This window comes from Eumetopias jubatus, unplaced genomic scaffold (assembly GCF_037043125.1).
Source record: "Eumetopias jubatus isolate StellerSeaLion01/CBP00866 unplaced genomic scaffold, mEumJub1_p1.0 scaffold_12, whole genome shotgun sequence".
Taxonomy (NCBI): Eukaryota; Metazoa; Chordata; class Mammalia; order Carnivora; family Otariidae; genus Eumetopias; species Eumetopias jubatus.
In genome coordinates, this window is record NW_028274818.1 from 47845487 (window position 1) to 48133844 (window position 288358).

Here is a 288358-nt window from a genome sequence, read left to right on the forward strand (position 1 = left end):
AAAATTATGCTCGAATCCTTTTTATCTTACACAACACGGACACAGGGAGAGACAGAAACGCACACTCTCTTTTGATCTGTATACCTCTGTGGCCATTCCTGTGTGGCCAAATCCTTGAATAAACAATCCACACATTTTTTTTCCACTTTTTCATCCACCATTCACTAAGCAAGGAGACCGCTACTCTGCACAGTGTTAAGTTACTTTTACCAAAATCATCAATGACAAATCTTGCAATTGACAAATCTTACGGACTTTTCAGTCTTTTCATCTTAGATGATCTCTGATGTTTACTCTTGATGCCCCCTCCTTTTGTGAAAAATCTCTCCTCAGTGGGTCTCTATGCTGCTGCACCAGGCGTGGCTCCCAGCTTTCTGCTCTATTTCCTATTTTTGATATTAAATGCCCACATACCCCAGGGTCTGTCCTTGGCCCTTCTCCTTTTTACTGTCCCCCTTCTTCCTGAGTCACCTTTTTCACTCTCATAATTTCAGCTTTGGCTGCTGCCTTCCAAAAAAGCATGTTCAGTTAAGCAACAAATATCTTTCAGCTCCTACTACGTTCCAGGCACTGTTCTAGAAGATGGGACTAAAACAGTGAGCAAAACAAAGTGCCTGTTCTCCTGAATCTTAACAAAGACAAGCAAAAGCAGACAAATATATGTCAAGTAATGATAACTGCTCTTGAGAAAAATAAGCCAGGGTAAGGGAGTGAGAAGGGGCTGCTTTAAAAGGGAGTATTTAGAAAACATTATTATTTAACCTCTATGACCGTGGTTCTCAAGGTGTGATTCCAGAGCACCAGCATAAGCTGAAAACTTGTTAGCTATGCCAATTCTCAGGTCTCAGCCCAGACCTGCTAAATCAGAAACGGTGGCAGGGCAGGTGTGTCAGGTACAGCAGTGTGTTAATAAGCCCCCCAAGTGATTCTGGTGTTGCTAAAGTGAGAACCGCCCCTCTAGAGCAGTTTCCCACCGCACGTGCCATGGATGCATCACAGGTGTGAGGTCTAGTACTGATTTTCCCAGCCCACTGGGGCAGCTTCAGGGCTAGGGGGAGAGCAGGTGTTGGGAGCCCGCCCCCCCGCCGAAGTAGCCTCCACCCAGACTTTTCAGAGGCAATCAAGTGGGGTCAGCCGCAATGCCCGCAGGCACCCAGGTATTAACGTAAGGCCATTCAACACTCACTGACAGGCTCGAGAGGCTGGGCGCTGGCCGATCTACTGCTTCAGGGCCGCCCCTGGGCTAAGGACGAAGGTCCCCTACAGGAACGCAAAAGAGACTGCGCAGCACGAAGGGAGGGCCGGGGCGGGGGGTGTGGCTTCTGCTGGCTCCCTCCCCCACACCTCCGGCAGCTTCCACTCTAGCTGCGCTCTAACCGCTTCTTAGCGGCGCTTCCTGCTCAAAGTTTCATCGTTATTCTGAAATATTCCTTACTTTCGAAAAAATCCGACTGGATTTGAAATCCATTTCCCTCATTACAAGAAATGTGAAAATTACATTTGTTGATGAAAGAAAAATTATTTGATTCTTTAACTTGCATAAATTTTCAAGTGGTTGTAAAAAGAGCTTTAAAAAGCATGTCACAATGTATATTGAATTATTGTGTTGTATACCTTAAATATATATAGTTTTTGTCAATTATATCTCAGAAGCTAGAAAATAAATACATAAATAAAAACAAAAATTGTGTGAACATGGGGTATCTGGGACGCTCAGTTGATTAAGGGGCTGACTCTTGGTTTTGGCTCAGGTCATGCTTTCTTGGGTCAGGAGATGATCCCACATGGGGCTTGGTACTCAGCAGGGAGTCTGCTTGAGATTCTCTCCCTCTGCCCCTCCCCCCCAAAATAAATCCTTTTTAAAAAATAAAGTGTACCTTAATTTTTTTAAATTGAGATATAATTGATATAATATGTTGGTTTCAGGTATACAACATAAGGATTTGATACTTATATATATTGCACTACAATAAGTCTTAATAGTTAACATCCATCTCCATACATAGTTTAAAAAAATATTTTTCTTGTAATGAAGACTTTATAAGATCTACTTTCTCGGGGCAGCCGGGTGGCTCAGTTGGTTAAGCATCTACCTTTGGCTGAGGTTATGATCCCAGGTTAAGATCTAGCCCCGCATCTGGCTCCCTGCTTCTCCCTCTCCCTCTGCCATTCTCCCTGCTTGTGTGTGCTCTCTCTCTCAAATAAATAAAATCTTTTTTAAAAATCTACTCTCTTATGCAATGTAGTGCTATTAACTACAGTCACCATGCTGTACTAAACATTTCCATTATTTATTTACTTTCTATCTGGAAGTTTGTAACTTTTGACCCCCTTCACCCATTTCAAGATTCTATTTTAAAATTGAAAATATTTTATTAGTATATAAATTTTCTGATATTGAATCCCTAATACTTCACATTTTATTTTTACCATGATTATATATCAAAGATATAACTTTATCACCAAGCCTTTTATAGATACTCTCAAATCCTTTTGTTTGCCCGGTTTGCTATTCAAATACTATCATTTTCTATGTTTGTCATAATGGGCAAAGATTGGAAGCACTGCTCTAGGATCTCAATATCTCTCTTACCCTCCCTCCCTTTCTCTCTCTCTTCCTCCCCCTCCATCCCTTCCATAACCCAACACTGAAACAGGTAACATACAAAGTAACATCCTCAGGGTCACACAAGCCACCAGAAACAGGAGATGAATCATTTGTGATGGAAAAAAATTCTAAATTGAAATCTAATGGAGCCAAAGCTGTTCATGATCACTTTTCCATGTGTGACATTCTCTTTCAGTGGTTCTCTCTCCTCCCTCCCACTTGGCAATCAGGAATACCTCCTGATTTGGGATGCAAAGTTACCTACAATCAAGGAATAACCTAGTGGGCACTAGGATGGGGCTTGGGGTAAAGGAAGTATGGGGTGGTTAACTGAGGTCAGCTCTGCTCTTAACTATAATGTCAAAACCTAAGCACACAGGGCCTAGGATCGGGCCATCTGACTTTTTTTTCCTGATCAGCTTTTTCAGTCCTAGAGGAAAGAGCCAAGAGGGCTTTCAATGCCTACAAAGCATCTAACTCAACTGGCCAAGGTAGAATACCAGTTAGGGGTTAGGGCCCAAAGATCAAGCCAGCAACAGAGCACATTGTTTGGAAAATCTATGCTCATGTGTCTTGAGGACCCAGCAGAGGAGGCTGCTGCCACAGTCAGCAATGGTGAAAAGTGAGGATCTTGGTCACCATCTGTCCCGATCTTCAACTCTAAATATTTGAGTGTCTACTGTACATTTTCACACAAATATACTATGGACACTGCTAGCTCAACAGAACTAACACTGAACTTATTGTGTCTACCTACCTTTAAACAAAAGCTCTTTCTTCCCTCGTATCCCTCAGTTGAAGGTCAGCCCCACTCACCCAGTCACTTTGACCAGAGAGTAATTGGGAGTCATAATATTTTCATTGAAACATAACTCATATCCCCCTTCTCACCTGGATTATTGGAAGAGTCTCCTCACCAGTCTCTCTACCTCCATCCTCTGCCCATTTCAATTTACCTTCAATCTTGTCTACAAAGTCACTTTTCTAAATTGCCAATCTGGCCATATTATTCCTTGCTTATAAAGCTTTGATAGCTTCTTTTGCCTATAAGATAAAATCCAAATTCTCTCATATGGTGTAAAAGGCTTTCCATTTCTTGGGCCGCCTACTTCTCTGGTCTCCTCCTTTGCCAATTTGTCAACGACCCAACACATATGAAGTCCTACCCCCTCTGGTGGAAGGCTCAGTTCTTGAAACCCACCTGAGGATCACCTGCCCATCTCCGGATATGGCTCAAACTCTGACTCCACCCAAAGAGAATTACCCCCTCCTCTCTATGGTCCTCATGGTACCATATAGATCAGGGGTACTCTACCAGAAGAAATTTTGTCCCTATTGGATACTTGCCAATGTTTGGAGACATTTTTGGTCACTGAAACTGAGAGTTTCACTTTATCACACCTGATTACACACCTGTTTCTCCCTATTAGGCTACAAATTCCTCAAGGGCAGGCCCCATACCTTACCTTTACATCCTCAGAGGTGAGCAGGGCTAAACACATAGTAGGTGCTCACTAAGTATCTGTGAAGTGAATTAATGAGAGAAAAATCAAGTCAGTCTTATCTCACCACTGTGCCTAACAAGCCAACAACTGCATCTCCAGACAAACAAGGTGGGGACATAGATGCACAAGATCAGTATAGTTAGGGGAAGTGGGTCTGGCAGAGATGCCTTCGGTTATGACCAACTACTTGACCCATAAAGGTTGAAATTGTCACTTTTCTCATGTCTTCTATCTCCTCACCACCTCCCGTATTAACCCATGTGGTCACCAAATTCTGTTGATTCTCTACCTGAGAAATAGCTCCCACACCTTGGCCATCGCCATGGTCAAAGCCCCCCACCAGCTCCCATCAGCACCACTTTTCTGTGCCCTCTTGCTTGGCTTCTCTGCCATCTGCAAATTGAGAAAGTCAAATTAAATCCCTGTAGTTTCTTCCAGCTCTAAAATGATAAGATTTGCAATCTTATCCAGTGACAATGAATTCCAGGTTTTCCATTAAATAATTCATATAAGTCAATATTCCTTCCATTTATCCATATATGGATATAAAATTTCAAAACACTAAACAGGAATAATTATAATTTAGAAAGCCTTAAAACCATCCATGACTTTATGTCTTGGAAACAAACTTGAAAGTCAACAACTGTAATTGGTCCTCCCTACCTAGTAACCCCCTCACAGATGCTGGTCTCATAACAAATCCAAACAAGGAGTAAAGTATTACGAGTACAAAAATGTGTACATGCACTTTCAACCAAGGGATGAGCAATACTTTCAATTAAAAAGGAATCTAAAAAGAAAACAGCAACATCATTGTAAGAACAGCGAGCTAGAGACTCATTCTGCTACCTCAGCACTCCCCAACCCCTCCACTTTTCGGAGATGCTGGGTTGACCTTTTTCGAAGGAATGTGATGGTCTTTCTCGGATATCGTAATTGCCATCCGTAACACCAACAGCCTTGTGTTATTATAAGCATGCGCTTGTATTACTGTTGTGTGGATGCAGAAAATGAAGTACAGATTATGTAACTTATCCATGGTCCCACAGCAGGTCCCACTTATGTAATTTATCCAGGTCCCCCAGGAGATTGAGAAGAAGCACCCAACATGCACTCCAATGCCAAGTAGGACCTTTTTCTCATCGGTTTTTCTCCTGCAAGAAATCCCTCTATCTTATTGGCAGACAGGGTGCAGTTTTGAGATTATCATTTGGCCAATTACTGGAGTAAAAATTGAGGTGCAAGTTTATTTTAGGAATGTATAGCTAGAACCCCAGATCAAATTAATTCACAAGAGAATCAAAGGCTGAGAAAAAAATAATAAATGCTACAATCGGTTTCATGCTTTTCTGAACAGGGAAATCTTTACAGGATGATAAACTGTGTTTAACTGCAACTGTTAATTTGAGTGAATATTAAGTAATCATGGTACTTTTTCCTCTATGGGCCCAATGCCGCTTCTGAATTTTTCTCAGTGTCATGCTCTAGGCAGGAACTATTAATTGAGTCAGGCACTCAGAGGAAACATTTGCCTCCCTTACATCACCCATACAATAATCAGGTTTAGAGAGTAAAAACAAATCTATTTAAATTACTTTATTATCAGTCTTGTAATATAATTGTAAAATAATGATTTTATTCCCAGTGGCCTAACTTGGAATATATGGAAGAAAGTAGTGGAATGGTTTTTCCAGAGCCATGTCAGTTATTTCGGTCCTCTTTAATAAGGTTTTTGAGAGAAAAACCTGTGTGAACTCAGTAGATATTGAAAAATACAAATAAACGAATTTTATTTCTGCCATCCTGATCTGAGCTGTTGGTGTAGAATCATAAATCTCGAATTTGAAGGGTTACCCATTCAGTGAGAAACAAGTGATTAATAGAGTAAAGGATAAATAAATGTATTCCATGTTTCAAGTTCCTCAGAAGCAAGTGGGGCAGCCCCCCTCCCCCCCAGTTCGCTGCTAGATGGAGCTTGGCCAATGAACCTTGACAAAGTCCAAGTCCTGCCTTCATCAAGGAGGCATGCGAACAGAGCCTAGCCAAGGGAAAAGCATCCCTTTCCTAAAACAAAAGTTAAACCCCTTCCGTTCTCTGATTCTTCAAGAAGCATTACATCAACAGGCTTAAGCATTAGTAAACACAATAATAAACTAATAAAAATAAATATAAACGCAAATACAAGAGAGAGTGTATGTGAAAGAGAGGAAAGGGGCCCAAAAGAGTTTTCCTTTTAGGAAAGGAAATCCCCCCCACCCCGCCTCCACAACCTTTTCAAATGTAAATCCTCCCAGGAGTAGTCCGCCGACACCAATACCTTTTGTAAAGCATCAGCAGAAAGAGTAGGGCCAGGATATAAAATAAATGAGGGGGAGGGGAGAGGCGCCCTCGGGAAGCCTCCAGGAGGATAAGGGGGCGCTTGGGGACCCTAATTCGTCGACCTCTTCTGTTCCCTCCAGCTGTCTAGCGCTGCACGAGGACCACATCCCCTAGTTCCTACGACGTTCGCAATTCCTGCGCGGAGCCCCCCCGCACTTTCGGCGATTTGCTGGCCTCCGGGGTGGGTCAGGCAACTTGAACTTGCTTTACAACTCAGATCGTCGTCTGTAGAAACCCATGTTCAAACACCACGAGGCGGCACACGGGCTTCACACAAACGCATCGCGGGAGATCGCCGGAGTCTGGGGGCTGGAAGGGCCCGCGGTCCCGCCTCCCGGCGAGCAGAGCCCCCGCCCCGCGCCCCGCCCCACGCCCGCCCACGGTCATTACAGTCCGGGGTCTCGCCCACGGTTCACTCAGCCCGGACAGCGCTCCCGGGCCGGCCCCCGACGATGGAAAGGAGGGCTCGGAGCTCCTCCAGAGAGGCCCACGGGAGAGGCGGCGGGTCCCCCCACAAGGAGAACAAGAGGGCTAGGGCGGAGAGGGGCGGCGGAGGCCGTGGGCGCCGGGACGCAGGGCGCGAGCGGGCGGGGAGCCGGGGGGAGTCCCCCGCGCCCGCAGCCACCGTGGTGGACGTGGATGAGGTCCGGGGCTCCGGTGAGGAGGGCACCGAGGTGGTGGCGCTGCTGGAGAGTGAGCGGCCCGAGGAAGGTATGGCAGGTCGGGGATGTGGGAGGCGGGGTGGCCTTTCCGCATGGTACCCAAGGGATGGCCGATCGAGGGAAACGAGTCACGGCGCTGAGAGCCACCGAGGCCAGAGCAGCCTCCTGGACCTGCTCGGATTCCCAGGAAATGAAAGGCCTGAGTTAGGACCCGCACGTCCTGCCCAGTGTGGGGACCCAAATACATCAGAAGAAATACAGTTAACATCAACTAGATACAGTTGGTCTCAGAGGCGAGCCATGGATAGGAAGTGGAAGGGAGAGTGGTCCAGGTTGGGGACCAATGAACACTTTTGGCAAAGGAATCTTGCAGCGGTTTTTGTGGCCAAGGAAGAGTATATGGGCACCTAATTTAAGTAAAGACATGCATGAACTGGTGGTTCTGGGCAACTGTGCAGCTTATTCTTCTCTCCTCATCCCCAACCCTCAGTCTTACCTAAAAGTATTTTAAACTTTCTCTGGGGTGATCATTTGGCCTCAGAACCAAGTGGAGAAGAGCTAGACCTGAATTTAAATCTCAGCTAGCTAGCCATGTGATCAGAGGTGGGGCCTTAACCAGCTATGCTAGGGGAATAACCACAGTACCTACCTCGGAGGGTAGGTATAAGGATAAAAGGAGATATGCCATCCAAAGCACTTTGCACAAAGCTTGGAGCAAAGAACAGATCCAATTTGAACAGAACCCCGTTGCAAGCTAAAATAGAGCAAAGTTAGACCAAAGGAGGGAATCACAGGGAAAAATATCTTTTTGGCTTCTGTGGGTAAAGCACCTCTTGGGAACAAATTTATCTGCTTCCAGTTCTTTTTATAGTGAATGGAAGAAAAAAATTCATTACACCTTAAGTGTAGAATGACAGTGGTCTCAAGGAAAGTCAGTAAGGAATCGTGTATTATTTTGCTTTCTGGGGGCTATGAAATTTTAACATCATTTCCTGGTTACCAGCAATGCAGTATATGCGGGAACATTGAAAGTTACGATTTGACAAAGATTCCTACAGTTGCAGTGCAGTTTATATGGACCATGTTAATGCCCTTTTGCCCAACGGACGCCCTTTCATCGGTCAGAAACTTCCAGGCATTAAAAGTTTGTTAGGTTCAATGCTACAGTATTGCTGAGGTGAGAGGTCTTGTAATTGTGTGTCAGACCACATCGGTTGGGGTGAGCCACGACGGGAGCCCCCATGTATGGGAGTCTTCACTATGTGCCAGGCACACACTGGGTGTTTTACTGAGGATTATCGTTTCCGCATCACTGACTGGAAAACATGCGGGGAAATTAAGTACCTTGCCAAAGACCTACAGCTGGAAATGGAGGAGCCAGAATTCCAGAGTACGATGACCTGACCGAAAAGCCCATCCTTGCACGGTGCTGCCCTGCTTCCGGGTCACGGTCCCAGCACTGCCACCAGCTGTGTGGCCTCAGGCAAGGCGTGTCACCTTTGTGGGCCTCACTCAGTCTCTCCAGCTATAAAGTGACTAGAGAGAGCCCAAGACCCCAAGCAATAGATGAGAAGTCCCATTGAGGCCTTGCTGAGCCCTTGTCTGGGAAGTTTCTGTGGCTTCCAGGGGCCAGGGAAGCAAGAGGAGCAAGAACACCTCCACCTCCTCACCTCCCACCATGCTCCCTCAGCCAGGCTCCTTAAGACGGGAGAGATGAAAGAGCTCCACCTTACCAAAATGTTGGAGATTCTTACACTATGTCATATCTAAGGCTCTTCCTGCCTTAACATTTAGTATTTCACTATTCATGTAAAACGAACAATTTGAATATTCAAGGAACTCATTCCAAGAGAGCAATACTTTGTGAGGAAAGCTATAAGTTAGATTTGGGCTATAAATATTAGTTTTTTGTTCACATCTCTAACTCTTATGTGAAGGCATTTTGAGGCCTTTCTTCCTTTATAAAATGATATTTTGTCTGTATGTGTATTTATTTCTTTTTACTTGCCATGGTTACCACTGGCAAGTGAAATATGTTTATAAACTAATTAAACATGGCAATACCACCCTCATTGTCCTTAAGGAAGAATATTGTAAAAACTAACATGATGTTGATAGACATCATAGATAGAGTAGCATTTCCCAAAATAGATTGCATGAGAAATAAATTTTATGGAACATGAATTTCCTTGGAGAAGACATTGCCTTGTCAGATGTTTGGGAAATCCTGGGTTAAACAAAGCTAAGAATGCTTCTTTGCTGCAGGGATTCCCCTCGCCTCAAAGTGCAGATGAGCACTAGGGAGCTCTAGAAGTAGACACAGAACACAGGATTTCCTAAATCTGTTTTCCCAGGGAACTCTTGCTTTGCGAAGCACCCTGTGGGATTAGTGTTCCGTGGGACACACTTCGGGAACTACCGTACTATAGTATTTAGCACTGATGTTAGTTTTGGGCTGATGCAGCTTGTATAGCAAGTGATCAATTTGGTGATGACCTTTCCAATTATTTTCCAGGCACAGAGATCAAATATTCAAGCCTACCAACTAGTTTTCCTCTTTTTCCCCCCCTCCCTTAAAATTAGGCTTTCCACCTTCCTAATCTTTAGTCAACACCTCTATGATGTTTTTAAACTCACAAATAGTATCCATTTGGCCAGTTTTCCAGTACCTAGAGATTAATATTCTTGAGGTTTCCATAACTGTTACATTTAAGTAATTTTCTCTATCTACTTCTCCTTCATCCTTACAATTCAATGAATATTTATGGAGAACCTATATTATGTCGGACACTATTCTACGCCCTGGGGACAGAATGTAAATAACCCAGGAGGTTTGTGTTCTTGTGATTAACTTTCCCTGAAACATTTTCATTTATCACTCAAGCAACATGGACATTCTGCAGTCCAGTTCCTCATTACTTTTATTTACAGACACTACTAGGCTAATATTACCCCAATAGAGATGATTTTTCAAAGAATGTCTGAAGATCCACACCCTAATCCAAAGAAGGGACTCTAATGGAGGAATTTGAGACATTTGGGGCAGGTGGTAGACGGGGAAGTCATTTCAGGGAAGATGAACCTCTGCACACATGTGGTTTGAATCACTTCAGAATCAACACCTGATACATGGGAAGCACACTTCAGTGATTTTCATGTATATACGAAATTCCATACATCAATGCTATGAAGACTTATCTCCTGAGAGAGCTATGAGCTAGTTATTATGAGCTAGTGAGCACCCCCACTGTGTAGATGAGGAAACAGCTTTGAAGAGTTCATTGGCCTTGCTTGAGGTCACTGGACAGAAAATGGTGGAGCAGAACTCGAACCCAAACCTTCTGCCCAGACTCTAGGCTTCTTCCAGGTACCCCACTACTGCCTTTCCAGAAGCCTGCTCCACCTGCCACAGCCCCACAGAGCCCTTCACAGACAATGTCCCATCATGTGAACTGACCAGTGATATCCAGCTCCCTCTAAATTTCCAGCAAAGTCTACACACTGCTCTGATCCTCCTGCCAAGAACTGGACCAACAAGTACTGGTCAGTGAATATGGTAACATTCCAATATAATTATTCTTTTCCTTTTTTTTTTTTTTTTTTTAGGTACCAAGTCTTCAGGTTTAGGGGTCTGTGAGTGGTTCCTTGTCCTCATATCGCTGCTCTTCATCATTGTGACCTTCCCTTTTTCGATCTGGTTCTGCATAAAGGTAAGATTCCTTGAGAACCCAATAAGGAATTTCCTCGCGCCTCTCAGGGACCCCAGGTCCACTCCTCTGTGACTTTGTATGTGCTTTGTGCTCCACATGGAAGAGCCTCCCCTCCCACTCCTCTGCCAGGAGGGCTCTTATTCCTTTCAGACCTTGCTCTCATGTAACTGTGAAGCCTTCCTTGACTCCCCAGACTATCACGTCCTTCCTTGTGTTCTTGTCTCTCTGCTTTCAGATCCATTCCAGCACTTACCGCGCATATACTCTTTGTCGACACCCAATCTCTCCCATTAGACTGAGAGCCCTCAGGTCAGGCCTACATCTAGGTCATCTGCACCCTGCAACACAGAGATCAGCCCAGAAGAGATGATGGTGTCCACTTCTGGCACTTTAGGAAACTTCTCAGGCAGCTTCTATACCATGAACGACGATTTGGCCCACAGGTGGTTACACGTGCCTGTCCCTGAAGTAAATGAAGGCCATGTCTGTTCAGGAAGCACATGCCAAGACGGAATTCGAAATGCAAGGGATTTATTGGGAGGCATTGTCTGTGAAAGATTAAGGGGAGAGAGAATCAGAGTAGGCAGAGGGAGCCTTCAGACAATGATGCAGGTCTGACAGCTGCGTTATGACATGTGAAGGAAGGAGAGGACAGAGGGAGCCTCCGACTGGGGTGTAGTGTTGGCCAGCCTGACAGGAAACTCCAGAGCAAAGTCGGCTTCAAAGAGGAGTTTCCTGATGGGCAGAAATGGCCGGGCCCGAGTACCCCCGCCATTGTTATCATTGGCTGGAGCTGCTGGGGAAGAGCATGTCCTTGGCTAGAAGGCTACAGGTGCTGCTGGAGCCATTGCTGATTGCACTCCTCATGCAGGCTCCTCTCCCCCTCCTCCTTCCTCACAAAAGGGTGTTGGATTTTGTCCAGTGTCTTTTCTGCATCCATTGAGATCTTCATGTGGTATTTACCCTTTATTCTATTGAGATGGTGTATTACATTCATTGCATTTTGGATGTTAAACCAACTGTGTGTTCCCAGTATAAATCCCACTTGGCTATGGTGTCTAATCCTCTTTATATGGTCCCAGATTCAGGCTGCTGGTAGTTTATTGAGGGTTTTAAGATTCTATATTCTTAAGAGATATTGGTCTGTAGTTTTCTTGGGATGTCTCTCTCTTGTTTTGGCATCAGGGTAATACTGGCCTCAGAGAAAGAGTTGGACGGATTTCTGTCCTCTTTGGTTTTCGGGGAGAATTTGTGAAGGACTGGTATTCCTTTCTTGTTAAATGTTTGGCACAATTCACCAGTGAAACCATCTGGTCCTGGACTTTTCTCTGTGGGAGATTTCAAAACTGCTAATTCAGTCTTTTACTTCTGGGTCTTTTCAGGGTTTGTTTTTGTTTTTGTTTTTCTCAAGTCAGTTTCAGTAGTTGCATCTATACAGGGATTTGTCCATTTCACCTAAGTTATATTTATTTTGAGGCATATAGTCTTTCATAGTGTTTTCTTTTATAATCTTTTTTTTTTATTTCTGTAAGGACAGTAATGATGTTCCTGTCATTCCTTTTTCATTCCTGATTTTGGAAATTTGAGTCTTCTTTTCCCCCCCCGATCCATTTAGCTAAATATTTGTCAATTTTGTTGATCTTTTCAAAGAACCAACTTTTGGTTGATTTTCTCTATTATTTTTCTATTTTCTGTTGCATTTATTTCCACTCTAATCTTCATTATTTTCTTCTTTCTGCTTGCCTTAGGGTTAGTTTGCTCTTCTATATCCAGTGTCTTATGGTAGACAATTAGGGTTTTGAGTATTTCTTCTCTATTATCGTAGGCATCTACAGCTATAAATTTTCCTCTAAGCACTGCTTTAGTGGCATCCCATATGTTTTGGTGTCTGTGTTTTGGTTTTCATTCAGTTCAAAATATTTTCTAATTTCTCTTTTGCTTTCTTCTTTGATCCATTGGTTATTTTAGAGTATGTCATTATTTTAGAGTATGTCATATATAAATTTCTATATATTTGTGAATTCCCCAAACTTCCTTGTTAATGATTTCCAATTTCATTCCACTGTAATCAGATAATATACTTTGTATAATTTCAATAGTTTTAAATTTATTGAGGTTTGTTTTATGACTAGCATTTGATCTATCCTACAGATGTCTCATGTGTTGTTTTTATTATTTTACAGATTTTTACTTATTTATTTGAGAGAGTGAGAGAGAGAGGGCAACAGAGGAGGGAGAGTCAGATGGAGAATCAGACTCCTCACTGAGCAGGGAGCCCGATGCAGGGCTTAATCCTGGTACTCCGGTATCGTGACCTGAGTCAAAGGTAGACGCTTAACCGACTGAGCACCCAATGCCCCAAAATTTCATGTGTTCTTGAGAAGAAAGTGTATTTTGCTGTTGTTGGGCATTGTGTGTAGATGTCTGTTAGGTCTAGTTTATGTATCATGTTGCTCAAGTCTTATTTCCTTGTTTATCTTCTGTCTAGTTGTTCTCTACATGATTGAAAGTGGAATATTAAACTCTCCAACTATTTTTGTTGCTTGAATTGTCTATTTCTCCCTTCAGTTCTTTTGGTTTTTGCTTCTTATATTTTAGATCTCTGTTTTTAGGTACATGTATGTTCATCGTTGTTATACTTTCCTAACACATTGACCCTTTTATTGTTATACAATATCTCTCTTTATCACTAGCACATTTTTGTGTTTGTTTTAAATTCCATTTTGTCTTGGGGCCTGGGTGACTCAGTGGGTTAAGCATTGGACTCTTGATTTTGACTCAGGTCATGATCTCAGGATCCTGGGATTGAGCCCCACATCAGGCTCTCTGCTCAGCAGGGAGTCTGCTTGAGGATTCTCTCTCCCTTTCCCTCTGCGCCTCCCCATGCATGTGTGTTCTCTCTCCCTCTCTAAAATAACTAAATAAATCTTTGGAGGGGGGAAGATGGTAAACCCTAAAAGTCAATTAGGTAGAGGATACTAAAGCAGAATGATGTGTAACATTTGAGCAAGGTCTTGAAGGAGTAAGGCTCCTCTGCATCTCTAGGAAGAATTTGTTTCTCCCAGTAAAAGCAGAAATGAAACAAGTAATGCCAGGGAGCCAGGAAATTGGGGATGCCTGGGGCCTGCTCTGGGAACCAAGTCTAGGCATTCATTCTCATTCATTGTTTCAACAAACAAGGCAGGATTCAGGCATAGGAGTTGTAAACCTCGGAAGGATCAACAAGACCTGGTACTTGACCCCAAGGCACTTACAGTGAGGTAAGGGAGGCTGTTCCCTTAGGAAGCACACTTCAAAATGTGTTACTTTTGGTCTCTTCATGACATTTTCATATTTGACTAATTATTATTCAGTGGAGCTTTCTAAAGTGGAGGGAGGATGAAGAAGGAAAACATGTCTACAGTCACAAATAATCCATTTGTTCAACAGAAGTTCACAGGTGGGGCATATATGCAAATAAACAGACCAAATAAGCTAATGATAAGCAAGTAGTAGAACCCAGATTTTGGGGCGCCTGGGTGGCTTAGTTGTTGGGCGTCTGCCTTCGCCTTGGGTCATGATCCCAGGGTCCTGGGATTGGGCCCTGCATCAGGCTCCCTGCTCCACGGGAAGCCTGCTTCTCCCTCTCCCACTCCCCCTGCTTGGGTTCCCTCTCTCGCTGTGTCTCTCTCTGTTAAATAAATAAATAAAATCTTTAAAAAAAGGGGGGGGGCGCCTGGGTGGCTCAGTTGTTAAGCATCTGCCTTCGGCTCAGGTCATGATCCCAGGGTCCTGGGATCGAGCCCCACATCGGGCTCCCTACTGCACGGGAAGCCTGCTTCTCCCTCTCCCAGTCCCCCTGCTTGTGTTCTCTCTCTCGCTGTCTCTCTCTCTCTCTCTGTCAAATAAATAAATAAAATCTTAAAAAAAAAAAAAGAACCCAGATTTTGATACTGGGCCAGAAAAATGAAGTTTATTTTTGAAGCAGTGTGTGTTACCTTTCCTGTTTCTCTCCTAACATGCAGACATTTCTACACAGAGAATCTCCCTTTTTGTCATTTAAAAATAACTACACATTTTTAGGGCACACTTAATTTTTCTAGATACAATCACCAATGAGAATTGGCAAAATGAAATCCAAATGAATCATTTTGAAGCAACCTCAGAAGAAATTGCTATTTGAAACAAATAGCTATTTATTTATTTTTTTTTTTTAAGATTTTATTTATTTATTTGACACAGAGAGAGAGAGAGCGAGAGCAGGAACACAAGCAGGGGGGGTGGGGGGGGGAGAAGCAGGCTTCCCACCAAGCAGGGAGCCCGATGTGGGACTCGAACCCAGGACCCTGGGATCATGACCTGATCCAAAGGCAGACGCTTAATGACTGAGCCACCCCGGCGCCCCAACAAATAGCTATTTAATAGCTATTTCTATTAAATAACGAATGTGGGATCCATATAGAAGCTAATAATGGCAGAAGTCACAGCAAAATACAAGATTAAACATACTGTGGTTTTCTTGATTTTGATATGTTGGACGTAGTAGAAGCATTATTTTTTAGATAATCATGACTCTTTAATCAAAATTCTGTTCATGGGCTCTAAAATTAACATGGCCAATATACTTGCACTGGTTTCTGACGTTCTACACTTACTAAGTGTAGATTTTGGAAATGTAAATATTAATAGAAATTTTTTCTTGGTTCTCAAAACTAAAGTTTTTTGATATATAGGATCACTCTCATGTGCCAAGGCCTTTTGAAGACTTTATTTTTCTTTCTTGGAATGTTTCAAAAGTATTATTTTTCCCTTCAGGTTGTACAAGAGTATGAGAGAGTAATAATATTCCGACTGGGACACCTGCTTCCTGGGAGAGCCAAAGGCCCTGGTATGAAACACCCTTCCACCCCCCATAGACTTGCCAATTTCTTCAATCCATGCATATTTGTAATATGGATCTCAGATTATATGAAGTAATCTGATTCGTGATATCTGCATTTTCTAATCTGTTACTTGTAACACAGGTTATGAAAGATTCTTCAGAGAGCATTACTATCGGGTAACAGTGGCCAAGAAAGAGGCTGGGTGCAGAGTCAAGTGCCGGGGCCAGGCTGGCTGGACTAGCAAGTAGGCTTAGGACCCATGGCTGGGCACTGGTTTGAGCAGAACATGTTTTGGTTAGAGTGCTGAGCAAAGCTGAGCTAGTTCAGATCCAGGGGGTCAGACCAAACCATGGGAGATAGGAAAATTCCAGCATCCAAATGACAAATTGGCCTTCGGTTCATGGAATTTAGAAAACATAGATGGAGCATTTCCTGTGTCTTAGATACTGTATAACTGCCCGGGAGGTGAAGATGGATAAATGAGACATGGTTTCGGATCTCTAGGACCTTAAAGTCTAGTGGAGTTGATGTCCAAAGGTCCAAGCACAGATGGAAATATGGTTAGTCCACAAAGTCTAAAGTAGTTGGGGTTTGGAGATTCCAGCTAGCCAGAAAGGCATGGGAAGGAGTGAAGTCCCAGGTGCATATATTGGAAGTTCCAAGCCAGCTCTACAGAAACAAGTAGAAAATAGAGACTAGACTAGAAGACACAAATCCGAGTTTGGCGATTCAGAACAAACAGACGGGTCCACGCAAAAGTAGAACCAGACCCTGTGGTCTAGGACAGGGACCATCTTGTTCCGGTTCTAGTTTTCAGCATCCTTCTTTATTGGGGCTAGAAAGGGCTAGTAGCTGGGCTGCTCCTCAGGGAGGTCCTGGGCTCTGTGAGGTGCTGCTGGTTGGCTCTTACAGGAGCCCACACTGTCCAGTGGCTCTCAGAAAATCTCAATAAATCAATTTAAAAATATTTACTGCACATTGACTTTGTATATTACATTAGGTAACACGAAGCTGGTATCATGATATTGCTATTGTGATACCCTCTGGGGTTCACATTTTAAGAAGTACCACATGGAGGTTGCCGGCTCTATAGTTGGTCATGTTGGTACATGCATGGATTCAAAAATAATTTTACAGAGGCCCTAAAAGGCACTAAGTCAAGCACTAAAACTAACAAGAGTGCATGAGACACTCTTGTTAGGGAGTTAAATCCAGTGAAGAAGACAGACATGTTACTCAAGATCTGGAGGGGTCAGCACCATGACCAAGGTGACCATACAGCCCATTTTGCTGGGATTAATCCCTGCTTATGTGTGTCATCCTGGAGTAAGTTGTAACGATGCTCACCTTTCACCCTCAAAAGTGTCCTAGATTGAACAAAAAATTGTAGGGTAACTTTAGCAACCACAAACTCACTATTGGGGTAGAGGTGGGATTGCCCAATCAGTCTGTGTGTAGTTGGAGGCTAAGGAAAGCAATGTAATATGCAACCTGACCCCGAAGAGGTGAACCCCAAACAATCTCCATACTAACCATTCACCTGTCAATCTCTCCACCCCCCCCCCCCCAGGCCTTTTCTTCTTTTTGCCCTGCCTGGATACCTACCACAAGGTTGACCTTCGCCTCCAAACTTTGGAGATACCCTTTCATGAGGTAAGTCAAATGATGGATTTTGCTTTCTCTCTACGCTTTGTATGGCTGAGCTACCAATTCTGGTCCCAGTCAAAATGACTATTTAAGCTCAAAAGTGAAAGAGGAAAGTAGAGATATGGACTGTATCAAAATTAAAAACTCCTGTGTATCAAAGGACACTATCAAAAGAATAAACAGATAACCTATGGGTGGGAGAAAATATTTGCAAATAATACTTCTGATAAGGGATTAATACCCGTAATATATAAAGAAATCTTACAAATCAACAAGAAAGCAAACAACTCACTTAAAAATGGGCAAAGGACTTTGTGATGGTTAATTTTATGTGTCAGCTTGGCTAGGCTAGCTTCCCCTTTTATCAGAGTGTATCCTTTCAAATTTTTCTATGTATGTGGTTATATTTACAGACAGGTGTACATATCATACTATTTCATAACATGTCTTTTTTCCCTCAACACTCTGTTAGATCATGTTTTCATATAGTAGCTATATTTCTACCCCTTTGTCTTATTTTTTTTCAAGATTTTATTTTTAAGTAATCTCTGCACCCAACATGGGGCTTGAACTCGCAACCCCGAGATCAAGAGTCGCCTGCTCTTCCCACTGAGCCCCCTAGGTGCTCTTTGTTTTTAAATGGACACATAGCATTTCATTGTATGGATGTACCACAATTCACAATTCCCTGTTGCGAATGTTAATTAATTTCTAATTTTTTATTATAATAAGCAACACTATGAATGACATCCTTGCAGCTAAATCCTTAAAAATATGTCTTTGTGATAAGTGTCTAAAAATGGAAATGTTGAGAAGGAGCAGCTTTTAGGGCTCTTGGTGTGTAGCACCAGTCTGCCCTCTAGTGGACACTCAGCAAACAACATATCACCGCTCTTGTTTCCCAGAACGTGCTTCTGTTTTAAGCACATTTTTTGGCATCGGTTTTTTTTTTTTTAAGATTTTTGTTTTATTTATTCAACTGACAGAGATACAGAGAAAGAGAGAGCATGAGCAGGGGGAGAGGCAGAGGGAGAGGGAGAAGCAGGCTCCCCACTGAGCCAGGAGCCTGATGTGGGGCTCGATCCCCGGACCCCAGGATCATGACCTGAGCCAAAGGCAGATGCTTAACCATCTGAGCCACCTAGGTGCCCCTTGGCATCGTTTTAAAAAGACCTGATATACAATTTACTGAATGTTTTTGTCTGAGAAAATTATTCCTGATATTTTTACAAAACTAGTTACAACAGGATTCCTTTAAATTGTGAGTTCTTTAGTGTATTTCATAAAAACTCCATCATCTTCAAAAACATCTATTTCGGATAAAAGGGTGGGCCAACGACTTTTTTTTTCCTATAATCTTACTGAGAAAATTTCCCTTGAACACATTTAGCTTCTCTATCACCCACCCTGGGAAAGGAGCCCTAAACTAAGTCCTGTTCGGGATGCCTAGGTGGCTCAGTCGGTTAAGCAGCTTCCTTTGGCTCAGGTCATGATCCCAGGGTTCTGGGATCGAGTCCCACATTGGGCTCCCTGCTCAGTGGGGCGTCTGCTTCTCCTTCTGCCTCTGCCCCTCCCCCTGCTTGTGCACACTCTCTCTCTGTCTCTGATAAATAAATAAAAATCTTTAAAAAAAAATCATGTTCTCCAAACTCCTTTTTCTGCCCAGATTGTGACCAAAGACATGTTTATAATGGAGATGGATGCCATCTGCTACTACCGAATGGAAAATGCCTCGCTCCTCCTAAGCAGTCTTGCTCACGTGCCCAGAGCTGTCCAATTTCTTGTGCAGACCACCATGAAGCGTCTCCTAGCACACCGATCCCTCACTGAAATTCTTCTAGAGAGGAAGAGCATTGCCCAAGATATAAAGGTACTTCAACAAATTTATCATCGAATATGTTGAAATACCTCTTTCTCTTTTATTCATTTCTTCATCAGTCATTTATTGAAGCACATGCAATGGAAGCATCTGGCAGGCGTTCACTGTTGAAGGTACCATCCTTCAAGGAGCTGACAGCTGAGTGAGAGGTTGCCAGATTGACCCTCAGTCAACCAGGTGATGACTAGTCAGTCATTGCCACAGGTTCTGCCCTTCCTCCCCCCACCCTGGTGGCTCTAGACTCACTGGAACGTGCCCCCAGAGCCCAAAGAGAGCTGGCAGGGAGGATGGGGCCACGTGGGACACGTGGCTGGTCCCACAGACACGAGAAGGCATGGTTCCTGGGAGCTGAAAGTCTGCTGGGGAAACGGGCAAAGTTAAATAGTTCAAATAAGACTTTCAGCTAAAGAAAAAATGTCACAGACCCTTACATGATTAATCTCCCAATCAATCACTGAGATTTAATTGATTGGGAATTAGGGAGGGAATCGAGGAGCAGGAAGTGCTTCATGGGCAGCCTCATCCAGCCGCCAGGCAGCAAGCTCAGCCTCCTCACCCACGGCCATGGTGGCATCTCCCCTTCTTACCAAGACAATGTGGCAAAGGTACTGAGACGGGAGAACAAAGCCGGATTCCTGGCAGGTGGCCAAATGGCAGTTACCACCAGTCAGGGAGCCTATTGTGGGGGCCACAGGCACCCCGGCCCAGAATCGAGTCAGGAAGGTCAGAATGTTGTCTCGCGGAAAGGAGGACCTCCAGCAGAAGGGCCAGAGGACCAATGGCATTTAGGTAGTGATTGTGCCTGATGGCGCCCCAGCGCTCACTCATCTTCGGAGGCGACTTGTCCAGCTTGTTACTGCTAAAACTGAGATTAGCGTCTTGGTGGAAAAGGGACAAATTCAGAAACAAAAGAACCTAAAAAGAAACAAGAAATTAGAACAAAAGGGACACGGGCAGTTCCTGCTCTGGAAATTAAAAACCACTCCAGGGGAGCCTGGGTGGCTCAGTCATTGGGCGTCTGCCTTTGGCTCAGGTCATGATCCCAGGGTCCTGGGATCTAGCCCCCCCCCCCCCCCCCGCATCAGGCTCCCTGCTCAGCGGGAAGCCCGCTTCTCCCTCCCCCACTCCCCCTGCTTGTGTTCCCTCTCTCGCTGTGTCTCTCTCTGTCAAATAAATAAATAAAACCTTAAAAAAATAAAACACTCCAGTGTGCTCCCCCTCGGCACCCTCAGCCTCTCTTCCTGTTCACCCCTCCCCTCTAAAGGATAGAGGACAAGGTCACACAGCAGGCAGGTAGTGTTCTCCGGATGACTGAACAAATGAGCCAACTGTTGTAGCCCCACCCCTTGCCATCCCCCCCAACCCCCCATGGGCTAACCCTCCATCCGCCTCAGCGTTTCTCCGGCATTTTCCGTGGGCCTCCTCTGCAAGGAATGTTTCCCTTTTCTCCACAGGCGAAGTCCTATTTGTCTTTTAAGATGCCACCTCCTCTGTGAGGTCTTTTCAACACTCCTTCCTCTCATCACCCCCTCTCCCCCACCCAGATGAGTCAGCCTTCTCAGGGCTCTTGGTGCACTAAGCTAGCTAGCTGTCCAGCCACTGAGAAATCACCAGACACCAGTGAACCAGAAAAGAGTAGGGTCCCCCCTGGGGCGTGCCATGCCCTGCCCCTCTTTTCCAGAGCCCACAGTTCATTGTCTTCTGCCTTCTGGGCCTGGGAGGTGGAGCAAATGGGTGCCACGGGCAGGAAGGAAGCACCTCTAAATGAAAACCGTTTGGGAGAGATTAGACTCTGGTTCTTTAATAAGTGCATCTTAAAACAGATTTATCGAGTTCACTGTCTGTATTGGTTTCCCATTGCTTCTGTGACAAATTACCACACACTTGGTGACTTACAACAATGCCAATTTAATCTCATGCAGTTTTGAAGGCCAGGAGTCCAAAAATAGTTTCACTGGGGCCAAAGTCAAGGTGTCAGCAGGGCAGCTTCATTCTGGAGGTTCCAAGAGGAGAAATCATTTCCTTGCCTTTTCCATCTTCTAGCAGCCCCGTTTCCCCAGCTCGTGACCCCTTCCTCAATCTTCACAGCCCATCCCTCCAAACTCTGCCCCCAGAACCACATCACCTTCTCCTCCTCTGTAGTAACATCTCCCTCTGTTCCCCCTTAAAAGGATACTTGTGACTGCATTTGGGCCCCACAGGGAAGATCCTGGATAATCGCCCCATAAATTGGGCAATTTTAACTTAATCCCATCTGCAAGGTCTCTTCTGGGGTAACATTCACAGGTTTCAGAGATAAGAGCATGGATGTCTTAGGGAGCCATTATTCAGCCTACCACACCATCTTTAATTCCACAAGTATTTATTGAGTGGCACTGTGCAAAGTTAAGCAACTTTATTTTTTTAAGAGAGAGAGAGAGCAGGGAGAGTGGCAAAGGGAGAGAGAGAGAGAATCTCAAGCCAAGGCTCCACACTCAGCATGGAGCCCCATGTGGGGCTCGATCTCATGATGCTGAGATCATGACCTGAGCCAAAATCAATGGTCAGATTCTTAACCAGCTGAGCCACCCAGGTGCCCTAAAGTTAAGCAACTTTTTTGCAAGGCACCGTAACATTGAAAAAAAAAAGGAAATGAATGTGCCTTCAGAGGAAATGTACTTTCTCAGTTCAGAACAATGGCCATGAAGGCACAGGGGTGCTCTACTCACACCTGGAGGTTCTCACTGACATGTCAACTCTTCCCTCCACAGGTGGCCTTGGATTCAGTGACCTGTATTTGGGGAATCAAAGTGGAGAGAACAGAAATGTGGGTAGGAAATTAAGCAAGAAGAACAATGTGATAAAGGGAAATATTTTGGTTTTATTTTAAAATAATTTTTAAAAATTATTTTCAATGAGTACTATAGCCACATTGGCATAAATTCGGACAAAGGAAAAAATTACCTAGTACTCGGAGCCATAACACAACCACTGTAACATTTAGGCAAATTACTTTCATGATTTTCTCTCCATGGAGTTAAAATAATTTTTTGAGATAAAATTCACATAACAAAAAAACTCACCCTTATAACCATTTGGAAGCACAGCGAGTGTTTTTATTATATTCATGGAGTGGTGTAACCATCATTACTGTCTAATTCCAGAACATTTTCATCACCCCAAAAAGAAAGCTCACACCTGTCAAGCAGGGACTCCTCACTGCTCCCTTTCCCCCCAGCCCGAAGACACTGATCTCTGTGTACTTGGCTATCCTGGACATTTCATACAAATGTTACATGGCCTTTTGTGTTTGGCTGCTTTCATTTAGTACGTTGTTTTCAAGGTTCATCTGTGGTGAAGCAGGAATCAGGACGTCATTCCTTTTGACGGTCAAATATCCATTGTGTGGTTGGTTACAGCTCATCTGGTTAACCTGCTCGTTCGATGATGGACATTTGGGTTGTTTCCACTTTAGGACTATTCTGAAGAACACCGCAGTGCCCGTTCGTGTGCAGGCTTTTGTGAGAACATGTTTTCACATATACCTAGCAGTAGAATTACTGACTCATATAGTAACTATGTTTAACTCTCCATGGAACTGCCAAATTGTTTTCTAGCTATGTCATTTTCATAGTTACAAACAGGGTAAAAATACAATTTTGTTTCTTTTATGTAATATGTTAAGTATTACTCTTATGTGGTCAGTTCTACTCTTTTCAAAATCAGTTCCTTTATAAACTTAGATGCCTTCCCTTATCATGGATAGTATGACTCATCAAAGCTGTTTTTCATTGTTCAAATTCAATAGCTGGAATTTAGATTAAACCTTAAGTGGGAAAAATCATAATCATCTATCGACAAAAGAATGTGTTCTACTTGCACAGAGCAAACCAGGGCGCTGCTGTATCATCAGTGATCATGAGTGTCTGCAGTTGAGGCACTGACTTTCGAGTGGCCCTTCTCTGCCCACCATTGGCCTCAGAGGTCTAGGGACGGCCACCCTGTTAGATCAGAATTTGCGGGGCATTCTGAAATAACAACAGAGACGTTGGCCAGTCTGGCTGAACCCCTGGCTGCTAAAAGCAGTGCTGCACACCTACCTGTCCACACTCTTTCTTTTCCAGCAAGGATGTCAGGCTGCCGGCGGGGCTCCAGCACTCCCTGGCTGTGGAGGCCGAAGCACAGAGACAGGCCAAAGTGCGGGTGAGCCAGCGCGGCGCAGGCCCGCCTCCCACTAAGAACGTTTCCCTGCTGCTTCCTCACCTCCCACTCATCCAGAGCTGGTGCCCCCCACCCCACCCTATTAAAAGTATTCCCTTAAAGCGTGTTCATAGCCGCCTGACTAATGCCACTCGGCCTTTCCCGCGATGCCCTCTCTCTGAAGCCACTGGAAACAGTGAGCTCCTCCTCCTCGAGTCTTGCCGTCACTCGGCCTCCTGAAAGGCATCTCCCCACCCGCCATCCCTCTTCCCTCGAGCTGGCATCTTTCCTAGGTAACATCAGCCACCTGTCACCTCTGGCTTAATGCGTGAATGACAGCAGACCCGTATCCCTAGCTGCGTGCAGGCTGTGGAGGGACGACCACGATGAGGCCCGATTCGCTCAATACCAGAGCCCAGAGAAGGTGGCACCACGCACAGCCTCCAGGCAGGCCTGCCGGCTGCCCCCAACAGCTCCTGGGGATGGAGGTGGGGTGGGAGGGGAGCTGGGAAAAGGAGGAGGACTGAGGGGGAGACAGACTGCTCTTAAAGAACAGAAAGCAGGTGAAGAAGAACCCCACCACAGAAGAGCTCAGTAACCGGGGAGTGTTGACAGGAGGAAGGGAAGAAAGTGGTCCTCTGGGCAGAGTTGCTTCTAGATCTGAGTCTAGTCCCCTTTGTCCACTTTAAGGTGGCATTTGGGTGGTAAGTTTCGTGCTTTTTCCTCTGAAATGCTCACTCGTCCATTTTGCCCTGGTTAGGAGTCCCCGCTTCAGGCTTCCAAGTCCTCGCCTAGAATGCTGGCCAACTTTTTCTCAATGTGGCAAAATCCTACTAATCGTCAAGGCCCTGCAGACATAATTAATTACTCCCCTAACACATCACTATGCTTGTCAGGGCCCTTGATAAATTCGGCCCAAAATTACGGCGAAGAGCGCGGCCGATCTCCCCTCGACCAGGATCCTTGAGAAAGAAGGCCGTCAGCCTGCTGGCTGTTTCACAGGGCCTGGCACCAGGCGGTGCTCCGTGCTCGTTTGCTGAGGGACACCGAATAGCGAGTATGAACAAACCAGTTTGCTTCTCCTCACATCTGTTCCCAGGTGATCGCCGCGGAGGGGGAGAAGGCCGCGTCCGAGTCCCTGAGAAGGGCAGCTGAGATTCTGGCAGGCACTCCGGCCGCTGTTCAGCTGCGGTACCTCCACACCCTCCAATCCCTGTCCACCGACAAACCTTCCACGGTGGTTTTGCCTCTGCCATTTGACTTGCTCAATTTCCTGTCTTCGCCCAGCAGTAGAACTCAAGGAAGCCTCCCCTTCCCCAGTCCTTCCAAACCTGTCGAGCCACCAAGTCCTAAAAGGAAAGACTCTCCCATGCTGTAGGAGGAGTCACAGGGAACAGGCCTGGAAAGGTGACAGCCACATCCCCAAGGGAAGCATGCTGTCCTCACGTCCCGTGCTTTCTTCGGTGGCCACACAGAATGCCCTCGGAATGCACAGTCACAACTCAGCAATCCCAAACAATTGTGAGGGACAGTGAGATGATGTAATGACAAGTTTAGATGGATCATTTTAATTAGAGTAACTATGGGAGAGAGCTTTAGCCAACATTCTACTCTGGAAAGAATTTTGTGTCTCTTTTGCTGTATGCCCCCTGGCCCCTTTGGCAAGGTCTCTGCTGCTCCCGTGGCCCTTTTATTGTGTTCATCACAGGTTATTGTAATCCTGTAGTTAAGATGCAGGCTTCTCTCCAGCTGTACTATGAACTCCTCAAAGGCACATCTTGGTCACTGGCTCCCCCCACCCCCGCCCCAACTACACTCAACCCTGTATGTTCCACCCTATGGTCTTCACATCTAACCCCGAGAGGTGCACCACAGTGACACTTAAATGTTCCTGAGCGAATGTACTTGGGCTGGATATAAAATTTACATCTAATTAAAAGAATTTAAAAGGAATTCTTTTTATGGGTCCTCATTTTTAAAATAGAGAAATAAAAGGACAAAAACATTTACCTGATACATGTTGCTTAAAATCTTAAGAAGCATCACTGTAAACATGGGACTGACGTATTCTCGGTATAGCATTTACCAGCTTGCTTATTTCTCAAACAGTAATGACATTATGTGACCTGTACATGTCCTGAAGCATTCTTTTCTAGTACAGATATTCTTTAAGTATATTCTTATAAGTCTTACTTTCCATTAACTTGTCTTACTCAATTAGAAATATGTATCTATAGAAAAAAATTAGACAAGTAAATAAGAAAGCATCCTGAGGTATACAGCAAATCCTCTATAGCCTTAAAAAAATCAATATTATAAAATCTTACTAACATCCCCAAAATATTACTAATATCATGTATGTTAGTAAAATGCTACTTATAATGGGGATTTCCATGTTGCTAGTGCAGAAAGAAATGGTGGTAACTATTTGGTGGTTGTGCCTTTTTATTCTTTGTTATCCCCGGTTATTATTTTATATTGGAGATGTGTTCCTGCTATCCCTAAGGGAGAACTTTAAACATTTTACATAAACATACTTGTAAAGGGTTTTTGTTTATGAATGTTAACCCATAAAACCCTACAGAGCATTATTTCAAGAGAGAAAATGTATTCTGAGCTCCTAGGAATGGACCTAGAAACTTTTATAGTATTGTGTCTGTTGGGGACGACCTGGTTCCCCACTATGTTTAAGTAACAGAAACAGGGCCCAAGATCAAGGATGCTTTGCCTTTCCTGTTCTCTCTCGATCACTTCCACACTTCTGCCCTCTCTGCCTTTCCTCCTGTTTTCCAACAAAAAAAGACCAAAAACTCCCTAGCGGCACATGCTAATATAGCAGTATATAATGATGCCATCCTAGGGCCATCCCTGTCCTACACCTCTAAGCCTCCTTCTCACCTCCATCCACAACTGGGAAAGCCACACACTCTAGCCCAAGCCTGCAAGCCCAAGGGCGTTGGCCAAGCAATGCATCTTCCCAAGATTATGCAGAACTGTTAGATGATTTCAAAACCCACATATTCATATAATCATGCCCAATTCGTTTATTATTTTAGCAATCAGCTTATATGGTTACTATGTACTGAGATGATAACATTGAATTTTGTTTCAAAAGCCTATTTCATCCATTTCTGAAAAATATTTCCATATCTTCTCAAAAGAAGTTTCCCTCCCTACTCCCAAGGACCATACTTGGTTGTGGGGGAGTGGCAGTGCTGAAAGGCATAGGTTGATTAATCTCGGCTGGAAGCAATGGGAGATTCTGAAGCCAAAGGAGCAGGCAAAGCTTTAAACCATGAAGAAGTGCCAAAATACAAAATATGGAATCCAAAAGGCTGTCAAATCCAAGTAAGCCAAAAGCAGGTACCAAAATCTGCTAAAAGTAGGGTACCAGAGAGAGGAAAGCAAACACTGAGGAGGCAGTAATAGGATGAGAGTTGGGGAAAATTCCTGGGTGATTTCCTAGAATATCTAACAGATTAGGGTTTGCAGTGTGCTTTTGTGGACCAGCCAGGGCATGGTCATTGATGATCCAGCCCATTTAAAGGACCGATTAGAGCATCCCTGAAGTGGGAAGTATTACTCATGACCACTGTATTGGCCCACACCCATCCCAAGGTATTGGTTATTGGAGTTAAAATGGCATCAGGGGTCGTTGGTCACTCTTCAGCCCATATAGATGGCTCCTGATCTCAGGTTGGCAGATGTTGGAAAAAATAATAAAGGAGGAAGTAGGGTCATGCTGATTCAGGCCTAGCCAGAGCCAGGAACAGAACAATTAGGAGTGAATGCCAGGGCAATAAGGTAATAATAATGGCTTTTAAGACCCTTAAGAATTCCTTGTAGCATGGCTCCTTTTGTCAAAGGCAGATTTACCTACAGGTCTGGGGAGTGTATGGTATCACCCATTCGTTGGTCTCTGCTGTCTGGTTCAGTCAACATTTAAATTTCTCATTAGCTTGCCAGAGGGCACCTTCCAGCTCGGCTCAAGCAGCCTGTGATATCTTCAACTATTAACTGACCGTTGGGATGGGAGTGCTTGGTGGGTGGGAAATATCGGGACTAAGTTGTATGAAACTGTGAATGGTCAAGGGAAACTCTGTTGAGACTAGTAAGGTGAGCTGATGGTGCTGTCTGCAAGTTCCCAGTACCAGAAGTCTCCTCTTGACACCCAGGTGCTGCCTTCTAGCTGGTTACTGATCTTGAAATGATGTGTGGAGGACAAGTTGGACAGTATAATCCAAAACTAAGATGTGTACTAGGGAAATTTTTCTCTGGAAATTTAATATTAATAGAGCAGTGGTGCCTTAGTTCAGGCTGCTATGACAGAATACCATAAGGTGGCTTACAAACAACAAATTTCTCAGTTGAGGCTGGGAAGTCCAAGACGCCAGTAGATTTGGCAACTGGTGATGGCCCAATTCCTGGTTCCAAGATAGGTGTCTTCTTACTACGTCCCCACATGGTGTAAGGGGGCAGCTCCCTGTGGTCTTTTTTATAAGGGCACTCATCCCATTCATGAGGGCTCCACCCTCATGACCTAATCACCTGCTAAAGGCCTCACTCCTGAAACCATCACATCAGAGGCTAGGATTTCAACATAGGAATTCTGGGGCAACACCAACATGGAGTCTACCATAGGCAGTAAGCTGATAAAAGGGGAGGTGTTCCAGTTTGGAGCTGGAGTCCACCGTGACCAAAAGGACATGGCCGTGAGATTGGCACAAGTCTATGACAGATTCTGTGACAGTGGTATTCCAGGGCATTTGGCGATGGGCAGGGACTCTTAGGTCCGTCTAGACCTCCATTTGTTGTGCAGGCATGTGACTTAATGGCTGGTGGACTGCAGGTCGTTGCCACTCCAGCTCACCAGAAGGAGGTCAGCTTTAAGGAGGCTTTGCAGGCTCTCCTTAAGAACTTCACGGGCCACCCTGGCTCACCAAGAGTATCAGGTTGGTGCTGGAGCCCTCCAGTTTGGACTCCCCTAAATCTGGGAGAGCCAGCAGGTCATTCCGTCCATGCCTCTACATCCTGTCTCTTTGAGGGCCGGGTCTGGATGGCTGAGTAAGTATAATCCTCCTTATTAAATTCTTCCTGGTGGCTACAGTGTTCTTTGGCAGAGTCTACTGGGTCTATGAGGGTTCTGATGTCTCTAGAATTTTGGCTTGTGTGTCAGTGCATTTGCTCAGTGGTTGAGCTGAGCAGTAAGCAGAGGATACAGAAATCAAATGCTTTAAAAAGAGGGGTCATCAACTGCACATCCAGCTTTTTCTGACTTGGAGAGGCAATACAGCCCTGTAACTGCAAGCGTGGGTTCAGCCCCTAGACGTCACTCACTCCAGCACTCACTAGATGTGAAACCTTAAACATGCTACCTAGCCTGACAGGAATGGGGATAAAAGTATAACCCACATGACAGAGTTGTTGTGATTACATGAGATAACATATGAAGTGCTTAGTACAGTGCTTACTCAAAGTAAATCCTCAGGAAATGACTACTACTGTTTTTCTGATTTTACCCCAGTAGCTCTAAATGGCAGCGATCTAGCTGTATCCAAATAGAAGCCTGGCCCCCTACACAGCTCACCCCCATGCTCAAAGGTTGCCCTGGTGGCCAGCAGCTCCTGCGCCCAGGGTGGTTGTTCTTGGACAGGACCAGGTTAAGAACTGGCACATGGGGTCTCTTGTGTTAGAATCCCACCCCAGTATTTCAAGCATTTGTTTTAAAGGTGCACAGCTCTTCGAGAGGTCCGCCTTTGCACATCTGAGCAGAGCGGCTGGTCTCACCTCGCACAAGCAGGACAGCTTCCCCTGGCAGCCCAGCCACCAGGCATGTGCAGCAAGCACCACTCCCTCCACTCGGCTTGGGAGCCTACCGCAGGGTCACTGGGGAAAGCATGGCAAGGTCTTGAGGACTATCTCAAACTTCCCACGAATTAGCTGCTTGGGAAAGCAGAGCTGCCTGGGCTAACTTTCAGGGAGCACCAGTGCAGACACCTTTCCTGTAGCATCCCTCCTTTTAAAACCACCTAACATCTGTTATGCCCTCCTACCACCACCCTTATTTTCTTCTGGGCATTTCCTTTGCCCATACTGTGTTCTGGTTTGGTGGAATAGTAGAGCAAGGTGTCCTTCCTTCCCTCGAAGGCAGCTAGAGATCCCTGACACCCTCTCACCATCACTTGTATATCCATGGGGTGGTTTGTGACCCTAGGGCAGCCCTTCCTTCTCTCAGGACTTTAAAACTTTAGCAAAAAAATCTAAAGACAGAAGAAAAGATTGGAGTTCATTTGGTGGTAACAACTAGGGGAGACGGTGGAGCAATTCTTGCTCCTGAAATCTAAAACTATCTGGTCCCATCTGTTCCTAGCCTGGCTCTTTAAGACTTCCCTTCAGTGGCGCCTGGGTGACTCAGTTGGTTAAGCATCTGCCTTTGGCTCAGGTCATGATCCCAGCATCCTGGGATTGAGCCCTATGTCAGGCTCCTCACTCAGCAGGGAGTCTGCTTCTCCCTTTCCCTCTGCCTGCTGCTCCCCCTGCTTATGCTCTTTCTCTCTCAAAAAAAAAAAAAAAAAAAGACTTCCCCTTCAACCCCCTGAGCTCCCCGACACACTTTCAATAAATTAGCCTTCTATGTGTGTTTGCAAGAGTGGGTTTCTCTGGCTCACAACCAAACCACCTAACTAGGTGCCAAACATCTCATCCTAATTGTAGTGGCAGCAGGCTTAACTCTGGCCTTTAGAGACTGAGCTGTCCACCCGATGGAGCTGCCACGTTCTGAGGGGCAAGGTTCTCATGTTCAGGGAGAGGGGCTGCTGATTTGTATGGAAATGACCACTCATTCCTGCAAAGTGGGAAATCAATTAAGAAGTATTCGGAGGGGCACCTGGGTGGCTCAGTTGGTTAAGCGTCTGCCTTCGGCTCAGGTCATGATCCCAGGGTCCTGGGATCGAGTCCCGATCAGGCTCCCTGCTCTGTGGGGAGCCTGCCACTCCCCCTGCTTGTGCTCTCTCTGACAAATAAATAAAATCTTTTAAAAAAAAAAAAAAAGCAGCAGCAGCAGCAGGTGGGGAAATCCCACCAAAAAGCCTCCAAATTTTCTAGGATCACCTAAGAATCTCTTTGGGAAAGGGTAGGGCTGGCTATGCCCCAGCAAGCGAGAACTGTAAGCAGGGGCCAAGAGCGGCGGCTCTGGCTGTCAGCTAGGCCACAAGCACAGCCAACTGTCTGAAGTCAGGTTTCTTCACTCAGACTTCAAGAGTCATCCAGTGGGCTCAGGTGGACAGACCCTAAGCATTTTTGAAACCCAATCCTATACCTACTTTGATGATGGCAGAGGCAGGCCTGGCCAGGGACTGGGCTAAAAAAAGACTGGGGACTCTGAGTCACAGGGTTTCTGAGGCTTAGGGAACAGGCAAGCGTCTAAAATTCAGAGATAAATCCAAAGGAACAGCAAATATGTGAGCCAAAGCAGGTGCATAGGTATTTGGAGCCAGAGATCAGAGCAAATGCAAGTGTGCGGGAGCAGTAAGGTAGGAGGGGGTCCTTGCCAAGTGCTTGCCCCAAATGTCCATTTGTCACTCGCAACTTATTTTTGCAGGTTAGTCCATCTCTAGTGCCTCAGTGGATATGGGGTCATGAACAGAGCAGACAAGTGAGGCTATCAAAGCGAAAAATGGTGATTCTGGGTGAATCTTCAGCAGCATTCCTAAATTTCAGTACAATCTTCCATCCTTTCCCTGTGAAGGAAACCATCTGAGCAGTGGCCTGGTGGCCCATCACCACTGTCAAACATCCAGACACAGGTCCAGTAAGCAGGGGGCTCTGACACCCATCAGTTCTGTGACCTTGGGGAGTCTTATAACCATTTGGGGGGGGCTCAGTTTAATCTTCTGAGAAATGGGATAATAACAGCATCTCCCCCACCTACTTTGTAGAGTTATTGTGAAAATCAAATAAATCATAAAAATGCCTGAAATCATAAGAAATCTGAAAATGCTGCCAAAACCCAAGAGCATTATCAGGCTCCTCTCTTTTAAACTGAAAAAAAAAATGCTTTGTATTTTGCCACTCTTCTCTGCAGAGTTCAGAATCTTCAAAAAGCATTATTTGCTTGACAAGAACTGACACTTTTCACAGACCTCTATTAGGAAATCATTTGAAGAGGCCAGCAAACTTTGGCACAAGCTTTTTTTAATCTGGGAGATGAACTAATGCACTTATTCCCTACAGCTTTCACTGTGACTTTTAAAAAGAAAATGTTCTTGGGTTGTATGTCATGACTTTTCTAGTAGCTGTTGCACAGGGAGTCTCTACAGTTGAGCCACAGGGTCAGCTAAGTAGCACACAGAGATCAGTGAGGGGAGCCCAGCTGAAGCCCAGCACCCTAAGGATGCTACTTGGACTTGGTCTTGGATTTAGTCCGGGGTCTGGGTTTAGCGCTGAGAGGACCTTCCTTGCACTGTACCTCTGAAAAGTCAAAAAAAAAAAAAAAAAATCAGAGTATTGTAGTAACAATATCTAATATTTACTAAGGACTTTTAACTTTACAAAGCTTTTTAAAAATTCCATTCTGGGGCGCCTGGGTGGCTCAGTTGGTTAAGTAACTGCTTTCGGCTCAGGTCATGATCCTGGAGTCCTGGGATCTAGTCCCACATCGGGCTCCCTGCTCAGCAGGGAGTCTGCTTCTCCCTCTGACCCTCCCCCCCTTGTGCTCTCTCTCTCTCTCTCTCTCATTCTCTCTCTCTCAAATAAATAAAATCTTTAAAAAAAAAAATTCCATTCTGCCTAACTCCCAAGCTACAAACAGGCAGTATGCCCAAAATTTGACTCTAAGTTGGTTACTGGGATTCAGAATGCATTTTCCCAAAGTTAAAGTGTAATCATTTAGTTACCTGAGTTCTGGATCCTGGAAAAGAGGACTATGTGATCAAGGAGAATAGAGAAACAGAAAGAACATTTCCGCCTTCCTTCCTATACATATCCCAAGCTTGGAGGAAACAAAACAATTCAAATAGAGCTAGTATCCAAAGTCCTCCCACACCCATTCCTGCACTCCTGTTCTGTCTCCTGTGCACAGACCCAATTCAGGCCCAGCCCTCAGGATGGAGGCAAGAGGCCTCTCGCCATCAAGCCGGCTCTCCTTGGCTGCTCCATGACACCAAGCTTGTCACTTTGAATCCTTCTGACTGGCTGCTGCCACCTCCATCCCACACTTGGTCATCTTGTTCATGCCCTTGTCTTGCTCTTAGTGTCTCTCCCGGGTCCTAGCTCCTAACTGTAGGCTTCACTGAGATTAGAGCCTAAGCCACTATTCATCTTCGTAAACTTCCCTCTCAATTCCTGTCTTCATTCACAGCTCAGAGCACAATGATTTCCTAATTATTAAAAAGACTGACACAAAAACAAAAATAAATATGTCTTCTGCTCCGTCCAGATCTTCCCCCTGTCCTACATCCACAAGCCTCCCTCCTTTACCATATATAACTGTCCATTCTTCACTGCACAACTCTAGAGGGAAACGTGATCTCATGCTCCAAGTCACACAAATATGATGCTGCATATGCCATAGGAATCTCATATTGCTCTGGAGGGTCTGCATTTTTCAAAGGAGCTGCCTGCAAACCCTAAGGAATGTCCAACTTATAGATCTTTCTGGGGAAAACGTTCAGGTCTCCTACATGGCATGTGAAGGGCTTGGCTTAGGAGCCGATTCCCCTAAGCTTTGCAGAGCCTCTCCTCCTCCACCTGTGAGCCCCCGGGAATGACTCTGAGGGAGTATTTGGAAGGAGGGCAAAGGGTGGCTATGTTTGTGTAGGCAATTGTATATATAGATTGGGGACTAACTGTATACAGTTATCCTCTACTTAAAATTATTAATACTTTTCATTCTGGATTTAACCTCATCCCCAAGATCTTTATGGAAATGGAAGAAAATAACATCACTCATTCCATACTGAGCTAACCTCTCCAGTTTAACATGCAGGTCTTTTGCATGGTTTGCATATTTATTTTTCTGTAATCTGGAAAAAGTCTAGTTTTCAAACCATCAGGATAAAATTACAGTGTAAGATGAAAATGTTTTAATCCACAAAAACTATCTCCCATATATTCAAACCTAAAGCTAAAGGATTGTCACACTTGGAATAATTAGCGTCTTACCAGTTGAGAGGTAACAGGAGGAGAGAAAATGAGCTCAGTCTGGTGACAGTACAAACACAATGTACCTGGGTGGAAGACTGTGGGGCACTGGCTAACCAACCGCTTTGGCTGGGGGCATAGGTGAAAATAGGGATGAGAAAGAGACAGAAGTCGCGATCCTCCCTATCCTATCCCTTGCACCAGGAATTGTCCTGGGAACACACCAAAGGGTGAAGGTGAGAGCAAAAATCAAAAACTAGCCTCCAATCCTGGGGTTTACTGAGAACTGCCTGAGGGCAGGTTATTGCACTAATTAGAGATAAGAAAATAAAGAGTTAAATTCCTTTTCCTGTAGAATAATGAAATAATGATTATTTTCATCATAGAAAATCAAACAAGTACCAAAAACCAAAGTCAAAATTCACCACAAACCTCCATCAACCAGAGACAATGTCTATCAATATTTGGATACAATTTCCTTCTTGGTCTTTTTTCTAGCTTTATAAACGTGTGTTTTCTTGCATTTGATATTCAAACATAAGAATTTCCAGGACACCTGGGTGGCGCAGTCAGTTAAGCATCTGACTTTTGGTTTCGGCTCAGGGCTCAGGTCGTGACCTCAGGGTCATGAGATCAAGCCCTGCATCAGGCTCTGCACTCAGCGTGGAGTTTGCTTGGGTTTCTCTCTCCCTCTGCCCCTCCCCCTGCTCATTCTCACTTCTCTCTCTCTCTCTCTAAAATAAATTTTAAAAAAGAATTTCCCGGGGCACCTGTGTAGGTCAGTTGGTTAATCGTCTGCCTTCAGCTCAGGTCATGATCCCAGAGTTCTGGGATTGAGCCCCGCATCAGGCTCCCTGCTCAGCAGGGAGTCTGCTTCTCCATCTGCCTGTCACCCCACTCATGCTCTCTCTCTCAAATAGATAAAATCTTTTTAAAAAACTTCCATGTCATTATAAACCATTTTAATAGTGGTATACTATTCAAGTATATTAGTATAACATAATTTAACTTTTCTTCCATGATTGGAGAGGTAGGTTGCCTCTATTATATACAGTGATACATTGAACATCTTTGTGCATTAATCTTTTTTTCTGTATTTAGGATTATTTCCTTGGCCTAGATCCTCAAGAATAAAATTATTAGGTCAAAGTATATGCATGTATTTAAGGGATATCTATACATACTCTCAAATTATTTTCTGAAAAAGTTACATGTCTGTCCACCCACAAGTATTATCTGTAAAACAAACGAGTTTGCCCCTTGTGATCAGCATTATATTCTTTCATTTTTAAAAATCTTTGCCAGTTTTACACTGATCTATGCACTAGCCTAATCATATTTGATCATATTCTGCTTTTTTTGTATTGTTCTGTTTTTGTTTTTATCTTTTTTTTTTCTCTTTCTTTTTTCTTTCTTTCCCTTTCTTTTCCCCTGGTTTCAGGTCTTTTCTGATTTGTATACAGTATATTTGCTGGGGACGTTGTTAACCTGTTAGCATTTTGTTCTCTCATTCATCTATTCTCCTCTGGACAAAATGACAAGATGAAAAAAATCACCTCAGCAAAAAGAACAAGAGGTAGTACCGTCAGCCAGGGACCTACTCAATACAGACATTAGTACAATGTCGGACCTAGAGTTCAGAATCATGACTTTAAAGATACTAGCTGGGCTTGAAAAAAGCATGGAAGTTATTAGAGAAACGCTTTCTGGAGAAATAAAAGAACTAAAATCTAACCAAGTTGAAATCAAAAAGGCTATTGATGAGGTGCAATCAAAAATGGGGGCACTAACTGCTAGGATAAATGAGGCAGAAGAGAGAATCAGCAATATAGAAGACCAAATGATGGAAAATAAAGAGAGATAAACAACTACAGGATCACGAGGGCAGAATTCGAAAGATAAGTGATACGATAAGATGAAACATTAGAATAATTGGGATCCCAGAAGAAGAAGGAAGAGAGAGAGGGGCAGAAGGTATATTGGAGCAAATAATAGCAGAGAACTTCCCTAATGTGGGGAAGGAAACAGGCATCAAAATCCAGGAGGCACAGAGAACCCCTCTCAAAATCAATAATAATAGGTCAACACCCTGACATCTAATAGTAAAACTTATGAGTCTCAGAGACAAAGAGAAAATCCTGAAAGCAGCTCGGGAGAAGAGATATGTAACCTACAATGGTAGAAATATTAGATTGGCAACAGACCTATCCACAGACCTGGCAGGCCAGAAAGGACTGGCATATCTTCAGAGCACTAAACGAGAAAAATATGCAGCCAAGAATACTATATCCACCTAGGCTGTCATTGAAAATAGAAGGAGAGATAAAAAGCTTCCAGGACAAACAAAAACTAAAGGAATTTGCAAACACGAAACCAGCCCTCCAAGAGATATTGAAAGGGGTCCTCTAAGCAAAGAGAGAGCCTAAAAGCAGCATAGATCAGAAAGGAACACAGACAATATACAGTAACAGTCACCTTACAGGCAATACAATGGCACTAAATTCATACCTTTCAATAGTTACCCTGAATGTAAATGGGCTAAATGCCCCAATCAAAAGACACAGGCTATTAGACTGGATTAAAAAACAAGACCCATCAATATGCTGTCTGCAAGAGACTCATTTTAGACCCAAAGACACCCCCACATTGAAAGTGAGGGGGTGGAAAACAATTTACCATGCTAATGGACACCAAAAGAAAGCTGGGGTGGCAATCCTTCTATCAGACAAATTAGATTTTAAAACAAAGACTGTAATAAGAGATGAAGAAGGACACTCTATCCTACTTAAAGGGTCTATCCAACAAGAAGATCTAACAATTGTAAATATCTATGCCCCTAACATGGGAGCAGCCAATTATATAAGGCAATTAATAACAAAAGCAAAGAAACACATTGACAACAATACAATAATAGTGGGGGACTTTAACACACCCCTCACTCAAATGGACAGATCATCTAAGCAAAAGATCAACAAGGAAATAAAGACTTGAAATGACACACTGGACCAAATGGGACTTCACAGACATATTCAGAATATTCCATCCCAAAGCAACGGAATACACATTCTTCTCTAGTGCCCATGGAACATTCTCCAGAATTAATCACATCCTAGGTCACAAATCAGGTCTCAACCGGTACCAAAAGATTGGGATCATTCCCTGCATATTTTCAGACCACAATGCTTTGAAACTAGAACTCAATCACAAGAGGAAAGTCGGAAGGAACTCAAATACATGGAGGCTAAAGAGCAACCTACTAAAGAATGAATGGGTCAACCAGGAAATTAAAGAAGAATTCAAAAAATTCATGGAAACCAATGAAAATGAAAACACAAGTGTTCAAAATCTTTGGGATACAGCAAAGGCAGTCCTGAGAGGAAAGTATATAGCAATACAAGCCTTTCTCAAGAAACAAGAAAGGTCTCAAATACACAAGCTAACCCTACACCTAAAGGAGCTGGAGAAAGAACAGCAAATAAAGCCTAAACCCAGCAGGAAAAGAGAAATCATAAAGATCAGAGCAGAAATCAATGAACTAGAAACCAAAAGAACAGTAGAACAGATCAACAAAACTAGGAGCTGGTTCTTTGAAAGAATTAACAAGATTGATAAACCCCTGGTCAGACTTATCAAAAAGAAAAGAGAAATGACCCAAATCAACAAAATCATGAATAAGAGGAAAGATCACACCAACACCAAAGAAATACAAACAATTATAAGAACATATTATGAGCAATTCTATGCCAGCAAATTAGATAACCTGGAAGAAATGGGTGCATTCCTAGAGATGTATCAACTACCAAAATTGAACCAGGAAGAAATAGAAAACCTGAACAGACCTATAGCCACTAAGGAAATTGAAGCAGTCATCAAAAATCTCCCAAGAAACAAAAGCCCAGGGCCAGATGGCTTCCCAGGGGAATTCTATCAGACATTTAAAGAAGAATTAATACCTATTCTCCTGAAACTGTTCCAAAAAATAGAAATGGAAGGGAAACTTCCAAACTCATTTTATGAGACCAGCACTACCTTGATCCCAAAACCAAAGACCCCATCAAAAAGGAGAATTACAGACCAATATCCTTGATGAACATGGATGCAAAAATTCTCACCAAAATACTAGCCAATAGGATCCAACAGTACATTAAAAGGATTATTCACCACAACCAAGTGGGATTTATCCCTGGGCTGCAAGGATGGTTCAACAACCGCAAATCAATCAACGTGATACAATACATTAACAAAAGAAAGAACAAGAATCATATGATCCTCTCAATAGATGCAGAAAAAGCATCTGACAAAGTACAGCATCCTTTCTTGATCAAAACTCTTCAGAGTATAGGGATAGAGGGTACATACCTCAATATCATAAAAGCCATCTATGAAAAACCTACAGAGAATATCATTCTCAATGGGGAAAAGCTGAGAGCTTTTCCCCTAAGGTCAGGAACGCGGCAGGGATGTCCACTCTCACCACTGCTATTCAACATAGTATTAGAAGTCCTAGCCACAGCAATCAGACAACAAAAAGAAATCAAAGGCATCCAAATCGGCAAAGAGGAAGTCAAACTCTCACTCTTTGCAGATGATATGATACTGTATGTGGAAAACCCAAAAGACTCCACCCCAAAACTGCTAGAACTCATACAGGAATTCAGTAAAGTAGCAGGATATAAAATCAATGCACAGAAATCACTGGCATTCCTATACACCAACAACAAGACAGAAGAGAGACAAATCAAGGAGTCAATCCCGTTTACAATTGCACCCAAAACCATAAGATACCTAGGAATAAATTTAACCAAAGAGGCAAAGGATCTGTACTCAGAAAACTATAAAATACTCATGAAAGAAATTGAAGAAGACACAAAGAAATGGAAAAACGTTCCATGCTTATGGATTGGGAGAACCAACATTGTGAAGACGTCAATGCTACCTAGAGCAATCTACACATTCAATGCAATCCCCATCAAAATACCATCCACTTTTTTCAAAGAAATGGAACAAATAATCCTAAAATTTGTATGGAACCAGAAGAGACCCCGAATAGCCAGAGGAATATTGAAAAAGAAAAGCAAAGCTGGTGGCATCACAATTCCGGACTTCCAGCTCTATTACAAAGCTGTCATCATCAAGACAGTATGGTACTGGCACAAAAACAGACACACAGATCAATGGAACAGAATCGAGAGCCCAGAAATGGACCCTCAACTCTATGGTCAACTTATCTTTGACAAAGCAGGAAAGAATGTCCAATGGAAAAAAGACAGTCTCTTCAACAAATGGTGTTGGGAAAATTGGACAGCCACATGCAGAAGAATGAAACTGGACCATTTCCTTACACCACACACAAAAATAGACTCCAAATGGTTGAAAGACCTAAACGTGAGACAGGAGTCCATCAAAATCCTAAAGGAGAACACAGGCAGCAACCTCTTCGACCTCAGCCGCAGCAACTTCTTCCTAGAAATATTGCCAAAGGCAAGGGAAGCAAAGGCAAAAATCAACTATTGGGATTTCATCAAGATAAAAAGCTTTTGCACAGCAAAAGAAACAGTCCACAAAACCAAAAGACAACCGACAGAATGTGAGAAAATATTTGCAAATGACATATCAGATAAAGGGCTAGTATCCAAAATCTATAAAGAACGTATCAAACTCAACACCCAAAGAACAAATAATCCAATCAAGAAATGGGCAGAAGACATGAACAGACATTTTTCCAAAGAAGACATCCAAATGGCCAACAGACACATGAAAAAGTGCTCAACGTCGCTCAGCATCAGGAAAATCCAAATCAAAACCTCAATGAGATACCACCTCACACCAGTCAGAATGGCTAAAATTAACAAGTCAGGAAACGACAGATGTTGGCGGGGATGTGGAGAAAGGGGAACCCTCCTACACTGTTGGTGGGAATGCAAGCTGGTGCAACACCTCTGGAAAACAGTATGGAGGTTCCTCAAACAGTTGAAAATAGAGCTACCATACGATCCAGCAATTGCACTACTGGGTATTTACCACAAAGATACAAATGTAGGGATCCGAAGGGGTATGTGCACCCCTATGTTTATAGCAGCAATGTCCACAATAGCCAAACTGTGGAAAGAGCCAAGACGTCCATCGACAGATGAATGGATAAAGAAAATGTGGTATATATACACAATGGAATATTATGCAGCCATCAAAAGGAATGAGATCTTCCATTTGCAATGACGTAGATGGAACTGAAGGGTGTTATGCTGAGTGAAATAAGTCAATCAGAGAAAGACATGTATCATATGACCTCACTGATATGAGGAATTCTTAATCTCAGGAAACAAACTGAGTGTTGCTGGAGTGGTGGGGAGTGGGAGGGATGGGGTGGCTGGGTGATAGACATTGGGGAGGGTATGTGCTATGGTGAGTGCTGTGAATTGTGCAAGACTGTTGAATCACAGATCTGTACTTCTGCAACAAATAATGTAACATATGTTAAGAAAAAAGAAAAAGAAGAAGATAGCAGGAGGGGAAGAATGAAGGGGAGTAAGTCAGAGGGGGAGACGAACCATGAGAGACGATGGACTCTGAAAAACAAACTGAGGGTTCTAGAGGGGAGGAGGGTAGGGGGATGGGTTAGCCTGGTGATGGGTATTCAAGAGGGCACATTCTGCATGGAGCACTGGGTGTTATGCACAAACAATGAATCATGGAACACTACATCAAAAACTAATGATGTAATATATGGTGATTAACATAACAATAAAAAATTTAAAAAAACTAATGACGTAATATATGGTGATTAATATAACAATTAAAAAATTTTAAAAAAAGGAAGACACTTATACAATACAAAAGCATAATAATAAAAAAAATCTTTGCCAGTTTTAGAAGCAAAACTTGTATTTTATGTTAGTTTCTTAGTCTACAATTGTTAGTCACTTGGTTTTCTTTTTGTGAGTTGTCTGAATAAGATAGTTATACAGTAGTTATACAGTTAGATGTATTTCCTATGAAAAATATGAACCAGTAAATCAGTATAAAGATATTAATATTCTTCTAAGATATTTGTGACCCAAACATGTTTTGTTTCATAAATATAACCTAAATAAAGCAAAATGAGAAAGCAAGCCTCACCTTTCTTTAGAGATTTTGGGGAATGTTCTACTGGTCTGATTTCTTCGTTATTGTCATCTCCTTCATCTTCTCCATCTTCTCTTTCTCCTTCATTTTCTTCTTCTTCTCTTCCTTCAAACTCCTTCTCTCTAGACCTCATCAAAATAGCCTCTAATTCTCTCTCCAGTTCTTTATTTCTTATAAGGGTATAATGAAGTTTCTCATTTACATCCTCAAACTTCTCCTCTGCTTGTCTGGCTCTGCTTTCAACCTCTCTGATGGGGACAGAGTCCAGAGAAACACAACAAAATGGAAAGGTTTGAAAAAGTTATCTTTCAAATATAGAAACTTATTGTCTAGAAGAAGCAATAGAATTAGCTAATTGCATCTGAAAGGTACAAATAAGGGAGGCAGCAGCATCAATCCTTAGGTGAGAACTGGGGTCCGGGATGCTACTTTGGATGGTAATGTCAGGGTCCGGGATGCTACTTTGGATGGTAATGTCAGCGTGGCAGTCATGCTGTGATTTAAGAATGCAATGTATTTATCAGCTCTGGGTGGAATCTGATCTTTGGGTATTTGGAATTCTCCATCAATAGGCAAGGAACCCCTTTTCAGGAGCTAATTTTGGCTTCTCTTCATTGATGTGATCCAACAAACTAAGTCCAGTAGTTTCCCTTCTTTGCCCAGGACCTCTAAAACCAGATCTTACAATCAAGAAAGCTAGTTTGAAATGTGCTTCTTACTTCCTAGAGGACCTGTTCTACGTCTACATGGCTCTGCCCTTCTCTTGGCATTCTCAACCATCTTAACTATACCGTCCTTCCTACTCTTCAGCGTATGAAGCATTCTTTCTTGAACAGAGTAGTTTCTCCTGGTTCCATTTACGTCTCTAGCTCATCTCTTAGAAACATACTGGATAGATCACTCCTAACACCCTATTCCCCACATACACACACTTTCACTTCCTCCATCTCCACTGTGGGTGAGGATGGATGTTCCTATGCAAGCAGTAGAATTCATTGCCTCCAGCAGAAGACTTGGAGATACCCATCCCACTAATAAGGATAAAAGAAGCAGAAGAAACAAAGGTAAGCCGAGAAGCGTAGATTTTCCAGCCACATCTCCTGGCCAGCAATCTTTGTAATTACCATTGTGGTGCCTCATACTCACAATAACTTCTCCTGTGTGCGTTCAATTATAGCCATTGCTTCACGATACTTTGCGGCCAATGTACCTTGATTCGCTGATTCTCTCTGACAAAGGAAATATGCGTTATGAATGAACTGAGAGTCCCAACAGTTAATACTCTACTTCTTTAGGATGTTCTGGACCAGACCTTCCAGAATATTTTTTCTACTATCCATATTTATAAAGTAGATGATTAAGCACAATCTTAACACCAAAAAAGAATAGGGACTACCTGTGGCCACATAGCATTCCAGCTTCCAAATTATTCCTGCTACGGGTGGATAAGATTTGATTAGAATTGTAAAAAAGCAGGGAAAACAATATCAATGAAAAGGAACAAGGAAGAAAAGGTTTAAAAATAAAGAGAATGGTAAACATGTTCCTGTAATAAATCAAGTTAATGATCAAAGAGATTGACTATATTTTTCTTAATAATTTACTTCACTAAGCTCTTAACATTGCAAAATCCAGTGAGATCTTTTAGTTCCTTAGGGAACTTCATAAATATCAAGGCAGTGAAAATATGAAGAAAAAACAACTCTCATTTATTTTGACTCTAAATACATTCTAGGAAAAAAGTTAAGAGGAAGGTAAAAGAAGGTATTTAGAAAACCAAAATTATAAGCATAGTTAAAAATAAATATACCATTTTCCCAGAACTGTGCACCTTTTTTTAAATTAAAGTATTGTTGACACACAATGTTACATTACTTTCAGGTGTACAGCATGCTGACTGGACAAATCTCAACATTACACTATGCTCACCACAAGTGTGGCTACCACCTGTCACCATAAGCACTATTACATGTCACTGGCTATATTCCCTATGCCCAGCGTTTCATCCCCATGATTTATTCATTCTGGTCACTGGAAGCCTGAACCTCCCACTCCCCTTCACCCCCTTTTTGCCCAGAACTGTGTTTAAAATCTCATCTATCCATGCTTCCCAACCTGAGGAATGTCAAACGTAAGCCCTACATTATAGATGGAAAGGGAGCTTAAAGAGGGTAGGCAGCCTGCCATCCTCACAGAAGGAAGGATCTAGTGGGTTAAAGCAAAACCCTCATCGAGGCCTCTTCGTTCTCAACCACACATCCCATTGCACTCTGCTAGCTTTTTCTAAAGGAAAACCAGAGAAAAGAGACTATGTTAAACATTTTCACTTTTACTCTCGCTCTTCTACTCTTTTCTTATTTCCCCAGTCACCTATTCTCCTCTTTCTGTTTTGCTCCCTTTTCTTGAGTAGCTGATTTGGAAAGTAAATGGCACTCACTGAGCCAAGATGTCCAACGACAGATGAATGGATAAAGAAGATGTGGTATATATACACAATGGAATATTACGCAGCCATCAAAAGGAATGAGATCTTGCCATTTGCAACTATGTGGCTGGAACCGGAGGGCATTATGCTGAGTGAAATAAGTCAATCAGAGAAAGACATGTATCATATGACCTCACTGATATGAGGAATTCTTAATCTCAGGAAACAAACTGAGAGTTGCTGGAGTGGTGGGGGGTGGGAGGGATGGGGTGGCTGGGTGATAGACACTGGGGAGGGTATGTGCTATGGTGAGTGCTGTGAATTGTGCAAGACTGATGAATCACAGATCTGTACCTCTGAAACCAATAATGCAATATATGTTAAGAAAAAAAAAAGAAGATAGCAGGAGGGGAAGAATGAAGGGGAGTAAATCAGAGGGGGAGACGAACCATGAGGACGATGGACTCTGAAAAACAAACTGAGGGTTCTAGAGGGGAGGAGGCGGGGGGATGGGTTAGCCTGGTGATGGGTATTGAAGAGGGCACGTTCTGCGTGGAGCACTGGGTGTTATGCACAGACAATGAATCATGGAACACTACATCAAAAACTAGTAATGTATGGTGATTAACATAACAATAAAAAATTTAAAGGGAAAATAAATGGCACTCACTGTCCAGCCAGGACCCGCAGCATGGGACCTGGCTGTGCCTAGGCCGTACACGCCACTCACTTAGTTGTTCTTTGAGCCCAAAAGAAAGGTTTTCAGAGAGAGGCTTATAGAACTGGAATTCCACACATGGTTTACAGCTGTATGAAACAACTTGATAGGTAGAAACCAGAGTAAACCAAGACTGTACTCTGTATACACGTGAGCCTTCAGACTCCGCATTCGTTCAACAGATATACAGTGGACCCTGGAACTACATGGGTCTGAACTATGCGGGTCCACTTGTACATGGATTTTTTTACAGTCCACCACTGTAAATGTATTTTCTCTTCCTTATGATTTTCTTAATAACATTTCCTTTCCTCTAGCTTACTTCATTGTAAGAATACAGTATATAATACATTATATAATACATACAGAATGTGTGTTCAATGACTGTTTATGTACCTGTAAGGCTTCTGGTCAACAGTGGGCTAGTGGTAGTTAACGTGGGCCTCATGGCCCTTGGCAGTAACGGCCTTGGACATTCCTTGTTTGTGCCAATCTGCTGTAGCTTTGCACTTGGTCTCTGACTCCCATTCTGTCTTTGACCTTTTTGATCTTCCTCAGGTTTGACTCTACTTATGGGCTTCCAACTGGACAGTATCTCCAGTTTGGGTCTATCTCAGGGAGGATCTGGCCCCAGACCCAGCTCCTTGGGATCCAAGCACTGACATAGTGCCTCATCAGCTTTGGATGTGTTTTCTAGAACCACTAATTCCAACAGCCCTTCCCTGTTGCTGTTATAAAATGGGTAAATTAGTCGCTGCTCTGGTGTACGTACATAGTACAGTGAGAGGGAAACACAGATGTCGAAGGGCCCCCTTCAGCCCAATAACAGAAGGAAGGGCAGAAAGTCTAATCTTATGTTAAAAATACTGCTGATGCCCCCAAGTCTGGCCCCTGTTCATCCTTCCTCAGTTCACAGGTGATCCAGCAAATTCTCCCATCTCCCTCATACACTTATCACTCGTTATAGCCAGCCAGAATCTCTGGTGTGAAGATGAGCCTGAACGAGACTGTTTCTAATATCTTGCTTGTTGGGGTCGCTGAGCTGTGAGTAGCACTGCTCATGCGGCCAAGCAGCGGCACTTGGAGGCCAGTGTAGCTCGGAGCCCTTTTGGTATTGCCTCCAAGAGAGCTGGTGGGTTGAGTCACCCCCTATTTCCTCCAGCCAGCTGAGATGTTACAGAATTCTGGCTGCTTGTCCTGCAGGAACAGTGTTGGAATGATTGCAATTCGGAGAGGGCCATAAGTGGTGCTGTACGACCAGGTTCCAGAACTGATTGAACTGGGCCGCAGCTGAAGGCAGAGCAGCCTTCTCCCAGGAGGGGCAGTGGAAAAGTCGGTGCAGCTTAACAGGATCACTGAGTTCACCAGTGAATAGGGCCCAGTTCCAAATTGGGTGTGCCTGTTTCAGGCACAGCAGGCCATGTCATGTACACGGGGCCTGCTTTGAGTATACTCCTCAGGAATTCCCACAAAGCCCTAACTCCCAGCTAATTGAGGAGCATTTTGCATAGTGGATGATCCAGCCCCATTATGGTGGACACTAGGCATCAGGCAATGGTATGAATGAGGACAAGCTATTAGTCTGCCCAAGCTGGTGGTGACTTACCACCCCTCCTGTTGAGATATCATTCATATCTCAACCCCCAGAAAAATTCCATCCCGGAGTCACCTGCAGGAAGGGATAGTAAGAGTAACTGGAATCTCCATGCTCAGGTTCCTAGCTTCTCAGAGGTCTGGAGCTATTTCTTGCTAGAAACCTGGGACCCCTCTATCTCTTAGAGCTCTCCAGTTTCACAACTCAGTTCCCAGGGACATGACAAGTTATACCTGCACACCACAGGCTTTCTGCTTCCCGAGCCCTTCCTTTTTCCTTTCCCTCCCCAGTGTTAATCAAATGTACTGCCTCCTGGGAGTTGTGTTTTTAGACCAGCGGGAGAGAGTGCCGCTGCCTGAAAGGTCTGGTATCCCTGCAAAATGGTATTTATGTCCTTAGGACCAGAGGCTGTCTGTCAAAAAAATAAACAAATAAAGGGAAAAAAATGAGCAAACAAAAGCACAAGAAAAACTTACAATAAAAGTTTTGAAACCTTAAAGTGCCCTCAGAGAGCCCTAGGACTTCTGTGAATGACAAGTGCACAGAGCTCAGGCCCCCCCACACCCCGCTCCTCTTGGCCTGCAGCGCAGTCCAAATCAAGACAGCCCTTCCCCAGCCCCAACTTTGCCCCACATCTCTGACCTCACAAGCCAGTTCAAGGAATCTTCATTCTCTGGGCACCCATATCCCCAAATACCAACTTTGTCTCTGCTGGCCTAGCACAATTAGGTCCCTTCTGTTTGGGCACCCGGTGATCCCTTTCTGCCTGTGAGTGTTCAAGCTGCCATCCCATAGGATGAACATGATTCTTCTTAACCTCCAGGAAGTCACAAGCAACTATATACCGGCTGCCATTTGGGTCCATGCCCCAGACCTTATGGTCACTGAGAACGTAAACAGTTCGATCATCAGTGATCTAGAGTAGCAGCATTAGCAAAATTCCAGAGCCCAGAGATAGAGTTTTTGGGCCACACTGTCCTCACGTCAGCTAGTCATGTGCTACCACACCACGTCAGCTGGAAAGGCAGCATCCTGGAGCAGGAGGCTGCCACCATCAAAAACAAGCCACCTCTCCCCCTCACACGCACACACACACCTGGCTACAGGCTGTTTTCCTGCCAGCTTCCTGCCTGGCTTGAGGATCATCGGGGAGGTTTGACCCTGACTCCTTGCCTGGATGGCACAGCAGGAAAGGGCTTGGGTGGGATTAGGGGCCGTTAAGCAGATTAAACGGTGCTACCCTTTATTTCCCTTTTCCTTACATGGCTCACGGCTCTGCTTACTCTTACCTCCTTGCCTCATCCAGTCTTAAAGACTGACAGATCAATATATTATATGAAAAACTTATTGAAAAGGCGTTACTTGGGGAGAACGTGATTGCAGCCCCTCTCAGCGCTACTCTCACTCCAGTTTGCAGCTCCCTGGACACACATTCCTGAAATCTGCGTCTCCTTTGGGCCACACCTCTGCCTCAGTCATCCTGCTGTGGTCCGCCGCTACCCTCCCTACGGCTCCCACCCCTCCACACGCCACTGCCTACTCAGGGGGATCAGATCTCTAACAGTGACATGGTTCTTAACTTTGGGGCTGAGAAATTTGACTAAGTCTATGGATTTCTGGCACACACACCCCCCCCAAGGAAACGCACGGTATAAACATACACGCAAAATGCTATATACCATTTCAAGGGATTAATGGGGTCAAGGCATGACATCCTTTATAGAGAGGCATATCAATCTAGAACTGAAATCCAGGACTGACTTAAGTCTACCATAGTCCTAGAACTTTCTGTGGAAGAATTTTAAATCAGTTTTCCTGCTGAGTTTCTAAAGGTTTCCAATTTTCCAATAATTCTTGTGGTCAGAGGTATATGCTTATCGCAGCTCTCAATAGAGTCTGCTGAATGAATTTATTTAACAAATAGGTCAAATTTTTACTAAGATATTGTTAAATTAAGGAAGGCAATGAAATACTAATTTTAAAATGAGGTTTAAAGAAGAGAATGAGATGTTTTTTTATAAAGTTAAGGTAAAAAACAAGAGTTTTCCAGAGATGATGCTGGGAAGAAAAAAAAATCTGAAAATGCATTATGTAGGAGCTCCTGGCCCTCCTGGAGCTAAAAGTTATGTTAAATCCATATCATTTCTACATTATGTTAAATTTCTTAGCTTTTTTCTCTGGTTTTGAATTTCCTACTTGTGTTTCAGATACATACCCAGGAAGAGAATATATTTGCTTCAAATAGAGGTTTGGAATGAATATTTTCATCTTTTTCAATTACTCGAATGAGTTTTTCCTCCTCCTTGGATGTTGAAGGCTTCTAGGGCACAGAAACACAAAGGACCTGTTAGCAAGCTGGTGTGTGACCCAGAGGCATGGCAACTTCCCTGGAGCAATGTCTGAAGCTTTAATCTTCAATTTACATTAGTCATTCAACAAGCATTTTCGAAGACTTACAGCAAACACTGTGTGAGAAATCAGTGGGGATGGGGAAGTGGAGACCAGGGTAAACAACAGTGAGAGAAACAAAGAGGATGTCTTCCAGACCCAGGAATTCACAGCACAGTAGGAGAGATGGACCAGAAAATAATTACAGTATGTATGATTGATGTTGGCAAAGAGGTATGTTCCAAAAGCTCTGTGCACCCAGAAAAGGGCCCTGAATTCTGCCTAGACACTCAGGGAAGTTATTACAGAGAAAGTGATATCTGAAGAGCGAACAAGACTTTGAAACATAGAGAGGAAAGGGCCAGAACTAAGGCCACAAGAGGAGGAAAAGAGGGAATGCATTACACATTTAAGAGGTACGATGGAATTTAGTGCCCAAATAACACTGTTTTCCATTTATTTTGTGCCTTCTATATGCCAAGCACTGTACCAAAATAAAACAGAAAATGCTGGTGAAAAGCAGCTTAGGTGTTGTACATTTTTCTTCTGCTGTCTAGTATGTACAGCGGGTCTAGAGGACCTAGGTCACAGCCTGGGATCATGCCAACATTTAAACTATTCACAGAGAAGAAACATCAGGGAAGTAAGTTAAGACAGTCTAGAGAGTGTTAGGTGATCCTGAGTTCTGAGAGCCAAGAACAATAGTAGTCAATCCAGGAATCAGCAAGGGCTCTTATGCCAGACTAATCTGGGTTTGAACACTGGTTCAACCACTTACAGCTTTCTGACTTAGGTTAAGTCAAGTCGACCTTTCTGAGCTTCAGTTTTCTTATCTGTAAAATGGGGCAATAATTTTTACCTTGAAATTGTGTGGTATAGACGAGAGGTAACACATGCAGAACATGTGCCTCACAGTAGGGACTCAATTACTGGTAGTTATCATTGTATTTTTAGGATTGTTATTATTATTATAAGTACCCCAGGAAGGGTTTTATTACTACGAATGCCCCGCCGGCATACAGACAAGGTAAGGAGAAAGGAGGTGTGGAGATGGGTCTGGGAGAAGGGGTAAAGGCAGTCCAGAATGGGAACTGAAGAAGTGGACACAGGGGCGCCTGGGTGGCTCAGACAGCTGAGCATCTGACTCTTGATCTCAGCTCAGGTCTTCATCTCAGAGTCATGAGTTCGAGCCCCATGTTGGAGTCTACTTAAAAAAAGAAAAAGAAGAAAAAGTAAATACATAGAGTTCAAATTACTATTTGAAAAATCTGGTAATGAAAGGACAAAGAAACAGCATCAGGATGAGAGGTAGATTGTGTAGGTAATAGGAGTACAGGTGTGAATGAGGCTGATGGGAAGTGACTAGATTTTGAAAAGGAAAAGGACACCCCTACCTTGGAAAATAGAGACAAGGGTGTCTCGGGTATGGTTAAATCTATATGAAGAAAGGAAGGGAGCTGGGGTGTTTATTCCAGACGACCTATTTCTATTTTCAATAGTACCTATATATATTCTTTTTTTAAAAAAGATTGTATTTATTTATTTATTTAGAGAATGCGAGCAAGGGGAGGGGCAGAGGGAGAAGGAAAGAGAAGAGAATCTCAAGCAGATTGCGCTGAGCGTGGAGCCCAACATGGGTCTTGATCTCATGACCCTGAGATCATGACCTGAGCTAAAATCAAGAGTTGGACGCTTAACCAACTGAGCCATCCAGGCACCTCAGTTATATATTCTTTATATATATATTCTTTATATATATATTCTTTATATATATATTCTTTAAAATATATATATATTTTATATTCTTTAAAAATATAAAGGGAAAGGAAAATATAATACTAAATCATCTTACCTCCTCTTCTTCCTTTTGCATCTTAAAATTATCCTCCATACTTTCTTCTTCCTCCTCTCTAAAAGGCCTGTCTATGTCAGGTTCAATTAATTCTTTTATAAAATCCTGTGAGATAAAACAATAGTACAATTACAGTTTAGTGTATATTAATAATTTTTAGGTATATTGATTATTCATTCAAAAATTTAATGAGCACTGATCTTGCAACTGGACACTGTGCTAGGGATAACGACAAAAAGGGTAATAAGAATAGCCCCTGTCCTGCTGTGACCCAGCAATTGCACTACTGGGTATTTACCCCAAAGATAATGATCTAAATTATCTAGTGAAAATTTAGTGATCCAAAGGGGCACCTGCACCCCAATGTTTATAACAGCAATGTCCATAATAGCCAAACTATGGAAAGAGCCCAGATGTCCATTGACAGATGAACGGATAAAGAAAATATGAGATACAGGTATATATATATATATATATATAGAGAGAGAGAGAGAGAGAGAGAAAGAGAGAGAGAGAGAGAGAGAGAGAGAGAGAGAGAGAGAGAGGAATATTACACAGCCATCAAAAATGAAATCTTGCCATTTGCAACAACATGGATGGAACTAGAGGGTATTATGCTAAGGGAACTAAGTCAATCAGAGAAAGACAATTATCATATGATCTCACTGATAAGTCGAATTTAAGAAACAAAGCAGAGGAGCATAGGGGAAGAAAGGAAAAAATGAAACAAGATGAAACCAGAGAGGGAGAAAAACCATAAGAGACTCTTAATCATAGGAAACAAACTGAGGGTTGCTGGAGGGGAGGGGGGTAGGGGATGGGGTAACTGGGTGATGGACACTGGGGAGGGTATGTATTATAATGAGCACTGGGTATTATATAAAACTGATGAATCACAGACCTGTACCCCTGAAACAAACAATACATTGTAAGTTAATTAATTGAATTTAAATTAAAAAAAAAGAATAGCCCCTGTCTTAAGAAGCTTAACAATTTAGTGGACAAGAAAATGCTATGGATACATATAGGCACATGGTAGGAGCACCTAATCTATGGTAGCGGATGTGGTTGATAGAGAGGATTGGTCAGGAAGGTTTCCTGGAGGACATAATGTCTCAGTTTCTTCTAGTAGGACAGAAACTTAGGGGCAGATGGACAGGAGCACAGTCATAGAGGAAGGGCTAGAGTGTCATTCCAGGGAAACTGGATTTTATTCTGAAGGCAATGAAGTACTAATAAACTGACTGATCTGTTTTGCATTTTAAAACAATCACTCTAGCAGCAGGAGAGTAGATTTAAAGAGAAAGGAGAGAGGGAGGAAGAGCATGAAGGAGAAAAGGCAAGAGTAGAAAATGAGCAACATAGGGTTGCAGGAATGAAGAGGAGGAGAAGGATTCAAGAGATATTTAGGAGTTAACTCTTAGTGCTGGAGTGATTAGATCGATATGGGATGGCTAGGGAAAGGAAGCATCTTGAATGATACCTGGTGAACGGTTTAGGCCACTACATAGATGATAATGCCATTCACAGAGAAAATGAACAAAGTTGCATAAGCAGCTTTGGGAAAACAGATGAGTTCAGATGAGGCTATGTGACTTTAAGGTACCACTAATATATCTAAGTGGAAATATTCAGTAAGTAGCTAAATACACAGATCTAGAGTTTAGATGGAGGCATTTGGGCTAAAGATAATCATTTAACAGTTATTTGCATTTAGTTGAAGCCAAGAAAGTAAATTATATCACCAAAGGAGAAGTTGTGAAGTTGCTGGAGGATGAGGGCTTAGGACAGTCACATACAGGAGTAAGGAAGAAAGACAAGTCTGCACAGAAGGCCAGAAGTTGTGTCAGAAGTCTGACAAAGCCACCAGGAAAGTCAAAAGAAGAGAAAGAAGGAGTCAACAGTGTTGAATACCTCAAATGAGTCTACACAAATACTGACTGAAAAATGTCCTTCAGTTTATTGCAATGACGTGTATAAAACAAGCTAATAATAAGTTCAATGTCCACAATAGGGAAATGCATAAATAAATTATGGTATAAACTGTAAGTCAGATGGTCCCTGACTTATGATGGTTTGAAAATTTTTTCAACTTTACAATGGTACAAAAATGATCCACATTCAGTAGAAGCTGTCATTTGAATTTTGAATTTTAATCTTTTCCCAACCCAATACATGGTTCAACTCTCTTTCATCATTCTGGGCAGCGGGAGTGACCCACAGCCTCTAGTCAGCCTCATGATCACAAAAGTAATCAACCGATACACTTACAACCATTCTGTTTTTCACTTTCAATATAGTATTCAATAAATTACATGAGATATTCAGGGGCACCTGCATGAGTCGGTTGAGCGTGGACTCTTGGTTTCCACTCAGGTCATGACCTCAGGGGTCTTAGGGTCGGGCTCCACACTCAGCAGTGAGTCTGTTTGAAAGATTCTCTCCCTCTGCCTCTCTTCCCCTCAAATAAATTTTTTAAATGAACAAAAAAATAAATTACATGAGATATTTAACATTTTCTTATAAAATGGGCTTTGTGTTAGATGATTTTACCCAACTGTAAGGCTAATGTAAGTGTTCAAAGCACGTTGAAGATAGGCCAGGCTAAGCTATGATGTTGGGTAGGTTAAATGTATTAAATACATTTCGACTTATAATATTTTCAACTTACAATGGGTTTATTGGGACAAAACCCCAACATAAGTCAAGGAAGATCTGTATTTTGCTACTATAAATAATGCTGTATTTAGCATTCTTTTTTATTTATCTCTTTATTTAATTCCAGTATAACTAACATACAGTGTTATATTACAATATAGTGATTCAACAATTCTATACATTACTCAGTGCTCATCGTGATAAGTGTACTCTTAATCCCCTTCACCTATTTCACCCATTCCCCACCAACCCACCTCCCCTCTGACAACTATCAGTTTGTTCTCTATAGTTAACAATCTGTTTTTTAATCTCTTTTTCCTTTGTTCATTTGTGTGTGTGTACCACATCATCTTTATCCATTCATCTATTGATGGACACTTGGGCTGCTTCCATAGTTTGACTATTATAAATAATGGTGCAATAAACATAGGGGTTCATATATCTTTTCGAGTTAGTGTTTTCATATTCTTTGGTTAAATACCCAGTAGTGGGAATACTGGATCACATAGTAGTCTTGTTTTTAAGGAACCTCAAGTCTTGCTTTTTGAGGAACCTCCATACTGCTTTCCACAGTGGCTGCACCAGTTTGCCTTCCTACCAGCAGGGCACAAGAGTTCCGTTTTCTCCACATCCTCGCCAACACTTCTTGTTCCTTGTGTTTTTTATTTTAGCCATTCTGACAAGTGTGAAGTGATACCTCATTGTGGTTTTGATTTGCATTTCCCTGATGATGAGCCAAGTTGAGCATTTTTTCATGTGTCTGTTGGACATCTGGATGTCTTCTTTGGAGAAATGTCTGTTTAAGTCTTCTGTCCATTTTCTAATTGGATTATTTGTTTTTTTGGCATTGAATTATAGTTCTTTATATATTTAGGACACTAACCCTTTATCAGATATGTCATTTGCAAATATCTTCTCCCATTCAGTACTTCTCATTTAGTTTTGTTGATTGTTCCCTTTGCTGTGCAGAAGCTTTTTATTTTGATGTAGTCCCAATAGTTTATTTTTGCTCTTGTTTCCCTTGCCTTAGGAGACATATCTATGAAAACATTGCTACGGTGGATGTTGGAGAAATTACTGCACATGCTCTCTGCAGGAGTTTTATGGTTTCAGGTCTCACATTTAGGTCTTTAATCCATTTTGAATTTATTTTTGTGTATGGTGTAAGAAAGTGGTCCAGTTTCATTCTTTTGCATGTAGCTGTCCAGTTTTATAATTAACATTCTTTTTTTTAAGAATTTATGTATGTATGTATGTATGTATTTATTTATTTGACAGAGAGAGAGCATGAGCAGAGGGGAGGGGCAGAGGCAGAGGAAGAAGCAGGCTCCCCACAGAGCAGGGGTAGCCCCATATGGGACTCGATCCCAGGACCCTGGGATCACGATCTGAGCCAAAGGCAGTCACTTAACCAACTGAGCCACCCAGGCACCCTATAATTAACATTCTTATACAGATATATCATATATTAGAATTATCAAATAGACTACAGTTATATTTAACCTGTTTAAAGAAGAGATTAAAAATATGAATAAAGAGAGAAAGATTACAAGAATGATCAGACTTGAAAAAGAACCAAATAGAACTTTAACAATTAAATTTAAAAACTGAACAGAAAGGTTTAATAGATTAGTGAATAGGAAGGTAAACCAGAAGAAATCATTCAGCATGCAATGCAGAAGCAAAGAAAAATATGAAATAAGGTTAAAAGACATGGGGATAGATTTCAATACATATCCATTCAGAGTTCCAGAAAGAAAGGAGAGAGCAAACATAGTAGAGACAATATTTGAAGAGAAAACAGAATTTTCCCTATCTAATGAAAGATACCAAGTCAAAGATTTAGGAAACCAAGAGAATCCCCGGCAAAATTTAAAAAGAAAAGGAATTCCACACCCACATATATCAGAGTGAAACTGCAAAATGTCAAAGACATAAAGATCTTAAAAGTAGCCAAAGAGAAGAGAGGGATTAACTTCAAAGAACTGACAACTGAATTCTCAACTGTCAGTTTGGTAACAATAAAATCCAGAAAACAGTAGAAATAGTATCATCAATGGGCAGGGAGGAAATAGTATCATCCTAGAATTGTATACCCCACAAAAAATGTTAAGAGTGAGGGTGAAATAAAGACATTTTCAGACCAAAAAAAATAAGTTTGCCTCCAGTAAATCCTCATTAAAGAAAAATGTAAAGCTTACAGCAGAAGGAAAGTGACCTCGGGTAGAAGATCTAAGATATCTGAAGGAACAATAAAGAAATTAAACAAAAAATCAACTCCAATCACTAAAGGCATTCCTGCTAAAGTCATAAATAAGAAGAGGATGCTTGATATTGCCACTACTATTTAACACCAAATTGGGAGAATTATTCATTGCAGTTAGACAAGAAAAAGAAATTAGAGGCATAATAATTGAAAGAAAGAGGTAAAATTATCTCTATCTGTAGATGATTTGATTAAATATCTGGAGACCCCAAAAGAATCCATTGAAAAACCGCTAAGAACAATAAGATAATTTAGTAAAGTCACAGAATATAAAATAAAAATACATAAATCAATAACATATACACAGTTACCAGTTAGAAGATACAATGCTAAAGAAGATCCTGTTTAAAATAGCAAAAAATAGGGGTACCTGGCTTGGTCTCGGGGTTGTGAGTTTGAGCCCCATGCTGATTATAGAGGCTACTTAAATAAATAAAACCTTTTAAAAATAAAATAGCAAAAAATAAAATGAAATACTCAGGCATAAACCTTACAAGAAATGTGCAAAATGAGTAAACCATAAAACATTAATTAAAGGCATTTAAAGTAGATATCCTATATTTTTGGATAGGACAACTTGACAACATAATTATCTCTGCTCTAAGTTAATATATAAATTTAGTATTACCCCAGTCTTTAAAACTCATATTTTCCCAGAGGTAGATTATAGAGTTACACAGAAGAATAAATAAGCAAGCATAGGGATGAACCTCCTGAAGAAGATCAGTGAGGAGGGCTGGCCCAGCCAGATATGAAAATGCACCATGGCGCATCAAAAACTAAAATATTGTGGTGATGACCCATGAAGAGATAGATTAATAGAAAATAACAGAAATTTCAGAAACAGACTTAGGTTGAATATAGCTATTTTCAAATGCTGGAAAACACTAAAACATGGAATGTTGTAAATACTATAATGTGGAAGACAAATCAGCTTTGTTCATATCAACCCAAAAGTCTAAACAAGGACCAGTGAGTAAAAAAAGTTGCAAAGAAACATATTTCATCTAGTTCAATAGAAAAAATAACATTCTAATAGTCAGTGGTCACCAAAACAAATGGGCTAATTCTGAAAGTAGGTCTCAGCCACTTCAGATGTTCAAACATAGGCATAATGATCAAGGGTGGGTATTATACATCTGATTCATGCATCAGATGTTTGGCTGAATTCAATCTCCCTTAAAATCCTTTCTGTTCTTGGGGTGCCTGGGTGGCTCAGTGGTTAAGCGTCTGTCTTCGGCTCGGGTCATGATCCCAGGCTCCTGGGATCAAGCCCCGCATTGGGCTCCCTGCTCAGCGGGAAGCCTGCTTGTCCCCTGCTTGTGTTCCCTCTCACGCTGTCTCACTCTCTGTCAAATAAATAAATAAAATCTTAAAAATAAAAAATCCTTTCTGTTCTTAGTTTCTATGATTCTGTATAGTTCTTGAATTTAATTTTTTCATAGATCTGTTGCGTAGCCAAGATCATGTCTGTGGTACTTAATTTTCTAAAACTATACTGGTAATTTTTTTTTTTTTTTGAGAGAGAGAGAGCTCATGGGGTGGGGGGCAGAGGGAGAGAGAGAATCTTAAGCAGGCTTCATGCCCAGGATGGAGCCCGATGTGGGGCTCCATCTCACAACCCTGAGATCATGACCTGAGCCAAAACCAAGAGTCAGACACTTAACTGACTGAGCCACCCAGGCGCCCCATGTAATTTAAGATTTCTAATGTTGATGAAGTCATTCAGTGATTAATTCAAAATAATTCTGGCCAAGATCTGGGCAGCAAAGAAAAATAAGCATTTGTAAAAGATGTATAATTTAGAAAGGTGGTGTTTCTTCAGTGTTTAAATGTAAGATAAAAGTCCCACACGTGTGTAGGTAGAAGCACCTCCCCCCGCCCCCCCGGCAGACCCTAAAGCACCAACAGAGACACTATCACATCTCTCCTCTACAGTTCACAGCTCTGATAGTGATGCGGGCTTCTTCAGTCTTTACTGGAAACCAACTCCTTCAAACAGACTGAAGTAAAACTAAACATTTGTGACTGCCATGAAGTACAGGATATTCATTACTTTGGGATTCTCAGTAAACAGTGGTAGTTAATACCACTGGATTAGCACAGTCATGTGTGGGGTGTAGAATAAAAAGTGAAAGCAAGTCAAGGACAGAATATCAACATTTAAAAGGCAGGCAGTGGAGGAAGACCAAAAGGAGAGTGAAAAGAAATAAAAAAGTAGGAGAAAAAATTTTTGTCTTGCAAGGAGAGATTACAAAAGGAGTGAACGACTAGTCAACAGGGTCAAATGCTACAGAGAAGTCAAGTTAAATATGGCATTGGGGTTCCTTGGATCTGACAATAAGGAATCATTACAGTACCTTGCAATAGTTTCAGCATTTTAAGAGAAATGATTGTGATGGGAAGGAGAGAATGAAGTAGTAGAGAAAAAGACAGGCTCAAGGGATCTTTTAGAATGAAAGCAATGGCCATGCTGATAGATTGTTTATATATTGACACAATGGAACTACTAGAGAGGAAGACATTGAAGATACAAAAGAGAGAGGAGAGTGGGCTGGGATTAGGTGCTCAAAGGAAGAAATAACCTTAAATGGGAAGAATGAGCTTGGAGGGGAGGAGGAAGTGTACGCAGAAGCAGACCAGTCTAAGGACATGCCTCAGGAAGTGGCAGGCAGCTCCCCCTCTGAAAGCCATCCTTTCCTTTATGAAGGATGAAACAAAATCATCCTTTAAGAAAATGAGAAGAGATGCTTAGGTGGATGATTCTTTCCCTTAGAAGGGAGAAGAGCTGCCAATGCTCGAGGTCAGGGGCAAAATTCTCTTCAGGTAGGGTAAATAAATGAGGACTCAGAATATGAATTGGAAAAAGTCACTGAATGCTTACCTATTGAAATATATGGGGGGGGGGGTGAAATACAGGAAGAACCAGAATAATGATCAGTGTCAACATACGGCAAATACCTCTTCTCCAAATAGGTGTTCTTTTTCTTCCTTCGTCAGTAACTTTATTTTTCTGCCTTTGATCCCAGAAAGGAGGTGAGAACATGTGGTGATCCACTCATAACATTCTCTCTGAGGAAAGAGAAAAGATAATTATTAAGCAGAAAAAACAGACTATAGGGCACCTGGGTGGCTCAGTCATTAAGCGTCTGCCTTCGGCTCAGGTCATGATCTCAGGGTCCTGGGATCGAGCCCCACAACAGGCTCCCTGCTCAGCGGGAGGCCTGCTTCTCTCTCTCCCACTCCCCCTGCTTGTGTTCCCTCTCTTGCTGTGTCTCTCTCTGTCAAATGAATGAATGAAATCTTTAAAAAAAAAAAAAAGAAAGAAAAAACAGACTATACCAACTCATTTATTCACTCACTTCTATTGAGGAGCTACTAAGTACAACTCTTGTAAATACAACTCCATTCAATTAACTTGTTATCATTTCAGTTCAAAGATTTGTGCAGAAATAATTCTCTATGAATACAGATCTAAAATTATATCATCTCTTATCAACAGAGTTTGAGATCTGGGTTGTATTGGGACAAGGAGCAGTGAAGTACCATAAAACAAGATGAAGAAAGATTGCTGGATTTATTATGGACAAACGGTCTGTCCTAACAAATGGTTCACAACTGACCAGGTCAACTGGGATTGCATAACAAGAACAATAAAAATAGCCCACATTTACATGGCATTAATTATATGCCAGATTCTGTTCTAAGCATGTGCAATATTAACTCATTTGATCTTCAGTATGAAATATGTGCTATTATGGGGCGCCTGAGTGGCTCAGTCGGTTAAGCGTCTGTCTTTGACTAGGGTCATGATCCCAGGGTCCTGGGATCAAGCCCCACATCAGGCTCCCTGCTCAGCGGGAAGCCTGCTTCTCCTTCTCCCTCAGCCTCCACTTCCCCTGCTTGTGCTCTCTGTCAAATGAATAAGTAAAATCTTTTTAAAAAATGAAATATGTGCTATTATTTTTGAGGTATAACTGCAATAACTTTATATTGAGAACAAACTGATGGTTACCAGAGGGGAGGTGGGTGGGGGGGATGGGTGAAATACATGATGGGGATGAAGGAGAGCACTTGTGATGAGCACAGGGTGTTGTATGGAAGTGTTGAATCACTATATTGTACACCCGAAACTAATATAACACTGTATGTTAACTGGAATTGAATTAAAAATTTAGTTTTTTAAAAATTTAAAATCTTAAAAAATGCATTAACCCCAAAACAAACACACACACAAAAGAAATAACATTAGTTTCAGGTGAACAACATAATGATTTAATATTTGTATATATTGCAACATGATCACTACAATAAGTCTAGTTAATATCTGTCACCATACATAGTTACAATTTTTTTTCTTGTGGTGAGAATGGAAATATGTACTACTAACATTCTCATTTTTTAGATGAAGAAACTGAAGAACAGAGCAGTTGAACATCTTGCCCAATGTCACATATATAGTTAAGCATGGCATTTGGACTCTAATCCAGGTGCTATGGGCTTTTAACTACTACAAAAAATATTACTCCCCCACCCCCATTAAAATGAATAAAGATTGGAAGCACTGGGGGCAGTGCCTGGGTGGCTCAGTCAGTTAAGTGTCTGACTCTTGATCTCAGCTCAGATCTTGATGTGAGGGTTGTGAGTTCAAGCCCCACACTGGGCTCCACATCGAGTCTATTTAAAAAAAGAAGCAGCAGCACTGTTTTGGAAAAGGTGCTCACCCCTTATCTGCTGAGATAGAGGAAAGGTCTAGAGCAGATCTCATCCACCTAAAGTGTATAGTAACACTACATTCACTTAACCAATACCTCTGAACACGTCAGATCAGGCTTCCATGTTTAAAAGAGATGTAATTCCTTATTAGTGAATAACAGCAGAGTAAACTAGGAAACACTATCCTCTCTGGGGATGGAGATCTGGTCACCTTAACCATCAAAAAACTGTACTGTGTGGTGAAATAATGACCCACTTTAGGTTCCCGAAATCAACCATACAGAACTGTAATATGTCTTATATTTTTCTCATTATTAGACTTAATTCTAATTGTGGAATTATTATGAAATGTCAGAGCCACAAAATTTTAGAAATCCAATCTAAAACCTTATGTTCTAGATAAGGAAACAGAAGCCTATGGAGGTTGAGTAAGTTTAGCACAGCTTCATTAGTGTCACTGATAAATTTCAATTCTAGATTCAAGGGTTAGGATGATGTCTTACCGCATATCAGAAAGAGGATCAAACAAGGGATGCGAAAGTATTGGGTTCTAGTCCTAAGTTCATCTAATTGGTTGACTTCTTGAGTAAATCCTTAAAAGTCTTCTATTTACTAAAAACAAATGAGGTTGAGGGCGCCTGGGTGGCTCAGTCGTTTAGGCATCTGCCTTCGGCTCAGGGCATGATCCCAGGGTTGGGATCAAACCCCGCATCAGGCTCCCTGCTTGGCGGAGAGCCTGCTTCACCCTCTCCTTCTGCCTGCTGCTCCTCCTGATTGTGCTCTCTGTGTCAAATAAATAAATAAAATCTTTAAAAAAAAAATGAGGTTGTTGGTTTACTCCAGGTGACCCTTATGCAGTGGGGAACTGGCAAAAGCCATCTTGTGGGGTGGGGTGTCCTAATTTGTAGCATTTGCTGATTTCCATAGCATACACATTCTCACTGTGGCAGTTTCAGTGGTATTCATCAATTCAGTATGTTATCACTAATGTGGAGCTGGGAATGGGTGTGCACAGTCAGCTCTTGCTTGCCATTGTGAATCTCCATCATACTGCCCCTAAGGATCCTTCCAGCTACAAAACTGAAGCATATATTATTTAACTATATTGTACCATAGATCAAAGAATTAATTTTGAAAATAGTAACAATATTTTTGAAATCTTATTTCTTCAGAATTAATTCATCATTTGTGAGAAATAAACTATTTTCTAGTTGAATTTGTGTACTGTGAACCAGATCCTAGTCATTTTCTTATAAACTTCTGAGATATTGAAAATACTACCATAAGACTTCTGATGGGGCGGGGGGGAAATCAGTAGGAATGCTTTGATGAAAGCATTAGTGTAATCTATGGAGTGAAGCAAGTTTCCGTGGGGTTAAGCAAGTTTTCCTTCAAAACCTTCAACATCACCTTTGACCAGCTCTACACCAGATAGTTTGGTTATTAATCAAAACATACAGATCTCCTTCCATCAATATTCTTTTTTTTTTTTAAGAATTTATTTATTTATTTGACAGAGAGAGACACAGCAAGAGAGGGAACACAAGCAGGGGGAGTGGGAGAGGGAGAAGCAGGCTTCCCGCGGAGCAAGGAGCCCCATGTGGGGCTCGATCCCAGGACCCTGGGATCATGACCTGAGCCAAAGGCAGATGCTTAATGACTGAGCCACCCAGGCTCCCCATTCCATCAATATTCTTATTTAATTCTGATAAAGTCTAATTCAGAGCTGTGTCAATAAATGCTTCTGGTGTAAAGTAAAAGCACTAAAAGTCACATCTGGAGTAAAGAAGGGTTTAGGAAGCAAGGGATGGTCCTATTGTATTAAGCCTATTGTAGTGGATCAAAAGCAGGAGAAAGAAAAGGTTAGAAGAGATAGTCTTTTATAGGTTACCAGTGGTAAGACTATGGTGGTAATGGAGTTATTAAGAATCAGACTGGATTAAGATATGTCAAGATCAACAGTAAGGAAATAGAATCATTAGCCACTGGACAATCTCACTGGTCTTGGGAAACTAGGTAAACCCCAAGACTTCTTTTTTTTTTAAAGATTTTATTTATTTATTTGACAGAGAGAGAGAGAGTGAGCACAAGCAGGGGGAGCAGCAGGCTGAGGGAGAGGAAGAAGCAAGCTCAGCGGGGAGCCCAATGCAGGGCTCAATCCCAGGACCCTGGGATCATGACCTAAGCCAAAGGCAGACGCTTAATGACTGAGCCACCCAGGTGCCCCTTCCCAACACTTCTTATAGAAGTAATTTATCTAGGCAGCTATGGTAGAAGAGTTGATTAAGAACCACCAATAAGAATGATCAAAATCCAAAAGATGCTTACTTAAGAGGTTTCTCACTCCAGAATTCTGTCCAGTATTATACAACTCTCATTTATTGAAAAGTAGGCCAAGAAATATTATATTGTGGTAAACTATCACTAATATCATTCAAACAGCACTCCAGTAGGTTGGCAAGATGTTGTTCTTCAAGTGCTGGAATGTGGCTGGAGCATGGCACAAGCCACATGGCATCAAAGTATACCCACATTAGACAAGGCTTCTCTAGAGGATCATCTTCCACTTTTCATGATGTGGGATATGGATGAGGCCACAGGAGTCCCAGAGACTGATGTAATAAAAATTCATGTACCAGAGACAGTGTCCAGGAGATCAAGGGAAGATGGCAGCGGTCAAGGATGGGGATGAATTTAAAATTAAGATAACCCTACTGAAAGGGGAACTAACCATTTTTTATAAAGAGTACTAAGGCACTTCCAGGGCAATGAGGGGCCTGTTAAGCCATAAACTAGTTTTTTCTTTTGATGATTTTATTTATCTATCTATCTATCTATCTATCTATCTATCTATCTATCTATCTATCGAGAGAGCAGGAGCCGAGGGAGAGGCAGAAAGAGAGAATCTCAAGCAGACTCCATGCTGAGCAAGGAGCCTGATGCAGGGCTCCATCTCACTACCCTGAGATCATGACCTGAGCCAAAATCAAGAGTCGGACACTTAATGACTGAACCCCCAAGGCGCCCCAAGGATAAACTAGTTTTATGTACCCTTGAAAGCCTTCAACCTTAGAGAGGGAGGCAAAAGTATTTGGTAGGAAAAAACCTAAGTATGAGATCATTTAGTCTTACTTCTGATGGGAGAGCAGATTCTCAGCCTCCCCTGATTAATACTTTCCTGGTTTATTAATTTGAAATTGCTAATGAAGTTTCAGTAAGTGGGGAAGAATTTAACAGAAGACCTAAGTAGCCTGGTGGGAAGTGTAGGTTTTCAAAGAGATGCTGAGGTCATGGACCTCCAGTCATGGCCTGGGGTGAAGCAGGCAATAAATGGCTCATTGCACAAAGCTTTCACAAAATTTCATGATATGGGTGGTTTAATAGGTATCCCAAAGTCCCCTCAGGAAGGGCCCTTCACAGCAATCCCCCCTATAATTCTATAGCCTTAATTTTAATGGGTAGGTATGCCTCAAAGCATCCTGAAATCCTCATTCTAAAATTGCCCTTAACTGGAAACATGGTCTTCCCTCACAGAGCTCTACCCCTGTTGAAGCAAATGAGAACTAAGACATACTACAGAACAGGCCGGTGAATCTTGACCACCATCTATGGCAGATCCAGCTTCTCCAAACTAGGAGCTCCACCACATCTGGGGATAGGTAGCAGCAAAAGCTAGCTGCAACAGGCCTGAGCAGATGCGAGCACATTTCTAAATGCACAGTGAGGGCTATAAGCTCCAAGAGTCTGTTCAGTTCAGAGGCACATTAGTCTGTTGTGAAAAACAGAGGCCTTCCCAGAACCAAAATTAAAACTGAGACATGTAATTCCTAGGTGAATAGTGAAATCTATCTATAACCACATTCAAGTAGTACAATATTCTTACTCCCCTGACATGTACCCTAATTATGCAGTGTTGTATTATTTTAATTTTCTACTGAATGAAAATTTGGTATTTTAAAATTTGGACTAAGAAACTATATTTATGAGGTTTGTTTTCCTTATATTTATTGGAATTTTTTTTAAAACTTTGCCAACTATATGAAATAAACTGAGAAAACTTCTGGTCATTACCTATGCTCTTAAATTGTTTATATAGGATAGGGATTACCTATTCCTTGAAAGTCTGAAAACACTTGTCTGTGGAGTCCAGGAAAAATTTTTAGTGTTTTTTTGTTTTTTGTTTTTAATCAATGAATCTATTTCCTCTCTGAAAATTGGCCAATTTTACCCTTCTAAAGATAATGTTATTTAATTTTTTTCCTAGAAAAGTCTCCATCTCCTAGAGATTTTGAAATTAGTAAGATGGTGCACATAAATTATTTTACAACCTAATTTGTTTTAAAGATTTTATTTATTTTTCTGACAGAGACAGACACAGAGAGAGAGGAAACACAAGCAGGGGGAGTGGGAGAGGGAGAAGCAGGCTCCCCGCCGAGCAAGGAGCCCAACACGGGGCTCGGTCCCCAGAGCCTGGGATCACAACCCGAGCCAAAGGCAGACGCTCGATGACTAAGCCACCCAGGCACCCCTTACAACCTAATTTTTAAAAATAGTGAGACCTATCCCATATGTAAGACATAAAATACATATGTAGAATTTAATAAGAATAGTCATCTAAACATCACACAGGCCAGAGAAGAGAACGTTACCTGTACCCTATATGCCAGTCCTTATATACTATAATAGATTTATCCATTCCACTGTCTATGAACAGGTCTGAAATCATGATCTCAGCTATACCATATGAAACTAGAAAAGAAAGAGCAAATTAAACCTAAAGAAGTAGGAAAAAAAGAAAATAATAAGGACCAGACTGGAAATTAAGGAAATAGAAAACAGAAAAAAAATCAATGGGACCAAAAGCTGGTTTTTGAGATCAAGGAACTTCCTCAACCTTATAAAGGGCATCTGTGAAACACCTACAGCCACGGTTATACTTAAGGATGACAGAATAAATACTTTTCCCCTAAGACAGACAAGGCAAAGATATCAGCTTTCACCACTTTTATTCAATCTGGTACTGGAGAGTCTAAGTAGCGCAAAAGGCAGGAAAAATAAATAAAAGGCATACAGATTGGAAGGAAGAGAGAAGACTGTTCCTATCTTCAGATGCCATGACTGTGTATAGAGAAAAGTCTAAAGATTCTAAATGGGAAAAAAATGCTTAAAAAAAGTAAGTTCAGCAAGGTCACAGGATATGAAATCAATATATTTTAAAAATCAATTATAATTCTATACATTAGCAATGAACAATCAGAAAATGAAATTACAAATGAATCACTTAACTAAAAAAAAAAACAAATGAAACACTTATAATAGTACCAAAATATGAATTACATAGGGATCAATCTGAAAAAAGATGTGTAGCAGCACCTGGGTGGCTCAGTTGGTTAAGCGTCTGCCTTCAGCTCAGATCATGATCCTGGAGTCCTGGGATCAAGTCCCATGTAGGGCTCCCTGCTCCGTGGGGAGCCTGCTTCTCCCTCTACTCTTCCCGCCTGCTTGTGCCCTCACTCTCTCTCATGCGCTCTCTCTCTCAAATAAAAAAATAATTTTTATTATGTTATGTTAATCACCATACATTAGATCATTAGTTTTGATGTAGTGTTCCATGATTCATTATTGGCGTATAACACCCAGTGTTCCATTCAATACGTGCCCTCTTTAATACCCATCACCAGGCTAACCCATTCCTCCACGCCCCTCCCCTCTAGAACCCTCAGTTTGTTTCTCAGAGTCCATAGTCTCTCATGATTCGTCTCCCCCTCTGATTTCGCCCCCCTTCATTTTTCCCTTCCTACTATCTTCTTCTTCTTTTTTTTAACATATAATCTATTATTTGTTTCAGAGGTACAGGTCTGTGATTCATCAGTCTTACACAATTCACAGTGCTCACCATGGCACATACCCTCCCCAATGTCTATCACCCAGCCACCCCAGCCCTCCCACCCCCCCACCACTCCAGGAACCCTCAGTTTATTTCCTGAGATTAAGAATTCCTCATATCAGTGAGGTCATATGATACATGTCATTCTCTGATTGACTTATTTCGCTTAGCGTAATACCCTCAAGTTCTAGTCACGTCATTGCAAATAGCAAGATTTCTTTTTTCTTGATGGCTGCATAATATTCCATTGTATATATACCCCATCTTCTTTATCCATTCATCTGTTGATGGACATCTGGGCTCTTTCCATAGTTTGGCTATTATGGACATTGCTGCTATAAACATTGGGATGCAGGTGCCCCTTCGGATCCCTACATTTGTATCTTTGTGGTAAATACCCAGTAGTGCAATTGCTGGGTCGTACGGTAGCTCTATTTTCAACTGTTTGAGGAACCTCCATACTGTTTTCCAGAGTGGCTGCACCAGCTTGCCTTCCCACCAACAGTGTAGGAGGGTTCCCCTTTCTCTGCATCCCCGTCAACATCTGTTGTTTCCTGACTTATTAATTTTAGCCATTCTGACTGGTGTGAGGTGGTATCTCATTGAGGTTTTGATTTGGACTTCCCTGATGCGGAGTGATGTTGAGCACTTTTTCATGTGTCTCTTGGCTATTTGGATGTCTTCTTTGCAGAAATGTCTGTTCATGTCTTCCATCCATTTCTTGATTGGATTATTTGTTCTTTGGGTGTTGAGTTTGGTAAGTTCTTTATAGATTTTGGATCCTAGCCCTTTATCTGATTCATCATTTGCAAATATCTTTTCCCATTCTGTCGGTTGTCTTTTGGTTTTGTTGATTGTTTCCTTTGCTGTGCAAAAGCTTTTTATCTTGATGAAGTCCCAATAGTTCATTTTTGCCCTTGCTTCCCTTGCCTTTGGTGATCTTTCTAGGAAGAAGTTTCTGCGCCTGAGGTTGAAGAGGTTGCTGCCTGTGTTCTCCTCTAGGATTTTGATGGACTCCTGTCTCACATTTAGGTCTTTCATCCATTTTGAGTCTATTTTTGTGTGTGGTGTAAGGAAATGGCCCAGTTTCATTCTTCTGCATGTGGCTGTCCAATTTTCCCAACACCATTTGTTGAAAAGACTGTCTTTTTTCCATTAAACATTCTTTCCTGCTTTACCGAAGATTTAAAAAAAAAAAAGATGTGTAAGACCTATACACTAAAAACTGTTGTGTAAGACCTATACACAGTAAAACTTTGTTGAAGTTTTATTGTGTATAGGTCTGATTCAATATTGACTCAATATTGATTCAATACCTGACTCAATATTGTCAGGATGTCAATTCTTCACAAATTGATCAATAGATAAAATGTAAACACAATCAAAATCCCAACAGGGTTCCTTAGAGAAACTGATAAGCTAATTTTAAAAATTTCATATATGGAAAGCAAAGTACCTAGAATGGCCTGCTCAATCTTGAAAAAGAACAACAGGGGCGCCTGGGTGGGCTCAGTCATTAAGTGTCTGCCTTCGGCTCAGGTCATGATCCCAGGGTCCTGGGATCAAGCCCCGCATCACATCGGGCTCCCTGCTCGGCGGGGAGCCTGCTTCTGCCTCTTCCTCTGCTCCTTCCCCAGCTCCTGCTCTCTCTCGCTCACTCTAATAAATAAATAAAATCTTGGCAAAAAAAAAAAAGAACAAATTTGGAGAATACACTACTAGATTTCAAAAATTCTAAAACTGCAGTAATCCAGATAGTTTCATAACAGAACACAACAGAATGTGCAGAGTAATATTCACTGTGGATGAGAGCCCATATCGAGTGCTGGTGAGGAAGCGAGCAACACCAACAGGCATACAACTGCTGGCACGAGTGGAAACTGATTTAACAGTTTCTTAGAAAGTTAAACACACACATACCACTGTGACTTAGACATCCCATTCCTAGGTATTTGCTCAAGAGAAATGGAAGCAATGCATATGTACATAAATATGCATTGAAGCTTTGTTTGCAATAATCAAAACCACAACAATTCAAATGCCCATCAACAGAGAATGGATAGTGTATATCCATATAATGAAATACAACTCAGCACTAAAAAGCATGAACTTTTAATAAAAGCAACAATCTGTGTGAATCTCAAAATAATTATGCCTCGTCAAAGACGTCAGACCAAAAAAGTATACATTCTATTTATATAAATTCTAGAAAATGAAAAATAATCTTTGGTGTTGGAACATGGATCAGACATTGCCTGGGGAGGGATGAGGCCGGAAGGAGAAATGACAAAGGGGTACAAGGAAACTTTGAGTGTGTTAGATATTTTCCTTTTTTTTATCATCATAATCATTTTGTGGGTGTATCCATAATTTAGAAATTATCAGATTGTATGTGTAGTTTGCGTAGTTTGTTGTAAATCAAGTCAACCTAAGACGTCTGCTAAAAACAAACAGAACAAAAGTAAGAGCAAGATAGTGTTATTACCTTCATCTCATCCAGCTCCCGAAGTTCCTTAGCAGGATGTTTTTCTAAGTGACCCGCCTTATTCAGAGCCATAGCTGTTACCAGCCCTTTGCAACAACTGGGGGGACAAAAAGCACACACACAGCATGATCTATTTATTGTTGGCTCCTCTTGTAAGTGTTTTAAATCCCTGTTCAGTTACCATAATAATTAAACTGTTGAGAATAATCTCTCAGTTTCTCACCCTCATCCTGTTCCCCCCTCCATTCCTCTCTCTTGCCCACTGGTAACACCGAATGGAAATGAGGGAGAAAATTGGCTAGACCATAAAAGCTACTTCCTGAATTAGAAGCAATCCTAGTGACACATGCTTCCTAGTTAATAAATTACAATTTTTCAGACCTCATCTGTATTTGGTAGGAATCTTCTAGCTTTTCAGATATAAGGGATTTTCGGCTGAAATTTTTTTAAGAGATGTTTTGGGGGCACCTGGGTAGCTCTGTCGGTTAAGCGTCTCTGCCTTCAGGTCGTGATCTCAGGGTCCTGGGATGGAGCCCCACTTTGGGCTCCCTGCTCAGCTTGGTTTTCCCTCTCCCTTTCTCTCTGCTCACACTTGCTCTCTCTCTCTCTCTCAAATAGATAATAAATAAATAAATTTTTAAAATAAAAGAGATGTTTCAGTTGGTGTTCAGTGAAACCAAACATATTTAGTGAAATATAAGTGTACATTCAGTTTTGCACGGAATGACACAGGAAGTACAAGCTTCTTCATAAATGCCCCCCCCCCAGTATGAGCAAACATGCAAGATATATCTTAATGCAAGCAAGTGGGCCTTTATGGTTTAATTTGGTTTTCTTTTTACTAATTCTCACTCCCGAACAGGCATATACTTCCCACCCTACTTATGGTAACATTATGTTCCAAAGAATTCTAAAGCCATTGGGGAAAACACTAAAATCATATATTTCAACGGGGCAGTGTTGAAACTAGTTTAAAAACTAGAAAAACTAGCATTTCCTTCAAGGTTTGCAAACAAGTCCCTTATTGCTGTTCCCCCTTGCCCTTATCTACTCTCTTTATGTCACATTTAATCTTCAAAAGGATAGTAATAAAACAGCCAGATAGTTTCACCTGCTCAAATAGCTGGAATATTGCGCCAACTTTCTGGCCAGTGCAATCGCATCTAGCTCTAACTTTGCATCTCCTAGATCATGTTTCTCAGCACTTTCCTTCCTCAAATTTGGGAGAGTGTTTTGGTCAGTACAGTCCGGCACCATTAAAATCAGCAAGCTTACCATCCACTGGATCATAGATATATGCAATTCATCCATCTGTTAAAAAGTGATAATATAAATGACTCATTTTAAATAAATCAAACAGTGAACATACCAAATTTAAAAATAGAAATCACACCTGTGTCCAACTTTTAACAACACTCTCATTCTTAATGACATCAAATCATCCCTACCCTGATTTTGTTCTTTTGTTCACTATACTACATTAAACTACCCTCCTCCTCCTCTTTAGCTTGGTCAAGGGTATTAACCCATGAAAGCTGCAGTTCCCCGATTGTGTACCAAGGCATTGAAGGGCTCTGCAGCAAACTCTCAAGGATGCCATGGGATTAAATTCTTGAGGGAAGTAACAGTGATGTGTGACATCAATCAACACAGCACGAACTTGACATAGTTCACAGTTCCAACCTTAGATGCACTGTATCACTTCTGATGACATCTTATCTTTGCAAAGCTGGTTTTATTGATGGTTGTGTGGTTAAAAAAAAAAAAAACAAGTACTTTGGGAAAATCAAGGTACAACAGGGTGGCACTGTCCAACCTGGTTCCAAGGTAAGAGAAGTTGTACAATGTCCAAGTACATATGTTCCATTGGTAAGTAATTCTGATCAGAGGAGAATAAAGTAAAAGGTTCTTTTTTTTCAATGTATGTATATCTAATACGTTAAATTAAGACATTAAATTTTAGGGATGCCTGAGTGGCTCAGTTGGTTAAGCATCTGCCTTCGGCTCAGGTCATGATCCCAAGGTCCTGGGATCGAGCCCCGCATCAGGCTCCTTGCATGGGGGTGAGCCTGCTTCTCCCTCTGCCTGCTGCTCCTCCTGCTTGTGCTCGCTCGCTCTCACTCGTTCTGTCTCTGACAAAATAAATTTAAAAAAATAAATTTTAAAAAAAGACATTAAATTTTACAAAGCTTATTTGAGCAAGCGATTAGAATCAGGCAGCATCAAAACCAAAAAATGGTTAGGGGCATTCTGCTGGCAGGGGCCAGGAAAAAGATTTTAATAGAGAAGATGCTAAAGCAGAGCAAAGAAATTATTTAATTGGCTATAACTCAAATGTTTGCCTTATTTGGGAAAATTTAGTTATTTGGCTGTTGTGATAGTTGTTCTTGAGTTTCATTTTTCCATAATCAAAGAAAATCTAGTTGACTATGATTAGTTCTTGAGTTTTCTTAGATTCAAGTGCGTGGACTCTGGTTTTGGTTTGTTTATAGAGGTTACCACAGGCACAAGAGCCACTCCAGTCTAAAGGCCTCCCTGTTTAAGTGTTTTAACATGTATTACTTTTCCAAACAGTTACTAAGTTATTAGCACAGAAATATTTAGTAAGTTGTTTGAACCTAGCTACTTAATAAACTGAACTCTGAGGTATTTCTTTTAGTTTAGGAGTATGAAAATACCGAGGCACAAAGGGCAGTGTGAACCGGTCATGTTTGGGAACCTCTGCATTATGCTATTTGTGGAGGCTGGGACTGAAAAATCAAATGCAGAAAACTTTATGAAATGCAAACATCTAAGCACACCATACCCTTCAAATGCTCTATCCCCTTTCTCTGTTGGTAAGTTCCTCAGTCCTCTTCTCTAGGCTTAAACATGACCTACTCTGAGAAGTTTTTTTAACTTTGACTGGCTTTAATTTGCTCCTTTCCCACGTTTCTATGGTACTTTGTACACCTCTATTATAACGGTTTGCACACCTGTGACCTCAATTAGCCTGTGCATCACTTTAAGACACAGGTCATCATTTTATCCCTCAAAAACAGACACAGTACTTGGCAGAGAATTAAGTGCTTAATAGATGTTTGTTAGAGGGACAAATAAAAATCAAACTTGGTAGCCCATCTGGTAGTAAAACCCAAGCCCCCCACCTCAGAAGGAAAGGTTGCTAATAACCTAAAGCAATGTTCATGAGTGTATTTTTACACCTTAATTAACACATCAGGAACAGGGCAACTCTTCCGAGAAATGGTTTAAAAAGACTGCTATCTCATTTCACAAGTTAAAAGATTTGTACCCCCCACATTCATAAGCTATGCCCCTGTTGCTTCGCAAAGTAAATAAATTCCTAACTGTTCTTTCCTATACCAATGCCCTGGATTATACTGTCATTGAAAGAACTAATTTGTGCTTACATAAAATATTAATCAATCCTTGAACTGTCCCTAATAAACAAACAGAAACATGTTATCTTCATTTCAGAGTTATATTGAAGAGATTAAATGGTAGAATCTAGGACATGCAATAATTCATGTGAATTTAAAATTAGAATCAAATTAAACACAAAAGTATATCTTTTACTTTCACAAAGATGTGAAAGCATTCTTTGTAATTAGAGAGCACGTATGATAACTTTTATAATAAACCAGAGGTTTACTGTGATCCTGATACAAAATTCATAAGAGAATTTTTAATGAATTAAGTGATTTTCTTTTATGAAAAGACTTATTCCAAATTCACTAATCTTGTCAGGGATGACAAGTAGCTACTTAGCTACCTTCTGATTTTTTTTTTTTAAAGATTTTTATTTATTTATTCGTGAGAGACACAGAGAGAGCGAGAGAGAGGCAGAGGGAGAAGCAGGCTCCCAAGGAGCAGGGAGCCCGATGCGGGACTCAATCCCAGGACTCTGAGATCATGACCTGAGCCGAAGGCAGACGCTTAACCATCTGAGCCACCCAGGCGCCCTGATATTTTTAATCATAAATAATTTGTCCCTTCAAAATATAAGTGACTTTAATAATGAGTAAGAGAAATTTATGTTATGGGCAGGTCATTTTGAAAATGGATAAGAAGAATTTCCACCTTGGTATGATTTTGCTGCTGATGACACATAGCTCCCTTTTTAAAACTTTTAAATTTATTTTTTTTTAAGATTTTATTTATTTATTTGACAGAGAGAGACACAGCAAGAGAGGGAACACAAGCAGGGGGTGTGGGAGAGGGAGAAGCAGGCTTCCCGCTGAGCAGGGAGCCCAATGCAGGGCTCAATCCCAGAACCCTGGGATCATGACCTGAGCCGAAGGCAGATGCTTAACCAATTGAGCCAGGCGCCCCTAAAACTTTCAATTTTATGTACTTGAAAATCTGGAAATGTTTCTAATTGTTCTAAAATCTTACAATTAAAGTGTTTCAGCTGGCTGAGAATCTTTTGTTAAAATGTATTAGTGCTCCATTGTCTAATGTCAGCAAGAACAACTGACTGACATTAGAGTAGAGGGAAAATTTTACTAGTCAATTTAATAGAAACCTTTGCATAACACTGATGGAATTAAAGGATGAGTCTTATTATTTAACAAATACAGTCAATAAGGCACTTCTTCAATTTCGATTCATGTTTCTTTGCGAGCTATCATTTCAGAATGACAGTCCTTAAAAGCAAGTACTGAAGCTGACCTTCAAATGACTTTATCATTAAGTATTAACTTGTGATTATAAAAAATTATAAAGCCTGTTCACTCACATCAGTTTTTTAACTATTACTAAAAATTATCTTAAATGTTGTTTACTTCAACACAAAAATAGACTCAAAATGGATGAAAGACCTAAATGTGACACAGGAATCCATCAAAATCCTTGAGGAGAACACAGGCAGCAACCTCTTCGACCTCAGCCGCAGCTTCTTCCTAGAAACATCGCCAAAGGCAAGGGAAGCAAGGGCAAAAATCAACTATTGGGACTTCATCAAGATAAAAAGCTTTTGCACAGCAAAGGAAACAGTCAACAAAATCAAAAGACAACTGACAGAATGGGAGACGATATTTGCAAATGTTTTATCAGATAAAGGGCTAGTAACTAAAATCTATAAAGAACTTATCAAACTCAACACCCAAAGAACAAATAATCCAATCAAGAAATGGGCAGAAGACATGAACAGACATTTCTGCAAAGAAGACATCCAAACGGCCAACAGACACATGAAAAAGTGCTCAACGTCGCTCGGCATCAGAAAAGTCCAAATCAAAACCTCAACGAGATACCACCTCACACCAGTCAGAATGGCTAAAATTAACACGTCAGGAAATGACAGATGTTGGCGGGGATGTGGAGAAAGGGGAACCCTCCTACACTGTTGGTGGGAAGGCAAGCTGGTGCAACCCCTCTGGAAAACAGTATGGAGGTTCCTCAAACAGTTGGAAATAGAGCTACCATACGATCCAGCAATTGCACTACTGGGTATTTACCACAAAGATACAAATGTAGGGATCCGAAGGGGTACGTGCACCCCTATGTTTATAGCAGCAATGTCCACAATAGCCAAACTATAGAAAGAGCCCAGATGTCCATCGACAGATGAATGGATAAAGAAGATGTGGCATATATATACAATGGAATATTATGCAGCCATCAAGAAAAACGAAATCTTACCATTTGCAACGACGTGGATCAAACCAGAGGGTATTATGCTAAGCAAAATAAGTCAATCAGAGAAAGACAAGTATCATATGATCTCACTGATATGAGGAATTTAAAAAACAAGACAAAGGATCATAGGGGAAGAGAGGGAAAAATGAAACAAGATGAAACCAGAGAGGGAGACAAACCATAAAATTAATCTCAGGAAACAAACTGAGGGTTGCTGGAGTGGTGGGGGGTGGGAGGGATGGGGGGGTGCTGGGTGATGGACATTGGGGAGGGTATGTGCTATGGTGAGCGCTGTGAATTGTGTAAAACTGATGAATAACAGACCTGTACCTCTGAAACAATACATTATATGTTAAAAAACAAAAAGATAGTAGCAAGGGAAAAATGAGGGGGGGGAATTAGAGGGGGAGACGAACCATGAGAGACTATGGACTCTGAGAAACAAACTGAGGGTTCTAAAGGGGAGAGGGGTGGGGGGATGGGTTAGCCTGGTGATGGGTATTAAGGAGGGCACGTTCTGCGTGGAGCACTGGGCGTTATACGCAAACAATGAATCATGGAACACTGCATCAAAAACTAATGATGTAATGTATGGTGACTAACATAACATAATAAAGTAAAATTAATTAAAAAAAAGCTATTCAAGGAAAAAAATGTTTACCTCATCCTGTTTCACTGTTTATATGTGTTTTATACATGTAAGTTAGGAATGACAAAGATCTTTTTGCTGATAGAGACACATGGTGAAAAGGGTTTGAAGATCAGTGTTTTAGCTTGTCAAGCAGCACAGACTAGATGGACTTACGATGTAAAAAGAAAAAAAAAAACAAAACAAAACTGAAGGTAAGAAAATGAGTCAGAAAGGAAAATGAATGGTGGGTGGAAAAAAGGCAAACTTTTTCATTTTTAAATAGTTATAGCAGTTAATATAGATATACACAGTTCCTCAAGGAATTTATAATCTTGCAAGTTTCCTACACACTTCAATTATAATATCATAATGTAGTGTTAAAATAGAGGTATATTATGGCTACTTTCTAAATAACCTTGTGTTATAAAGACTGAATTCCATAATATAAAAAAATTGAGTAAATGATTCCATGGAGATAAATACCCAACAGTAAACTGAGTATTTACCAAAGAAGGGGTTAATGTAAAAATACCATAAGACAACAGTGCTGGAATGTTCTTCCTTACTTCATTCAATAAGTATTTATTGAGTCTCATAATGTGACAATACTATGCTACCCATTTTCTTCATTTTGGTTGTCTTCCAAGTTATAGAAATTTCTCTTAAGTCTGGGGATCCCCTGGATTCATTCTTCCAGTCTTAATATATTTGCTCCTCAACTCTTGGTGTCTATGTTTACAACATGTTCATAGACTGTGCTACAATGTAATGCTTCGTAAATAGAATTCCCATATAACATCACAGTCTTTGCCTTTCAAATTCCTTTTTTTAAAAAAAGATTTTATTTATTTATTTGAGAGAGAGAGAGAGAGCATGAGTGGGGGTAGGAGGCAGAGGGAGAAGCGGACTCCCCACCAAGCAGGGAGCCAGTCACAGGGGTCCATCCCAGGACCCTGGGATCATGACCTGAGCTGAAGGCAGCCGCTTAACCAACTGAGCCACCCAGGCACTCCTCAAATTCCTAATTTAAGCAATATTTAAGTGAATTAAGTTCATTTTACCAATTTTATAAGATCAAATATTTGTATACTAAGTTTAATTATAATACGAGATTCCTGTGTAAATCTAGATTATAATTAAGACTAGGTAGTAGGAGTAAATGTAGTAAACTATGCCTTTGGAAATTATTATTTCATGTTGTGCTGGTTAAGAAGTCCACAGGTTGGGCGCCTGGGTGGCTCAGTTGGTTAAGCAACTGCCTTCGGCTCAGGTCATGATCCTGGAGTCCCCGGATCGAGTCCCACATCGGGCTCCCTGCTCAGCAGGGAGTCTGCTTCTCCCTCTGATCCTCCTCCCTCTCGTGCTCGCTATCTCTCATTCTCTCTCTCTCAAATAAATAAATAAAATTTAAAAAAAAAAAAAAAAAAGTCCACAGGTTCAGGGGCGCCTGGGTAGGTCAATTGGTTGACCGTCCGGCTCTTGAGTTTGGCTCAGGGCATGATCTCAGGGCTATGAGATCCATCCCCACATCTGGTTCTGTGCTCAGCGGGGAGTCTGCTTGAGATTCTCTCTCCCTCTCCCTCTGCCCCTCCCCCTGTTCATGTGTGTGCGCTCTCTCTAAAATAAATAAATAAATCTTAAAATAAAAGTCCACAGGTTCAGTTCTTCAGAATTGAGGAACAATTCTATTTGTTCTAAAAATTATAGACTAATAATATTGTGGCATCTTGTCTTTCTTCCTAATATCATGTTTCTGTCATCCTTCAGCCAGGCAGGAGCACCAACATAAATCCTTAAAATGTTCACATTCCAGAGTAATACTATTAAGGGGGAAAAAATCAGTATACTGAGTAAAGAGCAAAGATGATAATTAGAACTCGAAACTTTTGATCATCTCTGAAACTTCATTCCAAATGCAGGAACATACTACATTTAAAAAATCCCTGCAGGGCGCCTGGGTGGCTCAGTTGGTTAAACAACTGCCCTCAGCTCAGGTCATGATCCCGGGGTCCTGGGATCAAGTCCCACATCGGGCTCCCTGCTCAGCGGGGAGGCTGCTTCTCCCTCTCCCTCCGCCTGCCACTCCCCCTGCTTGTGCTCTCTCTCATTGTCAAATAAATAAATAAAATCTTTTAAAAAAAAATCCCTGCAAATCATGAGTAATTTTATCACAAAAGTTCCCATTTTGCCCTCCTAACCTCCTGCTTCAGCTGGATGGGCATGACCTAGTCTTTCCTTGAAGAAAACTCCCAGCCAAGGCAAAATATAATTTCACAAACCCCTACAAGTACATACATGACGCTGAAGTTCAATGTTACCATTGTTAATCTCATTGCTTATCTTCAAAAGCCATTGTTGAATCATGTTAAATATTTGTGCTTGGAGTACCCTGAAGGAAAAAATCAAGTAAAATAAATATAAGATATACTTAGAGTGTAAAAGTCTATCAGCTAAAAGAAAGGATTTTATTTGGTGGGGCCTAGGAAATGTAGGTGTTGACAACTATTTGAGAATTCAGGGAAAGGGAAATCAAAGCCCTGAATTACCTGGTAGGATGGCTTACTATCACAGCCTTCCTAACCCTGGGCCAGTAGCAACTGGCCGGATGCACTTTGAAAAACGTAGATCTTACCTTCAGTGCTAGCTCTCTATTGTAAAAACTCACACTCATACCCTTTACATTCACTTCTAGGCAGTGAGAACACGAAGTGAGAAGAATGAATTTTAAAATTCTCAAGAGATCAATTTCCAACATGAGAGTGTGAGGAGCAAAGTTGATCCACCCTCCCAGTGAAGCTGGTGAGAATTATTTTTAAAAACAAAACAAAACCAAAACACTGAAAGCCTCTAGAAACGTCCCAAGGACAAAGAGCAACTGAAAAAAACGTGTCTTCAAGACAATCTATGAAAATTCAGTAAGAAAGGCAAGAGCCTATGGTATTTAAAAACAAGACTATCCCCCCTCTTTCCGCTGTCAGCTCAGTGAGGCAGAAACTCCACTCTAGACTGCTGCAGACAAGAACACAGAACTCCCTCCCTCACCCTCCAGCTCCCAGTCAGAGGGCTTTCTTCCTGGGAGGCACAGGAATTCCAAGGCTTCTTATGTGACCCCAGTTGCCTGTTGCTGAGGCTAGGTACTAGGAAAATGCAGCTGAGAAGTGGGGATTCCCTTCCATCCAGCAGAAAGCTGTGGGAACTTACGAGCCAGAATCCACATCCATATACTGAGGAACGGTACCAATAATGTTTATTGATGCATCCAACTGAGATTTCATTTCATTAACTTTTTCATTAACTCCTTCCCATTCTTCATGAAGCATTTCAGGAAACTCCAGGACATTTGCCAACTTGAAAGAACAGAATTCTAGAGAACTAACCAAACTTGGAATAATCTTAGAGATACCTAGAAAAGTGAGAAAAGTACTAGCTTTTAAAAGTATTTGTAAGTCTACCATTGCAATAATAAATTACAAAAATACTACAGGATAGGGGCATATCTTCTTTTCTTCTTTTTATTATCCTACAGTTTAGGCCCTAGCAGAGACTCTTACAAAGAATAGTTCTTAAACAAATGTTTAGTGAATAAACACGGGGCAGTCAGTGCTGTTCTGACTGATGGACTATTTCTTTTTTTTTTTTTTTTTAAGATTTTATTTATTTGACAGAGAGAGATAGTGAGAGCAGGAACACAAGCAGGGGGAGTGGGAAAGGGAGAAGCAGGCTTCCCACGGAGCGGGGAGCCCAATGTGGGACTCGATCCCAGGACCCTGGGATCATGACCTGAGCCAAAGGCAGACGCTTAACGACTGAGCCACCTAGGCACCCTGGACTATTTATTTCTTTGAAGACAGTTTATATCCTTAAGTTTCTTTTCTTCTCAGTTGAGAATCAAATACATTAAACTCAGAAACTACAAATTACAGTTTTCTATAATAGGCATTAATTCACTTAGTCATTCTGTTAAGAAGACAATGATGATAAACAGCTTCTTTGTGATTATAGGATAGTTGATAACAGAAATGAGAATAGTCTAGTATTTGAGTCATTTTTTTAGGTCATTGTTCAGGTTTTCATGAAACTTATAGTTTTGGTCTGAACAAGGATTGAGTCTGGATCCCAATCTTTGACCGATTCACTGTGAAAATATTGGCAAATTACCCCCTCTATATCTTTGTCTTATCTCATTTGCAAAATAAGAGATGCAATGCTCCCATCTTAAGGGTGCCTGGGTGGCCCAGTCGGTTAAGCATCTGCCTTCAGCTCAGGTCATGATCCCAGGGTCCTGGGATACAGTCCCACATTAGGCTCTCTGCTCAGCGGGGAGCCTGCTTCTCCCCTCTCCCTTTCACTCTCCCTCTGTGTTTTCCCTCTCTCTCTCTCAAATAAATAAATAAATAAAACCTTTAAAAAAAAGAAAAGAAATGCTCCCACCTTAGAGATTTATAAAGAGGAATAGTTAAAAAGCAAACTTTTTCTTGTCCTTGATGAAAATATTTTACTGCCTTCATCAGTAAACTTTGATCTCTTATGAGTATTCAAACTGATCTGTTAATTTCACTATCATTCATCATTTTGACTTACTCATTTATTTTAAACCATTTACTACTTCATTTTTTTCTCTACGCACTATATATTCTCATGGGGAAGTATAGCATCTTATCTCTAACTACATTACTGAGGCTATAGATAATTAAGATTGTGTTTTCCCAATGGAAGTAGTTTTATATTGAACAACAGTGCCAGTCAATGAACCAGGGGTGCCTAAACACTTTACTGGGAAGGATTCTTTTTTTTTTTTAATTTTAAGTAGGCTCCATGCCCAACATGGGCTTGAACTCATGATCCAGAGATCAAGAGTCACATGCTCTACTGACTGAGCCAGCTAGTCAACCTAGATGGGAAGGATTCTTAAGTAACACATGTTGCAGTGAGTAAAGTCATCATTCTCATGAAATATAGTATCATCCAGAGTCTCAAATTATCTCTAGAGTTTCTCACACACAATGTTCAACATCAAGAAACAGTCAAGAATATGAAAAGAATTGACTCTTATGAGTCAAGACAAAATACAGACAATAAAAAAAAAAGACTGATAGGAGAACCAGATAGTACCAAATTATCAGGCATGGACTTTACAATTAACTGTGAGCAGAACAGAAAGCCAAGAAGTACACCCACGCTTATATGGTCAATTAATATATGACAAAGGAGGCAAGTATATATGATGGGGAAAAGACAGTCTCTTTGATAAATGGTGCTGGGAAAACTGGACAGCTGCATGCAAAAGAATGAAATTGGACTGTCTTACACCATGCACAAAAATAAATACAAAATGGATTAAAGAATAAATGTAAGACCTGAAACCATAAAACTCCTAGAAGAAAACAGGGAGTAATCTACTACAAAGCAACAGTAATCAAGACAGTTGGTATTGGCACAAGGACAGACATCCAGATCAATGGAATAGAATTCAAAATCTAGAAATAAACCCATACATCTATGGTCAACTAATTTTTGACAAAGTGTCAAAGACCACTAAATGTGGAAAATATGGTCTTTTTAACAAATGGTAGTGGGATAACTGGATACCCACATGCAAAAGAAGCCTTTACCTCACACTATATACAAAAATTAACTCAAAATGGTCAAATACCATAATATAAGAGCAAAAACTACAAAACTCTTAGATGAACACATAAGGGTAAACTTCATGACTTTAAATTTGGCAAAGGATTCAAAGACATGGCACTGAAAGCACAAACAAAAAAAAAGAAAAACTAGATAAATTGGACTTCATCAAAATTTAAAATTTTGCACTGCAAAGGACACCATCAAAAAAATGAAAAAACAGCCCACAGATTAAGAGAAAATATTTACAGTTCATATATCTGAAAAAACACTTGTATCTAGAGTATATAAAGAACTCTAACAACTCAATAGCAGAAAGACAAAAACCCCAATTAAAACATGGACAAAGGATCTGAATAGACATTTCTCCAAAGAAGACAGACAAATGGCTAGTAAGCCTTAAAAAGATGCTCAACATCAGTAGTCATCAGAAAAACATGAATCAAAATCAAAAGTCAGATAACAAGTGATGGCAAGGATGTGGAAAAATCAGAGCCCTCATACACTGGGAGTGGGTATTTAAAATGATCCAGCCTTGGGGCACCTGGGTGGCTCAGTCGTTAAGTGTCTGCCTTTGGCTCAGTTCATGATCCAGGGTCCTGGGATCGAGCCCTGCATCGGGCTCCCTGCTTCTCCCTCTCCCATTCCCCCCTGCTTGTGTTCCCTCTCTTGCTGTGTCTCTCTCTCTCTCTCTCTGTCAAATAAATAAATATCTTTTAAAAAATAAAAATAAAATGATCTGGCCTGGGGTGCCCGGGTGGCTCAGTCGTTAAGCGTCTGCCTCTGGCTCGGGTCATGATCCTGGAGTCCCAGGATCAAGTCCCACATCGGGCTCCCTGCTCAGTGGAAAGTCGGCTTCTCCCTCTAACCCTTCCCCCTCTCGTGCTCTCTTTCTGTCTCTCTCTCTCATTCTCTCACTCACAAATAAATAAATAAAATCTTAAAAAAAAAAAAAAGCATCTGCCTTCAGCGCAAGTCATGACCCCAGGGTCCTGGGATTGAGCCCCAAGTCACGCTCCCTGCTCTGCTTCTCCCTCTCCTCTGCCCCTCCCTATGCTTATGCGAGTGCACGCTCTCTCTCTCTCTCTCTCTCTCAAATAAAAAAAAAAAAGTGGAAGCAACACAAATGTCAGCAATGGATGAAATGATAAACAAAATGCAATATACACATACAATGGAATATTATTCAGTCATAAAGATTAATAGAGCACTGACAAATGCTAAAACATAGGTGAACCTTTAAAACGTTATGCTAAGTGAAAGAAGTCAGTCATAAAACGTCATATATTACATAATTCCATTCATATGAAAGTCCAGACTAGAGAAATCTACAGAAACAGAAAGTCCGGAATGGGAGGACAAAAGGGCTATAGCTAATGGGTACAGTGTTTCTTTTGAGGTTCATTTTGATGAAAATATTCTAAAATTGACTGTGGTAATGGTGGCACAAATCTGTGAATGTACTAATAATCATCAAATTATATACTTTAAACGTGGAATTATAGTGCATACGAATTATATCTCAAAAAAGCAGTGCTCAGGGACGCCTGGGTGGTTCAGCTGGTTAAGCGGCTGCCTTCAGCTCAGGTCATGATCCTAAGGTCCTGGGATTGAGCCCCACATGGGGCTCCTTGCTCAGCGGGGAGCCTGCTTCTTCCTCTGCCTGCCACTCCCCCTGCTTGTGCTCTCTCTCTCTTTTTTTAAAAAAAAAAGCAGTGCTCAATGCTTTATTTTGCTTGATTTTTAAAACCATATGTAACATTATTTAGATTTTAAATATTAATTGTATTACAAATAATAGTCACCATTAAAATGCTTTATAATGTCAAGCAACATATCATTGTTTTTTTTCTTACCATTATCCCCACTTATTCTTATCTCAAATTCTTTGTAGAGTCTTCCTATGGTTTTCACAATTTCCTTCATGTGCTCTTGCTCTGGTGGCATCTCCCCCTCCATACTTTTATGGCGATTCAATATCCCAAACCCAACATCTGTCCAGTTTTCTTGTAAATGTTTAATAATCTTCAGAGAATCATATTTTGACACTAGAAAATCCCCAGTATACTTGTCTTTATCTTCATTCAACATCTAGAGAATGAAAGGGGGTGAGGAAATTAGATTATTCACTAATGATTTCATCAAAGTCTACCCAGATCCTTATTTCCCAATGACTGCCAATTATTTTAGAGTTATATGCCCTATTATTATTTGTTCATACAATTTTTTTCATGTGACATAATTTTATTTTCAAAATTAAAGTGGGGGCACCTGGGTGGCTCAGTTGGTTAAGTGTCTGCCTTCGGCTCAGGCCATGATCCCAGGGTCCTGGGGGAGCCCGCTTCTCCCACTCCCTCTGCCTGCCACTCCCCCTGCTTGTGCTCTCTATCAAATAAATAAATAAAATCTTTAAAAAAATTAAAGTGAATTTAAATTAATTATAATACCCTGTAAGATAACCCATATTTTACCAGATGAAATTAATTATATTAAATCCTATATGGGTAAAAATGAATGACAAGCAAATAAGGACCAGAGAGCTGAGCATGTTTAATTACTACCCGCTTTGGTGAGGGTATCACATATCTGTTTACATGATCCCCACTGGACTGGGAAAGTTGCTAGAATGTATAGGTTGTGTTTTATTTGTCTAGCCCAGAGTCCAAGTCCTATAAAAAAGTGCAATTTATATATTTGTGACTCAGATAATGCAAACAAATCACCCATGCTTCAAAAAGAGCAATCAGTACAGGGAAGCAATGTAGCAGAGCAATTAAGGGCAAGGATTTTGGGGGTGGAGAGACCTGGACTCATTCTGACTCCACCACTTACCATTTATAGACAACTTAGGCAAGTGACTTAACATTTCTAAGCTTCCCTTTCGCATCTGTGGGACAGGGATCATAAAACCTGCAGGCGGCGGTTGCGGTGAAGAGTAAGTACCGTACTGTGTGGAAAGCACCTTCAGCCTGACAGCGTAAGAGCTTAATGAATGTGAATTATTATTATCCCTACGAAATAAAGCAGCATGATTTTTTTTCAATCTTACCTATGCCATGTCAAAATTACCAGATAAACAGTAGAGTCACTAAACCTGCTATATATAAACACGACAACAAACATCAATTCTGAGAATATTCTGCTCCCATCATTCCAAAAGACAAGAAAACAGCTTCTTGGGATCTGGAGGAGACTTCACCAGGCCGTGAGTCTGATACTCGCTTTGGAGGTATTTCTTTTTTTTTTTTAAAGATTTTATTTATTTATTTATTTGAAAGAGAGAGACACAGCGAGAGAGGGAATATAAGCAGGGGGAGTGGGAGAGGGAGAAGCAGGCTTCCCGCTGAGCAGTGATCCCAGGACCCTGGGACCATGACCTGAGCTGAAGGCAGACGCTTAACGACTGAGCCACCCAGGCACCCCTGGAGGTATTTCAATATCTTACATATCTTCCTTTGTCAGACTGCTAAGACATTATAGTAATTTGATTAATGAAAGCTATTTTCAAAGCTCAAACTCTTTTAAGAAGATGTTATTAATAAACGAAGTATAGTACACACCTACAGTGATATATTCTTCAGCCTTTGAAAGGAAGGAAATCCTGACACAGGCAACGAAACAGATGAGCCTTAAGGACATTATGCTGAAGGAAATAAGCCCATCACAAAGGGACAAATACTGTGATTCCAGACATATGATGTCTAGCATAGTCAAATTTAGAGAGACAGGAAGTAGAATGGTGGTTGCCGGGGGCTGGGGGAGGAGCGGATAGAGGGGGTTCTTGTTTCATGGGTAGAGTTTCAGTTTAAGAAGATGAAAAAATTCTGGACATGGATGGTGGTGGTGGGGGCACGACAGTGTAAATGTACTTAATGCCCCTGACCTGTACACTGAAAAATGACTAAGACCGTAAATGTGATGTTATGTATATACTGTACCACAAGTTTTTAAAGAGATGTTATGAATTTTAAAAGTCCAAGTTGTCCTTAAGACAGAAGGCAGGGACAGGAGAGGCACAAATGTCACTCATATCTGACGATTAGAGGAGAAAATCAGAACTACCCTCACTGCCACCCAAGTATCTTTTCCCAGTTTTTTTCTGGCAGCCTAACTTTATTTGCCTCAAAAATCTAAAATAGAACTGAAAATAAAATATTTAAGTGTGTTTTTAAAAGCCCTGGAATCTTGCTGTTTTCTTTGTCTTTCATAAAACGCAGTATGGCATTCTGGAAGGATGAGGTGTGACTCAGTTGTAGGTGACGAGTGGCAAGCTTACAAACAGCATTTTGATTGCCAAACGGTTTATTAGAACGTCTTACCTTTTGCCACTGCTTGAAATCTGAAATGACGGATTCGAATATATTTTCTTTACTAGGAGATGAAATGTCTTTTCTATTGGAAAGGGAAAAGGAGCAAGAGCAGGGTCTCAGAACAATGTATAAACAAAGAAAATCACGAAACTATATACTATAGAACAATATTAGGTTTCTCCCGAATGATTTTCAAACATGCCTTCCATCCTCATACGCATTCATCTTTAAATTTGCAAATATAAATACAATTTCAGGCTCCGACCAGCCCTGAGCAATCAAGTTACAGGGTCAGAGGCCATGTGAGTATTAAAAGGGTGGTCTCTGGGTCTTTGCCATCCAAAATTAGTTCATTATCTTAAGAGTAATTCTGTTGAATATAGCAGACAAAACAATTTGTAAATAGAAGGGAAGCCTAATGAATAATTAAGACTCAACATTTAGGTCAAGAGCCCCAACTTTTGGTAAGAAAGTTTCCTTTAGGGCCGCCTGGGTGACTCAGTTGGTTGGGCAACTGCCTTTGGCTCAGGTCATGATCCCGGGGTCCTGGGATCGAGCCCCACATCGGGCTTCCTGCTTGGCGGGAAGCCTGCTTCTCCCTCTCCCACTCCCCCTGCTTGTGTTCCCTTTCTCTCTGTCAATTAAATAAATAAATAAAATCTTAAAAAAAAAAAAAAAAGAAAGTTTTCCTTTAGTATCTCTGAAGTCTCACAAGGAGAAAGCGCTTGATAAAAGGTTCTGAAGAGAAAGAGAAATGAGAACCCCTGCCCCACCTGAGCTCCCCTCCCAGCCAAGAGTCAACAAACAGTAGAAACAGGGATGGCAGCAGCCAACAGCTTGGATATGTACCAGCTTCAGCTTCCAGAACTTCCAACTCTGCTAACTCAGAAACCTTAGAGGATCTGAAAAACCGAAACCATTGTCCTCAATTTGAAATGGAAATGGTACCTAAACATGTTTCCTCAACAGACAAATCATCTTAAAGTAATTTGAAAAACTTAGAAATCACTGAAATCACTGAATCAAGCCTGCATTCAAAGTCCAGATTCCCACTAACTTTGGCTGCGATTTAATCATCCCACCTGACTTAACTACTTTATAGGCAGCTTGTCCACTGTCAGATTTCTCTAATTGTTACAAAGTATAATATCCAATCCAAATCAATCACCTTATAATGGCCACCCATTGATTCTATTTCTCTGCATATGCACTATGTTACAGAATCTGCGATGGATCTAGATATTCAGGGCCTCCAGTAATAATGACATAAGTTGACGTGATTTTAAAAAGAGAGAAGAGAAGAAGAAGAAAAAAGAAGAGGAGAGGAGAGAAAAGTAAAACAACTGAACAGAATGGAGGTAGCAGCAGATGGGTAGAAGGAGCAGGATGGACCACAGAGATGGTTAGCACCAGAAACCACAAAACCACTCAAACCCCTAGCAGGACTGCAGCCTCGAAAGGGCTGTTAGTTGCCCGACCAAATCAATGTTAGAGTCACCACAAGAGAAAAGACAGGCAGAGAAAACGAGAGAAAGAATTGGATTGAGTTATCAGACATGACACAGTATAATCAAAAACAAGATTCTTGTAGACCCACCCATCATTTCTGAAGAACTCCTGCCATGTGATAAGACCATCCTTAATAGTTTGTAATTTCTCCCTTGTGGACTCTTCATTTTGTTCCACTTCCTTTTTAAATCTATTCATTGAGCTTCGCCATTTCTGTGTCAACTTCTGCAATAGTGCAAGGTCTGCAGTGTCCTAGATAATATGCATGGAATCAAACCACTCATTCACTTATTCACATAACAAATACTTATTAACATACACTGATAATATTAATTAGCGTATTAATATCGTAATACTAGAGACGTCCATAGAAAATGGATCAAAATTGAGAAGATATTCCTCTTTCAAAATATCGTCAGTAACACCACACAGTTCCTTTGCTGGTGAATTTTCCATGGTACATAAAATATTGGAGACAAGATATTTTTCCTTTGCAACATGAGCCCAATTTCCCCACAGGACTTTCATGGGAGGTAGTGTGGTACATTGGAAAGAACAGGAATTTCAAAGCCAAACAAAACCAAATGTGAATCCTAGCCAATTATTGGCTATGTAACCTTACAGGATGTTATTTAATTTATTGGGATTAATTTTTCTTATCTACAAAATAAAGACCCTAATATATTTCTCACAGAATTGCTATACGAATGAAATGAGGGATGCCTGGGTGGCTCAGCCATTAAGCGTCTGCCTTCGGCTCAGGTCACGATCCCAGGGTCCTGGGATCGAGTCCCACATCGGGCTCCTTGCTCAGCAGGGAGCCTGCTTCTCCCTCTCCTGCTCTGCCTGCTGCTCCCCGGCTTGTGCTCGCACTCTCTGACAAATAAATAAATAAAATCTTTAAAAAAAAAGTAAGAAATGACTAGCGTAAATGGTACGACTCTAGAAACACACTAAATGCCACTTCTCTCCTTTTCAACCAAGTGTGCTCATTGAATTTTTGCATAAAATTGCATAAAATGCAACAAGAATACCACTATTTCAATGAACATAGCTACTTACATTTTTTTAATTTAAATACTAACAAATAGAATAAGTCTATAAATAACATTTGCAGTATTATTAACTTAAATTGCTTAATTGCTTTAATTAGGCTAGAAGACAAATATAAAGAAGAGCATTTATTCACATTTCCTTAGATTTTTCATTCCACTCACAATAAAGCACAAATACAAAACTATATTTAAAATTTATAAACTTAGCAAAGCCTTCTTAAACCCTCAAAGGCTAGAGTCTCTTTTCTCATAACATAAGTAAATTGAGCTTTACCTTGGTTGACAGCAGTATGATGAAATGCTTAGCATATTTATTCCAACCTTTTTCATTGAGGTAAAGTCTTTTAGCCAATATGACTCCATTTTTTTCAATTACCTAGTTGAAGAAAGTACTAAAATGAGGAATCTAAGACATTAATAAACCCCTGTGATTTATTAAACCCTAACCAATTTCAAATATTAATTTTTCATTGAATCATTAATTCAATCACAATTTCTTGTTTAAATCATGAGCTAATTTGAATCATAAACTCATATTTTCTAAACCTCCTAAATTGGAATCTAACTGAAGTATATAGTAGAGGTTCTCAAGCAACCTGATCTCAAAATCCCTTTATACTCTTAAAAATTAGTGAAGACTCCAAAGAACTTTCATTTATATGCATTAAATCTATTCAATAGTCACTGTATTGAAACTTAAAACTGAAATTATTTAAAATATGTATTTGTTAATTCACTTAAACATAACAATAAATCCATTATACATTAACATAAATGGTATTTTTATGCACTCATGTGCAAATGAGAGTGAAAAAAGGCAAATAACATCTTAATATGGAAAGGTGAAACTAGTTTTCACCTCATGAAAGGGTCTCATGTATCCCCAGGGGGTCCTTGGACCATACTTTGAGAACCACTGGTATATTAAATCAATTATACAGTCATTCAGTGAACGACTGTTCTAGACACTGTGCATATTGCCATGAACAAAAGAGACAGTCTCTTTGTTAGGGAGGTGACATTCTAGCTGTCATTCATTTCCTGTTGGAAGGGCCTTTAGAGATGAGCTAACACAAAGCCTCCACCAATTCAAGGTATTCTTCCACAGAAACCACAAGGGCTCAGTTCTCTATTGTTTAAATACTTCTAGAGTGAAGAAACTCACTTGTCTTCTTATTCCGACTGAACAGGCCTAGCTCTAAAAATATACATTTACTGTCATGATTGTTTCCTCTTGACATGTCATTTTAAAATTCTGCATCAGGATGAAACATTATATCCTAGATGAGATCTGACTATTCCAGAGGAAAATGAGACAGAAGTTTGAATCTGTTGAGGGTCATAATTTGCTGTTAATACTTAATAAACACCAAGTCCCAGGTGAGAGAATAGGCAACCAACCAGCAAACATTTCAAAAACAATAGAATATTGTGGGACTATGATATTTCCCTAAAGTATTACATTAGTGGCCCACAGATTGCCATATTTTAACTCTTTTGTCATCTTAGATGTCAAGGTAATAGAACCAAAGTCATATAATCCTAATATGGTTACACTGTGTGAAAAAATACAAACAATTTTTCCTAGTTCATTATTAGTATAAATTAAAGTTGAAAGTTTTAACACGTTCACAAACAATAGAAAAAGAATTCTTGCTCATACTTTATAGATTCTGGTGAGAAAAAGAGCCCTTAACTGGGCAATAGAGAAGTACTTAATAGAGAAGAAACAAAAGAAAAAAATGTAACTTTCCTTTTTCAAGGCCCATAATAGCTACATTATTCATAAATTAAATATACATCCTCATTTTTAAAATTTTTGTCTAGATTACTGAAAATTGTAAAACAAAATTTTATTCAGTCAAAAAAGAAGTCTGAGTTATGATTCCAGATGAGCCAACCTTTAGGGCCAATTCATATGTGGCTGAGCTCCAGAGATCTCTCTCTGCCATTAACTGTTTAATATCACTCTCCATCCTTCCTCTTTGCAATGTGTATAAGTCATGGTATTCTTCTACAATCCTAAAAGAAAAATTAAAAAGTATATACAGACTTTGTTTTTGAGAAGTCACACTTATTAGATAATTGTTATGATACGGGACATTTAAAAACAAGTTTGTTCTAAGATAGGCAGTTTGTTCTTTTAAAATTCATCATAAAGTAATTATGGCATAATTGCTGGTACCCAGTGAAATAGAAGAAAAAATAGTCACATTTCATTTATAAATCTTACAAAAGTCTTAAAGTAAAAAATTCAATATGTTGTTCCTTGCTCTAAATGCTTTTCTTCATATTGTTTATTCACTAGAATTTTCACAACATGGTATTGCCATAGAATAACAGCAGTATATCTAATTTTAAAAATCTGAATACAAAATAGGATTCTTTATTAAAGACACAAAGCCCAGTAATTATGAGCCACTATACTTTTAAATTATATATAATTAATATGATTTAAAGAAATTCTCTACCAACCAACTAAAAGATTAAGTATAATCAAGTAAGTACCTTTTTCTTAACTACCTTTTCTTCATGTTTATCAGAACATACCTTTTCCTTCCAATTTAAACTGAAGCTTAGAATTAAATTAGAATTAAAAGTGCTTCTGAGATTGAATACAAACAAAGAAGTTGTAAAGGGGTAGCATTTCACAAGCCATTTGAAACACCTCCTCCCAAGGAATATTAACTTTGCTACAAGAATTAAAGGCCCATTACAGGAATTCAGCAAAGTGGCAGGATATAAAATCAATGCACAGAAATCAGTTGCACTTCTATACACTAAAAATGAGACAGAAGAAAGAAAAATTAAGGAGTGGATCCCATTTACAATTGCACCAAAAACCATAAGATACCTAGGAATAAACCTCACCAAAGAGGCAAAGGATCTGTACTCAGAAAACTATAGAATACTCATGAAAGAAATTGAGAAAGACACAAAGAAATGGAAAAACGTTCCATGCTCATGGATTGGAAGAACAAATATTGTGGGTTTTTTTTTTAAGATTTTATTTATTTATTTGAGAGAGAGAGAGAGCATGCACACAAGCATAAGCAGGGGACGCGGGGGTGGGGAGAGGCAGAGGGAAAAGCAGACTCCCTGCTGACCAGGGAGCCTGACATGGGGCTCGATCCCAGGACCCAGGGATCATGACCTGAGCCGAAGGCAGACACTTAACCAACTGAGCCACCCAGGTGCCCCAAGAACAAATATTGTTAAAATGTCTATGCTTCCCAGAGCAATCTATACATTCAATGCAATCCCTATTAAAAATACCATCAAGTTTTTTTCACAGAGCTGGAACAAATAATCGTAAAATTTGTATGGAACCAGAAAAGACCCCGAATAGCCAAAGGAATGTTGAAAAAGAAAACCAAAGCTGGCTGCATCACAATTCTGGACTTCAAGCTCTATTACAAAGTTGTAATCATCAAGACAGTATGGTACTGGCACAAAAACAGACACATAGATCAGTGGAACAGAATAGAGAGCCCACAAATGGACCCTCAACTCTATGGTCAACTCATCTTTGACAAAGCAGGAAAGACTATCCAATGGGAAAAAGACAGTCTCTTCAACAAATGGTGTTGGGAAAACTGGACAGCCACATACAGGAGAATGAAACTGAACCATTTCCTTACACCATACACAAAAATAGACTCAAAATGGATGAAAGACCTAAATGTGAGACAGGAATCCATCAAAATCCTTGAGGAGAACACAGGCAGCAACCTCTGTGACCTTGGCCACAGCAACTTCTTGCTAGATGTGTCTCCAAAGGCAAGAGAAACAAAGGCAAAAATGAACTATTGGTACTTCATCAAGATAAAAAGCTTTTGTACAGCAAAGGAAACAGTTGACAAAATCAAGCCAACTGACAGAATGGGAGAAAATATTTGCAAATGTCTTATCAAATAAAGGGCTAGTATCCGAAATCTATAAAGAACTTACCAAACTCAACACCCAAAGAACAAATAATCCAGTCAAGAAATGGGCAGAAGACATGACCAGAAATTTCTCCAAAGAAGACATCGAAATGGCCAACAGACACATGAAAAAATGCCCAACATTGCTCGGCATCAGGGAAATACTAATCAAAACCACAATGAGATACCACCTCACACTAGTTAGAATGGCTAAAATGAACAATTCAGGAAACCACAAACATTGGCGAGGATGCTGAGAAAGGGGAACTCTCCTACACCGCTGGTGGGAATGCAAGCTGGTGCAGCCACTCTGGAAAACAGTATGGAGGTTCCTCAAAAAGTTGAAAATAGAGCTACCCTATGACCCAGCAATTGTACTACTGGGTATTTACCCCGAAGATACAAATGTAGTGATCCGGAGGGGCACCTGCATTCCAATGTTTATAGCAGCAATGTCCACAATAGCCAAACTGTGGAAAGAGCCCAGATGTCCACTGACAGATGAATAGATAAAAAAGATGTGGTATATATGTATATATACAATGGAATATTATGCAGCCATTAAAAAATGAAATCTTGCCATATGCAACAACATAGATGGAACTAGAGGGTATTATGTTAAGCGAAATAAGTCAATCAGAGAAAGACAATTATCCTGTGATTTCACTCATATGTGGAATTTGAGAAACAAAACAAAGAAGCATAGAGGAAGGAAGGGAAAAATAAAACAAGATGAAACCAGAGAGGGAGACAAACCTTAAGGGACTCTAAATCATAGGAAACAAACTGAGGGTTGCAGGAGGGGAGTGTTTGTGGGGATAGGGTAACTGGGTGATGGACATTAAGGAGGTCGTGTGATGTAATGAGCACTGGCTGTTATAAACAACTGATGAATCACTGAACTCTATCTCTGAAACTAATAATATACTATACGTTAAATAATTGTATTTAAATAAATAAATATATATACATATATATATATATATATATATATATATATATATATTTTTTTTTTTAAAGAATTAAAGGCCGGTGACATAGAATTCTTCTAATTTTGGTGAAAGCCAAGAGCCACCAGTGTCAGTTCTCGAAAGCCTTCTTTTTGGAGACTTCCACTTATCCAGAGTAACTAATAAAAATTAATCATCCGAGGTGTCACATAGGTGAATACACATATGAAAATTCAACAAGTTATATACCCTTACAATTTGTGCACATTACTACCTGAAAGTTAGACGCTTATTTTTTTTTTCAGGTAGGCTCCACACCCATCATAGAGCCCAATGCAGGACCTGAACTCACAACCCCAAGATCAATACCTAAGCTGAGATCAAGAGTGGGACACTTAACTGATTGAGCCACCCAGGCACCCCAGACAGTGATTTTAAAAAGAGAATTAATGATCCTTGTTTATAATAGCAAAAGAAAAAAATTCAGAAATAACCTCATGCTCCATAATAAGGGATTGGTCACATAAAATATATGATATAGCTCTATGATGAAAATGCTCTGCAACTAATTAAAGATCTTGTTGTTGTTAATATTTTGGTACATGGGAAAATTTTTCATGTTTGTAACATGAGATAACCCAAATGGTAAAATTATATATTCGGTTTGATCTCATTTATATAAAAAATACATAGAAGTCAATAAAAGAAAAATATATGAAAATACTAATAGTGTTTACCTCTGAGAGAAAGAATTATGGGTGCTCTTTTTTTCCTTACTTGTTTCTATTTTCCTAATTTTCAATAAATAATCAGTTATTATTTTAAAAAGTATTAATAAAAATTTCTAATCACACACACACACACACACAAAACCCATCCTACTTCAGACCTTCTCCATTTCCTTCCCTTTCTCTCTGGCTTTAGATGTTCTTATAATGGACATTAGCACAAAAGAAGTTCTAACTTATTTTTAATAAATTCATTCAACAAATATCTGTTTAGTGCCTACAATATGCCAGGTACTATTCAAAACAAAACAAAACAAAACTTTGCCCTTATAAAGTTTAGTTACAAGATAATCAACAAATAAAAAAGTAAAACATACTAAGTAGTGGTAGTGCAATAGATAAAAATCATCAGGGAAAGGGGATTGAGAGCACAAAATGTATTGTGTTTTAAATGGAGGGGGATGAGCAAAGGTCCAAAGGAAGGAGGGAGGAGGCTAGCAGCTCTCTGGGGGCGGAGAAGGGGAAGAGGATTCCAGGCCCCAAGTGGGAGCCTGTCTGGTATGTTCAAGGAACAGCACAAAGGCCGCAAGTCTGAAGAAAGTAGAAGTCAGAGAAATCCTGGTAGGATGAGTCTTGCAAACCATTTTTTTAAAAACACGGCCCTTTATTCTAAGATGGGGAGCTACTACAGAATTTTGAGCAGAGAAATGACATTACTGGAATCAAATTTTAATAGATCATACTGAAACCACATAGAACTGTAAAGACAGATGGAAATTAAGATGGACATACAATGTTTCAGCAAGGTTTGACTCTTAAGTTGAACAAATTTTTCTCTTCCTCATTCTTGAAGCCCCCTCCCCCAATCACTTGTGCTTCGGTGGGATCCTCTGTTCCAGGAACTTGGTATAGATGTTGATACCTAGTAACCAGACTCATGGCCGGCACAAGCACCAGTCACGAGACCACCTTGAAGACATGAGGAACATGGCTGGCAGCACATACCGGATTCCTAGTGAAACCGCCCAGAACCTGCATTTTCCTATAAAACCTCTCAGCCTTTTACCCGGGGCAGGTCTGCAGTTTTGAAGGCATTAGCCTGCTCCGGCCTCCTTTGCTTGGCAAAATAATAAAACTATTGTTCCTCTTTATCCCCAAACTCGGTCTTCATGTCGTATTTTGGCTCCGGAGCCCAGAGGTCGGTTTTCGACAACAATCTTGGCTGGTGTGTAGACAACAGCCTACGCGGTGTACACGCAGAAGTAAAAAGGTGATTCCGAGGTTACCGCAACACCGCAGCCAAGAGATGCAGATGGCAGGACAGAAGTGGGGAGGACTCGGCATATGTAGTGAAAGGTGACTGACTCTGCCACGGAGAAAGGTGAGATGTGAGAGAAAGAAAGGGATTAAGAAAGGGATTAAGAATTAACATAAAAAAAAAAAAAAAGGACTCCAAGAGTTTTGGCCCCAGTTGCCGTTAACTGAAATAAGATGAGTGTGGGAGGAGTAGTTTTGGGGAAAAGAACAGGAATTCAGTTTGGGAATGTTAGGCAGCTAAGTAGAAGTGTTGAGGCCGTGGAATATGTAAGTCTGGAATTCAAAAAGAAGATTGAAACTGGGCGTACAAATTTGTGGAGAAGGGCGTAGATACATATTTGTGAGCTGAGAGTATACAGGTTGATGACATTGAAAGCCAGGAAACAAGAGATTTAGTCAGTGAATATAGATACAGAAAAGATCCATGGAATGCACACTCTACCATTTAGAAATTGGTGAAATGAAAAGGAATCTGCAAGGGATATCAGTAAGAAAGAGCAGATAGTAAAGGAGGAGGAAACTAAGAGAGTGTGATATACTGAAAGACATTGCTTCATGCAAGAGCAAGTGATGAGTTCTGATAAATGCTGCGGGTAAGTCAAGTTAAAGGAGAATTGAGAAGCAACCTTTAGATTTAGCAACATGAAAGTCACTGGTGACTTTGACAAGTGCACTTTGGTGGGGTGGGGGTACTGAAAGCCTGATTGGAGTGGGTTCAAGTGACAAAGAGAGGACCAGGAGTAGACACTGAATATGACAACTTTTTGAAGATTACTATAAGCAGCAGGGGCGGGGAGGAAATGGGGCCATAGCTAGAAGGGGATACGCATGTGGTCCTAGGAGACTTAGGAGTCTTTTGTTTTTTGGCTGTTGTTTTTGAGATGGGAGTACTTACAACATACTTGTATACTAATGGGACTAATCAGGAAAAGAGGGAAAAATTAATGATATGGGAGAAAGAGGGAATATTTGCTGAAAATAACTTGAGTAGGTATGAGGTGATGGAATAGTATACAAATGGGAAGATTGGCCTCAGAAAGAAAGAGACAATTGGTCCACAGTAAAAGACGGGAATGAGTATCAGACGAGCACAGATGCAGGCGGGTGGGTAGATTTAGGGGTGAGAGCTGGAGTTCTCTTGCGTTTGCTTCTACTTTTTAGAAAGCAAGCTCATCAGCTCAGAAAAAGGATGGAGAGATACTATTAGAGGAATGAGGATAGAAGACAAAGTATAGAATAGTTTTCTGCTAAGACAAGAAGGGTGAATCATCTACAGAAAACAGCAGTATATTCAGTGCACAGAAAATGATCAAGGTACCCTTCTCATTCGAATAAAAGTAGGAATGTATCTCTGAATTTAGATTTTGTATACATTTGTGTTTTTCTTGACATTTTAAAAAAATAGTTACTCTTCAACACATTTTTTTTAAAAAGCAGAAGACTATGCTGAATTAAAAGGATCATAAAACAAGGTACAATATGCGGCCCTAGATTGGATACTGGTTTGGACAACCCAATGTAAAATACATTTTGGGAATAATTGGGAAAATCTGAATATGACCTGGGTAATTTGTGAAGTGAAACTTTACTGAAATAGGTAGAGACTATTGACTGGAAAAAAAAAAAACAGGCTGTATAACAGTGTATACAGTACAATTTAAAACAATGCATGTGTGCATATATACATAGGAAAAAAGGATATACACTAAGGCATATATAGCAGTAATCTATGAGTGGTCAAACGGATATTTTTAATTCATTTTTGCTTGTTTGTATTTTCTACTTACAAGGCACATATAATGCTTCTATGATAGTATATGATTTTTAATCAATAAGAAAAATTAAAAATACAATCAGATATATCATTTGATATATACCCAAGAGCTCCTAGTAATCAGAACTCTAACCGAAAATGAAACAGGATAAAGGTCAACAAATTACAGCCTGTGGGTTTACAACCCACCACTTGTGTTTTGTATAGAACACAAGCTAAGAATTTTAGATTTTTAGTTTTTTACATATTTTACTTTTTATATTTTTAATGGTTAAAAAAGCAATAGGATAACAATATTTTGTGACACATGAAAATTTTCATACCTTCAAATTTCAGTGTCAATAAATAAAGTTTTATTGGAACACAGCCATGTTCTGGTATTGCCCTTGCCTGCTTTTACACTATAGTAGCACACATTACGAAGGCAGAGTTGACTGATAGTTGCATCAGAAACCATATCTCACCACCTGACCCTTTACAGGAAAAGTTTGCTAACCCTTAAAATAGGATAAAAACATTAGGACTGTAGTAGATTTATTAAAATCTAAAAAAGAACTAGACTCACACTACTAATTAGGAAAACACAAACAAAAACCAGATACCTTTTCATACCCATCAGACTGATAAAAGATATGGACAAAAGGGAAATCTCATACACTGATGAGAGTATATACTGGTACGACTACTTTGTAGAGCATTTGGCAACATGCTGGGAAGACAAGGCCATGCATAGCCTATGACCCAGTAACTCCACTTCTAGGGATACACCCCTGGAAAATTCACACAAGAAGACATTAATGAGGGTGCCTGGGTGGCTCAGTTGGTTAAGCGACTGCCTTCGGCTCAGGTCATGATCCTGGAGTCCTGGGATCGAGTCCCACATCGGGCTCCCTGCTCCGCGGGGAGTCTGCTTCTCCCTCTGACCCTCTTCCCTCTCGTGCTCTCTATCTCTCATTCTCTCTCTCTCAAATAAATAAATAAAATCTTAAAAAAAAAAAGAAGACATTAATGAGATGTGTATTAAACAGTGCCAGGAGGAGTTACTAAATATGTTTATTAAAAGTTTCTTGTACCTATATTAACTCCTACAGGCACTGTTGTAATAAAAAACTTCAAATGTTTCTATAAAATTTTGTTTCTTCAAATAAGGTGTGAAGCATGTATGACATAATGGCTAACATCTGGTAACTCACCTAGCATTCTTTTCAGCATCTAAAAGAGCTTGTGCCAAATCCTTGTGGGCTTTCTCTGCTTCCTTTGTTAATTTCATATCATGAGCCCGAACCAGACACAGCTCCCTGAAATAAAGCAAAGAAATTTTATATTCATAGTTGAAGAGTTCCAAAAAGTTTCTACCCAGAAAATCCGATTTATACTCAGGAATCTTCTCAGTTATGTGTAAATCTCTTCCTAGTTTTTATACTTTATAAGCCAAATCAAGAAATCTAGTGTCCATTTGGATGGAATTCCATCAGGCTTGGCAATGGAATCTGGTTGGCTAGAAAGGGCAGAAAGATGATGTGAGAAATCCTCTCGAATAGAGAGAAGGCAGATGCTAACAGGCAAGGCCACCAGGCTGCTATGTCCTACCCTCTGACATGCCTACCTTACCCTCTTCATTCTTGCCACGAATCTTCTTGGCACAGATTAGAGGATCACTAACCTTGACTGCTATGTAACACTTACCCTCTTTGGGATTTAAACCTTAACATCCATAATCATGCCACTACTCTGTAAACATGACTAAGATCAACATCTCAGTCCTAGAAGGAGAATAGCAATCGCTTCCCTATCAAACACACACAGAGCCCTAGTTTTGTGTTAACGTGTGTAACCCAGTCCTTTCTGTCTCTTCCTAAACCCCCAAAAAGAAAAAGAGTCCTCACTTTTAACCATTCTACTTTTCCTGTTTTTTATTCTCTTTAGAGTCACGGTTTTGACTTGTGTTTTGTGTTTAAGATAATCACAGATTTTACCTGGTCAGTTCTTCAATAACATTCTTAAAATTGTACAGTTCTTCTAAAATGCGCTGGTCCATCATTCGCTGAGTTACCAAGTCTTTGTAGAAATCAATCATCTGCCGTGCAATTTGGTCAAGCATTTGTACATACCGCTCTCTGCATGAGAAAGAAAACAAGGTTATCATGCAAAAAAAGAAAAGGAAAAAAGAGCGAGAAAATATATGAAAGAAAAAGTAATGTTAGGGAAAGAAATAGATGCAGGAAGAACAAGATAGGAAAAGAAAGGGAACTAATATGTATATTCCTGCCATGCTCACACAAACAAATGAACTGTGGAGGATTTTAACCAGAGTCATAATCATTTGAAATGTAATGTTTGAGATGTAAAACAAAATGAGGACTTCTTTTATTTCTTCTTCTAAATTATAAATTCTATGAGGATAGAAACCATGTCTTACGTATTTATATAGAATGGGATTTTTTATAAGTAGTTGAATTCATGAATAAATCCACTTTTCTCAAGTTGTTTAAACCCAAAAAGACACCAACTGTTCAAAAATGAATAAAGACCCTAAATTCAAAGAAGTCATTTCTTTCAGTCTGAATAAAACCAAATATTTGGAAATGATCACAAATGATAAATTACGAATACCATACTGAGCAGCCTTTATTTGTATTAAAATTGATCTTGGTGTTATATCCTAAGCCTGAGACCACTGAATTATAATATCTTTGAGTTGGAATGGTCGATTACTCTTGTTTTTTTTTTTTAAGATTTTATTTATTTATTTGTTAGAGAGAGAGTGCAAGCAGGGGGAGCTGCAGGCATTGGGAGAGGGAGAAGCAGGCTCCCCGCTGAGGAGGGAGCCTGACATGGGGCTGGATCCCAGGACCCTGGGATCATGACCTGAGCCGAAGGCAGACGCTTAACCATCTGAGCCACCCAGGTGCCCCTGGTCATTTAGTTTAATCTCTCACCCATAACAGAAAGAATTATCCAGCCCTTGCTTAAACGCCTAGAATTACAGAGAGTTTATCAGTTCGGTATGTAGTTCATACACTAGGAAGTATCAATTCTTTAAGACTTCCCTCCTGGAAATACAAGGACAAAATACTCTGAAGGGTCTTCTTATTACAACAACTAGATCCATGACAGAGCATACTTTCTGAAGCATTATTGGGCTTCCAGGAAAAAAACAGAAGTCTCTAGGGGCGACAAACAAAAACAATAAATAAGATACAATATACTAAGTCCCGGGATCGAGTCCCACATCAGGCTCCCTGCTCAGCGGGAAGTCTGCTTCTCCCTCTGACCCTCCCCCCTCTCATGTGCTCTCTCTCTCTCTCTCTCTCATTCTCACTCTCTCAAATAAATAAATAAATCTTTAAAAAAAAAAAAAAGAACTAAACCCCCTGATGCAGAGACCCACCCGCGGGAGGGATATCACAGGTGTGGAGGTTCCACACTGAAGAGCAAGGGGTTCAAGCCCCACCCTGGGCAACCCTTGCCTGGGGATCTGCACTGGGAAGATGAGCTCCCATAACATCTGGCTTTGAAAATCAGCAGGGCTTACTCCAGGAGAGCCAGAGGGTTATAGGAACTGAGATTCTGTTCTTAAAGGGCTGCCACACAGTATCCCTCACTCTGAGACCCAACACAAAGGCAGCAGTTTGAAAAGCACCTGGGCTCGAGTGAAGGAGATTTACTGACAAATTTTAGGGTGTGTGATGGAGGGACAGGGATCTATAGGAAATTTCTCCAGGAAAAAAAGTGCTGGTAAGCACTTTTTTTTTTTTTTTTTTTTTTTTTGCCTTCCTTCAGCCTAGATGGCCTAACACTGGTGGATGCCAGTTCTGACACTCTCCATTTACCTTGTCTGCACCTATGGACCCATCCCAGCATCCCCTTGCAGACCCATCCTGCCCAACCTGCCCACCCTGGCAACTGTGTCTTCCAAAGCCTCTAGTGTCCTGTAATACACAGCAGGTAGCCTCAGCTAGGACAGACACTCCTCCAGAGTGACTCCTGCCCTGCCCCTGCTCTCATGCATGGCACGTGCTCTCTCTCAAATAAATAAATAAATAAATCAGACGGTTAAATACAAAGGGTGTTATATGTAAACTCATGGTAACCACAGGTCATGATCTCAGGGTCATGAGATCGAGCCCCATGTCAGGCTCTGTGCTGGGCATGAAGCCTGCTTAAGATTCTCTCTCTCCCTCTCCCTCTGCCCCTCCCCTGCACAGATGCACATGCACACTCTCTCATAAATAAATAAATAAATAGACTGTTAAATACATAGGGTATTACAGATAAACCTCATGATAACCACAAACCAAAACCTATAACAAATACACAAGAAATCATAAAGAGAAAGGAATCCAAGCATAATACTAAAAAAAATCATCAAATCGCCAAAGAAAGGGAAAGAGAAGAATATAAAAAGAACCAAGAGGGGTGCCCGGCTGGCTCAGTCAGTAAGAATGCAACTCTTGATCTTGGGGTTGTAAGTTCAAGCCTCATGTTAAGTATGGAAATAAAAATAAAATCTTAAGAAAACAAAGAACCGGGATGCCTGGGTGGCTCAGTTGGTTAAGCGTCTGCCTTTGGCTCGGGTCATGATCCCAGGGTCCTGGGATTGAGTCCCATATCGGGCTCCTTGCTCAGCAGGGAATCTGCTTCTCCCTCTGCCTGCCTCTCTCACTCTCTCATTCTGACAAATAAATAAATAAAATATAAAAAAAAAAGAACCAGAAACAATCAACAAAATTGCAATAAGTATAAACTTATCAATAATTAATTTAAATGTAAATGGACTAAAGGTCAAAAGACATAGGTGATTAAATGGATAAAAATAAGTAAGACTCCTATATGCTGCCTACAAGAGACTCACTTCAAATATAAAGACATATGCAAAATGAGTGAAGGGATAGAAAACCATATTCCATGCAAATGGAAATAAAAAACCTGGGGTAGCAATAATTATATCACACAAAATAGACTTTAGAACAACAAACATAACAAGAGACAAAAATAGCATTACATAATGATAAAGGGGATACAGCAATTTATTTACCAACAAATTCAACAACCTAGAAGAAATGGATAAATTCCTAGAAACATACAATCTTCCCAGAATGAATCAGGAAGAAATAGAAAATCTAAACAGATGAATTACTAGTAATTAAATTGAATCAATAAACAAAAAACTCTCAAAACCAACAGAAGTCAGGACCTGACTGCTACAAATGTAAATTCTACCAAACATTTAAAGAAGACTTAATATCTATTCTCAAACTATTCCAAAAAACAGAAAAGGAAGAATTGTTTCAAATTCATTCTATAAGGACAGCACTACCCTGATAGCAAAACCAAAGACACCACAAAAGAAGGGAAGGGAAGGGAAGGGAAGGGAAGGGAGGAAAAGAAAAGAAGATAAAAGAAAAGAAAATTAGAAGCCAATATCCCTAATGAACACAGATGCAAAAATCCTCAACAAAATATTAGCAAACTGAATTCAATAATACATTTAAAGGATCATTCACCACAATCAAGTGCAATTTATTCCAGGGATGCAAGGATGGGTCAATATCCACAAATCAGTGTGATATACCACATTAACAAAATGGAGAATAAAAATCATATGGTCATCTCATTAAATGCAGAAAAATCATTTGGCAAATTCAACATCCATTTATGATAAAAACTCTCAACAAAGTGATATAGAGGGAACAAAACTCAATATAATAATGGCTATCTGTGACAAACCCACAGCTAATATACTCAGTGGTGAAAAGGTGAAAGCTTTTCTTTAAGATCAGTAACAAGACAAGTGTGTTTACTCTTGCCACTTTTATTCAACACAGTACTAGAAGTCCTAGCCACAGCAATCAGACAAGAAACAAAAATAAAAGGCAACCAAATTAGTAAGGAAGAAATAAAACTATTTGCAGATGACATAATACTATATATAGAAAACCCTAAAGACTCCACCAAAAAAGTCAGAATAAATGAATTCAGTAAATTTGCAGGATATAAAATTAATATACAGAAATATGTTGTTTTTATATACTAATAAACTAGCAGAAAGAGAAATTAAGAAAACGATCCCATTTACAATTGCACCAAAAATAATAAAATACCTAGGAATAAATTTTACCAAGGAGGTGGAAGATGTATACTCTGAAAACTACAAGATACTGATGAAAGAAATTAAAGGTAACATAAACAAATTGAAAGATATACCCTGCTCATGGATTGGAAGAATTAATATCATTAAAATGTCCATACTGGGGCTCCTGGGTGGCTCAGTCTTTGGGTGTCTGCCTTCGGCTCAGGTAATGATCCCAGGTCCTGGGATCGAGCCCCACATTGGGCTCCCTCCTTGGCAGGAGGTCTGCTTCTCCCTCTCCCACTCCTCCTGCTTGTGTTCCCTCTCTCACTGTGTCTTTCTCTGTCAAATAAATAAATAAAACCTTTAAAAAAAAAAAATGTCCATACTGCCCAAAGCAAGCTACAGGTTCAATGAAATCTCTATCAAAATACTAACAACAGGGGCTCCTGTTGGGTTGGCTGGGTGGCTAAGTCGTTAGGCATCTGCCTTCAGCTCAGGTCATGATCCCAGGGTCCTGGGATTGAGCCCCACGTTGGGCTCCCTGCTCAGCGGAGCCTGCTTCTCCCTCTCCCACTCTCCCTGTTTGTGTTACCTTTCTCGCTGTGTCTGTCAAATAAATAAATAAAATCTTTTTAAAAATGCTAACAATGTTTTTTACAGAACTAGAATAATCCTAAATTCATATGGAACCTTGGAGGACCCTGAATAGCCAAAGCAATCTTGAGAAAGGAGAACAAAGCTGAAGGTATCACATTCCCAGATTTCAAACTATACTACAATTCGTTGGTGATCAGAACAGTGTGGTACTAGCACAAAAATAGACACATAGATCAATGGAATAAAACAGAGAGCCCAGAAATAAACCCACATTTATATAGTCAATTAATCTATGACAAAGGAAGCAAAATTATACAATGGGGAAAAGACAGTCTCTTTGATAAATAGTATTGAGAAAACTGGACAAACATAAGCAAAGGAATGAAAGTAGACCACTTTCTTATACCATATAGAAAAATAAAGTCAAAATGGATTAAAGACTTAAATATGAGCCCTAAAACCACAAAACTCCTAAAAAACAAAAATAGGCCATAATCTCTCTGACATCAGTCTTAGCAATATTTGTTTGGATCTATCTCTTCAGAAAAGGCAACAAAAGCAAAAATAAACAAGTGGGACTATACCAAAATAAAAAGCTTTTGCACAGTGACAGAAACCATCAATGAAACAAAAGACAATCTACTCAATTGGAGATACTTGCAAATGACATACCCAATAAGGAGCTATTATCCAAAATATATAGAGAAATCATACAACTTAACACCAATAAAATAATCTGATTTCAAAATGGGCAGAAGGGGTGCCTGGGTGGCTCAGTCAGTAAAGCATCTGCCTTCAGTTCAGGTCATAATCCCAGGGTCCTGGAATCCAGCCCTGCATCAGGCTCCCTGCTCTCAGGGAGCCAGCTTCTCCCTCCCCTCCCTGCTCATGTGCTAGCATGTGCTCTCTCTCTCAAATAAATAAATCTTTAAAAATAAATAAATGGTGGTCAGTTGGTTAAGCGACTGCCTCCGGCTCAGGTCATGATCCCAGAGTCCCGGGATCGAGTCCCGCATCGGGCTCCCTGCTCAGTGAGGAGCCTGCTTCTCCCTCTGACCCTCCCCTCCTCTCATGTACTCTCTCTCTCTCATTCTTGCTCTCTCAAATAAATAAAGAAATCTTTAAAAAAAAATTTAAAAAGTAAAAAATAAATAAGTAAAATAAATAAAAATGGGCAGAAGACATGAATAAAACCTTTTCCAAAAAATACATACAGATGATCAACAAACACATGAAAAGATGTTCAACATCACTAAATCATCAGGGAAATGCACATCAAAACCACAATGAGATATCACTTCATACCTGTCAGAATGGCTAAAATCAAAAAGACCCAAAATAACAAGTGTTGATGTGGATGTGGAGAAAAAGGAACCCTCGTGCACTGTTGGTGAGAATGTAAATTGGTGCAGCACTATGAAAATAATATGGAGGTTCCTCAAAAAATTAAAAATAAAAATACCAGATGATCTAGTAATTCCACTTCTGAGTATTTACCTGAAGAACATGCAAACACTAATTTGAAAAGATATATGCGCTCCTATGCTTATCGCAGCACTATTTATAATAACCAAAATATAGAAGCAACCTAAGTATCCATCAATAAATGAATGGATACAACAGAATATTATTCAGTCAATAAAAAAAGGAAATCTTGCTATTTGTGATATGACTAGACCTAAAGGGTATGATGCTAAGTGACATAAATCAGAGAAAGACAAATACCATTTGACTTCACTTATGTGTAGAATCTAAAAAACAAAACAAAGAAAACAGAAACAGACTCATAAATACAGAGAACAAATTGATGGTTGCCAGAGGGGAAGGTGTAAAGGGCTAGGCAAAACAGTTGAAGGGGACTAAGAGGTATAAACTCCCAGTTATACAATAAATAAGTCATGAGGATGTAAAGTACAGCGCAGGGAATATAGTCAAAAATATTGTATTAACTTTATGGTGACTTATCATGGAGAATATCTCATAATGTACATAGTGTCAAATCACTGTTGTTGTACATCTGACACTAATATAATATTGTCAACTATACTTCAATTAAAAATAAATAAATTTTTTAAAAAGACCAACACTGAGGGGCACCTGGGTAGCTCAGTCGGTTAAGCTGCCTTCAGCTCAGGTCATGATCCCAGGGTCCTGGGATCAAGCCCCGCATCCGGCTCCCTGCTCAGCAGGGAGTCTGTTTCTCCCTCTCCCTCTCTCTCTGCCCCTCCCACCCCCACTTGTGCTGTCTCTGTCAAATAAATATTTGTACAGAGAGGGGGCGCCTGGGTGGCTCAGTCCTTAAGCGTCTGCCTTCGGCTCAGGTCATGATCCTGGGGTCCTGGGGTCCTGGGGTCCTGGCCCCCCCTGCTTGTGTTTCTGCTCTCACTATCTCTCTCTCTGTCAAATGAATGAATAAAATCTTTAAAAAAAAAAATTTGTACGGAGTACAAATATTTGTACAAAAGTACAAATAAATATTTGACAGAGAGAGAGCACAGCAGGGGCAGCGGGAGACGGAGAAGCAGGCTCCCCACCAAGCAAGGAGCCCAATGTGGGGCTTGATCCCAGGACCCTAGAATCATGACCTGAGCCAAAGGCAGATGCTTAACTGACTGAGCCACCCAGGCGCCCAATAAATAAAATCTTAAAAAAAAAAAAAAATACCAACACTGGGTCCAAGACTAAGCCTTGGACCAGCTTCAAAGTAGGAGATCTGAGTACTGGACTACTGCATGAAGCCAGGATTCCAGAATGAAGAAAATGTAAATCCTCTCTTCAGAGAGCATCCATGATTTACAACCTGAGGATTTCATGATTAAGATTAGCCAAATGTTACCTATAAAAGCAAATACTGCAAAATACTCATCTAAATAAATCATCACACAGACCCGCCCCGGACTCCAAACTGCGCATGTCCCATCCGGCTTGCCGTCTTCGCAGCCACGGCGGCCGCCACGCTCCCCCACGTGGCTGGCCCTGCAACCGGGGGCCAGGACCCTGCGTGCCTTCTGTACCTCCGTGTCTCTGGCCACCCGCTCTGCAATACCAAGCCCGCGTACAGCAGACAGAACATCCAGATATGAAAGACCACTGAGAAGAAAGGCACTGAGAAAATGACCATTGACCAAGATTGGCCTAGTGTTTATCCTGTTGCAGCACCATTTAAACCCTCTCCTGTACCTCTTCCCATTCGAATGGGTTATCCAGTAAAAAGGGGGGTGCCCATGGCAAAGGAGGGAAATCTAGAACTTTTAAAGATACCCAATTTTCTGCATTTAACTCTTGTAGCAATTAAAAAGCACTGTGAAGCTCTTAAAGATTTCTGCACTGAGTGGCCAGCTGCACTGGACAGTGATGAGAAATGCGAGAAGCTTTTTCCCATTGAAATTGACACAACTGATTATGTTTCAGCTGGACCATCTATTCGAAACCCCAAAGCACAAGTAGTAACCTTAAGGGTGCCCTTTAAAGAAACAGAATTATGATTATGCAATGTATCTGCTAACAGTTTTATACCATGAGTCTTGGAAAACCAAAGAATGGGAGAAAGATAAGACTGAAGCAGACATGGAAGAGTATGTATGGAACAATAGCTCCTCTGAAAAAAGTATCCTGGAAACACTTCTCCAAATGAAAGCTGCTGAGAAAAATCTGGAAGTAAATAAAGAAGAGCGCCTTGCTACAAAAGAAGTTGAAGAATACAAAAAGTCTGTTGTTAGTCTTAAGAAAGAGGAGGAAAATGAAAATACCCTTTCTCAGTACAAAGAATCAGTAAAGAAACTATTAAATCTAATGTGATTTGTTTAGAAAAATCTCCTTGATTTGTTAATTTTATGATATATCTGTAATCATTATCTCATTTTATATAAATTTGAAAAATTTGCCAATAAATAAATAAATAATCATCACAAATGACTCAGAAGAAACAACAAACAGTAATTTTAGACACTAATAGTCTTCATATATTAGAAGTATGAGATTTAAAATACAAAACTATGCACAAAATGTATGAGAAATGAAAGACTGAATCTATAAATGAATAAGCAATAAAAAGCATAGTAACTATGATAAGACAGATATGGAAACAAACCAACAGAAAACTCAAAGGTGGGAACTATAATTACTGAATTATAAAACTCAAAAGATGGGTTTTAGAATAGATGCAGCTAAAGAGATTATTTTTTTTTAAGATTTTTATTTATTTATTTATTTAATTGACAGAGAGAGAGAGAGAGAGAGAGAGAGAGACAGCATGAGAGGGAACACAAGCAGGGGGAGTGGGAGAGGGAGAAGCAGGCTTCCAGCCGAGCAGGGAGCCCCATGCAGGGCTCGATCCCAGGACCCTGGGATCATGACCTGAGCTGAAGGCAGTCGCTTAACCAATTGAGCCACCCAGGCGCCCCAGCTAAAGAGATTATTGTCTTCAAAAAAACTACCCAGAATGCAGCACAGAGACAAGGAGATGGAAATGAGGAAAAAGAGATTAAGAGACAAAAAGCATAGGATGACAATGTCTAATATAAATCTAATCAGAGTTCCAGAAAGAGAAAATGGAAAACAGACATTTATCACCATTGATAATTTTCCAAAACTTATCAAGGACATTAATCTATATATAGCATTGTGGTATAGATACAGGTACAGGAAAAATAAAAAGAAATCCAGAGGAACTAAATGTACTCTCCTGCATTAAATAACAACAATAACAACAACAAAAAGACAAAGTACATGGAACAATTTTCAAGACACGTGTGACACAAAAATTTTCAAGACACTGGATATAAGGCAATGAAAGAAAGTAATCACTGAGAGACCAGAAGTATATAAAGTAAGCCCTATGATTGCTCCAAGTTTTGGACTTGAAAGGCCAAAGCACAAGGACAAAGAAACCCGGGAGAAGCCCAGTGGATTCCCTGAGTTAAGGAGACAGAGCTAAGAGTCTAGGGAAAGGAAAGAAGACAGGGTACCAGAGAGAAAAGAGCTGTGCAGAAAGATCCCCTGCAGGTCTGCAGAGGGTCCTTCTCGTGTATTCAGGTAAGTAATGATCAGGGCATCAATGTGAAGAAACTATCTGAAGCCAGGGAAGGAGCCAGCTGAAAGGATCAATAGCTAAGAGCACCCAGCACTCACATGTGGCTCAAAATAGTGCTGCTTCCAACTAGTCAGAATGGAAAAACTTACAATTCATGGGTCATTGGATATAGTACAAAGAAAACTCTTGTCTAAGTATTCAGAAATAATTAGCCCTAAATTAAGCACTGTTCTGGTCCCGCCTAAAGGCCCAAAAGGATCACATTATTTTCAAGTAGCTTAATCATGTTCCAGATCAAAGTTCAAGAATATTTTTAGAAATAGAAAAATACATAGCATCCAGTAAGCTAAAATTCTCAATGTCTGCCATCCAGTCAAATTTATCAGGCATGCAAAGAAGTCAGGAAACACATACGAGGAGAAAAACACTGACCCAGAACTGGCATAAATGTTAGAATTAATAGACACGGACATTAAAACCTGGAGGAGGTCATTCAGATTCTAGGAAATAAGTTTCCATGAACTTTGGTGGCATAGAAAATTGATCTGCCAGAGATCCAGGGAGAGCCTGATGAGATTTCCATACAGAAGTGTCAGGAAACAGCTTGCCAGGTACAGGGGCCTGTACTGCTGGAGGACACCTATCTGTGCTTCAATGCCCTTGGGAGCCTCCCTGGCCCCTACATAAAGTAGTTTTTGGAGAAGTTAAAGCCTGAAGGTCTCTACCAGCTCCTGGCTGGGTTTAGGACAGACTTGCCTGTGTGCTCTGCACATTTGTGCTCAGCACAGGGACCCTAGCAAGCTAGTGCCCCTGTTCAGGGTCCAGATCGGGGTGCCCCAAGGCTTCTAGAACTTTGGCTGGGACCTCTGCTTTCAGACTGATGGATATGAGCAGGCATATGTAAAGATGCCCATAGCTGAGAAGAATGCCATCTCCCATCATTTCCAGGCCCTGATTGAGCTAGAAAAACACTTTTGCAGCCTGACTCTTCTGGTAGCCAGTGATGATTGTCCTGGCTAGGAATCTGGGGAAGACTAGCCCGAAACCTTCGCCATCAGCGAGGCTCTCCTCCAAGTATTGCCTTAAGGATTACCACTTCCTAGGGGTGTTAAGACAGCCTCACCAGCCCTGTTTGGAGGAGCAGTTGGCTCTGCTTGGAGAAACTTTAGGCAAGGGACACCATTGTCATGCCCTTGAGGATTCAAGTATCCCTCCCACAGCTTCCTGGCTTGGAATCCTGAAAGGACCTTGGATGTTAAACTGGCCATGGCAGGATTGAGGGTTTGGGAAGACCACACAAATAGCCCTAGATGTTTTTAAAATGCAGCAAATAAAAATACTGAAAGCACTCGCTTCCAATATAAAATGGATGTATCAGCTTTGGGGGAAAAAATTATAACTATATTCTATATGTTTGCATTGTTAAGTAGAAACATGGAAGATATTTTTGAAAAGACCCAAATTGAGCTTTTAGAGATGAAAACTACAATATCTGAGTTGAACATCACTGGATAGGATTAAAAGCAGATTAGATACTGCAGAAGAAGAGATTAGTGAACTTGAAGATAGAGCAATAGAAACTATCCAAAATGAACAGAAAAAGATTTTAAAAATAAGAAAAATGTTCAAAGCATCAGTGATCCCATCAATTCCCATATTTGATGAAAAATATAAACTCACAAATCCAAAAACCTTGATGAACACCAAGCACAAGAAACATGAAGAAAATTACACCAAGGGGTACCATAATCAAATTGCTCAAAAGCAATGATATGATGCTCACAACTTAGGGAATTCTACAGGATAATGGTCAGAAAACATTTCAGCAGTTAAAAATGAGGTGTGAGTAAAGCAACTAGTCTGAAAAGACTACATGCTGTATGATCCCAACTGTATCACATTCTGGAAAAGAAAGAAGTATAGACAGTAGAATGATCAGAGGTTGCTGAGGGCTTGAGGGAATGGGAATGGAGGACGGATGAACAGGTGATGCGTGGGGGGGTTCAGGGCCATGAATGTTCTGTATAACATTGTAATGGTGGTGATACTGCACGAAATCAACATTGACTAATTAGTGTGCTTTCCACATATAGTATATTTCACCAAGAAAACTTAAAAGAACTGGGGATATTTAGCCTGGATAAGGGAATGCATAAGAGGGAACACAAAAATGGCTATTTTCAAATATTTAAATAGCTATAAGGTAAAAGAAAGAACCAAGTTATTCTGAGTATTTTCATAGTACAAAATGAGGAGTAGTGGGTAAAGTTATAGAAAAGCAGATTATATTTATATAAAGTAGCTGGTTTTTTTTAGTATGTGAAATTTGATACACAAAGGACTATGTGCAAATGAGGAATCACAATGATGAAATGACTGTGAACACTTTATAATTTTTTATTGAGATATAATTTACATGTCATAACATTCACCCTTTAAAGTATATAATACTGTTTAGTATATTCAAGAAAGTTGTACAACTATTAGCACTATCTCACTCCAGAGTATTTTCTCATTACCCCCCCCCAAAAAAAAAAAAATCCTTGATGGTTCCTATTAGCAATCACTCTTCATTTCTCTGTCTCCCAGGCCCTGGCAACTACTAATCTACTTTCTGTCTGGCTGTGCCTCTTCTGGAAATTTCATATTACAATATTGTGACCTTTTGTGACTAGCTTCTTTCACTTAGCATGTTTTCAAAGTTCATCCATGTTATTTTTCTTAAAGATTTTATTTATTTATTTATTTGAGAGAGAGAATGAGAAAGAGAGAGCATGAGAGGGGGGAGAGTCAGAGAGAAAAGCAGACTCCCTGCTGAGCAGGGAGCCTGACGTGGGACTCGATCCCGGGACTCCAGGATCATGACCTGAGCCAAAGGCAGTCACTTAACCAACTGAGCCACCCAGGCGCCCCAAAGTTCATCCATGTTATATCAGGTATTAGTACTTCATTCCTTTTTATGACTGAAAGATATGCATTTGTCAAAACCCATAGAACAATAAAACACAAAAAATAAACCATAATGTAACCTATGGACTTCAGTATATCAATATTGTTTCATTAATTATAACAATTATACCACATTAATACCAGATGTTAATAATGAAAGAAACTATATACGGAGAAGGGGGGATAAATGGAAACTCTCTATTATCTGTTCAATTCTGTAAATTTAAAACTATTCTTAAAAAGAACCTTTTATCTTTTAAAAGAAAGTCAGGGGCGTCTGGGTGGCTCGGTCAGTTGAGCTCTGACTCTTGATTTCAGTTCAGGTCATGATCTCAGGGCCCTGGGATCAAGCCCTAAGTCCAGCTCCCTGCTCAAGGGGAAGTCAGCTTGTACCTCTCCCTCTGCCCCTCCCCCCACTCACATATGTCCTCTCTCTCTCTAAAATAAACAAATAAATCTTTAAAAATAAATAAAAGAAAGTCAGATGAGCACATTTTTAAAAAAGTGAATAGGTAAAAAACTAGGAGCAAAGTAGTGTATTATATACTGTATTCTTACAAAATGGTAAGCTAGAGAAAAGATATTAAGAAAATCAAAAGGAAGAGAAAATACACTTACAGTACTGAACTGTAAAGAATCTGCTATAAGTGAACCTGTGCAGTTCAAACCCATGTTGTTCAAGGGTCTACTGATATATGCTACATGATCCCATTTATATGAAATTCCTAAATAGGTGAAACTAATCTAAGAGGGAAAGAAGTCAAAACTCCTGGAGAAGTGGGGATGGGCATTTACTGGGAAAGAGCATTAGGGAACTTTGTGGAATGATGGTAATCCTCTATATCTTGTTAAGAGTTCGTATTTGTCAAAAGTCAATAAAGGCAAACAAGATTTGTGTTTCTCGATACATGTAAATTTTACTCAAAATGGAAAAAAAGGCAAATAAATAATGAACTCTGTCTAGTTAATGAAAAACATGACAAAGTATTTAGAGGGAAATGCACTGAGGTCAGCAATTTACTTTGAAGTATATGAAATTGCTGGATAGATAGAGGGATGGCTAGATGGAGAGACAAGTGATAAAGCAAATAAAGTAAAATGTTAATGGCAGAATCTAGATAGTAGGTATGTGTGCATTCACATTAAAATTATTTCCATTTTGGGGCATCCGGGTGGCTCAGTCAATTAAGTGACCAACTCTTGATTTCAGCTCGGATGAGCCCGTGTTGGGATCCGTGCTCAACACAAAATCTGCTTGAGGATTCTCTCCCTCTCCCTCTGCCCCTCCCCCTGCTCACGCTCTCTCTCTGTCAATAAAAATAAATAAATAAATCGGGGAACCTGGGTGGCTCAGTCATTAAGCGTCTGCCTTCGGCTCAGGTCATGATCCCAGGGTCCTGGGACCGAGCCCCACATTGGGCTCCCTGCTCCACAGGAAGCCTGCTTCTCCCTCTCCCATGCCCCCTGCTTGTGTTCCCCCTCTGCTGTGTCTCTCTCTGTCAAATAAATAAATAAATAATAAATTAAAAAATCTTAAATAAATTTTTTAAAATAAAATAATTTCCATTTTTACAGATATTTGGAAATTCCCATAGTAAAATATTGTAAAAAATAAAAATAACAACAACTGAAAAAATGTCAGGTGCCTGCTGCTTCCAAAGATATTTATAGCGTCAACTAAAAAGATTACAACAGCATCCCTATTTCTTTGTAATTTGAGAATCTTGTTCAGCTCATATCCACTCTGGCAGTTATTCCTCCTCCTATGAAAAAGTGTTATTATGAAACCCTGTTGCATATGAAACTTCCTTCTGGGGTGCCTGGGTGGCTCAGTCGATTAAGTGTCTGCCTTCGGCTCAGGTCTGATTCCAGGGTCCTGGGATCGAGCCCCACATTGGGCTCCCTGCTCAGCGGGAACCTGCTTCTCCCTCTGCCTCCTGCTCCCCCTGCTTGTGCTAGTTCTTTCTCTCTCTCTGGCAAATAAATAAATAAAATCTTAAAAAAAAAAATACACAATAGAAAACTTCCTTCTGCTGCAACAGGCCTCAGGGGCAGTAGCGTGAAAAGCAGGGACACACACAAGCAGATCAGGAAGCACTCAATGAGACCAGAAGCAGAAAGCTACAGTAACATGCAAACAGAGAGAAGAAGTCACAGGCTGATCTCAAGTATTTCCAAGGCATGCATGGCGTTACCATTTCCTGGGGACCTCTATTGGATCTTCACAACAATCTTGTGAAGCAGGGAAAACTCTTTAAGATACCAAACTCAGGACAACCTTCCGCATCGAAGGTAGGCCCTAGACCTTCAAAAGATCTCCTACCGCAACAAAATGCTGACCACTAGATTATTCTGAACCTAGTGAATGTTTCACCATTCCATAGACACATCATGAATGTTTGCAGCAATCAGTCTAAAAGCTCATTGCTTATTCTCACCTACTTTGTATTCTTTTTTTTTAAAGAATATTCCACACTCATGTATACTTTCTATTTACGTATGTATGTATATATTTACTTAAAGTAAGCTCCATGCCCAAAGTGGGACTTGAACTCACTACCCCAAGATCAAGAATCACATGTTCTACTGACTGAGCCAGCCAGGCACTCCATCAGCTACTTTACATTTTTAATTCCCAACTTTACCCTATTCTAAGTCCTTGGCTTTGATGCCCTACTGAGATCCTGTCTCTGGTACCTTGGAGTTAGTATTTTTGTGACCATGGTGACTCAACTTTTCTTAAAGGATTTCAGCTTTGACTTGCCTGCCTGTCTCTTTCTGTCTAGACTTTTGGGATTGGACCCCACCCTATTTTGGCCCCTAGAAGCTAACTCCTGAAATCAGCTGGAAGAGTCCCACTCACCTCTACTCCTCATAAGTGGGAAAGTCTGGATCCACCATTAGTCATCTAGCTCTTTTGCTATGCTTTCTCATCTGTCCCTCCCAGTTCTGTTCTTAGATTGACAACTCAGACTTCAGTTGTCCCTATCCTCCTTCTAATTTGCATTCTCCAACTCCTGAGGTGTTCCAAGAACTGACTCCTTAGTATCTAATCTTGAAAAGTATCTTATTAACGGCTTTGCTCCTCATTTCTCAGCACCATCAGATAGGAAGACTCAGCTTCTAAGTCAGACAGTGGGCAAATAAGGCAAATTTATATTATTTATTCTCATTCAGGAGAAACACATTCAGAAAGATCTAATAATTTTCCTGTGGTTCCATGGCAAGTAATCTGCAGATATGTAATTTGAACCCAATATTCTAATTCCACTATTCCTTCCAGGTTTTGTAAAGTACCACAGTCATTCAGAAACATTATAGTTATAATAGTATTTATCATGATCATCTATAATAATTATATGTATTGACCATCTACCTCTGTGCTCTCATTTAACCTCACCACAATCCTGTGAAGCCTCTTAATGCTTGACACAGAATAGACACTCAATAGACATCACTGACTGATGAATGAACAAATGGACAAATAAAATTTTTCACAGTAGTTATTATCTGCATCTACAGATGAGAAAACTAAGGCTCACACTTTTGCCAAGATCATACATCTAGATGTTGATTTGAAACCAGATCAGTCTGTCTCCAGAATCTATACATTTTCTAGTAATTCACATAGCACTTCACTCCCAATCATAAAAGAATATGGTGCCGGGGCCCTTGGGTGGCACAGCTGGTTAAGCATCAGACTCTTGATTTCAGCTCAGGTCACTATCTCAGGTTTGTGGGATCGAGACCCACATCAACCTCTGCACTTAGCACACAGTCTGCTTGAGATTCTCTCTCTCCCTCTCCCTCTGCCCCTCCCCCCCAAAATAAATAAATCTCAAAAAAAAAAAAGAATATGTGTCAAACATCTCAACAGAAATCATCTTAAGGAAGTTCTCAACTATTATATTTTTACTATAGAAAATAGAAATGCAATACAGTTCCTTATTATCAATAGAATAGAGAAGGGAACTTTTGTGATCTTCTCAAAAGCAGATATAAACATAATTGTACTATAAAACTCAAACCGGATATTCCGGTAACAGCTCTAACCTGATTTTGGACAGTAGTTCTCCTCTATCTGCACAATCCACACTGACTTGTCGAATAAGTTCATGAAATACTGTATTGTAAATGGTCTGTTCCTTCCTCAATATATGCAGTAGTTTGTGCATCTGGCAGAAGATAAGGAATATCATCAGTATTTATTACTGTCTTATCAGTAAAAAACCATTTTAGGAAGTAAATACTCCGAATGTGAATGTTTTAGAAATGCCTTGATAATTTATTTCACTTATATTTTTCTTTATAAATATATCTACAAAAATGATATATTATTTTTAAAATATAAAAATATAATATATTTTTAAAAGTATGTTTAATCATGTACCTCTTTACATGATGCACTGAGAAGGTCACAGTATCACTTCTATATCATCCCCGCCAAAAATACATAACCTGAATCTAATCATGAGTACACATCAGACAAACCAAAATTGAGGAACATTCTACAGAATAACTGGCATATGCTCTTCCAAATATCAATGTCAAGAAAAACAGGAACTGTTTCAGAATATAGTTGTCTAAAGGAACATGACACACAAAAGCACTCTGTGATCCTGGGATCCTGAAACAGTGGGAACAAGAGCTATAAAAACCACTACAGGTACAACTGATAAAATTTGAAATCTGAATATGAACAGGTAATACCAACACATCAATGTTAAATTTCCTGATTTTGATAAATGTATTATGGATATATAAGAGAATATCCTTATCCATAGGAAACATGCCCTGTAATGTTTGGTGATAAAGAGGCATGATGTCACCAGCTTACTGTAAAATGGTTAGGAAAAACTATACATATAGAGATATGTATGTAAAGAGGAAGAGAGAATGATAAATCAAGTAGGGCACAATGTAAACTATTAGTGAATCTGGGTAAAGCTTACATAGGAATGCCTTATACCGAACTTGTCTTTAAGTTTCAAATTCTGTAAAAATAAAAATTTACAAAACAAAAGAGGAAAAGCCCTCATAAAGAAAAATATCTGTATCTCTGTAAGGTTTAAAGAGCTTTTTCATTAATAAAATAAAAATTTTAAGAGGTAAGAAAGCATGGTTTAATTGGCAGTGTTTTTTAGTGGTACATAAAATAATAAAGGTCTTATAATCAATGGTACCTTATAGTCAATGAAATACGGTAATAATAATACCAACAATTATACAGTGTTTGCTACATACCCAGCACTATTCTAAGCCCTTTATATTCATATGTCATTTAATCTCCACAACAACCCTATGAGGTAGGTATGATTATTACCTCTAACTTAAAGATGAGTAAATTGAGGCACAAATACATTAAGTGAGTTGCCCAAGGTCACTAGCTAATAAATGGCAGGGCCAGGATTCCAATCCAGACATTCTGGCTCCAGAATGCATGCTCTCAACCACTAGGTTACATTGATCTTTGCAATTACCTTGGTTGGCCCTGTATATTCCTGATTTTCCACACCAGCCCTCTCTAGCATAGCATCCATCACATCATTAAGCTGGACCACTTCTACTCTTTTATTAGGTTTCCTAAAAGATTAAGGTGACAGACTTATGTAATTAAATGTTGTAACAGGTTATCCTCAAATGACAAAAATAATACATACAAAATGTATATACTATGGAATATTAATGGTATTTTTTTTTATTATTTTAGAGAGAACGAGCTGGAGGAGGAAGGGCAGAGGGAGAGGGAGAGAAGCCCCAGCAGACTCCCCACTGAGTGTGGAGCCCAACCTAGGGCTCAATCCCAGGACCCGAAGATCATGACTTGAATGAAACCAAGAGGTTGCCCAATGGACAGAGCCACCCAGGTGCCCATGGAATATTAATGGTATTTTAAAGCATTAGCCCTGTATGTACTGATCCAGTGGATTATAGCAGTAATAAAATTTTTAAAAAAAGAAAAAGGAAAATGTAAATAGTATGATCCTCTTTGTAAATAAAATAATGCTTCCTTCCTAAAATTCTATACACCTAGTGTGCAGGATTGTAAGAACATAGAAGAAATATGGAGAGATAAATACCAAGCTGTTAATATTGGTTACTTCACAATGTAAGTGAAGAAAAGGGACAATGGAGAGATAAGAAGAAAAAAAAAAAAGACTGTAGCAAAACAATCTGCTGTACAACCTTGTGCCTAGACTGAATGATACTGTATTGAAAACTTAAAAATTTGTTAAGAAGACAGATTTCATGTTAAGTGTTCCTACCACAACAAAATAAAATTTTAGAAAAAAAAACTGTAAAAAAAAATATTTTATAGTACTTTAATATTATTATAAATGTGTAAAAATTGAAAACACTGATCAGATGATGGAATTGTGTACACTTATTGTCTTGGGTTTCTGCTATAATTTTAATATTTTCTGTGCAATAAAGTACTAAGAAAAATACATATATATATTAAAATACATATTCATATGTATATGTTCCTTCTGAGAAATACTTTCAAAAATAAACTGTACTTACATGGATGGGAAGAGCAATAGCCTGTTTTCACTATCTGTGAGGAGAGTAGTATATTTGCTGCAATAAATAAGACAGATAAATATTATTGTAAGAAAATTAACCGGCCTGTTTATCACATGTCACAACATGATAAACCTAAGACCTCAAAAATTGGGAAGCTTGGAGGCAATTGAAAAGGTCCATCATTTTACCCACAAGATCATCCCAAGGCATCGACAGACACAAATGTAATGACATTTATCATATTTGTAATATTTTTAGTAAAGGAGTTTTAATAACATTCCTCATATGTGACAATATGAACATTTCCTTGGTTCATTTTTTTAAATGCCTTTTCAAAGGTGGAAGGATGTTCTGAGAACTCTGAAGTCAACAAAGTTAAGTGAATAAACAGGTTATAAAATTAATAAGCAGAGATGAAGCTAGAACCCAGTTTTCCTAACTCCCAGCCAAATCTGTCCTCTGAGAGTGCTCATTTCCACCTAAATGAGTGTCACAGTGAGAACCACATGGTAATCCTAACTCATTATTATTTATGTAACATTTTTCTTCCTCTTGTTAATAAGTATTTCCTTTCGTTCTGCCCCCTGCTGGAACTCAGTTGGTTAATAAGGTCCATTTTCAGAATTTAGATCAGTGAAAAATCTCCAGGGACTATAAAGACTCAAAGTTTCAAAAATGAATGAGAGGAACCAGAAACAATGATAGCCCAGGCACAATGAGCACGCCTACCACCCAGATCTTGACTTCTAAGTACCATTCTCCACTCAAAGGAATCAGTACTCCCTGGAGAAGTGACATAGCTCATTCCACAGCTGGAGTTGGGAAATATAAGATGAACCTGGAAATCTTATTGAGTCAGAAAATAAGGAAACACTCAAAGAATCATGGGGACATGTCCAAAGAACATAAGAGCCAGCTCAGAGGAGCTAACATTGGCCAAATCTAAAAATTTTTGAACATAAAAATAATCATAGTAAGGATGCCTGGGTGTCTCAGTCGGTTAAGCTGAGTCTGCCTTCAGCTCAGGTCATGATCCCCGGGTCCTAGATCGAGTCCTGCACAGGGTTCCTTGCTCAGCTGGTAGCCTGCTTCTCCCTCTGCCTGCTTCTCCCTCTGCTTGTGCTCTCTCTCTCTCTCTCTGACAAATAAAATCTTTAAAAAAAAAAAACATAGTAAAGAACTATAACCCACAGGAAAAAAAAAACAGAAATCCATGAATTCATATGGTAAAATGCTAACTAATAAACAGAGAAGAAATGATGAAGCTAAAAAAGTCATCAAAAAGATCTATAACTAGTAGGTTGCTAGGAAATATACACTGAAGCATTTGGTGGTAAAGGGTCATATCTCCAACTTACTCTTGAATAGTTTTAATGTGTGTGTGTATATCAAAGTAAATAAGGCAAAATGTAAATACTCAGTGAGTTAAAACAGAGAGTACATGAGAGTTGCTTGCCATATTTTTGTAACATTTTTATAATTTTGAAATTACATAAAAATTAAAAGTTCCCCCAAAATGAATTCCATTTAGTTCTTTTTGACAAAATATTGTTCTGAAACCCACTATCATAAGGAAATGCCATGTGTATTGAAAAAGTAAAAAGAGTAACAGCCTCTGGAGATTTTATTATAAAACCTTAGTCCATAATTCTAGTTTTTTACACTATGAAACATTCAAACATTGTTTCATAAAATACAAGGAAGATCCCATTTTCAATGCAATAAGCAGGAAACAAAGAAAACTGGAGATGACTAGTGTGAAGGCTGGATCCAAGCCCTAGAGTGTGCCTTATGAGACATCAACTCAGAGGGCTACTTTCCTTTGTCTCTTTGGCCACTACCCAAAACCATTCCTAAGGAGGCCTAGGTGAGCATTCAGAACACAGATCCACTTCTTTAACTGAAAATTAAATAATAGGAAAAGACAGAGAACATTTTGATCACTAAAATCCCAAACTCTTTTCAATAAGACATTTTCATTCTTAAATTTAGGATGGAAGGCTAAATGTTTCCTTATTTCAATGTAGATATTACCTAGGAACTGTTCTCAGGTTCCTCTATGTCTGAGAAGGAGGAAACAGTTCCACTTGTCAGATATTCAGGATATACTATGGTACTCACTCATCATAACACTCCAAACCTGAAACTCCTGTATTTGACACAATATGAAATTCTTCAGGAAGCAAAGTATCTGTTAGTTTCTTTGGCTTAAAAAGAAAGAAAGAAGGACAAGAATGAAAACATTAGTAAATGAAAAAAGTTGGATTGCATAAATCAACATTCCTATCCCAAAGGGATACTATTTATTAAGAGGTTTGATAATAGAAATAACAGTATTAGTAATATGGACCATAGGACATAATAAAAAACATTTAGCAGAGCACACATTTAAAAAATAACCATGAATTAAAGAACAACCTTGGTTTTAGTATTATTCACACATGTCCCACATATTCAGTAATCCATTGACTCTTTAAAATTCAATAGGAGGGGTGACTGGGTGGTTCAGTCAGTTAAGCATCTGCCTTCGGCTCAGGTCATGATCTCAGGGTTCTGGGATCGAGCCCCGCATCAGGCTCCCTGCTCAGTGCGGAGCCTGCTTCTCCCTCTCCCTCTGCCCCTCCCCCTGCTTGTGCTCTGTCTCTGTCTCTCTCAAATAAATATTAAAAAAATAAAAATAAAAAATAAAATCCAATAGCAATTTAAAATTTACCTTAACAACATGCCAAAAATAAGAATTCTACAACTTTGAACTGTAAATTAAAAAAAAAAATCTAGGGTGCCTGGGTGGCTCAGTTGGTTAAGCGACTGCTTTCGGCTCAGGTCATGATCCTGGAGTCCCGGGATCGAGTCCCATATCGGGCTCCCTGCTCGGCGGGGAGTCTGCTTCTCCCTCTGACCCTCTTCCCTCTCGTGCTCTCTATCTCTCATTCTCTCTCTCTCAAATAAATAAATAAAATCTTTAAAAAAAAAAAAATCTAGTCTTCTATACTGTATTTTCTAGATTAAAGTGGGTAACTGTAGTTTGAAAAATGGCTTAAAATAAGGTATCATAGAAACTTTCCCACTAAATACTTTTTCCTAGAAATAATTAGAAAGTGCTACAGTACAACATTGCTTTATATTTTTAAGGAAATGATTTTTAAAAATTAGAGGGCGAGGAAATTATTTGTCAAATACTTTATTTACCTTATGAGACACAACGACACCATCATGTGACTGTAATGAACGTTCCAAACGTGGGGGACAAAGCGAACTCTCCCTGGCCTCTCCTTTAACATATTTAACATCGTACAGAAAAGAAATATCCCTAAAAAATAAGAAAAATATATTTACAAAATAAACTTTGTCTGGCTACCGGATAAGAGTGAGTAAGATTCACATACATCCTTCTAGTGGGTGAAAAGGGGCACAAAACCAGGCTCCTTACTTCATACTTCACTAAGACAGCAGAGGCATTAGACAAGAACCACCCCCACCCCATTATTCCTCTTTTCCACCTCACATTTCTCCTTCACATCACAAATCCTTTCCCTTCCTTCAACCTCGGGTGAAGATGTATTCTCTTCCCCAGAGTTATTTCCTCCACTGATGTCCTTGATTTCATCTTTACCCACATCCTTTGGGATCTCATTCTACCAATCTACTTTCTGTATGTTTCCCCCTCCCTTGGAATATTCCCTTTGATCTATAACTCAAGTCTTTTCCCCTTCTAAAAGTCCTTCCTTGACCATGTTATCAGGATTTATCTATCAACTGATCTCTCACATTCCGTTAATCAGATTTCTTCAAATTTCCTTGCAATCTAATTTCAATACCTATCTCTCTTCTGAAACCGCTCTAGAAAGCTGATGACTTTCTACTGCCAGGTCATCAGCTCTTCTCTTCCACTATTTCCCTGTAATATTTCCCAGGGTTGATCATCTCTTTTTTAAAAACATTATCCTCTCCTCTATCCTCTGTTACTGGAGTCCTGGTTCTTTTGCTTAACCTCTCCTTCTTGGACGCCTCTGTGACTTCCTGTCTACTAAATGGAAATGCCCTGCACCATTATGGCCTCATCTGTCTGTCTTCCTACCCTATACTTTTTCTCTTGCCAGTGCCATGCAAATCTCACCTTACCATATTTGTTACCTCTACATACACTGAATAATCCTCCCTCCATTCTAACTCTCCACCCTCCTATCCTCACTAATTGTCAGGAAGTACTACCACTCTACCCATCAAAAGCTCAGCATACATAATTGATTCCTTCCCATCCATTGCCCTAAATTCCCATCCACCACTAACACTTAATTTCATAGTCACCCTCATAGCATTCTAGCATTGACCCTGTTGTCTCTTGCCAATGCCAAATCACTAGTCCAAGCTATCCCTACTTTTTACATGGCTCTCAAGTCTCTCTAGTACATTCTACACACTTCTGCCAATTCACCTTCGTATAGCAGTTATAATCACGCCACTTACTGCACATGATTTTCACATGTCTCTGCCCCTCCCCCAATTGTAATTGGTATAGCCATTATGATAAATAGTATGTAGCTTCCTCAACAAAATAAAAAAATAGAACTACCATATGACCCAGCAATCCCACTTCTGGGTTTATATCCAAAGGAAATGAATCTGGATCTTGACAAAATATCTGTACTCCCATGTTCATTGACGCATTATTCACAATAGCCCAGACATGGAAACAACCTAAATGTCCACTGATGAATGAATGAAGAAAATGTGTATATATAGACAATGGAATGTTATTCAGCCTTTAAAAAGGAAATCCTGCCATTTGTGACAGCATGGATGAAGCTGGAGAACATTGTGCCAAGTGAAATAAGCCAAAGACAAATACTGTATGATCTCATTTATATGTCAGATGAGCACATGCGGAAAGGGGAAAATGAGGAGATGTTAGTCCAAAAGTACAAAGTTTCAGTTATGCAAGATGAATGAGTTCTGGAGATCTAATGTATAGCACGGTGATGATAGTTAGCAATACTGTGTTATATATTTGAAATCTGCTAAGAGAACAGATCTGAAATTTAATCTTCTTACCACACACATATAAACTCACGGATACACACAAATGGTAATTATACAGTTATTTAGCTTGACTGTGATCTTTTTACAATGTATACATTTATGAAAACATCAAGTTGTATGCCTTAAATATACACAATTTTTGTGTCAAAGATATCTCAATAAAGTTTTTTTAATAAAGTTTTTTTTTTACAAAGTTGCTCTCAGAATGATGGGACATTAGTCACTATCACACCAATAACTGCTAGAGATTGGCCAATATAACTTTGTTAGCTAAAAACAATGAATGAGGGGCGCCTGGGTGGCTCAGCCATTAAGTGTCTGCCTTCAGCTCAGGTCATAATCCCAGGGTCCTGGGATCGAGCCCTGCATCAGGCTCCCTGCTCCGCGGGAAGCCTGCTTCTCCCTCTCCCACTCCCTTTGCTTGTGTTCCCTCTCTCACTCTGTCTCTCTGTCAAATAAATAAATAAAATCTTTTAAAAAATAAAATAAAAATAAAAAATAATCTGTTTGGGGGCACCTGGGTGGCTCAGCTGGTTGAGTGTCTGCCTTCAGCTCGGGTCATGATCCCAGCGTCCTGGGATCAAGTTCCGCATCAGGCCCCCTGCTCAGCGCGGAGCCTGCTTCTCCCTCTGCCTCTGCCCCTCCCCCTGCTTGTGCACTCTTTTTCTCTCTCTCTGACAAATAAATAAATAAAATCTTTAAAAAAATAAAATAAAATAATCTGTTTTATTTCTTATAAAACTCTAGTGGTAAACCACCTGCTTCTACTCCTCTGGAAAATCTATTTTTATTTACAAAAGCAAAAAAAACAAACTTTGATTCCTAGCCATTACACAAAAACTGGATCCCCCAGATTATCAAACTGAGTTCATACTTCAAATTTTTCTTCAGATCATCACTGGCTATGTTCATAAATAAGCATGTCTTTTATCTGAAGTTGTCAAGGAATGAGGTATTTCAGAGAGATCGATTTTCCAAATAACTGAGGTATGCTTTAAAAAACATTAAGTCTTTCTAAAATGTATTTAAAACATGGCAGCTTTCTTAAACAGAGTGTACATAATACAAAATAATCTTTTCTTGACAATTCAGGTAATGACTTATGAAGTTAGAAGTGTCCTGAGGACAGTGTGGTTTTGTTTTTGAAACCTAAGTCAGTACTGGAATATGGCAGGCCCTGGTGGGTGTTGGGTCCTTCTTTGGGTTGGAAGGGTTGGAAAGCACTTTCCCAGACACCCTTGCAGCTAGGGTTCTGGGTGAGAACTAAGTTCCCCAAGTAGATGCACATTTGCAAGATTCCAGAGGTAGAAGTAAAACAGAAGTCACTTTCCTGTCATGTCTTTAGCTGATTCTACCAGCAACATCATGGAAAAGTGGTTTTCCTGAAACATTCCAGAATCCACTCTCCAGCTACCCCGTCCAGAGGGGCAGTGCAGTAACCTCAGTGACAGCTTCTTGATTTCAGCTTCCAGATCCTTGGATAACAGTTAAGGGGACTTTTTTTTTTAATTGCAGTATCATTCACAGACTACAAAATTCACCTTTTTAAAGAGTACAAGTTTTTAGTATATTCACAAGTTTTTAGTATATTCACAATTTACAAGTTTTAATATATTCACAAAGTTGTATGACCATCACCAAAAAACCCTTACCCATTAACAGTAATTCTCCACTTTTCTCCCCAGCTCCACCCCCAGCAACCAATAATCTACTTTTTGTCTCTGAATTTCCCTATCCTGGACATTTCATATAAATAGAAACACACATGTGCCCTTTTATGACTGGCTTCCTTAGCATGTTTTCAAGGTTCATCAATGTTGTAGCAGGTATCAATACTTCAGTCCTTTTTATGGCTGAATAATATTCCATTGTATACGCCATTTTGTTTATTTTTTCATCAACTAATGGACAGTCGGTTTGTTTCCACTTTTTTGGGTGCATGAATAAAGGTGCCATGAATATTCATTGTAAGTTTTTGTGCAGACATATACTGTCTATTCTCTTGGGTATATACCTAGGAGTAGAATTGCTGGGTCATCTGGCAAGCCTATGTTTAAATTTTTGAGGAACTGCCAAACTATTTTCCAAAGAGGCTGCTCCATTTTACATTCCCACCAGCAAGGTATGACACTGCCGATGTCTCTACATCCTCACAAATGCTTGTTATTGTCTGCTTTTCAACTATCATCCTAGTAGGTGTGAAATAGTATCTCTTCATGGTTTGATTTGCATTTCCTTATGGCTAATGATGTTGAGCAGCTTTTCATGTGCATATTGGCCATTTTTACCTTCTTTGGACTCTTGAACTCTTGTGGCAGCCTTGGAGGTAGTAGCCTGCATGGTAGGTTAATTCCACCCTGTTCTGAGAGTTAGTCCCAAAAGTATTGCTTCATATTTTCTCCTTTAGCCCTCCTGACAATTTTGTAAATACTCGATATACTGTTTAAAATAGGTTTTATTGGGGCACCTGGGTGGCTCAGTCGTTAAGAGTCTGCCTTCAGCTCAGGTCATGATGCCAGGGTCCTGGGATGGAGGCCCGCGTCGGGCTCCCTGCTTGTCGGGAAGCCTGCCTCTCCCTCTCCCACTCCCCCTGCTTGTGTTCCCTCTCTCACTGTGTCTCTGTCAAATAAATAAATAAAATCTTTAGAAAAAATACAAAATAAAATAAAATAGGTTTTATTTTCTGAACTCTGACTGATAAAGCTGTTGAAAAATATTCAGAGGCTATTTGCTGGGTTGTTCTATATTTTACTGCTGTGCTCTAAATATTTAAGGTTGCTAGACATAATAGTATTTATTATACTCTTAACCTATACTCTTAACCTAACTCTATAACCTCTTGTTATAAATACTATTAGTTATACATATATTAATTTTCTACTGGTGCCATAAAAATTACCACAAATTTAGCTGCTTAAGCAACACAAATTTATTATGTTACAGTTCTATAGGTCAGAAGTCCAACACAGGTCTCACAGACTAAAATCAAGGTGTCGACAAGGCTGTATTCCTTTCTGGATGCTCTAAGGGAAGATCCATTTCCGTGCCCATTGGAGCTGTTAACAGAACTCAATTCCTTGCAGTTCTAGGACTGAGATCCCTGTTTCCTTTCCTTTCCTGCCAGCTGAGGGCCATACCCAGCTTCTAGAGGCCAACAGTAGTTCTTAGCTTGTTCTTAGCTCCTCCCTTCCTCCATCTTCAGAGCCGGCAAGTGTAGGCTGAATTCCTTCTCTCTCATACTTCCACTGTGTCCTCCTTTGTCTCTGACCTGTTCAACTTCCTTCTTTTTCCACTTCAAAGACTCAGGCAATTAGGTTGGGCCCACCCCGAGAATCCAAGTTAATCTCACCATCTCATGGTCCTTAACCTTAATCACATCTGCAAAGTCTCTTTGGTTATGTAAGGTATGTATTCAAGTTCTGAGGTACACCGAAAACATTTTGCGGGGAGGCAATTATCCTGCTTACCACAATACAGATCTTCACAGTTTAAAAATTCCAAGTGAGAAGTCATTTGACATTAAAACTTTAATATTGGGTTATTCCTGCATTCAGATATAGCTTATTATTTTTTTCAAAGTACTTCAAACATTTCATAACTACTAATTATAACTAGTGATAATTATAACCATGATCTGAAGGTATAAAATAAAATACAATACTTTGACACCAAAGCCCCAGGACACAAAAGGTAATAGCCCAAGTTCCCGCCACCTTTTCTAGCACTGAGACATACCTGAGTAATAACAACTTATATTTAAATAGCACTGTACAGGGGCATCTAGCTGGTCAGTCAGTGGAGCACGTGCCTCTTGATCTCAGGGTCATGAGTTCGAGCCCCATGATGGGTGTAGAGCTTATAGACATACACACACAAATACATACATACAAAGCACTGCCCATTATTTCCTTTAAAATATGTGCTTTACAATATCTCCGGGAGGTCCACAAAATGGAGCAAGTCTATTATTCCCTTTTACAAATGAGAAAATGGAACTCAGAAAGACTAAATAACCTACACATGTATTAATATGCTTATTACATATTAATGTGTCATAATATTACATATTGTTTCTTTCAGATGAAGTGATATCTCATGAGGGGCATGCAACTGATAAATGGACTACACACAGAAAAATGAGGTGGTCATAGTCTTCACAGGGAAACTTAGGACATTCATAATATTTTTAGGAATGACATAAAAACAACAAAGAGTATTTGCTGATTTGATCTAAAGGTGAAGGATTCACTTTGAGAAAAACCAAGGAGTAAGCACTTGCTTTTCAAGGTTTTCATGAAGCTATGTTACCTCACTCTTCTTAAATGTACAGATGAAAGAGTCACTATAAGACACTCTGCCTCTGGGGTCTTGTCCCTTTTACTAGGGTACAACAAGGGACAGAAGAGTAAGCAGACAAGGACACAAAGGCATGCAGAAAGCAAATCTTAACAAAGCAAAAGCCGGTAGAGGTAATAATCCTACACACAGAAGGGTGGTCTGTGTCTTCTTCAGATTGTTTTCTGATTCAAAGATACTGTAAGCTTCAAATTTAAAATCTTTGATTCTATGATTTTTCCACCTGTGCCCCTCCCAAAGAAATGAGACAACAACTCTATTCATCGGCATCTACCCTACCATCTGCCTTCTTTACCTTCCAGCACCAGTTAAGGAAACAGGATGGTCAATCAGGTATCTGAACTTATTTCTTCTAATAGGGTGATACCAGACTTGGTTAGCCGGACGCCGAAGTGTACCCTAAGAAAAAAGTAAATAACATAAATAGACAGCAGAGGGAGCTCTAGTCAAATGAAATCTGTTAATCCTTTGGAATGTTTACATTAAAGGCATTTGGATGGTCTATGGAAAAAAGAGCAGAATGCTTAATCAATACTATGGAGAAAAACTGAAACTGGGACAATTCAAAAGTGAAAGAAACATATCAAGACTGAGAGTAGTAATAATGATCACTTAGGTAAATCACATTTTAAAAAGCATTTCCTTGGAAACACTGGAGCAAATGATTTTAGTTTCAAGGAAATTAATTTTGAAGTATTTTAAAAGACGGTAAGGAACGTATGACACTGGGACACCTGGGTGGCTCAGTCATTAAGCGTCTGCGTTCAGCTCAGGTCATGATCCCAGGGTCCTGGGATCGAGTCCCGCATTAGGCTTCTTGCTGGGCAGGGAAACTGCTTCTCTCTCTGTCTGCCACTCCCCCTGCTTGTGCTTGCTCTCTCTCTCTGACCAATAAATAAAATCTTAAAAAAAAAAAAGGAATATATAACATTAAAAAAGAAACAAGCCCAAAATAAAGTCACTTGTGCTAAGCCTCACATCAGCAAACCAACACTTAACACCTTACCTAATGGCAGTATGGCATCTCCCAAGAGTGGCATTTTAAGCCAATCAGCTGGAAGTTCCTCATCAGCACTAGAGAGGTAATCAGCCTGATAGGCTCCCACCCTTCCCCAGAAGATGACCTTGCCCAAAATAACTCTTTCTTCTGTTTATGATTTCCTTGTCCCTGCCCCTTTCCGCCAAAAACAGTCCTCTATTTTGTATAGCTTCTCAGAATTCCTTTCCACTTCCTATATGGGATGCTGCCTGATTCATGAATTGCTGAATAAAGCCACTTAGAGCCTCAAATTTACTCAGCTGAATTTTGGTTTTTACAAGAACATGCTCAATAAATACCTAATGAACTGGATACCAAAAAGACATATGTTCCCCAGTTCTTCGTATAGGTATATACTCACCTTTGGGGTTTTAATTTTCTTAGAGGGCAGTAAGTTTTCAGGACAAGGACCAGCACTGGCTGCATAGGTCAGAGAAAGAAGAACTTCCTCCGGGATAAACTCATTCTGAAGGGATGTAGGAAGGGGTTTTGAACGATCCACCATGGTTTTTTTCTCCTTTAGTTCAGGAAGTACTAAGAAAGTAACAGGAAAGAAAAACTTGCTGCAGTTTTTTGTAGTTAGTTGGAAATCCCCAGGCTGCTTCATCAATACCACCTGTATGTTTCTAACAGAGCAAACACTGTTTCTGGTTGCAAAGAATAGTTAATAGTACTGAACATCATCTAGTCAAGAAAAAAAAACTCATATTGCTTGCCCTCCTCACACTTATAACACACAGTTTCAAAAACTGAGGCACAAAGATGAACTTCCATTATTCCAAATTCAAAGTTGAAAATTAAACTCACATCACCTGCTCAATTAAGTGGAACAGCCTTAAAATGACTATTTTCCCTTTGATGTGAAAAGGACAAAAGAAAGTTTCCCCTCACAACTGTCAAATTGTTTAGTAATTATTTCTATGTAAATCCAAAGGTGAGGATAACTGCATTAATTGGGGCATTTTTAGAGTGGAAGGGATCTGAGTTGGGTTTAAGAGGAAAAGCAGAATTCGGATTGTTGGAAACGAAGAGAGTGGAATAATCTGAGTGAACTGGCAGTCAGAGCTGTACTATTCAGCCTGAGTAGGGCAGAGTTGTGAAGATACGGAATAGGAACAAATAGGTAAAGGCCTCCTGTGCAGTCAGTCAAGGAGAGTGGGGTTGTTGCTCTTACAGAACTCTCCACTAATCTACGCCCCTCACAAAGTATGGCTTATGTTAATGATGTATTTTTGGAATGTTGGTGAGGGGCATAGATTAGTGGATTAACAAACTCAACTTTGTTTACATTTCCTTATGCCTCTGTTTCCCACATCACTCATGGAAGAGAGGGTGATGTTAGGGCTCCAGAAAATTGAATTATGGGTCTCTGAAAGTTAGGCTATTGATAAGAATGCTTTTTCCTTGTAAATCACTAAGACATTGGAAAACTGGAGACTCAGGTCTCACGGGACTGTGATCTCTATTAGTTAACTATTTGTTTTTCCCTTCCCTTGGCTTCAGGGCAGCCAGCAGTACCTGAGGAATGTCACACACATCCCACCCAGGAGGGGTGTTGGGAGGATTGTGAGGTGTCAGCTTGTGCTTTGCCCTCAGCTTGCCTTCTGCTCCCTTATCATTAATTTCTATAAGGAGGTATCATGCCTTCCTTGTTCACCAGCAAAACTTCTTAAAGTTCACATTACCAAATCTCTTTATCTCTTGAATGTTTGAAATGGAGTTAGAATATCACAAGAAATAGGAAGAAAAAAGAAAAGCTGGGTGGGGCTTTAGCACAATCTCCCCTAAAAAAAAAAAAAAAAAAAAAAAACAAGATGAAGGTGTTGGAGGGAGTTTTGACGTAATGGGAGTAGCGATGAGTTTAGCTGATTCTATTCTAGTGCAGATCTGCAGTTATCTCTAGATGAATGAAAATCTTAAGGGAATTCTAGTCATTTAGATATATTGTTAAAACCTGATACAAACTGGTTCCTTAAAGTCAGAGCCCAGGTACCAAAAAAAGTAGTTTCATGCAACTATTGGAACTTAAAATAGGGTGAATTTAAAACAATATAAAACTCGGGGCGCCTGGGTGCTTCAGTCTGCTGAGCATGACTCCTGATTTTGGCTCAGGTCATGATATCAGGGTGGCGAGATCCAGCCATCCCTTGCACTCTGCCCTTAGCAGGAGGATAATGCTTGGGTATTCTCCCTCTCCTTCTGCCGCTCCCCCCACTTTTTCTCTCTCTCTAAAATAAATATAAATCTCTAAAAAGTTTTAAAACAATATAAAACTCATCATCATTTGAAAAAAATTAGTCTTTAGGTGGAGTAGTGAGACAAGACTCTGACTCAAAAGTACCCTAAAAGGAAAGGCTTTTGATTTTATTGAAACAAGTGTATTAGAAAAACGAAACGAATTAAGGTACCCTGAAGTCTCAGATTCAGGGGAACGGGGGAAGGGGCTGTGAGTTCCGTCCACGGCCATGATTACTTGTATCTGAGGGATCCTTGAAGAACTTTACCTGTCTCCTCCTTGGATGCAGAGACTTTTAAATTCTTGCCCTCAGGTGTTGACAAGGAAGTTAGCAATGTGGAGGACGTTTTCGGAAGAGACATAACAGTCAAGGCCTCCTACCACTCGCTTTAGTAATTTGAAATATCGCTCCAGAAAGCTAACTTAGAAACAAATCAGCGGCGTACTGGGATCTGGCAGTGCCGCCACACTGTCCTGCAGGCAAAAAAAAAAAAAAAAAGAGAGATCCACTTAGTGCTTATGTTAAGATCAGAGTTTATAATTCATCTAGCTTGGGTTTTCCTTCTTTGGGGAGCCTTCTGTGTTCTCTCAGGTCACCTGACGCGACTGAGAAGCCTGCTCGGGCCCCCCACCGACCGCCGGCCCCACCCGGAGGACGCCCCTGGCTCCAGGCGGGGAGATCGGGTCCGAGGCCTCGCCCACACGCAGCGCCCTGGGGCACAGCACCTCCGCGGACTCGGGGTAGGGCAGTGTCGTCGCGGGTCCGCCTCGGAAGTTATGGGAAACAGACACAACCGCTACCGGTAAATTATGTTTCCCGCCAGACAGCTGGTCGCCTCGCCCTTTTCCGGAGCGCCTGCGTGTCGTCATAGAAACCCAGGACCCCGAGCTTTGGCAACCCTCACTGGGGGCTGTCTTCGGCGGTGCCGGCGCAGGAGGGGGACTGCTAAAGAATCCCAACACCCAGGGATGCGGTGGTTTTCACCACAGCATAGGTTCAGCAGCAATAGAGAACAAACATACTTAATCGAGCCGTTCTCACGGAGTGCGCAAGTGACTCGATCCCGGCGCTTCCACCCGCAGGTCGTCGCCAGTGCGCAGGCGCCAGCGGTGGCCGGGGTTGCTCTCGCGTCACCGGGGACGACCTTCGCGGCACCCGGCGCCAGATTGGAGGCAGCATCCCGGAAGAGATTTGTTTTTCCATCACTCGCTTCCACTTTTTTGTTGTTTTTCCTATTTTTCTAAAAGCCAAATCCAAGGCGAAATTAGGGAACCAAAAGCTCTGGGTTCCCATCTGTTGAGGCTTCCTTGCGGATGCTGCCCCTGCCCTTGACCTCTTGGTTGTCTTCCTTGGGCATTTACGCACAACCCCCACCCCACCCAGCGCGTTCAAGGCGTTCTTAGGTCGAGGATTTTTTTTGGCGGGAGGCAGGGAAGGAGACTGCGCTTTAGGCGGAGCCAACCCAAGTAAAATTGTTGGGGCTTCCCAAAAACCTGTTCTCAGGGAAGAATGGGATAGACGCATTGGCAAGGAAGAGTTGAAATCCCGCCCCTTACCGCCACCAGGGATCATTTTCCGTTAATATGGAGGCTTGGGGCGCCTGGGTAGTTCAGTCGGCTAAGTGTCTGCCTTGGGCTCAGGTCATGATCTCAGGGTCCTGGGATCCAGCCCCACATCGGGATCCCTGCTCAGGGAGAGACTGCTTCTCCCACCACCCCCTGCTCGTGCTCACTCACTCTCAAATAAATAAAATACACTTCTTACAGCCCTAGCACTATTATGAACAAATTCCCTAATACCGCTCACTACCTTAAAAAAAAAAAAAAAAAAAGGTGGAGCCTTAATGCCAAATAGTACGAGTGGAATCCCAGTGTCTAGATGACTCTAGTCTGGCAAATAAATTTTAGAAGGGAAGATAACTTGTTCAACCGTCCTATTCCTTAGGACCAAGCACAGTGCCTGGCCCAAACTACCTGGTGTTTGAAAATCAACTGGACAGTTCTCCTGTGCTGATGGATTTGGTCTCTGGTTTCTGGTTTTCAGGATAATAGCAATGGTAATAGCAATGAAAAAATATGAGCAAAGTGTTAAAAATAAAAACAACACAATCTTGTGTGCCTGGGGCTCATTCGGTTAAGCATCTGGCTCTTGGTTTCGGCTCAGGCCGCGATCTCATGGGTGGTGGGAGCTCTGCAATGTGGGGGAGGAAGGTCGGCTTGAAGGTTGGCTCCCTGTCCCTCCCCTTCCCCCTCACGCTCTCTGTACACACACACACACACACACACACACACACACACACACACACACGTCTCTATGGCCCATTCTAATTTTCCAAACACCCTGGCTAGCTGAGCATTTTAGCCTTTAGCCACATCACTCTAATTTTTTTCTAGATTTTCCAAGAATCTAGAGAGACAACACTCACATAGCACACATGTAGTTCCCTCTAAGAACTGGCAATGATCAAACAGGTGAAGGGCAAAAGCAATGCACAAGTAGGTGGAAGGTAACTTTCCTCCAGTTTATGTGCCTTCTGCTTTCCTCACTGGTGGTGTGACTCTACATTCTAGTTTGGAACCATAACCAGAAGACTGAACTTCGGAGATAATAAAATTCCAGCGTTTAGCTTACAGTTTATCAAGACTTTGGGTACTGGAAGAACAAGATAACTGATCTTTCATATTCTTAACTTAGTTTAAAAAAAAATCTACAAGGGACTGATAGAAGAGATGAAGACAAGTGAATAGATTCAAGAGACACATAGAAAGTAAAATCTATAGAATTTGGTAAGTGATTGGATCTGTGGTTGAAGAAAAAGACATCAAAGGTTACTTCTCATTATATCCTGTGCAATGGTGTGATTATACACACTGTTTCCTGAGTAAAGGTCTGCGTTAAAGTTGTAGAAGTATATGAAGTAAATGCCCAAAGACAGATGAACACTTAAGAATATTACACTAAGACCATAGCTATTGAAGAACACAGTTGCTACTCTTGGGAAACTCGTAATTTTGTTTTGTTTTTAAAAGATTTTATTTATTTGACACAGAGAGAGCGAGAGAGACAGAGAGCAAGCACAAGCAGGGGGAACAGCAGGCAGGGGAGAAGCAGGCTCCCTGCTAAGCAGGGAGCCCGATGCGGGACTCGATCCCAGGACCCCGGTATCGTGACCTGAGCTGAAGGCAGCCACTTAACTGAACTGAGCCACCCAGGCACCCCTCTCATAATTTTGATTGATAGCAAGGGAACCCTAAAGTGGAGAGAGGTAAATTATTATTGAGGTCTTTGATGGAAAATATCACAGCAAAATCCAAGATGAGCAGGTAATAATTTTCCTAAATGTAAAACATGATGATAGTAAAAATGTCAGCCGTAGTTGTAATAAACAGGGTGAACTGCGCTTGTTGACATTGACTAAATTCTGTGGCAGCTTAACAAACACCCAACTCAGCAGTAGGGTCCTCTGGCTTCAAGTGGAATCTCAGAAGAGATTGTTCTTGGGATCACCAAACATGCCCTGAGCTGGGGAGCGTGTTTGCACCAACCTTTTAACAATTCAGTTTTGGGGTTTTTTTTTTTTTTTTTTTTTTTTTTTTTAGAGGGACAAGCGGGGAGAGGGGAAGAGGCAGAGAATCTTTTTTTTTTAAATATTTTATTTATTTATTCATGAGAGACAGAGGGAGAGAGAAGCAGAGGGAGAAGCAGGCTCCCAAGGAGCAGGGAGCCCGATGCGGGACTCGATCCCAGGACCCTGGGATCATGACCTGAGCCGAAGGCAGACACTTAACCATCTGAGCCACCCAGGCGCCCAGAGGCAAAGAATCTTAAGCAGGATCCGAGCTCAGCACAGAGCCCTAGGTGGGGCTCAATCTCATGGCCCTGAGCCAACATCAGGGATGCTTAAGTGAGCGACCCAGGCGCCCCTTACCAACTCAGTTTCTCAGTGTGTGGGCAGGGATTACATACTCATTTGTGGGCACTTACAAATAGTATGCATAGCTTCCTGAAGGAGTCTGACTGGGGAAAAGGCCAGTATTTGTACTTAGTGTAGCTAAAGATTGAAGGTATCAAGTGTTGTGAAGGAGATACTGAGAAAGAAATCTAGGCACTGCCCAGCCAAGCGCCTCTCAGGGGAAGAGTAACTTCTAGTGTTGCTTCCACAGGACATTCCTAAAACTGAAATGATGCCTCAGCTTGTCTCAGTTATGTCATTATTCAGTTAAGTACCTTCCTTCTGATTCCACATGGGTGTGCCTACAGAAGAAACAGGCTTTTGGTTTTTGTTCACAAGCGTATCTTCAGTACACAGCACAGTACCTGGAACGTGGTGTTGATGCAGTCTAGAAGAAATTCATCTTTCTCATCATACCATAAATTGGGCCTCTACGGAGCAAATTCAGTCAGGAACCATGCCAACCTGATTGATTTCTCATGGTATATTTACCAACCCGTGTGATTTCTCATGGTATAGTTACAAACTGGTATTCCAGTGCCCTCAACTTCAGTAAATTCAAGGAAAACTTCCACACCATGCTTTTGCCCCTGGTGCCAAAGAATACTCACTTGGTCCAAGAAACAGGAAGGGGCCCATCTAATTTCTGAAGGGACTTCCCCCTTCCCACGCCTCTGGCCCTGCAGAGGCAGGTGGCTAGAGCCAGAGCATGGAAGATCAGAGGACTTCTTAGCTATTAGTATGATGATGCTTCTATGGAAAGAACGTTGTGATGTCAAATCCTACTCATAATGGGTTCCTATTACGAGGAGATTCTTTGGAGGAAGGAAAGCAATGAATCTTGCTTCAAAATCAGTTTCCCCAAGTCTTGTCTGAAAAAGCACACTTCTCAACCAACAGATTTGCCACCTCTCATTAGAAGACTAAGTCCATATCTACCCATTAGGGGGAGGAGGTGGGTACATTTTTAGAAACAGCCATTCATGTGTTTTAAGAGGCCAACTGCAAAAGGAATAAAGCAACAAATAATGACCACAATAAAGAGAGGAGGCTCAAAGTGCCAGTGTCACAACTGGGCCCTATCATTTATTAATTTGTAATCTTTAACATGGCTCCCCCTCCATCACTCTGGATAAGAAAGTTATTTGCCTTCTCTTTGGCTATACTCAGCACATAAAGCTGCCTGACATTAAGATGATCCTGGGTGGCTCAGTTGGTTAGGCTTTTGCCTTTGGCTCAGGTCATGATCCCAGGGTCCTGGGAATGAGCCCCACATCAGGCTCCCTGCTCGGCGGGGAGTCTGCTTCTCCTTCTGCCCCTCACCCTGCTAGTGCTCTCTCTCTCTTGCTCTCAAATTAAATCTTTTAAAAATTAAAAGTGAAAAACATCTGTAATTATGAAATATGTAGATACTGAATAAATGATTACTTTTAAAAACAGACTACTTTTTTTCCAAATATATTTATTTACCACGTTCTTCACATATACAATATTTTGCCATTTTGTATGTAGATTTTAAGTTAACGCTAAGACAATGCATACTGAAAGTGATAGTACCAGTGATTAGATAAACAGGGCAGGGCGTGGGGGGGGGTCCTGAATAGAAATTCTGGAAAAGAGCAAATACGACAGAATTAGAAAAGACATCTTTAATTATAGAGAAACTTTTAAAACCTCCTCAGATGTCCATGACCTCTCTGCTGCCTGAAAACACAATGGATTTAAAGCACAAGCTGGACAAGTGTAGACACAGGAAGGAAGCAGCTGCACAGGCCCAAATGGCGGAGCCGTGGCTGGAGAGGGAGCGCTCTTCTCACCCAAGAACTGGCACATTTGCACACGGGAATTCAAACTGTATCCCTAAATGACCACATGCACAAACTGCCTCACGTCTCAGAGTTAGTTAGAACCATGAGAAAGCACACCTACCACTTCACTAAAACAAACGAACCCACAGCACAGGGGATGACCTGCTAGCTTAAAGGTTAGCACTCCCTTGGGAATGCTAGAAAGAAGGAAGCATTTAGAAAAAAAAGGAATACAGAAGAGGCAGCTTTAGTTGTTTGGTTTTTTTTTTTTTTTTTAAACTATCACTTCTGAGATTAACCCTTTTTCTCAAAACCAAATTAGCTATTAAAAAGTCTTTATGTGGGGAGCCTGGGTGGCTCAGTCATTAAGCGTCTGCCTTTGGCTCAGGTCATGATCCCGGGATCCTGGGATCGAGCCCTGCATCCGGCTCCCTCTTTCGGTGGGAAGTCACCTTCTCCCTCTCCCGCTCCCCCTGCTTGTGTTCCCTCTCTCGCTGTCTCTCTCTGTCAAATAAATAAAATCTTAAAAAAAAAAAAAAAAGCCTTTATGCTTTACAGAAAAAAAGTGGGAACTTTATTAAAAGGACTTCATAGATTATATAGATTGTACAGCTTTCCAGTTTTATCATTACTGATGTTCAAGCAGGACATTAAATTTAGGGTGAGAAAGAGCGTGGGCGGACCAAGCAAAAAGGACTCCATTCTCCCCATTTCAACCAGAGCTGAAGCCATGTTTTACCTCCTTTATAAACAGAGTTCCAAAATTCTACTACCTGATAGAAACTTTAGTGATGTTAGAAACTACTCGAATGCTTATATAAGCTTTACTAGTAATACTCATTTTATTCTTCAGAACCTTTACGTCCCAGTTTCTTCAATTTCTGAGCCATAAACATAAAGCTTAGAGTTTAAGATACGTAAAACGGTGACCAAGACAGATCCTTCTCCAATAGTATATACACACACATATATAAACTGTATTATAAAAACTATGTAAGTCACATAAAATTTTGCACAGGGTTAGTAAGCAAGTCCATTACACATTATTAACAAAAGTATGAACTACCTTCCATTAAGACTATAAGCATTGTTTATACTGGCAAAATTAAGGCCTCATTAGTTTCCTTCCTCTTCATAAATTCTAAAATTTAACTATAAAGTATACACACTAGTTCTAACACTTAAATACCTAGGCAAAGGTAGACATGCTTTTCTTTTAGAAGCCTACCCTTATGCTAAACAGATAAATATGAAAGTAATTTTGGAGGTGGAAACAGAAGTGCCTTTGATAATCTTGTTAAATTCTTGTCAGTTCCACTATGGACTGTTCCATCTTGTCACTCCCATTATGGGAGTGCTCATTTTATCAGTCCAGGTACTCACATCATCGCGAGTCTGTTTAAATAAAGCACATATTCTCAGGAGTGTGCATTTGAAACATTCACATTTTTAAAAGATTCCAATGAGATAGTAAGGATTCAGGTTTAGAATTTATGGACGGTAAGAAGATAATGAGGCCCTTTTCCTGCCAGGGCCAGTGTTTTGCAACAACCCTTTGAGGTAGTTATTGCCCCCATTTTACAGATGAGTAAAACTGTGGCTCTAATAAACAAAGCAACTGTGCCCATTGTCACACTGCTAGTAAGGATGGGGCCATCTTAAACATCTGTGCATGCCTTTTTGCTGCACCAGTGGTTTTCCCACTGGGTATTTGGGAATAGGAGAAAATGGCTGTCCCAAACAACAGGACTCCAGCCCTGCGTCCCAATCTCAACCAGAAGCAGCTATATTTTACCTGTTTTGCATGCTGGGCTTAAGTGTAACAATCTTTTTTTATGGTTTCATAACTAAAACAATACTCATCAGGCCACCCGGTTACTACAGTTGTGTTAGTTTACCTTATTTTTCCCCATACAAAATAATGAACTTTACTCAAAATTACTCATAACCACACAAAACAAGCATCTTTTTGCATAAAAGACCTCAACAATTCATAAATTAGATCTTTTTAGGCTACATAAGCCACATGACCAACCTTTTAAATACATAATGTTCTATTAGGCTTTCTATAAAGAATTCAGGATTCCATTTTTATCCAGGTATAATTTTAAAATTCAATGAAAACTGCCTACACTAAATCAATGACTTGTATAACATGATCTGTGTTTGCAATTATAGAGTATTTACTGTACCTTCTTCACCTGCCAATGTCACCCACTCTTACCCTACAACTAAAAGGAAAAAACATTTCCCCCACTCATGCTTCCAAAAGCAAAATGTAGTTACTGAAAGGTTAAAAGCAACCTGAATTTTCTAATTAAATTCTAACGTAAAGCAAGCCACTTCACTTGGGCAATTTTAGGAGATTAATCCACCAAAAAAAACAAACAGCTCCGTTTTCCTTCACTATCCAGGACTGAGAATGAAACCATCTAACAGATTCAAAACAAAGTTTGAGACACAGCTGTTGTCTTAGAGAAAACACCCACAATAATGGCTATTATCATTAATACTTCTTACAGGAAAGAAGTTTTAAAGTCTTTTCTTTTCAGAAGGAAAAAAAGCATCATCCTGTAACTAATTTTCACTCCTATTAGCAAAAGAGGGGGAAAAAAAAATCAATAAATCTTCCTGAAACACATCAGAAGTTTTAATTTATTTAGGAGTGTAGGTAGTGGTTTAAATAAAACGATTTTTGCTAAGAGCGGCTAGCAGTAAGATCATGGCTATCAAACTAGTTTCTGTCACTGAAAGTAACTATTCCTTTAAGTGTTTGTGAAAACTTCTTAGGGCAGTCTTATTGTTCTAAAGAGTCCTTAGTTTTAAACATTTTTTGTTGTCACCTCAAGGTCTTGGGCAGGGGGAAAAAAAAACACTAATAAAGGGAAGATGAGAGCTAAAACAAACAAAAAAACTCACCAGCCTTCATCAGTCCTACAAATACAATATTCAGAATCAATACAGAGCAACAAAATCAATGAGCAATGAGAATGTAACATTGACAGCACTTAACAGAAATACAGATCAAAGAGTTCCATTCTCTCCCTTCAGTCGATGACTTAATTCATAAAAGTCTTAGACCAATCTGGTTTTCTTAACTCCCTCATTATATTTAAAATGTAGTCCCATAAATTCAAGTGACTGAGTCATTTTAATTTTTAATAAAAATACCAGAGATTACAAGATGTACTAAAGCAGTCTTGTTTGGAGGTTATGACTCCATCACAACTATAACACCACTGTACAGACAATTACTGCTGAGAACATGTGAACTACTTTTTAAGAAATGACCTCATGTCACATGCACTTTTGTCTGTTAAAGTTGGATTTTATATTTGAAAATTGCCTAAACTCATCTGGATCAAAGGTCCTGATGAAAGAAAATGGGTAATGAAGCCGGGTACTTGTGGTACAAATTAAGTTGTAACTAAGAAACTCGATTCTCCTTCTTTTGACACTCAAACTGACTTCAAAACAATTCTAAAAAGATGTCCCAAAACTTTTTGGATGGAAGTAGGGCTATTAGAATACCAACAAAGCTTCTCAAGTTGGCTACTCCCAATGAAAATCACCTTTTGAGTAATTCTTAAGTTTCACTTCTCTGGGTGGAAAATTCAACTCCATGGTCTCTGATAGGCCATTCAATGGTCCGTCTTTACAAACATAATCACACCTCACACACACAAACAAAATAATTCCTGCACACCATACTGTATTAGCAATGGGCATCTTATAACATGGAAACATCACATATAGAGTACATTTTCTTGAAAATGATCACGTATTAATTTGTTTCACCTAACGTATACTACCATTGAAAGTGTAATAATTGAGCAGTGCAGAAGCCAGCTTCTGGATCTTTAAAAATCACTTTAATATTAATGGAGGTGATTAATACTTAGATGTTACAGACTTACTAGCCTGCCAACTATTTCAAGTCAGTATTTATTAAACAATAAGTTTACCAAAGGGTATTTCTAAATAACTTCCCAAAAGTTATTAAAGTTTAAACAAAAAAAAGTTATCTTCCACATAAGTTCCACGATAAAATAATTTAAACATATGATTGACTCAGCAAGTCTTTTTTAAAAATTACTTTGGAAGTTGTAAAAGGAAATGTCTTTGTCCTGTGCACTTCTTTCTGTTCCCTCACTATGTAAGATTTCGGATGTAAACTCAAGAATTCAAGGTGAAAGGTATAATCTTGCTTCACAAAAATCATGACCTACACTTTATAGAGAAAACAAGGTAAAAACTGAGTAGAACTGAACTTCTTTCCAAAAAAAATACAATTAGGATGTATAACAAGATTATCTCTGGAAATGAGAGATCTTCGCTCTACTAGAGATAACAAAATGTTCCACATTATTTTCTTTTCTTTCCTAAGTACATAGTTAATTAGCATACATTCCAACAGTGTGCCTGAAAAAAATTTCAGAGCCTGAAATATTTAAATGATTTCTTCATAAGTGTTTTGGCTAAGCCAGTGGCCATGGAAACATGGTGTTCAGTCACAATGTTTAGATGGGAGTCAAAAAACAAAAACCCAGCAAAAATCTGTCATTATGTCAGCTGTGTAAGTCTCCCTTCTCCCAAAAAGGTAAAAAAAAAAAAAAAAAAAAAGTACTGCTTTAAGTGCACAAGATTCCAGTAAACTTGCAACATCTCAGCTGACCTAGGAATGGAGCAAGCCATCTGTAAAGCGCAGAGTGATCCAAATACCACAGATAACTTCAGTAACAGCTGGAAACAGATGCTGGCCCCAGATCAGGCAGAATACCCATCTTCAGTGTCAAGGAATGAAACAAAGTCCAAGCTTCTAAAACACGTAACGACAAGTCCAGGAACGTGGCCGGATATAATCCAGAAATGTGGGCTTCAATGGGGAAAGAAGAATGGAAGAGTAGTTTACTTACACGCACATGTGCACGAGGTGTCGGGGTATACAGGGGGTGTTAATTTTATAAACTGCACACCTCTACAATGTCTCCCAGCATTTCAGTAACATTTAAGCTATAAGCAGCTTGCTAATTCACAAGATGTTCATTATTTTTATCTACAACACAGATTACAGTGATTTAGAAGTGTTACACAAAGCTTTCAAAGTCCAGTAAACTCTACACACCACGGACTTCTGACCAAATTCCAAACAGGCACTACCTCTCTTTTGGATCTTGCATTTTATTTTAGCACAGACCTACTGTTAGTGGCCTAACATCTAAATTGTAGAAGGGTAAAAGGATGATAAAATGTATATACAAACTATAATACAAGGTTTAGAATTACCAAATTATCTAAATGAGAACAGATGAAGCACTATGAAAGTTCAGCAAGAGGAAAAAACTGGAGCAAGAATCTGAAAAAGCTGGGGCGCCTGGGTGGCTCAGTCATTAAGCGTCTGCCTTCGGCTCAGGTCATGCTCCCAGGGTCCTGGGATCGAGCCCTGCATCGGGCTCCCTGCTCCGCAGGAAGCCTGCTTCTCCCTCTCCCTCTCCCTCTCCCAACTCCCCCTGCTTGTTTTCCTGCTCTCGCTAACTCTCTCTGTGAAATAAATAAAATCTTTAAAAAAAAAAAAAAAAGAATCTGAAAAAGCTGGAAGATGTTGCATCTGAAGTGGATTTTGAGAAAATAAAATCTGACAGGTGGAATCCGAGTGCAGAGAGCACCATAACCAGAGGCAGACCAAAGCAGCTAGCTCATATGCACAAACGGCATAAAGAGGAAATAAGGAAGGGGCATTAGGGCAACATAAGAAAAACAGGATAGACAGTAGGAGGAAATTTGGGAGAGAAACATTAATTTGCCTATAGGTGTCTTCAGATACCTGTGGGTACCTGTGAGAAATAGATATACCAAGAAGGCACCCCTTAAATATTTGGGAGTTATCCGTATGCAACTAGAAGTTTTAAAAATGAGACTCTTACGGGGGTGCCTGGGTGGCTCAGATGGTTAAGCGTCTGCCTTTGGCTCAGGTCGTGATCCCAGGGTCCTGGGATCGAGTCCCGCATCGGGCTCCCTGCTCCTGGGGAGCCTGCTTCTCCCTCTGCTTCTCTCTCTCTCCCCCTCTCTCCCCCTGTCTCTCATGAATAAATAAAATCTTTAAAAAAAAAAAAAAACGAGACTCTTACGTAATTACAAACAACCCCAACAACAAAGATCAAGGGAAATGGGATCTTAGGCCTATGAGTGTGGCTGAACATTTTTACAGAGTTTATTACTTTGGGAAGGAAGAGGTAAGAAATATGTATCTGTGTAGGTGGTGGCAGGGAGCATACACATGCCACTGAGAAGACCCTGCAGAACACCTACATTTTCAGGACACAGGAAGAAAATTAGAAGACACTTGAAAAAAAAAAAAAAGAAAGAAAACACCAAGAACTAGGAGCATTCAATGTAAAGAAAACCAAAGGAAACTTTCAAAGCCAGTGCAGTAAGATCAGATAATAAGCTAACCCTTTCACTCCTTATTGCCCTCCCCTTAACATTAATTCAGCATCATCTCTACTCCTCTTCTTCTCCTTAATATTGCCTACCAAGCCTCACGATCAGGGGACCAAAACGTTACTTTTCCACTCCAGCCTAACCAAGGACTCACGTTTTTGAGAGGACAGTGCTGACGTGCATACCACTCTTGGGAATAAAAGCACAAGATGACTCCATTGCCCGCGAAAAGGGAAGTCCACATCATAACATTCCAAATTGGCCTTTTCCGACTGTCATTGACAATGAAGTTGAAAGCCACTAAAGTTAGAATGATAAAAAAAAAAAATATATATATATATACAGTGTTATCCAAACATCATCTATCAGGAAACAAGGGGCCTCAGATATGTGCTGTACTTATGTAATTATCACAATGAGCATCAACGGTGGGTATACAGGTTTATTCTGGCCACTGACTCTGTAAGTAAAAATGAAGCTTCAGGTGTTGAAATTTATCAATTGGTGATTAACTGAAAATCAGAGAATATACAGAGCAGGTGAAAATATGTCATGGAATCATTCGTATTTCAACTTGTCCTTCCCTCCACCCACCCAAACAAGGGTCCACGTTTTTCAGGGGTGAACACTGACAGAGTGCCGAAGTTGTTTGTAGTCTTCATGACCTCCCAAATCAGTGTTATCATTAGTCTTCAAGAGGCTATTTAAGTTCATTTTTCTACTTCAAAGGATGAGCATCCTGCGACAGAGCGTGGTTTAATTACTCAAAGTCAATGCTGTGACCATCTGATAAACACTGCCTTGAAATGGTATTGCTACAATCTAGCTGTCCACCCTGCCTTAGACTTCATTTTCTATAAATTTCTCTTTTAGCCGGATGCTCGGTACTCACAGCACGCCAAGATACTTACTTCCAAAGAACATGAAGAGCACGAAAAGCACTGGATAGAAAAAGCTCAAGCAAACAGCCAGGGCATATTCATGCACTATGGCAGAAACAGCAAAGACCGCTAACATGGCAGCTGACTTGAATCTCTTAGTGAAAAACTAGGGTAAAAGGAGAATATGAAACAGTAATTTTTTAAAAAGTAATTAAGCCCAAACTAGATACAGCTGACCCCTGAACAACAGGGGTTTGAACTGCATGGGTCCACTTATTCAATTAATACGGCACAGTACAGTAAATGTATTTCTCCTTATGACATTCTTATCAACATTTTCTTTTCTCTAGCTTACTTTACTGTAAGAATGCAGTATATAATACATAGAACACATAAAATGCGTGTTAACCAACTATTTACCTTATCAGTAAGGTTTCCAGTCAATTGTAGGTGATTACTAGTTAAGTTTCGGGGAAGCCAAAAAATTATATGTAGATTTTTTTACTGTGTGGGAGGGTCAGCACCCCTACCCCCCCTTGTTCAAGAGTCAACTGTATATAAGACTTATAATTATCCCATGCTAAAGGCACCTATTTAATTATGTTTATATTTGATTTTTTCCAATCTACTCCTTGGATTAAACCAAATGTAGTAAATAATTACAAAAAACATCTATGCTTTCAAATCCTTATTTTACTAAAATGAGGTATTGTCAAAACCATGAATTTTTAAAGAACTGGGCATATTTTCAAAAACCTATTTGTATCCTATGTTTGTAAGTCACTACAGTAAACAAAACAGTTTTCACATATAAATGGACACATCGAATCTCAACCTTTAGAGTAACGCCGTATGGTGGATAAGGCAGGCATCTTCTCCATTTTCACTATGATTTAGAAAGAATCAACAGGCTGTGTCCGTAAGTGACACTACACTTACGAATGAAAGAACACTCGACTACAGCACTATTTGCACCATGTCTTGCTATCACTTAGCCAAATAGTGACTTACTTAATAACTAAAACCTGCAATCCAGAGGGATAATCATTCATGACAGTCACCAGTTTACATACATTCTGTTCTAAAGAATGTCTCAAAGACACATACCACCAGTTGGAAAGATATAAATCCAGACTTAAGTGTTTCCTACTTTAGCAAAGAAACCAAAAAAACAAAAAAGCTAGAGGGAGATTATCTCACTGACAATGAGATTCGTAAGAAATGATCCATTCCTGGTGGATCATTTCACCTTCTCTAGATGCCTCCATGCGTTCTTACTTCGTAATCGTAAAATACAGCCCAGAACACAACTGTGGTATTTGAACAGTATGTATGGTGATGAGATTTAAGTATAAGCTTTCTTAGGCAGAAATGGCCCACAGAGAACTGAAGACCACTTCCAGCTGCACAATAATAATACTTTCTGGAAAAGGATCTCCATTTCCTGAACATCAACTCTATCTTGCCACTTACCCAGAGAAAGTCCTTGTAAGCATAGTAATACAACCAGTCATGAACCACCACGTTCCAGGTCCTGTAATAGTTAGAGTATGATGTAGAGTTCCACCAATCCTGAGGAAAAAAAGCAAAGATTTAGAACTACACATATACACATAAACACAGAACCAATGCAAAACCCTGAGTATTCCTTTTTTTTTTTTTAAGATTTTATTTATTTATTAGAGAGCGAGCGAGCGAGAAACAGCATGAGAGGGGAGAGGGTCGGAGGGAGAAGCAGGCTCCCTGCTGAGCCGGGAGCCCGATGTGGGACTCAATCCCAGGACCCCGGGATCATGACCTGAGCCGAAGGCAGTCGCTTAACCAACTGAGCCACCCAGGTGCCCCAGCCCCTGAGTATTCCTAAAGACCAGACACACACAACATAATATCCAGAGTGTGTCATGATAATTTGTTAGTCCACACACTGAAGTCAGAAAAATCTTAAATGGCATTTTGGTTATTAATGCTCAATATATGACACGAATTTTAAATCTACAGATGATGAAGTCTGTAACTTCATTCTGTTTCATTATCAAAAAAGTTACGATGGAAGATACAGAACATACAGAATCATTAAATCTAAGGTTCATCTAAATAGCAATCAGTAAATCCCCTTACCTTGCTAAAACACAGGGAGAAAATTCTAAGGTCCCATAGGCTTAACGTGCTAAGCCTAAAGAGCTGTCCCGCTGGTACCATAAACGACAAAATTTACACTGTACAATGAGTGAGACAATGGTTACCTGCAATAAATCCCTCCCTACTTTAGGATCAGACCCATGGAATCAGACAGCTGAAGTCTGCAACCCACACCCCGTTTCTCTGAGAAAGGAGTGGAAAGCTTTGGGTGTTGCCAGACCACTACAAACAAAACCCTAGAGGGCTTTAGGCAGGATTACAGAACACTATAAACACCCTGGCTCTTGTCTAGAACTTAATTCCAACTATTTTAAGTATAATTAATGCCTTTCAAAATAAAGGAGGGAAAAGTTATTTCCTGTATAAACTATTCAACAGTCTTAAATAATTTGCTAAGATCACTCCTATAGCACCAGACAGCCAATTTCAAATGAATGATCAGCAGAGTCTCATGATGCCCTGTGGACACATGCTTTCCCACCAATACAGGATCCAGTAGAAACCATATGCTTTCTTAAGGGAGCAGGTATTAGAGGTAGAAGATAAGGCTATGAGGCTGTGCTAAGTATATCAACATCAGAATCTCAGACTTAATATTGGTAAAACTCATGGAAAAAGAACTTCGCAATGTTTACATTAAACATATGCTCAACAATGCTCAAATACTTAACAATGAGGACAAAAGTGCATAAATAAAATGTGAAAAGAAAGAGAAGGCCAAGTATACATCACCTTATAAAACATCCTGTCACCAAAGCGTAACATCTCAGCAAAGGCATTGAGCCAGCAGTGCAAAAAGGCAAAAAACATGAGGAACAGAATCAGCACACCTAAAAATAAGATTAACAATATTAAAAGTCTTTCCAAATAGCTCATGCAAAGCAGTTAATTTTATGTCATCATATGCTTAGCTGGAATTATTCTGTAAAATAAAAGTTACTGTTCCAGCTTACCCATCCAAGGGACGACACTGTGTTCTTTTGAAAGTTATTTTACTTTTAGAAAGCACTAAATTCCAAGTGGGTGTTTTTTTTTTTTTTGAAGATTTTATTTATTTGACAGAGAGAGATACAGTGAGAGAGGGAACACAAGCAGGGGGAGTGGGAGAGGGAGAAGCAGGCTTCCAGCTGAGCAGGGAGCCCGATGCGGGGCTTGATACCAGGACCCTGGGATGGTGACCCTAGCCGAAGGCAGATGCTTAACAAGTGAGCCACCCACGTGCCCCATGGTGGGTTTTATAGATAACAAATGACCCAGCCTGTTTTGTTTTTTTTTAAGACTTTATTTTTATTTTTTTTTAAAGATTTTATTTTTATTTACTTGACAGAGAGACACAGCGAGAGAGGGAACACAGGCAGGGGGAGTGGGAGAGGGAGAAGCAGGCTCTCCACCGAGCAGAGAGCCCGATGCGGGGCTCGATCCCAGGACTCTGGGATCATGACCTGAGCTAAAGGCAGACGCTTAACGACTGAGCCACCCAGGTGCCCCTGACCCAGCCTGTTTTTAATAGAAATGCCTAGCTATATGGCTTAACTTGGTACCCAAGACCCTTTAAAATCTGACCCTCATGCATTCCTCTAAACCAGTTGCTTAAAACTGTGGGAGATTTTGCCCCCTAGAGAACATCTGACAATTCTGGAGACATTTTTCGTTGTCACAACTCAAGGGGTAAGGGCTGTACTACTAGTATCTAGTTTTTAGAGGCAAGGATATTGCTAAATATCCTATAATGTACAAAACAGCCCCCCAAAACACAGTTATCCAGCCCAAAATGTCCAGTGACAAAGTTAACTTATCTCTGACTCTCTTCCCAGTGTTGTAAACATCATCCATAACTGGACTTCTGCCATTCGAAAATACTCTATTCCTTTGCTTCCATCCCACTATCTAGAAGCACGTTTCTACTACTTCTCTGCCAAACACCTATTTTTCAATACCCAATATTAAATGTCATTTCCAATAATGATACAAAGCTCATCAGCACTTTGTTTATCCTACTTAAGTAGTATATACTATACTACATTGTAAATATCCATTTATATGCCTATCCCTTTCATTCACCTGTTTATTAAAAAAGTATCAAAGAATATTTATGGAGCATCTACTATGTATTAGACAATATGGGAAAGACTGTGGTTGGCTGACTGGCTGTAAGACACAAACCTTCATCTCAATGAATTTGCAGCCTAGTGAGGAAGACATGCATTTAATATATATTCTATTAGAGGGACAGATAAAATAATTTATTGGAGTAAATCTTTGGGGGGCAATCAGGGAGGGTTACCTAGGAGTCTAGGAGAAAGGTTAATGAAGAAAGAAGGTAACAGAAAACACGACCAACATTTGACAGGTAGAGGAAAAAGAAAAACTAAGTAAAAGAAACTGTAAATTAAACTGAAAGCCTCCAGAGAGTAGAGAGCATTTATGTCTTCTTCACTGCTAGGTCCTCAGCACCTGGCACATAATAGGTACTCATGTATCTCTAGAAAAAAGTTAAGTGGAATGAATGAAGTTAGGAGACTGAGGTACGGCCAGAAAGATAGGAGAATAAGAATGAGTAGCAAGAGAGAGATTTCAAAATGCGGTCAACAGCATCCAAACAATGCTTCGTGGAGATGAAATAGAATAAGGGCTAAACCATCTACCGGATTTAGAATCAGGAGGTTACCAGTGATCTCAATAAAGGCCACATCAGTGGCCTGGTCAGATTAGAAGCAAGATTACAACGAACTGAATAGTGAACAGGAAGATTAGTCATGAATATGGACTCCCCACAGTCACAGAAAGCAAAACTTGGGTGAAAGAAGACAAACAGAAAGTTTGTCTGGGCTGAAACTAGAAGTATACTCACTTATGAAATAGATGGAAAGAAGTCGAGATGAGTATAGATGTAGAGATGACTTCAGAGCAAAAAGCAGGAAAATCAAAGGTGTGCATGTGCAACAGCTCTTTTTCCTTATAACTTCATGAATGGCCAAATTAACCAGTACCCATGTTACCTGGGAAGATGGAGTTAAATACACATAGGACCAGAACACGAGCGCTGAAGGGCTCCTGTTTGATATTCCGAAACAAGGGGGCACAGAGCCTTTCAAAGATGTAGTACACATAAAAAAAGCAACCAAAAACCTGGAATATAACAGAGATATAATTATAATACTGATGGCTTGATAAAGAAGATAGGTATGTGACCGTTAGACTAATGTTCACATATATATTCCATTAATGCTAGTATGTAAGATTGCCAAACTGCAACCCTTCAGAGGTATTACACAAGCTAGTTTCTATCATACCTTCTCTCCCAACCCTTTATCAAATGGCATACCAGAAGATGAGTCTCTTGGAACCTGCTTTTCCTACTACATGAAACCCAGCACAAAAGAACTTATTTCATAAATGGGTATCTGACTGAGACAAGAGTTTAAAACGGGACCTTCTGGGATTTGTGATTCTGACGGAGTGAGGCAGTGGGTGGTGATGGGGAAGACGTCAGACCATACCCACACATATGTATCCCAAAACAAAAAACCATAAGGAGAGGGGGAATTAACATAGATGCTTACTAAAGTAACCAAATGGAATGAGTTTAATTAAATTCTTTTACTGAAGGGAAATCACTTTTGATGTTGGCAAGACAAATACCATCTACTGTACTGGTAAAGAGTTTACAAGACTTCAGAAAGAGGTCTAGAGTTCCCAGTAGACATGAATTTACCAACACGTTAAATAGATTAAATTATTATTATAAATTTGAATCCCCATGTCCCACTAATCAACAAACCTTAGGTAAAGAAAAAATTCACCTGTAAAAACTGCATAGCAACATAACCCCACCTTACAGTGGGAGTCCTAAAAAGGAAAAAACAAAATAAGTTTTCTAAATAAAGTAAGTAATTGAACTTTAATAAAGACCCTCACAATATTCTCCCCACACAGAACACATCATTTTTGGCATATGGAATGCCTGTATAATTCTGTCAAGAATTACTGTAATCGAATTGGATTGCTAGAATCACCATTTGGGACTTTCCCGTGCCAGAAGGAAGTTGTAACTCATTTTACGTTCTTTGTAACCCTGTATGAACTGGCCCCTGCCTACTTATCCCACCACACTCATGCTACACTTCCAGTGCTCAACACATTTCTGCTTCACAGAACAATTACCTGGGATAGTTGTCACGGTAGATGAGGGTAGGTGCAAACAAAAAGTACAAGTACTGGTTGACTGTGGGTATTGGAATCGTCTCTGGAAAACAAAAACTCTGGTTAGATCAGGCGCTCTTCAATTTTCTCCTGGCAAAACTAAAAGGGAGAAATAAGAAAGCACACAAATAGGGAAGAGTAAAAGGACTTCACTTAGCCCATATCATTTCTTCCTGATCTCCCAGAGTGACTTCTTATCCTTATATTGATTCAGTATTATCAATCCCTCTAAACTAAGCTATTCCTGTGACTTAGAAATACCTTCTAGAGTTTGAAGCAGCAATGCAAAGAATAAGCACACATGGGGTAATGAGTCCATTAATACATTATAAAAATAAGGCAAAGTTTTAAGACTCTGGCTATCAGTGTTTTTAAATTGTAGGTACAAAGGCAAAACAGGAATAATCAGGAAACAGTGAGATAGTCTTCCAAATCAATATGGATCCTCCATATTTAAAATCAAATATAATTTCTACAGAATGTAAAACACCATCCCACTAAATACCAAAGGTTGAAATACGCTATTGAATAATCCTTGACCTAACGAATTTACATACTTGATTTCTCCTTAGCTGAATTTAGTACCCGAGGCACATTCTCTCTGACAAATGAATGGGCCTTCATTATGAAACGAATCTACAAAAGGAGGGGGGAAAAAAAGATGAATGTTCTACCATTGTCTTATCTCCTATAAGCAACCCCAGAACAGCACTAGATCATATAAAGAATTTCCTAATTTTGCATACACCAACTGAAGTTCACGTTTATGGAATAAAGCAAATGAAAAACAAACTGTAAAGAAGGACATGTTATTACTCAAATTATTTTGCATCTATCAGTATTATCTATTACAGGTATATTACAATAAGAAATTAAAAGCCTGTTCAAAGACAGTCTCCTGAAACAGTCCTTCCCATTATTCACACAGAGTAGTAACAGACAGCCAACGTAAGTCAGAAAATTCTGAAGGCTGTACAAACAAAATAAATCCTTTATTCAGATGGGACCAGTTTATATGACAAAACAATGAATCTGATAACCTCAAGGGTAGAGTTTTTAATTACAAAAATGTTTTATCATTTAAATGACTTCTACAAAGTGTTCAAGAATAAAACTTGAATTCATCCTAAACAGCTCAATATAATTTCATTACCAAGAATCAGAGAACACTGAAGCTAGTATGAATTTTAAGACATGAGATGATTTATCTTAAAACTTCAATTTTATAAATAATAGCACAAAGAACCAGGTAGAAAAACTGACCCAACTAATACAACTAAAAATAACAGAATGTCAGTATTATTATTTTAACAAAACATAGCACTGCATCGGGCAACCCTCGAAACCTTACCTGTTCAAGTATAACAATGCAGCGGGAAGCTGGTGGCAGAGTATATGCTAATACAATATATGTTGGTCCCGAACCTAGAACTCCAATCTGGAAGACCATGAAAAGAAAGCAATGGAAGAGAGAATAGACCACTGGATGGGAACTCTTGCTGTAGCCTCTGGCCCAACGTTGGAAGAGGAAATAGGGAACTGCAAGTGTACTCAAGAACATAGTCCACCATGTCCACATAACAATGGGAAGTTTGCCAAAAGCATAAGACAAGAGATTGAACTCAAGCACCAGCCTAGGGAGAAAAAGCACAGAGAAAGAGCACAGAAGTGAAATTTTTAATATGCACAAACTCAAAGAACTGAAAACTTTTCATACCTAAAACTCTCAACCTTAGAAAACACAGCAACATTAATCTATTGTGGTCATGAGGGTAATAGTTGTGCAAGAGGGAGAGGTGCTTCTAAGCCTCTGCTTCACAATATATCCCAACAATAAAACTTCTAAAAGCCCTAAGATAATATAGTATTTGAACATAAGATACCCAAGATAACCTAAAATAAAACTTTTAAGTTTCGCAGTGATTAGATTCTAACATTAATAAATTTTAAACTCTAAGATACACTAATACATGAAGTATTCAAAGAGCAATCACTGCTATGTCCAAAAGATGATTTTTCAGAAGAGTAATTCAAAAATCTACTAACACATTATTATACCATTATCTCAAAATGTAATTTTCTAATAATGCACGTAAGTTGGTGTATGGTTACTACACTGTCATTTATTTTATTTTATTTTTAAGATTTTATTTATTTATTTGACAGAGAGAGCATGAAAGAGGGAACACAAGCAGGAGGGAGTGGGAGAGGGAGGAGCAGGCTTCCCACTGAGCAGGGAGCCCAATGTGGGGCTCGATCCCAGGACCCTGGGATCATGACCTGAGCCGAAGGCAGACACTTAACAACTGAGCCACCCAGGCACCTCACCACACTGTCATTTTTAAAGTTAAATTTCATTTTTATATTAAAAAGAAAAGTTTTCCAGGGCGCCTCGGTGGCTCAGTTGGTTGGGTGTCCCGACTGTTTCGGCTCAGGTCAAGATCTCAGGGTCCTGGGATCAAGCCGACTCAGGCTCCACGGTCAGCGGGGAGTCTGCTTGAGACTCTCTCTCGCTCGCTCTCTCTCTCTTCCTCTCCCTCTGCCCCACCCCCCACTCATGCACACATGCTTGTGCTCTCTCTCTCCCTAAAATATAAATCTTTTTAAAAAAAGTTTTTCAAGCATTAAATTCTAATAAGCTACTTATTTTCACTATCAACCTGAAATGCACACCATAGTGGGGAAAATTGGTAAATTGTATATACAAAATTCTCCCATTTAGGAAAATTACCTAGAAACTACCAATTATGGACTATTAAAATAGACCATTTTCAAAATAAAATGGGGGCGCCTGGGTGGCTCAGTTGTTAAGCATCTGCCTTCAGCTCAGGTCATGATCCCAGGGTCCTGGGATTGAGCCCCACACGTTGGGCTCCCTGCTCAGCGGGAAGCCTTCTTCTCCCTCTCCCACTCCCTCCTGCTTGTGTTCCCTCTCTTGCTGTGTCTCTCTCTGTCAAATAAATAAAATTTTAAAAATAAATAAATAAAAAGAAAAAGAAACTTCTAATATTCCTTTTAGTTGTGCTTTTAGGGAGAGAGGAGTATCACCCTCCAATCAGCTGCTTTGGGATTTTCTGAAGCAAATTTACCCAAATCACTAAAATTTACCACAACTGAAATACCATGAGAACTCCCAACACCCTATTCATCAACGAGCCAAACGTCCTTTCTCTTGTCTTACCTTCCTTCATCAATGTAATCTACAACAAGTGTGCTGAGGATAAAGAGAATGAGGAGGGCAATGAACATGTGATATATTGTTCTGATGTGGTCCACCTCAAACAGCTCACTGTAAATACAGTTCAAACAAATACAATTAATTATATCCCATTTTAAAACACCATATATTAAAGTCTTTAAGGCAGGTCAGCAGATCAGACCCACCCTCAAATAGTAATCATGAGCAAACATCTCCAACAGGAATCCCAAAATATTAAACCTGAAGCACAGACCGTAAATGACATGACTAAGCTTTTAATGTGAACGATTAGGATAAGGCTCTTTCCAGTAAAATGATACTGGCCCCTAGAAAACAGCATGGATATCAAACACTTAAAACAAATGGGCAGCATTCTTGAAAACCTGCCAAAAGTGACTGCTTCTTAGGTAGGCAAAAGGCACTGAAAACAGGTAACACAAAAGCTATCCCAAATGTTAACAAGGTTTTGTCTTTAATCCTGTTACATTCTACTCCCTGTACTTAACTACCATTTCCAAGATGTTAAGATTCACATGTGTGCTTTTCTATAATGCAACTACCACCCTACATGTCTATACACGTAACCATTTACAAATGTTTTTACTTTCTATCCTCACTGATCTTTATATTTGATTAAAACAGGGCTACTTCCAAAATATAGCAACAACTTTCCAGATGATGTTTTCTTAAAAAGGTTTTTTTTTAACTAAAACAAGTTTTTTTACCTTTGCTTTTGCAAAGATGTATGCTTACATCTTCTACATACCTTTTCAAGGATATCTTAGATTGCCCTGGATTAACGATCTTCAAATTCTAATAAAAACCGACCTGAGCCATAAAATATGTGTTTTATTTCCTGGATTAAAAAAAAAAAATGTTTCGGGCGCCTGGGTGGCTCAGTTGGTTAAGCAACTGCCTTCGGCTCAGGTCATGATCCCAGGGTCCTGGGATCGAGTTCCGCATCAGACTTCCGGCTCAGCAGGGAGCCTGCTTCTCCCTCTGACCTTCTCCCCTCTCATGCTGTTTCTCTCTCGCTCGCTTTCTAATAAATAAATAAAATCTTTTAAAAAAATAAAATAAATAAATAAATAAAAATGTTTCGTGGGATGCCCAGATGGTTCAGTCGGTTAAGCATCCATCCAACTCTTGGTTTCAGCTCAGGTCATGATCTCAGGAGTTGTAGGATCTAGCCTTTCATTTTAGCCATTCTTTTATTTTACTTTTTTTTTAATTTAAATTCAATTAGCCAACACATAGTACATCATTAGTTTTTGATATAGTGTTCAATGATTCATCACTTGTGTATAACACCCAGTACTCATCAATTCACTTGCCCTCCTTAATGGCCATCACCCAGTTACCCCATCCCCCCACCCACCTCCCTTTCCACAACCCTCAGTTTGTTTCCCAGAGTCAAGATTCTGTCATAGTTTGTCTCCCTCTCTGACTTCTTCCCATTCAGTTTCCCCTCTCTTCCCCTAACATCCTCTGCACTATTTCTTATATTCCACACATGAGTGAAACCATATAATTGTCTTTCTCTGACTGACTTATTTCGCTCAGCATAATACCCTCCAGTTGTGGTGCAGGTGCCCCTTCTTTTCACTACATCTGTATCTTCAGGGTAAATACCCAGTAGTACAATTGTTGGGTCATAGGGTAGCTCTATTTTCAACTTTTTTGAGGAACCTCCATACTGTTTTCCAGAGTGGTTGCACCAGCCTGCATTCCCACCAGCAATGTACGAGGGTTCCCCGTTCTCCACATCTTCACCAACATCTGTTGTTCCCTGTCTTGTCAATTTTAGCCATTCTGACTAGTATGAGGTGGTATCTTGTGGTTCTTTTTAGCCTTTCTTTTCAGCAGGGCACAGGCAGGGCTCTGTGCTTAGCAGGGAGTCTGCTTCCCCTGCTTCCTCTGCCCCTCCCCCAACTGGCACGCTCTCTACAATAAATAAAATCTTTTTAAAAAAGTTTTGTAATTAAAGTACACTTGAGGGACGCCTGGGTGGCTCAGTCGGTTAGGCATCTGCCTTCAGCTCAGGTCGTGGTCACAGAATCCTGGGATAAAGCCCTGCCTCGGGCTCTCTGCTCAGCGGGGAGCCTGCTTCTCCCTCTCCTCCCTGCTCCTTCTTTATCTCTGTCTCTCTCTCTCTCTCCAATAAATAAATAAAATCTTAAAAAAAAAAGTAATTTTTTCATATAGTACAATTCTATCATTAAAATCTTAATTATAATGTTCAAAATAATTTATTTTCCCCTGCCTACATTTCCACACCTCACCAGATACAGATTCTAAAAGTTAAAATTTCTTCAAACAATAGTGTGGCAAAACGCTAAAACTGTATGATACAAGATAACATGTTCAGAAAATTTCGGCCTTCTCATCGAATATAAAGTTGGCTCACAGAAAGTGAATTTTGATAAGCATAAAATGTATTGTTTTAAAAAAGCACAGTAAGACACTAACGATAATTTTTTACCAGCCCAACTATTTCAGATGCCCTATCCTAATGCAGGTGAAATTACAGCAGTATTCAGAGGAATGACTGAGTAAATAAATAAATGATCTACTCAGAGAACATCACAAAATAAATATTCATTACCTACCTACAGCACACCTATTTCAGTTCACAAGTGAGGTCACCATGAGTAATTCACTGTGCCTAATTTTCTTCATAAAATTCACACAATCAGGGTTCTAAAATATGTAAATCTGAGAAAACTATCAAGTTTCTAAGCTGGCTAGCCAGAGAAGAGATGAAAAATATGTAATATACCAAGAAGGTAGCAACACCGAAACACCTGTGAAGGGGTTTACTTAATTACAAAACTTTTGTTCTAGCTTTTTGGGTAATCAATTCTCTGCATTGCAACTTCAAGAAATTTATCAGAGGACAGATAACCATGCTCATTCTAACTCCCCTCTGAAACTAGATATAGAACCAGAAGATCACAAAGGAGGACCAAGAGACAGCAAATGTACAAGAAGTTCCAAAACTAATGATTTCTATGAATTCAGAACTCATTAAATATGCATAAATTAAGCAGTGATTTTAGTAATCAGAACAGTTTTTAATTCAAACTAATAATTAATAAAAGCAACTAAAAATACTCACTCTAAGAGAGACTGCCTTACAACAAAAATCTTTCCATGTTCTGGAGGTGCTCTCAAATCTCTGGGAAGTGCAAAAAAATAAAATATAAATACTTTAAGTATTTTAAGAAATTTAAACCTATGGATAAGAGAAAGAATATTACCAACTATAGCATATAACGTTAATAAAGCACCTTCTCACTCTGATCCGGTACTATGTCAAGGGTTTTGTGCATGTTATCTCATTTACTCCTGAACAATGCAATGAGGTAGATACATGCAGGTCTGATGAGAAGGAAGAGATGTTAGGCACACCTCAGGAGAGCAGCGCTCAAAGGTACTCCACAGCCCAGTCCCTATGGAAATGCATTCCTGGCATCACACACTGACAACCCCTTTTCCTTCTCCTAAACATCGCTAAGGTCAGAGACAGGCCTCTAGCCATACTCCAGTTCACAGGCTGTTATTGGTCTGTCCTCTGCACTAAAATTTATGAGACCTTCACCCTCCCTAATGTCAAAGGACTTCCAACAATCCCCAACAACCTCCTGATCTTAAAGGTTGCCTCCGGTTCCTAATATCTCGCATTCTAAACATCTAGCATTATTATCATTTTTAGGGCTTTCTGCACAATCACCCACACTTCTGTCAACTATTAGTGGTCAAAACTGTCCTCCGGAATAGAAGTGACTGCCAGAGACCACTGGGGCATAAAACTGAAGAGAGCACAGAATGGCAAATTAGCACATATGGGCCTCTGATAGCTTTCCCTCTGCTGCTCCGGATGCCTGACCAATTAGAAACATGGACGCTAACTGTACTGTGCTTTATTACAGGCACTGGACAGAGTACAACAGGGAGACACTACAATGATGTGGTGAAGGGCATGAACTCCGGAGCAAGGCTCTGGATTACAATACCCACTGCGTGATCTTGGACACGTAACTGTCCCACACTTCAGTATCCTGATCTGTAGCATGAGACTGTTAGGGTATCTACCTCACGGGGTCATTGGTTTAAATGCAGAGCACTCAACAAGTGTTGGCTCTTTTATTTTATAAGTCAGCATAGTCTTAGATGAGGTACATGCTTGTTATAATCCTCATATTAAGATGAAGAAACCCCCCTTTCAAGTGGCTAATTTGCCCAAGGCAACACAGAGCTAATAAAAAGTGGTGCCAGGGTGTGAATCCAGGCATTTTTACTGCAGTCGGGATTCTGACTGCTGAGCATTATCAGAGTTCATGTTTGCACTAAAACAAACTAATATCTGTACTTACTTAGCTCTGTGGTTGCTCTCTCCTTCAAGAACAGAAAAGCTTGTGATAGCACACCCACCATTGTCTAATGATGCTGATTTTTCAATGAGATTGGTCACAAAATCATCAAAGTGACTGCCAACTTCCTTCATAAAAAATGGCTTCAATTCCTAGAATTTTAAAACAAAACAAAAAAACATCAGGAACACATGGATTATTAACGTTCTTCCAAAGGATTCTCTTAAACGGAGCTGGATCAAAAGAAATCCACGTTAAGCCAGCTCACAGAAGTAAAAACAGAAAAATGATTTCTACAGCTAAGCTGCAATTTCAGAAATGGCTACTGAAAAAGCAACATGCTGATTTAGGTGTTTTCAAGAATTTAGGCCCTTTTATGCATAAATCAAAATATCAAGTAATCTCCTACTAAATGAACTCCAGGAAAGATATATAAAAACAAAGTAACAAAAATGGTAAAACTGACAGTCTTATTTCTCTTCCAATTTTTATCTGGAAAAGAACAAAAAGGTCAGTATTATATCACCATTATATAATTCAAGTCCCTTTCCTTCTCAAGCCAACCCTGCACCGCCCCCCCCAAGTACCCACTATTTATATTTTAGGTCATGTCATTTCTGTATGATACCAACATTTATACGATGTTTATTGCTACCTCCACAGCTATATATTTATCTAGCCATAAAACACACACACACACACACACACACACTTTCAAAACATAAAATTGTTATATTTTGGTCCCAAACTATCTGTAACATCTTAAAACTTATATAGCCAGTTTTTTAAAAATGTGAAGCAAAAAAATTATTTCTCTTCAGGTTTTAACAGGCCACCTACTATAGGTATTCAAATTGTAAAGCTGAGTATTTTAGAATTGGTAGGACTCATCTACATAAAGGAAAACGAAGTCTTTCAAACGTTTTAAGAAATAAATGCTCATTTCTCTAAATTGTTTAGATTGAACCTAAACAGAATCTCTAGGTTCTGTTATACCAAGAGTTTGACTAAGACTTTTTAAAAAGTAAAGCCTAAAAATAACAATATAATTAATGGAACTACATGAAGGCTTTTCGAACTGAGACAAGGGAACTAAAGGACTGCTTTAGTTTAAAAAAAAACTGCTTTTTTGCTCTTTTTCCTGCTTCTGTTCTTGCAAGAACCCACATCCCCGCCTCACACATACCTTATAGAACAGATAATGTATGTCCTCCTTGTGTCCGTCAAGGAGTTAATGATTTCTTTGGAGTTTTCCAGCACAACAGATAACACCTAAGGAGTGACCTGGTGGGGTAGTCATGAACCTATCACGAACATTTTTCCAAGACCGTTGGGCCCCAGGGCATAAGTGACTTAGGACACCTAAACACGTGTTCCTGAAAGCCTGAGAAGATATGTCACCAGACCACAATTCTCAATAAAAACCCCAGGCCCCAAGCAAAGACAAGACTCACTCCTTTTTCCTTTCAGAGTTTCCCAGATACTTTGTACGAACACTTTTTTTTTTTTTAAGATTTTATTTATTTGAGAGAGAGAGAGAGCACAAGCAGGTGGAGAAGCAGGGCAGACGGAGAGGGTGAAGCAGGCTCCCCACTGAGCAGAGCCTGATGTGGGGCTCGATCCCAGGACCCCAGAATCATGACCTGAGCCAAAGGCAGACACTTAACCAACTAAGCCACCCAGGTGCCCCTACATTCTGTGTCTTCATAAACTTCGGCTCTCACTTCCTCTCAGCTGATGTTTGATTTCTACACGAGGCCAAAGACCCTCTTGGCTGGTCCTGTCCTCGGACCCCGTCAATCTGCATCAAAACTGCTCCATCTCCCACAGTTCCCAAATGCATTTTGGGTCCTGGGCAGTGAGATTACACCAAAATCCCAGCTCCCTCAAGAGAGTGGACAGAGATGGAAAATACAAGATATGCACATATAAACAATACACAGTAGACACCGTTAAGTGTCACCTGAGCAGTATTTAGATTAGCAAACCAAAAAAAAGCAACTAGGAGATGACTAGAAGTGTCTTTTTTGAGCTGGGAGTTGAGCTGAAACCTCAAAAACACAGGAAGAATTAAGATTAAGTTAAAAGTGGTAGAAAGACACAATGTGATGAAAAGCAGAGATAGGAAAGTATTAGCTAAAACAGGAAATGTGAACATAGGTTGGTTTTAAGGACAAAATATAGAGGACCTATGTTCCCTAGAAGAAAGAATATAGAGTTTTTATAGTTACTTTTTCATATTAAGGTTACCTAGTAATATTTTATTTTACTTCTTTTGCCTGTTCCATTTCAATTCTATGTCTATCCTCATATTTCGGTATTTTTCAATAGGATGCTTCCCTAACAACAAAACAAAACCAAAAAAAAGTGACAGACAAAAAAAGGTGCGTTCTCATTTAATCTCTAGAGTTGGATGGATTAATAAAGATTCCCCCACCCCCAGCTTGTTATGAAAACACTGTCCCACGTAGAGGGAAGTGCTAGTTGTGGGCAGTTGTTCTAGGCACGAGAGATACAACAATGAACAAAACCAAGTCCCCGTCTTCATGGAACTTAAAATTCCAATGAGGGTAGACAGGACATACAGAATGCCAGACGGTGTTACAGAAAGAAATAATGCAGAGGTATGGGGGGCGGGGAAGGTGTTTTTCACAGAGGTCAAAGGAAAGCCTCAAAGACAGCATGACATTGGAGATTTGAAGAAGGTAGGAGGGTAAGTTAGTGGATATCTGTGGGGAAAAGTACCAGGAAGAAAAAAAACATGAGTGTAAAAAGCCCTGAGGCAGGAACCCTGGACAGGTTTGAGAAACTGTAAGGAAGGAGGATGTCAAAGCTGAGGAGGCGTGGTAAGACCTGAGGTCAGAAAAGGAGGAGGGGATGGGGCACCTGGCTGGCTCATTTGGTAGAGCAAGTAACTTTTGATCTTGGGGTCATGAGTTCAAACCCCACGTTGGAAGTATAGCCTACTCTAAAAGAATAATTAAAAAATAATAAAAATAAAGAAGGAAGGGGTGGAAGAAGGGGGGCTAAATCATGTAAGGTTTTAACACTTTGCTCCCTACTCCCATCAGTCCACTGAAATTTTACTCAGCATTAAAAAAGAGGCCTGCAGTCTTGAGACATGGCAAAAGGATGTCAAACCTTTTCTTTTAGCTAGTATTCCTCATACTCTGCAACCAGTCTCCTTCCCAATTAAGTATTGGCTTAAGCAGACCAGAAGCATGAAAAAAAAATCATAATAAATGTTACACAAATGTCAGTAAAAGCTGTTAAAAATCAGGTCCTGGGGCGCCTGGGTGGCTCAGTTGGTTAAGAGACTGCCTTCAGCTCAGGTCATGGTCCCGGAGTCCTGGGATCGAGTCCCGCATCGGGCTCCCTGCCTAGCAGGGAGTCTGCTTCTCCCTCTGACCCTACCCCCTCTTGGGCTTTCTCTCTCTCTCTCACTCTCTCTCTCTCTCTCTCTAATAAATAAATAAAATCTTAAAAAAAAAAAAATCAGGTCCTAATGCACGCAACTCAAGGTGAAGAGTACACAGCCAACATCTTCCGCACAAGCTCTTGGCCTTCCACACACTCACCTGAACAGGAGCCTTTGCCTTACGCTCCAGAACTCGCAGCTTCCGGTCCTGTAATGAGAACACCTCCAACAACCTCCCCACCCTCACCCTCTTTATCAACTGTACCGTTTTCTCTTCCCCTTCCTTCTATTCCCTTCCTTTTGCTCCATATTCCAAAACCCCTATCTTTTCTTCTTTTCCGGTCACTCCACAAATAAAGAGTACCCCTTGTTATCCCAACCCACTCTACAATCCCAGGAACCAAACAGATCTGGACGACAAGGAGTATTTTTATTCAGCACCTACGGTGGTGAACAAGATACACACAGCCCTGCTCTCACTGAGCTCACCGCCCATCAATGAGGAAAGACACAAATCATTCATGGTGCAGGGAATGCTACCAGGCATCCAAAGTGACAGAATGGAGAAAGAGAAGAGACAAAGTAAAAGAATAAAAATCACAGGCATCTCAATAGCGTGAGGGCCAGTATAGGGTGGTGCAGATGTCAAGTCTCCTTGTAACCTCCTTTCACAACTGCCCCCCGCCCCCCATCTATGACCCCAACCTCTCACACCCGGGACAGGACAGAACACTTCTCAAGTGTTACCAATGTACCACTGACTCTATTCCCTACCCTGTGCCTTTTATTCCCGTGACTTACTCATTCCATAAACTGGAAGCCCACATCTCCCTCTCCCCTTCACCCATTTTGCCCATCGCCCCACCCTTCCCCGCTCTGAAAGAAACCCCATTTTTTAAATAAGCAACTGAACTGGACAACCTCTAATATTCTAAGAATGGGGAACAATCACCATGAAGCAAAGATGCCACGGTCCAAACACAGTGAAGGCACTCACAAGTGATCAGAGATGAGGCTGAAGAAGCAAATGGGCTACAACATGACAGACCTTTAGGACACTTTAAGAATTTTTCATTTTCTCTTAAAGGGCAACTGGAAACCAATGATGTTTTAAACACAAGTTTTACAAACATGCTCAGATCTGCATTTTAGAAAGATAATTCTTCTAAAAAGCCTTCCAAGGAGAGGTTACCTTGAACTGAGTCTTAAAATGAGAAAAGAGGAGGGTCATTTATGAATAGATAAAATCACCCTTTCAAAGGCAGAGAGGCATGAAAAAAATAAAAAAGTAGATTGAGAAAAAAAAAGTAGACTGAGAGAAACACAAAGTAAAAACATATACAGAGTACAGTGTATAAAAAATTATACTCTGACTCCACAAGATCATATTACTTGCTAGGCCATGAACTAACTACTTGTTCCTCTGACTCACTGCCTGGCTTTACACAGAGAATCTTTTAACCCCCCAGTGGCGTGGAACCAGAAACCAGACCTTTTTGGGCAAAACAGGTAACACAATAGAACAGGTAATACACCGTTTAGGTCTTAAACTAATTCAAGAGAGGTTTCCCCTAACAATTCACTCTAAAGCTACTGCATCTCATTCATTTCTTTCACTGCACTTAATACCATCTGAAATTCTATATATTTCTATTTTTTGATGTCTTAATGTCTGCCTCCCTCACCTGACTTTAAACAGCATGTCTTTTGTTAACCACTGTACATCTAGCTCTCAGCAAAGCAACTGCTAAGACTGTAGATGTTAAGTGTATTTCAAAACAGCTTTTGAAACCAATCCCTGACAGTGAAACTCCTACTCATACTCCTGCTGACTTTACTCAACGTCTATCATAAAGCGGAAAGCACTTGTCTAAAAGAACTCCGTAGCCCTGATTTCTTTCTAAAAGCTATGAAGGAAAAGGGACTACAAATCACTACTGTTGCCATTGTTGGTAATGGCTGGGATTTATTCAATGTCTGTGACTGCTAAATGCCAGATACTCTGTTAGGGGCTTTTATATATTAGTGCTAGTCCTAAAACAATCTTTGTGAAGTAGGCAACATAATTCCTATTCTACCTAAGACAGATCCAAACTCGAACAAATCAAGTAATGTGACTTGCCCAAGGTCACAGAACCTGTAAGCTAACTAGGATGAGAACCCCCAGTCTTGATGACTCCGAGTTCACATAACATTATACTGCTTTCCACTGTACTTGATCCAAAATATTTTCTACATCATGAGTACCATAAGCCAAAAGTAAAACCTAAAAAAAAAAAAAAAAGTCAACAGTGTACGTGTAGCCTGAAAATGGCAGGTAATCTAATAAATTAGTCCTATCACAAACATTTCATTTGAATGCATCAATGTAAAAGAGGTTTATAGTCATAAATAGTGCATTGTAATAAACTCCACATTAAAAAAAAAAAGACACTTGTTTGGAAGTTAAGTCTTGAGCATAACTATTGCATAATCCTTAATACCCATAATACAGAAAGCCAAAGGTTCAAGATAACCCAGCAACTAATGAAATTAGAGCTCTAGGGGTGCCTGGGTGGCTCACTCGTTAAGTGTCTGCCTTTGGCTCAGGTCATGATCCCGGGGTCCTAGGATCAAGCCCACATCGGGCTCCCTGCTCAGCGGGAAGCCTGCTTCTCCCTCTCCCACTCCCCCTGCTTGTGTTCCCTCTCTCGCTGTGTCTCTGTCAAATAAATAAATAAAATATTAAAAAAAAAAGAAATTAGAGCTCTAAATTATAATCCCTCTTTATTTAAAGTAAAATTCATCCTGAGCTGTCTCCCAGCTTAAGTTAGACTACGATATTCCTGATATCCTATTATTATCAATCAAACTAAGCCAAAACACATTTATCTTCATCTATTCAGGAGCTTCCCCATCTTACCTAATTGATATATTCTGCCATTTCTCATCATCTTTACCAACCTCCTTCATTTAGCCATTGTTAAATGTTAGAAAACCAGGGAGTAGTAAAAATACATTCCTAGTAACTAACAAATGATACATTCATACGAATGATCATGAAGTCATTTTATATCACATTTTGAAAAAATATTTTAACAAAAAACCCCACAAAATAATGTCTAAAAATATATAACTGAACATATAAATAGATGCTGATTTTGCCGATATACCTATGATGTACAAGCCTACATGTGCCTACATTGTCCACGTGAATCTGTGTGTATGATGGAAGAAGGAAAAAAAATATTGGGGGTGGGGCAGAACCAAAATGTCCCTCAATCAGCGATATGCAGAGTATTACCATCTGACTAGTTTTGATGTTTTGGATTCTCATTAATGTAAAATAGATTATCACCTGTAAGGTTCTCAATAAAGCTCTAATACCAAACTACACTGACCACTTTTCAGCTTTCAAAGAACATTTTCAAAGTATCTAATTCTTTCAAAGTATCTAATTCAGTTGTTGTTCCTCTTGTTTATCCATTTTACACATGGTGTGCTCAGCTAGCATGAGGACAGAAACCATAACTTCTTCAGAATCCCAGCACCTAACACAGTGCCTGACAAAGGAACCAAGTAGGTAATTCATGGAACTAGATTACTGAACATTCCTAACAGGGCAATAGGACAGGTACCTTCCTGCATTTTGTAAGTGATGAAATCATAAAGAACAATAAACTGATTTTCCCAAGGTTCACTGAAGGAGACTAGAGACTGATACATCTATGTATTTAGGCAAAATGAAAAAAGGCAGAAAGGGAAATATCAGGATACAATCACATGGACACAGCCAAAAGAAGACTTGATCAGAACACCAAGGACAGGAAAGTAGAATGGACAGTTGTAGTAGAGGCTGTTAGTTGTCAACCCACTTCTTTTCCTAACTCAATCCTGCTCCCTGAAACTCAGATGAAATGGCTGGAGTCATCTGGACAATGAAAAGGCGGATCACAGCCTACAAAATGTAAAGTACAGAGGTAGAAGGGACCAGGTCCTGGGAGGACGACAAGAGTCACCATAACCATTCTAGACTTCCCACTTCCAGATCATTTACATGGAAGGGCAATACACGTCTATTGCTTAAGCCACAATTATTTGTGTTCATCTTATGTTTATCTACTACAGTACAACCTAACCTCAACGTATACAATAACCAAAGAATTTCTGGGCAGAAAAGACTTAGACTTATCTCTCCAGCAGTCTGCCAATAAATCAAATAGATTGGCACTATCCAAACACTTTTTTAGAAGAGGTTACTTGGATGAGCAATAAACCATAAAGAGAAGTCCTCATTTGCAGACATGCCATCTGAGCCTTACTCATTACAGTTTGCTCATTTAATAGTTACACAATAGCATAAGGTACTGATGTGTAAAACAGAATTTTAAATGCTACATCAGAAGTAAATGAAATATGTTGCAATAAATCTGTGTTTTTAAGAAACAGAAATAGGAAGTAATTTTTCATCCCCCTCACATGAGACCTAGCATTCCCTCTATAAAGTTGTGTGCATTAATAAAAGTTCTACAAATATTCACAGTATCAAGGCACTCCTTTTTAACTCTTCTCATACTCATTTTTCTCTGGAAACTGACAGGTACCCAGTGTTTAGGCCAGGGCTATACTACATGGCCCTGCCCTTCTGGCCAAAATCCAATTCTCTCTCTCATAAATCTGAAACTCTGAACTTAAAACAAGGGACTGAAAATCTGATTAACTGAAAAATTCAGAAATACATGAACTCTGGGGCGCCTGGGTGGCTCAGTCGTTAAGCATCTGCCTTTGGCTCAGGTTATGTTCCCAGAGTCCTGAGATGGAGTCTTGCATCAGGGTTCCTGCTCCGCGGGAAGCCTGCTTCTTCCCTCTCCCACTCCCCCTGCTTGTGTTCCCTCTCTCGCTGTGTCTCTCTGTCAAATAAATAAAATCTTAAAAAAAACTTAAAAAAAAAAAATACGTGAACTCTTGCTACTAAAGCGTTTCCATTTCCAAAGCTTAAGTGTTCAACTTCTGGGATTCTATGAGATACATTAATATCTTTCAAATAGGTTTCTTTTTAAGCCGAAGTAGGTTTCTTTTATTTGCAACCAAAGAAATTGTTCCAAATAGTTTCATTAACACAATGTTAAAACAAAGTTAATTTATCTATTAACAGTAAGTTGGTTGGGATTTAATCACTTTAGTCTCCCCGACTGTTCCAAGAGCTTGTTAAGTCTTGTTACAATACAATTCTAAGGATTTCAAAAGGTCCTAACTAAGGGTTACACAATGTGTATAACCCCACTAGCACTGGATTTTTTTTTTTTAGTTCAGTATTTAAAATTTTTTTTTATGATAGACAGCATTTGGACCTAGATGTGACCTTAACAGACTCTGTCAGTTCAACCCACTGATCTCATCATCCCTCTCTCATTTGTTTTCCCTTCAGACTAAAGAGCTTGCTCAATACTTGACAACCTTTACCACCGTTCTTTAATATGAGCTCTTCTATCTATATATCTCAACTTTCAGGGAGTGCTGTTGGTTGCCAGATTTTGCAAATAAGCATACAGGACAAAAGTTAAATGTGAATTTGATAAACAAGTGACTTTTTTAGTCTAATTATATCTCAAATATTGCATGATGACTAAACAATTATTTGTCATCTGAAATTCAAATTTAACTACACATACTGTATTTTATCTGACAACTCCAGTTCTGTGGAGCCAAAAGAGTTGTCAATAGAATCTACAGATTGGGGCGCCTGGGCAGCTCAGTCGTTAAGCGTCTGCCTTCGGCTCAGGTCATGATCCCAGGGTCCTGGGATCGAGTCCCACATCGGGCTCCCTGTTCGGTGGGAAGCCTGCTTCTCCCTCTCTCACTCCCCCTGCTTGTGTTCCTGCTCTCACTATCTCTCTCTCTGTCAAATAAATAAATAAAATCTTTAAAATAAATAAATAAATAAAATAAAATCTACAGATTACCCATTTCCTTCACACCAGGAAAACAGTGAATTAGGAGCAGAAGTTTAGATTAGTTACACAATGACATAGACTATTGGAGCTGAACAGAACCCTGGAGATAGCTAGTCCCATGTTCTCACCTTAAAGATTAGGGGAAGGTGGTCCAATGTAGTTGAGCGAACTGGTTCAGAGCATGACTCCAAATTACAAATGACTAGATTGATTTTCATTTGTTTTAAAAATTATTTCTAGGGGGCGCCTGGGTGGCTCAGTCATTAAGCGTCTACTTTGGCTCAGTTCATGATCCCGGGGTCCTGGGATCGAGCCCCACATCAGGCTCCCTGCTCTGCGAGAAGCCTGCTTCTCCCTCTCCCACTCCCCCTGCTTGTGTTCCCTCTCTCGCTGTGTCTCTCTCTGTCAAATAGATAAATAAAATCTTTAAAAAAATTTTTTCTAGGAGCAGCTGGGTGGCTCAGTCGGTTAAGCAACCAACTCTTGATCTCAGCTCAAGTCATGATCTTAGTGTGTTAAGATCGAGCCCCGCCTTGGGGTCTTTGCCAGCACAAAGCCTGCTTAAGATACTCTCTCCCTCTCCCTGTTCCCCTCCCCGCCCCTTTCCCTCTCTAAAAAACAATTATTTCTAAAAACCCACAAAAGAACAAGTAAATTTCATGGCTCCAAACCATATTCACATACCTGTCAACCTCAATGGTCATTTCACATTAGTAAATATTAACCCATAAAACAACGAAATGTAACCACTTAGTGATCACTCTTGTAAATGGGATAATTTAATAAAATTACGTATGTAAAGCACGTAGTACATGGCCTAGTCCGTAACAGGACTTCTAAGTGTAGTTCCCTTCTCCTCCCTGCCCGTTTACTCTGTCTAGGATACTAAAATATTACAACAGCTTCCTATCTTGTCTCTTACATGTAGGATGACAAAGTGGCAGGATAGTGTCAACCGATAAGAAAGGTAAATTATTCTTTAAGCAATTGAGCATTAAATATTTTACTAAACAGGGACACCTGGGTGGCTCAGCTGGTTAAGTGGCTGCCTTCAGCTCAGGTCATGATCTCACAGTCCTGTGATCAAGTCCCACATCCGGCTCCTTGCTCAGCAGGGAGCCTGCTTCTCCCTCTGCCTGCCGCTCCCCCTGCTTTTCTCTCTCTCTGACAAATAAATGAAATCTTAAAAAAATTTTTTTTTACTAAACAAAATTCCTTACCCTAACTCTACATTCTTGTTTCTAGAACAGGAAGCTACTTACCTCTGCCTCTGCTGTCAACTGTATCTTCTTTGCCATCAACTGTTTTAGGTTAATCCTACCTAAGGAAAGAAAACAAGGTAACTTTTGAGTTGATGGATATAGCTACTAACCAGCACTATTTAAAGAATGAATTTGAAAAACAAGCAAGAGGATGACTATGTGAATTATAATACAACCACAAAACATGACACAACTCTTAAAAAAGGAAGCATGGGCAGTATCAATAGAAGGAAATTTATACATAAAACTGTTAAGAAGATGGGCGCCTGGGTGGCTCAGTTGTTAAGCGTCTGCCTTCGGCTCAGGTCATGATCCCAGGGTCCTGGGATCAAGGCCCACGTCAGGCTACCTGCTCGGCAGGGAGCCTGCTTCTCCCTCTCCCCCTGCTGTGTTCCCTCTCTCGCTGTGTCTATCTCTGTCAAATAAATAAAATCTTTTTAAAAAAAGTTAAGAAGATAAAAACAAAACTACTATATGTACACACAGTAATCACAACTATATTAATCATATGATGCTGTAAGATCCAATTCTGACCATATGAGAAATTAGACTCTCTGAATGGATCTTGCAACTGTGATTACAAAAATGTGCAAGCAACAATAGAAAACTTAGATACACTAGACTTTATCAAAATTTATTTTTAAACTTTTTTTCCTGCAAAGGACAACATGAGGAAAGTAAAAAGACAACCCACAGAACAAGAAAAAAAAATTTGCAAATCTGATCAGGGACTTGTATATATAAAGAACTCTTACAACTCAATAATAAAAAGACAAGTAATCCAATTTAAACATAGGCGAAGTATCTGAACAGACACTGCTCTCCAAAATATATACATATAGCCAGTACCACCTGAAAAGATGCTCCACCTCCCTGGCCACCAGCGAAATACAAATCATAACCATGATGAAACAGCACTTCACACCCATTAGATGACTGTAATCAAAAATAACAAGTGTTGGCCATTTGTACACCATAAATTTATACAATGTTAATGTGTCAATTTGATCTCAATAAAGCTGGGGGGCAGGAAAAAGAAGCTGTACATGCAGGAAACTTTGAGAAGAGTGTTATTTCAGGGACTGGATATGATAGCTCTTTTGTGGTACAAATAGAGAAGTGTTTATAAACACCTATAATAAGAATATTTAGAAGAATGGTATCCATTTGGTAAGAATAAAACAGAGGTTTTGCTTGTTTTTTGTTTGGGGGGGAGGGGAGTAAAAAAGGTGTTGGCCAGAACATGAAGAAATTAAAACCCTCCTACATTGCTAGTGGGAATGTAAAATGATGCTCTGAAAAACAGTCTGAAAGTTCAAAAGGTTTAACACACAGCTACCACATGACCCAATTCCAGTCCTAGGTATACATACAAGGGAAAGGAAACATGTCCAGCCAAAAGCCTCTAAATCAATGTTTACAGCTGCAATATCCATAATAACAGAAAGTGAAAACAACTCCAATATCCATTATCTGATAGATTAATAGAATGTTGATCCATATAATGAAATATTATCCAGCAATAACAGGAGAAAAACACTGAGACACACTTTAATATGGATGAAACTTGAAAACTGCTAAATGAAAGTCACAAAAGACAACATATTGTAGGATTCCATTTACATGAAGTCCAGAATAGAGGATTCTTTTTTTTTTTTTTAAAGATTTTATTTATTTATTTGAGAGAGAGAGAGAACGAGAGATAGAAAGGACGAGAGGGAAGAGGGTCAGAGGGAGAAGCAGACTCCCTGCTGAGCAGGAAGCCCGATGTGGGACTCGATCCCGGGACTCCAGGATCATGACCCGAGCCGAAGGCAGTCGCTTAACCAACTGAGCCACCCAGGCGCCCTGGAATAGAGGATTCTATACACAAAGACAGAAGGTTGGTGGATGCCCAGGGATTGGGGGTAGAACTGTGAGGAATGGGGAATGACTGTTAATGGGTACAGACTTGTTTTTGCTTTTTTGGGGGGGGTAATGAAAATATTCTAAAATTCATTTCGTTCTGGGATGCCTGGGTGATTCAGTGAGTTAAGCGTCTGCCTTTGGCTCAGGTCATGCAAGTCCCACATTGGGCTCCCTGCTCAGCGAGGAGCCTGCTACTCCCCGTTTGTGCTCTCTGACAAATAAATAAACAAAATCTTTAAAAATAAATAAATAAAATCCATTTCGTTCTCATTTCTGTATTCTGAAAGATTCCTTTCTGTATACTAAGTCACATTAACGTAGCTTCCTAATGTTTGAGGTTTAGAGTCAATTATTAACTAACATGGGCATCTTTTTCATGATTTTAAAGAAAAATTGATTTTCAAGGTATTAAAATGTTTTTAATTAGAATTTGTTGCTCTGTTTTGACTCCTATATACGTTGTATATTTTGATTTATTACTGTCACAGATTTGCAGACAGTTCCTTATTTTCATACTGAATCATAGTGCTATTATAATTTAAGCAAGCAGCTGATTGGGCAGAGTTCATTTTGAATGAAATTTGCCTTCATTCATCAGTTTGTCTTCACACATAGTATCTTGCATAACAGCCTAGCTAGATTTTAGTTTTTGATGTATTTATTAAAAAATTTTAGAGACAACTGGGTGGCTCGGTCAGTTAAGAGTCTGCCTTTTGGCTCAGGTCATGATCCCAGGGTCCTGGGACTGAGTCTCACATGGCTCCTTGCTCAGCGGGGCGCCTGCTTCTCCCTCTGCTTGTGCTCACACTCTAACAAATAGGTAAAATCTTCAAAAAGATTTTTTAAGTTTTTTTGGTAAAATTTCTAACTTGAATCCTTCCTACCTGGAGAAAGAAAATAAAATTCTTTAAAAATAAATTTAAGTTTTTCTTTGGCAAAACATTCAGAGCTTAAAGCAACACTTTTAATAATTGGACAATTAAACAGTAATGCAAAAGCTAATGTCCATTCTATTAAACATGGTGCCCATTAACAGCCACATACACTGCTCATTTTGCTTGCTAAAATAATCTGTTACTGGAACTTTTTGTTAAGGTTAGATTTTTGAGTTAGTTTTACTGGAATTCATTTAAGTTCAACATAGACTTACTGATCTTGAAATGAAATGGTATAATTTTTTCATTTTATTTTTTTCAAAGCATATCTTCAAATATTAAGAGTATCTTCTAGAAAAGGAATTTTATAATCTGACAGCAACTGTTATTTTATCTTTTTAAGTGAAATGTCAAGTTACCTGTTATACTATGGGAACCAAGAATATCATCCACCATCCTGTGCAGAGACCTTCCACACAAATGAACGAATAAAACAGAACAGAGTGTTGAAACACATGAAGCAGAAGACTACAACTTATAGTTCCCAGTCTTTGTAAAAAGCTGTAAGGTAACTTGGTATCATCTTAGTAATAATTTTTTAATGAGAGTTTATATTTTCTCATCTATTCTCCTTGGCAAAATTTACTTGAGTATTTTTGTTTCAGTATCAACAATTGCTACTGAATATTATACTTACAAGGAAGAGTGAAGGGCACTCAAAGTTTTAAGTAATTTCCCAGAAATATTTACTTTGCCAGTGCTAAAAAGAAAACCACAGGCCCAAAATGGAGTTACATATGCTAGGACAAGTCACCAAAACCAGGAACCAAACCTAATTAAAGTTGCAACCACTTCCAGAAATGTACTTTTAACCAATCAGGAATTTTAGGGTCAGCATCAATGAGGTAATCTGTCACATGGCCCTCTCCATCCCTCTCCATCCCCCTCCCTCCACCAAAGGAAAATAAGGTAATCCATCCTAAAAAGACCTTTCATTTAAGGGAAGGTGGCCTTGCCTGAAACTATCTTTTCTTTTCTTTTGCTAATTGTCCTGCCCTGTTTCTGCCTATAAAATCCTTCCATTTTGTAAAGCTCCTCTGAACTCCCCTCTACTTGGTAGATGGGATGATGTCCAATTCATGAATCAATAAGGCCAATTAGATCTTCAAGTTCTCCCAGGTGAATTTTTTTAAAAAAATTATTTATTTTAGAGAGAGAGAGAGAGAAAACAAGCAGGGGGGAGGGGCAGAGGAAGAGGGAGAGAGTCCCAAGCAGACTCCACCTTAAGCACAGCACCTGACATGAGGCTCAATCTCATGAACCTGAGATCACGACCTGAGCTGAATAAGTTAAGAGTTGGTCGCTTAACTGACTGAGCCACCCAGGCGCCCCCACCCAGTTGAATTTTTGTTCCTTTAACACCAGAATGAACTCAAAATGAACTGTGGGGGCATCTTTGGGCTAATTTAAATTTAGTAACTCCCTCTCCCTATTCTAAAAGTAATCTTCATTACAGAAAATTAAAATCCCAAATGCCTTCCCTGAAAAAAATTCTAACAAAACCACCCATTATCCTATGATATCCAAGTAACTAACATTAATATTTTGGTAAATATCATGTGTCCTTCTACTTTGGCAAATATACATATTATAAATACACATATTACAAAAATGGACTCATACATGCAGTTTGGGAACTTGCTTTTTTCACTTAATGTATTGTGAATATCTTTCCATGTCATTCATTACATACTCCTCTACATCATTTTTATTGGTCTGTTAGTCTGTTTTTATGGCTGAAATATAATTTATTTAATCCCCTATTGGACATTTAGACTATTTATATCCTTTCATAGTACTGCACTTGGGGGAAAAAAAACCATGGAGAATGAGAAGGTCCAAAATGCATCCTATAATGAGAGACAAAAATAAGTGATAAGGGCTGAGATGTTTCCATAATTGTTGAAAGATGCCAATCCTCAAAGTTAAGGCCAAGCAGGATAAATAAAAATCTATACTTAGATATATCACAGTGAAACTCTAACACACAGGTTTATTAAACACACACACACACAGCTCTTAAAAGTAGCCAGAAAGCAAATACCACCTACAAAAAAATGTGCAATTATTCTGGGTACTTGACCTACCAAACCAACAACAGAAGCCAGCAGATAGTGGAATAGTATCTTCAACTGTTGACAGAGGTGGAGCTTGTAACTGGAAAGGAGGCTAGAGGTCATATCATGAAGAGCCTGTGAGATTATTCTAACAAGGGCTCTGAGGAAACTAAGAATTTTAAGCAGGAAAATAACTGATTTGATACTGGAAAGCCCACTCTGGCAGGATGAGAAGGACCATGTACAAGAGAAATGCAATAAATCCAGATAAGAAATGATGTCATAAAACCAAAACAAACAGCAGTGAGAATGAGAAGGAGAAGATAAATGTTGAAGATAATCACAAACTGGTAACTAAATAGGTAAGAAACAGAGTAAGACAAATATTAATTTGATATTTCTATAAACCGTAAGAACACTTTTTTTTAGTTCTCTATTATCTACGATAAGACCATGGTTTCATAAATAAGCTATTTCATAAATAAATGAACACTGAAGCTTCTTCCCTTCAACCAATTCAATTACCATGGGGGATGGGAAAAGAATGATTGTAACAGAGTAATTCTCGCTACTTGTGCATCACTTCCAAAAGGAATCTGTCTACCCATAAATAACATAACCACTGTTACAAATTGGCTTTAATGAATCAAGGACTGGAAAATAAGGAGAATTTTTGCTCACAGCTAGACTCATCTCTGAAGGCCTCACTCAAAATGACATCAAAGCTATATAGTGGAATGGGGCACCTGCCTGGCTAAACTGGTGGAGTGTGCGACTCGACTGATCTTGGGGTTTTGAGTTCTAGCCCCATGTTGGGTGTAGAGATTACTTAAAAAAAAAAAAAATTAAGGGGTCCCTGGGTGCCTCAGCTGGTTAGGCATCCGACTCTTGGATGTGGCTTAGGTCATGAGCTCATGGGTTGTGGGATCGAGCCCTGCATGGGGGCTCCTCGCTCCGCAGAAAGTCTGCTAGAAAGATTCCCCCCCTCTGCCCCTCCCCCTGTGTACCCACACTCTCACTCTTTCTCTAAAGATAAATAAATCTTAAAAAATTTTTTTAAAAAGCAGCACTACGAAGCTATACAATGGAAGAAAAACATATTAAAAAGCCAATTCTACTCATTTTCCTTCACCTTAAAATTAATTTCATGTAACATGCAAAAGAAAATTACTTTCTTACTACCCCAAAATTTAAAAATTAAATGTCATAAAGGCCAAAAGAATAATGCCCTAAAGGCTAACATCCAGTGATTTAAAGAACAGACATCCAGGGGCACCTGGATGGCTCAGTCAAGCATCTGCCTTCGGCTCAGGTCATGATCCCAGGGTCCTGGGATCGAGCCCCACATCAGGCTCCCTGCTCAGCAGGAGGCCTGATTCTCCCTCTCCCATTCCCCCAGCTTGTGTTCCCTCTCTCGCTGTCTCTCTCTCTGTCAAATAAATAAATAAAATCTTAAAAAAAAAAAAGAACAGACATCCAGCCATGCAACTAAACTCAAGGTTTCTAAGTTTCTAAAACATGACCCTGAAATAGTGATAAGCCAGAACTGAGAGTCATGCAATTTCTAAAAGATCTGCCTAGGTCTACTAATATCACTAACTGATAATATCTAATTAGTAGACCAAGGATAAATCCATAGAAAAAGCTAATCTACATTTTGTTTTCTCCTAGCCCTCTAATCTCCAACAAATCAGGTGTACAACATTTACCTTTGTAAACGTTACCTAACCCTTGTAAAGTCTACTATATTTAATTTGGAATATTTATTTTTTTTTAAATATTTTATTTATTTATTTATTTGAGAGAGAGAATGAGATAGAGAGAGCACATGAGAGGGGGGAGGATCAGAGGGAGAAGCAGACTCCCCGCCAAGCAGGGAGCCCGATGCGGGACTCGATCCCGGGACTCCAGGATCATGACCTGAGCCGAAGGCAGTCGCCCAACCAACTGAGCCACCCAGGCGCCCTTTAATTTGGAATATTTAAAATTTATTCTCTGAATTATCAAAAATCTTATTTTAACCAATTTTTTTAATAGATTCATTTATTTTAAAGAGAGAGAGAACACACACATGCACGCACGAGGTGGAGGCGGGGTGGCCAGAAGGAGAGAGAGAGAAAATCCCAATTAGACTTCCTGCTGAACAAGGAGCTAGAATCGGGACCTGAGCTGAAATCAAGAGTCGGAGGCTTAACCAACTTGAGCCAGCCAGGCACCCCATTTTAACCAGTTTTGATGAAGAACTTTCTAAAAATATTATATGCTGTACCACCTTAAAATGAAAGACTGGGGACGCCTGAGTGGCTCAGTCAGTGAAGTGTCTGCCTTCGGCTCAGGTCATGATCTCAGAGTCCTGGGATCGAGCCAGTATGGGGGGGCAGGGGGAGGCCCTGCTCAGCAGAGAGTTTGCTTCTCCCTCTGCCTGCCGCTCCCCCTGCTTATGCTTGCGCACACACACACATGCTCTCTCTCTCTCTGAAATAAATAAAACCTTAGAAAAAACTGTATCTTACATAATTTTTATGTGGAATAAAAATGATCATTTACTGTACTGTGCTATCAAAGCAATACCTTCAGTAAAATGGAAATGAAAGCAATCAGGACTACAATAAACAAGTCCAAGGAGTTGTACCTTTCAACTTGGGCTATCTCTTCATGGCTTTGCACCAAATCTGCTTCCTGTAACAATCCCATATTTATACTACTCTGCCAAAGTCACCCAGAAGGAAAAGACAAATAACCAAGCTCATTAAGTTGGTAACTCATTTATCCATTCTATTATATATTCGACTCATTAAATAAAAGCCCACTGAGTACTCAGTATATAGAGAGTGGTACACATGTATTCCAAAGCCTTCCTTTAGGATCCCAGGAGAAATGTGCAAACATAGATAATTACAACATACAGAGGACTGTGGGGTGGAGGGAGCTTTTGCAGAGTAAGTCAATATTTGAGCTGGGTCCCAGATGATAAAGGAAAATCATGGTGAGCAGGTGCTAGAAAGAATATTTCAGGCAGAGGAAAGAAAGATGAAAACTTGTAAAAACCTGGGCCAAATGTCTCTCTGGGTGCCATGCTTGCTTTGCTTTATAAAACTAATTTTTTTTAAGATTTTATTTATTTATTTGACAGAGAGAGACACAGCGAGAGAGGGAACACAAGCAGGGGGAGCGGGAGAGGGAGAAGCAGGCTCTCCGCAGAGCAGGGAGCCCGATGTGGGACTCGATCCCAGGACCCTGGGATCATGACCTGAGCCGAAGGCAGACGCTTAACAAATGAGCCACCCAGGCGCCCCTATAAAACTAATTTTAATAGGCTTTTGCCTAAGGTTAGCTTTTATCTACTCATTTTTTTTTAAGATTTGTCAGAGAGAGAGAGCGCACGGGCACAAGCAGGGGGAGCGGCAGGCAGAGGGAGAAGCAGGCTCCCCGCCGAGCAGGGAGCCCGATGCAAAACTCGATCCCGGGACTCTGGAATCATGACCTGAGCCGAAGGCAGACGCTTAACTGACCGAGCCACCCAGGCATCCCATGTATTCACTTTCAAAGAGACCAGTCACTTAGATCAGTGCCGTCCCAGAGAGATATAATGTGAACCATATATGTAATTTTAAAGTTTCTAGGAGCCACATTAAAAAGTAAGAAGAGGAGTACCTGGATAGCTCAATGGGTTAAGCATCTGACTCTTGATTTCAGCTCAGATCATGATCTCAGGGTTGTGAGATCGGGCATTGCCCTGAGCATCAGCCTGCTGGATATTCTCTCTCTCCTTCTCCCTCTGCCCCTTCCAGCTCTCTCATGTGCAGGCACACACCCTCTCAAAAAAAAAAAAAAAAGAAAAGAAGTGAGTACAAGTGAGTCCTTGAAATGTGGTATATATTTTATAATTATGTTATCTCAATTCACACTAGCCACATTTCAAGCGCTTAGCTGGACTATATTGAAGTGTAGGTCTACTGGCTCCCATACTGAACGGTGTAGTTCTAAAATCAGGGGTCAACTAATTTTCCCTGTAATGGGCCAAATAGCAAGTATTTTAGGCTTTGCGGGCCATACGGTCCACTCACGACGAACACAATGAATGAACATACATGTCTGTGGTTGCCAACTCCTGTTCTAGATGGCGAACTAACTGTAAATTTGGCTGACAAAGCTGAAAGATAAGTACACGTGATTTTGTACATGCTAACATGACGATGGTGAACGCTGTTGGCTGCTTCCCCAGTAAGGGCATGTGTTTCATTCCCCTTGCCAGAGACTGATTTAGGAATGGCCACAGGGATCTCCCAGAGTGAGGGCAGCACAAAGATGACCCAGAGGAGCCAGTTTACAAGAAGAGTTTAAAGACGGGCCTTTTATACATGTGTGGGCAGAATTTAAGAAAAGCAAAAAAGGGGCGCCTGGGTGGCTCAGTTGGTTAAGCGACTGCCTTCGGCTCAGGTCATGATCCTGGAGTCCCGGGATCGAGTCCCACATCGGGCTCCCTGCTCAGCGGGGAGTCTGCTTCTCCCTCTGACCCTCCCCCCTCTCATGCTCTCTCTCTCTCATTCTCTCTCTCAAACAAACAAATAAATAAAATATTAAAAAAAAAAAAAAGAAAAGCAAAAAAGGACAGTGTAGAATTCTACAGCTAGTAGCAAGTACCAGGAAAGCCGTTCCTATGCCTAGGCCTCAAAGGACAAAGGAGGGAAATGGTTACAGAAACCCAAAGAGACTCCCTTGGAGAACTGTTAGACAGGAGTGATGGTCCCCAGCACAGAGGAAACCAACCATATAAACACACTCCTCTTACTCTCTCCACTGGCCCCTCCCACCCTGCCCCAGCCCGCCCCCCATGACCACACCTTACTGATACAGTCCATTACAGTCAGTCTTCTGGGACACAAAATAGGGGAGAAGAGTAGAGAGACAAAAAGAAAATAGCTAGCATAACCTGTAATCCAATTATGGCCAAAGAGACATAAAAAATCTCCTGGGGAATTTCTAGTTAAAATTTCATTGCTCGGGCGCCTGGGTGGCTCAGCTGGTTAAGCGACTGCCTTTGGTTCAGGTCATGATCCTGGAGTCCCGGGATCTAGTCCCGCATCGGGCTCCCTACTCAGCAGGGAGTCTGCTTCTCCCTCTGACCTTATCCCCTCTCATGTGCTCGCTCGCTCTCTCTCATTCTCTCTCTCAAATAAATAAATAAAATCTTTAAAAAAAATTTCATTGCTTGGAAGAGAAACATACGGAAACAGTTTCTCTTCTTCTGATGAAAACTGTTTTGTTTTTTATTTAGATTGTTTGCCTTACCAGTTTTCTTACCCAGCCTAGAGTTATTAACCCCAATCATTATATCACCACCACCAATTTCCTGGACCCACCACGCCACAGCCCAATCCCAGATACTGCCTGCTATTTGCTTTCTCAAATTTCAAATTGTCTGTGCACTACGGAAGTAATTACTACAGAGATAAGAAAATGGGCCACTCTAAACTGGTATTGTCAAGCCTTAACCAGTCCTGCAATAAAAAATGAAATCTGCATCCTGGCCTTTTGATTAATTTAACAATCCTCACAACTGTAGCTCCATACATTTTCCACCTTCCGCAAGCCCCAGCCCTAACAAGCAACCTTCAGTTGATCACCTTGGTTACTAACTCCTTAAATGTCTTCTTTCTTAATTTTCACTACCTCCATTGTTCCTATGTCAGAGGAAGGCAGAGGACATCTCATTTTCAATACTACGTCTTCAAACTACTGCCTTGATCCTTTGACATCCTTACAGAAATTGTTCAAACTAGGACGCCTGGATGGCTCAGTCAGTTGAGCCTCTGCCTTCCGCTCAGGTCATGATCCCAGAGTCCTGGGATGGAGTCCCACAACGAGCTCCCTGCTCAGCGAGGAGCCTGCTTCTCCCTCTGTCTGCTGCTTCCCCTGCTTGTGCGCTCTCCCTCTCTGACAAATAAATGGAAAAAATCTTTAAAAAAGAAAAATAAATAATATTCAAAGAAATTAAACATCCAGCCCACAGTCACATGGCCAGTAACTGAGCCTGAACTAATTAATACCCATCTTCTAACCCCTAGTCATGCAACAAGGAGCACAAAAATAACACTTAAATTAAAAAAAAAAAAATCAAAGCCTACTTATAGTGACTACATCCCTAAAGACAACTAAGTTCTAAGCAGTGACTAATAACCCTTTTTTCAAGTTTCAGTTCTTTTAACAAACATTTTCTTTGTCTCTTTGTGGCAAGTACAGAATTAGCTACTGTGTAGGCACTGACTAGCAGGTTTTTATTGCCTAGAGAAATTCAAACTCATTTTAGAATCCTGGTTATTTTGGGGCGGAGGGAGAAAAACCTCTCATTGAGTATGCCTTACATCTTCATCCCAGCTTCACTTTGTTCTCCACAGAGAAATAATCTAAAAGAGTAAGTCAAAGTCACTTCAAGTCCATAGGATGGTTATGGTTACAAGTGTTTCTTGAAAGAAGCAATTATTTATCAATCTTTTTCTTTTAAAGATTTATCTATTTAGAGAGAGAAAGATTGCTTGAGGGGAAGGGGCAAAGGGAGAAGGAAAGAGGGAATCTCAAGCAGACTGCAGTAAGCGTAGAGCCCGACACCGGGCTCAATTCTACGACCCTGAGATCACAAACCAAGACAAAATCAAGAGTGTCAAGAGTCAGACGCTTAACCGACTGAGCCACCCAGGCGCCCCAACAATTTATCAATCTTAAAAGCAAAAGGAGAAAGGGGCACCTGGGTGGCTCAGTTGATTAAGAGACTGCCTTCGGCTCAGGTCAGGATCCTGGAGTCCCGGGATCAGTCCCACATCGGGATCAGTCCCACGTCAGGCTCCCTGCTCAGTGGGGAGTCTGCTTCTCCCTCTAACCCTCCCCCCTCTCATGCGTGCTCTCTCTAATAAATAAAAACCTTTTAAAAAAAAAAGGCAAAAGGGTAGATAAGATAGTATAATCCACCTATCACCCTTTCTACTGCTCCACTGACCTCAAAAACCTTCTAAAATTCTCAACTAATTACACGTCTGTACTAACTGCACAGAAATGAAACTGAACTAGAAATGAGGATCAGTATATAAATATTCATACAGAAAAGGTGATTTAATAGATTAGATAATGTTGAAAACTGGCTAGCCATTTTGGAAAACTATAAAATTAGACCCCTAATTCATTTATTATTCAAAATAAATTTCCTATGGATCAAATATTTAAGTATAGAAACGAAAAAAAATAAGTTTAAAAATTCATGTTTTCCTTCTTCATACTCTTGGATGATTTCTAAGCATGACAAATCTAAAAGCAATAAAAGAATATTTGATAACATAAAAACTAAACATGGTAAGGCATACCATAAGCAAAGTCAAAAAACAAGTAGCTACTTTAAAAAATATTCACAGTACATGACAGTCAAAGGATTTATTTCCTTAAAATATAAGTTATTTAAAAGAAGAAAAATAGGGGTGTCTGGGTGGCTCAGTCGTTAAGCGTCTGCCTTCGGCTCAGGTCATGATCCCAGGGTCCTGGGATCGAGCCCCACATCGGGCTCCCTGCTCGGCGGGAAGCCTGCTTCTCCCTCTCCCACTCCCCGCTTGTGTTCCCTGTTTCGCTCTCTCTCTCTGTCAAATAAATAAATACAATCTTTAGAAAAAAAAAAAAAGAAGAAGAAGAAAAATGGGGCACCTGGGTAGCACAGTTGGTTAAGCGTCTGCCTTCAGCTCAGGTCATGATCCCCAGGTCCTAGGATCGGCCAGCATCCGGCTCCGTCTGCTGCTCCCTCTGCCCCTCCACCCTACTCTCGCTCGCTCTCTCTCTCTCTCAATACATAAAATCTTTTTTTTTTTAAGATTTATTTATTTATTTGACAGAGGGAGACACAGCGAGAGAGGGAACAAAAATGGACAGAATATGAATAAGGTTTTTAAAGAAAAACTAAAGTCAATAAACGTATGAAAAAAGTTCATGGGATCTTTTTTTTTTTTAAGATTTTATTTATTTATTTGACAGAGAGAGACACAGTGAGAGAGGAAACACAAGCAGGAGGAGCGGGAGAGGGAGAAGCAGGCTTCCTGGCGAGCAGGGAGCCCGATGCGGGGCTCGATCCCAGGACCCCGGGGACCCCGGGATTATGACCTGAGCCGAAGGCAGACGCTTAAAGACTGAGCCACCCAGGCGACCCTGAAAGAAAGGGAGGGAGAGAGGGAGGGAGAGAGGGAGGGAGGGAGGGAGGGAGGAAAGAAGGAAAATAATAGCCACCAGGTAGGGAACAAAAATGGGCAGAATATGAATAAGGTTTTTAAAGAAAAACTAAAGTCAATAAATGTATGAAAAAAGTTCTCTACCTCACTTATAATTTATGAGAACAAATTTATGCTATACTGTTTGTCGCCCATCAATCTAGCAAAGTTTAAAAAAAGACTGGTAAAGACATACTGGTAATTGTATGGGAAAACAATATACATGTGAACTGGTATAACATTTTTAAAAGAAATTTAATAAATTTTTAATCAAAAAACTCTTTGATCCAGAAATTTCACTTTTTAAGTGTCCTACAAGCACAGCAGCACAAGTAAGCAATGATATTGTTTCAAGAATGCTTCCTGCAGGGCGCCTGTGTGGCTCAGTCAGTTAAGCATCTGTCTTTGGCTCAGGTAGTGATCCCAGGGTCCTGGGAACAAGTCCTGCATTAGGCTCCTTGCTCAGTAGGGAGTCTGCTTCTCCCTCGGCCTTTCTCTCTCCTTCTCTCATGAATAAATAAAATCTTAAAAAAAAAAAAAAGAATGCTTCCTACAGCACTGTTTATGATATTGAAATGCTGGATGCAACTGAAATGCCCATCAATAAAGGATAAGTTAAATAAATTACCAAGCATTTGTGCAACAGAAATACCAACATACATACTCTCAAAAATTTACACTTATATATACTGAGTAAAAAGACATCTAAGATTTATTAAGTTTAAAAAATGCAAATTGCAGGAGATCCCAAATATGATCCTACATGCAGGAAAAAGAAAATGATCACTTAAAGGAAAGAGAATTATTACTTTATAACAGTCTCCAATGTTTGATTTTCACATATTACTTTAAATTTAAAATTTTATAAGCATATTCCAGCAATTTGTTTTTTAATGAAACCAAACAATCTTGTATTTCTAATGGAAGACTAATAGCCCCAAATTATTTAGCATGGGGACAAAAGATTGAGATTTTAAGGTATATTCTGGTCAATCTACAAAAGCAGTAAATGGACATACCAATCACAATTGGTCTATAATTTTTTTAAAGCTATAAACTGGTTTCTATTCTATAATCAAAATAATCTAGAAACTCTATTCCTCAACTAGAGTTAACTTTGGTTTATTTTTCTTTTATCACCATACCTGTTATCAACCGTGTGGGTGCGTTGCCACACACAATAAGAGAATTCACCTACTTATCATTATACTTTTACAATGCCATATCTTATTTATTTTTTTAAAGATTTATTTATTTATTTTGAGAGAGTGAGAATGAGAGAGAGTACATGAGAGGGGGGAGGGTTAGAGGGAGAAGCAGGCTCCTCCTCACTGAGCAGGGAGCCCGATGCGGGTCAGGAGATAATTTGTGGTAAAAAAAAAAAAAAAAATACAAGATTTCATGTAGATTACAATTCTCAGCTGATGTATTATATAATGACGAATTACAAAGCTTCCTTAGGACCTGGGACAGAAGAGGCCGCAGCATCATGGAGAAAGTAAGATACTTTAATGAACCTAATGCTATTTGCTCTCCATGGTTTTGCATGAGGGAAAAGTTAAGCACTGACAGGCAGTCCGTCAATGACTGAATACAGAGTAAGACTTAAAGCCCCATTTTCTGACTTCCTCCTGCCTTTCCAATTCTCTTCATATCCGTGAAAACAAACCACAAATCCATCTCTACTACCTCCCCACCCCTCACCTCACCAATCCTCTCTAAAAGTAAACAAAACACCAAGCACTTAACAGTTTACTGTCTTCAACTCCGTGCCTTTGCAAACTCACTCCCTTCTTCTGGCTTGAAGCCCTCTCCCAGTCTCTTTCTTCAAAGGCCAAACACAAATTCTACTTCTGTAAGACACTTCCCTCCATTTTAGAGCAAGCCTCGTCCCCAATCCCATTAGTGTCCTATATAGTTTAGTTACTATTAATTTACTTAACTATTACTCATAACATGGAACTTTCTGTTTTAGTATTTTATTTACCCAAACCCCCCTACTAACAAATCTGATACAATGCCTTATTTATACACCAAAGGTACTTAACTGACATCTGATTAACCTGCTGGCTAGAGGGCAGTAAACCAGACCTTAATCTCAAGATATATGTGTGGATAGGAGGGCATAATTAAATGACTGCTAAGAGCAATTCTTTTTTTTTTTTTTTTTTGAGAGAGAGAGAGAACAGGGAGGAGCAGAGGGAGAGAGAGAGAATCTCCAGGAGACCCCATGCTGAGCACAGAGCCCCACATGGGGCTTGATCCCATGACCCTGAGAACATGACCTGAGCAGAAACTAAGTCAGGTGATTAACCAACCGAGCCAAGTGCCCCTTGCCGACAGCAATTCTTATTCTAAGAACTTCGAATTCCAAGATTGAAACTTTTGATAAAATTATTAAAACTATTTAGATTCCAGAATGTTCTTGATAGAACAAAGATTTTTAAAATGCAAGCTTTGAGTGCCTGGCTGTCTCAGTCAGTAGAGCATGTGACTCAATCGCAGGATTGAGAGTTCAAGCCCCACGTCGGGTGTAGAGATTACTTAAAAATAAAATCATAGGAAAAAACAAAAAAAGCAAGCTCTTCCCTCAAACTTTTCATCTCTACACATTTTTAGCAAGTACACCTTAAAAACTGTCAAAGTTGATTGTATATTTTCCCCATCAGTACATTGTTACGATTTGCAATTCTATTCCAGTTCCAGGGCTTGGCAACAAATTTCATTAAAAGCAAAAGACAATTGACCTTATTTTTCAAAATAGTTAAGTTGTACTTCATACCCCATTATTTAAAAATGAGTGTACCTGGGATGCCTGGGTAGCTCAGTCGGTTGAGCAACAAACTCTTGATTTTGGCTCTGGTCCTGATCTCTGGGTAGTGGGATCAGCCCCATGTCCCACTCCACCCTCAGCACTCAAGAGTCTGCTTGCGCCTCTCCCTCCATCCCCTGCCCTCCCCCTCAAGCTGTTTTCTTTCTTTCTCAAATAAATGAATAAATAAAATCTTTTAAAAAAATAAAAATAGGGGCTCCTGGTGGCTCGGTCAGTTAAGCATTTGCCTTTGGCTCAGGTCATGATCTCAGGGTCCTAGGACCCAGCCCTGCATCAGGCTCCCTGCTCAGCGGGAAGCCTGCTTCGCCCTCTCCCTCTGCTCCTCCCTCTCCCTCTGCTCCTCCCTGCAGCTTGTGCTCTGTCTCTCGCTCTATCTCAAATAAATAAATAAAATCTTTTTAAAAAATAAATAAAAATGAATGTTCCTGTTATGTCCAGGCAAAACTGTATTCAAATGATTTTTACCAGCTGTTCTCAAACACAAATTTGCCTAAGCTACATTACAACTCAGAAAAGAATAATCATTCACAATATTTTGTTTGCCCTCTGAGAATCTGAAACCTTTTCAGGATTATTTTTAGCATGATTTTTTTTTTATGTTAAAAAGTTGTCAAAGTCTCAGCTAGTATTTTCCATTTCTTTTGACTAATCTTCATGTAATGAACTAAGATATTCAAACTTACTCTTTTGACCTTAAAAGCTATTTTAAAAGTACTAATTTTCAACAAATTTACTGCTGCCGGCAATTGTTATGTCTCATTGTACAAAACATTTTTCAAGTAAGTGGAATTTTTCATCTCTCAAAACGCCATATAATTTATTTAAAAGTTCCTATCATCTATGATGGGAAAAAGTTCAAAGTAACTGGCACTTACATATTGCTACTACGAGTACATTATTTCCAGAGAGCAATTTGGCAATTCCTACCCAAAAAACCCTCAGAAATATGTATTCCTTTGGCCTAAAACAATTTCTAGGAATGTACCCAAAGAAGAACTGTAAACACTTGAACTTTTGCTTATCTGCATTTTCTAAAGTAAACATGTTTTGCTTTTACCTTAAAGAAAAAAAAAATCTGCTCTCAACCTACTGGGTTGTTCAAAGCTCTATGTGGACTGGCGAGTTTTAGGATTAAATGCTTATACTGCACAAAGAGGAATGATTATAGAATAACAATATTCAAAACTTTTTTATGTATTTTTGCCAAAGGATTCTCAAAATCTATTACAAAAGTCATGTTCTCCCAATATTCAGATAGATATATGGATCAAAAAATACTGAAACTGAATAGAACTAACATATCGACTGAGCTGTTATTTGTAAAACACTTAAAACAGTGCCTGGCATATGATAAAACCTGATGCTAGTGATTAGTAGTAGTATATTGATAAGTTATGCAAGTGAACAAAACAACAAAATAAAAGGTAGTCAAGAATAAGCACTACCTGTAAATTAGAAGAAAGGTAACAGAACTTCCTCACCTGATAAAAAACCCCACAGCTTTCATAATTCATGGAAAGACTTAAAGCTTACTCCCTAAGATCAGCAAAAGGTCAAGTTTGTTTACTCTTGCCAATTCTATTCAATATTGTACTGGAATTCTAGAAAGTGCAAATAGGCAACAAAATGAAAAGTCATGCAGACTGGAAATGAAGAAGTAAAACTTAACTCTTCTTTGCAGATGCCATGATCTTCTACATAATAAATACTACAAAAACCACATACGCAAAAAACTATTCGCGCTAACGAATTCAGCAAGGCTGCAGAATACGATATCAATATACAAAACTAGCTGCATTTCTATACAGTAGCAACAATCAGAAAATGAAACTAAGAAAAAGAATCCCCATTTACTTTCAGAAAAAAAAAAAAAAACGAAAACAACTCCACTTACAATAGCATCAAAAAACCAGTATACTTAGGAATAAATTTAACAAAAAAAAAGTGCAAAACTTATATTGTGAAAACTATAAAATACTGTTTTAAGAAATTAAATGGAAGATATTTAGAAGTCAAATTCACAAAAACAGGGCGCCTGGGTGGCTCAGTCATTAAGCGTCTGCCTTTGGCTCAGGTCGTGATCCCAGAGTCCTGGGATCGAGCCCCGCATCAGGCTCTTGCTCTGCAGGGAGCCCGCTTCTCCCTCTCCTCCCCGCTTGTACTCTCTGTCTCTCCTTCTCTCTCTCTCTCTCTCTCAAATAAAGAAATAAAATCTTAAAAAAAAATTCACAAAAACAGAAAATACAGAACAATGGTTACTAGGGACTGAGGGAAATGAGAAGTTATTTAATGGATATAGTTTCAGTTTTGTAAGATGAAAAAGTTCTGGAGATCTGTTGCCTAACAATGTGAATACACTTCATGCTACTTAAATGTACACATAAAAATGAGTAAGATGGGAAATACTGTTAGGTACATTCTTACCACAATTAGAAATTTAAAATAGAATAAATAATTTTTAAATAGGCAAAGGACTTAACAGACATTTCTCCAAATCAGATATATAAATGGCCAACAGCACATGAAAAGATGCATTATGCATTATACATCATTCATCATCAGGGAAATGCAAATCAAAACCACAGTGAGAGATCACCTCACACCTGTTAGGATGGCTACTATCAAACAAACAAAATAACAAGGGTGGTGAGGATGTAAAGAGATAGAACCCTTATGAGAACCCTACTGGGGAGAATGTAAAATGTTGTAGCTGCTGTGGAAAACACTATGGCTGTTCCTCAGAAAATTAAAAACAGAATTACCATATGGTCTCACAATTCCACTTCTGGATATATACCCATAAAAAATGAAAGTGGGGGGTGCCTGGGTGGTTCGGTCGTTAGGCGTCTGCCTTCAGCTCAGGTCATGATCCCAGGCTGCATCGGGCTGGCTCCCTGCTCGACCGGGAGCCTACTTCTCTCTCCCTCTCCCACTCCCCGTGCTTGTGTTCCGTCTCTAGCTATCTCTCTCTGTCAAATAAATAAATAAAATCTTAAAAAAAAAAAAATGAAAGCAGGGGCTCAAATAGATATTTGTACACATGTTCCCAACAGCCAGAAAGTTAGAAGCAACCCGGCTGCCCATCAATGGACGAATAAAGAAAATGTAGTATATACATGCAAGAGAACATTCTTCAGCCTTCAAATGGGAATTTTTATTTTATTGTGATAAAAACACTTCACATGAGGGTAATGAGAGTTACCCTCTTAAATTTTTAAGTATAACAGTACTGTTAACTATGTAAGCACAGGGCACCTGGGTGGCTCAGTCGGCTAAATGTCTGCCTTCAGCTCAAGTCATGATCCCAGGGCCCTGGGATAGAGTCCCGCATCCAGCTCCCTGCTCAGTGTGGAGTTTACTTCTCCCTCTACCCCTCCCCCCTGCTCACGTACACATGCACTCCCTCTCTCAAATAAATAAATCTTTAAAAAAAAAAACACAACTATGTAAGCACAATGCTATACGTCAATCTCTACAGCTTATTCATTTTTCATAACTGAAATTTCCTGCCCTTTAAACAAGAAATCCCCATTTCCTCTAGACTCTAACCATCATTCCTACTGTTTCCATGAGAGTTTGCCTACTTTAGATACTTCATGTAAGTGGAATCATACAGTATTTGTTCTTTAACTGGCTTATTGCACTTAGTACAATGTCCTCTAGGTTCATCCATGTTGTCCTAGATGGCAGGATTCCTTTCTTTTTTAAGGCTGAATAATACTCTGTTGTATATACATGCCACATTTTCTTTATCCATTCATCCATCAATGGATACCTATCTTGGCAATTGTAAATAATGCCGCAATTAACACACAAGTGCACATACCTCAGAGATCCTGATTCCAATTCTTTTGGGTGATGTACCCAGAGGTAGGATAACTGGATCATACAGTCATTTTATGTTTAAATTTTAGAGGAACCACCTACACTTTTCCTTAGCAGATGCATCATTTTATAGTCCCATCAACAGTATAAGTGTTCCAAATTCTCCACATTCTGGCTAGCACTTATCTTTTGTTTGTTGTAACAGGTGTAAGTGGTATCACTGTGGATTTGCACTGCCCTGATGATTAGTGATGCTGAGTGCCTTTCATATACCCACACTGGCCATTTGTAGCTCTTCTCTGAAGAAATGTCTATTCAAGTCCTTTGCCCATTTTTAAAATCTGGTTGTTATTCTGCTACTGAATTACAGGAGTTCCTCATATATTGTGAATATCAATTCTTAATCAGATATATAGCTAGCAAATACTTTCTCCCATTCTACAGGTTGCCTTTTCACTGACTGATTTGTTTGCTGTGCAGAAACTTTTCAATTTCATGTAGTCCCACTTGTGTAAATTTGCTTTTGTTGCATATACTTTTGATGTCATATTCAAGAAATCACTGCCAAACCCAATGTCCTGAAGCTTCTATGTTTTCTTCAGATAGTTTTACAGTTTCAAGTCTTACATTTAAATCTGCAACCCTTTCTGAATAGATTTTTGTGTGTAGTATAAAATAAGGGTCAAGAAATTCTGACATATAGGGGCTCCTGTGTGGCTCAGTCATTAAGCGTCTGCCTTCGACTCGGGTCATGATCCCAGTCCTGGGATGGAGCTCCGCATCAGGCTCCCTGCTCTGCAGGAAGCCTGCTTCTCCCTCTCCCACTCCCCCTGCTTGTGTTCCCTCTCTCGCTGTGTCTCTCTCTGTCAAGTAAGTAAAATCTTAAAAAAAAAAAGAAATTCTGACATATATATTTAACATGGGTGAACCTTGAGGACATTATGATAAATAAACTAAGGCAGTCACAAAAAGCCAAATACTTTTTCCAAGGGATTCCATTTATATGAGAAACTCAGAACGGTCAAAAATCACAGAGACAGAAAGTAGAATGATGGTTGCCAGGGGTTGGGAATGAAAAGTTTTAAGAGATGGATGGTGGTGATGGCTGCACAACGTCAGTGTATGACATACTACCGAACTGTGGATTTTAAAAAATGGTTAAGCTGGGGGCACCTGGGTGGCTCAGTCGTTAAGCGTCTGCCTTCGGCTCAGGTCACGATCCCAGGGTCCTGGGATCGAGCCCTGCATCCGGCTCCCTGCTCCACGGGAGGCCTGCTTCTCCTTCTCCCACTCCCCCTGCTTGTGTTCCCTCTCTCCCTGTGTCTCTCTCTGTCAAATAAGTAAATAAAATCTTAAAAAAAAAAATGGTTAAGCTGGTAAGTTTTACGTTGTATTGTACCATGATGAAAAATAAAATCGTTTTTAAATATCTGTATGATCTTGGGTTAGGCAATGATTTTCTTAGATAGGACATCCAAAGTACAAGCAACCAAAGAAAAAAATAAATTGGATTCATCAACATTTTTAAAGATTTTATTTATTTATTTAGAGAGGGAGTGTGCAAAAGGGGGGAGGGAGAGAGAAAATCTCAAGTGACTCCACACCAAGTGCCAGGCCTAATGCAGGGTCCCATCTCACCACCCTGAGATCATGACCTGAGCTGAAATCAAGAGTTGGACGCCCAACTGACTGAGCCACCCAGGTGCCCCAGATTCATCAACATTTTTAAACTTTGTACTGGAAGGGATACCATCAAGAAAATAAAAAGACAACCCCCAAAATGGGAGTAATTATTTGCAAATCATTTATCTGATAAGGGTCTGGTATCCAGAATAAAAAACTTTAACAACTCTATAAAAGGCCAAATTAAAAAATGGGCAAGGGATATGAACAGGCATGTCTCAAAAAAGTGCAAATGGCCAATAAGCACATGAAAAAGCATTCAATATCATTAGCCATCAGGTAAATGCAGTTCAAAACCACAAAAGATACCACTTCACACCCATGAGGATGTTATCATCAAAAGACAGATAATAACAAGTACTGGTGAGGAGGTAGAGAAACAAACCCTACCACATTGCTGGTATGAATAGAAAATGGTATAGCTGCTTTGGAAAAGTTCAGCAACCTTTCATAAAGTTAAACATTAGAGGTACGGTACCTGGGTGCCACAGTAAGTAAGTTAAGCATCCAACTCTTGGTTTTGGCTCAGGTCATGATCTCAGGGTCTTGAGACCGAGCCCCACATCAGGCTCTTGCTTAGCACGGAGTCTGCTCGAGATTCTCTCTCCCTCTCCCTCTCCCCCTCCACAACACCATGCACATGCACGTGCTCTCTCAAACAAATAAATAAATCTTTCTTAAAAAGTTAAACATTAACATACCATATAACTCAACAACCCCACTTCTAAGTATATACCCAAGAGAAGTAAAAACATTAGTTTACACAAAGCTTATACATGAATATTCATAGCAATATTATTCCTAAGAGCCAAAAACTGTAAACAACCCAAACAATCAAATATTCATCAGCTAATAAACAGATGAACAAAGGTTTATTCCAATACAATGGAATACTGTTCAGCCTTCCAAAAGAATGAAGTATTCATACATGCTAAAACATGGAAAGCGTTATGCTAAGTGAGAAGCCGGACATAAAATATCACATATGCTGTAATTCCTTTTATATGAAATGCCCAGAGCAGGCAAATCCAAAGCTATCGATAGGAAGTAGATTAGCAGCTGCCAGGGCTGAGAGAAGGGGAGAATGGAGAGTGACTATTACGTGCACGGAGTTCCTTTCTGGGGTGATAAAAACGTTCTAGAAGCAAGCAGTGATGATGGCTGTACAGCCTTGTAAATATACTTGCAACCACTGAATTGTATCCTTTAAACTATTAGTGAATTTTATGGTATATGAATTATATCAATAAAAAATTAGGAGGAATAGAAGGAAAAAAGAAAGAGGAAAAAGGACTATAAGGGGGAGGAGGGAGTAGGAAAATAGAAGAAAATGAGGAGGAGAAAAAGAAAAAAGAACCTAGACCAAGCTCTACTCAAATCATGTTTCCACATTCAGCATAAAGACAGAACTGGTGCGCACACAGCTGGCTCAGTCAGTTGAGGTCCCGACTCTTGGTTTCGGCTCAGGTCACAATCTTGGGGTGATGGGATCGAGCCCCACACCAGGCTCCACGCTCAGCAGTAAGTCTGCTTGAGATTCTCTCTCCCTCCTCCCCTGTACTCCCCCTACTCATGTGCACATGCACACTCTCTCTCAAATACATACACAAATCTTAAAAAAAAAAAAATAGAACTGGTAAATGGCAGAGCTAATACTGGGTCTGGATAAGACTCTAAATGTTATTAGCTTTTTCTCTTAAGTTATACAGAGCCATCATTTCTCTGTACTTCTAGAGAAGTGAACCATTCCACAGCATATTACAAGAAATGCAAATCAGAAAGTAAAAGCAGAAAAAAACAGCTGCGAATACAGTCATGAAAAGAGTAGCAAGGGAGAAATAGGTTTTTAAAAATTTATAGTAACAGCTATGTAACAGGGAAGGATAAGTTTATAGAGTATAAGGTAAATGCTGCAACCCAGTACAATATATCAAAAAAATTTTTTAAGATTTTATTTATTTATTTGAGAGAAAAATGAGAGAGAGAGAGAGAGAGAGAGAGAGCACAAGATGGGGGAGGGTCAGAGGGAGAAGCAGACTCCCTGCTAAGCAGGGAGGCCAATGCGGGACTCGATCCCGGGACTCCAGGATCATGACCTGAGCAGAAGGCAGTCACTCAACCAACTGAGCCACCCAGGCACCCTCAAAATATTTTTTTTTTAAATAACAACTTTGACCCTGCAATTCTACCTTAGGCAACTGAGGAATAGTAAAAATGTTCATTACCATTTGTTTATAGCAGAAAAAAATATTCATCAGGGAAACAAGTAAACATGACACATATAAAATACTTTGTAGCCACTCATCTACTACTTGACAATGGAAAGAGGTCTATCATGGGGTACTTGGAATCCCAGTCACTGAACAACTTACTATTCTATTTATGTAAGACATTAATAATGTATGGGAATGAAACGTCTGGACAACACATACTTTTTTAATTTTTTATTGTTATGTTAATCACCATACATTACATCATTAGTTTTTGATAACACATACTCATTTTTCCATGACAGAATTTTGAGTCACTTCTGCTTTCTTATTTATCCTTTTCCGTATATTTGAACTGAACACTTTAACTGCAGGTACATGATGACACAATAACAATTCTTTTTAGATGATGTATTACTTTTAAAATCAGGTAATGTTAACATTTTTTTAATTTAGACAGAAAGTTGTTATCTTCAGAATGGGTATTTCAAACAAATGCCACAAAATACAAGAAAGCTAATTAATCATAATTTCACCTAATAGGCCCTGGATAAACTAAAGATAATTTTGTGAAAATGTGAATACTACAAAGTCACAGTAATGGTCAGTATTAATTCAATAACCCAAAAGTTGGGTGACACTTTATCAAACTGGTTCACCTCTGAAAATACAAGGGGGCACTATATAAAGAATTAGTCTGGACACAGGTAACCTGTGAGACTAAACTGAGCAAATTAGGGCATAAAAGTCATCACATCCATAGCTTACTAGAATTCTGAACTGCAGAGTAAGAATTCAAGAGGGGAGACGAACCATGAGAGACTATGGACTCTGAAAAACAAAATGAGGGTTCTAGAGGGGAGGGGGTTGGGAGGAGGGGCTAGCCTGGTGATGGGTATTAAGGAGGGCACGTTCTGCATGGAGCACTGGGTGTTATACACAAACAATGAATCATGGAACACTACATCAAAAACTAATGATGTAATGTATGGTGATTAACATAATAAAAAAAATTCAAGAATTTACGCCAAGTTGAGGGTAATAAATAAATCTTTAGAGCAATGTCAAAATGATGTATTACAAGACAGTTAGGTGTGAGTTCTTGATAACAGTGGGTCTCAACTGGCGACACCAGTCAATATTATCCAGCAAACTTTCAAACCTAACATTCCTGGGACCCTTCCCTCGAGATTCTGATTGAGTAGATCTATAATGGGGTCTAATAAGCTGCTTTTGTTGAATGATTTCTTTTCATTCTACAAGTTAATTTTATGTGTCAACTTGACTGGGCTAAGGAATGCCCAGATAGCTGATTATTTCTAGGTGTGAGGGTGTTTCCAGAAGAGATAAGCATTTGAATCAGACTGAGTAAGATTCCCCTCCCCAGTGCTGGAGGGCCTGAGGAGAACAAAAGGCAGAGGAAGGGCAAATTTGTGCTCCGTATTAAACTGGCACATCCGTCTTCTCCTTCCCTGGTTCTCAGGCCTCAGAGTGAGAGTACGCCGTTGGCCCCTGGCTGTCAGGCCTCTGAAGACTTTGGATTTGGACTGGTACTACACACTGGCTTCCCTGGGACTCCTGCCTGTAGACGGAAGATTGTGGGACTTCTCAGCCTCCACTTGATAGAATACCTCATAATAGGGGCACCTGGGTGGCTCAGTCGGTTAAGCGTCGGCCTTCGGCTCAGGTCATGATCCCAGGGTCCTAGGATCGAGTCCCACGTCGGGCTCGAGTCTGCTTCTCCCTCTCCCTCTGCCTGCCTCTCTGCCTACTTGTGTTCTCTCTCTGTCAAATAAATAAATAAAATCTTTAAAAAAAAAAAGAATACCTCATAATAAATCTTTCTATGTATCTATATATATCCTATTGGCTCCATTCTTCTGGAGGACTCCAATGCACACACCATTTGAGAACTGTACCTCAGACTTGAACCTACATATCACCTGGAAAGCTTATTAAAATAAAACCTTATTCAGTAAAGGTGAGGTGAGGCATTTCTAACAAGTTCCCAGTAGTGCAGATGACACTAATCCACGTTGATTGGCCTGGCTTACTCGCAAAGGCCCCATTTTACCCATCCGCTTCTTTCCCAAAGTGAACAAATGTTAAATCAAGTGGAGAAACACATTCTATTTTCTGATCAGCATTACAACCAGGGAGGTAATACTTGATTTAAGCTAAGCAATTCAATTTTTAATATCTGCGTTAGAACATGGAATGTTTAAAACTTATATTAACTAAGACAATAAGAAGTACTGAAAATACGCAGAAATTAGAGTAATTTAAAAGCTTTTTATAAATTGGAACATAAAGAGAAAAATCATATCTGGCGACAGAAAGTTTCAAATAAAAAGAGATTTTTCTGTCTCCAAGACTGACAACATGGATTATCACCCCATCCCAGGATCACAGAAGGGGAAGGTTTCTACTCAATGCTGACTCACCCTTGTGTACAAATTTCACATTTTAGGGCACCTGGGTGGCTCACGGCTGTTGGTTAAGCAACTGCCTTCGGCTCAGGTCATAATCCTGGATTCCCAGGATCAAGTCCCACTCCCTGCTCGGCAGGGAGTCTGCTTCTCCCTCTGACCCTCACCCCTCTCATGCTCTCTCTCATTCTCTCGCTCTCTCAAATAAATAAATAAAATCTTCAAAAAATTTTTCACATTTTATATCACATTAAAATACACAAATATTTCATAAATAGCTAATGAAGAACCTAACAATCGATAAACTTCATCATGCAAAAATATGCAGCATTTATATTCCTATATATAGCTGCTGTATTTACAATTAGATTTAAAGAGGAAAAGCAAAAGAACATTTCTCTATGAAAGAAGTCTCACGATGTCAAAGACAACCTGTGTCAGAAAGTTCCATCCCTATTTGTTAACCGAACAAGGCTCAAATTTCAAATCCTTCTTGATATCAAACCTATACAAATGTCATTGCAAAAATAAATAGGCTGATGCAACAGATGACATCAGCTGGAGTTGTGTTTACAGGTCTATCAATCTTAAAGCATTAAGCCTTGACCTTAAACATCAAGCACTGTGTCCTACTCTTTGTATCTGTGTTAATGTTAAGCAAACTTGGATAGAACTAATAGAACTCCCTAATCTCTTCCTCCCCCAAGATTTATAGCCCTGTACTGAACTAAGTTAGGTACCCTGCTAATTAGCCTCACTATGCTCATTACGTCTACCAGGAGTAATTAGTAGCACTTATTTGTAATAATCTAATTACGTTATTTGGGGGAGGGATTCTCATTCACTTAACACAGAACTCCATGAGGGCAAACACACGTACTGATCACTGTGGTAGCCCCAGTGCCTAGCAGGGCACCAATACTTATTGATAGGTTAGGTGGTTGAAGGAATAAATAAATGGATGGTGTCTAAAACACAGTACATAATGTTCACTGATTCATTAACAAGAAAGGGCTTATTTTCTCATTTCTTTGTTACCAGATACAGGAAACTCTAAGTAACATAAATCCTGAAGTAGACACTGCAAATTCCACTTACGTCAATAAAGCTCACCTCCAACATGTGCAGCAATTTACACACCAGTGTCACCGGTATAATGCGGCTGTGACCAGCACTTAAATCAAAATGTTCCTTTCTATTCTCCTTATCAATTTATTTTTCACCTCTGTACCCTCACACTACCAGCATATGCACTTACAATAAAGAGATGGCAGTCCCTGCTCTAAAACACTGCATTTGAGTGGTTCCATAGTGTAGTGGTTATCACCTCTGCTTTATACACAGAAGGTCCTGGGTTCGATCCCCAGTGGAACCACCAACAATGAATTATGGAACACTACATCAAAAAATAATGATGTAATGCATAGTGATTAACACAACATAATAAAATTAAAAAAAAAAACTAATGATGTAATGTATGGTGACTAACATAATAAAATTTAAAAAAATTATATATAAAACACTGCATTTGTTATTGAACTCGCCTCAAAAAAAAAAAAAAATTACAAGTCTCGGGGCGCCTGGGTGGCTCAGTTGTTAAGCGTCTGCCTTCAGCTCAGGTCATGATCTCAGGGTCCTCGGATCAAGTCCTGCATCAAGCTCCCTGCTCTGCGGGAAGCCTGCTTCTCCCTCTCCCGCTCCCCCTGCTTGTGTTCCCTCTCTCACTGTGTCTCTCTCTGTCAAATAAATAAATAACATCTTAAAAAAAAAATATTACAAGTCTCACAGCTGCTGTAGCTCTTACTGATCTCTGAATCAAGTTTGCTTCTTTTTCTTTAGAGCACTGACTAATGAACCTATCGCATGGGCAAAGACTCTATCAATACCGTCATCCTTAGCCACGTGGACTCTGGCAAGTCCACCCCCGCCAAGCATCTAGCTCATCTACAAGCTGGGGAGCACTGATGAAAGAACCACTGAGACGTTCAAGGAGGAGGCAGGAGTGATGAGCAAGGGCTCCTTCAAATATGCCCAGGTGCGGGACAAGCCGAAGGTGGAGGGACAGTGTGGCATCACCACTCCCATCTCCCTATGGAAGTCAGACTAGCCACCATGCCATCGCCATCATCAATGCCCCAGGCCCCAGGGACTTCATCAAGAATGTGACCACTGGACATCCGAGGCCAACTGTGCCGTGCTCATCATGGCGGCAGCACGCTCAAGTTCGAAGCTGGCATCTCTGAGAAAGCCAGACCTGTGACCACACACCGAGGCCTACAAGCTGGGCCTGAAGCAGCTTGCAGCTCATGGCAGCCATCAACGAGAGCGATGTTATCGAGCCGACCTCTAGCGCCATGCGCTTCCAGATCACTGAGAAGTGAGCAAATGCCTGAAGAAGATCAGCTACAACCTGGCCGCTGTGGCCTCTGTGCCCATCTCAGGCTGGCACAGCAACAATGTGCCCTGGCTGGAAGGTCAAGAGGACAAATGAAACGTCACCAGGGTGACTCTGCTGGAAGTCTCTGGACTCTACCCTCCCACCCAGTCGACAAGCCCCTGAGGCTGCCTCTGCACCATGTGTACAAGATAGGGGGCACTGACTGTGCCCGTGGGCCGGGTGGAGACCGGCTTCCTGAAACCTGGGATGGTGTCATCTTTGTCCCCACCAATGTCACCTGAGCTCAAGTCTGTGGCGATGCCCCACGAGGCCTGTCAGAGGCCTTGCCTGGTTGACAATGTGGACTCTGACATGAAGCATGTGCCCAAGAAGTGGCCGGAGACAGCAGGAAAGACTGCGGAGGCTGGCTGGGCTATGGCACAGGTGATGGTCCTCAACCACCCCAGGCAGAACCACATTGGCTACGCCCCAGTGCTGGACTGCCACACAGCTCACATCCCCTGAACGGAGGGAAAACACTGACCAGCACTCGGCCAAGAGGCTGGAGGACAACCCAGAGCCCTGAGGCCTGGTGAGGTGGCCCCTGTGCAGACGGCCCCCAGCAAGGCCGTGTGTGTGGAAACCTGAATACCCACGCCTAGGCCATTTTACTGTGCAGGACATGACACAAACAGCGGTCCTTGGAGTTATCAAGGCAGCAGATAAGAAGTCATCCCCTGCCAGCAAGGTCCCCGAGTCCACAGTAGTGAAGCATGTCCTCCGCAGTGTCCTCCGCAATCTTCACTATAAAAATTACCCCACATCCTACATATTTACTGAGTAAGGTTAATAAACTTAAATAGCTGGAAAAAAAAATTAAAAGCCTCACCATTACTAGGTGTCTCTAGGGACTCCTTTGAAGGGCCTCTCTGGTCTTGCTTTTCCTCCAAATTCTCCCTGGACTTTGACAGCCGTTTTCTCAGAGACATCTTCTCTTCGCCCACCATCGTATTATCTAGGAAAGAAGACATAAAAAGCTTTTGTGGGAGAGGAAAACTTTTCCTTTCTTCCCTTCATAGGTTTCTGGGCTGGTCTGATAATCACACTGACGTAAGACGGATTAACTGTAGAAAAACACATTTAATTTCCTATGTAGGGGAGCCCATAAAAATATGGGACCAAAGCAGGCAACACTGTATCTTTTTAGACAAAGGAACAATAAACGTGTGAAGAATTGCCAAAACAAAGGGATTTGGAGTTGGGGTAGTAAATCACTGAAGAAGTAACAAGGTTTGTTAAACCCAGCCTTCTCAGCCCTAAATTCCTTACGTCTGGTGATAGGGATGTCTTCTACCCTCCTGGTACAGGGACGGTATGTTTCACATGGGAGATTTACTTCCTGTTTTCAGGAAGACAAAGGAGGCTCAGAGGGTCCTCCCGGCACTGGATGTTCTTAAGTAACCTTGATTCAAAATAATCAATATGCCAAAGTACATTTTTGTGTGGCATATTTTGCACCCCTTCACTCTGAAGTATCTGACTTAGGCAAATGTCACAATATCACCATATTTAGGGGAGGTGAAAAACATATCCTCTTTTGTTTTACTTTAATCATGTTTAAGCATTTTCTGAGTACAATATACTATAACAAATTCAAAGAAATTAGTCCTTATAAAACAAATGGTTTCAAAGGTCCTTATTTAAACAAAGCCCCCATCCTAAAAGAATAATTTAGTTGAACAAGGCATAAGTATATGAAAAATTCAGAATTAAGTAACAGGGGGCGCCTGGGTGGCAAGTTGTTTGAGCGTCCAACTCTTGGTTTCGGCTCAGGTCATGATCTCAGAGTCATGAGACTGAGCCCCAAATCAGGCTCCATGCTCAAAAGGAAGTCTGCTTGAGTATCTCTTTCTCCCCCCTCCAATAAATAAATAAATCTTTAAAAAAAATAATTAGATAATAGAAGGTAAGTACAAAGATGCTACAAAGTAGGGTAGAATTAACAGTCAAGTCAATGGTAAAAACAATACCTGAAGTTCAGAGAGAAAAGAGCTCATGAAGAGATGCAAAGGTTTCATAGAAAAGAAGGTATTTGAACTGAGTCCTGAAGGATGAGAAAAGACCACTCCACACATGAGACAGGGTTAAAACCAGGTCCTTCCAAGCCCTGTCGGGGGACCATGACTAATCAGACTACTTTAGTAGAGGACAAGAAACAAGCTTTTGTTGAGTAGCTAAAAGTTAGAGGACTCCACTGGGTGCTTTACATTTTCTCATCTAATCTTCATTAACTCTGCAAAAAAGATGTTATTAATCGCAGATCATATATTTAAAAAAGGCTCAAACTGTACTGTCAATGCCCTCTGCCCACACACCAGGAACATACCTATAGTTGAACAAGTTGAATTTATTAAGAACACACACCAAGGGAAACTATGGGGAATCTCAGAATATCAAAAATGACTTACTTCGGACTTGGGAATTGGCTAGGTGATTTTTTGGAAGAGTTCAAAGAAGAGGGTTCACTCTAGTTGGGTACTGTCAGAAAGTGGGAACAATTCTATGACTGGGTATATCAACAAATCTCTTTAGGGAGGCTAAAGCTGTAACCAGTAGAACAGCAATAATCATTCACATTACAGCCTGGAGAGAGGGATGTTGGCTATTTTGTGACTTGGACAATGTTCATGTTTTGTCTAGGTCAAGACATGATTATGGCATGTTCTTATTTTTGTCTTCATTCATTCTGGTCACAGCAGAGCCTTGTCGGATGCTGATATTCAATGAAATTGTTTATGCTCAACAGAAGAACACCAGGAAGACCCAGGCGTTAAGTGCCAGGCTAGTTCACAACATCAAGGCCAGCTGACGGTACCAGCACAGCTCCAGGATGCCAAGGGCTGCTCTTCTGCTCTTGACAGTAACTTGCCCAAGACCACACAGGGCCAGATTTGAACCTGGGTCAGATCCAAACAACAAACATCATTAACTCTGAATTTTTTTTAAGTTGGTAACAGAGAAATGGGATAAGGGCAAAGACTAGAAAGGAGAGCCAGAGTTAAACTATAAAGGTCTAAGAAAGGAGGATTTTTTTTCAGCTAGGCAGTGGTGAGCTATTCTAAGCACTAAAAAAATAGGATCACAAATTTTAGGCATATCAATATCAATACAGTACAAGGTTGACTGACTCCAAAGCAGTGTATGACTATGTTTTCATTAGTCTGAGGCAAAAAGAAAAATAATGAAGTCCTCACCACATAATTTTTAAAGCTACATATTCTTAAATTCTAATATTTTGGCCTTTCTAAACTTTTAAAATGTCCTTTCCAGTATGAAATGTAGTACATGGTGAGTTTGTTTTCTTAAGTATCACTCCTTAGCAATGTAAACATCTGACTAATCTAGATCATTTCCCTAATTTTTTCAGAAATCAAACAAATGAAACAATTATGGATGAGGTTGAAATTTTAGGAGACCAGTTAGATCCAATTCAGAGGGACCTAGGAAAGAGGTCAGGGCAACTGATGAAGTTGAAAGTGCTTTGTTAACAGTGGCAGAGGAAGCCAGAAGAGCATCTAACCTCTCCAACAGAAAAGAGAAGTGACAACAGACAACAAAACTCTGGGGGATGCGCTCAAAGTAAGACATCAAGAAGTAGAGAAGAAATCAGGGAAGAAAACAATAGAGATACAAAGATGCACAAAAGAACCAAGATGTTTCAAGAGGCCTGGGTGGCTCAGTCGGTTAAGTGTCTGCCTTTGGCTCAGGTCATGATCCCAGGGTCCTGGGATCGAGTCCCGCATTGGGCTCCCTGCTCAGCGGGGAGCCTGCTTCTCCCTTTGCCTGCCGCTCCCCCTGCTCATTCTCTCTGACAAATAAAATCTTTAAAAACAAAAAAACGAAGATGTTTCAAAAAGGAAGGAATTATACAGGGGGTAATGAGGAATTAAAAAATAAGGACTGTACTTTTTTTGCATCTGAAAAGGGACGTGACAGGGACTATACTTTTGCATGTTTATGTGCTTCATGTGTATTTTAATCTCAATATAATCTGTAAGGCAGATATGTTATTTTATTCCCCAAATACGGTCTTTGGTCACCATGTCTCTCCCTATAGTCTTTCCCATTTCTAGAACACGGTTTCCCCTGTGCCCTTTATCTAGCTAACCCGACCAGCCCAGCAAAGTAAGGGTCACAGCTGCAGCAGTAGGAACGCCAGTAACAACACAGCTTTGATTTAATGATCAGCTATTATGTACCTACAGACACTGCACTGCCAAGTCCTTTACGCTGTCAATCTTTACAACCGCAGGTGGCAGGTATTAGCCTCATTTTACAGGTGAGAGAAATATAGTTTAGAAGGAATTTAACTTGCCTGAATCATATAATTCTCCAACAGCAGAACTGAGATCCAACACGAAACCCAGGGATTCCACAGCCTAGCCTGTAATCAGCAGATGACCTCGAATGACCTCCCATGCTGAGGTTTCTCTAACCACCATCTCTCATGTCACCCCCTCCTCTGCGGTCCCACTACACTCAGAGACACTATCTGCCTCTTACACTAAGCATAAGCTTCTCCAAGACTGGGATGAAATGGCATTTTCTCTTTGAAACCCTCAAATCCAGGGGGGGGAGTATTTGGGAGCATGACAGGCATGCAGTAGTACAGAGCTATCAGTTAATAGGACCAGTTATTCTCACAGGATACAGTGCTCCTCACAGATCATCAGGAGGAAAACATGCTGGGAGGATGACAACAAGCATCATCTTTACTGTGAACAGCTTTCTACATCCTACTCATCAAGATCTATGACAACTGTTGGGGCGCCTGGGTGGCTCAGTCGTTAAGCGTCTGCCTTCGGCTCAGGTCATGGTCCCAGGGTCCTGGGATCGAGCCCCGCGTTGGGCTCCCTGCTTGGCGGGAAGCCTGCTTCTCCCTCTCCCACTCCCCCTGCTTGTGTTCCCTCCTCTCTGTCTCTCTGTCAAATAAATAAATAAAACATTTAAAAAAAAAGATCTATGACAACTGTTCTTAATCAGGGGTGGGGAGGGGTCCCCTAGACTTCTAAGGGTATGCAAAAACTTCAAATATTTCAGTGACTGAAATTACACATTTTATCACATAAAGCAGGTTGTACAGGCTGACTAAAACAATGTTACTTTGCTTTTGGCTGATACTATATCATGCTGATTACATTGTCGATTAAAAGCACTATGTCAACATGATTACACATTGATTAAAAGCACTAATTAATGGGGCGCCTGGGTGGCTCAGTCAGTTGAACGTCCGACTCTTGGTCTCAGCTTAGGTCTTGATCTCAGGGTCACTGAGTTCAGGCCCCGCCGTGGGCTTCACGCTAGTTGTAGAGCCTACTTTAAAAAAGGTGAAAAAAATACGTAATAAAAGGGGCTCCTGGGTCGCTCAGTCTGTTAAGTGTATGCCTTTGGCTCAGGTCATGATCCCAGGGTCCTGAGATCGAGTCCTGCATCGGGCTCCCTGCTCTGCAGGGAGTCTGCTTCTCCCTCTCCCTCTGCTCCTCCCTCTGCTCCTCCCTCTCCCTCTGCTCCTCCCTCTGCTCGTGCTCTCGCTCTCTAAAAAAAATACTTAATAAAACAAGTTTGACAAATAAATGCTGTTTAACAGGCAAAAAAAAAAAAATTAAGCTCGGGTAACCTATAGAATGAAAACATTAAGAGAGTTCTTGGCGATGAGACTAGGAGCCAACAACCCAGTCTAGAGAAGAAAGCCTTCTTTCAAAAGCTAAAACACAGGTACTGAGCCTGCACAATTACACCGCCATAGTTTAAATCTACTTATTTAAGAAGTGAATACTAACTTCTTTGGCCTCAATATCCTCTACTTTGCAGGAAGTTGAGAATTTCGAAGGCACAGGATTTGGTATCCGAACACTAAGAGGTAGTTTACACCCCTGCTCCATCATATAGCTGTGGACTCGGTAAATCCTCCAACCTCTCTGCATCTGTTTCCTCATCTAGAACATGAAGATAAATACTACTGCACCGAGCTACAACAAAAGAAGACAATATATACTAAAGTGCCATCGTTATTAATAACCAAGTTTGCAAAATTAACCAAGTAATCTGACACCTACATATCTACCTCCTATATGATAAATAGCAGTCAAACAAACCATATCATCCCTCAAATTCTACTGTTTGTTTTTATGATGTACTAGATAAGGGCAAATAAAGGGCCATATTTATATACTTTCTCAAATGCAGCTCAAACACCATGCTTCCAAGAAAATATTAACAAATTTTATTATTGTCATATATACAGATGTTAGGAAGGACAAAATACTTAAAATGGTTCACCTCAGGGCACCTGAGTGGCACAGTTGGTTAGGCGTCTGCCTCTTGGTTTCAGCTTAGGTCATGATCTCAGGGTCGTGAAATTGAGCCCTACAGCAGGCTCCTTGCTCAGTGCAGAATCTACTTGGGGTTCTCTCTCCCTCTCCCTCTGCCCTTCCACCCCATGCTCTCATGCTTGCGCTCTCTCTCTCTCTCTGGAGTAAATAAATCTTTAAAAAAATAGCTCACCTCAATTTTGATCAAATCCTCAGACCATGTGAATAATTAGATTATGAGGATATATCTGAACCTCATTCACTTCCCCACCACCACTAATTTTTCTACACTTTAACTTCAACATCCATGTACAAAGATCCATCCAATACCCTGGCCTCCCAGCTCCTTGACTTTCTGTCTCCAAAAAGCTGTTCTTATGTTCCAGTCATACCTTCCCCAAGAACTTACTGTTAAGCAACAACTGCGCCATGTCCATAATTCTGATTCCCAGCAACTGAACCACTGACGTTCCCTCCAATTCCATTCTCGCAGTCTTCCCCATCTCAGTTAATGGGACTAGCAGTCACTCTGCCCAGATTTGAAAAAAAACCTAGGAGTCATCCTTTATTCTTGACCTCCCCTTATCCAATCCAAAAGCAAATCCATCTTACTCTGCCTTCAAACTAAATCCCCAACTGTGAGGTCTTCTCACCACATCCACCACTTTCACCAGAGTCTAAGCACAGTCCTCTCTCACCGTAGTAGCCTCCTAACTGGTCCGGTCCGTCTTCATTTTCTCCCTTCTATTTTTTAACACAGCACCCAGACTAATCCTTCTAAGATAAGTCAGAGCAAGTCATCCCCCTCATCAAAACCCTCCAAACAGTGGATTTTGTTTTAAGTCCTCACCATTGTCTAGTAACTCTTCCATGGTCTGCCACTCACCTCCCTGCCCCTTCCCCAGCACCCTCCACTTCCCACAACTCTCTCACTTGCTCCGCTCTAATTACTTTGGCCTTCGGCTGTTTCTTGGACAAGCCAAGCTCATTCCTACTCACAGGTCTTTGCCATTTCCTCTGTCTGGAGTATCTCCTCCAGATACTCTCAAGGCTCTCTCCTTCACTTCATCAATGTTCTCTGCTCAAACATTCCCTCCTCGGGGACTCCCCGCTCTACCCTGACTAAACACTCTTGCACCCTCTTACTCTCTTATCCCTTACTTTTTCTTCAGAGCACTTATTGCCCAGCACATTATAGCATTTATTGTCTATCAACCCCCCAAAACTAGAATCCCCCAAGAAAAGTAGAATTTTGTCTTGTTCATTATTTTCTCCAAGTATCTAGAACCATGCCTGGAACACCCTGCACTTAATACACCTTTATTAAGTGGATAAAGTATTACCAAGCATTTTCACATATGTTAAGGGAATGAAACAATGGTCCTTCACGTGTCCGCGAAGAACATGAGAGTTGAAATGATGTTCACTTTTATTTCTAACTTCACCTATTAACACTAAAAGATAAATATAAAACAGTTTATGAAGACATTTACCTACCTTGGGATTTAAATTATCTATATACATACACATAAAAATGCTCTGTTCTAGAGCTTCAGACTTCTCATCAGCATCTGCTTTCAGGACCCAATTCTAAACTTAGGTTGCCTGAGAGACTCTGAAAAACCATTTTCTTACAAATGCTATGCCCTTTACTCCACTAGAAAAACCTCTCAAACTTGAGAGATTATTCTCCTGAAATGATTCAAATAATTAGAAATACATTAAGAATTGAGAGTTCCCTTTAGTGGGTACTTACTATTTGCTATACTCTCTGATAAGACCTTGTGCACATTCGTGTACATTCCCTCCTTTAATCCTAAAAATAACCCTATGAGGGAGGTAATCCTGTCTGGCATCTTCAAACAGAAAAAGGCAGTGACTGCCAGAGGCATAACTGTAGACGACAGTAAAGAAACTGTATGTAGGGCGCCTGGGTGGCTCAGTTGGTTAAGCGACTGCCTTCGGCTCAGGTCATGATCCAGGAGTCCCTGGATCGAGTCCTGCATCGGGCTCCCTGCTCAGCAGAGAGTCTGCTTCACCCTCTGACCCTCCCCCCTCTCATGTGCTCTCTCTCTCTCTCATTCTCTCCGTCTCAAATAAAAAAAATTTTTAAAAAATCTTTAAAAGAAACTATGTAAAGAAACCTTAATATATTTTTTTAAGCTTTTATTTGTCAGAGAGAGCGAGCGAGCGAGTGAGCATGCACAAGCAGGGAGAGGGGCAGAAGGAGAGGTAGGCTCCCCACTGAGCAGGGAGCCCGATGAGGGACTCGATCCCAGTACTCTGGGATCAGGACCTAAGCCAAAGGCAGCCACTTAAGCAACCGAGCCACCCTGGCATCCGAAGAAAGAAAACTTTAAAAGTAGGAATCAACATTAAAAAGAGAGAGCAAGAGCAGGTCTTTCAGTGAAGGACCAAAAGGGTTATGCTTCCTATAAGGCCCATAAAACATCACTGTATCAAATTAGACCTTAAAAGTTCATGCTCTAACGACCCTGGCACCTTAAAAAGGTTATGCTAATTTAAACTTATAAGGCAGGAAAAAACTTTTTAATTTGCATTGAAAAAATTTTTTAAGTTCTGACACTTAAAAGGTGTATGCCAAGTATCTGAAAATTCATGTAGATTAAGCATCTCTTTCTACTATGATATTAGATAAATGTGTTGCAATAATACAGAGGTCTACCCCATTACACTGTTCACATGCACACGCACGTGCATGCACACACATATGGATATACACACCCTGTATCCAAAGAAGGTGTAACAAAACATTTCGGGAAGTCAAACAAGTCCTCATGGAGGAGGTGATATTAGAGCCAGAGTTCAAAGAAGAAACAGAAGTTTCTAGATATCAAAACAGGATGGGAAGGAGAGCACTCTATGAAAAACCTAAGTTCAGACCTTGGTGATGGATTCACTATTTCAAATATTTTATTGAGGTCTACTACAGTACCAAGCCCTGGGATGCAAAAGTGACTACATAACAGCCTGTGCCCTCAAAGAGTGAAAATCTAGTGGGCAAAAGACATAAAAACATAATTATAACACCTAGCAGTATTACAGAACAGTAACTGAGATGTACAGGGTATTAAAGAAATACAGGCCTGGCGCCCAACAGAACTTAGGGGCAATTAAGAAAGGTTTCCTGAAGAAAGTAAAATCTAGGGGTGCCTGGGTGGCTCAGTCGTTAAGCGTCTGCCTTCGGCTCAGGTCATGATCCCAGGGTCCTGGGATAGAGCCCCGCATCGGGCTCCCTGCTCGGCAGGGAGCCTGCTTCTCCCTCTTCCACTCCCCCTGCTTGTGTTCCTGCTCTCGCTCGCTCTCTCTCTGTCAAATAAATAAAACCTTTAAAAAAAAAAAAGTAAAATCTAGGTTAAATCTTAAAGGAAGAGAAGGTGTAAGGTTGGAGAACAGGGTACATGGAAGGGTATGAACAAAAGGTCAAGGACCCTCAGGGACTGATTAAAAGGAGTTTGCAATTTAACACACAAACAAGGAGCTACAGAGGTTTTAAACAAGAGGCTGGGGACGCCTGACAGGCTCAGTCGGTGCAGCATGCGACTCTTGATCTCGGGTTGTGAGTTCAAGCGCCACGTTGGGTGCTGAGATTACTTAAAAAAAAAAATCTTTTAAAAAGTATAGAAAAAATAAACAAGAGCGTGACTTGATATTTGTCTTTTAGTTAAGATAATTGAGGCAACAATGTGGAGGATGAGAGATTGGCAAGGACAATTAGCACACACACAGAAAAGATAAGGGCCTGAAATAAGGCTCAAACGGCATGTCATTATTAAATGAACAAATGATTTCACAAATTAGAGATAAGGGAGATAAATTTACAAGCATTAGCTGAGGCATCTAGGATATCCAGGTGGCTATATCCAGAAGGCATCTGGAAATATAGATCCAGAGTTTTCTGAACTCAGCTGACTAAGGTTATGGGTGTGCCATTAAGCTAAGTAACTACAGGTGGAAAAAGGTGTAGATAAGATCAGTACGATGTGCCTGTGGGTCAGCCAAGTGATGATGAAAAAGCAGACAGGTGAACGTACAAGTCTGGACTAGAGACGAAGATCTGGATTCATCAGTGGCAGCAGCTACAGCCAAGGCACAGGAAGGAAATCTCCCGGGGAGAGACCATATATCAAGAAATAACTTAGGAAGTAATAAAACTAACATTTCCCTAGTACTTACTATGGCTCATTCAATCCTCACAACAATCTATGCAGTAGATACTATTATCCCATATTACAGGTTAAGTAATTTTCCCAATATTACAAGACACTTAAAGAACAGTGAAAATGCAAGGTCTAGGAGTGATTAGAGAACTGGGAGCAAGCCATATTAGAAATCCAGTTAGAAGATTCAAGAAGTTATCTGATCAGTATCATAGAAAATTCAAGAAAGACAAAAAAAAAGAAAATAAAGGAGGGTGAGACCTAGAATATTTCACAATTTGGGGACATTAATAGTTACAATTTACTTGTACAATGTTTCAGGAAGGACAAAGAAATATACTGGATTGGGTTGCAAAATGAGCTGAGGAAGTAAAAACAGTAATCATAAGACTAGTCTCTCAAAAGGTCCAACAATAAAGGAAGCAGGAACTAATGTTTACTAAGCCATAACATTTACAGTGCTGGGCAGCAGGGCAGGTGCACCACATACCTCACCTAACATTTGCATTTTAAAAGATGCAAAAGATTTTGGAAACACTATAAGGCCTGTTCAAAGTCACACAGCCAGTAAGTGGCAATGGAAACATTTACACTCAAGGTGACATAAAGCTGACCAGAGAGCTATTTTAAAATACAACATACAGAATGGAAAATTATTTAAGATTCCAATTTGTGCATTGGTTTTGTAATGTTCGGTGTGATAGTATCTAATTTGCCTTAAGAAAGCAACACAAGGGGCACCTGGGTGGCTTGGTCCAGTAAGCATCTGCCTTCAGCTCTGGTCATGATCCTGGGGTCCTGGGATCGAGCCCAGCATCGGGCTCCCTGCTCAGCGGGGAGCCTGATTCTCCCTCTCTGCCTCTCTCTCGCTCTTTCAAATAACTAAAATATTTTTTTTAAGATTTTATTTATTTGTCAGAAAGACAGAGCGACAGAGCGAGAGCACACAAGCAGGGGGAGCGGCGGGCAGAGGGAGAAGCAGGCTCCTCACTGAGCGAGGAGCCCGACGTAGAACTCGATCCCAGGACCCCGGGATCATGACCCGAGCCAAAGGCAGATGCATTTAACCGACTGAGCCACCCAGGCATCCCTAAATAAAATCTTAAAAAAAAAGAAAGCAACACAAAATTGACTTGAGAACAAATGAACCGTGTTGGGAAGAATGTCAACTTTAGCCTACCTGCGGTGTACCTATTAAAAAAGCTTTCAGGGGCGCCTGGGTGGCTCAGTTGGTTAAGCAACTGCCTTCAGCTCAGGTCATGATCCTGAAGTCCCAGGATGGAGTCCTGCAGCAGGCTCCCCGCTCAGCGGGGAGTCTGCTTCTCCCTCTTGACCCTCCCCCCTCTTGTGCTCTCATTCTCTCTCTCTCAAATAAAAATAAACAAATAGGTAGATAAACAAACAAGCAAGCAAGCTTTCACGGATGCCTGAAAAGTGAGTTAAGTGTCTGCCTTGGGCTCAGGTCATGATTCCAGGGTCTTAGGATCAAGTTCCACATCAGGCTCCTTGCTCAGCGGGGAGCCTGCTTCTCCCTCTGCCTGCCACTCCCCCTGCTTTGTGCGCTCTCTCTCTCTCACTCTGACAAATTAAAAAAGGCTTAAAAAAAAGCTTTGAAAAGAACCTATAAATCTATAAAACAAATAGAGTAACCAACTTACTCTCAGTGACCAACTTTGCTATGTCATTCTCACCTTCAGTGAAGGAAAAGAGAACAATTGCAGATAAATTTACAATTCAAAAGATGGTTTCTCCCCTTCCCTTCCCAGCAGACTTAACCAAGTACAACCCTACAACACTTATATATCATTATATCATTAAGTCATTAAGTCAATTAGCTAAACTAAAGAACCCAAATTTCATTCACATCTGTACGGTCAATATAATTTACCCTATGTGATAAATTTCAAAACAAAACAAAACAAAACATGTCATTAACTGGCTTTTGTTAAAAACTTTTTTCCATTTCCTTCCCAAAAGGAACAGGCACTCTTTCCTAGTTAACATTTTCCATTCAAACAAGTTCCTTCCTCTGTTCTTCAACTCATTCAATTCTTTCATTGTGCCAGATGCTAGGCCAGACTCCGGGAATTAAGACATAAATAAGATGCACTAGCCCAGCCTTCATGAAATGTACATGCTAGCAGAAGAAACAAAGCATCTAAGTGACAAACATTACACTGCTGCTAAGGAAAACCAAGTACTAGGAGGGCTTCACAGAGACAGGTTGGATTTCCTACAGTGATATTTGAGGAACGTGTTGGATTTGGGTAAAGGAGAGAATGGCGCATTACAGGTGGAGGAAACACCTAAAGACCATGAGATAGTAAAGAGGCTTTCTGAGAACAAAAATACAACCAATGTGGCTTGAGCCTAGAGAGCCAGGAGAAAAGTGGCCCAAAATGAAATGGAGAAGAGGGGCAGCAGTATTTTGGTCTTTATTCGAGGAGAATGTGAAATGTTTTGAGAGTTCTAAGCATGTGAGGCATTGAGACACGTGCATTTTTAAACAATTACTCTTGAATATTATCAGAATTCCTCCAAAAGCCATTCTCATGCCTATACAACACACAAACTTCCCCAACAAGTCATTCATGGAGATTACCCACATAAAGGGGGACAAAAAACCGCTTCAAGTCGAATTCTATGTCAAAGGAAGATACTCTGAAAAAAAGTAGTTTAAACGATGGCAGCGACTTAGAAAGTGACCAGTGAACTTCATCTACATATAAATACGAAAAATAGCGTTTACAGTTGTGTCTCGGTTACAAATAACTTCTAATACACGCATCAGAGAAACTGAATTGGCTATTAACACTTAACAGTGACAGAAAATTACACTTTACTATTTAAGAGCTTGATTAAAGGCTTTGGTGCCCAGACAGCTTTCTATGTCTTGAGGTGCCATCTACCCCTTCACACACTTTTTTCCTAAATCAATTCCAGACTTCCTTAGCCCATTTTTGGTTTCGCTTTTTAAATAAAATGTCTTCTGATTCATAACTTTCTTTACTACCAGCTTGAGAGATGCCACAGGATCTGGGGGGCACGTAACAAACCTCCAAGGTTTAAAGGGCTGCCAGGCACGCGGGCGCCCCACGGTAACTTTCCCGCCCTCCCCATCCCCCAAACTCCTCAGGACTCGCGGAGCCTCCCCCTCCCGCGGCTCCCGGCCGCCTCCTCCGCCCTTTGGCCCAGGGCAAGGCCAGGCCCGCCGGGCCGGAGATGCAGCCGCCCACTTCTTTCCCCTTCCTCTCCGGCTGAGGCGGGTGGACCCAGGCGGGAAGTGAAGAGCGGATCGGGGAGCATGAGCACTACCTGGGGCCGGAGCCCGACAGCGCGGACCTCGTCAAGAAAGGCAAAGCCGGGTAGCCCCCACCGCGCGGCTGGTAAAAGGATGGGCGTCGGGGAGCTCTCCAGGTGCCCAAAGCCAGCAGCGCAGCCAGCCCCGCAGCCAGCGAAGATAAAGCGCCCCACTCCCGGGCCCCGCCGCCCCCAGCCTCGCAGCCCGCTACGCAGCGTCACGCGCACGGCCCGCGCGGGCTCGGGATTTCATTGGCGGTCCCCGTCGCCGCCAGGCTCCGCCCACCGCCCACGGCCGCCCCGCCCCTTTCCGGGCCCGCGGGTACCCAGGACCTGAGCGCCCACTTGGCCCCGGCGCTCAGAGCCCAGACCTACGCGCGAGCCGGTCGTGATACCGTTTTGCGTCAGCGATCCAATGTGCGGCAGAGAGTAGCCTGAGATAACTTCCTACAAGTCCGAAACGGCACCCGGCATGATAGCTCCGGGCCGGCGAGTCTGGAGCCTTTTCCAGAGACTCGCAGAAGCCGCCTCTAGAACCGTGGATCTTTAAAGTTGGAACTGACCCTCTAGGAACAAAATTGAAGCACTAGCCGGCAGTGTTCATCATGGGATGCTTTAATGCTTTGTAAACTATACTTGACTGTGTCCTTCAGCATAGGCGAACTAGATAAGGAACCAGTGAAATGATGGGGTAATTAAGAAATTAACAAGGAGACTTCGTAATCAAAGGAAAAATAATGATGCAGAGAGATTTAGGACGTAGATTAGCTGCAACAGTTAATCCGATTTTGCGAAGGCAAAGATGTAGGTGAATTTAAAGTAAAAGTAGGTGAAAAGGGAATGATGAGAGCAGCAGAGACTGAAGAGCCACACTCAGAGCCTGCAAACCAATGCGAGCTAACCTGGCCTGCCTAATGACTGCAGCCCTACTCCAAACAAGCTGAGAGGGCCACCCAGGACCCTGTCAAGCTACCCTGAACAAATGGATCACCTTTGCTTGAACTGACTACTCTGTGAACCTTTAAACAAAGAGAATTTGTACAAGTTACCCTTGCAACACTGTTCACCCCAAAGTGGTACAAGTTACCCTTGCAACACTGTTCACCCCAAAGTGGAACTGCCCTCAACAGTAAGTCAAATTCAGAACTGGCAATCATTGGCAGACTTTACAGTTTGCCTCATGTACCATTGTGACTCCTGCCTGCCAACTAGATGGCAAAAGGAGCTGGTAGATCTCGTGGCCTCTGTGCTTCACCTCTTCCCTCCCACCAGTTAAAGAGCAGTAGGAACAGAGGGATTCACTTCTGATCGGACTGCTGGCCACTTCATATATATGCCTATAAGACTGTTGTCTTTTCCTTTATTTCATTTATTTATTTTTTAAAAATGCCTTTTTTTAAATTCCAGCATAGGGCGCCTGGATGGCTCAGTTGGTTAAGCGACTGCCTTCGGCTCAGGTCATGATCCTGGAGTCCCGGGATTGAGTCCCGCATCGGTCTCCCTGCTCAGCAGAGACTCTGCTTCTCCCTCTGACCCTCTTCCCTCTCGTGCTCTCTACCGCTCATTCTCTCTCTCTCAAATAAATAAATAAAATCTTAAAAAAAAAAAATAAAAATTGCCTTTTAAAATAAATAAATAAATAAATTCCAGCATAGTTCACATACAGTGTTATATTAGTTTCAGGTGTACAATATAGTGATTCAACAGTTTTATACATTGCTCATCATAATAAGTGTACTCTTGATCCCCTTCACCTATTTCACCCATCCGCCCACCCACCGCCCCTCTGATAACCATCAGTTTGTTCTCTAGAGATAAAAAGAATAAAAATACTGTGATCTGCTCTTGATGCTAGGAATACAACAGTGAATAAGACCGAAGTCCCTAGGGTGCCTGGGTGGCTCAGATGGTTAAGCATCTGCCTTCGGCTCAGGTCATGATCCCAGGGTCCTTGGATCGAGTCCCGCATCGGGCTCCCTGCTCCTTGGGAGCCTGCTTCTCCCTCTGCTTCCCTCTCTTTCTCTGTCTCTCATGAATAAATAAATAAAATCTTTAAAAAAAAAAAAAAAACAAGACCGAAGTCCCTGTACTTAGAAGTGTAGGTTTCCAGTGGAGAAGATAAATAGTAGGACAAGTAAATAAGATAATTGCAGGTGGTGAAGAGAACAAAACGGAGTAGTCAGGGAAGGACTTTTTGAGGAAATGATCTGAGCTAAGACTTAAGGAAGGTGAAGGAGCAGGGCACCTGGGCAGCTCAGTCGATTAAGCTTCTGCCTTCAGCTCAGCTCATGCCAGGGTCCTGGGATCGAGCCCCATCAGCTCTCTGCTCAGAGGGGAGCCTGCTTCTCCCTCTCCCTCTGCCTGCCACTCCCCCTGTGTGTTCTCTCCCTCTCTCATTCTGTCAAATGAATAAAATATTTTAAAAATAAATAAAATCTTGGGCGCCTGGGTGGCTCAGTTGGTTGAGCGACTGCCTTCGGCTCAGGTCATGATCCTGGAGTCCCGGGATCGAGTCCCACATCGGGCTCCCTGCTCGGCAGGGAGTCTGCTCCTCCCTCTGACCCTCTTCCCTCTCGTGCTCTCTATCTCTCATTCTCTCTCTCAAATAAATAAATAAAATCTTTAAAAAATAAATAAATAAATAAATAAATAAATAAAATCTTAAAAAAAAAAAAAAGGAGAGGAAGGAGCCAGCTGTGGGGATGCCAACCATGGGGAAAAAAGAGCATTCTAGACAGAGGACAATGGGTATGAAGTTGGGGATGCTGATGTGGTTTTGCTTATGTGAGGAATAGGCCAAGAGGCCTGAAGCACGTTTGTGGATGGTATGAGACTGAGGTTAGAGAGTGCAGTGGGAGCGTAACCATGCTGTTTGGACTTTTTATTGTTAAGTTTTATCTTGTTTTTTAATTTTTATTTATTTCTTTTAGAGAGAGAGCACACGTGTGGGGAGGGGCTGGCAGGGCAGAGGGAGAGGGAGAGAGAGAATCTTAAGCAGGCTCCATGCCCAGCACAGAGCCCAACACGGGGCTTAATCTCATGACCCAGAGATCATGACCTGAGCCCAAATCAAGAGTCAGATGCTTAACTGACTGAGCCATCCACGTGCCCCATCTTGTTGTTTTGTTTTGTTTTGTTTTAAGATTGATTTGTTTAGGGCGCCTGGGTGGCTCAGTTGGTTAAGCGACTGCCTTCGGCTCAGGTCATGATCCTGGAGTCCCGGGATCAAGTCCCACATCGGGCTCCCTGCTCGGCAGGGAGTCTGCTTCTCCCTCTGACCCTCTTCCCTCTTGTGCTCTCTATCTCTCAAATAAATAAATAAAATCTTTAAAAAAAAAAAGATTGATTTGTTTATTTTAGAGAAGGGAGCAAGAGATAGAGAGCACGAGCAGGGGAGGGGCAGAGGGAAAGGGAAAGAATCTCAAGCAGACTCCCCTCTGAGTGTGGAACCCAACTTGGGGCTCAATCTCACAACCCTGAGATCATAAACCTGAGCCAAAACCAAGAGTCAGATGCTCAACCTACCACCTGGGCACCCCCCGCATCTTGTTTTTTAAATCAACCTATCTTGTAGAGAATGACTTGGAAGGGGGCAGAAAAGGAACAGGGAAAAGCCAGAGAATGATAGGAAGCTATTGCACAAATCCATGGGATAGATGATGGTGATCTGGATTAGGGTAGTTGCTATGGAAATAAAAGTGGAAAAATTTCAAGATATTTTCCTGAGGTGCAGGTGTAAAGAAATACAGTAAACAAGGTGACTCCCAGGTTGTTTTCTTAAGCAAGTAGAAAGATGGCGATGCCATTTAGTTCAAGGGAGAAGACCATTTCCTTTGACTGGAAGGACCCTGAAAGCCTATGCCCAAACTCCAATCCTCTTCCACCATTGGCCTGATATTCTCATATCACTCAATCCTTGATACTAAAGCTTAGTTAAATGTGAATGTTGCTCTCACCATATTCCAAATAACATGTGTACAGAACTTGTTCTGGTTGCTAAGGATATATGAATAAGAACAGCTGTCTATTAGGGAGATAAATAATAACTAAGCTATTTCAAAACAATGGGACAAGTGTTGAGGCACCTGAGTGGCTTAGTCAGTTAAAGCCAATGGCTCTTGGTTTCAGCTCAGGTCATGGTCTCAGGGTCCTGGGATCCAGCCCCACATTGGGCTCCACACTCAGCACAGGGTCGGCTTGTCCCTCTCCCTACCCCACACCCCGTCCCTCCCCCAACTCGTGCTCTCTCTCAAATGAATAAATAAAAAAAAGGACAATGGGCCAAGTGTTATAATAAAAAGAAGTAATTAAAAGGCCTACCTAACAGGGTCATTGTGAGGATTAAATGAGTTGTTAATACCTAAGAAGCTCCAAGCACAGATACTGGCATATAGAAGTGCTCAGTAAATATTAACAGTTATTTTACACTTTCTACCCCGAGATTTGTCATTATTGTTGATGTTGCTATCTTCCGGATACAGTGGGAGCAGTTGGAATGATTATCAAAGCCTGCAGCTCTAGGAGAGGGAAGGTTGAATGGAGGGCCAACTCCAGCTTTCCCAAAACCAGTAGGGGGAGGAGTTTAGTTGGCAGGCAAGGGAAGAGGGACATCCCAACCAAAGGAAAAAACAAAGTCAAAGGCCAACAAACAAGAGGGAGCCAGAGCCATCTAGGAAAAAGGAAGGCAGTTTGAATGTTGTTGGATGAGAAGCGGCAGGTGATAAAGTTGGTGTCAGGGCTTAAGAAGTTTGGGCACCTGGGTGGCTCAGTTGGTTAAGCGACTGCTTTCAGCTCAGGTCATGATCCTGGAGTCCCGGGATCGAGTCCCACATCAGGCTCCCTGCTCAGCAGGGAGCCTGCTTCTCCCTCTGACCTTTCTCTCTCTCTCATTCTCTCTCTCAAGTAAATAAATAAAATCTTTTAAAAAAATATTTAAAAAAGAAGTTTGTAGGTGAGCGCCTGGGTGGCTCCATTGGTTAAGCGACTGCCTTCGGCTCAGGTCATGATCCTGGAGTCCCGGGATTGAGTCCCGCATCGGGCTCCCTGCTCAGCGGGGAGTCTGCTTCTCCCTCTGACCCTCTTCCCTCTCGTGCTCTCTCTCTATCTCATTCTCTCTCTCAAATAAATAAATAAAATCTTTAAAAAAAAAAAGAAGTTTGTAGGTCATGCTGGGACAATCTGACTTAGACTCCCACAGACAGTGCAGGATCTTCCGTAGGGAAGAGGCACCATTTAGGAGACTGAACTCGAGGGAAATGCAACTGGACGTGAAGAGCTCAATTAGAAGGGCATTACAGTAACATAGGATGTATCTAGGATATCTAGCTTAGCAAACTGAATGGCTGTTTTTTTTAATTTTTTTTAAGATTTTATTTATTTGTCAGAGAGAAAGAGATTGAGAGAGAGAGCACAAGCAGGGGGAATGGCAGGCAAAGGGAGAAGCAGGCTCCCTAAGGAGCCCGATGTGGGACTCTGTCCCAGGACCCTGGCATCATGACCTGAGCCCAAGGCAGAGGCTTTTTTTTTTTTTTAAACATTTTATTTATTTATTCATGAGAGGCAGAGAGAGAAAGGCAGAGGGATAAGCAGACTCGAACAGGGAGCCCGATGCAGGACTCAATCCCAGGAACCTGGGATCATGACCTGAGTCAAAGGCAGACGCTTAACCAACTGAGCCACCTAGGTGCCCCTAAATGGCTAAGTTAATGAGTTAGCCAACTTAATGCTAACTGAGGTAAGAAAATATATCCTAGACAAAGAGCAAGAATAGCTTTACTTGCCATATCATCTGAACTAATCCATCTCCTATTGAGATCTAAAGGAACTGATCAAGAAGCAATCACGTTTTGTTTTGGTTTCAGAATAAAATCCCTTTAACATTTTTTTTCTGGTTGTGTCAATAATGCCTACTTACTGCAGGAAATAAAATCAAAGGTAGAAAAGGACACAGTTAAAAGCCATCTAACGTCCTACCACCCAGAGGTATACCTAAATTTTGATGTGGGGAAGGAAAAGAACAATGGTCTGAGCCTGGGACTGAGCAAGAAGGCACTGGGTTCTACGGGGAACCAGAAAGGGAAACTGAAAAGGAACCAAACCAGGGTTTAAAATGCAAACATCTCAGGGCACCTGGATAGTACAGTCAATTGAGCATCCAACTCTTGGTTTCATCTGAGGTCATGATCTCAAGGTCGTGGAATCGAGCCCTGAGTCGGGCTCCACACTCACCAAGCAGAGTCTGTTGAGATTCTCTCTTTCCCTCTCCCTCTGGCCCTCCCACTCGTGCTCTCTCTCTCTCTAAACAAATAAATAAAAATAAAATAAAATACAAACATCTGAATTCTTCAAAGGCTCACAACTCTCTTGATGATACCAAACAAGCAATAAATATCCCTTCCCAAGTTTGTGTAATTTCTTCATTGGCACTTAGGCATAGCAAAACATAGTTAGATTCAACTGGAGTTGAAGTTTTGTGACTAAGCTAAGGACAATGAGTCAAGAATGTAAATCAGAATGACCTGGACTGGTATGTCCTTGAAAACTCTGGGAGAGCTGGAATCCTGCTTTGTTTATGTATTCCAGAAGCACCCAGCACAGTATGCAAGAGCCACCTGATAAATACATTGAATGTATTAATGAAGCCCACTGAAGTCATAAGTCCCTAGATTATGGGCAGATCCCAAACAAAATAGATGTCAGGCACAGTTTCATTCCTTCTCTTAGGGTTTCAGTCATCTTGCATGCTATATCATCATCACATGTTTTCCTACAAACAGAAGTGTTTATGTATAAAAGGTAAGCACCCTCTATCCCAGTTAAATAGGCAGCCAACTTGACTCCATTGATTCTCTCTAGATCAAAATAGCAAAGCACATTTTAGGCGCTGCCATAAATATAATAATAGTTCAAGGGATATATACATAAGAGGAAACACCCTGAAGAGTTCCTGAATTACCACAAATTATTTTTTTATCTCACTGAAATTAAGTGGATATAAATCTAAAGAAGATGATTGATGATCATTTAGGACATTAAGTTAAGCCCTAGAGGAATCACTAAGAAAATGACTCTTTAAAAAGTGAAAAAAAATAACTAAAGGAATTTAAATGTTACACTAGAATATATTCACTTAATGAAAACAAAAAACAGTAAAGAAGGAAGAGAACAAAAACGACGTGAGACATAGAAAAGAAAAATCTAAATGGCAGATATAAGGTCAACTGCATCCCATAGTAGTAACATTAAATGTGAATGAACTGAGCAATGCAATCAAAAGGTAGATTGTCAGATTACATTAATAAACAAGATCCAGCTGTATGCTATCTTTAGGAGACACTTTTTTCTTTTTTTTTTTTTTTAAAGATTTTATTTATTTATTTGAGAGAATGAGAGAGAGAGCATGAGAGGGGGTTGGGTCAGAGGGAGAAGCAGACTCCCTGCTGAGCAGGGAGCCCGATGCGGGACTCATTCCCGGGACTCCAGGATCATGACCTGAGCTGAAGGCAGTCGCTTAACCAACTGAGCCACCCAGACGCCCCCAGTAGACACTATTTTTTTTAAAGATTTTATTTATTTATTTGAGAGAGAGAGAGAGAGAGAACGAGTGGGGGTAGGGGCAGAGGGAGAAGCAGACACTGCAGAGCCGGGAGCCAGCTGTGGGACTCCAGCCCAGGACCCTGGGATCATGACCTGAGCCCGAGGCAGACGCTTAACCATCTGAGACACCCAGGCGCCCTAGGAGACAGTTTAGATTGAAAGATACACATAGGTTGAAATTTAAAAAACAGAAAAAGATATATCATGCAAAAAGCAACCATGCTCCGCCCCCGCCCTAAGAGGAAACCACCCTTAAAAGGATTTTACACCCACTCTGGAAGGAGCCCTCCACCCTTTGGCACATGATAGATAGATGACAACAACCTGATTGGATGACAGGTGCAGGGAGGGTTAATTAGATTAAAACAGCGCACCAATAAGCCCATAAAACCCCCTCGGGTCCCTTCCCTCTGCAAGAGCTTTGTGCTGTAACTTTTCTATGGGTTAATAAACTTTGCTTTGCAGCCCACCACTCTTTGTTTGGTCTACCTCTTCATTCTTCAAAGTGGCATGACCAAGAAATGTGGGCACCAAAGGAGAGGCAAATCCTGTAACAGAGTTTCCATATGACCCAGCAATTCCACTCTAAGGTGTATACCCAAGAGAAATGAAAACCTATGTCCATAAAAAACTTGTCCAAAAATGTTCATAGCATTATTCATAATGGCTAAAAAGTGAAAATAACCTAAATGTTCACCAACTAATGAATGGATAAATAAAATAAAATGCGATATATCCATATAATGGGATATTATTGAGGCATAAAAAGAAATGAAGTACAGGGCACCATGGTGGCTCAGTCAGTTGGGCATCTGCCTTAGGCGCAGGTCATGATCTCAGGGTCCAGGGATGGAGCCCCGCATCAGAATTCCTGCTCAGCAGGGAGCCTGCTTCTCCCTCTCCCTCTGCCCCTTCCCCCCCTGCTTGGGCTCACTCTCTCTCTCTCTGTTAAGTAAAAAAATAAAAATTAAAAAAAAAAATGAAGTACTGATGCATACTACAACATGGATTAAACTCAGAAACATTCTACCAAGGAAAAAAAAGGTTGTCACAAAGGACCACATATTATATGATTCCATTCATATGAAATGTCCAGAATAGGTAAATCCACAGAGACAAAAGGTAGTTTGGTGGTTACATACAGCTGGAAGAATTGGAGAGAAATTAAGAGTAATGCTAATAGGGCTAATAGGGGCACCTGGCTGGCCCAATCTGTGGAACATGAAACTCTTGATCTCTGAGTTATGAGTTCGAGCCCCACATTAGGGGTAGAGTTTACTTTTTTTTTAATTTTATTTATTTGACAGAGAGAAACACAGCTAGAGAAGGAACACAAGCAGGGGCAGTAGGAGAGGGAGAAGCAGGCCTCCCGTGGAGCAGGGAGCCCGATGTGGGGCTCGATCCCCGGACCCTGGGATCATGACCCGAGCTGAAGGCAGACGCTTAACGACTGAGCCACCCAGGCGCCCCAGGGGTAGTGTTTACTTAAAAAAAAAAAAAAAAAAAAAAAGAGCAACCGCTAATAGATACAGAGTTTCTTTGCGGGGTAATAAAAATGTATTAAAATTAATTGTGGTAATGGGCGCACAACTGTAGGAATAGACTCAAAACCATTGAATTGTATACTTTAACTGGCTGGATCGTAAGGTATGTGAGTTTTATTTCAAAAAAACTTATTTTTTAAAAACAGGCCATACTAATATAGAGGTCTGAATGGTGGTTACCTTTTGCTATGTTATCAATTAAAAGAAGGCATGAGGAAGGTTGCCGATGTATTAGAAATGTTTAATATCGGGACGCCTGGGTGGCTCAGTCAGTTATACATCTGCCTTCGGGCTCAGGTCATGATCCCAGGGTCCTGGGAAGGAGCTCCGAGTCAGGCTCCCTGCTCAGCAGGGAGTCTGCTTCACCCTCTCCCTTTGACTGACCCCCCTGCTTGTGCTCTTTCTCACTCTCTCTTTTTCTAATAAATAAATAAAATCTTTTAAAAAATGTGTAATAGGACGCCTGGGTGGCTCAGGTGGTTAAGCGACTGCCTTCGGCTCAGGTCATGATCCTGGAGTCCCGGGATCGAGTCCCGCATCGGGCTCTCTGCTTGGCGGGAGTCTGCTTCTCCCTCTGACCCTCTTCCCTCTTGTGCTTTCTATCTCTCATTCTCTCTCTCTCTGAAATAAATAAATAAAATTAAAAAAAATTAAAAATGTGTAATATTTTAATCTAGGTGATGATTACATGGTGTACACAAATGTGAGTTTTTCAAACTGTACGCTTAAGATTTGTGTACTTTACTAAGTACAATACCTCAGGCAAAAAAGAAAAACATTTTTAAAAGTCTTTATTTGGGGGCGCCTGGGTGGCTCAGATGGTCGGGCGTCTGCCTCCAGCTCAGGTCATGGTCTCAGGATCCTGGGTTCGAGCCCCGCATCAGGCTCCCTGCTTGGCGGGTAGCCTGCTTCTCCCTCTCCCTCTACTGTTCCCCCTGCTCGTGCTCTCTCGCTCTGTCAAATAAATAAATAAAATGTAAAAAAAAAGTCTTTACATAATTTTGGCTTAAGATATTAATATTCATTAATTACATTTTTCTGGGGCGCCTGGGTGGCTCAGTCGTTAAGTGTCTGCCTTCTGCTCAGGTCATGATCCCAGGGTCCTGGAATCGAGCCCCACATCGGGCTCCCCGTTCAGCGGGAAGGCTGCTTCTCCCTCTCCCGCTCCCCCTGCTTGTGTTCCCTCTCTCGCTGTGTCTCTCTCTGTCAAATAAATAAATAAAATCTTTAAAAAAATTACATTTTTCTGTGTAATTTAAAGACCTATGTTAATTTTTATTTTACATTTACTTTCTTTACGATTTTTTTTATTTGGGGCGCCTGTGTGGGTCAGTTCGTTAAGCAACTGCCTTCAACTCAGGTCATGATCCCGGAGTCCCGGGATCGGGTCCCGCATCGGGCTCCCTCCTCACCGAGGAGCCTGCCTCTCCCTCTAACCCTCCCCCTCTCATGTGCTCTCCCTCTCTCTCTCATCTTCACTCTCTCAAAATAAATAAATAAATCTTTAAAAAAAAGATTTTATTTATTTGACAGAGAGAGACAGCGAGAGAGAGGGAACATAAGCAGGGGGAGTGGGAGAGGGAGAAGCAGGCTTCCCGCTGAGCAGGGAGCCCGATGCAGGGCTTGATCCCAGGAGCCTGGGATCATGACCTGAGCTGAAGGCAGATGCTTAACGACTGAGCCACCCAGGCGCCCTCTTTTTTTTTTTTAAGTAGGCTCCACACCCAGCATGGAGCCCAATGCAGGGCTTGACCTCACAACCCTGGGATCAAGACCTGAGCTGAGATCGAGTTTGACACTTAAGTGACTGAGCCACCAGGTGCCCCTACATTTACTTTCTTAGTGAAACTATATTCAACACATTAAATTTGCAAACACTTTTAAATACTGCTACATTTTGTGTACCAATACTTTAGATGATTATTGTAGACAGAACATAAATAAATGAAAATCTTAAATATTTCTAATAATTAATGATTTTGTTCAAATAATAGCAAGATGGGGTGCCTGGGTGGCTCAGTCATTGGGCATCCGCCTTTGGCTTGGGTCATGATCCTGGGGTCCTGGGATCGAGCCCCACATCGGGGTCCCTGTTCAGCAGGAGGCCTGCTTCTCCCTCTCCCACTCCCCCTGCTTGTGTTCCCTCTCTTGCTGTGTCTCTCTGTCAAATAAATAAATAAAAATAAAATCTTTAAAAACAAAAATAATAATAATAGCAAGATAAAAGTTATGGAATAAATACATGATGATATGTAAATAGCATATGTTTTAATTTTATCCCTCATCCAAACATCATTAGATCATCAGCCAAAAATCTAGACAAATGCAATAATATTTAAATTGTCATTTTTGACTTTTCACTTCTTCACTCACATAAAAAAGCCATAGCATTACACATCTCCTATTTGATTCTTTTTTTTTAAAGATTTTATTTATTTATTTGAGAGAGAGAATGAGAGATAGAGAGCACAAGAGGGAAGAGGGTCAGAGGGAGAAGCAGACTCCCTGCTGAGCAGGGAGCCCGATGTGGGACTCGATCCCGGGACTCCAGGATCATGACCTGAGCCGAAGGCAGTCGCTTAACCAGCTGAGCCACCCAGGCGCCCTATTTGATTCTTATAAAAATAGGAGGATATATTTTGATAGTCTATGTAAACTTGATTTATAACTTTTAAAGGATTAAACTTAAGGCACATGGGCTTCAATTTGTTCTCTTGTCCTCTATCCTACAAATGTTACTGGTGGGCTGGTGGGCCTACAAACAGCTGCCTTGTTCACAGATATCTCTATACTTTTTAAAGCCTTCTCCAACTTCCCACATAGACCACACACACACACACACACACACAAAACTGTATCGCTTCTGAAGAACGGGGATGGTCTTAACCAATCCTTTTTTTTTTTTTTTTTAAGATTTTATTTATTTATTCATGCGAGACAGAGGGAGAGAGAGAGAGAGAGAAGCAGAGGGAGAAGCAGGCTCCCAAGGAGCAGGGAGCCCGACGCGGGACCGGATGGATCACGACCTGAGCCGAAGGCAGACGCTTAACGACTGAGCCACCCAGGCGCCCTGGTCTTAACCAATTCTTGATTCCCCTGTATAGTGTCTATCACAGTGATTGTAGGCACCAATAAGTAGGTTTTGAATTTAACTGAATCACATTTACAGGAAGTAGGAGGTACACTTCTAGAGATTTCTCTAGATATGGTGGATTTAAGAAATCCAAAAACAAGAGGGAGTAATAGGTATGAAGACTCAAGTCCTTTGCCCTCAGGACACGTAAAGCATAAGCAATCCAGAACAGATTTACCCAATGCTCGTCACTACCGTGCATCCTTTGGCACACTGAGTAGTTTCTATAGGTGAAAAGTTCACTGACTCAGAGTTGGGCTGGCCAATGAGTAGTAATGAGACATGGGCTTCTTGGTATGTTACTTTAGAAGGAGAGGCAGGAAAACATTAAACCTCATGATCAGGGATTTAAAAAAAAAAATTCTCTCTAGAGCTATAAGATCCTCTATGGAATATTCAAACTGTCCAGCTTTTATTTTCACTGGAATCTAACTCTGTACAAATTGCCAGTAAAAATTCAAGGAATAATTGTGGTGGTTTTAGCAATATAGTGAATAGCCATCTACTACAAATTTGACTAAGATTTCCTAATAGGTTGTTGGGGCTGAATTAATTTTACTTGTTTTTTAATTTAATTTTATTTTATTTGGGGGGCACCTGGGTGGCTCAGTCAGTTAAGCGTCTGCCTTCTGCTCAGGTCATGATCTCAGGGTCCTGGGATCGAGCACCACATTGGGCTCCCTGCTCCGCGGGAAGCCTGCTTCTCCCTCTCCCTCACTTGTGTTCCCTCTCTCGCTGCCAAAGAAATAAATAAATAACAAAAATAAGACGAAGCAACAGTTAACTTCGCTGAACACCTCTCAGTTCATGCTGTTGCAGAATTAGTATGAAACAATGGATGCAGGCTTTACGTTTCAGGTCATAAGGCAGACTTGCACAAACACTAGAGGATTATCTCCCTTCTATAGGAACATAGAATGTAAATTAAAAATTGTGCTGGGTCTGGGCAAGAACAAGTTGGCTTGTCATCTCCTCCAACTCACCAAGTAAATTTTGTGATTTGAAAGGTTTATATTAGAGACAATGGCGGGAGCAAAAGCACAGAAGTCGGAAGATATAGTATGTGTTGAAATAATGAGTAATCAGGTTGGCCAGGAGACCCAGTGCTTCTCAAACTTTTCTGTCGAAATATCTTACAGAAGAAGAGTAAACTTGAATGCCCCACTCACCAAGAAATCTAAGCATTTGTCCCCGTATCTCCATCCAATGTCTTTGATGTCTTATGTTTTATCTTTAAAATGAATGCAGGGGGCACCTCGGTGGCTCAGTTGGTTGAGCGACTGCTTTCGGCTCAGGTCATGATCCTGGAGTCCCGGGATGGAGTCCCACATCGGGCTCCCTGCTCGGCGGGGAGTCTGCTTCTCCCTCTGACCCTATCCCCTCTGATGTGCTCTCTCTCTCTCATTCTCTCTCTCAAATAAATAAATAAAATCTTAAAAAAAAAAAAAGTAAAATGAATGCAGGATGCCTGGGTGGCTTGGTGGGTTGAACGTCTGCCTTCAGCTCAGGTCATGATCCTGGGGTCCTGGGATCGAGTCCTGCATCTGGCTCCCTGCTTGGTGGGGAGCCTGCCTCTCCCTCTCCCTTTGCCACTACCCCCTGCTTGTGCTTTTTCTCTGTCAAATAAATAAATGAAATCTTAAAAAAAATAAATAAAAATAATAAAATAAAATGAATGCAAATTTTGTATACCAGTCCACCATATCAGTGGTATCATATAAAAATAATGTTTTAGGGGCGCCTAGATGGCTCAGATGGTTAAGCATCTACCTTTGGCTCAGGTCATGACCTCTGAGTCCTGGATGGAGTCCCACATCTGGCTCCCAGCTCAGTATGGAGTCTGCTTTTCCCTCTCCCCCTGCTCATGCTTTCTCCCTCTCTCTCTCTGTATCTCTCTGTCTCAAATGAATGAACAAAACCTTTAAAAAAAATGTTTTAAAGATCTATTGTCAGGGTACCTGGGAGCTCAGTCGGTTAAGCGGCTGACTTTGGCTCAGGTTGTGATCACAAGGTTTCAAAATGGACCTGGCATCTGGCTCCTTGCTCAGTGGGAAGCCTGCTTCTCCCTCTCCCTCTGCCTGCCACTCCCCCTGCTTGTGCACTCTGTGTCCAATAAATAAATAAAATTTTTAAATAAATAAATAAATGAATATTGTCAGAGGAAAAACAGGATTCCTTTTTCTATCTTTGGCTAATAGACTTTCCTACTGGTTTTACTCCATCATACATATGACAAAGCCTTTTATATAAATGTATATTTTTCAAAGTTTGTGAGAATTATCATAACTACAAAGGTATATTCAGTATATGCATATGTTTGAAAGATTAATAATAGACCGGGGCACCTGGGTAGCACAGTCGGTTAAGGTCCAACTGTTGGTTTTGGCTCAGGTCATGATCCTCATGGTCGTGGGATTGATCCCTGAGTCGGACTCTACGCTCAGTGCAGAGTCTGCTTGAGATTCCCTCTCCCTCTGCCCCTCCTACTCATGTTCTCTCTCTCTCTCAAATACATAAATAAATCTTTAAAATATAAAAGATTGGGGGTGCCAGGGAGGCTCGGTCCTTAAGCGTCTGCCTTTGGCTCAGGTCATGATCCCAGGGTCCTGGGATTGAGCCCCGCATCGGGCTCCCTGCTCAGCGGGAAGCCTGCTTCTCCCCCTCCCACTCCCCTTGCTTGTGTTCCCTCTCTCACTGTCTCTCTCTCTGTCAAATAAATAAATAATATCTTTAAAAAATAAATAAAAGATTAATAATAAACCAAACACTAAACAACTACCACTAACTTAAGAAATGGAACATCCCAGAATCTTAAAGCTTAGAAGCTTCCTTCCTTCCAGATTGCTTCTCTTTCCACTTGTTCTCTATTCCTGAAACCACTATCTTGACTTTTATGTTAATCACTCCTCTGTTTTTCTCTGTAATTTGCTAGTTTAACACAAATGTAGATATTCCTAAATAGTATAACAATAAATAGTATAACAAAGTAGCATAAACAACTTCATTTATTTGTGACAGTAATATAAATGATATATGTATTCTAGAATTTGCTTTTTCAGTTCCACATTGTTTTTGTGATTTGTCCATGTCAATTGTGTGGCTAAAATTCATTCATTTTCACTTACAAAATAATATCTTTTTTTATGTATCCATTCCAGTATTGCTGGACATTTTGATTATTTTTGGTTTTCTGTAATTACAAGGTGATGTGTCTCCAGATGCACATGGAAAGGAATTTCTCTAGGGTAAACAACCAGGAGTGAAATCATGAGTCATAAGTCACCCACCTTCTTATTTAGTAAATAGTGCCCATTGCAGATAGTATTTTCTAAAGGTGTCTACAAAAATATCTTCTATTTGAGGCACCTAGCTGGCTCAGTCGGTGGAGTGTGCAGCTCTTGATCTCAAGATTGTGAGTTTGAGCCCCACATTGGGTGTAGAGATTACTTTATTTATTTTTTTTAAGGATCTTTTTTTTAAAAAGATTCTATTTATTATTTGAGAGAACGAGAATGAGAGAGAGAGAGAGAGCACATGAGAGGGGGAAAGGTCAGAGGGAGAAGCAGACTCCCTGCTGAGCAGGGAGCCTAATGTGGGACTCGATCCTGGGACTCCAGGATCATGACCCGAGCTGAAGGCAGTCGCTTAACCAACTGAGCCACCCAGGTGCCCCTGTAGAGATTACTTTAAAAAAAAAACTTCCATCCACATGTTCTTTTTATAATGTGACCTTGACATACCTGCCATTAAGAGGTAGAGTCAATGTCCCCTTTCTTTGATAGTAGGTGAGCTTTTGTTTTTGTTTTTGTTTTTTTTTAAGATTTTATTTATTTATTTTTTAACAGAGAGAGGGAACACAAGCAGGGAGAGTGGGAGAGGGAGAAACAGGCTTCCCGCCGAGCAGGGAGCCCGATGTGGGACTCGATCCCAGGACCCTGGGATCATGACCTGAGCCGAAGGCAGACGCTTAACGACTGAGCCACCCAGGCTCCCGTAGGTGAGCTTTTGTAACTGTTTCAACCAATAGAGTATGGCAGAAGTTACTCTATATGGGATGCCTGGCTGGCTCAGTCAGGTAAGCGTCTGCCCTCAGCTCAGGTCATGATCCCGGGGTCCTGGGATCAAGTCCTACATTGTGCTTCTTGCTCAAGTGGGGAGCCAGCTTCTCCTTCTGCTTGCAGCTCTTTCTCTTTCTTTATGACAAATAAATAAATAAATAAAATCTTAAAAAAAAAAGTTACTCTATATGACTTGAAATCTAGTATACAAAAGGCCATACATCTACATTGTTAGCTCAAATATTTGCTCCTAAAAGATGTTAGCTTCCATATAGACACTCTGGCCACCCTGAGGCCAGGGGCCACCATGCTCTGAGCTCAACCTAGCCACCCATGTGTAGAGATCATAAGGAGGAACCCTGAGACAATGTGAAGGGAGAGCCAAGCCAGCTCCCAGCAGCCCCAGTCCCCAGATAGCCCACTATAACTGAAGGAATGATTCCAGAGCTGCCCGGCCAAGACCTTTCCAATTTGCTGACCCATAGAGCCTTTGGAATTTTTTTTTTAAGTCACTAAGTTTGTTGCAGCAACAGAACACAAGAAAAATAACAAATTATCTTCCAAAGTGGTACCAATTTACACTAGTAGTTAATGGGAGTGCCTTTTCTACATCTTCACCACCCTTTAGTTTTTGCATGTCTACTACATGTGATATGACATATGATTATGGTTTAGTTTAACTTTCTGTAATTACCAGAGAATTTGAGCATTTTCATGTTTAGTGGCCATTGTGTTTTTTCTATTATAACATCAAGGCTTTTGCTTCTATTTCTATTAGATTTTCTTCGTAAGACTTAAAAATATTATGAATATGGGAAACAATCAACAAAACAAAAAGACAATTTACTGAATGGGAGCAGATATTTACAAATTTCATATCCAATAAAGGATTAGTATCTAAAATACATAAAGAACTTATACAACTCAACACTCAAAAAATAAATAATCCCATTAAAAAAAGGGCAGAAGACATGAACATTCTCCAAAGAAGACATCCAGATGGTCAACAGACACATGAAAAGATGTTCAACATCACTAATCGTTAGGGAAATGCAAATCAAAACAACAATGAGATATCACCTCACACCTGTCAGTTTGACCCAAATCAAAAACACAAGAAACAATAAGTGTTGGTGAGGATGTAAAGAAAAAGGAACTCTCATACACTGTTGGTGGGAATGCAAACTGGTACAGTCACTGTGGAAGACAGTATGAAGAACTATCCTACGATCCAGTAATTACACTACTGGATATTTACCCCAAAAATATAAAAACACTAATTCAAAGGGATGCATATACCTCTATATTTATTGCAGCAGTTTTACAATAGCCAAATTATGAGAGCAGCCCAAGTTTCCATCAAGAGATGAATGGATAAAGAAGATGTGGTATATATACAAAATGGAATATTACTCAGTCATAAGAAAGAATGAAATCTTGACGTTTGCAACAAAATGGATGGAGCTAGAGAGTATAACGCTAAGTGAAATAAGTCAGTCAGAGAAAGATGAATACCATATGATTCCATACATATGTGGAATTTAAGAAACAAAACAAATGAACAAAGGGGGAGGGGGAAAGGAGACAAACCAAGACCCTTAACTATAGAGAACAAATTGATGGTTACCAGAGGGAGGTGGGTGGGGGGATGTGTGAAATAGGTGATGGGAATTAAAGAGTCCACTTGCCATGATGGCCACTGAGTAACATAAAGAATTTTGGAATTACTATACTGTACACCTGAAACTAAATATAACACTTTATGTTAACTATACTAGAATTAAAATTAAAAACTTAATAAAAAATATTATGAGTACTAACACTTTGTCAGTCATATACATTACAAATATCACTTCTGGTTGTTTCTTGTCCTTTTCATTCTTTTTATATCATATTTAGAAGAACAGGGGCTAGCAATATTTTCCTTAATGCTTTGAGCATTTTGTCTTAAATTCTTCCATCATAAAATCACAGAGAAGTTCTCCTATAATTTATCTTAAAAGTTTTAGAAGTTTTGATTTTCACATTGGAATTTAATTTTGTTTGATATGTGATAAACTTTTAATTTTTTTTATTTTAAGTACTCTACACCACACATGGGGCTGAAACTCACAACTCCAAGATCAAGAGTCACATGCTCTATTGACTCAGCCAGCTAGGCACCCTAATGTGAGGTAAATTTGTAAAAATAAGTCCCATTGAGCATCTTTTCTCAACTGAAAGCCCTATTGTATATCAAGTTGCCATAGCATGGTCTGTTTCTGTGCTTTCTTTTGTATATATATATGCCTTTGTCTTTTTTTATTTTATTTTATTATGTTATGTTAGTCACCATACATTACATCACTAGTGGGTTTTTTTTAAGATTTTATTTATTTATTTGAGAGAGAGAATGAGATGGAGAAAGCATGAGAGGGGGGAGGGTCAGAGGGAGGAGCAGACTCTTTGCTGATCAGGGAGCCCGATGCGGGACTCGATCCCGGGACTCCAGGATCATGACCTGAGCCGAAGGCAGTCGCTTAACCAACTGAGCCACCCAGGTGCCTACATCATTAGTTTTTGATGTAGTGTTCCGTGATTCATTGTTTGTGCACAACACACAGTGCTCCATGCAATACATGCCCTCCTTAATACCCATCACCAGGCTAACCCATCCCCCCACCCCCCTCCCCTCTAGAATCCTCACTTTGTTTCTCAGAGTCCATAGTCTCTCATGGTTCATCTCCCCCTCCGATTTCCCGCCCTTCATTTTTCCCTTCCTACTATCTTCTTTTTTTTTTTAACATATAATGTATTATTTGTTTCAGAGGTACAGACCTGTGATTCATCAGTTTTACACAATTCACAATGCTCACTATAGCACATACATTCCCCAATGTCTATCACCCAGCCACCCCATCCCTCCCACCCCCTACCACTTTGTTTCCTGAGATTAAGAATTCCTCATATCAGTGAGGTCATATGATACTTGTCTTTCTCTGATTGACTTATTTCACTTAGCATAATACCCTCTAGTTCTATCCATCTCATTGCAAATGGCAAGATTTTTGGTTTTTTGATGGCTGCATAATATTCCATTGTATATATATACCAAATCTTCTTTATCCATTCATCTGTTGGTGGACATCTTGGCTCTTTCCATAGTTTAGCTATTGTGGACATTGCTGCTATAAACATTGGGGTGAGCGTACCCCTTTGGATCACTACATTTGTATATAACTCTTTCTTTCTTTCTTTCTTTCTTTCTTTCTTTCTTTCTTTTTTAAAGATTTTTTATTTATTTGAGAAGAAGAGAGAGAGAGCAAGCAAGAGCACAACAGCAGGGGGAGGGAGAAGCAGACTCCTCACTAAGCAGGGAGCCCAATTCAGGGCTGAATGCCAGGATCATGACCTGAGCCGAAGGCAGCTGCTTAACCAACTGAGGCACCCAGGTGACCCTATATGTACCTTTTTCTTGTAATTTAAAAAAAAATTTTTTTTTTTTAGGTAATCTCTACACCCAATGTGGGGTTTGAGGTCACAACCCGGGATCAAGGGTCACATACTCCACAGACTGAGCGAGTCCAGTGCCCCTGTTTCTGTGCTTTTTTGTCAGTTCCATTAGTTTATTTGTCAATCCTTTTGTCAGTGCCACATTGTTTCAATTATTACAACTGAGTAATATATATATATATATATTTTTATCTAAGCAGGGCGTGACTCTATTGTCTGATTTTTCTTATTTGTAATAGGATCTATCTCCTTATTTATTTTGTCTATAAATTGCTCTGTGAAGATCTTGTACATTTTTGCCAGATTTATTCCTGAATATTTTACACTTTTTTGTTGCTACAATGACAATAGAGTCATGAGTCCTTCCTAATAGAGAGAGAATCCTGAGTAGACTTCTTGCCGAGAGTGGAGCCCAACCCAAGGCTCAATCCCATGACCCCAAGATCACAACCTGAGCCAAAATCAAGAGTCAGATGCTCAACTGACTGAGCCACCCAGGCACCCTAAGAGAGAGAATCTTAAGCAGTCTCAATGCCCAGTGCGGAGCCCGACAGGGCGGCTCAAACTCACAGCCCTGAGATCACAACCTGAGTGGAAATCAAGAGTCAGTTGCTTAACCGACTGAGCCACCCAGGTGTCCCTCATGTAGAAAATATATTATCTCCAAAGGATTACAGTCATATCTTCCTTTCAAATTCTTACATTATTTCTTGCCTTAACTTATTACAAGGCTAAAGCCTATAATACAACAGTGACTAAGAATGGGCAAAGTGGATATATCTGCCTTATTCCTGGTTTTAAATGGAAGATTTTAATGTTTCACCATTAAATGTGATATTTAGGGTATTTTGAAACTAACTTTTTTTCAGATTTAAAAGTCCTCTTGTGTTACTAAATTGCTAAGAGCATATTTTTTTCTGTATATGTCTAGGTAATTATATGGTTATTGTTATTTGGTACCTAGCCTCCAAGATGGCCCCAAATTATTCTTGTCTCCTGTTATTCACACACTTACATAGTTTTTCCATATTGTACCAGAGATGATCTGCATAATCTATAGAACATGGCAGAAGTGGTAATATGCCATTAGATTACATTATTAAAGATACTGTGACATAAATTTAGATACATAAGTCAAAGGAATAAAATTGAGAGTCCAGAAATAAAGTTTACATTTATGATCAGTTGGTTTCAAGAAGGGTGTCAAATCATTTAAATGAGAAAGGAATGGTCTTTTTCTTTTCTTTTCTTTTTAAAAGATTTATTTATGTTTTGACAGAGAGACAGACAGCAAGAGAGGGAACACGAGCAGGGGGAGTGGGAGAGGGAGAAGCAGGCTTCCCACAGAGCAGGGAGCCTGACATGGATCTGGATCCCAGGACCCTGGGATCATTACCTGAGCCAAAGGCAGACACTTAACAACTGAGCCACCCAGGCGCCCCTCCTTTTTTTTTTAATTTATCATTAAATATTCTTTTTTTCTTTTTAATTTTTATTTTATAATTTTTTAATTAAGTAACCTCTACACCGAACGTGGAGCTTGAATCATGACCTCAAGGTCAAGAGTTAGATGGTCTACTAACTGAACCAGCCAGGAACCCCAAAGAACAGTCTTTTTCAACAAATGATGCTGAGACAACTGGACATCCACACGCAAAAGAATGAAGTTAAACATCTACTTCACATCATGTACAAAAACACAACTCAAAATGGATCAAAACCTAAATGTAAGAGGAAAACTATAAAGCTCCTAGAAACAAACAGGGACCTAAATCTCTGTGACCTTACATTCTGCAATGATTTCTTAAATAGGGCACCAAAAGCACGAACTGCAATCTATTTTTTTCTAAAAATAGATAAGTTGTACTTTATCAGAAAGTAATCATTTTTAGAATATCTAAAGAACTTTTAATGCAACCATAAAAAGAAAAATAACCCAATTTAAAAATGGGCCAAGGATTTGAATAGACACTTCCCCAAAGCCAAATAAACAGCCAACAACACATGAAAAGATGCTCAACATCATTAGTCATTACGGAAATGCAAATCAAAACCACAATGCGATACTATTTCACACTGACTAAGGTGTCTATAATTTAAAAAAATAATAATAATAACAGGTGTTGGCAAAGATGCAGAGAAACTGGCATCCTGCCACATTGTTGGAAGGGATGTAAAATGGCATAGCCCCTTTGGAAAACAGTTTGGCGGTTCCCCGAAAAGTTAAACATAGAGTTACAGTACGTACCCTCGTATTCTTTGGGAAATCTCTGAGGCCCTGGTTTATTTTTGTTGTTGTTGTCTTTGTTGTTTGTTTGTTTGTTTTTGAGGGCCCAGTTTAAAGGGCATCCTTCCTGAGAGGATTTAAATTTGCTCTTTGGGCGCCTGGGTGGCTCAGTCGTTAAGCATCTGCCTTCAGCTCAGGTCATGATCCCAGGGTCCTGGGATTGAGCCCCGCATCGGGCTCCCTGCTCCTTGGGAGCCTGCTTCTCCCTCTGCCTCTCTCTCTCTCTGTCTCTCATGAATAAATAAAAATAAAAAATCCTTAAATTTGCTCTGCCAAGTGCTTCTGCCAAATGGAGCAGTAACAATTCGAGACCAGTTTAAACTACATTTTCAGCTACAGTCTTGTTCATTTTGTTTTTTCAGTGGTTGGGAAATTCTCCAGAGTCATGTTTTTCCTCCAACAACGCTGAGGTGGAGACCGACAAGAGTCACTAACAAATCCTCTGTTGATTTTTTTTTTCCTGGTTTATATGCTGAAGAAAAGTAGCTTTGGGGGGGATTTCCAGATTCATGTAGGGGTTTCTAACCAATGTTCCATCATAACAAGACAAGTCTTAATTTTCTCCCCTGCTCACTACACCTTTTATAACTCAAACATTAGGCTACCTGTGTAGACATTTGCCTGGAGAGCAAACACTGACATCTGACTGCACTGATGATTTCAAGGTTTCCAACCAATTCAGCCATACATTTTCTTTATTTATTTTTAAAGATTTTCTTTATTTATTTGACAGAGAGAGACACAGCGAGAGGGAATACAAGCAGGGGGAGTGGGAGAGGGAGAAGCAGGCTTCTTGCGGAGCAGGGAGCCCAACACAGGGCTCGATCCCAGGACCCTGGGATCATGACCTGAGCCGAAGGCAGACGATTAATGACTGAGCCACCCAGGGGCCCCTGTCTTATTGTTTTAGGTATGCCATACCAGGATTTCTCTAGACAATTAATCTGCCATAAGACCCAAAATGAAAAATCTGACAAAATATGTTTGTGCAGTTCACACTCCCTATTCTACCCCCGCTCGCAAAAAAAAAAAAAAAAAGAAAAAATCTTTAAATAAACACTAGTCTCTGGAAAAATGTACCATGTTCATTCTGTGATTTCTTTGACCCCAGACATTCCTGCATCAATCATGACTGAAGTAACAAGGAAGAGTGAAAGATTCGATTGAAAAGGTAAGTTGGGGTCATATTGAAAGCCATCTTCAATGCAAATGTAAGAATATTTGATTTCCAAATTGTTACTTTTCTTATTCAATAGAATGAAATTCCAAGTGGCAAGAGTTGTTTGGGGTTTTTCTTTCTAAATAGATTCTTTCATTCAAACTGTTAAGTGGTTCCTGTGTGACTGACCCTTGTTTCTTGCTGTGTGGAATAAAAGAAATTGTGAAAGACAAATTCTGCTCTTAGGTAATTTATAAGCAAATCTGGGAAACATTTCTTGTATACAAATGATTACCACGCAAAGCAAAACATGGCAAGTGCCAAATAAATGATGAGTTGAGATAGCTAAAGAAGTTCAAGGTAAGGAACCGTACTTCTAGCTTGGAGTGTGGGTAGGTTGACCAACTGTCCTGGTTTGCTGGAAGCTGAGGGGCTTCCTGGGATGCAGAACCTTCAGAGAAAAAAACAGGATAGTCCTGGGCAAACAGGACATTGGTCACCTCAACAAAAGCAATGCTGTAGGAGGAGTCAGAGTAGGCCTCATAGAATACAGAAGATGAAAGTTGAAAAGGACCGTATAAAAAATTATTTGCAGGGCTGGGTGGCTCAGTTGATCGAGTGTCTCCTTTCAGCTCAGATCATGGTCTCCAGCTCCTGGGATGGAGCCCCAAATTGGGCTCCCTGCTCAGTAGGGGGTCTGCTTCTTTCTCTCCCTCTGCCCCCCCCTCATTTTTTCTCTCTCTGTCTCTCTCAAATGAATAAATAAAATATTTAAAGAGCAGGGGGCAGGGGTAGGGAGGGATGGAGAAGCAGGCTCCCCACTAACAGGAAGCCTCACCCAGGCGTCCCTAACTAAAATCCTTAAAAAAAATTAGTTGGAGGGATGCCTGGGTGGCTCAGGCAGTTAAGCATATGCCTTCGGCTCAGGTCATGATCCCAGGGTCCTGGGATTGAGCCCCGCATCGGGCTCCCTGCTCAGCGGAAGCCTGCTTCTCCTTCTGCCTGCCACTCCCCCTGCTTGTGCTCTCTCTGTCTGTCAAATAAATAAATAAAATCTTTTAAAAAAATTAGTTGGGGGTGCCTGGGTGGCTCAGTTGGTTAGGCGATTGCCTTCTGCTCAGGTTATGATACTAGAGTTCCAGGATCAAGTCCCACATCATGCTCCCTGCTCAGCGGGGAGTCTGCTTCTCCCGCTGACCCTCTCCCCTCTCATTCTCTCTCTCAAATAAATAAATAAAATCCTTAAAAATAAATAAATAAATAAATAAATAAATAAATTAGTTGGATTGGATTGGCTGCCTTCATCAATTGATACCTATAATGTACATAAGAGCTGTCTTCTCCACTCTAGCCAATAGCAATCCTAGCAATTGTGTCATGATTGTGTTCCTGGGAATACTTTGTTTTGGTTGCCATATGGATGGAGATCTTTTAGTCAACCATTGGCTTCCATGTTTACTACTCCAACTTTAGTATCCTACCTGCTTTCCTAATTTCTGGTTTCTCTACTTCCTTCCAATGCGGTGTTAAATGAGAGCTTTTTGTAATGCCTACTCCTCTCCAAATGTATTAAATTTCAACGGAATCTATATTTGTGGCAATAATGTCTTTGGATCAATAATCAGAATGAAGTCTGCTTAGAAACATAAAATGGATCTTCATTTGAATGAAGTAACAGTTGACCGACTTTATTTTATTTTATTTTTAAAGATTTTATTTATTTATTTAATTGACAGAGAGAGAGAGAGAGACAGCGAGAGAGGGAACACAAGCAGGAGGAGTGGGAGAGGAAGAAGCAGACTCCCTGCCAAGCAGGGAGCCCGATGCGGGACTCGATCCCAGAACCCTGGGATCCTGACCTGAGCCAAAGGCAGACGTTTAACCGACTGAGCCACCCAGGCGCCCCTAGTTGGCTGACTTTAAAGTAGAGAGGGGAGAGGGTGTTCACCTATGTGGAATACTGTAAACCAGTGTTTCTCAAACCATACTGTACATATGAACTACCACCACCTCTCCTTATCTTGTTAAAAAAGGCAGATTCTGACTAGTAGGGCAGAGAGGGCCTGAGATTCTGAATTTCTGACAAGCTCCCAGTGGGTCCTATTGCTATTGCTCCTAGGATGATACTTCAAGTAAGAAAGCCCTTTCTGCCACTTGTATTTTCCCAAATTTCCCCTCCATTCCCTAAAATCCTTTTATTTTGCCGCTGAATCAGAAATTCCACCAATTATACTCTTCTGAAACAAGTTGCAGATTTATGTATAACTTAATATTGACTCTTTTTTCCCCCCAAGACTTTACTTATTTATTTGAAATAGGGAAAGCATGAGTGGGGGGCAGGGGCAGAGGGAGAGGGAGAAGCAGACTCTCCACTGAGCAGGGAGCCCGATGTGGGGCTTGATCCCAGGACCCTGGGATTATGACCTGAGCCGAACAAAGGCAGACGCTTACCCGACTGAGCCACCCAGGTGCCCCTTGATTCTTTCTTTCATTCAGATAGTTTTCCTCAATGTATCCACTGAATTAGGAACTTTAAGAATGGACATTGGTTTTTGTCAGTAAGTGTGACAGAATTTTAATAATGAGGTACAGTATTAAAGGATAAACTCAAAGGTAGGGCATGAGGAGGTGAGGAAGAGGAGGGTAGGTGGGAGTTGGCAGCTGCTGAGTAATTGTGAAAGCAGGAACACCTGGGCCAAAGGCAACATTAAGAGTAGGAGGAGGTGAAGAAAGGGAGGTGAGAGGCTACCGGTAACAAACTTCATGGTTTTAAAAGCCACACTTCAGGCCAGTCTGAGGAAACATGATCCTATTAAAAATAGTTAAACTATCCTTTCGGCCAGAACTGCCATCTTCCAGTAATTTGCCAAAATGACCAACACAAAGGAAAAGAGGAGAGGTACCCGCTATATGTTCTCTAGACCTTTTAGAAAACATGGAGTTGTTCCTTTGGCCACATACATGCGAATCTATAAGAAAGGTGATATTGTGGACATCAAGGGAATGGGCACTGTTCAAAAAGGAATGCCCCACAAATGTTACCATGGCAAAACTGGAAGAGTCTAGGGCGCCTGGGTGGCTCAGTTGGTTAGGCGACAGCCTTCGGCTCAGGTCATGATCCTGGAGTCCTGGGATCGAGTCCCACTTTGGGCTCCCTGCTCAGCAGGGAGTCTGCTTCTCCCTCTGACCTCCCCTCTCTCATGCTCTCTCTCTCTCTCAAATAAATAAATAAAATCTTTAAAAAAACAACTGGAAGAGTCTACAATGTTACTCAGCATGCTGTTGGCATTGTTGTAAACAAACAAGTTAAGGGCAAGATTCTTGCCAAGAGAATTAATGTACGCATTGAGCATATTAAACACTCAAAGAGCCGAGACAGCTTCCTGAAGCGTGTGAAGGAAAATGATCAGAAAAAGAAAGAAGCCAAAGAGAAAGGTACTTGGGTTCAACTGAAGCGCCAGCTTGCCCCACCCAGAGAAGCACACTTTGTGAGAACTAATGGAAAGGAGCCTGAACTGCTGGAACCCATTCCCTATGAATTCATGGCATGATAAATGTAAAGAAAATAAAAGACCTCAATACTGTAAAAAAAAAAAAAAAGTTAATCTATCATAGAAAGATAATGTGACACCTGTGTAGGTCAGTATGATTCACTGTTACTTCTTTTTTTTCCTTCTTCTTTTTTTAAAGAGAGAGGGGAGTGCGCACAAGCAGGGGGAGCAGCAGAGGGAGAGAGAGAAGCAGGCTCTCTGCTGAGCAGGGAGCCCAACGCGGGGCCTCAATCCCAGAACCCTGGGATCACGACCCAAGCTGAAGACACTTAACCAACTGAGCCACCCAGGTGCCCTTAACTGTTATTTCTTAATTTGTGTCGCGGTTGTGAAATGCAAGGAGTCCTTTTGTTAACTGCCCATGCGTCAAGACAGTAGGAAATGTCTTTAATCAATATCAAAGATTCTAAGATAGAATTTAGAGCTAAAGATATGACCCATAACTGACAACACAGAGGGATAGCGCTTAAGTGAGTCAGAGATCACTCAGTCTTTTTCACTCTATGAGGAAACTGGAAACAAACAGGTTTAATTAGCTTGCTCAATTTCATTCAGGTTGTTAATGAAGGAGGCTGGTTTTAAATACCAGGACTCTTGATTCTTAATCAAGCACTTTCTGTAATACTATTTATTAGTTGAAAACCCAGGTGCACATTTCCCTAAGGGCTTCGCATTTTAATTTCAGTAAGTTCTTTTTTTTTTTTTTAATTTGAGAGAGGGAGAGAGAGACAGAGTGCTCTAGCAGGGGGGTACAGAGGGAGAGGGAGAGAGAGAATCTCAAACAGACTCCACACTGGGTGCAGAGCCCATCCTGGGGCTCCATCTCATGACCCTGAGATCATGACCTGAGCTGAAATCAAGAGTCAGATAACAAAGTGAACCACACAGGTGGCCCAGTAAGTTCTTTTTTTTTTAATGTAAAGATGCATTTTTGGGACGCCTGGGTGGCTCAGTCAGTTAAGTGTCTGCCTTTGGCTCAGGTCATGATCCCAGGGTCCTGGGATCGAGTCCCGCATCAGGTTCCCTACTCAGTGGTGAGCCTGCCGCTCCCCCTGTATGTGCTCTCTCTCTCTCTCTGACAAATAAATAAATAAAATCTTTTAAAAAAATAATAAAGATGCATTTTTGTGCTTAATGATCTTGTATTTCTTTCTTTTTTTAAAGATTTATTTATTATTTATTTTGAGAGAGTGAGAATGAAAGAGAGAGAGAGTACATGAGAGGGGGGAGGGTCAGAGGGAGAAGCAGACTCCCTGCTGAGCAGGAAGCCTGATGTGGGACTCGATTCCAGGACTCCAGGATCATGACCTGAGCCGCAGGCAGTCGCTTAACCAACTGAGCCACCCAGGCGCCCAATGATCTTGTATTTAATGCTTCAACTAATTTTGACTAACTTCCTTTTTTCTTTCTCTACTTTTTAATTTGTCCTTTATATTTCTCTTCCTTTCCTTCTTTTTGTTTGCTTATAAATCCTTGTGTCACGGACTCCATTCTTTTTTAGTGGGATCTGTTTTCATTTCTAGGAGACCCATACAATCTATTTTTTTTTTTTTTAAGATTTTATTTATTTGAGAAAGAGAGCACGAGTGGGGGAGGAGCAGAGGGAGAGAGACAAGCAGACTCCTCACTGAGCACAGAGCCTGACACAGGGCTCAATCACACCACTCCAAGACCACGACCTGAGCCAAAATCAAGGGTTGAACGCTCAACCGAGCCCCACAGTCGCCCCTACAATCAATTCTTTATATAAGGCTCAAACTGAGATAAATCCATTTATTTTCTGAACATATTCCAGGTGTCACCAAGAGCCCTCTTTTTGATAAAATAATGAAACCTATATTCCTATCCTGAAAATAAGCCTGGTTTTCTTCTGAAATTTCTCCACCTGCTATACACATACTCCACAACTGGATTGGGATGGCCAAAGGTAGATGTGAAATAGAAGTTAGAGCCAAATGAGACACTTGTGAGTCCTGATCTCGGACATTGCTCCACCTAGCAATTTGGCCTACTTGGCCAGGACATACCTTGAAGCCTTTGAAAGGTAAATATTAAACAAATAAAAGGTAAGACTATTCCACCATGAAGGTTATAAAACAGTGAAATTTATGACCAGAAATGACACAAACTAATGTGTTACTTTCCCAGGCTCCATATTCCTCCTTATCAAAAAGGCATTATGATATCAGAATTTTACACTCCCAAGTGAATTTTAACTCAACTTATTGCATTTTCTAAAACAATTTGGGGGCGCCTGGGTGGCTCAGTTGGTTAAGTGTCTGCCTTCGGCTCGGGTCATAGTCCCAGGGTCCTGGGATGGAGTCCCACAGTGGGCTCCTTGCTCAGTGGGGAGTCTGCTTCTCTCTTTCCCTCTCCCTCCCACTCCCCGCCCCCCGCTTGTGCTCTCTCTCTCTCTGTCAAATAAGTAAATAAAATATTTTTAAAAATTTAAAAAAGAGTTTTGTTGAATAACTTAAAAGAAAATTTACTTCATGATATTTTAATGACTTAGGAAGAGAATTAGAATCTCAGAATCAAATCACCTTCTTATAGTTGAAGTTAGGAAAGAAATCTGCTCACAAAACATCCTTTGGTGTCAGTATTAGAATCAAAGCCAGCCTGAATGAGTCACAGATGTTTCCCATTGATGGCAAATAAAATCATAGAATCATAGAGATTACCTAGTATAAACTTGTATTTTATAGATGAGGAAATTAATCCTTATGTTCTCATATATGTAATGTCCTACCATTAATGAAATAGAGAGGGGAAAAAGTAAAATCTACAGAAACCATAAGAGAGAAAAAGAAGTCAGAACCCAGAGAAATATTTCAGTTATTGTATTCCTTGTTTACTTCCCTATAATCCTTTTCTATAATCCTATTGTATACCATGTTACTTCTCTATAATCCTTTTCACCCTATAAATTTCCAGATAATTTTATAACCATTTAATTGCAAAGACCATTTTAAGTCTTTTTTTTTTAAGATTTTTTAAAAATTGGGGTGCCTGGGTGGCTCAGTTGGTTAGGCAACTGCCTTCGGCTCAGGTCATGATCTCAGGGTCCTGGGATCGAACCCTGCATCAGGCTCCCTGCTTGGCAGGAAGCCTGCTTCTCCCTCTCCCACTTCCCCTGCTTGTGTTCCCTCTCTCGCTGTCTCTCTCTCTGTCAAATAAATAAAATCTTTAAAAAAATTTTTTTTTTTTAATTTATTTGAGAGAGAGAGCTCACAAGCAGGGGGGTGGGGGGGCAGAGGGAGAGGGAGAAGCAGATTCCCCACTGAGCAAGGGAGCCCGATGCGGGGCTCGATCCCAGGACCCCGAGATTATGACCTGAGCCGAAGGCAGATGCTGAACCAACTGAGCCACCCAGGCACCATCATTTTCAGTCTTTTTTGGAATTTATCTTCAGCTGAGTTAATACACCTTAAAATAGAATTTGCCACACAGGACTCAATGGTGCTTCATTGTAGCTTAAGTGGAGCATAAATAAAGAAAATAATCATGTGCATGTGCAGGTGCTGGGGCAAGTAAGAAGAGAAGCTATAAATATTGTTCACATTGAAATTCATCATCCCAATATAGATAAATGTATTGTTTCCTAAGAAATCACAAAGCGTAGGATGAGCCAAAGTGTTCAATAAAAAGTAAAAAAGAACAGATTTGAGGAAAATTCATCCTGTTTAGAAATCCATGCTATTTTTGCCTTATAAAGGATAAAAATTACTTCTTTCCTCTCTTTGGCAAGTGCTCCCTTTAATCAGTGTTTAAGTACTGCTTGTAGTTCAGAGAGTCCAAACCCCAGGAATCCTATACTTTAGACACAGAGTTCAAATGGAAAAGAAAAATGCAGAGTGCTTGCCAATTTCTAGGTGAACTTTCAGTTTTGCTTTCCAGGTACATTGATATATTTCATGCTGATTGAATACATGGGATTTATTATAAAGATTTTTCCTGAATAATTCAAAAGGAAAAAAAGAGTTGCTAATTTCTAGAGATTAGTTTCTCTTTATTTGATCAAATCCCCATGTAGCAAAATAATTAGCACTCCCCAACTGTGTAGAGCATTATAATAACAGCTCCCATAGTATCATGAGTCCCTGTCTTCATAATCCTTTGCAAAGTGGTGTTGCCTCTCCTTCCATCAAAAGGTAGAGTCTTTCATTGTGCCATCTAGAATCTGAACAGGCCTTGTGACTTGCTCTGACCAATAGAACACAGTGGAAATGGCATGTGAGTTCTAGAGCCTATGCTTTTCGATGTTTGCTGCTTCTGCCTTCATTCTGGAACAAGGCTGCCATGTAAAGAAGCTTAAGCAGGCGACTGAATGATAAGAAGCAACTGGAAGAGAAATGGTCTAGCCTTCCTGCTACCTCATCAAGATCAAGGACCAAATCCTGTAATGAGCCATGATCATACATGATTTTTATGTTACTTTTCTTGCTAAATGTGAAATAAATATATTGGAGAATCTATATGTAAATAGAGAATAGATTTTTTCCCATTCTCTTCTAGAGAGTGTCCATAGTATATATATATTTTTTAAAAGATTTTATTTATTTATTTGAGAGAGAGAGAATGAGAGATAGAGAGCACGAGAGGGAAGAGGGTCAGAGGGAGAAGCAGACTGCTTGCTGAGCAGGGAGCAAGAGTGTCCATAGTATATTAATAAGCCTGGAGATTTTACTGTAAAATGAACAGAGGGTACAAGTCAATATTTTAACAGCATCATTTAAAATTGGCTAATTTGGGCGCCTGGGTGTCTCAGTTGGTTAAGCGACTGCCTTCGGCTCAGGTCATGATCCTGGGGTCCCGGGATCGAGTCCCGCATCGGACTTCTGCTCAGCAGGGAGTCTGCTTCTCCTCTGACCCTCTTCCCTCTCGTGCTTTCTATCTCTCATTCTCTCTCTCTCAAATAAATAAATAAAATCTTTAAAAAAAGATAAAAAAAATAAAATTGGCTAATTTAATACAGACAAGGTATAGCCAGGCATGAAAGAGCTGACCTTTGACAACTCCAAAAAGAGACCAGAAAAGCTAATTAGGTAGCTGGGGTGACAATCGTGCATGCGAGTGATGTAAGATGCTAGTTTGGAAATAATATCTAAACGTAGGAATCCCAGTGAAGAGAAAAATAGAACATAGATCTTTTTAAAGTTATGGTATTTGTGGAGGGCACTTGGAGCAATGAGCACTGGGGGTTATATGCAACTGATGAATCACTAAATTCTACCTCTGAAACTAATAATACAGTACATGTTAATTAAATTGAATGTAAATAAAAATTTTAACATTATGGTATTTGTTTTCTGGCTAGATTTAATTATTTTGTTTGTGACATCAATTATTTTATTTGACATCGCCTGCTTAAGCTTCTTTACATGGCAAGCCTTGTTCCAGAATGAAGGCAGAAGCAGCAAGCATCAAAAAGCATAGGCTCCAGAACTCACATGCCATTTCCACTGTGTTCTATTGGTCAGAGCAAGTCACAAGGCCTGTTCAGATTCTAGAGAGAGCAAACAAGTCTCTCCTTCCCCTTTTGCAGTCAATCCTCCACCCCAAGCCCTGGTAACTACTGATCTGATTTCTGTATTTATAGTTTCTCTTTTTCTAGAATGTCTTATAAATGACATAGCTTTTTTTAACATTATAAAATACTCTTGAGATTAATCATATTGTTTCATACATCCATTCATTCCATTTTATTTCCCAACTGAGAATAAGAAGATAAATACTGGGAAATCAGATCTTGTGGATAAGGCCATACGAAAGTGAAAATTAAAGAATACAGTCATTTGATGTTCATCATGTTCTTATCTACCTATTTCTTTCAAAGTTTGGCTGTAAACCAAGTGCCTGTGCCTGAAGGTTAGTTCTTGTGTAATCAAGCAAAGTTCACTACAGTTCACCTATAAGGTGAATGCAAAATAGTAGGTGCTTTTTTCTGAAAACAAGAGCATATCTTTTTTACAGGAGTTCCTCAAAATATAATAGTGAGGTTTATGTGATACCAGCAGGACTTTCTTTTTAGTACTCTATTCAATGGAATTTTACTTGGAATACTTCTATATGGTGATTTATAATGCCTTCAGGATTCATGTTTATATTGCATAATTTTTTTAAATAGATTACCTTAGAGGCTGATGGGTCCGGATAATAGAAATATGTACATTCATTTCTCAGAGGAAAGACATTAGATAAGCCCAAAGTAGTGTTGTTCTTGTTTTGATTTTTTAGAGAGGGAAACAGGGCAGGGGGGAGGGTAGGGAAAGAGGGAGAGGGAGAATCTTAAGCAGGCTCCATGCCCAGATTTATTTATTGGGGGGGGGCAGAGGGAGAGGGACAGAATCTCCAGCAGACTCCCCACTGAGCACGGAGCCCAACTAGGGGCTCAAAACTACGACCCTGAGATCATGACCTGAGCTGAAATCAAGAGTCAGACACTTAATCGACTGAGCCACCCAGGCACCCCGTTCTTATTTTTTTTAAAGCTTGCTTTTTCTTTTCCTAGCTCAATAAAATTTATTTTATAATTTTCTGAATTTCTCTAAAAGTTTGGGTATAATTTCTCTATGTTGAAATTTTAAGTCAGTTTTATGAGATTTATTTTATGTACAGCAAAACTCATCCTTTTTGGGCATAGAGCTTGATGAGCTGTGACAAATATAAAGAATAATCACCACCACAATAGAAATATAAAATAGTCTACAACTTCAAACAAGTCTCTCCTTCCCCTTTGCAGTCAATCCTCCACCCCAAGCCCTGGTAACTACTGATCTGATTTCTGTATCTATAGTTTCTCTTTTTCTAGAATGTCTTATAAATGACATAGCTTTTTGTAACATTATAAAATACTCTTGAGGTTAATCATATTGTTTCATACATCTGTTCATTCCATTTTATTTCCCAGTATGTGTGTGTGTGTGCATATATATATATATATATTTGTATGGTTATGTCCCAGTTTGTTTAACCTTTCACAAGTTAATAGATTACTCTTTTTTTAAATTGTGGTAAATATACATACACAAATAAATATACATATACATTTTAACCATTTTATTTTTTTGTAAGTTTATTTATTTATTTTTTAAAGCTTTTATTTGTTTATTTGACAGAGAGAGACACAGCCAGAAAGGGAACACAAGCAGGGGGAGTGGGAGAGGGAGAAGCAGGCTTCCCGCGGAGCAGGGAGCCCAATGTGGGGCTTGATGCCAGGCCCCTGGGATCATGATCTGAGTGAGGGCAGATGCTTAACAATTGAGCCACCCAGGTGCCCCCATTTTAACCATTTTAAAGTGTACAATTCAGTGCCATTTAATACATTTGGAATGTCATACAACAATCACTACTAATTCCAGAATATTTTCACTACCACAAAGGAAACCCTCTACCCATTAAGCAGTCACTCCCCATTCCTTGCTCCCCTTAGTCCTTTGCAATCACTCATCTGCTGTGTATTTCCATGAATTTGCCTATTTTTGATATTTTATATAAATGAAATCATACAATATGTGACTTTCTGTGTCTGGCTTATTTAACTTAGCATAATGTTTTCAAGGTCTCTCTATGTTGTAGTATGTATCAGTACTTCGTTCCTTTTTTATGGCTAAATAATATTCCATTATATAGAGACACCATATTATCTATTCATCAGTTGATAGACATTTGATTACTTCCACCTTTTGACTGTTGTGAATGGTGCTACTAAGAGCATTCTTGTGTAAGCTTTTATTTGAACATGTGTTTTCAATTCTTTTGGGTATATAACTAGGAGTGGAATTGGTGTGTCACATGTAATCCAATGTTCAACTTCTTGAGGAACTGCCAAACCTTTTTTCCATAGAAATCACACCATTTTACATTCCTAGCAGCAATGTATGAAGACTCCAATTTCTCCACATCCTCACCCAAACTTGTTATTTTCCCTTGTTTTGTTGTTGTTGTCCTTGTTGTTTTTAAGTGTTCCTAGTGGTCTGAAGTAATATCTCAATGTGGTTATAGTTTGCATTTTCTTCATGACATTGAGAATCTTTTCATGTACTTATTAGCCATTTGTATATCTTCTTTGGAGAAATGTCTGTTCAAGTCCTTTGCTCTGTTTTAAGTTAAATTATTTGTCTTTCATTTTGGAGTTGTATTTTTTTTTTTAATTGGACAGAGAGGGACACCGAGAGAGGGAACACAAGCAGGGGGAGTGGGAGAGGGAGAAGCAGGCTCCCTACTGAGCAGGGAGCCCGATCTGGGGCTCGATCTGGGATCATGACCCGAGCTGAAGGCAGATGCTCAACGACTGAGCCACCCAGGCGCCCCTGGAGTTGTAAGTATTCTCTACATACTCTGGATACAAGTCATTATAAGGTATATGATTTGAAAATATTTTCTCCCCTTTTCTGTGTTGTCTTTTCACTCTCTTCAATAGTATCCTTTTATACACAAATGTTTCTAATTTTGATGAAGTCCAATGTATCCATTTCTTTTCTTTTGTTGCATGTGATTTTAATGTCATATTTAAGAAGCCATTGACAAATTCATGATCATGAAGATGTACTCCTGTGTTTTTTTCTAAAAAGTTTTATAGTTTTAGCTAATATATTTAGGTCTTTGATCCATTTTGAATTAACTTTTGTCTCTGATGGGAGGTAAAGGGTCCAACTTCATTCTTTTGCATGTGCTCATCCAATTGTCCCAACAAACACAGAGCAATGTTATGTTTATATATTTATTCCATTATTTTTTTATTCATTCATTCATGTTGTTAAGTGAAGACGTTATGGTAACTTTATATCAAAACATATTAAATAACAGTAATAATATATACAAATAGAAGTAGAGAGTCAGGACCAAAAAAATGAACACATACACATTTGATTTAGCCAGTATCAAATTTGATTTACACATTTATAGTAGCCAGTATCCCTGAAAATCAAATTTGACTTCTAAACTTTTTGGCAGTCAAGGAGACAAGAAAAAGTGGTCTTCTTACTCTCAATAATTCACTTAAACTACATTTAAACCCATCTGTTTATTAAAATAATATTCAGAGCCTAAAATATCTTTGGCTAGGGTTACTTAGAAAAAAAGAATTAAGAGAGAAAGATGTATTTTCCATTCATTCAAATTCCTTATAGACAAAAAAACAAAAACAAAAACAAAAACAAAACCCAAGTTTAAAATATTGTTGCACTGCAAGAAAGAGCATTTACAGTACTAATTCTTTATAAACCTTACATAGTGTCTTTTACTCCCTCAGTAATAGAGCATCCCCAAACCAAACCATGAAGTAGATGTGATTTGTCTTTAGTATCTCCTCCCACCTCTTTGGGTTCCCCCCCTCAAAGAAGCAAAAGCTTTCCCAAGGGTCCCTCATTTTCCTAACCCAGCACTTCAGAGATATTTAATTGTCTTGTAAATTCATCTGATAAACTAATCATTGCTAATGTTTTAACAGGTCTGGATTTATCAATATGTTCTCTAGGAGAATTGCACTCTGGGAACTTTCTGAAGCAGTATCTTATCCAAAGTCAAGATTCTACGGGAAGTGATTCCAAGGACATTGGCAAATCTGTGATCAGGGTATTTTGGAGTGGGCAGTTCTCAAAGAAATCTTACCACATAGACCCTTACTTAATTGCCTCTACAAAAAGTTTTTCTCATAATTAGAAAAGTAAATGAGAGCACATGACCTTTTACAGGTCAAGAATGAAAAAGTATAGAATCAATCCCTTCAGTGTGAGAGCCAGACCATAGTTATGTTGAAATCTGTGGGAATTTCCTTTTTAAATAACCAGCAGATATTTTTACCAGAATATCTTCAAATACAATAATTTGGTAAATGAACAAATATTTACTGAGTACTTACTATGTGCCAAACACTGTGCTATATTGTTTCAAATGTGCATGAGCACATTTCCTTATTTTATTGTATCCATTTGCCCTTTTATAAAGCCAATCCAGTGCTTAAAGTATTCATAATTAAAACTCTAAATTTCATATATGTAAATATAGATTAAATGGTTGTATGATATATACCCATTAGACTGTATTCCTTGAAGTAAAGACTACCTGTTCCCTTTTCTATCCTCCGAGCCTCTGTACTGCTCCAACGCCTGGCACTTAGTGCATAGGATCTTGTTAAATTGTTTGTGAATAATTTTTTTTAAGTTTTATTTATTCAAGTAATCTTTATACCCAATGTGGGGCTTGAACTTAGAACCTGAGACCAAGAGTTGCATGCTCCTCTAACTGAGCCATCCAGATGCCCCATCTTTTTAAATAATTCTTAAAGAAATTATGGACAGGGCGCCTGGGTGGCTCAGTCAGTTGAGCATCTGCCTTCAGCTCGCGTCATGATCCTGGGGTCCTGGGATTGAGCCCCACATCGGGCTCCTTGCTCAGTGAGGAGCCTGCTTCTCCCTCTCCCTCTGCCTGCCGCTCTGTCTACTTGTGCTCTCTCTCTATCTCTCTGTCAAATAAATAAATAAAATCTTAAAAAAAAAACAAAAACAAAAAAAGAAATTATGGACAGATCATTGTAGATGTACTTCATAAGTACATCTACTGATAGTATCAGTGTTTTAAGTTACCAGGGCAAAGCGGATTAATACGTGAACTTGACCTCCCCCAACAGAGCTTTGTACATAATAGGCACTCAACAAAGATTTAATTCAATGAAAAATTTTAAAAAGCATTGCGAGGGATACAGAGCTATATATGACAAAGTTTTAGGAAAGTATATGTAACCAGGGACGCCTGGGTGTCTCAGTTGGTTGAGCATCTGACTCTTGGTTTCAGCTCATGTCATGATCTCAGAATCATGGGTTCGAGCCCAGGCGCCCCTTGTCAGGCTCCACGCTCAGCCAGGAATCTGATGGAGACTCTCTCCCTCTCCCCCTTCCCCGCTCTAAAAATAAATACATAAATCTTGAAAAAACAAAACAAAACAAAAACAGTATATGTAAACAGACACTCACTCCATTCTCCTAGTCTCCACGATTGGGGTTTACTCATGCCCTAGTTTTTCCTCATAGTGTGCACACTGGGTCCCTGTAGTCTAGGACTCTTGGAGAATCCAAGGTAATCAGTATACAGAATTTCTTGCTGCTATCATGAAATAGAATACTGACAACAAAACCCAGCTGGCCTATGCTGGGCTTTGTTCTGGTTTCTGCCAAGGTGCCAGTAGGATGCCTGTTTATAAAAAATCTCCTCCATCTATGTGCACTGGTGCCTTATGGACCATAAACTGGCCCTGGACCCAGAATCGGGATGTGTTCAGGTATCTGCCACCTCATGAACCCAAGGCTCTGGTTAATTTTTCTCTTTTCCTCTTTGGGAACCTGGCACATTACTTTCAAATTCAGCTCTAAACAGAAAGATACATTGATTTTCCTAGCCTGAATATCCAGGCAAGCCTTCTTCATCCTCAGACTTATGACCACCCCCTAAGTCTCTGGGCCCAACAGAAGGGAAGAAACATCTCCTTCTTTATATTTATGGGCACTCTTTCCCAGACTTTTCTTGATTCCTGCCATGGGATTCAAAGAATGGATAATAACTACCATTTATTTATTTTTTTTAAAAAAGATTTTATTTATTTATTTGAGAGAGAGAGAGAGAATGAGAGATAGAAAGTATTAGAGGGAAGAGGGTCAGAGGGAGAAGCAGACTCCCTGCTGAGCAGGAAGCCCGATGTGGGACTCGATCCCGGGACTCCAGGATCATGACCTGAGCCAAAGGCAGTCGCTTAACCAACTGAGCCACCCAGGCGCCCCATAACTACCATTTAGACAGCCAAAGAGGAGGGGATCTGGCTTGGATGTGGCTAGCCCCCATATTTTCTATTATTTTGTGAACATTTGAGCCTCTGCCTTCTCTCTCTCGGATCCTTTGCTATCCATGAAGGGAGGGAGAGCTGGTATCAGCTTTGGGATCCTCCTTTCTCTGGGTTCACCCTTGTTTTCTAAAAATTCCAAAACATGCCTTAGCTTTCACGGTTCTCCTTTGTGCAGTTCTCTATAAATACCCATCTTGGGGCACCTGGGTGCCTCAATTAGTTAAGCATCTGCCTTCAGCTCAGGTCATGATCCTGGGAGTCCTGGGATGGAGCCACATGTCCCATGTCGGGTTCCCTGCTCAGTGGGGAGTCTGCTTCTCCCTCTCCCTCTGCCCCTTCCCCTGCTTATGTGCTTGCTCTCTCAGATAAATAAATAAAATCTTTAATAAAAAATACCCATCTTTTCCAGAGTGAATAAAAACATGGACAGAGCTGCAAAGTTCCTCTGGCTTTAAGAGTCTTTGATGATTACTCCCAAAGTTCTGAGTTGTAGTTAACTTTCCTTCCCAATTGGCTGCTAAGACCCTAGAGTGGGTCTTGATGGCTCTTTCAAAAGGATTGGGTCTTCTTTTCCTCTTTCAGAATTAGCCTCCTTAATTCCAGAAATCTTGGAGGCAGTTTTCACAGCTTTAGCTTTCATCTGTGCTCTTCACTGAGAACAGTGTCTGTGATGACGATTTTTCTGTGAGAACCATTGTGGATAAATTTTTGGAGCAAACCCTCTAAATGTATATGATGTCTTAATATTTTTTAATTTAGGGAGTCTCCTTTCTCTGGAGTCTAGTCTTGAAATTTTTGACTAAAGGTCTGATGATTCTTGGAGGTGCATGGGTGGCTCAGTTGGTTAAGTGCCTTCAGCTCAGGTCATGGTCCCAGAGTCCTGGAATCGAGCCCCACATCGGGCTCCTTGCTTAGCGGGGAGTCTGCTTTTCCTTCCCTCTGCTCTTGCTCTCTCTCTCCCTCTTTCTCAAATAAATAAATAAAATCTTAAAAAAAAAGGACTGATGATTCTTTATATTCTAAAAAAACACTTTTCTTAAGTTTTAAGGTCCCAAATCCTAATATATGCAACAACATGAATGAATCTCAAAAGCCTTCTCCTAAGTGAAACAAGTCAGACTCACAAAGTTACATACTATGTGATTCCATTAATGTGACATCCTGAAAAAGGCAAAACCAGAGCAACATAAAAGAGATCAGTGGATGCCAGAGATTGGGGTCGGGAGGAGAGGGCAGTGTTTTGGGGAGATGGAACTGTTACATATCTTGATTTTGGTGGAAATTAAATGACTCAAAACTCACAGAACTGTATTTCATGTAATATTTTAGTAAAGGGTGAGTTTTACTATATGTATAAATCATAGTTCTTCAAAATGGAAAAAACCATTTTGCCCAAATATTTTTAAGGACCTACAAATACTTTACCACAGCCATAAAGGTATTTTCTATCAAAGGGTCATCAATAACTTTTAGGGTACCGCCACTAAAGTGCTATATTGATATGTCTCTTTTGTAGGACTTCTGCAATTTGTCCTAACTTCTAATATCTTCTATTGTCTGCCTCTTTTATAGGTCTTCAACAATACGTCCTAATTAAAATTTTATTTGTTTCTTTCCTGGGGCTGGAAAAGGTCATTCCAGATAATAGCCTCAGATTCTGGGAAACATTTTCCCCCAGACTTCTGCAATATAACATGTTGGGTATGTCTTTGACTGTCTTGTTCAGGCAGGCTTGGGGTAATTAGGGTTTTCTTATACACCAAGACTTGCCACAGTCCATGCTTTAAGGAAGAGTACTGGTATTTTTAGAAGTTTATCTAGAGTCTGAGTTAGGAATTGTGGAAACTATCTACCTTAGACAAAATTCTCCAGGGATAGGGATTACAAACAAGAAATTAATATCATCGGGCACCTGGGTGGCTCAGTCGTTAAGCGACTGCCTTCGGCTCAGGTCATGATCCCAGGGTCCTGGGATCGAGCCCCGCATCGGGCTCCCTGCTCCGCGGGAAGCCTGCTTCTCCCTCTCCCACTCCCCCGCTTGTGTTCCCTCTCTCGCTGTCTCTCTCTCTGTGTCAAATAAATAAATAAAATAAAATAAAATAAAATAAAATAAAATAAAATAAAATAAAATAAAATAAAATAAAATAAAAAAAGAAATTAGTATTATCATGTCTTATCTCCTGCATAGTCTGCCAACTGATGAGGGAGCAGAAGGCAAGCTGAGAGCAAAGCACAAGCTGACATCCCGCGGTCCCCCCCCCCACCACTCGCCCCCTTCCCCACACTCCCAGGTGGGATGTCTGTGAATTCCTCAGGCACTCCTGGCTGTCCTAAAGCTAAGGAAAGGAAAAACAGGTGGTTAATTTACAGAGATCACAGTCCTGCAAGACAGGAGCCTCCCTCAGTTTACAAGTGTCTTAGTGATTTACAAGAAAAAAGCATTCTTATCAATAGTCTAACTTCCAGAAGGAAACTCTCAACTGTCTTAATGTTAATACTTTTCTAGAGGGAAAAACAATCTTAGTTTGATGATGGCAAGGTCTCCAATATCTTGCGGGTCCTCTTTAGCATATGAAAATTCTTTTGAAAACCTTTTTTCCTTACCCTCAACTGCCAAGTATATAATCAGCCATTCCTCACCCCAGTGCAGCAGCTCTTTCTGCCCACGGGTTCTGTCCCCAGATCTAAAGAATTTTTTCTTGGCCGTCAGCTCTGGACCTCACCTACCTTCAAAAAACTACATCACCAACTACTCTATATTTGCCTGGTTTGAGAGCATAGTGTAGAATCCTTCAAGCTCAGGCTCACCACAGACCACTAGTGTCTATCCCCTACATTAGCAGAGACTTTTAAGTATCTACATCCACCCATGTGTTCTATCCTGTCTGCAACATCATAGCCACTGTCTAAAAAGTATCAAATACTTCCCATTTGGGGAGTTTCTGTAGTCCTTAATACAAGGATGTGCTAGATGGAAATTCACAAATATCCTGGGATAAAACCTTTGGTAATGTAACTTATTCCCTCCGTGAATACATGATACAAATACTGTCCCATCTCTTTATCTTCCCAAGTAAATTACACTAGTCCCAATCCTACTTATTAGGAAGTCTCAAATCTCTCCCTACAGGCTTCCTTCTCACCCGGAATTTACAATTAACTCAAGGCCTTAAACAGTTCAACAGTCTGTGACAGGGATTGTGAGCTGATACTGAAGTAGAATTGCTAGATTCAACATATAAAAATACAGGATGTTCAAATATTACACAGGACATACTTATACTAAAAAAAAGTCTTAATTATCTGGAATTTAAATTTACCTGGAGTCCTCTATTTTATCTGGCAACTCCCACATCAAACTGGTTTCTTCTCTCTGAGCTGTGTACTCTATTTCCCAGGTCCTCTTGTAGCTGGGTGGGGTCACATGAATGAGTTCTAGCTCTAAAAACCTCTCAAACATTCTACCTTGCTCTCTTCCTTTCTAGCTGGCAAGGGAATCCATGTGGTGAGGATGGTGGAGGCGCAAGGTGGAAAGAATCTGGGTACCTAGATCACCACCTGGATGGGAGATGCCCAGGAGAATGACCCAGGAGAGTCGTTTAGGATGAACTGTACATGAACTGTTATTTGAGTAAGAAATAGAATTTTATTGTGGCAAGTCACTAGGTTAGGGGTTTATTTATTATAGCAGATAGCTTCACCTTAACCGATATAGAACGTTAGTATCTTGAAGTAGAGTGCTACTGCCTTAGTCTATTTGGGCTGCTATAACAGAACACCATAGCCTGGGTGGTTTAATAGGCAACACAAATTTATTTTTCACAGTTCTGGAGGCTGGGAAGTCCAACATCAAGGCTCTGGCAGAAACAGTGTCTGGTGAGGGCCTGCTTCCTGGTCCATAGGTGGCCATCTTTTTGCTGTGTCCTCAAATAGCAGAAGGGACCTGAGATTTCTCTGAGGACTCTTTAGAAGGGGATGAATCACTTCCATGAGGACTCCACTCTCATGACCTAATCACCTTTCAAGGGCCCCATCTCCAAATACCATCACACTGGAGATTAGGTTTCAACATATGAATGGAGGGGACGGAGGAGGGACACAAACATTTAGTCTGTAGCAGCTGCCTAACAAAAACCTAGTATTTGTGACATCAGCAGCAGCAGAACACTTGATGTCACTTGACATAACTTGGAAGGATGATTGTGTGCCTAAATGAATTTATAGCTCTAGGGCAGAGAGGTTGAAACTTTTCTTTCTCCCTTCCTTTCTTTTTTTCTTGATGCCATGTAACCCTTTGGCAGGTTGATGAAGCTTATGGACTCCATTCCAAAGTATTGTTTTTAAATGTTTAAAATAAAAAAAAAAATGAGACTACAAGGGAAACAATTGTATCGACAAATGCTTAGCCAAATACTCTTTAAACAGCAAATCTGTGATACAGGAATATATTTGCATCTTTATTAATTCATCAAATAATCTAGGAGTGTGTGATAGTTTTATATTATGTGTTAACTTCACCAGGTAACCAGTTGCTCAGATATTTGGTTAAACATTATTCTGGGTGTATCTGTGAGGGTGATTCTGGATGAGATTAGCATTTGAATTGGTAGACTGAGTGAAGCAGACTGCCTTCTGCAATAGATACGGGCCTTACCCAATCTGTTGAAGGCCTGAATAGCACAAAAATGCCTAGTAAGGGAGAGTTTCTTCATTCTCTGCCTGTCTTCCCGCTGGAACATCAATTTTCTCCTGACCTGGGACTTAGACCAAGACTGGAGCCTTATGTCATCAGCTCTCCTGGGTCTCAGGCTGATGAGAGAACAGAAGGCTAGCTGGAGGACAAAGCACAAGCTGACACCCTACCCCCTTCCTGGGTGGGATATGTGTGATATTCCTCCAGGAAACTTCCAACTATCTTAATGTTCATGCTTTGCCAGAGGGAAAAAAAACCTCAGCTTGAGAAAAGCAAGGCCTCCAGTATTCTGAGGGTCTTCTTTAGCGTATGAAAATCCTTTTGGGGGCGCCTGGGTGGCTCAGTTGGTTAAGCAACTGCCTTCGACTCAGGTCATGATCTCGGGGTCCTGGGATCGAGCCCCGCATCGGGCTCCCTGCTCAGCGGGAAGCCTGCTTCTCCCTCTCCCTCTCCCCCTGCTTGTGTTCCCTCTCTCGCTGTGTCTCTCTCTGTCAAATAAATAAATAAAATCTTTAAAAAAAAAAAAGAAAAAATCCTTTTGGACATCTTCCTTTGTCCTTACCTCCCCCAACTCCCAAGTATATAATCAGCCATTCCTCACAACCATGGGAGGAGCTCTTTCTGCCCATGGGTCCCGTCCCCATGCTTTAATAAAATCACCTTTATTGCACCAAAGACATATCAAGAACTCTTTCATGGCTGTCAGCTCCGGACCTCACCAACATTCCAAAACCACGTTAAGGCCATCAGGCTGAGACTAGAACTACACCATCAGCTCTCCAGGGTCTTCGGTTTGCTGACTACAGCTCTTGGGACTAACATAATTTCAAAGCAGTGTTGAGGGATGAGTGTAAACGATATCTTAAGATATGTTGCAACATGTGTGCAACTATAATATGATGGAAATACCTGTGACTTACAATTTCGCAGGAATGTCTCATACTACCGTGATTTGTTGCCTTCATTCATAACTGAGTGAAGTGAACGCTAAATTTCAGCTGGGAGTGGTGGTAAAAAAAAGATAACTTATCCCCCATACTGGTGAACACTGTTGGTATTCTGCCTGATCCCCTCAGATCCTTTTTAAGGGTTCCATGTGCTAATCCTATAGCTTCTATTACCTTTTCTTTTTTTTTTTTAAGATTTTATTTATTTATTTGAGAGAGAGAGTACATGAGAGGGGGGAGGGCCAGAGGGAGAAGCAGACTCCCTGCCAAGCAGGGAGCCCGATGCGGGACTCGATCCAGGGACTCCAGGATCATGACCTGAGCCGAAAGCAGTCGCTTAACCAACTGAGCCACCCAGGCGCCCTCTATTACCTTTTCTTTATCAGCTCTCACCTGAGCCTTATTTCAGAGGCCTACCCCTGGGCTACTGCAGCCCTTTGTCTGATCAGAAAGTTGGAAATGAGTGGGTGTTTATGTCCCAAAGGGCATCCCATAGCCAATGACTGGCTGGTGAGCATATATGAAAACCCAGCTTCCTTGCCTTGGGAAATTGCCTAAAATTGCATCCTGTCATTATTCTGCTTTTCCCTCATTCCTGGTTACTCTTTAATAAATCACTTGCACATGAATCCTCATTTCAGGGTCTGCTTCCAGAGAACTTGACTTAATATGCCATCCAAGTTATAGAACACTTTCTCCAAGAATCCCTGTTCTAGGGGAAGTGGTTGGAAAGAATTTGAGTGCTAGTGTGCTTGAGGTTTAACTTTCTGCTCTCCAGTAAGTTATTATTGAGAGAGAGAAATTCAGGCTATAGTTGAAGTGGACTCAATTTAAGCAGAGATTAGAGAGGAAGAAAACCCAGAGATCATGAGTTTTAGAGGGCTGGAAAATCCTACTGCTTCTAGGATCCAAAATTAAGGGATTAGATAGAAAAAGTTTTGAGTGACAAAGGCTCGGTAAGATTACTAAGTAGACAAAATAACAGCTGTGTGGCAATTAGATTAAGGATATTCCCTTGTCTGCCAAGCCGTCAGGTAACCAACCATCTTTTAGGTGAAAGGGTAAATCATGGGGTGAGGAAGTGAATAAATAAGCCTTTAGAACTGGGCCTAGATATGATTGTCAAATTTAGCCAATAAGAGATGCTTGGGTGGCTCAGTTGGTTAGGCGTCTACCTTTGACTTAGGTCATGATCCCAGGATTCTGGGATCGAGTCCCACATCAGGCTCCTTGTTCAGCAGGGAGCGTGCTTCTCCCTCTGCCTGCTGCTCCCCCTGCTTGTGCTCTCTCTGACAAATAAATAAATAAAATCCTTTTTAAAAATTTAGCCAATAAAAATATGGAATGCCCGGGGCACCTAGGTGGCTCAGTCGTTAAACATCTGCCTTCGGCTTAGGTCGTGATCCCAGGTTCTTGGGATCCCTGCTCAGCAGGGAGCTTGCTTCTCCCTCTCCCACTCCCCCTGCTTGTGTTCCCTCTCTTGCTGTCTGTCTCTGTCAAATAAATAAATAAAATCTTAAAAAAAAAATGGAATGCCCAATATTTTTTCTGGTAATCCTACATCTAAAAAAATAACTTTGGGAGCATTTACTAGCACTTGAGTCTTTCTGAAAGCAAATAGGTCAGAAACATCCAAGTTTTTTCTTTTTCTTTTTCTTTAAGATTTTATTTATTTATTTGTCAGAGAGGGAGAGAGAGCACAAACAGGGGGAGAGGGAGAAGCAGGCTCTCCGCTGAGTAGGAAGCCCGATGTAGGGCTCAATTCCAGGACCCTGGGATCATGACCTGAACCAAAGGCAGATAGTTAACTGACTGAGCCACCCAAGCATCCCAGAAACATCCAAGTTTTTTTTTCGAGGGAGTGGCATCAGCAAAGAAACCAGGAGCCTAGTCTATAAAAGCTTTCATATATCCAAAACTTTAAAAAACAACCATCGAGCTATAATGAGCCCTGGTGTTGTATAGAAGTGTTGAATCGCTATATCATACACCTGAAACTAATATTGCACTGTATCTTAACTAACTGGAATTTTTTTTTTAAGATTTTATTTATTTATTTGACAGAGAGAGAGAGAGACAGTGAGAGAGGGAACACAAGCGGGGGGAGCAAGAGAGGGAGAAGCAGACTCCCCGAGGAGCAGGGAGCATGACGCAGGGGCTTGATCCCAGGACCCTGAGATCACGACCCAAGCCGAAGGCAGACACCCAAAGACTGACCCACCCAGGTGCCCCAACTAACAGGAATTTAAATAAAAACTTTAAAAAATGAATAAAACCAAGCCTCCAAATTTGCATGGGCAGGAAGCACACTATGGAAAGTCCTCAAAGTTGACATGCCCTGAAGTGCCAACTTCACATGTGGCCATGAAGGATAATGAAAAAGGAAGAGCCTTTGAGAAGATGGAGCCAGAGACTCCAGAGGAAAATGGTAACAGGAATTCTTCCCAAAGAGCAGGACAGGATCTAATGAAGGAGATTCTCCCATCCCAAGACAGAGGTCTACGCAAAGCCTGCCCAGCTGTTTTTCACAATTGCTAAGGACTAGCAACTGTGTCTATCTCCTGTTCTTCCTTTTCCTAACTGGCAGTTTTTGTCTGTCGCATTGTGGAGAGTATGTCCTAGCTCTACCATTGTATGTACGAGAGGGGAGATGGACAATTTACTGAAAACATTTTTTCCTAAATCAAAAGTGATTAGATCATGAGGAGCTATATCCAGACCTACTGGAGAAGCCCGTGTCTCCCAGAGACCCTAGATTTCCAGCTTGGTGTGATGGCTAAAAAAAGACTTCAGGTTGTTTTTCTTGGCGGAAAAAGAGGATTGTAGTCTATGTATGGTGAAAAGGATGAAATGGATATTTGATGACCAGAAAAGTGGACTATGGCAGAGACCTAATCCATATTCTCTTCTTCCTGGGCACATGGCTGAACAACATTTCCTAGCCTCCTTTGCAGTTAGGTGTGGCCATATGTCTGAGCAATATAGTGACTTCTAGGCCTGGTCCATAAAGACTTCCCAGGAGTGACCCTTTATGCTTCTCTCCCTTTTGGATGACCAGAAGGTGATAATTCCCATAGCCACCTTGAGGACACACTGAATATGGCAGAACCAACAAGAAGGAAGCTGGGTGCTTGAATCACCACCCAGATGAGAGCTGCCTAAGACAGCCGCCTAACCACAAACACATACTTTGGACTGTTGGGGTGGATGACAATTACATCAAACCACTGAAATTTTGAGGACTCATCTAAGACAGTGGCTCTCAAAGTGTGGCCCCAGACCAGCAGCATCAGTATCACCTGGCACCTTGTTAGAAATCCAACTTCTCAAAAAAAAGGAAGAAAGATAAAAAGAGTGAAAGGAAGGAAGAAGAAAGAAAGAAAGAAAGAACAGAAAGAAAGAAATCCAAATTTTCTTTTTTTTTTTACTTTTTTTTGAAGATTTTATTTATTTATTTGAGAGAGAGAGCATGAGAGGGAAGAGGGTCAGAGGGAGAAGCAGACTCCTCACCGAGCAGGGAGCCCGATGCAGGACTCGATCCCAGGACTCCAGGATCATGACCCGAGTTGAAGGCAGTCGCTTAACCAACTGAGCCACCCAGGCGCCCGAAATCCAAATTTTCAGTGTCCACCCCAGATGAAAGCCCTCAGGGTAGGGCCCAGCAAGCCTTTCAGGTGATCCTGATGCACAGTGAAGTTTAACAACCATTGATCTGGAGAAACAGCTAGCGTTAACTGAACTAATAAAACGGTTGAGTGGGGAGCCCCTAAAGTTGACCAGACTACTGTTCCTACTGTTTCTCACTGATACAAGGTGATGCTATTGACTTCTGGTCTAACTCTACCAAGAGAAGATACTGGTAGACTCCTGACCCTGATCTCAGCACAGGCCTTGGTAGAACTTTGAAGGAGGATGATCCTTTCCACTTAACAATAAGCTCATCTGAGGTTGTTTCTCTTGTTTTTTGTTTTGTTTTGTTTTCGTTTTTTGTTTTTTTGAAGATTTTATTTATTTATTTGACCAAGAGAGAGGGAGGGAGAGGGAGGGAGACAGAGCACAAGCAGGGGAAAGTGGCAGAGGGAGAGGGAGAAGCAGGCTCCCTGCTGAGATTTGGGATTCAATCCCAGAACCCTGGGATTATGACCTGAGCCGAGGGCAGATGCCCAGCCGACTGACCCACCCAGACGCCCCCGAGGTTATTTCCCAAACTCATTCTATGGGGCCTGGTGTTATCAGATCCATCATCCCATAGGCCAGACACGACAGGAACACCCTGTCAGTTGCGGGGTGGGATCATCGAACCCATCTTTGTCTGTCTGGGACTTTCCTAGTTTGAGCACTGAAAGTCCCTCTTCTAGTCTCAGGCAATCTGGGATGTTTGGTCGCCTGAGTTAGTGTGGGTTGAAATGTTCATCACTTGTGACCCAGAGCCTTTTCTCACAAGGGTGATCTACTGCTCAACAGGTTAAGCAACATTTTATTTTCAACTCCCAAACAAAAGTCCTAATTACACTATCTTTCCCAGATAATTGACCTACTCACCTTTGAAGCCAGATGCCCTGATTGCCTCCTGGTGTGCCCGCACACCCCCTTTTATGCATGTGTGATGAGGGGCAGGGGAGTCACCTTCAGGATTAATGGATAAAGGTGACCAAGGTAACTTTCTAGCCCCTACTTCAGTAAAGGGAGAGAGGAGGGTCAGGAACCCACATTTTCCAGTTAAACATTTCCTACATATTTAAGGCTGGTAGAGGATATGATACGTACCCCAACTTTATAATGACAAGTTAAACATTACCTTCGGTATGAATAATATGCAGTGACAGTTCAGGAAAAGGAAAGAAAAGGACTTCTTTTTTCCTTAATTTCCTTAGGACTCATTCAGAACACTGGTTTTCAAAGGTGGGCCTCGGGTGCATCTCTAAAGTGGGGAAAATTTTTTTTTTTGAAGTACGGACCTCCCACTGACATATCTTGGGTGGGGGAGGGGTAGTGATGTACATTTTGAAAAAACTTCTCAGGTGATTTCTGAGTTGTCCTGTTTCTTTTGGAAACCATTGTTTTAGAGCAGGGTTTCTCAACCATAGCAATACTGACATTTCAGGTCCAATCATTTTTCATTGTGGGGCCTACCCTCTGTGTTGTAGGGTATTTAGCAGCATCCCCGGTCTCTACCCACTAGATGCCAATAGCACCATACCTCCAGTTATGAGAACCAACAGTGTCTCCAGGCATTTGGAGGTAGGGTTGCCAGAAAAACAGAATATGTAGGATGTGTGCAATAGGTGAGACATACTTATGTGAAAAAAAATTCATTATTTATCTGAAATCCAAATTTTTTTTGGTAAAGATTTTATTTATTTGACAGAGAGAGAGACACACAGCAAGAGAGGGAACACAAGCAGGGGGAGTGGGAGAGGGAGAAGGCTTCCTGCTGAGCAGGGAGCCTGCCATGGGGCTGAATCCCAGGACCCTGAGATTATGACCTGAGCCGAAGGCAGACAGATGCCCAACCGACTGAGCCTCCCAGGTGTCCCAGGATCACTACTTTAGAACAAGACTGGAAATGGTTACAAAAGCCATAGATAAAAATAAAACCGAGTACAATTTAGTATCACCGCGCTAGAGACACATTTTAGACACATGCTTTAAGAAAGACACATTTTCCATATATACTTTAAATAAACAACCAGAGAAAATTTGTTTGAATGATAGGGACTCAGAAATGTAAGTAGAGCTCATGAAACAGCGTACAGATTCTGTGAAAGCAGGGATCTTTGTTTTGTTTACTGTTCTGTCCCAGCTGTCTTGAACAGGGCCTGGCACATAGTAATCAAACAATAAATATTTCTTGAATGAGTGAACGAAGGCATTGGCATTGCTAAACGTGGGATGAAAATGTCCATATGACTGTTCACTTCCTGTAAATAATGGATACAGATATCCTTTCTCCAGGAAAAAGATGATTCTGTGTCATGCTTAGATGTTCTAGAAACAAATCAAAAGGACCATCAGCTAAGTGAAAGATGTGTGCAGAAGGGATGGGGATAAGAATTAGAACTGATCCAGTCCTGAAGTCTACCTAGCCTATTTTTCTCTAAAACACAAATAGAGATCAAAGTAATTGATTTTAAGGAAAGTAAATTTAACTTTTACTTTGGGACTTTAGAATATTTTAGTCAGCAAAGGGATGAATTCAGGCAGGTAAATGACAGTTCAGCCAACTCTGCCCCATTCCAAGCCCCTTCTTTCCTACTTCCCTGGAGTCTTTCCCCTTTGTGAGCTAGTACAGAACACCGACTCGGCCTTAGACCCTGCCGGCTTCAAGCTCATTAAAAAGCTGGGGCTGGTTCCAGAGCCATCTTCAGATTTGGGGATCAACTGTACTTTATTTTTTATTTTAAAGGTTTTGTTTATTTATTTGAGAGAGAGAGATTGTGCATGAGCAGGGTGGAGCGGCAGAAGGAGAAGAGGCTCCCTGCTGAGGAAGGAGTCCAACCTGGGGCTCCATCCCAGGACGCTGACCTGAGATCATGACCTGATCTGAAGGCAGATGCTTAACCGACTGAGCCACCCAGGCGCCCCGATCAACTGCACTTTAAATTAGAAATCTTAATGCTCAGGCTCATAGACAGTGACATGACATTTTACCGATTTTGGAAAGAAAATTCTAAAAGGCATGCAAATGAATTGGATTTATCCAGTACTTCAAGATTAAGTGACCTCCCACACTGTTTTATTCCTGTATTATGACTTTGTTATTCTAAGCATCCCTTTGCCCGAAAAAGAAAAAAAAAAGGATGCCATTTGAAGATGAGCTCATTACTTTGTAATGGCCTGGTAAGCATCATTACCAGCTGGTCAAGTCCATGGGCTCTGGGGTCAAAGTAGCTGTGTTCCAATTCCAGCTCTGCTACTTACTAGGTATATGACCTTTGGGCAAGTAATTTTTTTTTTAAAGATTTTATTTATTTAATTGACAGAGACAGAGAGAGAGGGAACACAAGCGGGGGGAGTGGGAGAGGGAGAAGCAGGCTTCCCGCCGAGCAGGGAGCCCGTTGCGGGGCTCGATCCCAGGACCCTGGGATCATGACCTGAGCCGAAGGCAGTCGCTTAACCAACTGAGCCACCCAGGCGCCCCTGGGCAAGTAATTTAATCTCTCTGTGCCTCCATTTCTTTATCTGTAAAATGGGGATAATAATAGTACCTACCCCGCAGGGTTGTTACAAGGATTAAACAAATATTTGTAAAATACTTTGAACACTGCCTGGCGCTAATAAGCCTTATATAAATGCTTATTACATTACAAAGCTAAAAATTCAAATCACTAAAGTGGATTAAATACCCTTTTGTGGGCATTTTTAGAAGTAGAATAGAAAACCCTAAGTTCCGGGGTGCCTGGGTGGCTCAGTCGGTTAAGCGGCTGCCTTCAGCTCAGGTCATGATCCCAGGGTCCTGGGATCGAGTCCCACATCAGACTGCTCAGCAGAGCCTGCTTCTCCCTCTCCCTCTGCCGCTCCCCTTGCTTGTGCTCTCTCTCTCTCTCTCTCTCTCTCTCTCTCTCTCTGTGTCAAATAAATAAATAAAATCTTTAACAAAAAGAAAAAAGAAAAGAAAACCCTAAGTTCCTAATAATTTAGATGTGTGTGAGAGCCCAGAGGAGGGGATTGGTGCAGGAAGGTCAGGTCGGGAGTCACCCTCAGACCTCAGGGCTTCTCTCACGCCCTGTGATTCTGTTCCATGACCATCCCACACTTGAAAAGGCATTTATAGCTAAAGAACTCAAAACATTGCTTATGCATAACAATTACGTATAAGGAGATTGTTAATAAAAATCATTCTTAAAAACTTATAATACTGGGACGCCTGGGTGGCTCAGGTGGTGAAGTACCTGCCTTTGGCTCAGGTCATGCTCCCGGGGTCCTGGGATCGAGTCCCACATTGGGCTCCCTGCTCAGCGGAGAGCCTGCTTCTCCCTCTGCCTCTGCTTGTGCTCTCTCTCTGACAAATAAATAAAATCTTAAAAAAAAAACAAAAACTTACAATACTTCCAATTACTGACTATGGGCACACAATTAACATAAAAGAAAAATGTGTGGGGGCGCCTTGGTGGCTCAGTCGATTGAGCATCTGCCTTCCGCTCAGGAGATCAAGTCCTGCAGCGGGGTTTCCTGCTCAGCAGAGAGTCTGCTTCTCCCCTCCTTCCTGCTTGTGCTCTCTCTCACTATCTCTGTCTCTCTCAAATAAATAAAGTATTTTTTAAATGTGTGCTTCTTCAGCCAATAGAAATGAAATAAACAAGTACTGCCCCCACGTGACCTGTGATCTTCTCCTTGTCCAAGTCTCCTCCCTTCCCCAAGGACCCTGGAAGTTACAGAGCAGACAGAACTGAGAATTCAAGAACCCTGAGAGCAACCAAAAAAGAAAAAGAGGAAGTGATATTTAAGGATATTTTTTTCAAGAGAGACGACGTAGTGCAAAAGGATCACCTGTCAGGTCTCCAGAGCTAGGCAGCTAACTTTCCCTTCTTCTGCCCTTGGCTGCTCTGGCTTTCCTTCTCTGAGGGAAAGCATGGCCACTTAGTCCTCCCCTTTGACTACTTTCCAGAGATCCCAGGATAAAATAAATGTTATGGAGAAAAATAAAGAGGGGCTCAGGGACGCAGAGAATTTGATCTCTCTGTGCTTCACCTTCCTCATCTGCTCTGAGAATTCAATGCTATAATAGGCACAACCTCTTAGAATGGTGCCCAGCACAGGATAAGAAAAGTTTGAATTTTTAGCATTATTACAGATCTGGGAGGCTGTCATTTCCTCTGCTTGTAGAGGAATCAGCCTACTTGAAACTCTGCCCCACCCCCCACCCGATCGGGCTGGGCTTGAACTGGGTTTGCTATGAGTAAGGAGTCAACTTTGCTCTAAGTGTGACCATGGGTCTGTCCGAAGGATTTTGTGCATCCCTACACTGGGCCTATTAGTTTCCTTTGGCTGCTGAAGCAAATTCTAGAGGCTCTGGGGGAGAATCTGTTCTGGCCTTTTCCATCTAGAGGCTGCCCGAATTCTTTGGCTTGTAGCCCTGCATTTTTTCAACTTCTGCTTCTATCATCACATCTCTAACTCTCCCACCATTCCCTTATAAGACTTTTGTGATGATTTGGGGCCGATTTGGATCGTCAAGGAAAATTTCCCCATCTCAGCATCCTTAATTTAGTCACATCTGCAAAATCCTCTTTACCTTGTAAGGTAAAATAGTCACAGGTTCCAGAGACTATGGCATGACCATCTTGGGGGAGAGGGGCATTATTTGTCAACCATGCTGGGTAAGGAGTTTATTCCAATGGTGGTGAATACATTTCTCTGAATCATACATGGAAATGCAAGCCATTTTCTCACTGATGCTCTTTTTCCAAAGAATAGCGGTGGGCATTTATAGCTAAAGAACCAAGCCACCCAGGTGCCTTGGTTTTGAGAGAAAGAGGAAGGGAGAAGGTGAGAGATTGCTGGGTGGAGTATTCTGTCTTAAATGAATGAGGAAGTGGTGACAGGAGTGGCCGCCTTCCAAGAACATACAAGGACTGTCTACAATCCTGTAAGGACTTGATGGCATGGGAGTCATGGTAACAACTCTTTATTTTATTTTATTTATTTATTTGAGACAGAGAGAGAGAGCACAGGGGAGAGGCAGAGGGAGAAGGAGAAGCAGACTCCCGGCTGAGCATGGAGCTCAGCGTGGGACTCAGTCCCAGGACCCTGAGATCATGACCTGAGCCAAAGGCAGACACTTAACCAACTGAGCCACCCAGACGCCCCTATAATAACAACTCTTGAGAAAAATAGAATGTTGGTACGCAGGGACCCAGATCCTGGAAGCAGGCTGTATGGCCACTTTATGCTTTTGCACGTGCATATGCACAGGGCAGTGACAAATAGCTGACGTCGAGGAAGGCACAATACGGGTTCTGGAGTTAGAAAAGCCCAGAATCCTGGCTCTGCGGGCTCTGCTGTTTACCAACTATGTGACCTTGGATGACTTGCTTAACTTCTCTAAGCATAAGTGTTCTTATCTGTAAATGGGGATAATAATATTTCACAGGTTTGTTATTAGGATTTTATGAGATAATGTGTCCAAAATGCTTAGCCCATGCCTGACACACAGTAATTAGCATTCAGTAAGTAACTATTATTATTATTATAACTGGAATAAATCTGAGGCAAGATGTTGGAGGAGAATCACACTATCCAACACACAATACCCTACACATTTCTCCCCAAAGTCCCACTCATTGTAGCAGCTACCCTTCCGGGTACTCTTTTCTGTCTTTTCAGAAACTCCCACCCTTTTTTGGTCCCTTCTCCTCTCCACCTGAACCACTCCTGACAGACATCTCCCCTATGGCTTCCTCTACTTCTTCTTCTTCTTTTTTTAAAGATTTTATTTTGTTTTACTTATTCATTTGAGAGAGAGCACACACATGCCTGCGTTCTCAAGTGCAAGAGGGGGTGGGAGGGGCCGAGGGAGAGGGAGATGCAGACTCCCCACTGAACGTGGAGCCAGACCAACGTGGGCCCTATGCTAGGACCCTGAGATCATAACCTGAGCCGAAGGCAGATGCTTAACTGACCGAGCCACCCAGGTGTCCCTTTTTGACTTTATTTTTAAAGTAATCTCTACACCCAATGTGGGACTCAAACTCATGACCCCGAGATCAAGCCTCACAAGTTCTGACAGAGCCAGCCAGGAGCCCTCCCTGTGCCTTCTTTATTGAGGCTCATTCTAGTCTACTTCGCTACCCATTTAACTGAGGAATATAACAAAGGCACAATACCGAGCAATAAAAAAGGCACAGAAGTGGGGAAAACAAGTCTGTCACTACTTAACCTCACTACTTAACCTGGTTTATTTTTGTTCTATCACTTTATTATCCTCACGTTCCCACTTCGCTACCCAGGTCAAGTGTGCCAAATGTTTGTAGAACCAGATGAAGTGAGTTTATTTTTGTGCTGTTTAGAATTCTGAGACATTTGTGAGACTCTGATCTACGCTCACGAGAGAAAAAGGTTCTTCAGTGGCTGCGCTGTAATAGTCTACAGGTTCCTCTATCCAAGGAGGACACCTAGAGGCTACTTGTGATTTGGTAGCCTATCCTGAAATGCTTTCCAAATTGTTTTCCCCACAGATCCTATCATAAATCATAGATCCAATAAGCCTAAATAGAATAAACATTAACATATAGCTAATCGTATAGGAGAGGAAACAGACCGACAGAGGTTATATTCACTTTCCAGGAACAGAAGTACATCAAAAGTACAGAAGAACTTTCGTTTTTTTCTAAGTGGGCTCCAAGCCCAGGGCAGAGCCCAATTCAGGGCTTTTTTTTTTTTTTTTTCCAGGAGAAGTCATCCTGACCCTTTTATTGTTGAAATTAAAAAAATAAAAGATACTTAAATACAGGTGAACATATAGGGCAAAACAGAATCATAAAATTCAATGTTGAATTAAGCAGTGAGCTGAACGTCTGGGTCTCCAAATTGCCTTGAACCCAAAACTGCTTAAAAATGGGTATGTTCACAGTTAATGGCAATTGGCTTATAGGTGAGAGAATGGTCGAAGCTGTTCCAGTTGAACTTCCAGAGAAATTCTCTCTTCAAGAACATCCTTTAATTGTTGCTGCAATTCACTATTCAATCTGGCCAAAACTGTGTTGGTTTCCTTATTGCGTCTAATTGATGCCTGAATTGCTTTATCTTTCCCAACAGACCTAGGAATAGAAGGCTGTGATGCAAGCACAGCAGCTAAGACACCTGTCTTTTGTGTGTGTTCATCAACTTCTGGCCTTAATTCATCTTCTGACTCATGACCCTGAGATCAAGACCTGAGCTGAAATCAAGAGTCAGAAGCTTAACCAACTGAGCCACCCAGGTGCCCCCAAAAGAACTTTTAAATGTAATAGGTGGGTGGAACAGTAACAAAGGGGACATTTTGGGGACAGTTGGGAGAAGTTGAGTGTTGACCAAATGTTGGTTGATGTGATTGAGTTTGTGTTGATTTTCTTAGGTGTAGTTAGGGCATTGTGCTTGTGTTGGAGAATGTTTCTGTTCTTAGGAGACTGAGGCTAACATATTTAAGGGTAACGTAGGAGGACGTGTGCAACCTACTTTCAGCTGTTTTAGCAAAAGCAGTGTGTGTACACATGGAGAAAGAGGAAGCAGGTATGGTAAGATGTTAATAGCTGGTGACTCTAGGTGGGGAGGAAGGATTTTACAAAACAAACAAATTAGAATGTGAAAGCATTGAGCTAAGTCATTTACAATGTTAACTGAATTTTTTTTTAAGATTTTATTAGAGAGAGAGAAAGAGAGAGAGCACAAGGTGGGGGAGGGGGAAAGGAAGAAGCCAACTCACCGCTAAGCGGGGAGCCTGATGTGGGGCTCAATCCCAGGACCCTGAGATCATGACCTGAGCTGAAGTCAGACGCTTAACTGACTGAGCCACCCAGGTGCCCCTCAATGTTAACTGAATTTGTGTCTCAACAGTTGTGATATTTCTTGCGCTGTGATGTTCCCATGCTGCAATTTAACTTTTTATCTCTTCCATTTCCACTGTATTGTAATCACTCCCATGATTATTTGCTGCCCTTTGTATTTCTCATAGGGCACACAGAAAACACAATTATTTGCTGATGCTAGGTTAAAAAACATGATAGACAGTTTCATAGCTCCCCGCTTGTGCCATGATCTCACTGGCCTTATTTAGGGCCTGAAGGATGTTTCCTTGTGCTCTTTCCCCAACCCCCAGCTTCCTCTGGCTGACTCATATTCATCCTCCAGCTTCCCATCCTAGGCAGGCCTTCCTTGACCTGCCTCTATGCTCTTAGATCATTTCCCCTGCCTTGACACTTACCACACAGTGTATTATAATGTCTGTTATCTCAGCTGAATACCCCATTAGACTATATCATTTTCTTGAGAAGGGAATTTTGTTCACCTTTTTTACAGCTGTAACCTTAGTCCTTGACACAGTCGTCTCTGGCACATAGTAAGAACTTAATAAATATTTAGTGAATGAATGCCCAGTATCGGGTGACCAAATTTTTAGAGAGCCCAACTGGAATATAAGCCACACTATACTCCCTCTTTCCCCAGATACATGTACGTGTGTGTATGTATATATATAATATAATTGTATATAATATATATTTAAAAATTATACAACTATGTGCTATTCATTTGATAGAAAATATAAAAATAGGTGTTTATTTTATATCAAAGGATTTTTGTTAAAATTGTGGTAAAACAACTTCTTAGAAAGAAGTTATAATTTTGTAATACTAAGTTTTTCTCCTCAGGAAGAATTCTCTACATATTAGTTAATCTTTATATTCTTTTCATTGTCTTAAATTTAAAAAATTTTTTTCTTTAAAAAAAAGGGGGCACCTGGGTGGCTCAGTCGTTAAGTGTCTGCCTTTGGCTCAGCTCACGATCCCAGGGTTCAGGGATCGAGCCCCGCATCGGGCTCCCTGCTTGGCGGGAAGCCTGCTTCTCTCTCTTTTTTTTTTTTTTGGGAAGCCTGCTTCTCCCTCTCCCACTCCCCCTGCTTGTGTTCCCTCTCTCGCTGTGTCTCTGTCAAATAAATAAATAAAATCTTTAAAAAAATAATAATAAATAAAATAAAAATTTTTTAAGGAAGCTCTATGCCCAGTGTGGGGCTTAACCTCATGACCCCAAGATTAAGAGTCACATTCTCTACCAACTGAGCCACCAGGCACTCCTTTGTTTTCTTAATTACAGTTTTCTACTTATTTCCTACTTAATATATTTCTGATCAACTTATTTCATATACATATATATTGTATGTGTATGTATATATTTCTTTTTTTATCTGGAATTCTTTTTCAAACTTGTTATCACTCCTGTATACAAAGGCAAGCTGCTAAGTTTATGTACCCTTACTTGTATGTAAGCCATTTTAACTTGCTGCATCAGTTCTAAAACTCTTTAACTGAGCACTTTAGATTTTCTTTTCTTTTTTTTTTTAAGATTTTATTTATTTATTTGTCAGAGAGAGAGAGCACAAGCAGGGGGAGCAGCAGGCAGAGCAGGCAGAGGGAGAAGCAGGCTCCCAGCTGAGCAGGGAGCCCAATGCAGGACTCAATCCCAGGACCCTGGGATCATGACCTGAGCTGAAGGCAGGCGCTTAACTGACTGAGCCAACTTTTTTTTTTTTTTAAGATTTTTTTTCCTTGTGATTGGTTTATTGCAGGAGGTGAGGAGCTGAAAGGCCCAATGCATGTTTGTGTTGCTCTGGAGCCACCTTCCCTCCCCCATCAGAGGCTCCTACACTTCTCCTCCCTCCGGGCATCCCGCTGTGCAGCCCCATCTCATGGCCGTCAACTCCTTCTCCTTCCCCTGGGTGCCACCCCCGAGCCCATGTGACCCGCAGAGTACAAATGCGTGTGATTTAGAACATAAAGCATCTCCAAAATCATCATTCAAGAGGGAATGTTTGGGTCAAGAGCTGCCCGGGTCCCTGCAGCTTGCCTCCTTATCCGCACGTGACCCCCCGTCTGGAGGGTGACCTGCGAGGAGCCTGCTCTTCTGTGTCACCCAGCAGTTGGAGCCTGTACGAGCCAGTGTAGATGAGCAACTGTCCAGTCACCTGGGCAGCGTGGGACAGGAACCACAGCAGGCTCCTCAGCAGGGCCTTGACTCCCGTACACCAGATGTCGTAGGACACCGAGTACATCTCATACATGGTGGCGTTCACGTTGAGGCAACCAATGACGTCTTTGGGGTTCAGCTTGTACAAGTCGAAGGTGACTCTTGCTATCCCCGCCTTCTTTGGCTGCTGGAGAGCTGGGACATAGTTGCCACCCGGTGTCCACTTCTGCCCTTTCTCCAAGATCATGAAATGTGTGTTGTCTTCTAAGGTCTGAAAGAACTCTTCGGTATCCACCACCATTCCATCTTCTTCCAGCACCAAATTGACTAGTCCGCTAGTGATAACTAAGGCTTCCAGCGTCTTGCTGAGGAGCTCCTTCAGACTGTTGGCCATCACCCCTCGCCGGCTGCTTCTCTCATGGTTGGAGATCCGGAAAGGGCGAGCCGAATGCATGAGGGGAGTTAGTAGGACTCTCTTGGTCTGTGATACCATAAACGTCAGGGGCATTCTGCTGAGCTGACGCTGCAGAGAACCCACTCACAGTTCCATCTCCGGCAATTTGGTGGGCTGTGCAGCGAGGATTTTCCATATTACGCTTTACATTTAGGATCGGGCTTTGGTGGCAACCTACTCATGGCTGCTGAAACTTACAACTCCCAGGGGAAGTTCCTGAGGAGGGCTCTGGCGTAGTCGTGGGCGGTGTCCATTGCCAGGGTCCCCCTCACCTTTTTTAAGATTTTTATTTATTTATTTGACAGAGACACACAGCAAGCAAGGGAACACAATCAGGGGGAATGGGAGAGGGAGAAGCAGGCCTCCAGCAGAGCCTGGAGCCCAATGTGGGGCTCAATCCCAAGACCCTGGGATCATGACCCAAGCCGAAGGCAGATACTCAACAACTGAGCCACCCAGGTGCCCCTAGATTTTCTAAATTTACAATCATAGATGCAAATAATCAGTTTCTCAATATTTATGCCATTACATTATCAAGAAGAGTGGCCTTCAAATTGACATACACAAACTTTTGGGGTACATGAAGACTTTGCCAGTGGTATACAGCTAGGGAAGCTTTATCAGTCTCTAGATACCCAGCTTATGTTGTTCTTTTTCCTGATGCTGATAATCATGTATTTCTTTTTCTCATACTTGGAAAGGTGTTTTTGTATTGATAGTCAAGATTGTAGTTAAACTTTCTAATAGTATATATATTCCAGTTATCTAACTCATCTCATTTTACAGTGCAAGAAACGGAGTCTCAGTGAAATTAACACCTATAAGTCATAACAGTTCCACATCACCTTCCTTTTATTTGGTGGAAGGATATATGTCACTTATGCATAATTTTTTCCAGCTTTGTTGAGATATAATTAACGAATAAAAATTATATATATTTAAGGCATACAACACGATGGGTTTTTTAAAGATTTTATTTATTTATTTAGAGAGAGCACACACTGGAGTGTGCGTGAGTTGCGGGGGAGTGGCAGAAGGAGAAGGAGAGAACAGACTCCGAGCTGAGTTCTGAGCCTGACTTGGGGCTCGATCTCACAACCCCGAGATCATGACCTGAGCTGAAACCAAGAATTGGATGCTTAACCCACTGCGCCACCCAGGCACCCTACAACTTGATGTTTTGACATACGTGTATATTATAAAATAGTTACCACAATCAAGCTAATTCACATGTTGGAAAAATTTTAAATGATTCTAATTTTAAATCTGTAATTGCATCAGGAAAATAAAATGATGGGGCACCTGCATGGCTCAGCCAGTAAGCGTTCAATTCTTGGTTTTCGGCTCAGGTTACAATTTCAGGATCATAAGATCAAGCCCCGTGACGGGTTCCACACTATATGTGGAGCTGCTTAAGATTCTCTCTCTTCCTCTCTTCTGCCCCTCCTTCCCCCCAAAAAGAAAAGGAAACGAATTATTAGCATTCAGTAGTCTCTTTTTCTTTGCTAACTCAACAACTTTTTAGGTTTATGGCACTTATTTCCTTATCATTGTCTTCATTTTATCTTATATTTCAATATGAGATTTCTATATATTAACATAGTTTATTATGCTAATTGTATTAACTAAGGAAATGATTGAATTTGAACTTGCAAAATCAAAGTCGGATTCCAAATTGGTTACATTTTAGCAGTGAAATTGACAGTCTTGTTTAACTTGGCTATCCTTTTCTGGTGACTTTTGTTGTCATTCTGAAGCAGTCTTATTTCCAAAAATGAGTCTTTTTTTTTTATTGTGTGATTTTTTTGTTGTTGTTGCAACTTACACATAACAGTGAACAACTCAGAGTAGTCAATTAATCTTTTTTTTTTTAAAGCTCCTTATGCCGTTTAAAAATCAACAGTTTTGGAAAAACAGCATATAAGTCTCTATTTTACTATAATCCCTTTTCTCCATTCTCATCCTCAATGTATTTGCAAAGTAGAGGAGGTTATTCTTCTTGTCCCACACTTTGAAAATACGATATTATAGTGGGCCAACATCTTTTCTATGGCAGACAATGATAGTCATCTTGAAGGCATACGTTTCAAGGATACTATCTCTTTACATTTCTATAAAGTCAAATATCTCATTAAGTGCTTCTGCGTGTTTTAAGGAAACTTAAAAGTCACCAAATACATTTTTGTAAAAATCTCAATAACAGAGGTAAACAAATCACTTATTTAAAAGCAGTGTTGTGTACAACGTATGCAATGCAGAATAGTTAGCAGGTGAACTTCTTTTCATTTTCTTTGGTAAGAAGTTTATAAACTGGAATTTGCCAATGTGTACATTTACACTATCTGCTGAATATGCAGATAGATGACCAAAGCGTAGTTTGCATTCAGACAAGATATAAACAATCTTTTATTTTATGTATTATGCTGCTTCATTAAAATCTTCAGCCAAATCAGGAAGATCTTTTGAAACTCCTTTTTAAAAATCAAAATGCCTAAGAGCTAGGGGGAATGTTTTTTGTTGTTCCTGTGATTTGAGGCATCCCTTGATACATTGCAGAAAGCATGATTGTTGGGCGCCTGGGTGGCTCCGTCGGTTGAGCGACTGCTTTCGGCTCAGGTCATGATCCTGGAGTCCCGGGATCGAGTCCTGCGTCGGGCTCCCTGCTTGGCGGGGAGTCTGCTTCTCCCTCTGACCCTCCCCCCTCTCATGTGCGCGCTCTCTCTCTCTCTCTCTCTCTCTCATTCTCAGTCTCTCAAAATAAATAAATCTTTAAAAAAAAAAAGAAAGCATGATTGTTGGTAGGATCTGTCAGAATCAGCTCTATATTCTAAGGGGCCAACATATCTGCCATCAAAAATTTCCCTTTCGTTTGCCAACAAGACTTTTTTTTAAAAGATTTTATTTATTTATTTGAGACAGATAGAGAGAGATAATGAGCAGAGGGGGTGAAGGAAAAGCAGGCTCCCTCCTGAGCAAGAAGCCCAGCCTGGGGCTCAATCCCAGGACCCTGGGATCATGACCTGAGCTAAAGGCAGACACATAATCAACTGAGTCACCCAGGCGCCCCTAACAAGACATTGTAGTTGCTACCTCTGAATTAGGAAATATAACTTTATCCAGTTTCATAAAACAATCAAGGAAAGATACAAATAATGCCATCAAAGTCAGCTTGTTTGGTGCACCCAAGCTAATTAAATAACAACTGTTTACACTGAGTAATGGTGTCTTTTGAGGAGATGAAAAACTTGTATTGTTATAGAAGCACTTGCCTTTCTTATCCTGAATTTGTGAGATTGTCAAAGTCAGTACTTTCACTTGCTTTTTACCATGTTCAATCCCAAATTCTTTTCTGCAAATTGTGCAGTACACCCTGTTTTGATTATTGACCTCCTTAATCCTATGATATGGGTCCTCCTATCTACCTCTCATTAAAATAACACAGTTATTGAGCTTTCTTTTTCAGTGATGTGCAGGTCTTGCTGGTGTAGGGACTATAATTGTTTTTCATTATCTGAATTCTTAGAAAGTATGGTCACAAAATTCACAGTGTTAAAAATTAAACTAGCGCTATCTTGATACAAAGCACAATAGTTAATGCACTGGCAAAACCCAAACCAGATTGTTACACAAGGCATTTAAATTTCCCATTTAAATTGCAACAATGGATGGTAAGGCAACAATGGATGATCTGTTACTGTGAACTGGTCATCAAGGTTGTCAACATCAGCCTCAATGGAAAAACAGCTACCATGTACTACAGAAGGTGGCTAATTTGTGTCTAAGCTGTTAGACACCAAATGCTTTCAGCCTCCATTTTTGTGAGCTGTCACATGGCTTTTGCACTTTTCCCCACACCTACTGCAGGGGTGGGGAACAACTGGCATTTTTCATGTCCCATGAGGGGTTTCCAATTAAGTGGGATTTTCAGGGCTAGAACTGGGACAATCCCCAGCAAACTGGGAAGCTTGATTGCTCTAGCATGGACAGCAATCCCTAAAATATCAGAGACGTGGAGATGAGAAATTTTCAGAAATATGTCCCTTTGAGACTGTAATCCCAGTCCTTGACCAAAAGCTAATTAATAGATAATTTGGCAGGATACACACACACATACACACACACACAGAGGCAGTAACTACTACAGACAAGAGGGATAGAAACAGAAAAATGTTCACCTTTAGCCCAGAAGGTTGACCTATAGCCTGCATGGTTTCAATAAAGATCAAATAGGTGCTGGTTGCTACATTCTCTTTTCTTTAATTTGCTTTGTTTTTTTTGAGTGGTCTCTACACCCAAGACAGGGCTTGAACTGATGCCCCCAAGATGAAGCATTGCATGCTCTTCCTACTGAGCTAGCCAGGCACTTGTGGTTGCTACATTTTTAAAAGAAGATTTTATTTATTTATTTGTCAGAGAGAGAGAGAGAGCATGGCAGGCAGAGGGGGAAGCAGGCTCCCCGCTGAGCAAGGAGCCCGATGATGCGGAACTTGATCCCAAGACCCTGGGATCATGACATGAGCCAAAGGCAAATAGATGATTAATGGACTGAGCCATCCAGGCATCACTGGTTTCTACATTCTTAAAGGGTCTCATGACTGCCTGTATACCTCACTGATAGTTAATATCCAAGTGAACAATAAGCACCAGAGAAATCTCGCAGGAGTAGTTTTACCAGTAGAAATTCAAAGAAAACATCCATGATTTAATAATCCCTGCATGTCCCTTCCCCATTGAGCACTAAGCATATAGCCACCAGCTTCATAAGGCAAAAGTGCAGCCTTTCTGCCCATGGGTCCTGTCCCTGTGCCACTTAAATAAACTTACTAAGTTGCGCCATACAATGTCTCAAGAATTCTTTCTTGGCCTTTGAGCTCCACAACCCTGCAACAGACAGATAGCCAGTGTTCATTATAAATAAGTCATTCTAAGGTAACCTTGTTTCTTTTTTGATAAGATTATTAGATTAGTCAATGAGGGGAATATTATAGACCTATATATCTTGTTTGGGTGGTGGGGAGGCATCCGAACTATTTGAGAGTGAGTTGCCAATTTGATGTGCCTTTATTCCTTACTACATTAGCGTGCATTTTCTATAAACATTCGCCCATATAATCACAATTAACTAACACTCACATACTGGTAGTTTTTACTTCAGATCCCATTCAAATTTTGCCCAACATCCCTTTTAATAAATAAATAAATAAATAAATAAATAAATAAATAAATAAATGTACAGGATCACATGTTGTCTTTACATTGCAATGTCTCTTTAGCATTTAGACCTTTCATTCTGAAATAGTTCCCCAGTCTTTTGACTTTCATGATACACTTTTGCAGATTACTTGACAGTTGTTTTGTAGAATGTCCCTCATTTGGGATTTCAGTGGGTTTCAGTTTTGGGTTTCCTGATGATTAGATTCAGATGACTCATTTTTGGTAGGAAGATCCATGTTCTCCTTCAAGCTGTTGGCTGGAGCATGATTTTCATTAGCCCCACAATGATGTTGTTTATTTCAATTACTTGATTAAGATGGTGTCTATCAAGTTTTCTCCATAGTAGAGTGTCTCTTCATTAATAAGTATGTATTAATACATATTTTGTGGGGAGGTAATTTGAAACATATACATAACTTGTGATTTCAACTTTTGAATTATTTATATATTGATTTATATCAGCATGGACTTATGGTCCCTTATTTTATTTAACGGTTTTCTCCCTTTCCACGTCTGTAACATCTTTCTCCAATAGTGAGAAACCTGGATCCCATTATCCTGAATATATTTACTTTTTTCAAAATTGCTTTCTTTTTTTTTTAAAGATTTTATTTATTTATTCATTTGAGAGAGAGAGAGCATGAGAGGGGGGAGGGTCAGAGGGAGAGGTAGACTCCCTGCTGAGCAGGGAGCCCGATGCGGGACTCGATCCCGGGACTCCAGGATCATGACCTGAGCCAAAGGCAGTCGCTTAACCAACTGAGCCACCCAGGGGCCCTCTTTTTTTTTTTTTTTTTTGAAGATTTTATTTATTTACTTGAGAGGGGGGTGGAGAGCACAGAGGGAGTGTGAGAGGGAGAAGCAGGCTCCCCGCTGAGCAGGGGATCCCAGGACCCTGAGATCATGACCTGAGCCGAAGGCAGACGCTTAACGACTGAGCCACCCAGGCGCCCCTATTTTTTATTTTTTAAACAAATAATATGCAACTTAACTCCATCCTAAGAATTTAAAGTATTGTAGGACATAGATTAAATAGTGAAAGTTGTCCTTTAACTGCCCCCAATTGTTAGAAGTGATGATTTGATCTGTGTTTATATTGTGAAACAATTACCATAATAAGGTTAGTTAACACATCCATAAAACACACACACACACACACACATCCATCACTTCACATAGTTCCTGTTCCTTGTGTAGGTGTATGTGATCCTTTTTAAAAAAGCAACATTGAGGGTACGTGTGTGCCTCAGGGGGTTAAGCGTCTGCCTTTGGCTCAGGTCATGATCTCAGGGTCCTGGGATTGAGCCCCACGTTGGGCTCCTTGCTCAGCAGGAAAGCCTGCTTCTCCCTCTGCTTGTGCTCTCTCTCTCTCTCTCTCTCTGTCAAATAAATAAATGAATTACTTTTAAAAATAGGTGGTGTAATTCTGCGTGTAAAAATCTTAAAAAAAATAAAAGCAACGTTGAGATCATACTGTGTATAAATGGTTTTTGAATTTTGTTTTACTTCACTCCAAAGTAAAAAATGTACTTTACATTACAATCCAGTTATGTACACGTGTGCATGCCCACCTGTGCCTGCACACATACACTAATATCTGATTTTTAAAAAATTCAGGAAACAACACTTACTTTTGTAATGTACTCATATTTTCTAGTCTGGTCTATATCCATTTCTTTGTTTGTTTAAGCACTATGCCAACAGAGGGGCGACTCAGGATATCTTGTCTGAGCCCCGGCAGGGTAGAAGGAGAATCCGTATTGGAAGGACAGCCAGCCAGTGGGGTGGGGTGAGTCAGAGTTCAAGTGGGGTAAGGACAGCATCTTTGTGGAGCAACAGCCTTGCATGAACTGTCAGAACCCGAATAGCATCAGAAGAGCAACCATGTGGAAGGGTGGCCCAGTCTGAGGTGACAGAGCCTAAACTTCATGAGGAGAGTACCCACGTAAGGGAGGAAGCAGCGGCACTCACGGGAGATCTATTACATACAAGGGGCATGGTCAAAGAAATAAATATAGTCAGAAAATCAACCAGGTTTCTTACTAGCAGAGAATGGACTTACCTGTTATAGAAAGGGAAAGAACTAAAAGGAATCCTATAGTGTTGCATTATAATGGAAGGCTTTAGTATATTCAGAACAGACTACTTCATTTATGAGACCCTGTGCAAAATGGAAACATGGGGTCCCTCGTTCAGAATTAAGAATCTCAAGATGGGGGCACCTGGGTGACTCAGTCATTAAGCATCTGCCTTTGGTTCAGGTCATGATCCCAGGGTCCTGGGATTGAGCCCCGCATCAGGCTCCCTGCTCAGCGGGAGGCCTGCTTCTCCCTCTCCCACTCTCCCTGCTTGTGTTCCCTCTCTCGCTGTCTCTCTCTCTGTCAAATAAATAACTAAAATCTTAAAAAAAAAAAGAATTTCAAGATGGTCGGCGTTAGCAACATAGTTATGGATATGTCTCCTCAGGCAAAGGAAACAAAAATAAACTATTAGGACTACACCAAAATAAAAAGCTTTGTCACAGCAAAAGAAACCATCAACAAAACTGAAAGACAACCTACTGAATGGCAGAGGATATTTGCAAATGACATATCTGATAAGGGATTAATATCCAAAAAGGGTAAAAAACCTATACAACTCAACCAAATAGTAATAATAATAATAATCTGATTAAAAATGGGCAGAGGACTTGAATAGACATTTTTCCAAAGAAGGCATATTGATGGCCAACAAACACATGAAAAGATGCATTAGGGAAATACAAATCAAAACCACCCAATGAGATATCACCTCCCACCTGTCTGAATGGCTAGAATCAAAAAGACAAGAAATGACAAATGTTGGCAAGGATGTGGAGAAAAGGAAACCCTCAGAGCACCTGGCTGGCTCAGTCGGTAGAGCATGTGACTCTTGATCTTGGGGTCATGAGTCCGCGCACCATGTTGGGTGTAGAGATTACTTAAAATAAATAAATAAAATTTTAAAAACTAAATTAATTTTAAAAAATGAAAAGAATAAAAAATATAAATAAATAAACAAGTAAATAGAAGAATTTCGAGATGGTGAGAGCCAAGTTTTTATTTATTATTTTTATTTTTTTTAAAGATTTTATTTATTTGACAGAGAGACACAGCGAGAGAGGGAACACAAGCAGGGGGAGTGGGAGAGGGAGAAGCAGGCTTCCCATGGAGCAGGGAGCCTGATGCGGGGCTCATTCCTACGACCCTGGGATCATGACCTGAGCCGAAGGCAGATGCTTAACGACTGAGCCACCCAGGCGCCCCTATTTTTATTTTTTTAAAGATTTTATTTATTTATTTGACAGAGAGAGATACAGTGAGAGAAGGAACACAAGGGAGAGGGAGAAGCAGGCTTCCCGCTCAGCAGGGAGCCCGATGTGGGGCTCGATCCCAGGACCCTGGGATCATGACCCGAGCCGAAGGCAGATGCTTAATGACTGAGCCACCCAGGCACCCCGAGAGCTGAGTTCTTATTAAACCAGGTTCTAAGTGCAGAGTACTATGTCACTACAGGTCTGATGCCCCTGATGACAGCCCCCGGTGTTTTCATGGTGTTTCTATTTATATAGATGGAAATGTACATCTATATTTATTTACAATTATGAAATGTGATATATAATTTAAAATATATAATGTTCCTTACTTTTATCCATGAAAATATGTGAGATTAGCAACACTCCAAAAGCAGTAGCACCTCTAGTGCCTAGATTTTGGCTTCTGAATACCATCTTCTACTGAGAGGAACCAGAGCTCCTTGAAGAAATGATCTGAAACGGATTTGGAGCAGGAAAATAGCTGACTCTGGGCTGTGCCAGAAGAATGGTGAGATGTGTCCAAAGTGTACAAGGGCTCACTCAAATGCACTCTCATTTCCAAATCTGGGAAATTTGAGTGTCGAAATAAGCAGTTGTTTGAGTCTGGCGGAGAGACTGCTTCTCCCTCTCCTGCTCCGCCTGCTTGTGTTCTCTCTCTCATTGTCTCTCTCTCTGTCAAATAAATTTTAAAAATATTAAAAAAATAACAAAAACTTAAATGCATGCATATATAGGCACAAAGGAAAAAAACTGAAAGGAAAACCACCAAAAATATTTATATCTGAATGGGGAGATTGTAGACAACATTGTCATTCTTCTTTATAATTTTCCACATTTTCCAAATCTCCTAAAATGAAAATGTATTACTCTGACAGATTTCTACTTAACTTTTCAAAAGAAATATGTTTGAGGGGGCACCCGGCTGGCTCAGTCGGTAGGGCATGCGACTCTTGATCTTGGGCTTGTAAGTTTGAGCCCCATGTTGGGTGTAGAGATTACTTTTTTTTTTTAAAGATTTTTATTTATTTATTATTTATTTGAGAGAGAGAGAGAGTGAAAGAGGGAGAGCCCAAGAGGGGGTAGGGTCAGAGGGAGAAGCAGACTGAGCTTAACCAACTGAGCCACCCAGGCGCCCGGGTATAGAGATTACTTAAGAATAAAATCTTTAAGAAAAAAAAGAAATATATTTTAAAATTATTTGTAGAATTGTAGAATATATAGAAAATAGGGATTTCTAATGTTCTATTTTATTTAATAAATATTTAATGAGCATTTTGTGTATACCAGGCACTGTACTAGTTGCTAGCGAATGAGACTGGTGAATGAGACTGACCCTCTTCTTGCCCTCATAGAACTTAGAATCTAGTTAGGAAGACAGATAATAAACAAGTCATTACAATAATGTGGGATGTTTGGTAGGGAATAAGAAGTTGCTATGGAAACACACAGTGGTGTGAAAGTGAGGTAATCTAACCTAGACCAGGGGTTGGGAAGTCCTCCCAAGGGAAGACTGGGCCTAAGAGCTAAGTAGGAATTAGCCAGGCATCCTGGAAAGGGAACTATATTTTAGCAGAGGGAACATTGAGAAATAAATTCAGCTTGCTTCTTTTGCAGAAAGCAGTCTCAAGAGATATGGTTAGGAAGCTGGAGAGGAAGCAAGGAAGCTAAGGAAGGCCTGGCAAGGCATCCGTAAGGAAAACATGTGAAAATGTCTTTGCAGCTCCTTCATCAGCACTTGGAGCTTTTCTCAGTAGCTCAGTGGAAAATACAGCAGTTCCTGAAACCAATAAACTAGTCACTTGCCCACTAAAGGAAAGCACTTATAAAGGAAGGCACTTATATTTACAATAAAGGACTGCGGGATTTTCAGCTCTCTCTCTTTTTTTTTTTAAAGATTTTATTTATTTATTTGAGAGAGAGAGAGAGAGAGAGTGCACATGAGAGGGGGAGGGTCAGAGGGAGAAGCAGACTCCCCGCTGAGCAGGGAGGCCGATGTGGGACTCGATCCTGGGACTCCAGGATCATGACCTGAGCCGAAGGCAGTTGCTTAACCAACTGAGCCACCCAGGCGCCCCTCTTTCTTTTTTTTTAAGTCTTCATTTATTGCTAAAGCTTTCTCTTTAATTGTGAGGAAGGTTATTACTGATCACTTCAAAACATTAACATGCTGGGAAAGGTCCAAATGATGCACAACTTATTTGCTTTACTGAAATTGTTCTCCAATTTACCAATTGTGTATAAGTAATTTGCATTAAATAAACATGGTTGTAGCAGAGCATTTGCATTGATTGTATTGGTTAGGATTATGACAGAAAATCAGCTTAAGCTGGCTGAAACAAAAAATAGATTATAAAGATAAATGCTTGGTTTTCTCCCTGCATGCCAGTTCCCTCTTCTTCTCTACTCCAAATATGGGAAACATGGCTGCCAAAATATTTTGTTCTTTACATCTCATGGTCCAGGTTCTCGAAGAGGGGCTGGCCTCTCAATTTCAATGCCAAAATTTGGGGGGAAGGATTGTAATCAGTCAAGCTTGAGTCAGCTGACCATCCCTAGACCAATCTCCTGTGGCTGTTCTAGGAGCTTCACATATATTAACTCCTCATCCAACTCTTGAAAATAGATGTTATTATTAACTTCATATTATAGGTAAAGAAACAGAGAGAAGTTTTCAGAAAGAGGCATAAACATAGTAGCAAATGCTGAAGTTCGTCCAAACAAGATGGTAGCAGGCCTGGTTATCAACACTACATTCCTTCCTCTGGGAACTCTTCCCCAATACCCTGCCCGGGGAGGCTTTCATATTGTTTTGTGACTTGTGGGTTTTTTTTTTTTTCCCAATATACTTTGGATCTTCCTAAGCCCTTACATATATACCTATTTTATCCTCCTCTAAAAAAAAAAAAAAAAAAAAACAGGGCTTAGCATTACATTAACTATTTACATATTGGTAGAAAGTTAGTCGCTTTCAATTTCCCACTATTAAAAACAATATTGTGGGGGTGCCTGGGTGGCTAGTAGTTAAGCGTCTGCCTTCGGCTCAGGTCATGATCCCAGGGTCCTGGGATCGAGCCCCACATTGGGCTCCCTGCTCCGCGGGAAGCCTGTTTCTCCCTCTCCCACTCCCCCTGCTTGTGTTCGCTCTCTCGCTGTGTCTTTCTCTGTCAAATAAATAAATAAAATCTTAAAAAACCAAACAATATTGTGGGTTTTGGTGGCTCAGTTGGTTAAGCGTCTGCCTTTGGCTGAGGTCATGATCCCAGGATCCTTGCTCAGCGGGGAGCCTGCTTCTCCCTCTGCCTGCCATACCGCCTGCTTGGGCTCTCTCTCTCTTTCTCTCTCTTTGACAAATAAATACATAAAATCTTTAAAAACAAACAAACAGGGGTGCCTGGGTGGCTCAGTCGGTTAAGCATCTGCTTTTGGCTCAGGTCATGATCCCAGCGTCCTGGGATCGAGCCCCACATCGGGCTCCCTGCTTCTCCCTCTCCCACTCCCCCTGCTTGTGTTCTTGCTCTCGCTGTCTCTCTCTGTCAAATAAATAAATAAAATCTTAAAATAAAATAAAATAAAAGCAAACAATACTGTGACCATACTTGAACATGTATCTTTGTGTACATATAAAATTTGTAGGGGGCTCCTGGGTGGCTCAGTTGGTTAAGCGACTGCCTTCGGCTCAGGTCATGATCCTGGAGTCCTGGGATCGAGTCCCACATCGGGCTCCCTGCTCAGGGGGGAGGCTGCTTCTCCCTCTGACCCTCTTCCCTCTCGTGCTCTCTATGTCTCATTCTCTCTCTCTCAAATAAATAAATAAAATCTTTGAAAAAAAAATTTGTAGGAATTTTGGATATATGGATTGATATACTGTGTATATATACTGAGTGTATGTAATAATAGATTCTGCTAAATCGTTCACCAAAGATGTGTTCCAGATTATACATGGACCAGTTTGTCATTCTTCACACTAACCTCAACAACTCTAAACAGATAGCTTCTAAAAACTAGGGTACAGAGGGGTGCCTGGATGGCTCAGTTGGTTAAGCGTCTGCCTTCGGCTCAGGTCATGATCTCAGGGTCTTGGGATCGAGCCCCACATCGGGCTCCCTGCTCAGTGGGGAGTCTGCTTCTCCCTCTCCCTCTGCCCTTCCCCCTGCTTCTGCTCTCTCTCTCTTTCTCTCTCAAATAAATAAAGTCTTAAAGAAACAAACAACTAGGGTACAGATAAGGGTGATTCCTTCTAATCCAGCATGTCAGTTAGGCTTCTTAGAGAGGGTGACTCCTAAGCTGAGTCTTAAAAAAACAAATAGGAGTTAGGCAGCAAAAGAAGTGTAAAATGGATTAAAATCTTAAAGGATGGAGGTTATCGATAATCTGGAGCAACTAAAACTCTTTCACACTATTTGTGGGAGTATAAATTGGTAAAAGCACTTTGGAATATTAGATAGTATCTAGTTCTCACTTAGTCCTAAGTTCTAGGTAAATATCTAACAAAATGCTAATCTATGGTCACCAGAAGACATGTACTAGGATATTAATAACAGCAGTATTTATAATAGCCCCAAATGAAAACTACACAAATGTTCATCAATAGTAGAATGGTTAAATAAGGTATAACATAGCCTCATACAGTGGAATACTATACAGCAATGAAAAAGAACCTACAAGTATATGGGGTGCCTGTCTTGGTCTTGATCTTGGGGTCATGGATTCAAGCTCCACATTAGGCCTAGAGCTTACTTAAAAAATAAATAACCTACAAGTATAAACAAAAATAGAAATGAATCACACATACATTATATTGGGTAAAAGATGTCAGACACAAAAGATTACATATTGGGGCGCCTGGGTGGCTCAGTTGGTTAAGTGACTGCCTTCGGCTCAGGTCATGATCCTGGAGTCCCGGGATCAAGTCCCACATCGGGCTCCCTGCTCAGCAGGGAGTGTGCTTCTCCCTCTGACCCTCTTCCCTCTCGTGCTCTCTATCTCTCATTCTCTCTCTCAAATAAATAAATAAAATCTTGGGGCACCTGGGTGGCTCAGTCATTAAGCGTCTGCCTTTGGTTCAGGTCATGGTCCCAGGGTCCTGGGATGGAGTCCCACATCGGGCTCCCTGCTCAGTGGGAAGCCTGCTTCTCCCTCTCCCACTCCCCCTGCTTGTGTTCCCTCTCTCACTGTGTCTCTCTCTGTAAAATAAATAAATTTAAAAAAATCTTAAAAATAAATAAATAAATAAAATCTTAAAGAAAAAGATTACATAGTGTATGATTCCATCATATAAAGTACAAAAACATGAAAAAATTAACCTATCCTATTAAAGTCAGAAGATTTGTTACCTTTGTGGAGTGGGGAGGGTATGGGTGAAGACTGGGAGAGGACATGAGAGTGCTTCTGGGGTGCTGTTAATGTTATGCTTCTGGATTTGGATGCTGACGACATGGATGTGTTTTGTTTGTGAAATTCATCAAGTAGTAAGCGTGCGTGTGCACTTTCCTGTATAAAGATTATGCTTCAATAAAAAGATGGAAATAAAGGAAGAGATAATTGACTTGCAAGGCAGAGGTAACAGCCTAAGCTCAGGCACAGAGGCTTGATGGGTTCATGCAGGAGTAGCCCATGGTATGGATGGAGAAGGTGGCCTGGGAATAAGAAAGGGGCAGAGGAAATGTATGTGTTAGTGGCAATAAAACTGGCCTTGTTCCCTTCTGATTCTAAGAATCTATGCTTTTATGATTAGCCTAAGGTTACATAGTTAATTATAAAAAAGGATAAGACCCCATGGAAGATTGAAAACATGGCTATAATATTTTGCTAATCTTCCTATTAAGGCCTGGGGTCTCTTTACCCATTCTTTAAGTCTGGGCTGGCTTTGTGACTTACTTTGATTAATGGAATGGGTGGAAATGGTGTTGTGAGAGTCTTGGAGCCTAAGCCTCAAGAGATTTTGCAGCTTATAGTCATGCTGTCTTAGAATCCTGAGACCAACCACCATGCTATGAGGAAGCTCCGTGTTATGGGTTGAGTATTTTTTCCCGAAGTTCGTATGTTGAAGTCTTCACTCCCAGTACCTCACGATGTGAATTCATTTGGAGATAGAGTCTGTAGGGAGGCAGTCAGGTTAAAATCAGGTCATTAGGAAAGGCCCTTATCTGATAGGACTGATGTCCTTAAAAAGGGGGGAGATTTCGATGTAGACAAAGGCAGAAAGAACAGCAAGCATGTGAAGGTGCAGGCAGAAGCGGGGTGCTGCTTCTCCATACCAGAGATTACCAGCAAACCGCCAGAAGCCAGGAGACAGGCAGAGAACAGATTCTTTCTCATAGCCTTCAGAATCAACCCTGCTGACACTGGTGGCATCATCGGAGTTCCAGCCTACCGAACTGTGAGAAAATGAATTTCTAGGGGCGCCTGGGTGGCTCAGACGGTTAAGCGTCTGCCTTCGGCTCAGGTCATGGTCCCAGGGTCCTGGGATCGAGCCCTGCATCAGGCTCCTGCTTGGCGGGGAGCCTGCTTCTCCCTCTCCCACTCCCCCCTGCTTGTGTTCCCTCTCTCGCTGAGTGTCTCTCTCTGTCAAATAAATAAATAAAAAATCTTTAAAAAAAAAAAAAGAAAATGAATTTCTGTTGCATAAGTCACTGGGGCTGTGGTATGTTGTTACCGTAGCCCTAGCAAACCAATACACCTCTTACTCTCTAAGGTTAGATTGTTTATCTCGGTTTGCTAGTGTTGCCATAACAAAGTACCTCAGACTGGGAGAGTTAAACAACAGACATTAATTTTGTCAAAGTTCAGGAGGCTAAAAAGATGAGATTGAGGTTTCGGTAAGGTTGGCTTCTTCCAAGACCTCTCCTTGGTTTGTAGATAGCCATGTTCTCCTCATGTCTTCACGTGGTCTTCCCCTGTGCGGGTTGTGTCCAAACTTCCTCTCCGTATAAGGACATGGGTCATATCAGAATAGGGGCCACCCTAATGACCTCATTTTAACTTAATCACCTCTTTAAAATCCTATCTTCAAATAGAGTCATAAACTTCAACCTTTGAATTTGGGGGAGGGCACAGTTCAGCCCATAAGAAGCCAGATGGAGGAGAACTGAGACACTAACTAACAGTGGCACCAACTGCCAGTATGTGAATGAGGCCAAGGTGAACATTCCAGCCCAGCTGACCCTTCCTCTGAGTGCTGTCACATGAGTGAGCTGAGGTGCCTTTAGCAGAACTGGCCAGCAGTCTATAGAATTGCAAGGAGTAATAAATCACTGTTGTTCTAAGCCCTAGGTTTGGGGATGGTTTGTTATGCAACTGAAATGGCATGTATGTAGGGGGGCCTGGGTGGCTCAGTCGCTTATGCGTCTGCCTTCGGCTCAGGTCATGATCCCAGGGTCCTGGGATCGAGCCCCGCATTGGGCTCCCAGCTCAGCGGGGAGCTGCTTCTCCTTCTCCCTTGTACTGTCTGTTGCCATCTCTCTCTCTCTCTCTCTCTCTCTCTCTCAAATAAATAAATAAATAAAATCTTAAAAAAACAGAAACAATGTGTTTGTGTATTGAGCAGTTGAGGGTCTGCCTTCAGCTCAGGTCATGATCTCAGGGTCCTGGGATCGAGGACCCAATTAAAACAATGTGTATAGTGACACATAGGTTCTTTTTTTTTTTTTAAAGATTTTATTTATTTATTTGAGAGAGAGAGAATGAGAAATAGAGAGCACGAGAGGGAAGAGGGTCAGAGGGAGAAGCAGAGTCCCTGCTGAGCAGGGAGCCCGATGCGGGACTCGATCCCTGGACTCCAGGATCATGACCTGAGCCGAAGGCAGTCGCTTAATCAACTGAGCCACCCAGGTGCCCGTGACACATAGGTTCTAAACCAATTCCACCACACTACAGTTACTGATGGGCTACATGTCAAATGGATTGTTCAGTCAGCTATTCATTGTTACCAGAGAAAAGGAGGGAGTACTTATTTATTAATTTACAATGAATAGATGTTATTACTGCTAGTAACATTTTATATAGCACTTTGCTAATTGAAAGAGTCTCTTTAATAATTTATAAAGTTTTTTAATCAAAGAAATATTTAATCATAGACCCTTGGGGCTAAAAAAAACCCCAAAAACCAAGAGGTCATTTAATCCAACTCCTTATCTTCAAAGAGAATGACTTACTCTCTCCCAGCCAGATAAGAATCCTTCTCCTCTTCATTGTCATCCAAAAAAACTTTTAAAGTGTCGATCTATAAATGGAACTGTATTTGGCACTGTGCAGGCCCTTAAAGATTTAATATAAGAACAATGCAGAGACAAACCACACATAAATCTAAAGTACTGCATGCACAAACAGCTTAAAAGGAATGGATAAAAAAGATGTGATACACACACACACACACACACACACACACACACACACACGGGAATATCATTCGGCCATGAGAAAGAATAAGATCCTGTCATTTGCAACAACATAAATTGCAACCTTGAGGACATTATGCTAAGTGAAATAAGTCAGACAGACAAGGACAAATACTGTGTGTCACTTAAATGTGGAATCTAAAAAAGTCAAAACTTGGGGCACTTACTGGCTCAGTCCTTGATTTAGGGGTCGTGAGTTCGAGCTCCATGTTGGGTATAGAGATTAGTTAAAAATAAAATCTTTAAAAAATAATAAAGTAAAAATAAAAAAGCCAAACCCATAGAAACAGAAACTAGAATGGTGCTTAGCAGCGTTTGGAGTAGGGGGAAATGGAGAGATGTTGGCCAAAGGATACAAACATCCAATTTGGGGATAAGCTCTGGGGATCTAACGCACAGCATGGTGATTATACCTAATAATACTGTACTATATACTTGAAAGTTGCTAAAACAGTAGATCTATTTTTTTAAAGATTTTATTTATTTATTCATGAGAGACAGAGGGAGAGAGAGAGAGACAGAGAAGCAGAGGGAGAAGCAGGCTCCCAAGGAGCAGGGAGCCCGATGTGGGACTTGATCCCAGGACCCTGGGATCATGACCTGAGCCAAAGGCAGACACTTAACCATCTGAGCCACCCAGGCGCCCTAAAAGAGTAGACCTTAAATGTTCTCACCACAAAAACGGTTATTATACGATGTGGTGGAGGTGTTAACTAAAGCTATGGTGGTAATCATTTTGCAAAATATGTGTGTCAAATCACGACGTTGTACAACTTAAACCACATGTTGTATGTCAATTATATCTCAATAAAGCTGGGGAAAAAAGGAAAAAGGCTACATATAAAATGACATTTTTTTCTTCCAATTTATCTACATAAATATTTTTAGCCTGTGTGGATAATATAAACAAAGATAAACATAACTAGACAAGCATATACATGAATACAAGTAGTAAAAGAAAAGATTTGGGGAAACATGACAGTTCTCAAATATTTGAAGGGCGGTTGTGTAGAAGAAAGGTTAGATTTGTTTTGTTTAGCTACTGGGTAGAACTAGGACCAGGGTGAGACAGGTAGAAGTTTCAAGGAGGCATGTGTCAGTTCATTTTTAGAATGAACTTTTTAGCAATTAGAACTCCTTAAGGGCGCCTGGGTGGCTCAGTCGGCTGAGTGTCTGCCTTGGGCTCAGGTCATATCTCATGGTCCTGGGACTGAGCCCAGCAGGCGTCTGGCTCCCTATTCAGCTGGGAGGCTGCTTTTCCCTCCCCCACTTCCCCCCTGCTCATTCTCTCTCTCTCTTTATTTTATTTTTAAAGATTTTATTTATTCATTTGAAATAGAAAGAGAAAGAGCATGAGTGGGGGGCAGGGAGAGGGAGAAGCAGGCTCCCCACTGAGCAGGGAGCTGAACGCCCGCTGGGCTCAGCCCCAGGACCCTAAGATCATGACCTGAGCCCAAGGCAGACACTCAACCGACTGAACCACCCAGGTGTCCCTGTCTCTCTCTCTAAAAACAACAACAACAACAACAACTCCTCAAAATAAATGAGTTCCCTCACTGGAGTTATTGTCGAGGGAATTCCAGATTAGCCTAGGTGACCTCTAAGGTTCTTTCCAACCCTGTGATGCTGAGCCACATGTCAAAATTAAACACATTTACCGGCCTGGAAATGTAGACTGGTAAAAAGAGGGACCAGTGGAGATTGCAACACCCCCCCAGGCCCCTCCAATTACCTTAGAGGAAGGTAATTGAATGTTAAGGCAGAGAATTGTTACCAGCTGTGGTTGTTTTAGGTATGGGCCGGTAGAATCCAGGGAAACCACTAAGTATCTGTAGATGAGTCTGGGATTCTTTTATAAAGGAGGCAGGATTTTTTTTTTTTTAAGATTTTATTTATTTGACAGAGAGAGAGAGAGAGAGAGAGAGAGAGCAGGAACACAAGCAGGGGGAGTGGGAGAGGGAGAAGCAGGCTTCCCGCAGAGCAGGAACCCCGATGCGGGGCTCGATCCCAGGACCCTGGGATCACGACCTGAGCCGAAGGCAGACACCCAACGACTGAGCCACACAGGCACCCCAAAGGAGGCAGGATTTGAGTAGAATTCTGAGTACTGTAAGAGGAGTCACTTGGGAGCCATATTATGGAGAATACGATTATTTCAAAAGTCGTAGCTAAGAAAGAAGATATCATGAAATAGGCTAATTGGATGAAACACACATGCCTGCCATAGGAGGGGTGGGGGTTTGAGGAACAAGAGATGACCCATATTAAGCAATTATAATCCAGGGTGTCCTAGAAAATAATTTTGAAGCAGGTGAAAAATTTGGACATTGTATATAATGAAGGGGAGGGGAAACACAGTCGTCAAAGAGATGAGAGAAAGAAATATTTTTGTTTTAGTGAGTTGCTTGGTCCTAAAGGTGAGGAAGCTAGGAAGAAAAGGCTTATACAGCAGGAGAATCCAGCAAAGATGACCTGAATCTAAATGAACACTGTGTTCATACAGAGGTAGAAGAAGAAGTAGGTATGACAGACAATGTAAAAATGTGGCAATAGCCTAGAAACGCAGACTGATAAAGAAAGGGTTCAGTGAAGCATTGCTCACACGTCCCTTGCTTCTGGAAATAGTGGTATTGCTCCTATCACAGGGAAGGTAAAGATGATAAGCATCTACGTCTTCAATGTGCCTTGTTAATGTTAGTGATGTGTCTGTCTGATCTTTTATGCTAGCAGCTGGCTATCGGTTGGTTGAGGTTGTCCCTGGGCTACTGTGCACCATCCCTGCTACTTTTTCCCACCTGGTTTCTGCCCCTGCCTGGAGCTCACAGCTGCCCTCAGTTCACTTTGAGATGGTACTACTTGGGATTGTTTAAATGTTGTAATTGTTTTAAATGTTGAAATGTAATCCTCAGGTAAGTCTCTATGCCTTCGTTATATTGAGATGAAATAATTTCCCATGCCTAATGAAATAGGTTTCTCCCTAGTCTATCACCATTCCCCATTCTTAAATTTCCCATTTCACTTTGAAAATGAAAGAATGGAAAATA

At 40.7% G+C, this 288358-nt stretch overlaps 3 protein-coding genes, 1 non-coding gene and 3 pseudogenes across 5 annotated transcripts; 4 read left to right on the forward strand and 3 right to left on the reverse strand.

Moving 5' to 3' along the window:
- The first annotated feature begins 6914 nt into the window (after positions 1-6914).
- Positions 6915-24809, forward strand: NPHS2 (NPHS2 stomatin family member, podocin). 2 transcript variants are annotated; one of them, XM_028121588.2, is made up of 8 exons: positions 6915-7203; positions 10761-10864; positions 15659-15731; positions 17297-17379; positions 19040-19243; positions 22003-22058; positions 23356-23434; positions 24531-24809. In XM_028121588.2, exons 1-8 carry the CDS (start codon positions 6945-6947, stop codon positions 24807-24809), a joined length of 1137 nt encoding a protein of 378 aa, XP_027977389.1. In that variant the 5' UTR covers positions 6915-6944. The 2 variants fall into 2 exon arrangements, with proteins under 2 accessions (XP_027977389.1, XP_027977390.1); XM_028121589.2 differs by lacking the exon at positions 19040-19243 and having other exon boundaries at positions 6945-7203.
- A 7017-nt stretch (positions 24810-31826) lies between these two features.
- On the reverse strand, positions 31827-130075 carry AXDND1 (axonemal dynein light chain domain containing 1). Its single transcript, XM_028121530.2, has 26 exons — positions 130027-130075; positions 129272-129477; positions 127129-127301; positions 126024-126127; positions 119522-119642; positions 118454-118539; positions 116330-116386; positions 115285-115387; positions 113858-113979; positions 97127-97267; positions 96344-96448; positions 88357-88477; positions 86730-86831; positions 85489-85652; positions 83901-83973; positions 81438-81672; positions 77155-77356; positions 76249-76342; positions 68794-68993; positions 67683-67779; positions 57556-57666; positions 49671-49775; positions 47646-47750; positions 41840-41922; positions 40688-40941; positions 31827-31900 (listed from the first exon to the last, which is right to left on the reverse strand). Exons 2-26 carry the CDS (start codon positions 129363-129365, stop codon positions 31827-31829), a joined length of 3126 nt encoding a protein of 1041 aa, XP_027977331.2. The 5' UTR covers positions 129366-129477; positions 130027-130075.
- Positions 104556-105621, forward strand: LOC114222842 (small ribosomal subunit protein mS35 pseudogene; annotated as a pseudogene).
- Positions 105735-107893, forward strand: LOC114222843 (inosine triphosphate pyrophosphatase-like; annotated as a pseudogene).
- A 4943-nt stretch (positions 130076-135018) lies between the features above and the next one.
- Positions 135019-209162, reverse strand: SOAT1 (sterol O-acyltransferase 1). Its single transcript, XM_028121546.2, has 16 exons — positions 208978-209162; positions 196000-196125; positions 166614-166672; positions 156004-156152; positions 154746-154805; positions 151610-151717; positions 149780-150062; positions 148986-149064; positions 148390-148471; positions 148029-148074; positions 147225-147354; positions 144958-145055; positions 143560-143658; positions 142117-142252; positions 141360-141505; positions 135019-139640 (listed from the first exon to the last, which is right to left on the reverse strand). The coding sequence occupies exons 2-16, from the start codon at positions 196115-196117 to the stop codon at positions 139584-139586; spliced, it is 1650 nt and encodes a 549-aa protein (XP_027977347.1). The 5' UTR covers positions 196118-196125; positions 208978-209162; the 3' UTR covers positions 135019-139583.
- Positions 194036-194108, forward strand: TRNAI-UAU (transfer RNA isoleucine (anticodon UAU)). The gene has a single exon. It is a non-coding gene; the product is annotated as a tRNA-Ile (tRNA).
- Positions 209163-264845: 55683 nt separating the features above from the next.
- Positions 264846-268424, reverse strand: LOC114222853 (lipid transferase CIDEA pseudogene; annotated as a pseudogene).
- Between the last annotated feature and the right edge of the window lie 19934 nt (positions 268425-288358).

Bases quoted from the DNA above. Each gene is read 5' to 3' on its own strand.
- SOAT1 (XM_028121546.2), bottom strand. From the start codon at position 196,117: ATGGTGGGCGAAGAGAAGATGTCTCTGAGAAAACGGCTGTCAAAGTCC. The intron at 154,806-156,003 runs GTAAGTACAGAT...TGCACTTCCCAG, and splicing joins GAGAGCAACCACAGAGCTAA to AGATTTGAGAGCACCTCCAG. The intron at 142,253-143,559 runs GTAAGTGGCAAG...CTTTTACCCTAG, and splicing joins CTTACAAGGACTTTCTCTGG to TTTTTCACTAAGAGATTCAA.
- AXDND1 (XM_028121530.2), bottom strand. From the start codon at position 129,365: ATGTCTCTTCCGAAAACGTCCTCCACATTGCTAACTTCCTTGTCAACA. The intron at 97,268-113,857 runs GTTAGAGCTGTT...TTTCTCATGCAG, and splicing joins GAACTACTGTCCAAAATCAG to AGAGCGGTATGTACAAATGC. The intron at 41,923-47,645 runs GTATGTATCTGA...TTCCTTTGTCAG, and splicing joins CAAATATATTCTCTTCCTGG to AGAGAATCAGCGAATCAAGG.
- NPHS2 (XM_028121588.2), top strand. From the start codon at position 6,945: ATGGAAAGGAGGGCTCGGAGCTCCTCCAGAGAGGCCCACGGGAGAGGC. The intron at 19,244-22,002 runs GTACTTCAACAA...TTCCCTCCACAG, and splicing joins GCATTGCCCAAGATATAAAG to GTGGCCTTGGATTCAGTGAC. The intron at 23,435-24,530 runs GTGAGCCAGCGC...ATCTGTTCCCAG, and splicing joins AGAGACAGGCCAAAGTGCGG to GTGATCGCCGCGGAGGGGGA.